The following is a 288358-nucleotide window of genomic DNA, read 5'->3' on the forward strand; positions in this document are numbered from 1 at the left end:
GATTGTTCTTTGAAGTTACGTAAGAACCAACACTGGCCATAGATGCAGACTCACTGTAAGGAATGGCTCAGAAATAAAGGGCCCCAATACCGCCATGTTCCAGTTTATTAGCTTAGGTCAACCCCATTGGCTGAGCTTATTCATTTGAGCCCACTGAGAATACATTGCCGTTCACCTGTGTTTTGCATTGGAGTTTCTGTCAACAAGTAATCAAGTCTCTCCAGATGTTTCACTTGCTGTAACAAAGCTACTGTCACACACAATAATGCACAGATGTTCCCTTTGAAAAGCAGATTAAAAATGTTTTTGTTAATGCTTTTGAATTATCAAATGAATTGCGAGGAATATGAACGCAAAATTGGTTTTAGGAATATCTACTTGAAACTGGATTTTAAAAAAATTAATTATCTGTAACCTCTTCGGGTAAGATTAATCAAGCGTCAACAAATAAAGTAGAAAAATAAACTGTGTTTTTGGGGCAAGATTCAAGTGGTTAGAGATTATGAAATTTGCTTTTCACAGGATTTTATTCCTGCCTGTTCCATCTTCTTCTTCGGTCCTCTATTTCCCTTACTGCACTTCACATGGGGCCTGTTTGCTCTTGTGTCACTCTGAGTCTTTGTTTCCGACATGGTTTCTTCTTTATTTGCTAATTCGCCCCTAAGTCCCGAAAGCTCTTTCAACACCCTCCTGTTGGTTAGCCGTAGCATTTCAGAGCTTCGCTGTTTCTGATTTATGCTGTTCTTTGATAGCCCGATAGTTTCCTTATTTTCTTTTAACCTTATTTTGTGTTATTACATGCTAGGTTTCATTGTTTTTCTGCCGTGCCTTCATTATCTGTTGGTACGTTATTTGATTCATTCCTCTCTTTCCATATAATACCATTGTAGAGGGTTTGCTCACAATCTGCTTCTCTTGCTTGCCTTTAAATGAGGCCGGGGTTCCTGCGCTTTTACGAGAAGGGTCCTGCCCAGGGAGGGGGCAAACCGGAGCTGCTTCCTGCTCTAGGGCTCCTTCCCTGCTTTGACCTGGAGGCAAGGCTGGCTTCGCAGACGTGTGGCCTGTGTCGCCCCTGTCGCAGACACAGGGTCCTGCTTGGGCTTTCACGCTCTGCTAGCACCTCGAGGTGTTTCATACCTTGTGAACAAGGGGCCCTGCGTGTTCAGTCTGCACTCTGCCATGCAAATGACGTCGCTGGTCCTGCCGAGGAGCATTAATGACACGGCCTTTGTGGGTAGCCACCTGCACAGTTCTGAAGGCGGCCCCCGCTGGACCTCTCCCGGCCACTGTGTGAAACATCTCTCTCTCCCACCAGTTTCCAGCTTGCTCAGTTTGGATGCCACTCCCAACACGATTTCTTTCTCAGGAAGGTCTCCCCGTTGTTCGGGATAGGGGATAATATTGGGTATTCCTGAGGTTCTTGCAGGCTTTCTTTACCCGGGGCCTTCCTGCCGCCTTCTGGAGGGGACCTGTGGCCCTTAACGGGGCTTGCCTGCAAACGGAAGTTATGAAGACATCGCTCAGGGGTCTTCTCAGATCTGCTTGCTCAACATTCCTACTCAAAGTAGAACATTTCTTCTGGAAGCATTTGTTGGCAATTTCTGTTTCCTAAGCCTCTTAGGGTGATCGAAACGCCCCCTTATCCTGCCTCTAGTTCCTCGCACAGCTACTAAACCCAAAGGGGTCCTGCTGCTGTCAGGGTAGGGACCCATACACCCATATTCTGGAGCTCCTGGGCATGCTGTCACTCCCTTTTGTTGAAGATGTTGCCCGTGGCTTGTATCTTTTACTATCCTACTTGTGATGAGAGGATTTGGAGAGATTAAACAAGTACATTGCCATCATGATCTTGCCCCAACTAGAAGCTGTAGAAGAACTTCTAGATTTGATGCACTTAGTATAGGACCATGAACCATTAGCTAAGTACTACATGAGATTGTCAAAGCCCACTTTCTATGACCATTCTTATCCAGGCACATGTTTTCTCAGAGGCTGAAGTGCGAAATAGGAAGACAACTGGTGTCATTGCCCATCAGCAGGGCACATGGGATCTCGCTTAAGCACCGATTGTTTTTTAAATATGGGAATTTTTTTTAAAGATTTTATTTATTTATTTGAGAGAGAGAGAATGAGAGATAGAGAACACGAGAGGGAAGATGGTCAGAGAGAGAAGCAGACTCCCCGCCGAGCAGGGAGCCCGATGCGGGACTCGATCCCAGGACTCCAGGATCATGACCTGAGCCGAAGGCAGTCGCTTAACCAACTGAGCCACCCAGGCGCCCTTAAGCACTGAATATTAAAATAATTTTAAAGTTTGGCTTAAAAAGTAAAAGCCTTCACAAAATGAGTAAAGTTCTATTCGTGAGTCTTGTTTGCTGGGAATGTAAATACATCCATTACATTCTTCAAATCTCACGAAATAGTAAACCCTGCGATAACTAGAGCAGGTGAGAGCTACCCGATCAAACCTGGAAAAAGACACACCCTTGTTGTTGTTGTTGTTTTTTTTTAATCATTGATCTTGTAAATAAAATGAGGCAGTAAGATATAATTTTTCACTCAGCGTATGCAGCATTATTTCGGCAGAGTAGGGCACCGTAGCAGAGCATCTATCAAGACCATTTAGAATGATCATACCTGATGCTCCCACAAAGTCCTTCTACAACCCAAGCTCACCTGCTATTCATTCACTCACCAGGCATATGTGAAATCTACCATGGGCCAGAGCTGTTCGGATGAGACCACAGAGCCCCTATTTGTGGGAAACGAGGCAGGCAGCCACATCAGGTCTCAGGAAATGGGATGGGTGCTCAAACAAGAACCAGAAGAGGGAAACCTGTGTCCATTTAGGAGGTCAGAGAAGGCTCGGTCCCACACTCTGACTCTAGCTCCTGCAAACTGCCCTCCTAACTGAACTAACTCACACTTGTCAAGTCTTTATGATTCTACTTATCAAGTAAGCCTTGCCTCCTGAATACCATTTTATAATGACATTTTCCCTTTTTTGAATTCTGAAGTCCATCCCACACAGTCTCATATTTGTCTATGTATTATTATAGGGTTATTCTACAGTTGTTTTGTCTTTAAGTGCCTATTTCTTTTTTTTTAAGATTTTATTTATTTATTTGACAGAGAGCACAAGCAGGGGGAGCGGCAGGCAGAGGGAGAGGGACAAGCAGACTCCCTGCTGAGCAGGGAGCCCGATGCGGGGCTCGATCCCAGGACCCTGGGATCATGACCTGAGCCGAAGGCAGACGCTTAACAACTGAGCCACCCAGGCGCCCCCTTAAGTGCCTATTTCTTTTTTTATTTTATTTTATTTTTTTTACTGCTTTTCTCCAGCTGAATTTTAAGCTTTTCCATGATAGCAGCCATATCTTCGATTGCCTTTTATCTTCTGTAAGATCTAATGTGATACTGGGCACATAACGGACATTTCACAAATGCTTGTTACAGAAGGGAACGAGCAAATGAAGTTATAGATCCCAATTGCCGCAAACGAAAACCTAAGACGTGTTTATGTTTGGTTTTGTTTGGTTTGCTACATGAAACTCGATGAAACTGGTTATATGTTCTTCAAACTGTGGGTGGGTGGAGCTGCTTCAGAGACTCCAACGATATAACTACATTGGCTTTCTTTTGCAAGGTAGGTAAGGATTCTGTTGCTAAAACACCCTGTATCTTCGAGTGACGTAGGCTCTTAGTCCAAAGTACACAGCTTGTAGAACATACAGTGGTATCATGTGGTGGGAAGAACATGAGCTGTGGGCTAAGCGACAGCTAGAGTCAAATGCTGAGATATCATTCACCACCTGGGTGGACCTGGACAGATTAATGAGCATCACCCAATCTGCGTGCCTCCCCATGTATTTTGCATACAGTTACGGGTCTATATTCTTCTTGATATGTGCTCAACTTGGCCCAATAATATAGGGCCACGAGTCTCAACATTGTGTAGCAATGGATACCATAAGCTTTGCATTGATGTTCTAAAATTGGGTCAGTGTCCCCAAAGTTGCTGTAGTTATGGGACAGACTTAGAGAATATATCTTTAGCTTCTTGCCACTAAGACAAGATCTTTTCCATCCCAAGCCCCCGTCATGTACAATTAGGATATTGTTTGGAAATTATAACATCTGAAACTTTTTTTTTTTTTAAAGATTTATTTGACAGAGAGAGACACAGCGAGAGAGGGAACACAAGCAGGCTGAGCAGGGAGCCCGATGCGGGGCTCAACCCCAGGACCCTGGGATCATGACCTGAGCCGAAGGCAGACACTTAACGACTGAGCCACCCAGGCGCCCCTTTAACATCTGAAACTTAAGAAAAAACGGGCCCGATCCTTAAACTTGTCAGACATGCAAGGCTGTAATAGTAGGCTTGAGAACTACAGATTTTTGTACTGAGCTTGGTGAAGAGAGGAAGAAAAACAAAGACATCTTTCTACCACGCCAGTGGAGCATTGCAGGCTATGATTAGAGAAAGAGGTCAGATTCAATTCATTATCTGTTTGCCACCATTCTGCCAGCCCAGGTTCTCTTCTGCTGCCAAGTTCACAGGACTAAGGTCAGGGGAATGGTTAAGAAAGCAATGAGTCTCTATATTTCAGCTGTTTGCTTGTGAGTCTACAAAGCTTGTGAGAATATTTAAATATGTGGACAAGAAAGGAAAAAAAAAGATCTTTTTAAGAACTCATATTCTGTCTGCTAACCTACATTTCATCCTTGCCACCAAAACCTCAAGTTGAGGTCCAACTGAGAACTCACAAATTTCATTCAGAGATGTGGAGAGCAAACATTGCCAATTACACATCGCCCTTCTGATGGACAGCTCAATAGCACAATGAAAAATAGCAACACGTGGGTGATGAAATCAGAGGAGATGGAATTTCCAGCAAACAGGAAAAATGACCCTTCTTTCTTTTTAGGAAACCTTCACTCTCCGTTTGCTCCCCAAAGATATGCGCATTTGGTAAGTTCACACACATGCGAGCAAACGCTAAATGAGTCAAATGATAGATGATGTAAGGCAGTATAATGATTTTTATATCGTCAGTTTGACCTGGTAGTGAGGTATTATTTGACACGTTTGAGACATTTTTATAATTAAGTTTGTAGTCAGTTTTTGTATGTATTGTTAGGTGTTGTTGAGAAAAGTATCTGTTCACAGGTTAGGACTATTCACAGGTTGCTGGACCCAGTTCTACACATTCCATTAGCTCCAGCTTGTGAATCGTGTTGTTCGACTCCTCTATGCGCTTACTAAGTCTTCTTCTTTATCTATGTCTTTCTGAAAGAGATGTGTTAAAATTCCCGCTAATTGTGGAGTTTTAAATTTGTCTAAGCAGTATTACTGACTTTTTGCCTTACATATTCTGAAGATCTATTTTTGGATGCATAGTAGTTTATGACTATCATATATTCCTGGTCTATTATCTTACTATGTAATGACCTACTTAATCTCAAAGAATGCCTTTTTGCCTTGAAGATTCTTTCCTTTTTTTTTTTTTAAAGATTTTATTTATTTATTTGACAGAGAGAGACACAGCGAGAGAGGGAACACAAGCAGGGGGAGTGGGAGAGGGAGAAGCAGGCTTCCCACCGAGCGGGGAGCCCGATGTGGGGCTCGATCCCAGGACCCTGGGATCACGACCTGAGCCGAAGGCAGACGCTTAACGACTGAGCCACCCAGGCGCCCGAAGATTAGTTCATTTGACCTAAGTATTGCTATGTCTGACTTCTTTTTGTTACTCTTTGGTTGGCCTGTCTTTCTTCTTCATCCCTCTATTTTCAGCCCCTTTCTGTCATCATATTTAAGGAGTTTTTCTGGATTAAAAAAAAATCCAAGGCAAGAAACTATTTTAGGACTTTTGAGTTGAATTCATATATATTCTTGTGGTTACTAATGTATTTTTATTTATTTCTAACAGCTGATTTTGCATTTCCCTTGCATCATGTCTTCTCTTGGTTTCCTGGGGGTTTTTTTTGTTTTTGTTTTTGTTTTTTTTAATTGATCTTTTAAAAATTTGCTTCATAATAAAATAAAATTTAAAAAAATAAAAAAACTGCTTCCTCAAAAAAATAAAAAAAGAAATTGCTTCCTCTTTTTTCATCTTCTGGTTTGGAAGTTATTGTTCCATTCCTATTCTTTTATTGGGCACCCTTAAATGCTTAACATGCACATTTGACCTAAAAATTAGTATCTTTACCCTCTTCCTGAACAAGATAAGACCTCCAGACACAAACTCCAAGCATAATCCCCATCTTCCATGTTTGTCTTGTCTAGTATTTAGTGGCCTCTTGTTTTTCATTTTCTATCGCTTATCATCATTGTTATCAGTTTTGTAGCTAACGCTTATTTAGGTTTTAATGCCGTGCTGCACAACGACTCTCACATTGCCTCTTATACCCCACTTCTTCCTCCTGGGTTCTCTCCTTATTACAGTATCTTCTCTAGAGGTTTTTCAACAAAGGTCCATAAGTGGCCAACTTTCTCCTTCTTGTTCTTCTAAAAATGTCTTTATTTTGACTTTATCTGGAATATAAATCTAGCTGAGAATAGAAGTGAGGTTCACAGTTGAAAATAGTGTTCAATTGTCTTCTGACATTATTGTTATTGATGAACAGTCTATTTTCAGTCTAATTTTTGTTCCTTGGTCTTTTTTCCCTGATCACAACTTCCTCCTTGTTTTTGGTATTTTGTAGCTTCACTGTGATGATCTTGCCCCATTCTCTCTAATCTCGCCTTCTGGAACTCTTAAATTTTTTTTTTTTAAAGATTTACTTACCTATTTTAGAGAGAGACAGACAGAGAGAGAGAGAGAGAGAGAGAGAGAGGGAGTGGGGGGAGGAGCAGAGGGAAAGAATCTCAAGCAGACTCCCCCGGAGGATGGAGCCCAGTGGGGGGTCCAGTCCCACAACCCTGAGATCATGACCTGAGCCGAAACCAAAAGTTGAATGCTCAGCTGACAGAGCCACCCAGGTGCCCCTGGAACTCTCATTAGATATATGTATATATGTTGGACCTTCTCATTCTTGCCTCCATGTTTCTTAATCTCTCTGTCCTGTTTTCCACCTCTTCATCTTTCTTTGCTGAATTATGAATCATTTGCCCAGGTTTGTTTCCCGCTGGGGATAACATAGCTACTGAGTTTTTAATTTTAATGGTTCTGATTTTCATTTTCTTTTTTAAAATACTTCTTTTTCGTAGTATCTTTTTCTTTCATTATAGTTTTGACTCCTCCCTTTATCATTTTCAAGTGTCTCATTTGAAGTCTCATTTTATTCATAAAGCTTACAAATCAAAACAACATATTCCTCCCTCAGTAAGTAACTTCACGTATTAGTTTGTTGTATATCCGCACTGTTTCTTCATACAAATGCAAGGACTTTTGAATATATATTCTGATTTTCTCCCTTTCTTACCATAAGGTAGCATCATATACTGTATAGACAGTGTCCTGTTTTACTTTTAGCACTGAAAAACATGACCTTGTTCCTGTTTGTGATGGCATAGCATTCCCTTGTGTGAGTACGCCATGGTTAGTTTAACCAGTACCCTGGAACCTGGGTTGTCCAGCCTTTTACTCTTACACATAATACTGTAGTGGATAACTTGTCATTTTGCATGTGCTCAGGCCTATCTCTGGGATCGAGTCACCGAGTGGGGTCACTGGGTCAAAGGGTAACTACATTTGTAATTTTGATAGATGTAACCCAATTGTTCTGCATAGAGGTTAGAACATTTTGTGTCCCACCAACAATGTATGAAACTGCCTGATTCTCTACAGTCTCACTAGCAAAGTGTATGTCAAACTTCTTAAATATTTTTCACACACCTCACATATAGTCTCTTTTGGAGTATGTCATTCTTTCCAGTTCGCATTATCCTCCTGCATGGTGTCTGTGGCCTTCTCCCTCATCAGAATTTGTGTTAGTGAGCAGGATCTTACCAGAGATTGTCTTCCCCCTTCTTCTGATTATCTATTGCTACAAACAAATTACTCCAAAGTGCAGTGGCTTAAAATGACTATTTTATGTTACTCATGATTCTGCGGGTCAGAAATTCTAGAAGGGTTTGACCGGGCAGTTCTTGCTTGACTTCTTTCATGTTGTTGCAACCAGATGCCACCTGGGCCTAGAGTCATCTGAAGGCTTCACTGGGCTAGGCATCCATGATGGCTGAAGCACGGGGCTGGCAGTTGGTTCTGGCTGTCAGCCAACAGCTCAGCTGCTATGTATGCGAGAACACCTACATGTGAACTCTCCAGCATGGCAGCCTCGGTATGGTGATTCTTCTTTATGTGGAGGTTTAGGGCTCCAGCCTGAATGTTTCAGCAACCAAGGTGGTCACTTCAAAGCCTCTTAAAGCCTAGCCTCAGAAATCAGGTAGCATCTCTTCAGCTGTATTCGGTTGATCAAAGCAGTCACAAGACTTCCTGGATGAAGTGAAGAAGCCTAGATCCCACCCCTCAGGGGAATATCAAGGATATTTTTTAAACCATCACATTTCTGAAGTCCCATGCATCCTGGATTGTAGAAGGATCTCTACAGGATGCATTTCCACTTCCCTCAGTGAGGTGGCTCAGAGGTTTTGTTGGTCTAAAATCAGTTTTTGTATTGATTTCGCATTGATTTCGTATTTAGCTTAGGGATTCTCATACCATATGGGTAGTGAAAATTCATACTCCACATCCACTTGTGGTACAAACCAGTGGCTTAATTTTCTTACAAGAAACTTTTTTTTAACCCATCTAGAGTTGTGGGCAGACACATCGTTCTTTTTTTTTTTTTTTAAGATTTTACTTATTTATTCATGAGAGACAGAGAGAGAGAGAGAGAGAGAGAGGCAGAGGGAGAGGCAGGCTCCCAAGGAGGAGGGAGCCCGATGCGGGACTCGATCCCGGGACTCTGGGATCACGACCTGAGCCGAAGGCAAACGCTCAACCATCTGAGCCACCCAGGTGCCCACAGACACATCATTCTTGCTAAATCCTTGGGCCAATCAGGAGAGTTTTTCCAGTCTACCTTCACTGAGGGGACAGCTCTTTTTGGAACTCTGGCTTATGAAATGAAATAAATTCTAACTTGTCTTACATGGATACAAGGCCACATCTTTTATGGCTATTAAATCCCAATACTTGGCCATAAGGCCCTATATCTGGGTCTGATGCTGCACCTTATCCCTACCCCAAACCCATGATAATTTGCTTTTGATTTCCTCTTAATTTTGCACTTGTAGGGATCTGCTTTCCTTTATTTTGAGCGAAGCTATATATTTAAAAGTTATTGTTGATATAGTCTATCCAGCGTCTCCGTGTGTTTGTAGTGGAAGGATCATCTATAGCGACTCAGTCCAAGATGGTCCCAGCAGTCTTCAGTTCTCAAACAACTTTTGAGGGTCAAAAAAGGAGAATTATTGAATGACTACCTTTGAAGGCCCATTTAAAGACCATTATTAGTGGGCAAGAATAAATGTTTCCCCTTCACTGGCATGCTTTCCTGTAAGGGCATCCCTTTCGTGTTTTCTGACCTAGATCTAGATCTGATCTAGTGGGCAGCTGCCATTTTAGCCAACCTCCAGTGGCAGCTGAAGCATGTGTAGTCACTGCCTTTTTGCCATCCTGTACAGCTATTCTTCTTGTCGTAGATTTGGCAGGATAATCAAGAGGATCCAAATGGCAATCAATTTCATGTGATTGCACTTGGTTTCCCATCGATTTCAATGCTGACTCTATGGCAGAATAATAAGAGAAAGCTTATGCCAATCATTGCCTGTGAATGCCACTGCACATCTTTCTAGGTGACTGAACAGCATCAAAGAGATGGGGAGACAGAGACGTGCTGGCAAACAGACAGAGAGAGGACAGAGCAAGCTTCAATGATGAAGATGAAGAAAACGATGTTGATAGAGATGTGAAAAGGAAAGCTTGAATTATGACAGTCCTCTGATCCAGAACACCACTGAAAAACCTGGGGTTCGTATAGGAGAGGATAAAATCAGCCTCGGGGTCATTGAGCTGGAAGAAGATTCCAAGGTATGTTTCCCTAACAATAACGATGTTTAACAGCTTCATCTTAGTGAGGAAATCTTGGTTATAAGTTCGCACTTGGAAATGATTAGTCTAATCGTGGTTTGATCATCAGATGTCATTTTCTCGAAGCCAAGAACCACATTTTTATTTACCCACAAAGTACTCAACCATCCTCCACCATATGGATACTCAATGAATAATTGATAGAAATCTAGATTGTACCTTTTATGGATATCTTTTTCTAATCTGTGGACCTAATACTGTATGGTTAGTATTCTCCAGAGTTCTCGCAGTGTTGACATCCTAGTTTGACATATGACAGAGCCACCGCACCAAGCGAATGATCACAGTACATGCTAATAAGAAGGCAAAGTTAACGATACAGTAGAACACATTTGACTTTGATTTCTTCTAAGGCATAAGCTCTACCTTACTCTTGGGTTATTAATCTCTGCCTTTGGCAAATGTTTTCTGCACAGTATATTTTTAAATTTTATTTCTATTGTTTTTGAGAAGGAAGTATATTCACATTAGCCAACAGTTAGAGTAAGATGGAAAGACCTATATGAAATCATATCCCCCTTACCTCTGTCTCTATCCACTTCCATCTCTCCTGTCCTGCTTTGGTAATCAGTCATCATAGCTTATTGGGTTCCAGTGCTTCCTTAAGCAAATACAAGAAAATATGAATATGCTCATATTTCCCATTTCTTATGCAAAAGGAGGCATACCACAGATGATGTTCTGCCCCCCCCTTTTACACTGAATATACTCTAGAGCTTTTGTTTCCCATATTGGTACCTAGAGAAGAATGCCTCCATTCGATTGTAGCAACTGCATAGTATTCCATTGTGTGGCTATGGCAAAGTTTCTTTAGTCTTCTATTAATGGACAAATGAGTTGTGCCCAATCGTTTGCAATTGCAAATGATTACAAACAGTGCTGCAATGAATAATCATGAACACATGTTATTTCTCACATGTGCAGGTGCATCTGTGCAGTAGGTTCAAAAGGTAAACACATTTGTAATTCTAACAGATAGCGTCAGTTTGCCCTCCATACAGGTTAGAACATTTGCATTGCCACACGTAATATATGAGAGGATATCTTTTGCCCCACACGTTACCAAGAGAACGTGCTGTGATGTGTTTAGATTTTGGCCAAGCTGAGGTGAGAAATAATACCTCGTGTAATTTTAATTTGCATTGCTCTAATTATGACTGAGGTTGGGTGTATTTTTATATGTGTTAGGGGCCATTTATATTGGGGTGTGTGTGTGTGAACTGTGTATATTCTTTGCCGATTCACCCATGTTTCTTGAAATGCTTTTACGGTTTCTCTCTTACATTTAAATCTCTGATTTTGGAGCTTGTTCTGGGGTACCATCACACAATTGGCGGTTTAGATCCCACTCTGTAGTTTCTCAGATCACCACCCCATTGTCCAAAGTGTTCATGAGCCTCCTGCTCAGAGAGGCCATCTTTATCATATATTGACATCATGTGCCCAGCTTAATTTCTGGACCTTCTATTCTCTTCCAGTGCTCTCATTCATTATTCAAGCACCTTTTCAACTGCTGAGCCAACCCTGGGAGTTTTCCCTTCTGGTAGGGTCCGTGTCCTTGTATTGTTTTCCTTTTTCAGAACTTCACTGGTGACTCTTGCTTATTTTGTAGTGGGTAGTTCTTAGAGTTTTGTTTGTAATCATTTGACCTTGGGTGTGTGGACATGAAGGATATGTTATAGGAACTTCTTCCTATAGATGGTTTTTTCTCTTCTTATGAAAACTGAAACTGAATGCAATCGCCAAGTTTAGATGGAGGGGTTGCTTGTGAATCTAAGATGAACAGCAGAATCTTGGTCTGAAGAATCACCTTATCTCACCAAGTAAAATAAAGTAGGGGAGCCCACAGCCGTCAAAGCCCCATCCTCCCAGGTTCTAGGATGAACCAAGCCAGTAAGTCATAAGCCTCTGGCTTCAGGTCTAATAGCCTTAAGGGAAAGGGTCCAGGAAGCAGCTATTTAGCTCTGAGGAATAAAAACTGGGAGAGATGCCATGACATTTGTGAGGTGTTACATGCATCCCATACCCTCCCTTAAGCTACTCCTTCCTTAGATTGGAAAATGGGGGCCCAAGCAGCTGGGCATGGCCAGGAGGAGCCATTCATAGTGCATCAGGGGAACTGCAGGCATTCATCCCAGGGAAAAGCACTCCTGGGCACAGATGCCTGGGAGGGACTGGAGTGTGGGGATGTCAGGAAAGAAATCCAATAGGAAGGTGCACTTGAACTAGATCCTTGTAGGAAAGAAGCGAGTTTTCTGATAGATGAGTTTGGAAAGGGCATTTTCGAGAGACGGAACAGACAACACTAAAGCCCAGAATTTCGGGGATGCCTAGTGCATTCTGGGAAGGGCAGGTGGTTTGCTGGGGCTGTACCAAAGGCACAAAGGGGCATGGGTGGTGCCTGTGTGGACAGATCCTGCAGTGTTCTCCATGTCAATACCTGAACTCAACTCCAGTTGCTTTCTCTAGTCTGTGGGAAGTCACTGAAGGATTCTTTCTGTGGCCTGTTGTTTTTTTTTTTTTTATTACCAAAATCTTACCATCACATAATAAACATTTAAATAGCACTCATAAGTCTTTCTTGCCTCCACTTCTCTCCTCCAGAAGGACCACTGCTACAGTTTCTTACGTTTATTTTCAGAATTTGCTCTCCAGAAATATGTCATTATTATGGGTATGTGTCCCTTTTCAAAGGAGATTGTACTATGTTGTACTGACTTGTTTTTTTCTCTTTTTTTTCCACTTAATTACCAATCTTCTTTACAACTGCTCTTGAAAAGCCACGCCACTGGGGGCCAAGGGAACATCACTATTTTTTTTTTTTTTTTGGATTGGCATAATGACTTTTCCTCCACAAAACGTACTGAATAGATAAACTAAAATGAGAGTTTTGACACTACATTTTCAGGCAAAGACACAGTGACCGATTTCCTTGATGAGTGGTTTCTAGTCAGAGATTATCATCTAGAAGGTGCCCTATGTTTGAATGGAGCCCAAGTGTTTTGTTTCGTATACGCAGACCAAGCGAGAAAACTGAAGCACTAGCACCTTCCACATACCTTCAGTCTGTAGTTGACATGCACTGTTTCCACTCAGTGTTTAGCCTTTATGTCGCCCCCGCAATGTTCTATGCTAGAACTTTACCTTCAAGAGCAGTTTCAGGGCAAGACAAGCAGGAGCCCACATAAAAGTGAAGAAAATGGCGCAGAAAGCAGAATTCACCTTCCGAGAAGCAGCTCTCTTGCACACCACCCCCCCAGCCACCAGCCGCTCTTCAGTCTCTTCCCCTTTGGGCAAGAACCCCGGACCATCATTATGCGCACTCTTGCAAACTGATGTTAATTCCTTACATCATCTTATTTTCATCGTGCAGCTGATCTTTTTTTCTATCTGCAAAACGTTTTGGAGTATTTGAGGTTGGATTAGAGCACAACGCAGTTTTCCCCCTGAGATTGATGTGCGTAGTTTTTCATGAAACAGCACTTCGCTTCGTGGCCAGGCTTTCAGGAACGCATCAGAGTCTGAAGGGAGGATGTAGAGGGTCTCTCAGGGCATAGGTCACGGCCACGGCCACCAGAGCCGTCTAATGTCTGCAGATACCACAGTGCCTCTCACCAGCCATCTCTTACTGGATAGTCTAGAGTTTGTTTGTTTGTTTGTTTGTTTAAAAAAAAGGGGGGGAAGAAAAATCAACAACAAAAATGCTGCAGTGGAGATCCTTTTATACACATCTTGAAACACTTGTCCAAGCATAATCTGTAGGAGAAATTTCTAGGAGTGTAATTGCTGGGTCAAGGAGTATATGCATTTACAACATGAAAGTGAATGCCAAATTGTCCTTCCCAGAAGACCTACCAATTTACACTGCCATTAACATTGGACAAGAGTCCCTACAACCCCATCAACGGAGGACCATGGCGAATGTGAAAAGCAGTCATTTGTCTGTTTTTATATGTATTTCTTTAAATGTTAGTGGAGTGTAAGAGTGAAGGAGAGCATTTTTCATGTACCTATGGCTATTTGCAATTCTTTTTCTTTGAACTGCCTCTTCATGCTCTTTGCCCATTTTTCCATTAACTTGTTACCCTTTCTTTTATTGAATTGTAAGATTTAGGGTTTTAAATAAGGGTGAGATACACTCACATTTCAGAAAGTTCTTTTGCTATATAGTGCCACACTGATATTACTGTTTATTCACTTGACTAATGTACTCATATTTTCATGATTTCTGAAGAATCTGGACATAGGTGTCTCTGACACTCTCGGAAGGAGCAGAGCTACTATGAAAGTATGAAGTTTATAGAATCTCATAAGCTAAGTCTCACTTCAGTAGAATTTTATTCTTTTCTGAAGTTTGTGGGTTAGGCAGAAGATGACAGTTGCCAGGAAATTTGACAACAACAACAAAAAAGAGCAGATAGAGCATACCTTCTCAAAATAAAAGAAACATTGGATTTGTCAGACTATTTCAAAATTAGGAAATAAGAAATACACCAGCATTGTATTAATTTCTCTAAAACACTGCTTTCATTTCTCTCTGAAGGTCGGAAACATTTCTTCTTACTCCTCTTTGAAGAATACACACTTGGTTAATGAAGGCAATTCTTTTCCTGCACCGAACTTTCCATTTTCCCTTATACACTCTCTGAACTCCCCAAGTGGGCATTCATGCCCTTTCAGACCTGGCTTTGAGCTACCTTTCCAGTAAGATTTGTCTGCATTCTGAAATGTGAAGTAGCTGCTCCATCCACAGTAGACATTACCTTGTCCTCTCCTTGGGCTTTGTGGTCATCTCCCCATTCCTTGGAGAATTCCCCACCATGGCCCATCTGGCCCCCAAGGTCAGCTAGGTCCTGTTTCTCTTTGAAATCTTGGTTCCTTCACTCCCACAGAGTCTTCTAGACCTCGCCCTCCCCAGCTGTTTGCCTCTTCCTTAGGCTCTTATTTAACCTCTTTTATGAGTGAGTTTTGTTTCCCCAATTAGATTAGAAGGCTTTTGAGGTCAAGAGTCCTGTGGTAGATTTCTTGTGGCCCCCTCCCCCCATAGGGGGAACTTCTGGAGTGTCTTTCATTCCTTTTGTAAGTCCCCAGTAACTAACTAGAGGTTAACCTATGAAGAACTACATCAAGTCTTACTTTGCTTAAGTCTGGCTGTGACCCTCAAAAAATACTGTGGCTTCTTTATTCTGGTAGAATGATTGACACATTGATTTTATTACCTTCATCCTGTTTGGAATTATTAATAATTCGTTGTTCTGCTTGATGTTCCTTCCCTGTTAATCTTTGTGAGATTTGTGGTTTGTAATCGTTTTGTAGCCGGCATTCTCAAATAATGTAGTTTTCGTTTTACATTAATCTGAAATGGAATGTTATTGGGCAAAATACCCCTTAGGAGTATAATGAAAAGGACCTATTAATTTTCAGGGCAAGAGGGCTAATTACTCCCCTCCCCCTTAAGTCCGTATTAATTGCTAATAACTTTTTATAGAATTGAGTACATGAAGCTAATTTTGATTTCTTCTTTCCAATGTATAGCGTATCTGAAATACTTGGCCAGAACAAGAAAAGGAGCTTTAGAAGGTCAGGTGCTTAATAAATATGCTTTATGATATTGCAGTTTGTAAATGAGTCAAAATTGAAAGAAATCGGGGGCTCCAAGAGGGAATGCTCATGTTTTTAATGAAAGGGGGCTGCAGTTGGGAGACCTGAACATTTTATGAGCTCACACACAGTAGTTTATGGGAGATACTCTGTAACATCACTATGGAAAATTTTAAAAAGAGGCAGGATTCAAGAGGTGATATTTTTAAAAAAACATGACAACAATTTATTATTTTTTCTAATTCTGTGGATTAAGCATTGAAGTAGGGGTCAGTGGTGCGGGTTCTGTTCCCATACGCTTGGCTGGGGTGGGTCCGTTTAACTGTGTTCATCCAGGAACTTTGCTGGGGCTAGCCAGGCCAAGCTAGCCTCTCAACCTACAGAGCTGCTCTTTTGTGGTCTCTAATCATTCAGTTGTCTGTCCTGGGCATTGTCACAGCCTGATAACTGGGATCCAAGGATGCAAAAACAGAAGCCACCAGGATTCCAGTAAAGTTTAGGCTGAAAACAGGGACAATGTCATTTAGACCACATTATATTGGTCAAACCAGTGTAAGGTAAGGCTCATTTAAAAAAATATAGAACATAATGATCATTATAAAGTTATTGAGATAACACAGAAATATATATCTTTTTTTTTTTTTGAGCCTCTCTTCCCCCTCCCCCCAAAAAAGAGGCAATCTAGCATGGTGCTGGTGGTGAAGTGTGTGGCACTCGGCCCAGTCTGATCTGGTGAGAATCCCAACACCACTGGTGTGACCTGAGGACACCTTCCTGTTGCTCAGTTTCTTCATCTGTAAAACGAGGATAATGAGAGTGCTTCCTAACTCAGACTGTTGCTGTGAAGATTAAGTGAGATCACGTCCATGGAGCCTTTAGTACAACCCCTGACATTAGTGTCGTCAGTGTTAGCTATTTTTAGTATTAAAAGAAATTCTCAGATTTGCACCCCTGTCTTCATAGCAACCTTATGCACAGTAGCCGAGAGGTAGAGGCAACACAAATGTCCACCTTCAGATGAGGAGATCCACAGAATGTGACGTATCCATACAGTGGAACGTTATTCAGCCTTCGAAAGGAAGGAAATTCTGACACGTGCCACAACATGGATGAAGCTTGAGGACATTATGCAGAGTGACATAAGCCAGTCCCCAAAAGACAAATCCCTCATGATTCCACCTATATGAAGTATCTAAAATAATCACACTCAGAAAGAAAACTGAAACAGAAAGAAACAAAGTAGAATGGTTATCAGGGACTGCGGGTGGGAGACATAAAAATAAAGAGTTGGTTTAATGGGTACAGAGTTTTAGTTCCGCAAGAGGGAAAGTTCTGGAGAGACTGTATGCACAACAACGTGAATGTACTTAGCACTCCTGAACAGTGTACTTGCCAACAATTAAAATAATAATTTTTATGCGATTTTTCCTTACCATAGTTAGAAAAAAAAAGACATTCTCTTCTGAACATGAAGGAGTTTCTGGGGCTCTGGGAACATTCTATATTTTGATCTGGGTGCTCGTGATATGAGTATCACTAGCTTAGTTTGAGAAAAATTCATCAAAAACATGTTTATGACATGAGCACTTTCTATATGCCTCTTACACTTGAACGAAAAGTTTAAAAACACAGATACGCCCTTCAGGGACTTGAGCTTGCAATCCCATTGCCAGGAAAGCACACACTTGCTTCTAGTTTTTACATGTTAGCATGTACAGAAATGACTATTCCATCCAAGAGAAATGACTCTTAAGCAAGCAGTTGTGTTAAGAATTCAAGGAATTCAAACACCCTTTATACAATGTCACAACCCGAATAAACTTTACGTAGGAAAATGTGACACAGTTCTTGCTAACCTGAACAAGAATTTGATCCGCTTTTTAAATCAACCACACTTAGGGGAAGACTCAGGAGAACTCGGTGACACAGAATAGACCTTTTAAAAGAATAATTAACAATGGTTGACATACAGAGTTTTATAACAGCTTTATATAGATTTTTTTTTTTTTTTTTTACATGTTAGCATGTACAGAAATGACTATTCCATCCAAGAGAAATGACTCTTAAGCAAGCAGTTGTGTTAAGAATTCAAGGAATTCAAACACCCTTTATACAATGTCACAACCCGAATAAACTTTACGTAGGAAAATGTGACACAGTTCTTGCTAACCTGAACAAGAATTTGATCCGCTTTTTAAATCAACCACACTTAGGGGAAGACTCAGGAGAACTCGGTGACACAGAATAGACCTTTTAAAAGAATAATTAACAATGGTTGACATACAGAGTTTTATAACAGCTTTATATAGATTTTTATAACAGCTTTATTGAGATATAATTCACTTCATACAATTCCCCTATTTAAATGGACAATTCAGTGATTTTCGTATATTCCCAGAGCTGTGCAACCATCACCACAATTGATTCTAGAACATGCCCAAAAAGAAAGGCTGCACCCATTAGTAGTCACGCCTTATTTCTTCCCGACATTCATGCATTCCCCCTAGTCCCTAGGCAACCGCTAATCCACTTTCTGTCTCTATAGATCTGGCTCTTATTTATGCTCGTGGAAGTAGAATCATACCCATATATGATCTTTTCTGACCGGTTTCTTTCACTTAGCATGGTTTTCAGGTTCATCCATGCTGCAGCCTGTGCCAATACTTTGTTTCTTCTTATTATCCAATAATATTCTATTGTATGGACATACTGCATTTTCTTTATCCATTCATCACTAGATGGACCTTTGGGTTGCTTCTACTTTGGGACCATTATGAGTAACGCTGCTGTGAACCTTTGAGTACAAGTTTTTGTGTGAACGAGATGTTTTCATTTCTACCTGAACGGAACTGCTGGGTCTGGACATACATATCTGGCACACAATAAATTGCCCATATTCAAAGTGCACAACGAGATAACTTTCGACATAATCTACACCCGTGAAACCATCAGCACCACTATGATCATGAACAGCTCACTCCCACCCCCAAAATTTTGTGTCCCTTTTTGCCTCCCTTCTGCCCCACCTTATCCCCACCCCTGGCCCCAGGCCAACACTGATCTCATTACGGTCACATGGTGGAGTTTGTATTTTCCATAATTTTCTATAAATGGAGCCACACAATACATGTTCTTCTTTGGTGTGGATTTTTTTCACTCAGCATTTTGAGATTCATCCATGTTGTCGTCTGTGTCAATAGTTCATTCCAATTTGTCTATCCATTCACCTGTTGATAGACATTTGTGTCATTTATAATTTTGGGCTATGATAAATAAAGCTGCTGTGACCATTCATGTACGAATATTTGTATGGACCCATGCTTTCATTTCTCTTGGGTAAATAAATACCTAGGAACTTAATGGCTAGATCATATGATAAATGTTTCTTGAACGTTTTAAGAAGTTGACAAAATATTGTCCAAAGTGGTTGTACCATTTTGCATTCCTGCCTGCAGTGAGTGGACGTTCCAATTAGTATGGTAAATCAACACCTAGTACAGTAAACCATTTTAATTTTAGACTTTCCAGTTGGTAAGTGGGGATGGCTCTTGTGGTTTGAATTTCCATTTCCCTAGTGACTAATGATATAGGGCATATTATCATGTATTTTGCCATCTGTATATCTTCTTTGGTGAAACGTCTGTTCAAATATTTTGCCCATTTTTTCTGGTTGTTTTCCTACTGAGTTTTGTGAATTTTTTATGTATTTGGTATACAAGCCCTTTATCATGGTTTGTAAAGATTCTCTTCCAGTCTATAGCTTGTCATTGCATTTTCTTTTCAATGGCTTACCTAAGAAATAACCCAACCTAAAGCAGATATTCTCTCCTATGTTTTTTTCTAGAACTTTTATAGGTTTACATTTTACATTAGGTCTGTGATGACTTTTGAATTAATTTCTGTGTGCAAGATGTGAATAGAAGTTCAGTTTTTTACATGTGGGTATCCAAGTGTTCCAGCACCATTTGAAGCAAAGGCTGTCTTTCCTTTACTCTGTTGTTTTTGAGCCTTTGTGAAAAATCAGTCTCCCGTGTATGCATGGATCTATTTCTGGACTTTCTATTCTACTCTGTTAATCTCTTAATCTCTACCTGACTCCAATACCACACTGTTTTGATTACTGATGCTTCATAATATTTCTTGAAATCAAACAGCGTTAGCTCTCCAACTTTGTTCTTTTTCAGTGGTTTTGGCATTTTCATGTGAATTTTAGAATCAACATATCCAATTTCTACAAAAAACAAAAACAAAAAACAAAAACGCCTGTCAGGATTATGATTAGGATTGCATTGAACTGATCCGTTTGAGGGGAACTGACATCACCGTTGAGTTGCTGAACCATTAATGAGATCTCTCTTATTTGGCTCTTCCTTAATTTCTCTTAGCAGTGGTTTTTATAGTTTTCAATATATGGGCCTGATCCATCTTTGATAAAATTTGTCACCAAGTATTTCATGTTTTTTGATGTTGTAAATGGTATTTTTAACATTTCAATCTCTGACGATTCTTTGCTGGCTCATGGATTCACTTGTCATTTTTGAAATTCCATCAGGTTTTTTGTTTTGTTTTGTTTTGTTTTACATAGAGAATCTGTGAATAAAGGCATTTTTATTTCTTCCTTTCCAGTCTAGATGCTTTTCATTTTTTTGTCTTGTCTGATGGTCCTGGCTAGAACTTTTAGTACAGGATAGAAGAGAAGGTTTGCTAATTCCTGAGATAAACCCTATGTATTAAAACGTATTATTGTTTTTATATGTTGTTGGGCTCCATTCACTGCAATTTCGTTTAGAATTTGGCTCCCCATTCATTCTAGGAATGCACTGCAGTTTATCCGTTATGCAGTTGCTGGATACTGTAGCTGCTTCCGCTTTTCGGGTTATTGTGAATAAAGCTGCTGTGGATATTCTTGCTGGACCTTTTAGTGAACAAAATATTGAACACTCAGTATTTTGAGGTATATACTTAGGAAGAGCATATTATGAGCCATAGCTGAGTGCTCTTAATATATCCATTTTAACATCGTTGGCGATTAATTTTTGCCCTAATTCCCAGGGTGTTACCCTAGCTGCCACTAAGCCGAGGGTGACTCCTTTACTTCTCCCCAGGGAGCGTCCCTTCTCCTCCAAAGGCCAGCAGGAATGAGGATCGCTGGCAGCAAGAGGGCCCTGGCGCACGTTCCAAAGCTCTCTTGGAGGGCTTCGAAGGGGGCCCTGCTTGATTTCCCCTGAGTGGGGTTGGTGGTATATCAGGGGATCCTCAGAATATGCCACGGAGAAAAAGCAGACTCGCCTTCCTAGGGGGGAAAGCAGGAAAGAAGGAATGTTTGGTTTTCTTCAGCTGAACTGGTGTTGGAGAAACCCCAAATTAGGCAAAAGGCAAGAAACCATCAAAGTGATTGCCTTTTCTCTCTCTCTCTCTCTCTCTCTCTCTCTAATGAGAGCACCTTGTCAAGGCAGGTAGAGGGATTTAAAGAGCTCTGGCCGCGTGGCTATGATTGTTTTTCTATGTGAAGGAACAAAACCCCCAGGCTGGGCTCACTTTGCTCTGTGCCCCGCCCTTATACATCGGGGCACTCGGTAGAAGCTACCACGGAATTAGGGTAGATGTCCCTGCCTATAGCCGATACTTTCATAATAATCTTACCTTTTTATGAAAAAAAGCTGCAGACCGTTTGCCTGAAGGGCAACAGATGTGACTGATTGACTCTCACCTTCTTGCCTGTCCAGATTCATTTTAATATATAGTTGTTTTGAACTTTAAATAATATCTCCCACAAATCTCATGGGACTCGGTGGGAAAGGTCACATTTATCCTCATTGCTGGCCCCTGCCTGAGAAGTTATTAATGACCCTTTCTCTTTTTCCCATGAAACTCTTTGAGAGTTCATGTGTGCTCGGTCGCTGGCTTGAAAGGTAGGGGGCAGGCTGCGGGGAAGTCTGGAAGGGATGTAGCAGGCACCCTTGGGCTTTCTTGGGGGAATTGTACTTTTTTTTAGAACCTCGTTTTTAGGAGACTCCAGAGGTAAGCATGATAAGGTTGTGTTGACGTTGGTGTGGAAATCGACTCACTATCAGCACTTAGGCTGACAGCTCAGACTTCATCACTGTGTTTCAACTGTGATCCTAGAAAGCAAGCTGTGGGTGAATAGCAAGCAGCCCAGAGAAATGCCCTAGACCCGAAAATTTTACTCCCAACGCGGCCCAAAGGCACAAACAACATCCTGGAGGTTGCTAGCGGGACTTGACTTACCTCAGAGTCAGGAGGCAAAGCTACTGGTGGCCTGGAACATGAGATCTGAGAGAGTACTATGTAAAGGGCATTTTTAAAAATCCGTTTTTCTCCTTGGTTTATATTACGATTTCCGAGCCATCGTGACTTCATTGTTGGAAATTCTCCATTGGCAGTGATGCCCAGGACTTTGGCTCTATGTCTCCTTCTACTCTTAGTCGCAGGAAAATTGTTACAATTAAGGAATCCCTGTTTTGAAAGTTTCAAGATTCCTTAAAATTCATTTGTTGGTCTCAGCATTTTTAATTGACGTGTAATTAAAATAGTGTTATATTAGCTTCAGGTGTACAACCTAACGTTTCAACAATTCTATACAATACTCCGTGCTCACCACAATAAGTGGAGTCACCAGTAAGTCTTGCAATTTATTTTTAAATTTAAAATTTGAACAAGGCTAGAGATTGCCTATCCTTATACCTACCTTTGTAGTCAGGTCCCAAACCCCCGAAGCACCTGTGCCCCCCAAATATCTTCCCGATTCTTACACTCAGAATCCAGAAGTGAACATTTGGAAGATTAATAAGCAATTCTTACTCCCAAAGATCTATATGGTTAACATAAAGTTATTTTGGGGGGTATTGTGACAAAGTTCATTGACCATCTGAATCCTTGTTTTAGTTGATACAGCAGCAATGATGTCACAGTCTCTCCCCTCCCACCACCATTTTTGTTCCTATGAGAGCACGTCTTCCTTATAACAGTGAAGGCGTGGAGACACTACAATCAGGAAGATAAATAGAAATTAGAGAATCCTCAAACCAAATCACAGTTTCCTGTGTAACAAGGATCTTAGGGCGTACAGATTCGTTTAAACTCATAGAAGCTGAGAGTAGGATGGTGGTTTCCAAGGGCTAGGGAGAGGGGAAATGGGGGGGTTGCTGCTCAATGAGTATAAAGTTTCAGTTGAGCAAGACAAATAAGTTCTAGAGACATCAGTATAATATCATGCTTATAGACAACAATACTGTGCTGTTCGCTTATAATTTGTTAGGAGGGCTGATCTCACATTTTATGTTCTTACCACAATAAAAACAGAATGAAGGTTGTTGAGAAGATTAAAATTCTTAATTCAGAACAGTTTCACGGACTAAGGGTTGTTCTGCGGCAAACAGCCAGGTTTTGGACTTCCTGTCTCTTCCTCGTAAGAAGGCCCAGCACAGATCTCTGACAAAGAAGGGTCGGAGTCTCTTTTGAGATGAACTGCTATTATAGCAAAGGAACTGGGTGGCCATAGAATCACATGTAATAACTTATCTTCAAGTGGACTGGCCACTCTGTATTTATCCATTGATCATCTGTGCACCGGTAGACAGGCAATGGGTATTTCCATGATTGATTTGCATGAACTGGTACTCATAGGCAGAGTTAGGAATTCCGGCTTTGTAATGTAAGAACATTCTGGTATTTTCAGCTGTCATGGACACTGGGTTTGGAAGATCACGACTCTTGGAAGCCTTAGTACCTTCATCTACTAAACGAAAAGAATAACTTACCTTCTGAAGGTACCGGCTTAGATTTCTTGCATGTTCTAATGGGCCAGCATGCATGTCCTGCAACCAAAAGCTCAGCGTAGCCTGCTTCTTGAGCAAGAAAATAGAACTTCACACCCTCTTTCTCTTAGCTCACCTCCACTTGTTCTGCTAAAGAAACTCTGGGACCACAAAGAATTTAACTCACTGGAATTTAAAGAATAGAGCCCATGCTTGCCCGTTTCCACGATTTGGTTTTCATTTTTAAAAAATCGGAAATGCGGGGCGCCTGGGTGGCTCAGTCGTTAAGCGTCTGCCTTCGGCTCAGGTCATGATCTTGGGGTCCTGGGATCGAGCCCCGCATCGGGCTCCCTGCTCAGCGGGGAGCCTGCTTCTCCCTCTCCCACTCCCCCTGCGTGTGTTCCCTCTCTTGCTGTCTCTCTCTCTGTCAAATAAATAAATAAAATCTTTAAAAAAAAAAAGCGGAAATGCCTAATGCCGACTGAATTTGTTGAACCGTATTTCTGGGAGACAAAGGGGGTGAAAGGAAGAAGTGTTCCCCCAAAGGTATCCTCTTCTGAATGTTCAGCCACCTTCTCACCTCCCTCAACAATCCCCTGCTATTTGCTTTATGGCTTAACAAATGCATAAGGCCATATTCTGTTTACTGCCTTCAGCGGTTTGAGCGATCCATGTGGCTTCCTCCCCTGGAGGAATCGCAGATAAATTATTGCATACAATTACATAAAATAAATTTAAACTGGATAGGGTGAGTAGCAGGCAGGCTAGTCTTTCTGAGTGTTTCTACTGAGTTAATCCCTGGTGAAGAGGGAAAATCGCTGCATATAAATGAGATCTTGCTGCTGTCTAAACCAGCTGATAAATGATACCATCTGCTGGAAAAGAATTCTCAATGCCCTCGCCACTCACCCCCCCCCCAATTACAAGAATAGCCATTCTCCATTCATTATGCACTGGCTTCCATATTCGAGGAGGTTGTTGGGCTGGAGTGCGGTGGGAGGCTGTCACCTTACCCCAGTGGTAGAGGGTTCTAGCCGATTGACTTAACACTCTAAACCTGGTTCTCCAGGTGGCCAAACAGCCCACATTTTCAGAACACTGATCATTCTTAGGGTTCAGCCTTGCGACCTACATCAGTGTTCTCAAACTTGGCTACACATCAGCATCCTCTGGGGAGCTTTCACTCAGGTGATTCCAAAGCACAGCCAAGTTTGGAAACCAGTGGCCGAAATTAGTACTTCTCAAACTTCTGTGAATACGAATCCCCTGGAGATCCTGTTAAAATGCAGATTCCGATTCCGATTCCGATTTGGGGCAGGGCCTAAGATGCTGTATGTGTAACACACTCCCGGCGAAGCCCCTCCCACTGCTGGTCCAGGCCACATTTTGTGTAGCTCATTCTTCTCAGGAGGGTCACGATCTAACTCGGTGCTTTTCAAACTTTCTTCTTAAAGCTATGAAGCCCTTTCTTTCAAATCCAAGCTCACAACATGTAGAGCTGGTGTGGTTCAGCAGGGGGCAGGCCAGAACTCATCCACAAACCTAATTGACCAGGTGCATAGGATGCACACTCCTTCTCGATGCGCGCGCGCGCGCGCGCGCACACACACACACACACACACACACACACACACACACACACTGTCATGTCTTTTGCATGAAGTTAACTCTTTGCAAGGTGAGAACTTTGATTAGACAATAATTGAATTTCTGGACGTGTCTTCAGGGTTCTTATTTGGGGGAGGTTCTCAGCCTTGTATACACAAGCCATAAATGGCTGCTTCCACATATACACACAGCCCCTTGTAGCACCCTGCCCGACCCAAAGCTTCAGGGCTATTTCAGCCCACATCGAAATGAACCCAGAGGAGATCGTGTCAGAGCTTGACTGCCCATTCTCAGAAACAAATTCAAACATAGAGCAAAAGCTGGACCGTTTAAGGCCATCAATGCCACCCACTTTCATGTTCTTTCTAAAACAGATCACTAAATTTCTTCATTCATACATTGATCATCTGCCTGCTTCCATAAAAATATAGGTTGCACGAGGGCAAAGGTCTGCTCTGTCTTGCCACCAGTGTAGCCCCATATTCAGAACTGTGCCTGGCACATTGTAGGTGTTCAATAAATATCTATGAAATGATTGCATAAATAAAGGCCACCAAAAAATCTCATTCCTCTTAATCCAAACCAGACGGATCTGGACATTCCCTTGATTTGCTGTCCAAGTCAGCCTCACCAATACCACCATGCTGGGCTTCTATTCTTTCAGTTCTGTGGTTGCTGACAGCTGAATTGTACAGATCTGTAGCTCCAAAGAGATATGTGAGCCGGCTAAATGAAGATGGAAGTCACTGGCGTATACATGGCCACTGAAGCAACAGTGATGGATAAAACTGCCCAGGAGGAGAGTGTGCAGATGGCCCAGGCTTGAGCTCTCACGAACTCAGTCTTTACTTTTTCTAAAGATTTTGTTTATTTATTTTGACAGAGAGAGAGACACAGCGAGAGAGGGAACACAAGCAGTGGGGGTGGGAGAGGGAGAAGCAGATTCCCCACTGAGCAGGGAGCCCGATGCGGGACTCGATCCCAGGACCCTGAGATCATGACCTGAGCCGAAGGCAGACGCTTAACGACTGAGCCACCCAGACGCCCTGGATTCAGTCTTTAAAAAAGAAAATTATTGGGGTGCCTGGGTGGCTCAGTCGGTTAAGCGTCTGCCTTCAGCTGAGGTCATGATCTTAAGGTCCTGGGATCGAGTCCCACATCAGGCTCTTTGCTCAGGGGGTTGTCTGCTTCTCCCTCTCCCTCTGTGCTCACTTGCTCTTTCTCTCAAATAAATAATAAAAAAAATTATTCCCCATGCTTTGCTGTACCTCTCCAACATGCCCTACTCCACTGCACACAAACCTGCACAACCAGACTATCACAAATTCCTTCAACCCTAACATGATTTCTAGATGCTTACTATTCTGGAGAGTACTGTCGACATATTCATCTATCATTTTATCAATGTCCTCTTAAAAATGTATTTTTTTTTTTTTGCCACCAAAGAAATTACAAATAGAACCAGTACCAACCCCACTGCTCCATTCCTTCAACTGTAGCAAGCATCATTTAAAAGAATCCTCATGAAGTAAAGGTAATGGAAGAAGGGGTTAAAAATCAAATACCAAGTCATTTACTTTTAATGATTTCTCTTCAGGGTTATTTTGCCAAGAGGTGTGTGGAAGTACAGAAATGAGATAATTACTAGATTTTTTTTTTCAAAAGAGCGTAGACATAAACAAATTAGGAAATCTTCCAAGATAATGAAAAATACCTCTAATATTTGGAAACTTGCAGCATTTGATTTTGCTGACCGTCAGAAATTCTAACTCCTGAAGAAAAATATTTGAGGAAGTGGTGCCAAAAAAAGAAAAAAAAAAAAGCAAGCCTTGGCTAGTCATGAAAAAATGAATGGAAAATACCAGGATCAATGACAGTGGCATGTAAACTTACTTGTACAAAAGTCCTCTTCCTCAGTTTAGTTACTATTCTCTGTTAACTGGGTGTGTCATTCAGTAAGTCCCAAAGGGAAGCAAATCTAGGTGTGGCAGGCAGCCTCTAAGATGGTCCCCAGTGATCCTAGCCTGCTGGTATTCACACTTTCGAGTCATCCCTTCCTTTTCGGCATGGACTAGACTTATTCACTGACTTCCAACAAACGGTTTTAGAGAAGTGATGGCATGTCACTTCTGAGGTTAGGTTATAAGAAAGTGGCTTCCAGGGGCGCCTGGGTGGCTCAGTTGTTAAGCGTCTGCCTTCGGCTCATGTCATGATCCCAGGGTCCTGGGATGGAGCCCCGCATCGGGCTCCTGGCTCATTGGGGAGCCTGCTTCTCCCTCTCCCACTCCCCTTGCTTGTGTTCCCTCTCTCGCTGTGTCTCTCTGTCAAATAAATAAAATCTTAAAAAAAAAGTGGTTTCTGTCTTAAACATTCTCTCTCACTCCCTCTCTCTTGGATCTCTGATCCTGGGGCAAGCCAGCTGCGAAGTTCCCCTATGGCGGGGCAGGGCAACCCTATGGAAAGGCCCCTGTGGTGAGGGCCCAAAGCCTGTCAATGATCACCTGAATGAGGCCAGAAATGGACTTCCCTCCCCCAAGCTGAGCCTTTGAAGGAGGTCGCAGCCCCAACCAGTGGCTTAACTGCAACTTCATGAGAGACCTTGAGAACCAGAGGCACCCAGCTAAGCCACACCTGGATTCCTGAGCCACAGAAATTGTGGTAAGTGTTCGTTATTTTAAATTGCTAAGTGATGGGGTAATTTTTCATAAAGCAATAGGTGACTAATACATCTGTATTCAGAAGACGTTATATTGACCTTTTCACAATCAACTGTACAAACCTAAATTATTCCAGTAAGAAAGTTAGTAGCTTGCATGATCTGCTATATACGTGGAAATTAATCAACACCGCTTGAAGACATTTTGTTCTTCACATGTCCCATGGTCTAAATCCAGTAAGTCTTCTATTACTATTCTTTGAATTAAATTCTGTTACCCCATGGAAACATCACACAATGGATCAAAAGGGTCCAAGAACAGATAAAGGAATTCCTCCTAGCCCTGGCAGCTCCCTGCAGCAAACAGTACTGGGTAACAGGCCAAACTTGCTGTGCATACGTAGAGTGTTAGCCTATTTATACAGTCTATCTTGAAGGTTCTATTAGGAGACAGAAGCCACCACTTTTCCTCCTCTAAGAAACAAAAATCTCAGGATTCTAACTATAACTCTAAATAAGAATCCGCATTGGATCATACCAGTACTACTCAAGACATGAAGAGTTATTTATATTGAGGACAGTGAGAGAAACTATGACAAATCCATGAGATAAGAATAGTAATACATTAAATAGAAAACAAGACATGAGGCAAAAATAGAATGCCATAGAATTCTAGAGATAAAACAACAAATAGGACCCAAGGAACAACTAAAATAAACTAAGAAAATATATGTACATAAGACCAGTTAAGCTCCTGGCACATAGTTTAAGGACTTAGAGTTCATTCATTCGTTATTTATGAAGTAATTTGAGAACCTAAAAAGTTCTTCTTTGCCAGTCACTGTGGGGCTACGAAGGCAGTATTGACATTGTCCTTGCCCTCAAGGACACTATTAAAGATCCTAACCAACTGTGAGTGAAATTATTTGCACATGAAACAATCAGAGAACAAGGAGGCAACATGTAAGACATTGCAAATACTAGAATATGGGTCCTGGCAACATGAAAAACTGAAAAACAAATGAAGCCATACACACTAGGCAGAACCTCAAAGAGTGGATAAAACTATGTTTAAGAATAAACTATACATCTAAAGACAAAAAGATGAATCACCAAGAGAAACAAAGAAACTTAAAGCTAGAGCAGCAGGCTCATGGGTTGTGTTCCATCAGTGACTGGGGTAGAGGGGGTGGTGGGATATTGGACCTAGAATGCTCTCCGGCGCCATGAGAACTGAACCCTTACAAAGGGTCAAGAGACATATTCTTGGGGCCACACTGAGCAATGTTCTGTATCTCATGACCCTGCATAAATCCAGTGAAGGGGAAAGTAGAAAAAAACCTACAGAAGTAACAAGGATGTACAGGTGTGGAGTCTAAATTTATAGTACCTATGTTGTATATGATTCCTCAAGCTGAGAAGCTAATATAAAATCTGGTTCTGGATCAACAAAACTTCTGGGTGCCTGGCTAGACAAATGCAAAATCTCTCCACAGGGACAATTCTATAACCCAGAGAGCATGGTACTACCACAGAAAAACCAACCCACTCTAAATATAATGTAGTATCCTGGATTGGATCCTGGAACAGAAAAAAAGACATTGGAGGAAAAACTGGTGAAATGTAAATAAAATCTAGAGTTTAGTTAATAGTAACGTACCAGTGTTGGTTTCTTAGTTTTGACAAATGTACAAGGGTAATAGAAAGTGTTCACATCAGGGGGACTGGCAGGAAATCTCTGTATTGTCATTGCAACTTCTGCATAAATCTAAAATTCATCCAAAATAAGAAGGTATTTTTTTTTCTTTTTTTTAAATTTTTTATTGTTATGTTAATCACCATATATTACATCATTAGTTTTTGGTGCAGTGTTCCATGATTCATTGTTTGTTCATAACACCCAGTGCTCCATGCAGAACGTGCCCTCCTCAATACCCATCACCAGGCTAACCCATCCCCCTACCCCCCTCCCCTCTAGAACCCTCAGTTTGTTTTTCAGAGTCCATCATCTCTCATGGTTCGTCTCCCCCTCTGACATACTCCCCTTTTCTTCCTCTCCTGTTATCTTCTTCTTTTTCTTTTTTCTTAAAATATGTTGCGTTATTTGTTTCAGAAGTACAGAACTGTGATTCAACAGTCTTGCACAATTCACAGCGCTCACCGTAGCACATACCCTCCCCAATGTCTATCACCCCAGCCACCCCATCCCTCCCACCCCCAACCACTCCAGTAACACTCAGTTTCTTTCCTGAGATTAAGAATTCCTCATATCAGTGAGGTCATGTGATACATGTCTTTCTCTGATTGACTTATTTCACTCAGCATAACACCCTCCAGTTCCATCCACGTCGTTGCAAATGGCAAGATCTCATTCCTTTTGATGGCTGCATAATATTCCATTGTGTATATATACCACATCTTCTTTATCCATTCATCTGTCGATGGGCAATAAGAAGGTATTTTTAAAAATCCTCCCTGAAGCTTACAAAAACTAAAATCACAAGAAAACAATCTGCCATGAACGACAGCAAATGCAATGTCCAAGAGGATTAGCACTCACAAACTGTAGATATTAGAGTATCTGAAAGAAAGGATAAAGACAGTTAAGGATTAGTAGAGACAAGATGAGAAGTCAGTGAAAGGCCACTAAAGAAAAAGAACAGAAGATTTTATTTATTTTTATATTCTATTTATTTGACAGAGAGAGAGAGAGAGAGAGAGAGAGAGAGAGAACAAGCACAAGTAGGGGGAGGGGCAAAGGGAGAGGGAGAAGCAGGCTTCCCGCGGAGCAGGGAGCCCGATGCGGGGCTCGATCCCAGGACCCTGGGATCATGACCTGAGCCGAAGGCAGACGCTTAACGACTCAGCCACCCAGGCGTCCCAAGAACAGAAGATTTTAAACAAACAAACAAACAAAAAAAGAAAAATCACTTACAGAATATTAAAAATAATTAGACAAGATCGAGAAAAGAACTGGAAGACATAACCGAGGAAGTGATTCAGGATGCTCTTCAAGAAATAAAGACATGAAAAAAAATGAAAGGCTCTAAGAGACCTAGAAGGTAGAAAGTCCATCAGATACAGAAGAGGATCATCAAAGGCAAAGTCTTACAGTTCTTTAGTGAGTTGTTTTTTCATAAAGATTTAGAAAGAAGAAAGTTTGGCAATTAGATTAAAAGTCTTAAAACACTCAATCCAAGAGCACTGGACTAAGTATCACTATAAGGTGTGCATTATTTTCTTCCAGGTGCTTTAAGTGCAATGATGACCAAGGCTATCTGGTACTAACCAGGATTCAGCTATCCAAAGGAGGTCAGCATGCAATTATCTTTTCCAGCATCTATTAAAAGAACAGGACCTAGTCCTAGAAGGTGGAGGAAATGGGGAGGTGTTGGTCAAAGAGCACAAACGTTCATTTATAAGTTCTGGGGATGTAACACACAGCATGGTGACTACAGTTAAAAATACTGTATTATATACTTGAAAGTTGCTACGAAGGTAGATCTTTAACGTTCTCATCATGACAATAACAAAATTGGAAATTATATGAAGTGAAGGATGTGTTAACCAACCTAACTGGAGTAAACATTTCACAATGTATACAATGTATCAAATCATCACACTGTACATCTTGAACTTACACAAGGTTATAGGTCAATTATATCTCAATAAAGCTGGGGGAAAAAACCAGACAGTTTTAAAGGCAACTAGGGATAAATATTACTAGGGAGAAATGACAAATGACCCAAAAATCAACAATTAGACTTATTGTTAATAATAGTAAAAGGCCAGAATTACTTTCAACTACTAAGCTAGAATTTTAGCCCCAGTTAAACTATCATTCAAGAATGCAAATGACATGGAGATTTTTCAAAGTCTGAGATGATTTAGCACATATAAACCCCTTAATGAAATAACAAACAAAACATAACCCAAAACTGAACCCCAAAGGATAAGATGCAAGAAGCAATGTTTAAAAACCCAAAACGAAACAAAAAACTGGTATGCACGTAGGTAAATCTAAATAAACTCTAAAAACAGTGACAGTCAGGATCCATTTTGGGAAATGGTAGAAATACAGCGTCAGGGAATGGAAGCATGGAAGTTAAGTGAGAGGTGCCTGGAGTTAAAACACTCCAAGGTCTTCGTGATATTTTTTGGAAGAAGATGGAGATTCTAATTAACTTTCCAGTTCAAGTATGCAGAGTAAGAAATTAAGATTAACCACTAAAAGAATAAACATATAATGCATAAATTCAAAATAAAACAAAGAGGCAGGAAAAAAAACAAAGAAATAAAGACTAGACAGAAAAAAATGTGCCAGAAATAAAACCAAATATATCAATAATAACAATATATAACTGGATTAAGCTTTTCAGTTAAGACTTTCTCAGACTGAGCTAAAAAAGAAAAAATGCAGCTGTATGCTGTTTAAGAGACGCGTCTACAATACTACACAGAGAGGCTGAAAGCAGAGGGATGTGGAACAATACCCTTGGCAAATATTCATCAAAAGAAAGGTAATTATAACAACTGTAATATCAGACAAAATGAAAAATCCTAATTAGAGATAAAGAGGGTCAGCCCATAATGACAAAGGAAATAATTCATCAATGAGACATAATCTTAAATTTGCATGTCCCTAACACTATAGCTTAAAAAAAACATGAAGCAAGGGATGCCTGGGTGGCTCAGTCTGCCTTTGGCTTGGGTCATGATCCCCAGGATCCTGGGATCGAGTCTGGCCATCGGGCTCCCCACTCAGTGGGGAGCCTGCTTCTCCCTCTGCCTGCCGCTCCCCCTGCTTGTGCACGCGCTCTAACAAGTAAATAAATAAAAATCTTAAAAAAATAATACACAAAGCAAAAACTGACAGAATCCACAGTCCCAGTAGGGGACTTTAAGCACCATTCTCAGAACCTGATAGGTCAAACGGATAAAATATTCTTAAGAACACACAATTTGAACAATAGTCCTAAAATTTACTATTTGAATGTGTTTACAACTTTGTTCTAACCCTGCACCTATAATTAGAAAATACACATACCTTTCAAACACACGCAGTACAAATACGGACCATATACTAGGGCACAAAACAAACCTCAACAAATAACAAAGAATCTTTATCTTCCAAACCAAGTTTGTTTGAACAAAAAGGCAGCCTCAAACTCTACACGTTTGGAAATTAAAAAAAAAAAAAAAATCCTACATGGCTCAGTGCATAAATCCTAAAGAAAACTGCAAAATGTCTGGAATAAAAGACAACAAAAATTGCAAACCAAAACTGAAATGCAGCTAAAGCAGCACTTTTTTTAAAGCACAAATTAATGAGCTAAGAGTGCAACACAAAAAGTTAAGAGAAAAACCCAAGGAAACTCCAAGAAAGATCTTATAATTCTCTAAAAATGTTGACCCTTTGAAGAGGAACTCTGCTCTACAGAGAATAGGTAGCTTTTTAGATCCACTTATTTGGGAACAGATCAATATATGCTTTCATGAGATTTTTTTTTTAAAGGTGACTCATTAAGAAGGAAAATACAGATCGCATATAATCTACACGGCACCCATTGCTAAAATGCTTAAATCAAGCCTAAGGATTCCATAATTTAGTACAAACCAGGGCATGGGGACGACTGCATGGTGTGATGTCATCTCTTCTCCAGACTGAGTTTCTTCAATCCAGACAAGAAAGAAGGAGGAATACATGCTTATTAGAAACAAGGAAGGAAAGAATAGATGCTCATTTCCTTTTTTTTTTTTGTAAATGACATTCAGAGTTTTGAAAACTTTGCTGAGATCCTTCCGCCTCTAGCCTGAAATAATATGAAGCTTCTATTTTTGCAGCCAATAGTAATCCTGTTCATGATAAATGATTCAAGTTTCTGAAATGTCGGTAAAAAAAGTCTGACCCCTCGGCATTTGCACTGCCCGAGGCTATTTCAGTGGGGTGGGAGCATGCGTGGAGTGGTGGGAGCATGCGTGGGGAGGGTGGGAGCCTGTGTTAGAAGGGTGCGGCAGCATGTAAGGTGGTGGTCCACTCCCAATCCCCCGGGTTGGGGGATGAAGTAGAAATTATGTGTTTAGACGCTTCCACAATAAGCAAAGAGCAAAACGCAGCAATTTGTAATGATTCTATTTATTAATACATGTATCACAAATGTTCACAATATCAATGCATTCTTGTTGGCATGCTAGACAGAGGCATTGCTTCTTAAGTTCTTCTAAAAATATTTGACTTTGTTCCCCCTTCACACTCATTTTTAAACTGAATTGCTGAGGTCCTCGATGTCCATAATGTCGATGCAAAGAAAAAATACAGAAAGAAGTGAAATAACACAAGAGCAATTAATTGGGGAAGAACAGAAGTAATATTATTTCCTTCACAGGAGGCAACAATACAGCTTGGTAACAGGATTATACAGGTTTCACCCGAGAGGCATGGGGGCCACTAAACTGTCTACACACGCCCGGGCATGTAACAATAATGAGCAAGGAGGCCACCTAACGCTCAGCTATTGCCTTCATGCATGACGCAGGCTTTATTCTCCTCATGGACCATTACCGAAGTCTCTCTTTACATATCCTAGGCAGCCTGAAGAAGGTAGGAAAGAGCCTTAGTAAAGGGAAAACCAAACCAAAGGAGATTAAGCCAAAAGAACAGATAGCTACCAGCTTATCTACATCAAGGGGTATGGCATTTATCAGTCCTGAAGGGTGAGCGGGAACCTTCCACACTACATGCAGGGCCCGGCGGGGCCAGGGATGGTGTGATAACCAGTCACCTACAATGAGCTAGAGTTGGACCAAGTACAGATGAAGGAGATGGCACGCAGGGGGCCTCAGGTGGGGTCCGCTAGGACTGGATGCAGGGAACCCGGCTACACTCTGGCACGACGGGGCTTCACCAAATGGAACGCTACACGGGAGGCGGGCTGGAAGGCGGAGTGGAGACTGCGCGGGCGGGCGGGTTGCTCGCTGGCTGGGGGGTTAGGGGGCGCGGGGGCGGGTGCGTTAGCTACTGTGCTCTAACATCCTCTGGAAGTCTTTCAGAGAGTGCTGTGGTTCCTTTTTAAAACAGGTCTCTTATTCCATCATGCTTGAAAGACTGCGAGAGAAATGAAAACACGTGAGTGACTTACCGTTAATAAGGACTTAAAATAAGGTGACAAGCTAAAAGGAGCATTCGGACGTTTCACACCATCCTCCCTGGGCCACAGAAATGAGGTTTCAGCACGTGCGCAGGTGCCACCGAGATCAGGTAGGTAAGTGGCCCGGCGGTACCCTTGCCCGTTTGCAGGGCAGGGTGTGCCCCAGAGGGAGAACCCCGAGATTAAACACTCCCCACATGCACTCACCTTCTCCTTACACCATCTCATACTGGTTGGCCGTGATGAACCGGGACAGACAGCAGGCCAGCAGCATGCCGATCAGCTGTTGCCAGAAGAGAAACGAAGACCACAATCTCAAGTCACTGAACTGCACACTTCTTTGGCCCCCCAGATGTAATTTTTAACAACTGAGGGCTTTTGTATGCGAATGAGGAATAGGGCACTAAAGAAAAAGATCAAATGTGATTTCACTGGTGGGGGGGGGTCTAAGACTTCAGGAGTCTGACTGCTAGGGCAGGACACCTGGAGGTTCTAGAACCAGCCATAAGGTTCCACTCTAGTGTGCTCTGGCTGCTTAAAAACAACTTTTGATACCTAAGCAGTGTTACGACTTGTTCATAGGTTATGAGAGTAGGGAAAAAAATGGAAGGACCACAGGATTAGGAAGGTATGCCCAAAAAGGCCAAACACGCGCATTGGGAAGATATCTCAACATGGTGCGATCCTTTAGCCATGCATGGCTGACAGGATAGTCTTTCTTCCCTTGAGGCAACGAGACGCTATTGACTGGGTGAGTTTGCCTGTTGAGGCAAGAAAGCCATGGCTTGAAAGTGGTAGGTGTTGGATTAGGGGAAAAGGGACATCAGGGCTTTAATTTCTCTTTGTCTCTAACCATGTAGATATTTTAGGCCTATGTTTTGGTTTCCACCTCAGATGTGCGGACTCTGTCGCTCTGAGGGCCGGCACCCAGCGCTGGTGCGTAAACCAGCCTTCCAGATGAGAGAAGCAATTCATCCAGGCCACACGGTGGCCCTTATCTTAACAGGTGGGACACATGCAGGCACACTGGGTCCCACTGTGGCTTGGGGCAACCCTTGAACACGGCTACCTTTCTTGCTGAAATCCTGGATTCTCATCTTCCTTTTTAAAAGTAAAACTATGCCGTGAAATATAAAAACCGTAAGTTCCGTCAGGTGAGGAAAAATCACCACCTTATTGGACTCACCCTATCTCCTACCAAGGCTCTGGCCAACATCATTTTGTGCCACAAAATTCATAATATCCTGCCCAAACCACCAAAGGAACCATGGCTGTAACCTCCAGAATTCTGAGCTAAATGACACAAATCAACACCCCCCCCCCCCGTAAGGACTTTGAACCTTGTAGCTTGTCCCTTTTCATTAGAACTGCCATTTTCTGGGACCAGTGTACACCAGAACACACTTGATACTTTTTGAGATAGAGAGAGAGAAAGCACGGGTGGGGAGGAGAAAAGGAAGAGGGATAGAGGGAATCTCAAACAGGCTCCACGCCCAGCACAGAGCCTGGCTTGGGGCTCAATCCCACGACCCTGAGATCATGGCCTGAGCCGAAATCGAGTCGGACGTTTAACCGACTCAGCCACCCAGGTGCCCCTAACACACTTGATACTCTTAAAAATCAGATTTTGGCCAAAAAAAAAAAAAAAAAAAAAAAGTGATCATTAGAGGTATAGTATATTCAAGTGTATCAAGCTATTTAACCCTCACCACATCCCTGTACAGTATTACTGTCCTAACCTTCCAGATAAGAACATGGGCTCAGGGGAGGTTAAAGAATTTTCCCCCAAACCACACTGGTAGTTCATCCAGAGCTTAAGATTCTACCCTCTTTCCCCTGTCGGAGGACAGCCCCTTTCTTTGCCCGCCCCCCCACTCCTACAGCTCAGCCTAGACCCTGTCCTTCCCAGAATCACTCCTCTGTCTCACACTATCAGGGGTTCCTTCCTGCCTTTCCTTGCAAACTTTGGACAAAGGGGTTTCAGTGGGCATCTCTCCGTTTGATTTCCAGTTCCTAAACTCTTTTTTCTTTGTAAAAGCTGATGAGTTTCATGTTTCCCCGCTGAGCTCACGTGTGTTTAAAGCGCTGAGGATAGTTACTACCCCGCTTTGTGGGTTCCAACGCTCTCATAATTCAGTGCTTTCTGATGCTCCTGGCCTCCATGGCAATTCATGAGCCACACAGCCAGAAGACTCATTAGGATGCTTAAATATTTCTTGTATCTAAAATCTCTGCTTTCAGGGAAATATAGCATGGGCTTCCACTTTTCTTCCCCCCCCAAACAGAAGCAGCATCATTCTTAAGCACTGGATGTACTTTGTCACAGAAACAAGAACTTCTAAAAATATCAGTACAAATGAAAGCTACTTGCTTTTAAACTTACTGCCTTTTACCCTGAAACTAATAATACAGTATGTGTTAATGAAATTGAATTTAAATAAAAAATTTTAAAAAAAGAAAGATGCTTTTCAGAAAACCAAAAACCAAACAAACAAAAAACCTTACTGTGTTTTATATTTCTGGGGCAAGAACATACCTTCTGTTTGCCCATGGAAGAAGACAGATTTTTAAAACTATTTTTCAACATCTACTAAGAAATTTGTTTTCCTAAAAAAAAAAAAAAAAACCATCCTGAACTGAGGTTCATAGAAGCTATATGAAAACGGTGTTTTGCACACACTGGCTTTTATTGTATTTGATTCTAGTGCAAGAAAAACTAGGATTTGGGGTGTGGTAGGTATTTTGGATTTTCGCAGGGTTAGGGATTTCAAATTTGCTCTAGTGTTTTTACCATATTTGAGAGAAAACTTTGACCTCTCACCTCCATTAAGTACCAAGTTAAGGGAAAGTCAGGAGCTGGGGCAGAGGGGGGAAGCATCCTATACTTCATAGTAGCTGTCACCAAGTGATTTCTGGGTACCTGACGGAAAGCCTGTTCAGCCAAAGTCAGGGCCTCTGCTTCATTGTGAGTCAGGACAAACGCTTGCTTGCCACTAGACCCAGTTCATCTATAGCCAGAAAAGTCCATCCTTATTTTGATGAACTCTTGTTTCAGGCTAACTATATGGAAAAAGCCCCTCAAAGAGTAGAGTCAAGCTCTGCGCCCCTGAGAAGCACGCTGCAGTAAGTAGGTACTGGGCCAGACTTCTGCTTTAAGCCCCGGATGGAGAGAGGAAAAGGGGGGCTGGTCTCTCATGCTGGAAACCCCTCAGGACGGAGACCCCAGAGCCACTCCTCACCATTCCGGTGGCTGGTGAAAGGCCTGGTTCCAGACGGCCTCTAGAGTTTTAGATCAGATTATTTATATTTGGTTGACGAAGGCTTTGTAATTTGTCTTCATCTATTTTTTTTTTTTGAGGTAACATTTTATTTTTACCACTGTCTGCCTTGTCAGTACTATATTCTGCTTTCTTTTGGGTCATGGAAACCTCTGGGACATTCTGCCGGTTCAAGAACTGAGAAGCTGGAGAGGGGGAGAGAGAAGAAAGGGCCTCTACTTCACAGAAGGCTGACTCGAGGCTTTCTCAAGGCCCTCCCACAGAGACAGCCTGAGAGGTCTGAGCGCCGTGAAGCTCAAGTGACATGGGGTGCCTCACTGGGACTCTGCACGTCACCAGGGACCCGGCAGATGCCAAGAGGTGGGAGAAAAGGGTGCGAGAGAGGTGGGGCCCAGGCCAGCAAAGACCAGAGAGGTAAGGGGTAATAGGCCCAGGGCGTCCTCCCTGCCATCACCATGGGATGCAGAGGTGGCCCAATTCCTGATTCCAGTCCACAGAGAGGACAGCAAAGTTGTAAAGGCAACTTTCTGAACAAGCAAGTGACAAGCAATAGGCCAAAAGCTCATTAGATCCTTATAATGCCCGTGGAGAGGGTATGCTAATGACTGAGGTGGGAGACTAAATAAAACTTCCATGCCTTGGGCAAATCCCAAGGAATCTGGTTTGACATAAAACCATAAATGCTATTCGGGACCATCTCGGGCCCTGACGATACTAGGGGAATAAGTAAATAGTTCTGTCAGCCTTCTTTGGCCATGTCTCATCAAGGCTATGAACAGCTTCGTCCAGCCCTCTACAGGGAAAAGGTCATCAAGTCCCAGAAAAGAGTTCCTGGTTCATAATGAATCATCCCAGCAGCCTGTGGGCCCTGGAGGAGGCCCTGCAGGGGTGCGGGTCAGGGGACGGATGGGTAGGAGGAGAATCTGTCTTTTTTGATGAGTACGCTTTTCCTTTCAATTTCACAGACTCAATCCCTTTCGTTATAAAAGCACAAAACGAGTTCCCTTTACAGGCTCTGTGAGGCAAGTTCAAGGGTGATCTTTGGCCCCAAAGTCTAATACAGCAGGCCAGGTGGAGGGGTCAGAATTGTAAGCCTAGATCTAGAATAGCAGCCCAACCTCAAGCAAGCCACTCAAACCTCCCCTTCTGGAAAATAGCTCTACCGTCCCCATTCAGGACTGTTCTGTGATGTGGAGGATTAATCCAGCCTAACACGTTCCACGTCTAGCAAAGTCGTGTGTGTGTTTACAATGGATGCAGAAGGGTTACCACTCCTCTCCTGCAGCACACAGCAGAAGGCCAGCCAAGGGGAGGGGTGGTGTCACAAACGGAGTGAGCATCCAGACTCGGACACCCTCAGCTTTGGCTTCCGGGCCATGTTAGAGACGGGGTGGGAGTGATATTCCCATTATCCTCTCTCTCCCTCTCATGCATGCGTGCGGGCACACGTGCACGCACTCACACTCTGCTTGTGTGCGTCTCCCTCTCCAAGCTCTCTTGAATAAAAGTGGAGCTGCCACCAAAAGAAAGCTGGGGTGGCAATCCTTATATCAGACAAATTAGATTTTAAAACAAAGACTGTAATAAGAGATGGAGAAGGACACTATATCCTACTTAAAGGGTCTATCCAACAAGAAGATCTAACAATTCTAAATATCTATGCCCCGAACATGGGAGCAGCCAATTTTATAAGGCAATTAATAACCAAAGCGAAGAAACACATTGACAACAATACAATAATAGTGGGGGACTTTAACACCCCCCTGACTGAAATGGACAGATCATCTAAGCAAAAAATCAACAAGGAAATAAAGACTTTAAATGACACACTGGACCAAATGGACTTCACAGACATATTCAGAACATTCCATCCCAAAGCAATGGAATACACATTCTTCTCTAGTGCCCATGGAACGTTCTCCAGAATTGATCACATCCTAGGTCACAAATCAGGTCTCAACCGGTACCAAAAGATTGGGATCATTCCCTGCATATTTTCAGACCACAATGCTTTGAAACTAGAACTCAATCACAAGAGGAAAGTCGGAAAGAACTCAAATACATGGAGGCTAAAGAGCATCCTACTAAAGAATGAATGGGTCAACCAGGAAATTAAAGAAGAATTTAAAAAATTCATGGAAACCAATGCAAATGAAAACACAACTGTTCAAAATATTTGGGATACAGCAAAGGCAGTCCTGAGAGGAAAGTATATAGCAATAGAAGCCTTTCTCAAGAAACAAGAAAGGTCTCAAATACACAACCTAACCCTACACCTAAAGGAGCTGGAGAAAGAACAGCAAAGAAAGCCTAAACCCAGCAGGAGAAGAGAAATCATAAAGATCAGAGCAGAAATCAATGAACTAGAAACCAAAAGAACAGTAGAACAGATCAACGAAACTAGGAGTTGGTTCTTTGAAAGAATTAACAAGATTGATAAACCCCTGGCCAGACTGATCAAAAAGAAAAGAGAAATGACCCAAATCAACAAAATCATGAATGAAAGAGGAGAGATCACAACCAACACCAAAGAAATACAAACAATTCTAAGAACATATTATGAGCAACTCTACGCCAGCAAATTAGATAACCTGGAAGAAATGGGTGCATTCCTAGAGATGTATCAACTACCAAAATTGAACCAGGAAGAAATAGAAAACCTGAACAGACCTATAACCGCTAAGGAAATTGAAGCAGTCATCAAAAATCTCCCAACAAACAAAAGCCCAGGGCCAGATGGCTTCCCAGGGGAATTCTATCAGACATTTAAAGAAGAATTAATACCTATTCTCCTGAAACTGTTCCAAAAAATAGAAATGGAAGGAAAACTTCCAAACTCATTTTATGAGGCCACCATTACCTTGATCCCCAAACCAGACAAAGACCCCATCAAAAAGGAGAATTACAGACCAATATCCTTGATGAACATGGATGCAAAAATTCTCACCAAAATACTAGCCAATAGGATCCAACAGTACATTAAAAGGATTATTCACTGTGACCAAGTGGGATTTATCCCTGGGCTGCAAGGCTGGTTCAACATCCGCAAATCAATCAACGTGATACAATACATTAACGAAAGAAAGAACAAGAATCATATGATCCTCTCAACAGATGCAGAAAAAGCATTTGACAAAGGACAACATCCTTTCTTGATCGAAACTCTTCAGAGTATAGGGATAGAGGGTACATACCTCAATATCATAAAAGCCATCTATGAAAAACCTACAGCGAATATCATTCTCAATCAGGAACGCGGCAGGGATGTCCACTCTCACCACTGCTATTCAACATAGTATTAGAAGTCCTAGCCACAGCAATCAGACAACAAAAAGAAATCAAAGGCCTCCAAATCGGCAAAGAGGAAGTCAAACTCTCACTCTTTGCAGATGATATGATACTGTATGTGGAAAACTCGAAAGACTCCACCCCAAAACTGCTAGAACTCATACAGGAATTGAGTAAAGTAGCAGGATATAAAATCAATGCACAGAAATCAGTGGCATTCCTATACACCAACAACAAGACAGAAGAGAGACAAATCAAGGAGTTGATCCCATTTACAATTGCACCCAAAACCATAAGATACCTAGGAATAAATCTAACCAAAGAGGCAAAGGATCTGTACTCAGAAAACTATAAAATACTCATGAAAGAAATTGAAGAAGACACAAAGAAATGGAAAAACGTTCCATGCTCATGGATTGGAAGAACAAACATTGTGAAGATGTCAATGCTACTTAGAGCAATCTACACATTCAATGCAATCCCCATCAAAATACCATCCACTTTTTTCAAAGAAATGGAACAAATAATCCTAAAATTTGTATGGAACCAGAAGAGACCCCGAATAGCCAGAGAAATATTGAAAAAGAAAAGCAAAGCTGGCGGCATCACAATTCCGGACTTCCAGCTCTATTACAAAGCTGTCATCATCGAGACAGTATGGTACTGGCACAAAAACAGACACATCGGTCAATGGAACAGAATAGAGAGCCCGGAAATGGACCCTCAACTCTATGGTCAACTAATCTTTGACAAAGCAGGAAAGAATGTCCAATGGAAAAAAAAACAGTCTCTTCAACAAATGGTGTTGGGAAAATTGGACAGCCACATGCAGAAGAATGAAACTGGACCATTTCCTTACACCACACACAAAAATAGACTCCAAATGGTTGAAAGACCTAAACGTGAGACAGGAGTCCATCAAAATCCTAAAGGAGAACACAGGCAGCAACCTCTTCGACCTCCGCCGCAGCAACTTCTTCCTAGAAACATCGCCAAAGGCAAGGGAAGCAAGGGCAAAAATGAACTATTGGGATTTCATCAAGATAAAAAGCTTTTGCACAGCAAAAGAAATAGTCCACAAAACCAAAAGACAACCGACAGAATGGGAGAAAATATTTGCAAATGACATATCAGATAAAGGGCTAGTATCCAAAATCTATAAAGAACTTATCAAACCCAACACCCAAAGAACAAATAATCTAATCAAGAAATGGGCAGAAGACATGAACAGACATTTTCCCAAAGAAGACATCCAAATGGCCAACAGACACATGAAAAAGTGCTCAACATCGCTCGGCATCAGGGAAATCCAAATCAAACCCTCGATGAGATACCACCTCACACCCATCAGAATGGCTAAAATTAACAAGTCAGGAAACGACAGATGTTGGCGGGGAGGCGGAGAAAGGGGAACCCTCCTACACTGTTGGTGGGAATGCAAGCTGGTGCGGCCACTCTGGAAAACAGTATGGAGGTTCCTGAAACAGTTGAAAATAGAGCTACCCTACAATCCAGCAATTGCCCTACTGGGTATTTACCCCAAAGATACAAATGTAGGGATCCGAAGGGGTACGTGCACCCCAATGTTTATAGCAGCAATGTCCACAATAGCCAAACTGTGGAAAGAGCCAAGATGTCCACCGACAGATGAATGGATAAAGAAGATGTGGTATGTATACACGGTGGAATATTATGCAGCCATCAAAAGGAATGAGATCTTGCCATTTGCAATGACGTGGATGGAACTGGAGGGTGTTATGTTGAGTGAAATAAGTCAATCAGAGAAAGACATGTATCATATGACCTCACGGATATGAGGAATTCTTCATCTCAGGAAAGAAACTGAGGGTTGCCGGAGTGGTGGGGGGTGGGAGGGATGGGTGATAGACATTGGGGAGGGTATGTGCTATGGTGAGCGCTGTGAATTGTGCAAGACTGTTGAATCACAGATCTGTACCTCTGAAACAAATAATGCAATATATGTTAAGAAAAAAAAAGAAGAAGATAGCAGGAGGGGAAGAATGAAGGGGAGTAAGTCGGAGGGGGAGACGAACCATGAGAGACGATGGACTCTGAAAAACAAACTGAGGGTTCTAGAGGGGAGGGGGGTGGGGGGATGGGTTAGCCTGGTGATGGGTATTAAGGAGGGCACGTTCTGCGTGGAGCACTGGGTGTTATGCACAAACAATGAATCATGGAACACTACATCAAAAACTAATGATGTAATGGGTGGTGATTAACATAACAATAGAAAATGGGGAAAAAAAAGTGGAGCTGCCAGAGATGCATGGAGGAGGTACCCTATCAAAACACTAACTTCCTGCTATGAATTTATAGGAGAGCAGGACCTGCCCATCGAGTCCAGACAAATGGATTTTCCCTTGAGAGGGCTCAGGGCATGGGAGTTTGTAGAGGAAGCCTTAAATGCCTGCCCAAATCCTGCTGCCCCCAAAACAGAACTCAGGGGCTTTAAGTTGGCTAAATGAGCTAACCAGGGACAAACTTTTTGCATAGTCTATGGAAAGGCTAGATTTGGCTTAGTTTGCCTTGTACTTTATACCACCTTTATTTCTGACACCACAGATGTGCAAGGCTAGTTTGTTCCCACACATGATAGTGTGGATGTGGATGTTAGCAGAGCAGGGGAGGGGAAGGGCAAGGAGCAGGTGGAGGGTGGGTGAGGAAAGGGGAAGAGGAAGGGAGAGGAGAGGGAGGAGAGAGAGAGAGGGAGGGAGGGAGAGAACAGCTCTGTTCTTTGCTACCTACTTTGGCCTCTACTCAGTAGAGGCCTGCTTCAGTACAGAAGGGCCAAGACATTGGCCAACATGAGTGATTCACCTGAATCAGCCAACAGGTGCTAGGTTTTACTCTGACACTGGTCCCCAAAATTTTAAACACATGTGGCTAAAGCTTTGGTTCTGGGTCATTGACCAGGACCGGTATGGCCGGTTCTTCCTGAATAGGCATCAGGTAAGTGGCCGCCACTGTCCCGGAGAGGCCTTGGACCCACCGGTATCTGGAAGCCAACTTTGGCTCCTAGCACATCACGCTAGTAAAAGGCAGCTATGGCTCTTCCTCCCCCTGCCTCCTGCGGAGCATGGCAGGTCTCAAGTCTCTGCCTCACTGCACCTGTCTGGTCCTGGGGGTGAATGGTATTGGCTAGGCGATGCCACTGGGCTTTGTGTTTTGTTGTCTTATCCCAACAATGATGTGGTACCATGATGAGACCTAAAATCTCTGTAGAGTTTCTGTTTGGGGGTTCCCTCAGGGATACTGGCCCCTCTCTCACTGCCCCAGAGGGCCACAGAGCAAACTCCACAATCCCCATGTCGAGGATTTCTTCAAGGTTAGCACAGACAGATTAATGCTCACCAGGCAATTTGTCTAAAGCAGAAATCCCCACCCCACCCCACCCGACCCCACCCCCTTCATAGGGAAGCATGACAGAGAAGTAGAAGAGAGGTCTTAATCAGATCCTTCATGACTTGGTTCACCTCACTAATGAAAATGGGAGAATCTCCTGTGCCCCTCATGGCCGTGCAGGAACATTCCTAGATGACATGATGTTTTATCCATGAGATTCCGGGCTCTGTGAGGCTCTCTTCTCCCCATGGAAAGTATTGGCATCAGGTCCCTTTATGGTTCTAGGAGAGCCATTAGGGGAGACCTCACCTATATTCCTTCCTCCGAGGGGACAGTCGTCCCCAGCCACCAAGCACACATCTGGCCTGTCGATGGCATTAACCTGACCCTGCGTATACACGCACAAACAGATGTGCAAGCTCTCTAGTGCATCTTGCACGTCTGTATCGGACGTGGGTCCCGGATCCTCTAAAACGTCCCCTGGCCATTACAGACACGTCACTGAAGTGTTATGACTCAAGTAGGATAGCAATCGGAGGAAATTTTGGGCAGCAACTTTTTGGGAAAGGTCTCTGGAGACGAACCGGCACGGTTTGTGGTGCCATCTTGGTTTGCATGTTGGCGTGTTGAGAGTGTAATTCCCTTCATGAGCTGCAAACAATGAAGAAGCACAGTGAAAGAATTTTGAAGCCACCACAAGGAGTGCACACTCCCATGGGATGAGTCCACATGCTCTTGTCAGATGAAATGTCACCCAGGTTTTTGTCACTGCTGAGGAAGAAGTTTGTCAACTGACCTGGGGCAAAACCCTCTCTTTGCAAAAAACTACTAGGGCCACGTTCTAGTCCTTGATCTAAGTGAGGGTGACACAGGTATGTTCACATTGTGCTGATTTATTAAGCTGTGCATTTATAATTTACGTATTTTTCTGTATATGCCATATTTCAATTAAAAATTTTGAAGAACGAACTTGGCTAGAACGAATGTGTGCCTGCATTGCCAGGCAGGAAGGAAGGAGGTGTGCGGGGGGGGGCAGGGAATAGGTAAGTATAGTCTGAGAGAGCAAATATAGAATTCAGGCAGGAGAAATTAGAGTGGTGGAGAAACATTACCAAGAGAACATTAACTGGGCTTCGTTGAGAAAACGATCTGTTGGCCTGAAAATATTTGGAGTTAAACATACATCAAGTTTTCATTTGGTTAAGTATACACGCCAATCCTCCCACCCACAGCACTATCGTTGCAACAGTATGATCGTTTGGCTGGGAGGTCAGAGGTCTGTGGGATACTGCACTGCTGGGGGGAGGGGGCCCAAATTTTAGAGTCAGCTTAATCTTGTTCTATCCTTGAGGACGCGTGGCGCACTTCATTGGCAGAATGACTTCTCTCATTATTTTATAGAGGCTGGGTGGAGATAAAGGGCTACACAATAGACAAAAATTCCGTTTCCTCATAAGGAACCATAGTCAAACGTAGGATTAAAGTAATGACTGCAAGATGAAGTTCGCTAACTGTAGGCTTTCTGTAAAGGGAGACAGCTCGTGCATAATCGACAGGAACGAAGAACAAAACAGGGACAGATCGACCAGAAAAAAAAAAGCCTCCCCCAAATCCAGATCAGCCATTTGATGTTTGGAGTTGTTTATGCTCCAATTAAACCAGCACTTTGTTCAGTTAACCTCCATTTGACCTACAGAAGAAGCAAGTTGTTTTCTGGAGCTAGTCATTAGTTGAACTGTAACCGATATTCCCTTGATGCCAAAACTTCATTTAAGTTGAAAAAGGAAAATCAATAAACAGATGACCTGAGGACTAATGAGCAAGGAGCTCTGACCCCATCTATCAGCCTCTCCCAAGGCCCAGGGCGGGCAGGCGGGGAATCCGGAGACCGGGGAGGGAAGCTGGGGCAGGAGGCCGGGGAAGGCCAGGCCTGACCGCACAATTACACAGCCTACCTGAGAGAACGCGATTCCAAAAGCCACTCCAGCAATGATTCCCATGTTGGTCTCCATGAAACTGGTCACCAGATCATAACAACCCTGCAAACAGAGAGAGAGAGAGATGCATTTCACACCCGGGTCCAGACTGAGCTGTGTTAACTTGCAACACTCCCAACATACACTCCAATTTCTCTAACCTCACAATGAACATGTGGCCAATCTGGTTGCATTTAAATTTCAACTCTCCTCCCCTGGCTGGATTATTTTAAAGCAAGTCCCAGATATGTAGTTTCATCCAGAAATGTTTCAGTGGTAGGATTCGGTGTAGCAGCAGATCTGTCAGACCTATGAAGCAAACCCTACAGACTCCAGCCATACAGAGGCATTCCACATCCTTGCAGAGAAATACTCAGCATAATAAACATGGTCATGGTTACTAGCATTTTGACAACAAGTGATACAATCTTAGAAAAATAAAGTGAAATTGTCAGGTCACAGGGGAGTGTTTGAATGCCTGCCACCTTTAAGGTATCTTGGGGTTCTAAGGAGACCATTAAGTTTATTTTTTAACAGGGAAAAACCTATGTTTTAAAGTCATCTTTTCCATAAATTTACTATGTGACCTTGAACAAGTCACATCTCTTTTTTTAAAGGTTTATTTATTTATTTTGAGAGAGAGAGAGAGGGTGGGGGGAATGGCAGGGGGGAGAGAAGGAGAGAGGGAGAAAGGGTGAGAGGGTAAGAGGGTGAGAGAGAGAGAGAGAGGGAGAGAGGGAGAGAGAGAGAGAATCTCAAGCAGACTCCCTGCACGACCCTGAGATCATGACCTGAGCCGAAACCAAGAGTCAGACGCCTAACCGACTGAGCGCCCCGGGCACCCCTCACTTCTCCTTTCTAGAGGTCAATAACTTCATCCATAAAATGAAGTGAATTTCCCTTTCATACCATGAAATCTCCAAATGTTGTGATTAAAACCAACACCCATTTTACCAATTTCAATGTTAGTGTAATACTGATAAAATGAATCATCTTTCTTTAAAATAAATGATATGGTTGGAATTCAACCATGTTGCTAAACGAGTTTTTTTGCTGTTGTTATCCAGGATTACATTTTATCAGCCTAGTCCGTGTAGGAAACACCAAATTTTGTATATAACCCATAATGCAAAGGCAAAAGCTGACTCTCCCTGTTAAATGCCTGACAGGTCGAACTCGTGTGTGTGTGTGTGTGTGTCTATGTGTCTGTGTGTTTATATGTATATTTATTTGAAACTGGGCCAAGTCAGCCTAGATTTCTGAACTAATGTATACTGTCTCAGAAGACATGGTCTTTTTCCAGTTTTCTGAAAAACAGCTTCTACTTCAATGTATAAAGTCTGCAAAAATTAAGACATTAATTTCATAAACAGAGTAAAAAGGACTTTTGTTTATCAAGAAAGGCACACTAAATTGCAATATCTGAAGACCACAAAAAACCACGTCTCCCATACTGAAATTCAAAATTTAGCAATTTAACATTTCTCAGAGCTTATGACAATTCTACCAGTGCTGTACCTTCTAATAAGTGATATTTTACGCATCTAGTCTGTCTGCAGAGGAGAAGTGCAATAACTTAGCAGCAGCGCTTTGACACGTGTTTTCAATGCAATGGGCCAACTATACTCCTTGGTTAGCTGATGCAAATTTGAAGGCCGGGGGCGGGTGGGAAAGGAAATATGTTTCTGCTCATGAGGAATTCTGAAATTTGATTCTCCCTTTGTAGTAGAAGACTGCTGGCTGATTTCATTTTTACTAATGAAAGTAACTATCACACTACTTTCCAAAAGGTAGTGGAAGGGAGAGCAGGTTGGGTTAGGAAGAATTCAAGGCGAGAAGAGAGATGGATATTGGAATGCTTTCCTGGATGGTAGCAGCTAAGACCACGTTTTGCCCAGGTGGCCATCATGACTGTATCTTCTCCCCCACCCTTGGTGATGGTCGGGCGGAGGGATGAAGTTCATTCAGTCCAACGCCAGTGGTAGGTCACCTCAAGATATGGAAACCCAAACCCAACAATAAAGACCAGAGAAAAGCGAGGTGGGTGACTTTCTTACTCTGCAATATATCTTGGCCTAGATATTTTTCCTATGAACTTCGATTCTGCATGTAAGCGGAATATGTTTTTCTGATGTATGATTTCTGTTCCATTTGTAGGAGACTCGGAGCGGAGTCAATCACATTTTTGATAAGCCCACTCCAACCAGCAAGAGAAACCAGAAACATGCGGTCCCCGCCATTAGTGCAACTGTGACAAAATCCTTCTCTCTCAACCTTGCTCCTCAAAGTGGGACTCTTCCAGGGGCAGCAGCAGCCCCCAAGAGTTTGCTGGAAATGCAGAATCTGAGGCCTCGCTCCAGACTCCCTCCATCAGAATCGCCAAATCCCTGGGTTGTTCATTTTTTAATGAATTTTAATGAATGTGGCCACTATCTCTAGATGTTTCAGCGGCCCTTTAAAAAGCTTGAGGAGCACCCTTCTAGAAGAAAAGTTCTCCCATGGCTTTTCACTCCAAAGAAGAAAGCACCTTAATCCTATCAGTAGGAGGGTTCCTTAAAATGGGAAGATAAAAGTGATTTCGCTTCTTTGCTGTTTTCTAAACAGTCTAAGAGCAAGGTTGAAATCAATGCTTTCCATCTCCGGATTCCTCTGTTACTCACCAGGCGGACCCGTGAGCCCATTCTCCAGGTCTTAGCTCAGATCTGCAGATAGCAAGGCCATGTTTGCATTCCACCTCACATTCCCCACTACACCATGATCTTATCTGCCCACAACAATCTCTTTTCATTTCCTCAAATGAAAGCCTGGTGGTCAGGTGTGAGAGAAACCCATGCTAAGTGTCCTAGGAAACATCCAGAAACAGAACAGGTCCTTTGCTCGCCCTCTCCGCATGTTGAAACCAACAGTCACCAATGGGAAACATCCCTCTTGCCCTTGCTCTTTAAAAATGTCAAGAATTCCGATGGAGTAAGGGCTCAGTCAGTGCTGTCAGCCATGTGAACTTGCAGATATTTCAACATCCTGCTGGCAAAACCAAAATAAATCCCCTCCCCTACACAAAACAATAAACATCCTGTTTAGCTAGTCTCACCTCCCTCCTGCTCTCTCCCAGTGACTTGTACAAGGCAGGTTTCTCAGGCTGCCAGGTGAGAGCCAAGAGTCATCTTTCTGTCCTATTAAATCATAGGGTTCAAGATACAAAAAGATCGATAAGGATTTAGAATGCATGTATTCTAGACAAGAGGATTCCATAGAACTACAGGGGGGCAGTAGTTAAGCCTCCTGGGAGAGGGAGTCAGGAGAGGGGGGCTGACATTTATGAGCATCTACTATTGTGTATTCACCCCAGCCCTATCTCCTCCCTTTTATAGGCGAGGCATCTGAGACTCAGACCCGGGCCTTCATTTGTCTCAGTGGTCCGCGTGGACATGAAATGGGAACATCTAATGAGACTCAGTAGACAAATTTCAGTCTTTACTCACTTTTTCTCCACCGAGAAAGCCAGGTTGGAGAAGTTAAGCCCCTTTTCCAGGTACCTGAGGTGCCCAGGAAAATGTAAATCAAGCAGGATGGGGGTGTGGTGGGGAGGCAGGGAGTGAGGTCAATTTGCAGGTTATCAATGAATGAAATGAAAAAAAAAATGCTACCCTATCTTTCTTTCTGGAAATAATTCTAAAGATCATAGAGATGCACTATAGGATAGGACTCTAAACTAGCTTTTGAAGACTAACAAAAGATCTTCCCTCTGAGGACCTGCTGCATCATTCCTAATAAAGGACAGTGTGATATAGAGGGAGACAAACTTCACCATCACCCGGGTGCTGTTTACATTGCAGTCAACATTGAACATCACACTTAACATTTCTCTGGTCCTTACTCGGGGGCCAGGCCCCGCGCTTTAGCTACTTTATCTCGTTCAGTCCTCCTATCAATCCTAAGAGGCAGGAACAATCATCTCCCTTTTACAGCTGAGAAAAATAAGAAAATAAGACTAAGAAAGGTCACCTCTTGCTGGTGGCTGAACCAGGATTTAAACTGGAGTTGGACACCAGAGCCCATGCCCCTGACTTCTAGATCCCCAGCTTTCACAAAGGGAAAGGAAGCTTGTGGGTAAAAAAAGACCACCCGGGCTGATGGTTGCTCCTTCTACAAAAATCCTCCTGAGGCTCTGTCATGCCCAAACATCACTGCCGTAAAGCGCTTCTTGTCTTTTATAAATTGGAGCATCCGTTGGAGCAGGGTATGCTCAGCGCTTCATAAAATGGCAGCCTAAGGTCATCTCTGGGGGCTCAGTGGGGATGCCCCTAAAGAGACCAGAAGTCACCTTACCGATGGGAGGCAAAGGAAGCCTCAACTTTTGGGTTCATAAGAAAATTCCAAGAGGGACAGATGTCTTCTTAGCTAAGACAAGAAGCGGTCAGTAGGGAACATCTTATTACCTCATCGCACCAATAGCAAGTAATAAGCCCAGGATGACAAAATGAGCTTCTAGAATGGCAACAATGCCCTGCAGCATTTATGCTACAAATACCAACATTAAATGGGTAAGAACACAGCAACTGTCTCTTAACAGTCTCATCTTGAGAGGATGGCTATCTTCTATGAATTATTCAGCAGTTGGCCCAGATCACGTCAAGTGCTGAGGACCTTGGAAGGATAGAATTTTATCTGAGTAAGAAAAGAAGATTTACCCGATGGCTGCATAACAGCAGGTAAAGACAACAGCAGGGTTGGTTTTTTTCCCTCCCTTCTGTTTTACCAAAACATACTTTCTATGTGGCATTTCTCGAAATGTTTAAGAATACGGACACACTTCATACACGTTTTATCACGCCTTTGCCATATTCTCTATGAAGTGGAAGACAGAATTGGTCTTCCTTCTGGCGACTGAAATTTTATTTCCCTCATTTTCACAATGTATTAGCTTTCCAATTTCTTTTAGCCAGTTCTCTCTCTCTCTCCCCCTCGCTCTCTCCCTCTGATTTCTTTGGGACTCAAGATGCTGACAGTGAGTTGAAGTGGAGTTGCTGATTTCTTTTCCTAAAGCAGAGAGCACCCTCAAATAAAGGCCACCCTCCTGGCAGAAACAGATGTTGTCTGTCAACTCTCATCCCCCTTCCTGCTAAAGACTGGTACCCATCTGTGAATAAGTCCATGTTTAGAAGGTAGATTAAGCAGAAGAAAGACAGCCAGAAAGAAGAAAGGCCACATTCCCTGTCTGACACCAGCACCAGGTGAGCAGGAATGGCTGCTCAACCTCCCTCCCTGTGCCTGGTCAGTTCTTGCTGAGTCACAGTTGCCCCTCCAGAAGGGGACAGTCTCGGGTGCCTTGTCTCAGGTGGTGAAGGGCCACAGGGAAAGATCCTGCACGCTTGCCTAGACTACTATTTCTAACCCATTTGTCCCAGTTTCACAGAAACAAATCCACCCAAAGCCCCACCACCCCCAACCCGCCCCCCCTCAAAACATTCACCACGGATGCTGTCAGGGCTGAGAGGAAGCCTACCTTCTGGTTCACTTTGGTGGCAGCCACAGTCAGATTGTGTAGGTCCTGGGGATTGCAGTCGGTTTCGTTCAGGCAGCAGCTTGGGGGGATGCCGTGCTCCAGGAAGTAGGGACTGGCGCTCCAGTTGGTGTAGTTCTGCACGCCACAGCAGCTCAGCTGTCAAGGGGCAAAGGGAAAGACCCGAAGTGTGTGGGTCACAGACACCATGGTCCTCCGCCTCACTGCCCCGGGCTGTTTAAATGAGAAACTCGGCCCAAGGCCCCAAGTCAACAGGCACAGCTTTGGTGAGTAAAGGCAAGCTGGGGTTCCACTAACGCTCATACTCCCTGGGAAGCCCGACCGAACTGAGAGAAGGAAGTCAGTCCGAGACTGCATGTTGTGTTGGCTTCCTCACCACGTCCACAAAGTAAAGCAGGGCTTCTTGGGCCTGGCTCCGCATCGACATCACCTGTGTGGGCTGGCCGCTCTTATAGGTATGAAGCAACTAAATCCGGCTCGTTGATGGGGAAGCCGAGACAAAAATGGCTTTAAAGAGCTCTTTTTAAGGCTTATAGGTCATAGGAGCTATGCCAATAGTAAATGGATTGGGGGTTGGGGGGGGAAGGAAGAGAAAGGAGAGAAGAGGAAGAGAGAGCTGGTGTTGGTAAACTATAGCCCACCTGCTATCTGCTTTTGTAAATCAAGTTTTGGGGGGACATGGCCATCCTAGCCCTTTACAGACTGACAGCACGGCCCTCAAAGCCTAAAATAGTGACCACAGGACCCTTTCCAGAAAAAGTGCGCCAACCCCTGACATAGAGAGTGTTAAAGGAAACGGGGCAAAAATAGAAATGAATTACTGAATCTGGGTAAAGGGCATACAGTTCCTTATACTCTTCTTGCAACTTTTCTGTTGAGTTGGGAATGTTATCAAAATGCCAAAAAAAAAAAAAAATACTGCTACTGAAGTAAAAAACAAAACAAAACATGCAACCCCCACCCCCACCCCCGCCGCTGCCAACCAAAGAGCTCCCCAGGTGATCCAGATGGGCCGTGAGGCTTGAGCACCAGCACCTGTCCCCCTGAGCACCTCCAGGCAGGGGTCAGCTACTTCTCTCACCTCCTCTACAAAGCACCAGGCAGCCTGGGGCAGTCGCACTCCTGCCAGACCCTTGGCTTCTCCCAGACCCACTGTCCACCCCCGTTACACTGCCCACGCCAGGAAACATAGCTCACTGGAGCTCTCCACTCAGCCTAAAGACACCACTTGCAGAATGCCAGCCTTTGGGAGCCCATGCTAAGCAAGGTCACCCATCGCCTCGTTTCCAAGACTTTGGATATTAAGGGCAAGCTAGCTTTCCTTGGGATGCTCATAATTCATCCTGATGAAAGGAAAGCCACAGGCACTGGTCCCTCTTGATGCTGATTACCCGGATAACTGGACATTTAGCCGAGCACTGGGTGTGAACTCTTAGAAATGGAAGTGAGGGACAGGAATGAGTAGCAAGTGCTCATGGCCCCGCGCCCCCAGCAGCCCCCAAGGCTACGGCCTGATGTCACTTACGCTGCGCTGCACGTGATCCACCGCCCGGCTCCTCTCATCATTGCCGTTGTAATTCTGCATGGCATCCGTGTAAGTCCTCAGGAAGGTGTCCTTGATCTGTGGAAGGCAGGAGGAATGTGGTTCCGGTCCACCGCCACCCAAACGGACTCAGATTCATACCAACTTCTACCCCCAAAATGGCCTCTTCTGAAAAATCTCTGAATCAGTGTAGGCCAGGGAGGGAATGCCCTGTCTTCTGAGACAAAAGATCTCAGAAAATTCGCTGAGGGATTTATTAGCTCAGGATTAAAAAAAAAAAAAAAAAAAAAATGTTTTCCTCATCCCCAATCCAGAGGAAGAAGCCTGCCTCATGAAATGACCCACTGATGTGGCCAGTTTCTGAAAGAGTGTGACAGTGAGCCCCAACCTCAGGCCTGGCTTTTCTCCTGATTTTCTTCAAATTGACTGATGGGCACCTTTCTCTCTGTAACTTCTCCTGCCCTCGCTCAGAAGAATAACAAAGGGCAGGCCACTGGAAGGCAGGAAGACTGATGGTGCTGTGACCAGACCCGGATCCCTGTTCTAGCAGACAGGAGTAGGGCAAAACCAACCTGCACTTAACCTGTCTCTATTGAGGCCAAAAAGAGAGGCGGAGGGACGTGAACTTTTCTTGTTACGAGGTAGTTCACAAAACCCTTCCTCCTCCTCTGGGAGCACATTTGGCCGTGGGTTAACTTTCAAGCTCTGTTCCCCTGGAAACCCACTGAAGGGGGGGCGTCAGGTGTGTTACCAGGCAACTCCCCACGTCTGGTGAGACTGCCCCCGATTGCTGAAATGACTCTGGAGTGGGAGGACAGCAAATGACATTAATTGCCTGGTGGGAAGCTTGGGGCTAAGTATGGTGACTCTCTTACAGAGGCATGCTCCTTGCTGAAATACCAGGCGCTCTGCCCATGGTACAGTTAGTTACAAGAGATCAATGGACACTAGTCACATGGAGCTTCTAAGCCAAGGTAGATACCACACCTGGCTGTGTCCTTTCATTTCGCTGCACCTGCACTGTCTCTGTGGAGTGGGCAGGTGCACACGGAACAGACCCTGGGCCACGTTGAGGACTTCCACAGGAGAAACAAGCCCCTTGCTGGTGGGCGAAGGGTGGCTTCACGCCCCCCCACCCACCAGTCCCCTCAGTGTGTCAGATGCACAGAGGTGAGGTAGATGAGGGCACCCAGGCCCTGGGTATCCCTCCCCCCTCCCCCAGGGAGCCCAGTCATGGCAGCACACGGGAGGAGAGGGGGCAAGGACCCAGCCGTGTCTGGGGAGTTCACACACATGTCAGGGGCACCTCTAGGGCTGTGGAGGCCGGGACTTCATCAGGTTTCACCTCGCCTGACAATAAGAATGGGGAATCTAATTCCAGATGCAGCACCCATATACAAAATGGGTTCTAGAAGTCGGCCTTGACACCCGAGATCGAACCTCCGGTAAGGGGAAGACCAGAGCAATGGGGAAAAGGGGAAGAAAGTGCCACGAGCAAGCTCACTGGGAACTGAACTTGGCCAGGCACAGAAGCAGGGTCTGGGACAGATCATGCCAGACGTTCAACAGCCTCAGTGCGTTTTCCACCTTTAACTTGCTGTTCTTTTGTTTTTCCTTTCTAACACACGCGCCTCTACTTCGGGCTTGACTGCTATTTACAGGGTACAGTAACAGACTGCGGGGGGGTTAGCGCTAGTGCTTTATTGTAGCATGTACCCTGTCTGATCTGTCACCACTATACACGTCTGACAGGGGACACCGTGGTGGCTACAGACAGCACGAGGGCGTCTCATCTCTGCCTGAGAGTCTACCCATTGTCTTAACAGAGCATCCACAGTGACAGTCCATGGGAGGAGGGCCACACAGGATACAGAACAGCCAGCCATGTCCTTGAAACCACAGTTACGATCACAGAACAGTACTCAGAATTCTTTTTCTCCAGCCTCCGAAGTCTAAACTATTACATGTCATTAGAAACAAAGCCATGTAGGGGTTTCAGATCATGACAGCCCTCTTCTCTATTGCCCTTGCCACCACACGGCGTAGCAGGGCTCCTCGTTCCTGGGCTTGGCTTCTACCCCCCAGTTGTCAAGGGGCGGCCCCCAGGGCTCTGAGGAGGGAAGAGGGGAGCGTAGGCTATTTGGGGGAAATCAAGCAGTCACAGAAATCTCGTTATATAGACACCCACTTGTGCCTTGCTGAGGTTGCTATTTTAAAAGGAGTATATTTGATCGACACCAAAGGTCACTGCTTTAAAACAAGGTGGAGAATCATTTCCTGCAGGAGCTATATCACGAAATAGAATGAGGATCAACAACTAAGGTTTTGAGTTTGGTGAAATTCCTGCATTTAGATTTTTATTGGCATTTCAGCCCCTATGAAGCGACGTTTGGAAAACAGCGATACCACTGGAGATGCTAACTGGCCCCTATGTGCCCCTCACACATTATGAGAGGTTTCAAAAATCCTCCTACCAAAGACCCTCCAACCGAGTTCTCTACGTTGTGTATACTCACCTCATGACGGAACACGAACCCAGAAATGCCAGCTACCAGCTCAGCCAGGAACACCAGCGACAGAAACATGGCATACTGAAAATCAAGCACACGGGGACAAAGGCAGACACGTTAGGATTGGGATGCGTGCTCCTTTGGGGTAGGTGGCTTCTCCATCACAGGGAATCACACAAATTCTCATATCCCCCAAAGTTGAGGAAAAGTTTAAAAATACTCTTGTCCAGATTTCCCCACATGAGCCTCAATATAGAAATGTGTCTATTTAATATGCATAAGCGTTTTGGGCCACACATGCTGAGGAGAGCTCATCCGGAGACTCAGCTCAACCAGGAGAAATCTGGAAGGGCTTTTTATAACTCAGGTATCCGCTATTTTTGATGTTAGAATTGTTGAGCAAGAAGGTACTCTGGGGGGAAAAAAAACCCCCAAAACCAAAAAACAAGTACTCTGGAGGTTCACGGTTCTGCCCCGTCTGGGGGTCTTTCATACCACCTCCCCCATGACGGTCAGCTGACGTCTGCGGGCACCCTTCATCTGGCTTCTGCAAGCTTAGCATAGTCCCTCCACCCGTGTACCCCTAGCGGCCCAATCAGTTTCCAAGCTTTCCCATTGCTGGGAAGACTTCCTTTCTCTTGGCCACAGTCTGCCTACTTGTAACTTCCACTCCCTGGTGCTAGAACGGCTTTCAGAAGATCTGACAACCAGCCCAACCTTGCTCCTACACAAGGGCCCGTCATATGTGTGACCCCTTCCATGATGTGAACCCACTGCTTCTCTTCGTTTGGGTAAATCCCTCCGGTTTTCTTGAGCACATCTCTTAAAATGGCTTCAGACCCCCTTCCTTTGCAACTGTATCAAGCCCATGCTGCCAGAAAGACCAGAATGCACACGGGCCAACATTCTTCCTCAATATGGTGATCAGCCTTGAGTATAGCACTTAGAGCAGGGGCCAGGGGGCTACTTCCCTCTCTGGTTCTGCACAGCGTGTGGAGTTGATAGCCTTTAAAAAGCAAGTAAGCTACGTGACTGTAAGTATCTAAAACCCTTAGTGCTTCTTATTCGTTTCATGCTTCCTGTACTTTCCAAGTGGACTGTGTATGTGTGTGTGTGTGCGCGTGTGCGCACGTGAGTGCACATGCAGGGATAAATTACATGGTACTTATGAGACATTAAGGGTTTCCATTTTTGTGGCTTTGAAAAGCAGATAAAAGGAAAGAGAAGAGATTCTTTTCCTACAAGGCATATGTCTTACAATCTGTTTCTTCTCATCTCAAAATGAAATACAACAGTCCTGAATGTTTGCAATGGTCCTAGGTGATGCTGTAGAATTTGGATAGACTCGACGTGGTCGTGTTACTTATTTGTAGAGTGTACATATGTGCACAGGATCATAAATTATTTCTCTTGGGTAGTGGCACATGTTAAAAGGAGAAAATACTGGCTTAAAAGGCCAATTTTGTTCAAAAATCTTAACAAAAGTCTCTACACACATTTAAAGCACAGCCACTAAAATAGCAAACACAGTTATGAGTAGAATGCCCCGTGTACATGACATCTGTCTCTCAACTTAGTACAAAATGCAATGAGAAGCACGTGTGACTCCAGAGAGCATCTCACACCAGGCCTAGAATCCACCAGAAAGTCCAATGGGAAAGTAACTGTCAGGAGGCAGGTGGGAGAAAGGACATTTGACTACGTGGTCAGATGTCCTCCTAGGTTTACATCCTAGCTTTGTTGTGGGCTCTTAGGAAAGAGGCAGCCACTCTGGGCCTCCATAAAGTGAAAATAGTTATTTTCAGTTGTTTTGCAATTAATGAGGTTAAATGAGGACCATAACATTCTAGACTGACAGTTAATCAGTCACTTCCGCTCCTGTCAGCCAGATCAGCAGTTTCCGGTCTCTGGGAAGTTCCCTGTTTCTGGGAGCTTCCAGAGAACAGCTGCTTCTCCTTCAGAAGGCCTTGGCCAAAAGCCTACTGGGGAAAGCTTTTACTAAATATAGGTGGTAGGGGTCGAGTTTTCTGCATGTGAAAATACTGTAGTAGAGAGAGTCCTGGCTTTGGAAGGAGATGTCTATGGGTTTCAGACCCAGCTCTCCCCACACTAGCTGGGTGAAGCAGGGCTGGTTACGCACCTAGTACAGCATCCAGCAGAGAAAAGGAATTCGTGTTTTTTAAAAGACCAAAGACAAAAACTAAACAAAACCCCCAAAACTTCTCTCCAAAGGCCCACCTGCTAGTGAGCTCACAAGTGGTAGGAGAAAATGGCAGAGTGGTTTGAAACCGCCTTCAGCAGAGTCCAATGCTATTCTTTCATACATGGGGACAGAGGCCCAAAGAGGCTACGTCCCCGCCATTAAAGACCTAAGCCAGGTCTCCTCCCTTCTTGTTTGGACAGATGGATTCTTAGCCATCTTTCTTTTTTTATGCCTCTGAAGTAAATTCTCCCCTTGCTACTCACTGCACTAAACGCGAGGCTCCCAACCCTTGCTGTACCATCGAAACCTCTAGAGAGCTTTCGGAGAATGTGATGCCAGGGCCCCAATGCCATAAATTCTGGTTCAGCTGGCCGGAGGTGGGACGCCTGGCGAAGGTGTTTTTAGAAAGCTGCCCAGGTGATATAAGCAGGCATGCAGAGTTGAGGACTTAACCAAAAGCCATCCTCGTGCTTGTAAGAAACCCTAGAAGGTGGACCCAGGGCGCTAGCATAGAGTGGCAGGTGACAGCAGCAGAAATGCCTCTGTGTGGCCTCACTCTGGCTTTTCCACCAACCTCGAAGAATCCGCGCTGGCCAGGGCATCAGCCTCCCGCACGGTCTGCAGGACAGAAGTGGCCAGAGCAAATGCTACCTACATGAGGTTGTCAAGAGAGAGACTAATTGGTGCCACTTTGGAAGGTGGTTCCTTTAGAGTGAGTCACCCTTACCCCCATATCTGTCACTAGAGGGTATTAAATGTCACCCTAACTTGGGGCTAACCACAGCACTGAGGGACTCTCCACTCTCCCCTTTCACAAAATGAGGCGTCTGAAAGCAATCTCTGTAAACACAATGTTCTTTTGAGGAGAGGCCCTTGGTACCTTTTATCTATAAAATCCTTTAAAAGTTAATGCTCACTGACGAAGAGCATGGGTGGTGAGTGGACAATTAGGCAATGAGTCTACCAAAAACCTAAGAATCATGGTAACAGCCTTACGACACCCTGCCCCTTACCCTTTGGGAAACATCACGCTGTGTGTGTCCTATTGCAGTGAAGGCGCCCAGCCCTGGGCCTGGTAGCCAACATTTGGCACGGCATCAACCCTCTGTTGAGTGGGGAAGCTCTGGCTTAGCAACACTCCCATAGCGCTGAACTGGGGTGCGCAGGTTGAGAAGAACATGCCCACGCAGCCAAGCATAGCCAAGTTCAAGGAGGCAGAATGTATTTCTCCAGTGGGAACTTGAAGCCGTAGGGCTGCTGATGTTTGGGATGCTGCCTAGCCCACCAAAGCTGCACATCACATACCTGAAGCGATTTCTAAGAAGGAATGCAAAACTGGACCAAGGCATCTCGCCATGAGGATATAAATGGCTTCTGAGAACCACAGCCTGCTGCTTTGTTACCACCTACCTCGAGGGACCAGAACTGGATTTCTTTGTGCCAGGCTGTGTTCAGGGTTGTTTTGCCCTCTAAGGGATTAAAGGGTGGATTAGGTAAGAGTCTGGACTAAAATTAGAGTCCACACATATTGACTTGTGGGTGGCTTCAAGAAGGGCCAGGTCACTTTCATGTGATTTATATTTTTTCACAAAGTCGTTGAAAGAGCAGTATTCTGTTGTGACAGACTCACCAGTTTCAGCATCCACGGGCTACCACGGCAGGTCGCGAAGCATCCAAACAGGCCAAAAACCACGATAGTGGTGCCAGTTCCGATGAGCACGTACGGAGCATTCGTGGAGTTCTCAGCAATCAGGGAGATGTAGGTGCCCAGAGTGAGTTTGCCCCAGACTCCAACAGCCAGCAGGATCACCCCAGTGATCTGAAAAGGTGGGCGGGAGGAGAGAAGGGACTATGAAACTGTGAAGGTGAGAATCGACACCCTCGATATGGCCTGGATGTGAAGACTCTTATTTCCATGGGTAAGTGGCACTTGCTGCAGGAGTCCTCGAAGCGGTGGGAAGTGTCGGAGACCAGCCACTCAAGCCGTCCCAGACTAAAGACACTTGGGTTTTGTACAATTAGATCTGGCCCTTACACAAAGCCATATGTGGTTACCACATGGATTGGAAGTCTAGCCGACAACAAGGAAGCTTTTTTTAAATCTGTTTCTGGAAAATGCATGTTCATGCTAATACAGGTCTCAGAGCCCTCCCAGGCCTGGTCGGAGAGCTGCCACCCAATGCCGAGCTGGGCATAAGGCCATTAAGAATGTCGGCCACCCTCTTCAATGGCACGTGTGGATACGGTACGTTTTAAGGACATTTTGCATGATGTTTTAAGGAGCAAAATGATTTTCTTTCCCTGTTAGAACAAAAATCTCTACAAAAGCAAAACATTCAAAATATTTTTGAATCCCTATTGATACACTGCCTTATTTACAGTGCTTTATTCAATATAAAACAACAGAAGAATCTGAAGCTTTCTTGGAATTAGCAATAATGCGATTTGGCAAATCCCACCGATCAGTCCAAAGGAAATCGCCACAGCATGTCTAAACTACAGGACCTTGCATCATTCAGGCCCTTACTTTAGGGAACAGACTTAGGGCTACATGCTGTGCTTTACCCTCCACCCCCGGCAGGCCACACAACCCAGCAGCTTCAGCGGCTAAAGCCAGTTGTTGACTTTGTGTCTCTATCTCCCAGCTGGTCTCGACTTCAGTTTTCCAGTAGCTTAGCCACTCGTTCAAACGGACAGCCCCCTAAATGCCACCTCCTCTGACACCTCATGAGGCTCGAAAGAAGCGTGGGTGTCCAAAGAAGCCCTTTCCCAAGTTCTGTCCCACCCTATCACCCAATGTCCTATAGCAAATGCCTCAGCTTCCTGTCCAGCCTGGCCATCCAAGTGAGGAGGCATGATGAGAAACAGGAGCAAAGCAGTAGGGTACAAATCAATACCCACCTTGCCAAGGTCTCCCCTGTCCATCAACACACTCCCAAATATGCGCTACACGAGGAAGCAAACGGTGGGGCCAGTGAAGATGCCTGGCCCTCTCTCCTGTACACTCCGAAAACCCCCGCAGTTTGGAGCCACCAAGATCCACCATCAGGCTGATTCTCTGTGTGGCATGCTCCACCCATTTGGCGGAAGGGATCAGCAGGAAAAGCAAGAGCTTGGTGATATTCCCCTACCCCCACCCCAGTTGCCTCTCTACTCTGCAGAACCATCACCGTGAAAGGCAGATTCAAAAGCTTTGAATCAGAAAAAGATTGAGAGACTAGTGCTAGTTTTGTAAGGGGAAGGCGAATGAATGTGACGCGATCTTGAGGAGAAAGCGTTTGACACTAATATTTAGGAGAAGGTGGCCCAGGGGAGGTCTACCGCCTTTGAACAGTTCCATTGGGGGATGGCCTCAGTGAGTTAAGAAAACCAAGGCCAGAGGCTGCCAAGAGTTTCAAGGCCTCTGCTGACACCTGGTGGTTGCTAAAGAAAGTAGCTCCCTTGAACAGCCTTCTTCCGCCACAGGGAAGCATAAAATGGAAACATTATGCTTTTCAGTCACCAGAAGCAAAAGTTAAGATTCACCTCTCCACTCATTAGGGGTGAGAACGCAGTGAACATTAGGGAGAAGGGAGAGTGCCTGGGTTATCTTTTATGTCTCAATGCTTTATACAGTGCCAAACACGGCCATTTCACTTCTCTGGGTCTTAGAACATCTGCCTCATAAAAGAGTCCTTCAACTGTCACATACTTACAAAACTTCTCCGTCGGGTGGGTATTGTGAGGGGCTTTAAAATGGAACCAGAGAAAAATCTCGTCCCCTATTTCCCACTTCTACCTATTTCCCTCGTCTACCTATTTCCCACTATACATTAGGCATTATCTGCCTAATGCTATAAGTGTCACAGTGCCAATGTACTGATCAAAACCAGGAATTCAGTTAAGGCAGGCACTGTTTAGGCTGAAGACACATCTCCTCTACAGACTTGCTCTTTTTCATGTGACTGCTCCCTGCCCCCCACCCCGAGATTCATAACGCTTCGGACATATGTCGTTAGGATGCATTGGCTTTAGTGACCGAAGAGAAGAGTCTGATGGCTTAGATTTCTGTGACCAGCCACTTCATACAGTGCACTTACTACCACAATAAATATATGCAGTATATCAAAGTTAACCCAAATCTGGATTTTAAAGGTAACAGTATTAACATTTTGATCCCTTTTCTCCTTTCAAAAAATAATTTCTCTGAATGCCACCATGGCTTCATTATAGGACAGCAGTCTCAGGTAAAGTACAAAACCTACAATATCAACTTTGTTAAAATGTTCATAAAATGTAAATTACGTTAACATTTATTTTTGCAGACCTCAAAGGTACCTCTTAAAGATTGTCAGTGGAAGCAAAGAAACACAACACTGTGGGTACCACGTTGTGTGGGAGAAAAGCCATCCAGGATCCTGACCTAGACCAAGCCAGTCATCCTCTAAGGAGCTCTCTTTCTCCTAATGACGTGGAGACTGGCATAGATGGGCCCCATCCAGCACCTGTCTGCTAGGAATCTAAGAACAGCCCAGAGAGAAAAGCCCTCCTCCGATGTTGCTCTTCTCACACTCAGAGATCCCTGATGGCCCAAGTCTGTGTTTGGAAGGCCGCACCCCACCTACACAAGGCCTTCTGAGCACACCGAACCCGCCTCTGCAGCCTCATCTCCCTCCCTCTTTATGCATTCTATGTAGTTCCAGTAAAACTGAGCTGTTCTCTGCGTATTCCCTGTGCTTTACTGCTTCTCAGCCCTGGCTCGATGATGATCCTTTTGGTGAGAATTCTTCCCCTTCCGATCACTACCTGTCTACATCCTTAACTTGTACGGCATACCGTGCCTACTCCTCCCAGTCTCCTTACGCAGAACTTACTCTGTACTATGCCACTGTCACGCGGTGCCCTATCCCCCTCGCATGCACATCCAGGACTGTGACCCTCTTGAGGGCAGGAGATGTGTGTCTTGCACATGGTCAATGTCCAGTACATGTCCACTGAGCAAATGAATAAACAGCCGATGTTAGATGTGAGAAGGGACAAGAAGCCTCCTGCTAGCCGTCGACCTGCTATACTCTCTGCAGCTCTCTGAGGAACTATCAGAAATGGTACGAAGGCCAACCGGAGCAGGCATTGTCATCTAGGGGAAATCACAATGCTTAAGGACAAAGACGAGAAGATGAACTGGACAAGGGAAAGAAGGTTGGGCTGGACTTGGGTCAAGTATGGGACAAAAGCGCCAGGCGCTTGAAGGAAAAAACTACAAGCCAAGGGCTGAAGAGCCATAAAATACAAACTCGTGCTTTCTCTCATTTTGTCTACTATAATAATGCTTCTCGCCAAGGATAAGAAACCTACAAAGACAAGCAAGCCAAAATCAAAAGTCATTGTTATACACTGTGTGACTTTCTTCTTGGTTCCTGTCAACAGACACGCACATGCGCACGCGCACACTCCCCCCTATGTGTACCTTTACAAGCACCCACAGGGTGAAAAGCAAGGCACGCGTTCCCTTGACATGCTTCTTCTGCTTTTGCTCGCCATGAATAGGCTCAGGGCTCACCAAAGCAATTTTGTGTCTGAGCTCCTCAGAGCCCTGCAATTTCTAAACCCATCAGTGTGTCACTGGTTTAGCTTTCTCATGGAAGTTTTGCTTCTTTCTCAGAAGACTCCATTAGCAAGCAGCCAACAGGGTGGCTGAAGAGGGGACAGATCAGAGCCTACAGGTCAGAGCCCACACAAGTGGTCTGGGAAAGGTGCTGCCGCCACCTCACCCATTCTCATGTCAACTACGAGCCAGGAGGGCAGGCCCTGTACCCGCCAGCAGTAGCCAGGCTGAGGCTCAGGGTCTCCTCTCATTCCCAGCCTCTCGTGGCAGCTCGACATTTTGTGTGCTTCCAGTGCAGCTCAGAATATGTGGGTAGTAGAGTACTTCCGGCTACCTCTGATTTAGGCTTGGTGAGGAGGCTGAAAAAGCTATAATGGTAGCACCGTAAATTGTAGACCAGAACTAGAGAATGTGATGGCTCACATTACCTTAAAATCGCATTGCAAGGATACTATGGGTAGGTTGGCCAATATTGCATGGGGTGTCCAAAATGCTCTGGAAGAGATTTCCTGAGGTTCATTGTCATTCAGAAGTAGATTCTGGGGGAGCAATGGCAGCGATCTGTGTGGTCCTTTGCTCCCCCTGCCAGGTCAACACAGCTAATGCTGGAAAGTCTCCCTATCGTCCCTGCAGCGTCCTGGTCCTCAGAGAGGAGCCAGGGAGACGGTGCTTCTGTCTTTCTCACATGCCTACGGGCATTTCACTGGAACCCACTGCCTCCCCTGCCCACAGACCACAGCCTTCTGATTGAGCAGCTGTAGCTCCTCTCATGCCCATGAAAGGCTGTGCCAGGTTTGGGTCTGATGGAGCCAAGTCCATGTACTCTTTATTTCCTTAATTTCATGAGATACGAAATATGCACTTGGCTCACTGTTGGCATAATGTGTATCTGTTCTTGTAGGTGGGGTTCATGAACCCATGTATTATGCAATGAAAAAAAAAAAAAAGACCACGACAAACTGAATTAGAGAAGCACCAGCTCTCTCGAATGCACCCCATCCTAAGAAGCCATCTGGGATAGAAAGTACAGGAACGAAAGACCAGCCTGAAGAAACACACAGAAGAAATCGTAGGCCGAAATCTCAGCTAGACAGCAGGTTAGGCAGAAGCCACAGATTGATCATCCCAAAGGCTTCCAAGTTAATTCGCCCCTGGCAACTCCATGCAGAGGCACTGTGAAATGTTCTGGCCCAACTGCAGACAATTCTCTAACTCAGAAAAACCACATGACACAGAAACTCCATCCACATCATAATCAAAATAAATACAATTAAATAATAATTAAAGCAGTAATTAAATCATTAAAAGACAGGGTCCTCAGAAGTTAGATTTTTAAGAAGCAGCCAAGCAAATTATGCTTTCTGCCCCCTCTTACTTGAAGCATGATGCTGAGGAGACCACGGGGCCGGGCACTTTGCCTGGTGTTCTGACCTGATTTTGTACACGGGGAGACAAAGCAACTGGAAAGGTAGACAAACCAGCAATTTCCGCCACATTGCGGTTTTTTCTCTTTAAACTTGAAGAAGTAACAGTGTGAATCTGTCGTATTTACAACTTAAGATTTTATTATAAGTTATTTGTGAAAATACGGGGTTGGGCTAAGAGGCAGAATTGATTGGGGTTTTCCAGTGGGCTTGAGAACCCAGTCCAGCTGAGGGGCAGAAGGAGAGCCAGTGTGTTTATTTAAAATGTAGGTGAAGGGAAGAGCTCTGGGCTGGGACTTAGGATCCCAGGGCTTCAAGTTGCAGTTGATCACAAATTAGCTGTGTGACTTGGGGCAGACCACCTAACCTTTCTGGGCCTCGGTTCCCTCTTCTGTAAGATCAGGAGGTGGAAAAACCTGATTTCCAGTGCTCCCCTCCAGCTCTAACATTCTGAGACACCAAATCAGAAGCTGCAACTTGACATGCTTATTCACTCGCAAATCTATTTAGGGAAGTGCCCACTGGGAAAATAAGCACCAGGAAGTTTATTAGGTTCTCCCTGTGACTGACAAACTGTCAGCAGTGGGAGTAGGCAAGTAGGCTCGTCTCTGGACTCAATGCCCATCATTCTACCAGCTTTCTGAGGTGACAAGTGGTTTCTGGGAAAGAGAAGGAAAGAAAAACACCCAGGGGGGCAGGCATTGCCGTTTTACGCGGACGCTCAAAGATTTCCTAAGGTCACTAGCGTAACAACAAGCTTTCCTTTTTTATATGAAGATGACATGTCGTCTTAAGAGTGGTAAGACCTATGATTTGAGCTGCTTTTTTCTAGGCAGATCTGTTAGCCAACTCAACTCTTCTATGTGTGGAAGAGAGGGAGATTAGTGCGATCTCTAAAAGGGGAAGGGAAGTTGAGAAGAGGGAGAGAATTGGGATGATCTTAAACACTGATTTGTTAAAACTGGGTTTGAGAACCATTAGGAAACCCAGAGACTTGTCTGGTCCCGGCCCTGTTTTCTATGGGGTTTGACGTGACCAAAGGCCACCTGGGGAGCGTTCCGAAGGCACTCGTGGAGGTGAGACCACAGTTTGGGAGCGAGTCAGAGATGCAGGTAAGGGCTGAGGCCAGAAGTGACAGCCGAGGGAAAGATGTGTCTCAGGAAACAGAAGCAGAGGATGCGGGGGAAGGACGGGGCTGAGGCTGGAGGAAGATAGTCACTAGAATGTCAGGGGATGATGCCGGAATTTGGGGGAACAGTGAGGAGATGCAGAACTGAGTGGACAAGTCTATGAAGGTGGCTGCCGACAGGAGTAGGAGACATGGAAGAAAGAGACTTTTTTTTTTATTCCCCTAAAGACTTATGGGAAACAAGGTCAGCACAATTCATGGGCCCCATATATGCCGATGGGCAGACGCAGGACTCTTCCTTTACACACCCAAGGAAACCCACTACAATTGTATTTTATATTTAAATATTACTTCATCCTATAGCCAACTCACAGAATTCAAATTCCAGGAGCTAGGTCATGAGCCCAGAGTGATTTGTCAAAAACTCTAGCTTCTATTTGGATTTTAACAGTGAGCAGCCAGGGTCTGATGTACACGCTGTCAAACAGATCATACATCGATGCTTCTAAAAATATGAAAAGGGCTTTGAACAGCCCTGTGAAAACTCAGGAATTCCAGTTCCTGCTGTGGGCTCACCACACGCCTTTCTTCACATGTTTAGCTAAGCAGCTGATCGTGTCACAGGCAACGGTTCCAGGAATGCTTAAAGTCTATCAAACAAGGCTTCCGTCCTTGAGCCAGTCAGGTTGCAGATCTGTGGCTTGGTTCTCCATCTGTGAAATGACAGGACTTGCCCCCGTAACATCTATAGGAGCCCTTCCAGTGCTTAAGTTTTATGTGTTTCTTTGAGTTGCCCAGGGGTCCTCAGAAGGGCCAAGATCAAACCCAACTGTTCCCTAGGATGCAGACCACACTGGTCAATAGTGTTCCCCAAGGGCTTATGCTGGCTGGGCTTTGTACTCAGCCTGGGGGAGGCTAGCTGGGGAGGGGCTCAAGCAGATGGCTGGTTGAAGACTGAATAATCCCTAATGTCCTAGATGCCCAGGGAGTGGTGGCAATTGATCAATATGTTGGCAGCACTTCCTGAATTCAAAACTGGCTCTGAACATGGTGGAGACATCTGAAATGGAGCTCTCTTGGAAAAGTCAGGGCTATACAGCTGCTAAAATCATAATCAAGACCACTTTAGTCAAATAGCCTTTCACTACTTGAATTACTAAACCCCTTCAAATGAGCCCAACCGGTTCCACCTTCTACTTAATTCCATTATTCAACAAAGTGTCACAGGAAATTTCCAAACATGTTATTAGGGACTCTGTATATCCTACTAGGAAATGTGAAAGAATGGGCAGCCCTGAATTGGTTTTGTATTTCCTGTATATTACTCTAAAGGATTCTGGACTTTAGGTCTCCTCCCTCTTAAGAAAAAAAAAAAAAAAAATCCACAAAGAAAGGCCCCAGAAGCAAAAGAGAATTTCGCTCCATGCTTATTAGCACATTGAGAAATGTTCCATTGTATCAGGGAGAAATTTTTTTTTTAAAGATTTTGTTTATTTATTTGGCAGAGAGATACAGAGAGAGAACAAGTAGGCAGAGAGGCAGGCAGAGGGAGAGGGAGAAGCAGGCTCCCTGCCGAGCAGGGAGCCCAATGCGGGGCTCGATCCCAGGACCCTGGGATTATGACCTGAGCCGAAGGCAGCCGCTTAACCAACTGAGCCACCCAGGTGCCCTCAGGGAGAAATTTTAAGGGCAGCTTCTCGGCATTACTTTTCATCTGTAAGTATTGCTGAGTTCTTCCTGAAAATGTTCAAAACAGGACCTAGGTTTGTGATTTACACCACCGCGGAGTGTCTTACCCCAACCTCCAGCCTCTAAGAGCTCGTAAAAGAAAGAAGCCAACAAACCAGAGGATGAGACTGTCTGGACGTAGCTCACACCTTTCGTCTCACTGATGACCCAGATATATAAATAGATGGCATACAGATGAACGCTTACGAAGAATTGGGACAGCAAAGCCACTTATGGGGAGATTTGTGTACTTAGAAACCAGGACCAGCTGTAGTGGCTAAAGTGACAGAAGCTTAATATCTGGGGGATTCCCTCTATGCCACACCTCCTCCGTGGAACCCCCAAGTTGATCTACTCGCATTTAAAAGCTGTTGGTCCAGCTGACACACACGAAGAGGCAGGTGAGTGCCAGGAGCATCAAGGGCCAGCCTTATCAGCGGCATTAACAGGTGGCCCGCTGAGCAACTGAAGGAAGTGCTGTGGGGAGAGACCCCTTCCTATGCTTCCCTTCCTCGAGTGACCTAGGACCGGACCACTGCTGTGGAAAGATGTATCAAATTCCACACTAATAAGAAGAGAGCTTTTTAAAAGAAGATCGTGTCCGTGTAAAGCTTCTAAACAAGAGCTACGACTGCGTTATTAATGCCTGTTGACAGAAAGTTTCTGCTGACTGCACATTTACCCTGGCCTGCATTGTTAATTGTGTGTGTGTGTCAAGATTTGAAGAGTCTTGTGGGAGGAAATCAGGTTCTTTACCTCCTCTGTATCCACCAAAGCCTCACTCACCCACATCTTGTGTCCAATCTTCCAAGACAACAAGTCGTTCAGACATTCTGTCCTAATGCACATTTAATAGAATCACTGCTTGTCTGAGTGTGGTTCCCAATTTTTAATTCGAAAGCCAGTCTCTGTGCCCATGATGAGCACAGGATGGGAGTTCAATAAATGCAGAATGCGTCTTAGTGGCAATCTCTCACCTTCGAATTCAGCTTTCTTCCAGGGGCTGTGTCCTTGGGGGTTACTGGATGGGAACGAACATGGATAAACCAGTCCTATCGGCGATTCCATACGTGTGAACCGAAATGCCAGCCCAAGACTGAAGAGCACATGTCTCTATCATGATTATGTTGTTGAACAGATTGAGCTTTCCAGGAGTTCCATTATTTGCAAAAGGGAAAACTTTCTTTGCAGCATTTCTATATACGATTATCATCTCCAAAATACCAAAAACAAACCCACAGTCCTCCAGGGATATGTACACCTCATACATACATGTGTAAAGTCAACAAGAAGATGCTAGAACATAGACAGTAAGGTGATCCCTGAAGGCCTGTGCTCGATCTAGCTATGTGTTGATGGGGGGTCCAGGGGTGGGGTGTTTGGGGGAGCTCATGCCTCTCTTCAGATGAACTTGGCACTGATGAGACATAATGCCAGAAGAGGGCCTATCATTAGATGAGTCAAACAACCTGTGGAGGAAACAGGTAAGCAGCACTGAATAACAAGATTCTTATACAAAGAGTAACATGGTCTTCTTTCAGTGGTCCTAACTTTCTCCTGAGATGATTTAAGGGAAGAAAAAAAAAGCCACCTCACTTCTATTCATGATTTAATTAACTTTACTCTCAATACTCAAATATCCACACCACACACCTATGTGATACCACCAACAAATAAGATACACAGGGACAATTTCAGAGGTCTAATAGGGATAGGGTATTGCAGGAAAAAAAATTAACTTTGGTAACACACGTTCTTGGCAAAAAAAAAAAAAAAAATCAGTTATTTCAGAAAAGCACAAAGAGGATACTTCACCCTCTCTACCACTACCACTTGGGCCAAGCCACCGTCCGTGGCATCTCTCCCTGCCTCTACCTTTGCTCCCATGGCTCTGTTCTCAACACTGCAGCCAGGCTGATCGTGTTCAAACGAGAGTCCGACAATATGACTCGTTTGCTCGAAAGCCTTCTACACATCCCACCTCCCAGGGCAGGAGCCAGCACTCTCACCCTGGCCTGCATCCCTCCCTGGTTCTTCTGATGGGACCTCCCGTGGCTCCCTCGTCACTTACTCGGCTCCAACCCTCACGGGCCTTCTGGCTGCAGGCCGGTTCCTGCCATGGGGACTTTGCACTCGCTCTTTCCTCTGCCTGGACTTCAGAGATCCCTCCTTTCTTCAAGTCTCTGCTCCTCAATGAGCCCTTCCCTCATGACCCGGTTTCAAACTAGAACCCTGCCTCTCCAGCATGCCCTACTCCCTTTCCCGCTTGGTTTTTCTCCACTGCACTTACCATCTCCGAACACGTGGATTTACTTGCTTCGTCTGTCTCCCCAGATGAATCTTAAGCTCCACGAGGTCAGGGGATTTTGCCTGCTTTATTGATGAATCCCCAAAGCCAAGAAAAATGCCTGCCCCATAGTAGGGACTCAGTAAATATTTGTTATGTGATTGAATACAAGAAGACAGGCTGATAGGCAAGTGTGAGCTTTGGACGCCAGGAGATCGACAGTCACTGGCCCGCACTAAGGAAGCCAGATAGTGGACTTGACTCGCACAGGGCCAGGTGGTGGCACTCAGATTAAAAACCTGTTCTCTGGCCAATTCGCTTCTAATCTGGCACATTGCTTCATAAATGTCTGCTTTTGACCACCAGGGGGACTACATGAGAAAGCATGGGAACAGCTAGGTCTAATCTACTAATGGAAATGTAATTCGAAGCTCTACCATCCTAGAACTCCGTGAGGTCAACAATTAATGGTTAGGAGTCAAGAGAATGAGCGGTGCTTATACCAGCATGTTCTGCATGGAGCACTGGGTGTTATACGCAAACAATGAATCATGGAACACTACATCAAAAACTAATGATGTGATGTATGGTGATTAACATAATAATAAAAATATGTACAACGGTGCAGGGGGGGTGGGGAGGACTGGAGGGGGTGCTTACTGTGTGCTGGGCACTCTAAGTGCTTTAATGCTTTGTCTAGTTCAGTCTCCTAATAATCCTATCACACTTGTCTGAGGTCCTCAGCACTAAATGGCAGAACAGACACTGAAAGGCCTGGCCCTCAACCACTGTCTTCCCTTAACGTCCTCCTAGGTAGCCCACCCTGGAGAAGGTTCTTTCTCCCCCAACCCTCTGCCCCTGCCTCCTCTGTAAGAAAAGCCCAGAAGCCAGCGTCATCCATCCTAGCAATGATGCCAGGTTGATGCTCCACCCTGAGAATTTGGCTGCCACAGTTAAAAAAAAATTAAAACCTGCGGGCATAGTCACTGATTTATTTAAACATGCTGTCCATTATTTCTCCCCTTTCGAGCAGGAAAATCTATAGAAATGGAAACATGTTCTGCTCCAAGCTACAGCTTGATACTTTAAATGAGCCAGGATGGGGAAGAAACACTCCGATGGACATGTTGGGATGAGCCAGAAATGTCAAGTATCACAAACTTCACACACAAGTCGACACGAGGACCGACCTGAAGACTCAGGAAAGCTTGGCATGCACACGGAAAACCATAGCACCTTCTGGGAAAAGTTTAGGAAACTAAAGTACTCTGGGTCTCACCCTGAGGGAAAAAACCACAAAGTTGAAATATGTACGAGGGAAACCCGCTCTGAAGCTGTGACTGTCAAAGCAGCTGCAACCCAAAGTTATGGCCAGCGCGGTGGCGACATATCCACCCTCCCCACAGCCTGCCAAGGGGATGTGATCGTCCTTCACAGACTAAGGGCAGAGTCCACGAACAGTTACCTGTGTACACGCCCCTGGCAAATGGCATTTATTGAGCAGTACTGTGCTCCTTACATGCTTCACCACATTTATCCTTAATCTCTGTTCTGCGGATGAAAAACAGCCTTTAAAAAACCTGGGGCTTTGTAGGGCGCCTGGGTGGCTCAGTGGGTGAAGGGACCGACTCTTGGTTTTGGCTCAGGTCGTGATCTCAGGGTCATGAGTTGGATTCTGTGCTCATTGGGGAGTCTGCTTGGGGATTCTCTCTCCCTCGCCCTCTGCCCCTCCCTCCGCTTTCTCTCTCTGATAAATAAATTAAATTAAATTAAATTAAATTAAATTAAATTAAAAAATAAAATAAAATAAAAACTGAGGCTTTGAAAGGTTTGGCAATTTGCTCAAAGTCACAAAGCTAATAAGGGGGTACAGCCCACCATTAAATTCACTTCTGTCCAACTCGAGGGCCACATCCCCTGCCACCACGACTGTCTGTGTCCCACAGCAGTGTGAGCAATGCTAGCCAGCAACCAAGGGCTGAGGTCCAGGAAGGGGAGCCATGTACAGAGAAGCCAGGTTTTCTTTATGCTGCCTAGGTGCTTCTTAAGGATGGGTTGTGAGGAAACCAGCATTCTGAACCAATTTCCAGAAACTTTGTAGGTACTTTCTAGTTGTCAACATGCAGGAAATGTGGGAAGGGCAGGGGTGTGAACAGATGGACTCTACAGACTGACCCTGTGAGCACCAGTCTCCTCCCTTCCCCTTTCCTGCCGAGTGCCTCCCGTGTCCGCTACCAGGCATGCGCCCCCTTATGAATGGGGTTGTGCTCCAGAAGATTATTTACACATTACTTGTTTGGCACTCCGAATGCATTTTCTTGTGGAAGCAGTGTTAGATGTGGTGCCTGTGTTTCTAGGTCAGTCCTCAAAAGTCTATATTTAACCGAGTATTGGGGAAAGTTATAGAGAAACAGATTTTTGTCTCAATACGGGGAAGAACTTTCTAATAATAGGCATTGCCCAAAATGGAGTGGGTTGCCTTGGGAAGTGTGACAACAGAAGGTAAACAGCTTTCTGGGCACTCCCACAGTGTCTCCAGATGCATCCATGGGACAGAAGTCCTATGGATAGGAAGCCAGCAGGAAAGGCAGAACTGCCTGAAAAGTCATTCTAATCCTGACTATTGTCCTGGAAACTTTGTGCGTTTTCCAGCCAATTATCTCCCTGGATTTTCATACATGAATGAATAGGTGCATTAGCAACACAGGAACCAGGGAAACCATTTTCCCAGACTCCGAGTTACGTCTCTTTTGATCTCCAAAAGGAAGTGATAGGTCACATAGTTTTGCCACATGAAGAGCAACAGAAATACCTGTTTAGCATAATGAGGTTGCAACTAAAATGAGCTGGGTTCTTTAAAGGGGGATATGGCACCTGAAGGAGCGCTTGCTTTATTATTATGATACTTTTATTTTCCCAAGGCAAACACACTCTCGACCTTGTCTCACCTGGAGTCACAAATCCTGGCTGATTTTAAGAATCAGTAAAGCTGGTTAAAGATAAATTTATAAAAGCTGTAGAGGCAATCTTCATACTTTTCCACATATAGACAAAAATTCTGTCAAAAACCTGACATACGTTGGAAGTGAAAAAAAAGAAAGTATCTAAAAAGGTGTTGTTAGTAATGGTGCATTGCACCAGAAGTCTGTTCCCTATAAAAAATTACATCATAGCTCCTTAGAAAAGCTATATAATTAGCTCTTGGTCATGGTTATGGGGGCAAATACAGATCCACTTTTTGCCCTTGAGGTGACAGAGCCGCCACTGGCGAGCTGGCTCCTGACTGGCACATGCTGGTTCTACGTGCTCTGCCCCCCCCACCCCCCCCGGTCCTATGGCCGCCCAGCCGGGTCTTACTCGCCCTTGCAAGCACAACTAAAATGCCTTTTCCACCAAGAGGCCTTTCCCAACACCCCAAGACAGGAATCATTTCATCCTCCTCTGAACATGCTTTGGATTTTCCACGTGGCTCTTATGAATAGCATTTTACCTTGCGTTCCAAGCCTCTGTGGACACCTTACTGCATCCCCATAACCCACACCCTGCCAACAGATGAGTCCCTCGTGGGGCTGTGTTATTAACTCTGTACATCCTGGGGCACCTAGCGCTTGGTCTGGATAACTATGTGTGCTCGAAGGGAGTCTTTTCAGAGCAAATAGGTCTCGTCTGGGACACATCACTGGGCACCTCCACTTTGGACGTTGAGGTTGCAGAGAGGGTGCGGGATGGGAAAGGCACACAGGACTGGTGACAAACCACCAGTCAAGGGTGGCAGGGGCATTAAGGGCTGCTGCATTGCTTCCAGTTTGTGCTTAGAAATGAACAGGACTGCTGTGGTCTGAAGCAAATCAGCAGCTCAGAAAAGTACAACTGGGGAATTGGGTCCTCCCCAACTCAGAGGCCACAGATGAAAGCCCCCCCTGCCTGAAAGTCACCAACAGTGACTTATTTTAGAAAACTAGGCTTCTCAGAGAAAAGCAGCACTCCTTCCCCACTGGTGGACGGTGTTTGTGTCAAGTGACCGGCCCGCTGACCGCTCCTTAAGGAATGTATAAGGGGCCAGACCTGTTGAGCCCTCCCTGCCCTGCACACAAGCTAATGACCAAGGACACTCTTTTCAGGCATGGGGGAAGCCACCGGATCTTACTCAAGGCCAAGAGTCGTCCAAAGTCTTGGCACGCGCTGGGAGTGACCGTGGCCACAGGACTGCACGGACCAGCAGGCACCACGGTATATTCTGGTCCCGGAAATCAATGGGCATTGTCATTTTTGCTCAACTGTTCTTCCAACTCATTTTGCCTTGGGTTGTTCGATCAGAAAGTATTATAACCGTGGGCCATGTGGCTTCCAGGAAAAGCCATACAAGCCACCTGGAGTGAACGGGGGGGGGGGTAGTTCCCCGAGGACCACAGCCATCTTAAGGGACAGTACAGGTGACACTGATAACTCCGAGGACAGGAGCCAGGAGAGCTAGGCTCTCCCGCTGCCCACAGCAAGGGCTCTGTGGTGTGCTTCTCTTGCACACCGACCACATCCCTCCCTTTTGGTGCAGAGGACCTGTCTCTACAGTGACAAGAGCCTCCCATCAGAGCACCTCCCAGATTCATACATCCAGCCGAGACTGACAGGCAGCCCTGCATACTGACTGCCAATTCGTGGAGGACAGAACCTGAGGGGCCGACCTCAGGTCAGGTGACCTCTCTGATGCCATCAGCAGTGATGGGGCCCGGACCATGTCCCCATGCCCCATCTTGTCAGCAAGAGCCAGGAGAACAGATGCTCAGAAAAAGCTGGGAGCAGGGTGACCCATCGATTACCATGCCTGCCCCTGAGAGGCTGGGCCATCCCTCTCCTCCTGGACTAAGGGAGAGACTGTGAAGCCTCAGTTAAACACTCCAGTCTACGCGGCACCAGAAGGTTCTGATGGAAGACCAAGTCACCGCCTCTTGAGAGAGCCCTGTCACCAGCACAACTCTTTGCCCAGGAGGGACCCTGGGGAGACCCCACTCGAGGAGGCAGAACCAGAGTACACGAGGAAGTCCTGGCCACCTAATTGGGGTGACCTGGGAGTGGGTGCAGCACTCGGCAACCCCTGGGAGGCCAGATCCTTCCCTTGGCTCCTCCCCCAAATATGGCTCAGGCCCTTAACCACAGGTGAGGCTTGATGCCACATGACCTCAAGTAAATGAAGACACTCTCCTCAAGCAATCTGGCCTGTTGCAGAACTCACTCTACTCTACGGACCATTCAAGGTGGTTCTCTCTTCAAATCCAATGGGGTTGGCTGGATCCTTGGAACACCCTCACGCCTACACTGAGTGTCTGCCAAATCTGGTTTAATACCAGCCCTCTTCTGACTTGCCAGCTCAGCCAATGGTGGCTTCTGGTCCTGCAGCAGGGACACCACCAACGTGAGAACTGAGGCTTGGCTGTTGGGAAAGAAATGGGAAAATTTGGACAATACAACAGAGGAAAAGTTGTCACACTGTGTCCACCTGTCAACATATTCTTTTGGGCAGGACAAAGAGCCTGAGGATCAAAGACACATGAAAAGACACAAAGACACATGAAAGACACCTTCCACAATGCTAGAGGGTAGTCATAAAAACTTTTTTAAGTAAATGGTATAGTAAATAAAAAATCGAGTTTGGGATTGCACCATGGTCCCTTCCTTACACAACGGGAATAACGTAATATTGGCATGTTTTTCTTCTTAATTCACTTAAATTGCAAAAACCTAAACTAACCAACAGCGAGAGAAATCATGAGTGACTATCCACGGAGGGGACGAGACTGACAGGAGGGGCATGAGGGGTAACGGGGGTGACTCTCATCTTTCACTGGGGTGTGTTTTCAGGGAGGACCTCAAAACACAAGCAGAAAAGAATGAAGAAATATTATTACATAACCATTGGAGACAGCAGGAGGAAGAAAATGGTGCCTGACTTTTATGTAACAAGGAAGATTAAAATATCATCACATCTGTAATGCGCTTTGCAGTTTTTTTTTTTTATAAAGTATTTTCATTCGTAGACTCCACTGAATACTTGTAAGAACTCCAGTAGGGCCGCATGATCAGCATGCCCCCTTGCACGATGAAGCAGCAGATCCAAAGACAATTAAGTGTTAACCTAAGTCCCACAGTCTCTAAGTGACCACCAAGACAACTAAAACGAAAGCCCTGACTCACAGGCCAAGTCCTTTTGACTATACCACGCCATAAACTTGTATCAGTTCGCTTTCCTTGGTTTAATTCATTTTATTTTGTGTATCTGACTTGGGCCTAACCTGATACTCTGAACTGTGAAGTTCCCCTGAAAAATGATTTTATTAACATCATCCAAATGTAGAGGAATCAGAGTGGACCATCCAATCTGCCACAAACCCCAGGACTCCGTGCACGCCTAACAGCCAGTGTCTAGAGCTCTTTGGTTTTCAAACCCTGAGAGTAAAGAGTGAAAATCAAAGAGTTAAAATAAAACCACTCCATCAATACTGCTACACTTTTATCACTTTGCAGACTGTAGTTTCCATCTGTCTTGCACTTTATAGGTGTCCATCTTGTCATCTTGATAGCACACAACCAGGTGAGTGAGGTTAGGAACTGAGCCACTGTGTTGTATATTTCCAGGAGCACCCACTATGGTGCCCGACTTGGAGCACCAACTCGAGAAATGCTATTTGTTCGACCGATTTGGTACCTTCTAGAAACCAATAGTGTTAAAAATGGAATCCTGGGGCACACAATTCTGTATCTCAAGAATATAGTTCAGTAAAATTCAGGACAAATTTACGGTGATGAGTTTATGTATTAACTGCATGTGTTCTCTTCCCCTTAATGCAAGTGGGAGTATAATTTACAGAGCTACTAAAGGACACCAGCTAGCAAAACTGACCCGTGGCAACTTCTGTTAGAATAGAGCAGTGAGGATAATTTTTTTTAAGTGTTTGCATTTCTAGCTCTAGCACACTGAGTGTCTGCCAAATCTGATTTAAGTGTTTGCATTTCTAGCTGTAGCACACTGAGTGTCTGGTAGAAGAAAATCTAGAGGGCGCCTGGGTGGCTCAGTTGGTTGGGCGACTGCCTTCGGCTCAGGTCATAATCCTGGAGTCCCCGGATCGAGTCCTGCTGCATTGGGCTCCCCGCTCAGCAGGGAGTCTGCTTCTCCCTCTGACCCTCCTCCCTCTCATGCTCATTTATCTCATTCTCTCTCTCAAATAAATAAATAAAATCTAAATAAATAAATGTCACCTTCTCAATGAGACCCACAGCATCTACCCTATAAAAAAAGAAAAAAAGAAAAAAAGAAAATCTATAGCCAGCCCTTTCCAAACTTTGATGTCTACCTTCTGCCCCAGAGCACCCTTAATTCTCCCCAAAGGCCAGACAGTTTTCAGGTTGAGTTATCTTTGAGATACACATCAGTGCTGTTCTTTCTTAGTGGAGCACGGGGTAGTATAAGTACCGACCTCAGGGAAGGACCAAGAATTGAAACAATCTGCTCTCCCATGACCACCAATCACTGGCAATCCGAAGGTACAAATATATCCCAGAAGTAAAGATAAAAGCCATGAAGTTGCTCTACGGCACATGTGCTTTTGCTCTCTCAAAGGCAGAACTTTAAAAATTGAATTGACACCCCATCGCTTTAACACACTTTTTTTTTTTTAATTTAGCAACATTTCACTTCACATGAGTGCATAGAATTATAGCATAGAGATCATGCTGGAACGGTGAAGTCACTGGAGCTGTTTACTCTTCCTCTTAAACTCTTAAACCCTTTTGGTCAGCACAGGAAAGCTCATGCCCTCCTTTAAGATTATATGGAATTGCAAAAATTCTTTCAAGCAATGGAGGCTGTGAACACGCTTTCTCCAGATACACCCACCTCTCTCATCCCGTGTCTGACATCCCCCGTGGAGAGCCCCTGTTCGACATGTACCCAGCCTTCCCAATTATGGCTACTCAATTCCACTGCCACCCTTGGGGAAAGAATAAAAGCAAATGCCATCTCCATAGATTCCCATAGCTAGCTGTGTTAATGTGTTGGAGCCAAACTGCCAAACAAAATTTACGACATGAAGATGCAGCCACGACGCACTGGCTCCCAGATCCTGCAGCTTTTCCTTTCTTTAGTCAATGTGTGATACAAGTGATCTTAGAGCAAAAGCTCTGTGTTACCATCTGTACTCTTTACAAGAAGCCTTTCCCCCCAAATTCTAATATCTTCATAGGCTCCATTAGAAAGTGTACCAACTAGAGGCGCCTGGGTGACTCAGTCCGTTAAGCATCTGACTTCATTTTGGCTCAGGTCATGATCTCAGGGTCGTGAGCTCGAGCCCTGAGTTGGGCTCCCTGCAGGGCGTGGAGCCTGCTTAGGATTCTCTCTCTTTTTCTCACTCTCCCTCCTCTACCCCTCCCCCCCACCCTCGCTCACGAGCTCTCTTTAAAAAAAAAAAGTATACCAACTCTTACTAGATTAAAAACCAGAGTTTTAAGTCTGTTTGACCAATAAAAATCTGGAACTTGCCAGTGCTTGCCAGTAACTCACTGCTAAGTGATTGACAAGAATTACTCTAAGATTCACGTAGGTTGGGCAGACATCAAGAAAACAATTGTACACTTCCAAGTTCTTCATGTGTACCGTGGCTCTGATTTCCTCTTCATAGGGTTGATGAGTGGTTTAAATAGATAATATGTCAACATTCTCAGCAGTCATTCAAGGCCTGGGAAGCAGCAAATGTTAAAAACTGTGGTTATCCCATTGCTATTTTATGATTAATACTGTTATTATTAAGCCCTTGCAGATATTTCCACACACATGAATGCTACCAAGAATCCGCACAGCCTAGAATCGTTTTATGTTCAGAATTGCCTCTTGGGAGAGTCTTTGATTCCGTTAAGCATCTAGACAGTTCTGAATCCAGAGGTCTGCTCTGGCTTTTAGAAAAATAAACCATACTGTTTTGCAGCTAGAGGATACCCATCTCCCAACTTTCTGCACGGCCATTTCTGCCTTCTCGAGAAAAAGCTTGTGTTCATTCATGTTCGAATCCATAATAAGTCGTTTTAAATTAAACTCTTGGAAGAGGCATGGAATTTCTCAGCTCCTTCATCGGCAGCTCTGCCTCAGGATGTGAGACCCAGTGGGCAGCCATGAGCTCACAGAGCAGCAGGGCTAGAAGCTCCTGGGAGCCAAGGAGGGCTCTAGCATGCACGCTCCTCACCCCCAGCCACCTGAGGAAATTCCACACATCACAGGAGGGATGAGCAGCCTGAGTGGGCCTGACCTGCTATTGTCAGAGTACGAGTGTACATGAGTGGGGTGACTTCACTGGAAACCCTGAGGTCCTGACATGTCCTAAGCCGCCACTGGATAGGGCATCAGAAGTCATCCACTGTCAGCAGGGAGAGAGTGAGAGGCAGGAGTCAGTGGAGGCCACGAGAACAGGCTCAGGGGGCAGTGCTCCTGGGTTAGAATAATGGTTTCTATACCACTTACCACCTGGGAGACCTTTGGCAAGTTACCTGTGTGTCTGCCTTCTCTCATCTGCAAAATGGGGTCAGTGATGACAGTACCCCCCCCGACAGGGCTGGTGGGAGGGTCACTGGAGTGAATATGGATGAAGTACTTGGAAGGCTGCCTGGTGCCTCAGAAGCATTGTCAATATTAGCCAATGTCTTCATCGGCATCATTACCTACCTCCAGAACATCCTTTCTTGGAAGTGTTTGAGCTGCTAAGTCAACACCAAGGTTTACCAGGTACCACAGGGGGCACAGTGCATGTCGTTCACTCAGTCAGGTTGGTTTGCTTTGGCCTCTCACTGAGGAGCTAGCTCTGAGCTTGCACCTGGGAAATGCTCACTTCTTGGTCAGCTCCTTAGTCTCGAGGGGTCAACTGCCTCCACTTACCTTGGTCTTTAACAACTGGTAAAGTTCTTGCTGCCTTCTACCACCTTTGCAAGTCTCTGGAAAGCCCTCCTGCCAATGAAAGCCTTGGATCCCAGCACTGGCCTTTCCACTAGACCGGCTCTGGCCTCTCTCGGCCATCCTCGGTCCTCCAGAGACCGCCCTCCCTGTGGCATAGACAACCACCCCTGCGGGCCTGCCCGCCTTCACCACAGCAAACTGGGCCAGCTGCTGGCTGCAAATGTCCCCTCCGTCTCCTAGGCTCAGACCAAATGCAGGATCAGCAACCCACAGTGGTGGCAACAGCCTCTCATCCCCAGGAGCCAAAGCAAGGGGAAATCATGGGTTAGATGCCATTGGGGCTGATTCTGAGAGCAGATCATGTCCAGACACGTCTTTCAGGTGACCCTCACCTACCTCAGGTTTGAAGGCCCTAAATGAAGCTGATTAGTGTTTCTAGGAACAAACCGACGGGGTTCAGGGAAATCTTGCTGATAACTTATAACAAACTCTCACATTTAGGTTTGCAGGGATAGGTTGGCTTTATTTTTCTTCTGTTCCGTTTTTAACCCTTTCCCAAATTTCGCATTAGAATAGTTCCTAGAAATGGATTTCATTTCTCACCGAGTGCCTTCCCTCCCAGGGCAGGTAGCCACTGGCTTTGTTCCCTTCCAACAATACCTTTATTATGGTATTAAGACCTTTCTTTGTATAATACATTGCATCTGTGGTTTCAGTTTTTCAAATGAATATTTCCACCTGGCAAAAAAAATTTTTTATACGGTTTTACACATGAGAAGACTAAGGCCCCGGGAAGCAGAATATTTGCCTGAGAGCACACAGCCGGTTAGAGGCAGAGCCAGCACGAGAATCCAAGTCATTCATTCATTCGTCCACAGACTCCTTCAAAGTGTCCCCTTGAAAGGCCTCTAAACAATTTCTATTAGAGGATGGTGTAAAAGAGTTTCTGGGGGACATGGATAGATTTATCAGGACTGTTTATATTGACAACCTGTCATTTATTCTGAAATTTGAAAATTACTAAGGAAATGCAAAAGACACACATCAAAAGGGACACTTGTTAAATTACTGAAAAACCATGCTATGGTATTATACTGGATAAAGATTTATTTGCGGGGGGGCACCAGGCTGGCTCAGTTGGTACAGCATGCGACTCTTGATCTCAGGGTTGTAAGTTTGAGCTCCACGTTGGGTGCAGAGATGACTTAAAGCATAAAATCATCCAAAAAAACCCCACAAAAGATTTATTTGGATATTAGTGTGCCTTCTCCCCATTCCCAATCACTGTCGTCTGGTCACGCAAGGTTGGAGTAAAGAATTAACACCACAGAAGGCCACCAGAACAACGGCGCTACTGTTTCTTAAACTCAAGGTCAGAAGCATCAGCACTTCTCAGAGAAATGGTCCCCAAAATAGGTGACTCAGAATAATTTTAGCCTATACATCAGCCTCTTGACTCAAAATGTCTCTCCTGTGTGTAGTTCACTGAGGTCAGCAGAGTTTGGGCTCCACTACTTTTATCACCCTCACTGGAGCCATCCATCCTACGGTGAGAGCACAGCTCAAACCACTGCAGACAGAGAAGCACAGAACATTCATGGCATGCCACGAACTCCAGTGGGTTAGCTTATTGTGTTTTTAAGAGCAAAGATCCCAGCCTGTCCTTATCATCTTGAGTTCACCACCACCAAAGCTAAACTGGTTTACGTTCCCCAGTTTCCCTCCTTGACCTCTGCTTTGCTTTGTCTCCTTGTCACTGATTGCTTTCCTCTCTTGCCCAGCTCCAATCCCGACATTTTCGCTTTTCTTGGTAAAATCGGGGAAACTCCAGCTTATTAAAGGCTAACTCTCAATAATTCCGTGTTTTAGTATTAGGCCCACATTGCTGACAATGCCCCCCGTGTGACCTTTTTTGCATACTCTTTCCAATTTGTCTGAACAAACAGCCTTACCTCTATGCCTCTGCTCAGATGATTCTCTCCAACCTGAAAAGCACTCCTTCAGAGCCTACCCAGGGTCTACCCATCCCGGACAGCCCAACTTGAGTCGTCTTTTCTCCCAGGACTGCAATCCCCTACACCCAAATCTGCCATTGCTATGACCCCCACGCAGCTGTGGTCCCCTACAGCCCGTCAGTCCATTTTGTGTCTTTCCTCATCATCCGCCTGGACATCTCGTGGACATCTTCAAGACCCTGTTGGTGAGGACCCATTGGACAACTTGCACTGACCTCCACCCTGTCCTTTTCCAGCAGAGGTTTCTTCTGCACCGTTTACAGAGCATTGCCAATGTACCGGAATGCGTGTGTATGTGTGCGCGAACTTAGTTCATCCTTAGAGCAATCTGCCCTCCCATGAGGTACACACTGTCATTACTCCCCACTCTGCAGGTAAGGAAATGGAGGTACACAGTGGTGCAATAAGCTGCCCAAGGTCACAGCATCAGTAAGTGGCAGAGCCAAGATCTGAACGCAAGCAATAATCATTGCAGTCTATGCTGCCCTCCAGCTGCCTATTCTGGTATCCGTTTCCATTACAGGATTACACTCTATTTTCATCATTTACGTGTGCACCTTCTCCATAGAGAGAGGCTTCCTCAGGTCACAGGTGGTATCTTCTTGAACCCGTTTTCCTCTCAATTTCATCCCCACTGAAGCCGATTTCCCTGAGCACCCTACCTTACAAAGGCCACCCTGCCCTTACACAGTAAGGTGCCCATGCTTTCCCTATGCGTTTCATGTTTTAGGTCTTAGCTCTCCAAAGAGACCGTAGCTGGAAGGTAGAGGAGACCTCCCGGCCTTTTCTGGGTCCGCCAGAGTCCTCAGCACAGCGACAAGCCTAGCGCAAGTGTCGTGTGCACATCTACTACAAGATGGTGTGGATTGTTCTGCAATGATGGGTACTGTCCACTTGCCCTGCCTTATTCCACATCATTTTGCGGACTTCTATTAGTCGTGGTTGCCCTGAGTCCTCAGTTTAGTCCTGAGATGGCCTAGCCACAGCTGTCCAATTTAATGGTCCCCTGGACCTTGAGATGTTGTTCCTTTAAGCACTAGGAATCACTGCAGGCAGGGTTGAAGACAAGTTACAAAGTCATTCTTGCAAAACACATGCACACACCAGAGCATGCCCGAGACGGAACAAAAGAAACTACTCATGGCTTTCAGGGAAAAAAAAAAATGTGACAACTATCTACTCTCCCAGGTGGAGGACTCTTCAGATCTAATGGAAATCAGTATTTTCCACTTTGTGAGGAAAATTAAGTGGTAGAAGCAGCAATAGATGGCGGCTAGTGGGGCCGGACCTTACAAATTCCAGGATAAGATGGTAAGAGGGCTTTCCAAAACACAGAAGGAGATGATCTAGGGGAAAAGCATTTCTTTTTTCTCTAGCTCCTTTTTAGCCCCTCCTTTTACAACCTAACTCTGCCACTTTTGGTCTAAGCCTCGACCTCTGACCTGCAAAATGGAAGATAGGATCTGCGCCCTGGGGACAAAATGGCCGACACTCTGGAACAAAGTGGGCTGCTGCCTCCCCCAGAGGGGGTTTCGGCCTCCTTTTCCCATTGCTAACTACCAACATCACTCTGAAAATAAAAATCAGCCAGGACGTGGGTTCGGGAAGTTGAGAAGGAAGCGCACGCTTTCACAATATGCACACGTATTTGGGTCCTCTCACTGGGAGCTTGTGCCTGGTCTCCAAGACCAAGAATTCACACACGAATCCTCTAGCACAAAGACTGGTACACAGAACCCAGCTCCCTGGACTACTTCACCTTGGCTGTGGCCTTGGGCAAAGCCTCCCTTATCTCATGTGTCAAATGGGGATAACATACTTACCTCGTGGAGGTATAGTCAGGATTAGATGAAACACCACTAAGGGGCTTAGTTTTAGTACCTCAAACTTGGAAAGTGCCCGATAAATGTATTGCTCACCACTGCTACTTAACCTCCAAAGCAGGTCCGGCCTCAACTCATGGGCATGTCTCCTGCTTCAGGTAATTAGAGAAGCATGAGGCGTGATCTGGCTCCCATCTTTCCTTCCCATATAAATGTCAGAGTCCCTGAAATTTCACTTTTAAAGGCATATTTTATAGTTAAATTTTAACATTTTAAGGGAGAAAAACGCCCTTAACAGGCAATAAAATAGCAATTCATCTCAAAGCGTAAATGATTTAATCAAGGCAGCCTTGGCAAAAGGAGGGGAGAGCCTGTTCATGAGACGCTAATTGAAAGAGTAGCTCTCTTATCCCACCTAGAAAATTCCAGGGCTTCTCCTTGAACAACAAGTGCTGCAGACAAAGAGCTTTGGGGCACAGTGGGCCTGGGTTCCGATTCAAGCTTTATCAGATGGGGAGTGTTGTTACTTTGAGCACCACCTCCCTGAGCCTGTTTCCCTATCTCTAATAATGGTGATGAGCCGCAATCTTGGGAATTGCCCATTTGTTCCCATCTTTTTCCGTCATGCTGTTTAAGAGTTTTCAAAGGCGTTGGGGAGGAAGCCAGGAGTAGAAACATGTTGAATGTGGAGCCCAGCATAGAGCAGGGGCTCAAGAAATAGTAATTTCCTTCCCCTGCAAGGAAGGCCTGTCGACATCCAACCCTGGTAAAACCAAGTGTCAATTATCTTCAGACTTTTAAAACACAATGAAAACTCAATTTTGATACCAGCATATTTTAAACCTATTTCTATCCCCCCTGGCTTCCTCTCTGTCCCCTTCCAAAACTTTGTGTAACAGCAAAAAATGGAACAGATCTTTTGTAAAATAAACCTGTCATTTTTGCCTGTGTACGTATCTTCAAAAAGCCTATCCTGTTCATAGCTGAAGGTTCTGAAAGAGTCACACTGGCAAATACATTCACAATCAGAAAGTAAGTGGTCCTCATTTAAGATTACTTCCCAGTGATTACTATGAGGGTGAAGGGAAATATGCTCATCCCTCAAGGACAAGATTCGTTGCTCAGAGAGGAAGGAAAGGTTGAGCCTGAACTTGAAATTGCCAAAGTAGACCCCACCGATGAAGACAGCAGGTACTCCCTCACCAAAACCAAAGAGGGAGTAAGAGAGGGGTGCCTGGGTGGCTCAGTCATTTGAGGGTCCGACTTCATTTTGGCTCAGGTCATGATCTCAGGGTCATGAGATCAAGCCCCATGTTGGGCTCCATGCTCAGTGTGGTGTCTGCTTGATATTCTCTCTCTCCATCTGGCCCTCCCCACCCCACTTACCCATGCACACGCGCACTCTCTCTCAAATAAATAAATCTAAAAAAAAAAAAGAAGAAGAAGAAGTAGCAAGAGAACCATCCATTGAGAAGTACAATGCAGGAACAGGTAATATTCACATCGGACGATAATAAACCACTATGCAGCAGAATGTGACATGCCACAGAGGGCCAACCATGTGCCACATGGGTACAGAGAACAGGAAATCACTTCTCACCAGGAGAAGCAAAAAGGGCTTCCAGAAATTCAACATTCAGATTAGGGCCTGCCAGATGGAATGGATTCTGATGGCTTGGAAGGGGCAGGAGAGAACACTCCAGGCCAGAGGGAATATACAATCCCCAAACAAGACAACGTGGCTGGTGAGCACCAGGCACATGGCCTGGCCTCCTCGGTATCCCTTCACCCCGCTCAGGTATGTGACCTTGGCTAAGTTACTTAACTTCCTTAACACCCAGTTTTCTTCTCTGTAAAGGGGGGATGATGACAGCCAACTGAGAGTGTAAGCAGCTCGGAGGAGAGAAAGTCAACTCTAATCCGTTAGGCCCATGCCTTACAATCAGTGTCCAATAATCTGGAGCTGCAACCATTCTCTGCTCATTCCCCTTCTAAAGACTAAATAAATATGCCTTTAAGGAGACTTTGTAGATGTGGCTCGGAAGAGCTTGCTAGAACAATTCCTTCCCCAGGCCATTGGTCAGGGGCAAAGGGTGTCGTGTAGATAGCTAAATGCATTCTCCATGCATATCAGGAGCTCCCACCTATTAAAGCATGAAAATGCTAGCTACCAAAGCCTGCCCTTTCCCCGCAGAAGGCCTATGCTTGCTGTCCACTCTGAACTCCTGGATCTAGGGAGAAGCATTAGTGAACCAAAATGCTTACCAAGTGTCATGCTGGGGTTCAGTGAGTTTTCTTATTAACTGAGAATACAAAACCCATTTGTTTTAACTCATAAGGAAATCTTAAGTCCATGAGTATATCCTTTGCTTCAGAAAGTGCTGTATGGTCATAATTTAACCCATCTTTGATGATTAAAGACCTAGCAGTGCCCCAGGTCCACCATATAATTAAGGAGGGTTCACCACAACTGAGGCCTGGCAGAAAGCAACTGCAAAAGCAAGCTGAGGGGAGTGGGAGGTGATATGAGACTAAGACAGACGATGGGACCCCCTAAGTCAGGGGCTTCAGATCTGAATATGATCCATCTACTTACGAAATAAGGTTTATATTGAAACCCCACAGACACAACTGAAATGACAGCTTCCCAAAGCCCGCCCTCTCTATGAGCACACAGGCTGGTATTTTTTTCCTTTTGTGAATGAAAACCCTTTTTATAGGTAGCACTTAGATTGCACCTAAAAAGTCTGCTTTGTGTTTTTGGAGAGCACCACACACAGAGAGAAGGAGATAAGTCAATATAAGGTCAATTAAAAAAAAAATGGACGGTACTCATCACATCATGTGCCCTCCTTAAAAATAAAAATAAAAAATAAAATCAAAAGAAAAAAAGTGGATGCTAGGTTAAAGACTACAGCATTTTGCCAGAATTGGGGAGTTAGTAGGGAGGGAGGTATGGCTCCCTAAGGTGCAGCTCTAGGGAGTTGCCTTTTCTCCCCCTCCCCCACCCTTCACAGAGTTAGCCAGGGACCCATGGCATGCCCAATAGAGTCAGGGCACACAGTGGAGAATCCTTAACACTTCCCTTCAACAAGCCAATCAAGGGTGGGTACCTCTAAGGGGCTTTCTGCGGGCTCCGGGTCTGCTGTAACAGGCAGCCAACTCTCCCAGGGCTGAGGCAATCCGTTATCTCTTGAGGGGCCTACAGTGTACCCTAATCTTGACACACCCTATGCTTCACAATGAGCCAAAAATCAATGCAACATGAAATCATTTTTTTTTTTTTTGCATCACTCAAACGCCACAAACATCTATGGGAACCCCAAGCACACCAGAGGCACCTCTCCACAAAAAGGCTTCTATCACTGAGGAGCCTACCATGTCGCAGGCACAGTAGTGTCACCCAGGGAAAATAAATTCCTTGCAACTAGAAAAAACCACTGGCAGCCATCCATGCCAGTAAATTGCTGTGTGCGTGTGCACATGGAAAGATTTCCTTTCAGCAGGGGCTTGCTCTCTTGCGAGGAAAGATGGCTGTGTTTCAAGAGGTACCGGGAAGGAAAGACTGAGTTCAGCATCCCCAACAATAACTAAGCAGCACAGGAAGGAACACAAGCTCTGCTGAACCAGGTCACTCCAGGGACCTAGTGTGGAATGAAGCAGTGACTGCCATGACATTTCTACATCTAGGATCAAAGACACAAGATTATCTCTCTCATAGATATGTACATGACCTTGAATGTGTAAAACGGAAGTCAACAGGGGAAGGATTCTTACAGGAAGCAAATAATGGGCCATTACTCGAGGCTAAAGCAACATCAGAATAACTGTATCCACAGGAATCCACAGGTCATATGAATTAAAAACAGCGCTTTTGGAATTTTACAGGAAGGAAATCTGCTCATGGGAATACCCGAAGGCCAATTTGCAGGATACCAAAAGCAGCAGTAAGCTGAAATCCTACGAGGACAGGGGAACTTCCAGGGTGGCCAGTGAAGGCAAAACCTCCCAGAAAGTCAGGATGCTACGATAAACCTGGACTATGAAGGGGTCGTTTCTTATAGCCCCATTCTTTGTGACACTCGGCAATTTGCCCTGTGATGTCACTTCACTAGGAAAATTGTTTTATTAGAGAAAGCACTGGAAAAAAAATCTCTGCCTGGTCCTCATACTGACTGCTCTTCATAAGGGGCAAAGGCCTTCAGTCCCCTGGCTCGGCCCATCCCCCCAGGTTCTTCCAAACTGTCTTCTGTCTTGGGTGTCATCTTTCACTTCTGCTCTACAGGATGGCAGTGGGGCCGAGATCCAACTTTTTCCCTCATCTACTCTTTTGTGCTGACTCTCCTCCAGAAACTACCTTGGGGACTTGCCTTGTGCCTCACTGCTCCAGAGTGCAAGAAATTCAATTGTAAACAGGGACAACTGTTTGGAACAGAGGGTAATACGCAATTTTAAATGTTTCTCTAGGAGAAAAGAATGAATAAGCATCATTTGCCCAAAGTCAGGGTAATGGTTAAGAAGCAATTTGAGCAAAGGAAAAGGAAAATAATAAAAGAAACAACTTCAGTCCTACCGCTAAGTGCTTTGTCTCACTCAAGAGTGGAGCGGGTAGGGATACTTAACTAGTCTAATCATAAATATCAAGAGGTTTTTGCACTCTTTGGCTCAAATGTGGCCTGTTTTGAAGCTGGGGTACAGCCCATTTAAGTTTTGCAAAAATATTTTCCCCTAATTAGCAAGTGCATATGAATGAGTGGGGCTGCTAGTAAGGAATTTCAAAAGTTTGGTCTGAAAATGAGAAATTGAATCCTTTGCCAGAAAGAGGAAGTCTGCAATGAACTTCATAGGGGTACTTTTCATAAATGAAGGCCTGACTGGCACCCCCTGGAGTTTGCAGTGGGGGGCCACACTGACTGACCCACAGCCCACCTCCCCTGGAAGGGACCTCACAGCTAGGGTAAGTTTTAGAAAGTGCGCTAGAGTTCCACTCTGTGATTTCCTGATGTGGGACTTTGGGCAACTTACTTTTCCTCTGCCTCAGTTTCCCTATCTGTTAAATGAAGATAATGTTACTACCTTTTTCACAGGGCTGTACTAAGGACTAAATGAAGTAACACACAGTGTGGGGCATATAGTACGTGTTCGATAAACATTTAAGTATCAGCAGCAGTATTTTAGATCATCCCAAAACCTGCTTTCTTTTTCTGTTCCTTCTGGCAAGGACATTGCTAGAAATGAAATACCATCAGACTTCATCAGGAGAGAATGGGAAATGGTGTCTATTTCATAAGCAGTTTAACCAAACGCCTATATCATCTTCCGCAGGAAATAGAAATAGTGTAGAAGACTCTTTTAGGACACTGCCTCTGCCCGTAAAAGTCTTGGCAAAACGTCACACACGAGAATCATCCCATAACATTTTTCTTCCTTCAGAGGCATCTCAGCCTCTACTAGAAAACCCCTCCACCCAAGTTAAAGTAGAAAATTCAAACTAGGTCTTAGGGTGTGTTTCCTTTAAAATTAATTTCATTGCCTGGATTAAGTAGTTCTTTTCTCTTCCAACCTTCGGAGTTCCAGGCAAAGATGTCATGGATGTTCACGGAAGAAAGTCACGAGTCCTAGAAGCGCCCCCAGATGCATGTCCATGTGGAGCTGCTAACAAACAAGGAGAGGAAGGAGAATCTGAAATGGCAGGAGCAGGAGTCTGCAGAGAGTGCAGTCAGCAGATACTGAGGTTCCAGGAGGAGGCAGGGGTCACCGCCGGGAAGTTGACCATGGAATCAGAACCAGGGCCTACCTCCCTGCCTGGTGGGCCACATGCTGCTTCACTTGCAGCCTTTGTCCTAGATAAGTGTCCTCACGTCTGTTCATGGGGAAAGGGCTCATTTCCCGGATCCCTCCTGACCATGGCTTCTTATCAGCTTCTGAACCAGGCAGCAGAGAGGTTTGCAAACACTGGACAGCTGAGGTTCAAGTGCTAGTTCTTGCACCTCTGACTCTCAATTTTCTCATGTCCCTGGCCTTCTAGGAAGAAGTTTTATGAGGACCCTCTGGATGCCATAAAGAGCTGTGTCAGTAAACATGAGGTACCTCATGAGGGAAAGGGGGCAAGCAGGGAAAGAAGTATGGATGCTGAGAACAAAATCCTTAAGAAGATGGAGGAATTGGTAATACTGTTACCATGGCAGCTGCCTCGCCCACTTCTAGAACTCAGCCAATCTCAGAGAGGTGGAATAGAGCCTGGGTCTGTGTCAGATGAACTGGATGGGGATCTGCTGTGTGAAACACACAAACAGAGGAGTCACAGCCCTAACAGGGGAACGAGGTGAGTCCAAGTCCCCAAAACATCAGTTCTGTCTTAAATAATCTTCCAAACAGCTCATTGAAATGATATGGACAAATTGCTTCCAAACTCCTCCAGTTATTCACATATGCCCATGAGTTGTGGAATGATAGAGGAGTGCTTTGATGGTGGTTATTTTCTAAAGCCTTATGCACATCTGTGGGAGCTTTTGGATTCTAAGGGCCTGTGCCAATTTACCCTTTCACTGCCCCCAACTCTTCGCAAACCCCAGGAGCCCTTGCTATCAGCTACCTGGTTTCAAGGAGTTTTCTGTCAGATACTTCTTTGCATTAGGAACATCTGTATATATATTTAATAGGCAAATCAATTCAAATTAAAAGTGAGAATGACTGATCCTAAAGATTTTCATTTGTATACTTTCAAGTAGTAACGACCGGGAACTATGATAATAGTGTATCTTACATCAATCTTTCACTAATATGAAGGAGCTAGTTCTGACATAGGCATCTCTCAATCACCTCAAATATAGTAAAATTTGAAGGAAGGACTTAGTTGACAAAACGTTCAAGAAAATTAAGTTAGCAAATTGGAGGATATCATCCAAGAACCCAATATAAAAGATCATTAAAGGGATAAGCATTTTTACAGCAATACAATCTATAGGTATTAAAAATATTAGTCCTTCTATGATCTACTTTAATCAAATTGAGAAAGCATTTAGAAATGTAAACAGAAAGGGGTGCCCGGGTGGCGCGGTCTGTTAAGCGCCTGACTCTTGGTTTTGGCAGAGGTTGTGATCTCAGGGTCCTGAGATTGAGCCCTGCATTGGGCTCCACGCTCAGCATGGAGTCTGCTTAAGATTCTCTCTCTCCCTCTGCCCCTGCCCCCCACTGTCTCTCTCTCTCTCTAAAATAAATAAATCTTTTTAAAAAACGTAAAAGGAAAATAAAAATTAAGAGACCAAATGGCATTAACCCATAAATAAGAAATGCTTGATTAACCCAATGAGTAGTTTACATTGATATGAACAAAATATTAACACTTCAAATCTTATAACAAATAGATAAAAAGTCAAAGAAAGTGCTTTCTCTGTGAATGTCTGTGTTGAAGAAGATTCTCATGATTAAGTTATCCAGTTAGATTTACCTGGAAAAGTAGCTATAGCTCAACCTCAATCAATGCTGTAAATATTTCTGATGTAAAGATTATTTGGCTGAAAAAGTTAACTAGAGGTGAGGTACCTTTAAAAATTAAATTTATTACCATCTGTAAGTGTACTGGTTTTGTGGTCCATCTTGTAACCATCATTTGTGTACATAGCTTCTATTACTGGATTCTCTCTCTCTTTTTTTTTTAATTAGAGAGAGGAGGGAGGGACAAAGGGAGAGGGAGCGAGAATCTTAAGCAGGCTCTACTCCCAACACAAAACCCGACACGGGGCTTGATCTCACCACCCTGAGATCATGACCTGAGCCGAAATAAGAGTTGGACACTTAACCGGCTGAGCCACCCAGGCGTCCCTGGACTACTTCTCTTAAGGCCAAATTCAGGCATTACCTAACTTTATAAGGCCTTATTCAAAGTATACACTCAATAACTATCTGATGGTTGAATGAATTAGGGGGACCAGCTTCTTAGTAAACAAACAAACAAACAAACAAACAAACAAAAAACTAGAATCTCCTTGACAAATAGCTTAAATCAAGTTGACTTTAGCATTAGGAAAACATGATAAATGCCTTTAAAAATCTTAAGGATTATCATGTGCAAGTATAAGTAGACTTATTCTGCTTTGTTCCCCAAAACAAAACCATGACCAAAAGGATATGTTTTAAGAAGGCATATTTAAGGGGCACCTTGGTGGCTCAGTCAGTTAAGCGTCTGCCTTAGGCTCAGGTCAAGAGCCTAGGGTCTGGGATTGAGCCCTGGGCTCTCTGCTCAGCAGGGAGCCTCCTTCTCCCTCTCCCTCTGCCTGCCACTCCCCCTTCTCGTGCTCATGAACTCTCTCTCTCTCTCTCTGTCTGTCAAATAAATAAAATCTTTAAGAAAAAAAAGAAGAGATATTTAAGAAAACTTTGTACGTAAACCTATACCACATTGCCTTAGACTACTTGGTGGGCTCGTATGCTACCCATTTCTAGAGGTTGGATACTCCTTGATCCTGGGAGTGGCAACAGAGACTTCTGTAGTCAAAAAAACAAAACAGAAAAAACAAAAACTGGACCAAATGACCTCTAGTCTTCTTTCCCTATATGGCTGCATACACTCCCAAGGTTTACCGTCCTACGGATCATCTTTCTTCCCCTTTATCAGTTAATGTTCTGGTTTATATTCCTGAGTACTAGAAGAAAAAAATTTTTTCTCATTAACAGTGATGACAACAATGAAATCATCACTCAATATTCAAGCCTTAAAATGTTCCTCTACGATAAAAGCCATTTTGTAGATAGTCACATGTGTAACACTCGGAAGAGATACCTTCCTGACAGTTATAATGCTGATGAATGAGAGTCAATGAATAATTACAGCATTAAGTCATGAAATCAAACTGGACTTTAACTTTTTCTCAGATTAATTAAATGCCAGAAGGCCAACCATTTCCAACCTTCACTTCCATTTGTCTGCTAGCAGCCAGAAAGGAACTTTTGATGGTACAGTAGCTCAACAAAATTAGAAGCTGAAATTAACTGCGGTTCTGCTCATTAACACAATTCTCTTTGCCCCCAGCTCAAACTTAGTATTTTAATGATTCTACTTTTCAGAGTATCTTTGCTCAGAAATAAAATTTTCTAAAAAAGGTTAATAGCCACTGATTTTGGAGGTGGGTGCAAGAGAGTTTTATGCAAACCAATAAACAAATAAGTAAATAAATAAATCCTAACTCGGAATCCTACAACTCTGTCCAGTGGAATTTTACCAATTAGCATCATGATTGCTACAGATACAAGATGAAACCCAATTGTCTGGGGCAACTTCAGAATGCCACACTGTTGAAACCTTAATGGCATTAGCATGGTTAGAAGGTGAGCAGTTTATACCAATTAAGGCAAGTGTAATTTTAGAACCAGTCCACTAGAGAATGTTCCCTAAATGATGTGTCTTCTCTGGAGTTTAACACAGTCACAAGACCTACAAATATAATTGCATAAGATATATCAAAGATTTACCTGAGTCAAAAAAGCCTTTGCAAGTTTTATACCTGTTTGAAAGTACTGTCTGGGAAAAGTAATATCACAGCACGGAGGCTGAGAATTTAAGTAAGTACCTTCAATTTTACACTAAGGTATAATAGATTATAGAGGCAAGAAGCAATTGCTCTTTCTTCAATCCATATCTCCCAAATTAGGGGAGCGATAGATGTCCTGAAACTGTAGCAATTACTCCATTTTAAACCTGGGATTCTGGAAACACATCAAAACAGAGTGAGACAATGCTTATTCACATGGGCCCTATGCAAATAGGTGGGGAACGGAAATTCCCAAAAGGACTATGGCCATTCAAAGCCATGTCCATGCCACAAGTTTGTCCTCTGTACTTAGGAGCTGTTTTTGTTTGCTCATGTGTTTTGTTTTTCAGATTCCACGTATAAGTGAATTCATATGGTATTGACTTATTTCGCTTAGCATAATACCCTCTAGGTCCATCCATGTTGTTGCAAATGGCAAGATCACATCCTTTTATATGGCTGAGTAATATTCCTCTGTGTGTGTGTGTGTGCACGCGCACACACATGTACATGCATACATATGTACACCACAGGGTTCTGGGATGGGCAAAAGAGGTGAAGGAAATTAAGAGGTACAAACTTCTAGCTATAAAATAAAGAACTCACAGGGATGTAAGGTATAGCATAAGGAATATAGTCAATAATACTGGAATAACTTTGTATGGTGACAGATGGTAACTATTGGGGTGAACACTGCATAATGTATAAAATTGCTGAATCACTACGTAGTGTACCTGAAACTACTGTAACATTGTATGTTAACTACACTTCAATACAAAAACACACACCTATGCCAATCATCACCCGTTTGCCTTTAAGTTGCTCCCAAACTCCCTGCCATAAAATGCATCGAGACCACCACCATTAGGATGCCAGAATAAAAAGAAAAGTCATAACTGATGTTTAAAGAATTAGATGGAAAATATTTACTTTTAAGTTTGGTGGATTAAAAAAATGAAGAAAATAAAAGCAGTTCCCGTTCCAAAACTTATTACACCTAAAAATAGTGAAGAGGTCTAGCAAACCAGTCATTTGTTATCCAACTTAAAGAGGAAAAAAGTACCTGCTGCCCCACTTTGTCCCCAGAGAAATGTGTAAATGTGCAATACAGGCTAAAAGACTAGTAGTCGAGATTTAGTCAGTTCTTGGTGCTGGATTTCTGCTCTTGCACTGTGCAGATGTGAACCTGAGTCTTTTCAAGGTCACTTGAGAGTAAAAACAAAGCATCTAGAAGCTATCTGAGGCCATACCAAAAAGACAGCTGTAAAAGTTGAAAGAAGAAATAAGAGGGATTAAAAAAGAAAGATATGGGGGCGCCTGGGTGGCTCAGTCAGTTAAGCGTCTGCCTTGGGCTCAGGTCATGATCCCAGGGTCTTGGGATGGAGTCCCGCATCGGGCTCCCTGCTCAGCGGGAAGCCTGGTTCTCCCTCTGCCTCTGCCCTTCCCTCTGGTGGTGCTTTCTCTCTCTCAAATAAATAAATAAAATCTTAAAAAATAAGAAAGATACACTGATCCCTCAGTGGCCTAAAACTATACTGTACACATAGCATATCATCATATCAGAATAGGAGAGATATACACAAAAACTGCCCTGCATATGGTTGGTCCCCATTTGTAAACCTGTTTGGATTTTAAATTGTATTATATAGAGGGTATTGCTATATCCATCAACAGTCTTTACCTGGGCATACCAAGGTGGCATGATCCTCACCATTAGGCCCAACTTTGAGTCTAGATAGAGGTAAATCTGGTCCTACCATGGGAAATAGAAACTAAAAAACAAAAACAAAACCCCCAAACCAAACCCATTTAGATTAATATTTATTAGTAGAGGCATGTGCATTTACCATTCTTGAAACTCATGGCTTATTTTCAAAAATCATTAATATAAAGACAGCTACAGACCAGAGAGGCATATTCAACACATATTTTCTCCTCGAAATGAGTACACGTTTGATGATATATCAAAATCATAAATAAAATAGTGCAAAACAACACTTTTGAGACTACATGAAGGACACAACCATCTTCCAAACTGACTTGGACATTTTGGATTGTAAATAAGCATAAAATAACTACACGGGAATGGATAAATTAAAATGATCATTTGGGTGTTCTTCTTTTGCAACGTTTTGAATTTTGAAAATGTCCCATTTTTCTTCTCCAGAATGACCACAAGAATCCTAAACCTTCCATAGTACAATATTGTGAGCTGGAAAGCAAACTCATTTTGGCTGCAACCATACAGTCAGGCCAATTCCAGAGTCACTCCTCCCCCTCTCTGGGCAAAAAAAAAAGCCAATGCCATTTAGATGAGAATGACCTGGTTTCCAGAGTTTGTAGACAAAGTGGTAAAAGCACTCTATCATTGTAGAACAACAAATGCTAAATTGAGTAAGGACCTAAGGATGAAATAAGTCTAGAGGAAACAAGACGGTGAGAAAGACACATTTCTCAAAGTCCTACAAACACTTGCCATACTAGCCACATTTCAGGGCACTGGAGGCCCTCAGGTCAGAGGACATTAAGCTGCAACCAAGCTCTAAGGCTCTGAGAGATTTTAGCCCTGATTATCACACCTCCTGTCCCTTCCTAGGAGGAAGAGAGGGAAGAGGAGAGTCTTGAATCGTGCATATGCAGCCACATGGACACTGTCCTACATCACAGTCAGGCTGAATATTCTTGCTCAGCTGTGCTATTCCCAGGTTCTTCCAGAAACAGCAGTGGTTCTCCACAAGTTCTCTTCCAATGCTATTCAAAACACACAGTGCGGAAGGGTGATCAAGTGAACGATGTGATTCTTGTGGATGCAATTTAAGCCCTTCAAGTGTACTGTCCCAAATTTATTCAGAATGCTGCTGTAGGGGCGCCTGGGTGGCCCAGTTGGTTAAGCGTTTGACTTTGGCTCAGGTCATGATCTCAGGGTCCTGGGATTGAGCCCCGGCTCTGCGCTCGGCGGGGAGTCTGCTTCTCCTTCTCCCTCTGCCCCTCCCCCCACTCGTGTGCACATACTCTTTCTCTCAAATAAAAAATAGTCTTTAAAAATTTTTTTCAAAGAAAATGCTGCTGTTAAGAACAACAATACAGGAACTGTGGGTAAAAGATTCTCCACACCGTATCACATCACCTCCTTAATGCTGTAGGTTTGTGCTCTGCATTACAGTAACCACTAGCCACAGTGGCCACTGAGCACTTGAACTTGGCTACTGCAAATTGAGCTGTGCTGTAAGTGTAACGTGCACAGTGGATTTCAAGGACTTGGTGTGAAATATAAAGAAATGCAAAATATTTCATTCATTTTACCTCTTTTTACTTTGTAATGTGGGCACTGGAAAATTAAAATGCCCTATCAGGCTCACATTATATTTCTACTGAACAAAACTGTTACAGACTTTCTTTGAAAAGAATCAAAGGGAAAAGCATTTGAAACACGTGACCCAGTTCTTCACTAGATCTATGCTACTGCAGCCCAAATCCAAAGACTATCTAAGCCCTGAAACCTATTGGCCATTAAAAATAGCTGTAAAAATGCAAAACATCCTGCATTGCACTATAATTTCCTTAGGTCAGAGGTTCCTGTCTTCACTAGGCGACATGCAGGAGGTCGTCTTGATATCTCTCTCAATCTAACTCCCCTCTCCTGCTGCTAGCCCCACATCCAGAGAAAGCCACGAGGCAGGTGGCCTAAAAAGACAGGCAGAGGCAGCAGCGGGGTACAGATCTGGGAAGGGGAAGAAATGCGGGGCCTAAGTCAGAGCCAGCTTTCTCAGCAGAGGATGGCGCCTGAGGGAAAGACAGGGACTGACTCCCCATTTCGAGCTCTGAAAGAGCCCCAACCAGAGGAGCCCGGGACAACGCATCAGTGTCTCACTAGAGCTGTGATCATTGTTCCCAACCCCTCGGGACACTGGAATGACAGTCCCAACCCTGATTCTGATAAATCCTGCTCCAGGCACCAAAGCTCAGTGGCCGAGGCATTTCCTTAAACAGATAGGCAAAGAACCGGCTGGTTCTACTTTTTGAGCTGCTGAAACTGCCACGTTTCTGTAATATATCTGTAATATATCTGCGTTCATGTAAATCGGTAAACAAGTTGGCTTCTGGTCAAAATTTAAAACGCACAGCAGGAATCTCCGTTGTCAGGGCCAGGCCGGTACTAAGCTACGTTACAGATTTCTAAAATAAATGGGCAGTAATTTCTCATTACATATCCCAGTTTTTTGACATTTCCCATATGTCAGTTTTACAAAACAAACTGAAATATACCCTGGTAAAGCGAGCTATCTTAATGATGGTGCCATCGAATACAAGGAAAAAAAAAAAGGCAAAATGAAAACCAAATACTCAATAAATGTAAAGCAAGAATCAAGTCAATACATTGACAAATATAAATGCTTGAAATAACCCAGCATTCCAAATCCACCAAGGAATGGTCAAGAGGGAAGAGGTGTTAAAAACAATGAGAACAGTTAGCTGACAGTGGAATTTAAAAGGAGAAGCTTTGACATTCAGCTCTAATACTGACCTGAGCTAAAACATAGAGCAGCAATATGGCAGATAATAAAACCTCACACGCCAAGATTTTTATTGTGCTACTGAAGTCAAGATGCAGGACATTCATCTGGAAGCCTCCCCAGACGGGCACAATGTACCTGGACCACACCATGCACAGGTAAGGGCTATTTCCCTGTTGAGTAGAAGACTGCACTTTTTTTTTTTTCCGAATTGCCACTGCAAGTGCTCCCCGGATGAAAAGATCATGTTTGGTACGGTCCCTCTGGAGTCACAGATGGGTCCCGATGGATAGGACCAGGATCACGCCAGAGTCATTGGCATCCCTGGCTTGTGACCCGCAGGACACTTACCAACACAGCCCCCTGACCCATGGTGGGCACCAGGGAGGGGCAGGGGAAGAAGAAAACTTGTGATTAATGCCAATGGACCCGTTTCTGGACACTGCCCAGGAGGAGGCAATTAGGGTCTAGACCCCTAATCTGAGAACACTTCCCTAAACCAGTAGGGAAGTGCACCTTTAGTCAAGGGGAGGTCAGAGAACCAGCATAGAGCAAGCCACTCTGGGAGTTAGGCAGGCTTGTTTGGCCAGATTCCAGCCCAGAGGGCTCTAAGCAGGTTCTCTGAAAGAAGTAGAAAGTCCTACTGTGGCCCCTAGAGGACGTAGCAGGGGCTGGGTGGAGGGCACCGCTTTCTAGAAAAGCCATGCATTATTACTGATTCAGGGTCTGTATTCTTCTGTGCCACCTTTTACTAGTCATCCATGCCATTCATCCCAAGGGCAAAGGTACTCGGTTTGATAGTCTCCTAATGACAAAGGAAAAATACCGTTTTTTTTTGTTTTGTTTTTTGTTTGTTTGTTTGTTTGTTTTTTAGCAGACCTGTGGTTGGAGTCACTGAAGCATTGGTGGGGGGTTGAGACATCTATATAGACTTTACGTGGTAATCTGGTCCCGACATTCTTCTGTGGCTTGGATGATCTTGGCTGGCTTTATGCATAGGCTGGGGGTTAGCTAGCTATCAGCTGATCTATACACACCTAACCCCCTATCTTAAGTTCATCATTTACAAAATGTTTTCAAATATATTACCTCATCATGATCTTAATCTGAAAAATGTTAACATCCCAATTTACACAGGGAGAAACTAAGGCTAAGAGGGTAAGTGGATCACGCTCTTCCTGAGAGAGCTCCTATTTCCCACCTCAATTCCTCAGAGATATACTGGAACCAGGGCTTCTACTAGCCATACATCACACCTGTTTTACCTACAAGTCATCCCTGCTCACCCCGGGATGCAAACCCTTCTAGTCAGTCTCTTCAATTCCTCTCTTTATCCACTTTCCCCAAGTGTGGCAGATTGCAAAAACAGCCCTGGTTTTTCACCTCTCTTCAAATCCTTGCCCTTTACCATATGACTTTATGACTTACTCTGAGCCTTTAGCTCTGTGACTTGTTTGGACCAATAAGATGTTGGCAAATATGACCCAAGCAGAGACTTGAAAAACACTTGAATAATTATTTGCTCATGTTCTTGACTGCTGTCATCGCTTTGATCAAGCTACGCCCGGGGTAGTCTACTGGCCCCGAGAAGAAGATGAGAGATATGCAGAACACAGCCAAGTTATCCCAGCATAGATTGGCTGATTAGCTAGCTAACCCCCAGACATACAAGTGAGCCCACCCAAGATCGCCAGAGCCACCTCGGTGATCACCATCTGACTCTAGAAACATGCACAGTAAATACTTACCAGTCATGGCCACGAAGCTTGTTAGAACTTTTCTCACGACCCAATCCCACTTCCAGACCACTGCCCTTCCGCTCACAAATGGTCATTCCTTCTCCCCTGTTGCTCGGACTACCTGGCTATACCATATTCTGCACTCTACCTCTTCCTCTTAAAACACTGATCCCTTTGTAGTCTTGAAGACTGACAGCTGGTTGACAGTTTTACTCTACCCCATGCCCTACCGTCCAGAGTGACTTCCTGCCTTTAGCATCTCAGTCTTGAGGTTACCCCAATGTCAATGAGCTTCACCTCCATTTCATGGCTGCCACCTACTCCCCTGGCCACCACATAAAATTTGTTGGCACCTGCAAACATTCTACCTCCAGAAGAGTAAATTAAAAATCCCATACTCTGCCCATATCCTCCATTTTTCCAGCTCTCACTTCTTTAGTGTCACTGTATTTATTCTTCAATGATTTATTTAAAACCTGCTATGTCCCAGGCACAATGCTGAATACTGAAGAAATGGCAGTGTTCGTAGTGACAAATTCACATGATTTCCATCCTTAATGAATTCTTGACACTAACCGCTACTACCTCCCTCATATCTCTTTTCCACTCTCCACAGGGCTTTTTCAAACATTATCTCCTCGAACCACCTACCCTGCCTCATGGAGTTCCCATAGATGAGTTATCTCTTATACATCACAAAGAAAACTGAAGCCATCAGGAAAAAAAAAACCACCTTAATTTCCTGCCATACCTCGAAATGCACCTCCCCCCACACTTGCTTCTTCCTCTTTCCCAGCTGTCAACATCAAAGATGTGTTCTTTCACTTGTTCAAGACTAACGCTCACACTTGCGCTCAGGATCCCACATCCCGGGATCTCTACTCCATTATTTACTCCCCTCTCCACTTAATCATCAGTCTTTCCATTTCTACCGAGTCATGAATGCACTGTAGCTATCTTCAGGTCGGACTGACTAGCTGCTCAAACACATAAACACCAGATCTCGCCCTTAACACCATTTTTCTTGTTCATGTGGAATGATACTGTGGCTATGTGGCAGGTGGCCATCCGAAGGTGGTCCTCACTCTCACTCGTAGCCAGACAATGGGGAAAGAATGGAGGATGATCTGGGGATGACAGGCGTGACTTATGTTACCTCTGCTCTCATTGCATGGACTAAAACCCAGTCATATGGCCACACCTAACTTTGAGGGGGGCCAGGAAAGGTAGTCTAGCTGCGTGCCTCGCAAGAAGATGAAATGGGTTTTGGTGGATTCTAATAAGCTTTGCCCTTTCTCCTTACACAAAGGAATTTGGGGGTCAGAAAGATCAGGGTACAAATCTAAGGCCTGCAACTTACTGGCTAGGTGATGGTGAGCTGGTCTCAGGGTTTAGACACATTGAGAGAGACACTAAGGAGTCTCCTACACTGAACAGGGTATGAAATGTATCTGCTCTATGCCCTGTTGACTAGCTACATGTAGCTCATGCTCCCGATTCTGGAAAAATATGTTTAAAGGTGAAGGGGAACTGTTGTTCATTTTCATGTCTTCCACAAATAAGTAAAAGATAGGGAAAATTCCAAGAAGGTTCTTGTGTCTCTCAGAAAACAAAAAAATTAGGACAGATGTCTGCAAAGTATTTCAGTCCCTACGATAAGAATTCTCAACCCTTGGTTGCACATTAGAATCATCTGGGGAACTTTGCAAAATCCTGATGCCTGGGCAACACCCAGAACCAATTAAATCAGAATCTCTGGGGGTGGGACCAGGCATCAGTGTTCTTTAAGTACCCCAGGTGATACAAATGTGCAGCCAAGGTTGAGAATCACTACCTTAGAAGAATGGGCGCTCAATATTCTATTTTTTCTTTTTAATTTGAGTAAGAAACAGAAATATTAAATACACTATAGTCAGGCAAGATCATTCTACCTTGATCACTTGTTTCTTCTTGCCTTAATCTTTTAGGCTCTGGGAACTATTTCTAAGCAGTGTTTCTTAATATAAAGAACTAAAACTAAAACCTATTTCTAAGGACTTGTGAGTTTACTAAGCCCTATTAAGACCCTACTAAGTCAACATTTATTAGTCAAAAAGCAGAGAAGTTACTCCACTACTAGCATAAATAATTTAATAACCTAAAAACAAATACAATAATTTGCCCTTCCATGACACCTTTCATCATGAATCTGGCTTTAAGTGTCTCAGGAGATGTGCATGGTCAGAACCAATCATGGTCAGCAACATTTCCCCTAGCTGGTAGGCTTCATACAGCTTTATGACGCAACATTTTTAATAACAGCACTCTTGAGGGCTGAGTATTGTGGCTTCCTGGGTAGAAACCAGAAATACTGAATGGAAAATTATGGCTAATATATTATTTGGTCATACCTCTAGCCTAGAGCCAGCCTGGGCTATCCAGTCTTCATAAAGAATGATGCTGCAGGGTTCTCAAACAAACAAACAAAAAAAGCAAAACAAAAACAAAACAAAACACACCCCAAAGTTCATACTGTTATTTGCCAAGAGAACAAGAATCCATGAAACCTGGCTGTTGACCCCTTGGACCTGTATCCTCAGCTTGAAAATAAATAAGGCTGACAACATTTCAGTGCTAACAGATACTTATTTCTCCTTTATGTGACTCTACCACAGGCACCTGGTGGGGAGGGGGAATAGCTCCGAGATGTATCTAGAAGATAATTTGGGAAAGAAAGGAGTGGGTGGGAGCTCCAGGAAGAGTGCGACTGCAGGTGGAATTGGTTCTTTGTTTTCTGTGAGAGAAGATCAGTGTAGATTGGGGACACACTGATTGGAGATATATAAGCAGCCAAGACTGTGGGATGGGAGTTTTCGGGATTTGGGGAGTATTTAAAAAGTCATGAGATGCGATGAGGTTGCCAAGAGAGTGAGTAGAGAGAAAAAGAAGTAGTAAAGGGAGCTGAGAAAACCAGTGAGTTGTAAGGAAAACCAAGAGAATGGGGTGCTCTGGAAGCCAGATCAAGAAAAATTCCTAGAACGTATGGCGCACTTCAAACTCCTCAGCGACTGAAATTCAATCCTCTTCTTGCTTAACTGGAAGAATGGAAGCTGAGCTCCAGAAAGGTCTTTGATCTTACTTCCCAAGTGGCATTAGCTTCAGCAGCTTGTCTTCTCACTCCAGGGAAAGCCAAGTTTCTCAGAAATCATAGGGTCTTCCAGTAACGCTTACAAGTAGGAATAAATAAAACTGATGATGATCACACTTCCCTGTTTACCAAGTGCTGCCTCACACACAGGCTCTCCTTCCATAGAACCCTACAGCCTCCCTGCAACGGGAGGAGGGGGCGGCTTTGACAGTGCAGATTAAAAAACCCTACAACTCAACTGAGACTTGCTCAGAGCCAGCCATCGAAGGTTGTAGAGGAGCTAGCTAGCTGTGGGTTTGGCTCTTTGGACCTCAAATCTTTGCTTCTGTCTTCCATACCCTATCTCTTGTTACGGTGAATGAGGAGAAAACCAGCTTCTCACCCTCAGCAGACAAGGGCGTCCCAAACACAGAGAAATATGTGCACAACTAAGATCTGCACACCGCTTTGGGGAATCACACCATAACACCCTCTTCATCGGGGAAAGAAAGAAAAGAGCCCAGTCTGAACTGAACTAGTTACAGGCAACCAAATCACAGGCCGGTGAAATGGGCCTGTTTTTCTTTGCCTCACCATGGTCCTACCTTACACCCCACTGAAGGTGAACTTGCCAACACGGTTCCTGATCCCTCCACCTTTCCAGGGAGCACTGGGACCCGATCTAATGCAAGATAGCACATACCAGTCAGAGTCTTAAGCAAAGTTACAGTTTTTCTTTTAGAACCAAGGAAAGTCAGTGACCTGGAGCCTTGCCTTGCCCCAGGCAAATCAAAGGAAGCTGAGATCCTGGACCTAAGCATGAAAAATTTCAAATCTTTTAAAGAACACATCTTAAGACCAATAATCAATATACTGAGGTCTTGCTAAGGCCGGGCAACCTGAAAATTTTCAGACTCGCTTCAGGGATCCAAAAGCAGGGTACTGTGATTAAATTAATTCTTTTTGCCTTTGTAAATTACAAATGTGTGGACTATTGGCTATACAAAGCCACAGGGGAGACTGTAAATGCAGAGGTTACTTATCTATACAGCAGAGCCTGGATTAAAATTCTGTTTCTGCGTCTGTTTGTGAAGTCAGCTGGTTGGAAAGTAATTACATCAGCAAACCCTAGTGGGATGGGCCGGCACAGCCACCATCAGAGCTGGGCTGCTGGGTTTCCAAAAGTCAAATGACACAGCAATTATTCCCTTTTTCTCATCAGGAAGCTGCCATGTTTTAACTAATTAATCTCTGAAAGATCATAAATGAATGTCAGACAAAATTTAAAGGACACAAAAGGATTCTACGGTGAAGAGAATCTGCCTTTTACCGAGAACCCACTCCTAAGCTCTTGCTCCCTTTCCTGGAGCCGACCACCATTACTAGTTTGTGCTCAGAAGAACAGTTTGAAGTATATATATTTTAAAGATTGTATTTATTTATTTGAGAAAGCACGCACATGCACGAGTAGAGGGAGAGGGAGAAACAGGCTCCCCTCTGAGCTGGACTTGGGGTTCAATCCCAGGACCCTGAGATCACGACCTGGGCTGAAGGCAGATGCTTAACTGACTGAGCCACCCAGCACCCGCCCCTGTTTGAAATATTTTGATGAGAATTCCTCTGGCCTTCTACTCTTTTCCTTATAGTCTCAGATCTTATTACCTTAATCTTTCTGTCCTTTCTCTAGCTGAGTTTCTATTGTGTTGTTCATTTAAGATGTATCATTCCAAAAAACCGCATGAAAAGCTAGGGTCTACCAATTCTTCCCGCATAGCTGTAATGGCAGATAATATCTTATTCAGAGGCTCAGGTTTGATTTACTGGGATCACTTCCTAAAACTTAAAAAGACTACCAATGACAGAATAACCAAGTTTATCTGCCCAGGATTTTTTAAAACTACTGTGCCAAATAAAGGTTTAAAGAAGAGTGTTACCTTGAAAAATGAAAAGTAAAATTCTACAGGATGGGTTGATCTTGCTTTAAAACCAGTGAAGTAGTCTGTTCTAAGGGTAAATTAAAATGTCTAAATGTCTTTTGAAACCTTCGCAATCCTTGAGGATAGCCAATCCTTTTATCTTAAGCCTTCTAGCATCAAACTTGTCTGTTGCTTAGAATATAGCCGATGATTTTTTTTGGTGATGAACTGCCACAGAATCCAACACCCTTGGTTGCCCATACCATGCCTCCAAGATCTAGAGGCTATCCCAATCTCTCCAGAAAGAAAGCCTCCCTAATTCTGGCAGGCTCTAAGTGCCTATCTACTGGGCTTCTATGTGTCAGGCATCATGCTAAATGTCAGGAAGAGAGTGATGAAAAACACATGCCCTGCCTTCCATGAGTCAGCGTTTTGGGACACCACAGGGCAGAGGCCAGTCACAAGTTTTCTCACACTCTTCAGTCCTCACCACATGTCATGGCAAGACATCCTCAGACCCACCTGCCCCGTCTAGTGCTCTGCCTGATAGTGGGTTCCTTCTGCCCTGAGAGCTTGTGCATTCCAGACTTGGCATGGCTCCTTGGAAGGCTCACAAAGGACAGCGGAGGAAGTGCCCACACCTCAGAGCCAAGTCTCTCTAGGCCATTTTGAGAGCTGCGGAGGAAGGCTTCTCATCCTTTTCACAACTTTTCTGTAGACAGACACTGTAGGTCCATGGGGACAACTTCCTTGCTTCACTGGGGACACAGGATTAAGAAAAATCTGGTTGTCAAGGCCGAACAAAGAAGGCAAGCAATTTCTAAGCCAGGGACTCCAAGAGAGGCCTCTGAAATGCCACATATTCTGTGTGGCAGAGTCAGGGCCTCGCTCCCAGGAAGGGACTCAAAGACTGAAGCAGGGCCTTGCCTGGCAACAAAAGACAAGAGCTAGGTCTGGCCGTCCCCATGTGTTTCCTTGCAAAGGAGAGTTGTTTACTTGGTGGTGGTCAGCGTAGTGAGACCCAGCAAGAGGGTTTTCCTGATGGCCTGCCATCACGGTTGGGCCTGAGTTGCCACTGAAGGGTATGGAGAATGTCAGAACTGGGTTCTTGCTAAAGTTAGCCTACCCCACTCATGGCTCCCCTACCTGCCTTTCCTCCATGTCCCATCATCTGTCTGCTAAAACATAACTCCCACCTTGCTACATAGGCAGACCATAGGTCTGGGTGGCCATAGGTCCATCCACCCCTGCCCTGTCCATCGGGAACTTCCAAATGGGCCTGCATAACAGTAAATACATCATGCTCATTTCTGTAGCACAGAAGATAACAACGGTCTCAGAGAAAAGAATGGGAAAATATATTATCTTTAAATTAGGAAAGTCTGCATGGCTTCATGTTTGCTTCAGAGAGCTTGCTGCTTTAGAGATTTTTCTTTTTCATGTCCTCTCCCAATGTAGCTTTTTAGAACTCCTGTATTTATGACTATGTACAACCCCCCCGAAAAATAAAATTATGTATACAATGGAGGAAAGCATTCCAAACAATTCTCAAATTCCATTCTTAAATTGTACAGAACTTTGCAGTTTAGCTTCAGCAGGCTCTGTGTTGGCAACCCACGATGACAAAATAGAGCATGTCGATACTGTGAAGTCACAGTGCTGCTCAGATTTCCAATCTAAATTAGGAACTCGGGGTTATGAATCTAGAGTGACAATATGCTCTGCCTGAAAACAGGCTCCTGCCTGTCACCCAGCTATCAGCCCCCTTAAGGCTGCTGGGGGTAACTCTAAAAAACACGTGGCAAAGGGTCATTTCAGAAACAACACGAAGACCTCTTTAGGTAGCTTTCTGAGAGGGACTGGGCCTGAGGCTCTGCCTTAGCTAATTAACCCTGGTGACCTTTCCCATGCAGGTGCCCTTGAGGGTGTACACAAGGCGAGGGCAGGAAGAATATCTCCTGCAAGAAGAGCACACTGTTGCTGGATTCTTTGGGGAGGCATCAAGCACTCCGAGCGGAGCGAACGCGGCAGGGGCTGGGCAGCCGTGTGAGGTTCACATTCGCCCGGGCAGCGCCAAGTTCCAGCGGGGCGGACTCCAGTGTTACATTCCATGGCTGTTGCCACCTCGGCCTCCGGCTCAAGCGGGACGCCCGGGAGATCTCAGGGCGAGCAGGGGCCGCCACCTTGACCTTCTGACCATTTTAGCCTCTTGACCCTGGCAGAAAACTGCATTTCTGGGCTGGCTAGGATTTGGGGATAAGTGGTAACTTGACCGTGCCAGCCGAACGGGCAAGTTCTGAGATAGAATCTCGGAGCAAAGACAAGATAGGATGGCATCTTCAGGAAGACACAGACGTCAAAGGAGCATGGTGTGCTCCAGGCCAGTGTTTCAATGCCAGGAAGCAAAGCCACCCCGCTCCCAGTACAATACAACTAACTGGTAGAGTCTGCACCACCGGGCATGCCTCCCCACCTACCACCATCCAGAGAGAGACAATGGGTTACCCACTCCCAATTCCACATAGCCAGGATCTGTGTCCTTTGTCTCCCAAAGCCCCTGGACCGCGCACAGCATCTTGTAGGGAATTACGTGATGGAAACATGTCTTCCCTTCAAACAGTGGAACTCGCTGAGCAGGGGAATTCGCAGGAATTGACAGGGCATTCTCCCAGTAGTATGAAATAGTACCGTTTTCAAGGCAGCTCTGTGACTAGGGGTCCAGTCTGAGAAGCTGGAACTGTTCGAGTGAAAGTCCTGGGGGGACTGAACCCTCCTTATGTCCCACCCTCCCTCTCAGACACAAGGGACAGCTCCCACTGGACAGCGAATCAGAGGGAAATTATGTCCCAGCCACCCTGACTTGACGGTAATTTCCAGAAACTTTGTATCAAGGACACCCACCCATCCGTCCCCTTTATTTGTTCACATAGACAGAAAACCTAGTAAAAAGGAAGTCAACTGGCTGACAGTCTGGGGCTTTTCTGAACTTCCTCATCCTCCGGAAATGCACAAGCCAGGTTTGCTCTTCTGTCGAGGGGAGGAACAGCAGTTGTTAGAGCAGAACAGCTGTTGGCAATTAAAGATCTGCAAAAAAGTAAATGCACAATGGATTGCCAACTTAATGAGTTCTGACTTTCCTAATGCGCTTGCTGAGGTCTCTGTGCTCCTGATTGTTTGTAGGGTTTCCTGCTTTCCCAGTCTGTGTCCACCTGACCGTTCTTCCAGGGCTGGCTAGATTCTCCTGGTCTCCCTTCCTCCCCCTTCCTGAGACTGCATGGAGAGCTTTCAAAGTTCCTGTAGCCTCTGTTGCAGACACCCTTTCCTTAGTCCATGTAAACTACTTTTATGCTCAATTTGGGGTAAATCTCCCCCACCATCCCTTTGGTCCTCCTCCCTGACATGAGCAAAGCAATGGTAAAAATACAAGAGGAGGATGAGTTTTTCCCACTATCCAATCTCTCCCTGTCCCCACACCACTCCCTACAACAGAGAGAATACTTGTCACCCAGCCGGTGAAATGGAGGGGGGAACCTCATGAGGCGAGGGTGGGTTTCCCTAAACAGAGAGAGGAACAGAGAGGAGAATCCCAGAAAAAAGAAGAGCACACAGACTAACAGACTTGCGTATGGTGTTCCTCAAAGTGTGGCATGAAGCCTTGCTGCTTGACCAAAGCTTTGGAGATCTGTTCAAAATACGGATTTCTGAGTATAACATCAGACCTTTGGACCCAGTCTCTTGGGGGCATAGAAAATATGTGTTTTGGAGGAAAACTCAGCGTTGTCTCCATATAGCACATCCCTCCAGATTATCAGCCCTAGCTTTCATTGCCTTGGAGCTATTTTGCCACTCTCCGAGTTGTAGGTGACTGAGTGACATAAAAACCCTGTCATTGTCCAGTTTTGATGGATTTCCCTCCTCCCTGCAGAGTAAAATCAGGTTGGCCCCCATCTGCAATTCAATTCCTTTACTCAAGATAAATTCATGCTTTCTGCCTTTCCCCCTTTGAACTGCTTATATAGCATCTGCCAGGTTCCCTCATAGGAGTAAAATAAAATCGTTAACACCTGTTCATTTTTATCTGTGCATGAAAGAAACGACTTTCCCTTTTCCTGAATATTATCTTTTAACAGTGGTAGTGCCCAGGATGTTTACTTAAAAAGGTATACCCTAGGTGATTCTTCAGCACTACAAAGTGGGAAAACCAGCGCTCTTGTGGCAGAGTTGACAAAAGACAGCCCTCGGGCCCAATGTAGCTGGCCGGCTTCTTTTTGTAAATAAAGTTCTCTTGGAGCCCAGGCACACCCATCCATTTATTTATTGTCTGGGGCTGCCTCTGAGCTACAATGAAGAAGTTGTGACAGAAACCTTATGGCCTGCAAAGTCTAAAATATTTGCTATTTGGCCCTTTTACCGAAACACCGTACCAACTCCTGCTCTGGGGGGATCGCTTGCGAAGATCTGTATTCAGCAAGCACATCTTTCAGAGTCTTTTGGGGGCAGTTAGGGCCAGGTTGGCCGTGGAGGTCAGCCATGCTGTGGAAAGCTCAGTAGAAACACTGACAGAGGGTTTAGTGCCAGTATCCCAAGGTCAGAGGGGGTGCACAGGGGCTCAGGGAAATTGAGTGGGCTGGCTCTGAAGAACATGTGTCGTGCAGCAAGAGTGGCCCACCTCAGTCAGCTGGGGAAATTCCTTCATCAAGTCATTCAGCAAACATTTAGGGAGCACCTACCACTACCTATGGCATGTGATGGGTACCACAAAGATGCACGAGACAGCAACTCTGCCCGACAGATGACCGCAATCCAATTAATTTTCAGCCACCACCGTGCAGCACGTAAGACGGAGGCTCTGGAGTCAGACAGCGTGGGTTTAAAGCCTGACTCCACCACTTACTAGTTGTACAACTCTGAGCAAATTAAAACTCTCTGTGCCTCAGTTTTCTCGTCTGTAAAATGGGGATATTAATATAGTGCCTACCTTAGAAGGTTGCTAAGAGTTAATACACATAAAACCCTGAGAACAGAGGCCAGCAGGTAGTAAATGCTGTCAATTCGTGCTACATCATAACTAGGGCCCCCAGTGATACACCAGTTGCAGCAGTATGCCCCCCCAGGTGCACTCTCTCTAAACCTCACAAGAACCATGCAAGCTGGGATTTATCCCCATTTTACTGAAGCAGAAACAAGCCCAGAGAGATCAAATGGCTTTTCCAAGAATGTAAGGTGTGCACAGAATTGAAACCTACACCCAACTCCAAAGTCCAGGCTTTTTCCAGTATTGGCCCCCTCACACAAGGTCTAAGCGGGTGATGACCTCGGGACTGCAGGTCTGTGTTGACAAGGTTTTCTGAACTTATCTTCGGACCTAGCTTTGGTATAGCACTGATATGAGACACCTAAATATTTTCCCTTCGGTAATAAGAATGAAAGAGACGATATTCCCATGATGAAAACTGTTAAAATATAAGGTAAAGCCCTCTATTTCTCTCAAATAAAATACTCAAGGCATATGTTACTCATCCTTTTCTCTCCCAGGTAAGGGTCTAATTGAATATGAAAGCAGTTTACAAAGTGTCCTCAGCATAGTCTTTTCTTTAGAACTTGAGGGAACAGAAAAAGGCCCCGAATGTGCATTTTAAAGCAGCTGAAATAGCTCCAGCACTCTTTAAATCCCTTTAAATGAAAAGGGTTCTCTCTGGAGAGACTAAAAATAATTTGGCTCAAAACACTGTATTCAAATGGAAGTCTAGCTAATTTCAAGGGTTCATAGGCAGAGGCAGGTTGATACTACTTTGCACTTTTAGAAATCTTATTTTCAGTTATTTGTAAGTAGTTTATATTACATTCTGCTAAGCCAAGGACTAGCTACAGCTATGGGCAAGAATATAAACAGATCCTTATTCTTAACAAGCCAGCAGCCATGCTTAGAAAGCTCGCTGAAGCTGAAACCTATTATAAGAATGATAACACTCTCAACATTCAGGAAAAAGGGTCTCATTGTTTACCCATATTTCCAATCCTCAAATATTCAAATATTCTACCTAGTGCATACTTAAAGCTATAGGCAACGTTTTAGGTTTGAAGCAGTTCTTTTTTGGATACCTAATATGGTCTGAAAAATTCGGTCTCCAAAAGGTTTGCAAAAATATCATCATTGTAATTAAATCCGTCAAGACTCTAAAGCTCCCATTTAGGGCTGTATTTATTTTGCAAATCAACGGCTTCCTACGATTGCAGCAAAAGGCAAAACTGTCAATAGGGAAATGAAATGCTGCTGCCCATGACAGTGAAAGGGCAATGGGTTACCTAGCTTTGTGGCCACACAGAAAATAAGTCCTTCATTACAGCACCATCTCCCCAGTAGGACACACATTCTACTGGGTGGGCTAGAGAACCATGCATGCTTTGTTCTGCGGACAGCCGGCACGATGGCGTCTGTGAATGACCTTCAGCCACACACCAGGCTAGCAGGGAGGCGGGAGGTGCTGCAGCTGGGGAAAGCAGGTGCTTCTCACGCTTTGTGGGGGCCCCATTCACTTTTCAAAAGCCCAGGCAACCCAATACATGCCAGAATATTTTTTTCTCCTTCAAAGTCCAATTAACTCAGAGATCCTCATAGAACTCAGAGGCATTAGTTCAGATCAGCTCCTGGTCTAAAGGAAAGCACTGGGTGTGTTAAGAACTTTCACAGGGTTTCAAAACCCAGATCTTGGACTGGATTCAAATGCCAGCACTGCCCCTTTTGAGCAGTGACCTTGGGTGCACTGCTTAATCTGAGTGTCCGTTTTGTCTTTTGTAAACTAAGGGTAACATCCATTCCTGCTCGGTTGTCTGTACAGGCAAAGGGCTTACCAGCACCTGGCACAGAGGTATTCGATAAATGGCCAGAAAACTTTGATGTGGGGAACAAAGGCAAAAAAATATGGATAAAATTAACTGTCCTTATCACCTGCAGCCCACTGAGGAATACTTGAGGCAGGCAGAGTAGAACGTTCCTCCAGGAACTCCCAATCTTAATGTTAATGATTATGTTAATGATATATTATTATTGAATTATGTTGATTGATGATTATTATGATTAATGATAATGTTAATGATAATGTTAATAAATAAAAGGGGGAAAAAAACAAAAAAAAACCCAAACCAAAACAAAAAAACAAAACCCTTAGCTTGACAATAGCAAGGCCTCCAGTATTGCCGGAGTCTCCTTTGGCATATGAAAGTCCTTTTGGAAACTTCCCACGTCTCTACCTCCCCCGACTCCGCAGTATATCATCAGTTGCTCCTCACAATCCCAGGGCAGCAGCTCTTTCTGCCCAGGGGTCCGATCCCTGTGCTTTAATAAAAATACCTTTCTGCCCTGCAGACGTCTCAAGAATTCTCTTCTTGGCCGTCAGCTCCGAACCCCAACATTTCCACATCACCTTGTTACTGGACTTGGCCTTTGGCTTCAAATAGTCAAAAATGAGCTGGATTCAATAATGTAAAAAAAGGGAAAGAAATTCCAGCTTCTAAGTTAAGCTGGTGGACTAAACACATGCATCTCATTCTACTGTTTTGTAACCCACAAAGACCACAGAAAGGAGTTGGTTTTTTTTCTAAAAGACAAACCCAGGAGAAAAGGAGAGAGGGTAACAGCAAGAAAGATTTAGAAGCTGCAAAACAGATGAGAGTGGTAATCAACTCAGCAGGCAGCAGGCAAGGGGAAAAAACCTGAGCTCAAACCCAGCAGGGAAGAAAGCAGACAAGGGGCCTCAGGCTCCTCTGGAAGGTGGAGTTGGGGTTGGGGGGCAGATAAAGAGGATGGTGGAAAGAAAGCAGTCTTAGAAGCTGCTCCTACTAGCTCCTTGCTCCATTCCACTGTCCCTTCCCCACTCAGGCGAACATCCAGAGGATTAGTTCCTGAAGACGGGAAAACAGGGCATGTGCCTTGGGAGGCAGAGTTGGGCCATGGGTTCTCTGGGGTGAGCAGGGGCATTAAGTGACCAGATAAAGGGGCACTGAGCCCTGAATGCAGAGACAGACCCCACGCCTTCCAGCAGGAGACCAGAGGGCTTCTGGGGGCATCTAAGCAACTCAAGAGGAAAGACTTCAAGATATCAGACATTGGGGTCTTCCCCAAAATGTCCAACCCACATCTCGACCCACCTAATCAGAACTCCCCGACAGCTTTCTAGTCCCCCACGCAACCCAGGATTACCAGACATCTGTGCAAAGCCTCTACCAAAGGTGACAGAGATGAAAACAAGCAAGTATAACTTGGTGGGAACAGAGACTACCGAGTTCACAGAAAACTTAGGCAAATATATATCAGTGATATCCTTGGAGAGGTAACATACTGTATCCATGAAATAAGAAAAGGTAAAAAACAAAAACAACCCCCCTCCCAATGAAGAAGCCAAAACCAACATTCTTAGAATCCAAAAAATACTCAGGAGACATTAAGAACAACAGAAGTGTTAGGAGGTATCATCCACAAATGCAAGCTGTGGGAGGAGAAGGGGAAAATGGAGAAATGAAAGGAATATTCAAGAAACATTTCCCGAACTGAAGGAGTTGAGGTGTCAGGGCAAAATGGCACATGACGTGGCAAGCTCCACCTGGCACAGTGGATGAAAACAAATCCATGCCCCAGCCCGTTAGGGGCACATTTCAGATCCTCGGGGACAAAAAAAGACTTCATAAGCTTCCAGAGAGGGGGAAAAAAAAAATCAGGTCACAAGCAGCCTATCAGGAATCACAATGGCTTCACACTTCTCAACAGCAAGAGGAGAAATTGAGGACAAGGGAGCAATGTGTTAATTCAGAACTTTGATTTCAAACTTGGAATTCTATGCCCCAACTGCCAATCGAGCGTGACGGAAGAATAGCCATTTTCCGGCAGGCAAGGCCTCGAACAATCTACTTCCCATGTAGCCTTTCCCACAAAGTTGCTGGAGGATGGGCATCACCAAAACAGGCCAAGAGGAAGACACAGGAGAGAGGTCAAGGAACAGCCTGGATGAAGCTGAAGGACAGCCCTGGGATGAGGGCTGGGCACTGAAAGTAGAGGGCAGCCAATCCAGGCTGCAGCGAGGGGACTCTGCAGAGATGGGCACACTGCGGACTGTCCTCACAAGATTCCCTGCTGCCACCGACCCGGCCGACAGAACGACCAGGCGAGCAGGGCCCAAGCCCTTCCCGTGTCACTTCTCCTGACCATGAGCCTCTGGCGGTTCTCCCTACCATGCCTTGCTGCCTACATCGGCAGAGGACTCTCATTTCACTCCACAGCGACATTCAGACATTCAGCCTTGACCTCTTTCTGAGAGCCAGAGGCAGGCCCCGGGGAGCCAAGAAGCAGGAAATGCAGAGTTGCCCTTGCCCCCTGACCGTCTTCCTGCTGGGCCTCTAGTGCCTGGCACCGCCCCACAGCACCATCCCACGCCCTGAGAGTGGACAGCCCCATTTTCCTGTGGCTCCACTCGTGCTCTTGCCCACCCACTTCCGCAGAACAACCTCATGGGACCTGAAGCCACACTTCTCCCGGAGACTTGGCTGAGACCACCTTCTCTTGGGACCTTCCGGCTCCCCTTCCTTACGCATCTAGGTCTGCACTTGCTGCTAGGTCGTTTGAAAAGCAATATATTGTTTAGGGATACACACGTCCATGAGGACACTAAAAAGAAGAGAAAATGGGCAACAGAAGGTAGAGTAGTGGTTATCCCTGGGGGGAAGGAGCAAATGGAGGAAGGGGCAGGGGAAAAGGTGGTTCTGGAGCTACTGTCTTATTTCTTAAACTGGAGGCTGGACACATGGGTGTTGGTTTGAATATTCTTCATGCTGTATTATAGCTATGAAACATCCTTCTGTATTGTGGACACATTTTGCAATGAAAAAAATTATTTGGGTCACAGATTACAGCACACATTCCATAGAATCTGTACCGTTTGTCTCTGTTGTCTCCCCAAAACAACAGTCACAGAAATGCAATTCTACAAGACACTTTATAACAGGAACAAGCAGAAGCGGAACCTCTATAATTAGCTTTCACATACAGCCATAATGAGAAATACCCTGGTGCTTCTCTACCAGCGAGATTCCCACCACTGACAGCCTTCTGACGCAAACTGAAGTGTCTCGTCACAAGAGATTGTGTTCACCATCTCCCCGGCATGTTTCAGTCTTCTTCAGACAGACTGGCAATTTCCAAAATAAATACCCCCAACAACCGATCCACTTTCCCAGCATGATGCAGAAGAAAACAGGAGAAATGTTTACCATTAACTACTGACCCATGTTTGGTAGATTTCCTTAAATGCTACCTATGCTGTGTTCAGGGCGCCATGGCTACAAATCGTTTTTCTTGCAGGGCATTTTGCTGTTCAATTTCACAAAGCTGCTCTAACAGAAAAACTCTCTCCAAGTTCTCCTGTGCTCTATGTCCCCCTTCTCTGTCCAGTCAAAGAAAAAGAAAAAGAAAAAGAGAAAGAGTTCTGCTCTCACGTAAGACTTCAGGGCACCACAGCCCAAGCCTCTGGCCGCTGCTCAGCCATCTAGCTGAGACTGAGCCTCCCTTCCCCACTGCCAATGATTCTGTCACCTCTTTGGGGGTTCACCTGGAGGGGCAGGTGTATAGGATCAAAGCAACTGTGCTCTGACTTGAGTGAGGGCATCTATTCCATTCATCCAAGCAATAAAGTGAAACAGCTGGTGAAATGATATTAACACAAATGGATACACACCCCCGACTTATCTAAAACACTGTCAGAACCAGAATCTTCAGAAGGAATCATTCCCCTCCCCGCCTTAAACTGCCTCCACTTGAGACAAGAGTGCTCCTTTGTAAGTTCACCTCTTAGAAGACTCAGTGAAGTGACTCAAGACGTGGTCACAATGCTCTTTTTCATCAATGTTTCTGATCAAGTAATGGCCATCAGTAACGTACTTCTCCTAGATCAGAACTTTTCAACCTCGGCTGCACACTGGAATCACCTGGGCAGCTTTCAAAGCTTCTAATGCCTGGGGCTCACTGATTTACCAGGCCAGGAGATATGTGAGCTTTAAGAGCTTCCCAAGTGGTTCTGATGTGCAGCCAAGGGTGAGAACTATGGTCGATCAGAGAATAATGGTGACCAGTTCCTTCCTGTCAAGAATATAAGTTAACATTTCCTAAAATCCATCACCACTTTGACAAAGTGCGTATGCTTCCGTACACCAGGCAGCACAGTTAAGTGATTAAGAGCACAGAGACTTGAGTCAGGCTGCCTGACTTTGACCACCAGCTTTGTCACTCGCTGGCTGAGTATTGGACAGTTTATATAACTGACCTGTGCCCCAGTTTGCTCATTTGCGAAATGGGCTTATATTAGTACTCATACCTTACAAGATAGTGCGTATTAAAATCAGTTAATATTTATAGGATGCTTACAACAATGGCTATGACACAGAACATGCCTCAGAAATGTTTGTTAAATAAAACATTGAACCAGTTTCTGTAAAAGCTCCAAAGAGAAACTAAAAAAGAAATTGGCAACTGTATGAACCAAAATAATTCAGAATCAGATAAAGCTTTCTTCAGGATGCCAGTTGCATATTTTCAGGGACACACATCCCTCAGATTTTCTGCACTGCCTCTTATTTTTATAACGGGTCTTTATCCAGTTCTGGCAAAAGGGGCATTTTTGAGGTCCGAGAGGGAAATTTAACATAACATGGCAACATTCTTTCTTGCCGTGTCCACCCTTCTCTCCATCATTTCAGACATCTGTGTCTTTGTTAATAACCTGGTGTGAAATCTGAGGGCTGAATTTGCAGGAATTGGCAAGAATGGCTTTAGAATTCCAAGCTTTTCCTTTCCAAGGAATACGTCCCTGCCTCCACTCAGAAGATAAAGGAGTATTTTTTTCAAAGGGTTCTCTGTCCCGTTGTAGGAAACAGAGGTGCCTGAATTTTTTCTAACTTTAATTAAAAAAAAAAAAAAGCTGTATGCCAAGCACCAGGAACAGAAATCCATTAATTCTTAAAAGATGTTTAAAACGGGAGATCAAAACTGAATATAGTCTTGAAATGTATGTGTGAACAGATATTTGGCTGCATGAGCTTTTCAAGTGCAAGAATAAACATCAAATAGCATTTGAGGAAAGATATTTTCATACGTGCAACTCCTAAATACAGTTGTGTCGAGAGAGCTCCAAATAATATTCACCAGCAACACTTCAAATATGTTCAGCTTGCTAATGCGTTCATTCAAAAACCCACACTTAAATTCTCTAATGCCATGAAGTAGCCTCTTAAAAAGAATAAAAACTCATTTTGAAACATGCAGATTACTAATCAGACACTGCTGAGAGAGTGTGTAAACAGGCCCAACATTTCTCCATGGGTATCAAAAGCATTCACAGAGTGTGTATCCTCTGACCCAGGATTCCGCTTCTAAGGATTTATTCTTGGAAATTAACTGGACACACAGACAAAAACGTGCACACAAGAAAGGTCATCACATTGTTTAAAGGCAAAAAAAGGGAACAAAAGTATCGTGGAGCACTGGTTACCTAGAGGATGGTATATTCATGCAATGGAGTCCTATGGCATGTATTGAGTGAAATGGAAAAGTATCTGCAATAAAGTTAATGGGAAAAAAAAGGTGGTTAAATTATTGGGTAGCAGGACTCCATCTGTGTAGAAAATAAGGATACTAATATTAGAAAAATGCATGGAAGGCTATATTAAGTTAAAGGAAGTTATCTCTGATTAATGGAATTGTGGGGATTTTTCTCTGGGAGTAATTTCTAATCATTTAATTATGTATGGCTGGTACAATTGAATGAATAAAATATGAAAAAATTCAAAACTAAAATGCAATAAAGACATAGTAAATAATAAAATATACCCTACTTTGTTCTCCCTAAATGGCATCTCTAGAACTTTCCTGGAAGTGTGAATTGCCTATAAGGAACAAATATTTAAAAGAACTAAGAGCTTAGTGTCCCCAATTTACTTTGACTTACTTCTTACAACCCTCTGCCCTCCTCATCTTTCCTCCCTTTGCTTTATTCCTCCATTTCTCCTGAATTTCCTAAAGGCTGGGATCCTTCCCCACCAGGGATGGGCAGGCTAAGTCAGTGAAGATTCAGGAGATGCCAGAGGTTGGGGATACTTAGGAAGCAAAAAGACTGAGCTTTGAAGCCATTTGAGACTCACTTGGTAATCTTAGTTCCGATTCAGAATTGGCTTCTCTTCCCCACCTTTTTCTCTCAAAAGTAAAATTAGCAAAACCCAGTCCTTTTGTAGACACTAAGCACTAAGCACGGCTCTGATCTGGTTTCTGCAGGGAGGGTCAGGAAGAAAGTGAGTCCCTAAAGGCTTGCAATTCAAGGATCAGTGCTCACTTCTGGTCCCAAGCATATGCCTCAGATGTCAGAACATGAAATCACAGAATTGCAGAATATTAGAGTTGAAAGTGGCTTTCTAAGTTTTAAAGATGAATGCTACTAACAGTGTGGTTGTTCAGCGGCATTGCATGGGTGCTTGCTAGAAATGCAAATTCTCTGGCCCCAGTGTGCACGTACTGACCCAGAAGTTCTAGGGGTGGGGTCCAGGTATCTGCAGTTTTATGAGCTCTCCAGACACATAAGGCCAACAATCTAAGTGAAAATTACTATTACAGGGTAAGAAACTGAAGCGCATGAGTCTAATTGTCTTCCCAAAACTAGAGGGAAAAAGCAGTTATTTTAAGTGAGACATCGAAATAAAGCTTCCTTATTTTCTCCCTGTTTTAGGATCTGCAATATTGTACCTTCAGGTCTCTGGATTATCTTTCATTCCTAGCTGTCTTTTCCTTTTTACATCGCTACACTTGGAGAAACTGTGGCAACCAATACAGAACAGCCCCATACAGTCTCTGGAGCATGAAGAAGGGTTTAATTCAGACTCTTTTTACAAATCACTGGATTAATGAAATTCATCATACACGAGAGTCCTGAGATGTCGACTGCATGCAAATCACATTTAACAAGCTAAAGTGCAGTCTCCGACCTTAGCTCCCAGAACATTGGAATGGCAAACGCTAGAATAGGAATTTGACTATGCATGAATCTACAAGAAGAACTGGAGCTCCTTATCTTATTTTCTCAGGCTGTTCTTACCTATATCCACACCAAGACTCAGAGAGGAGCTCTGAACTGTAGCTAGTTCTATCTCACAAAAAAAGCTGGCTTCCCAAAAGATCACGTCTAAATCATTTATTTGAAACCTGGACACATTTCCTAACGCAATGTTATAAATGGTCTTAGATGTCTAATCACAATAGATTTACAACAAAAATGATAGTATGAAAAACTTAATAATTTAAAATTTTCAGTCATATGTGGAATTTAAGAAACAAAACAGATGAACATAGGGGAAGGGAAGGAAAAATAAAATAACAGAGAAGGAGGAAAGCCGTAAGAGACTCTTAACTATAGGGAACAAACTGAGGGTTGCTGGAGGGGTGGTAGGTGGGGAGATGGGGTAAATGGGTGATGGAAATTAAGGAGGGCACTTGAAGTAATGAGCACTGGGTGTTATATGCAACTGATGAATCACTAAATTCTACCCTTGAAACTAATCATACACTATATGTTAACAAAACTGAATTTCAATAAAAAATAAAAAATGCTTCCACTAGGCAAAAACATATTCCAAGCTCCAGTTTAGGTGCATCTTCACAAAGGGGTCTTCTCTTATGACAGAGAAATGTTGGGAGCAGATGTCTTTTTCTGCATTCATCGTCTCTAGGTTGTAGACTACCAGTATCATGGACTTTGGATTCAAGATTCCTGGTCCAAAAGATCTACCTAAAAGCTCCGAACTAATACCTTGCAGAAGGCTGTAGCTCTGGCTCTTACAGGTACCAAGACCAAAGTCAACTAATGCTTTATCTTGCACATTTTCTGACTACCCCTCCCCCTCCTCAGCTGAGCTAGGTGCTGCCTCTTTGGAATTCTATTCTCCATTTATCACTGATTTTTCTAAAACATTCCTATTTATATTTCCTTTTTAAAAAGATTCATTAAATGCATAAGATATGGATATTTTTAAAGCAACATTAAAGAAACCCCACACCCCTTAGCTGTTGCACCCAAATCTCCCCATCCTCTCAACTCTAGGCAAAGACTAATCTACCTTCTATCTCTCTAGATTTACCTATTTTGGACATTTTATAGAAATGGAATCATACACTATATGTTCTTTTACAACTGGCTTTCTTCACTTAGTATGTTTTCAAGGTTCATCTGTGTTGTACCATGAATCAGTACTTCATTCCTTTTAATTGCCAAATAATATTCCATTGCATGCATATATCACATACTATTTATCCATCCATCAGTTGATAAACATTGGGGTTGTTTACACTATTTGGCTATTATGAATAACGCTGCTGTGAATGTTCTTGCCCAAGCTTTTGTGTGGAAGTACGTTTTCTTTTTTTAAAAGATTTATTTATTTTTAGACAGAGAAAGAGAGAGGAGGGAGCGTGAGCAGGGGGACAGAATATTTCAAGCAGACTCCCCGCTGAGCAACCCCACAACCCATGAGATCATGACATCAGCTGAAACCAAGCCAGACACTTAACCAACTGAGCCACCCAGGTGCCCCGGAAGTACATTTTCATTTCTCTCGGGTATATGTATATGAGTGGAATTGCCTGATCACATGGTAACTCCATGTTTAAGTGTTGGAGGAACTGCCAGACTGTGTTCCACAGTGGCTGCACCATTTTACATTTTTACCAGCAATATAGGAGGATTCCAATTACTCTACATCCTTGCCAACACTTGGTATTTCTGTCTTTTTTATTATAGACATTCTAGTGGATGGGAAGTGGTATCTCAGTGTTATTTTGATTTGCATTTTCCTAATGGCTAATGATATCAAGCCTTTTTCATTTACGTATTGGCCTTTTGGGTATCTGCTTTGGAGAAAGGTCTATTCAGACCCTTTGCCCATTTTTTAATTGTATTATTTGCCTTTCTACTGTTGACTTCTAAGAGCTACTCATATATTCTTGATACAGGTCCCTTTTCAGATACACGGTTTACAAAAATTTCTCCCATTTTGTAGGCTCTGACATTCTTTTTTTTTAATCACACAGTGTGTCTGATTGCCTCATATATATCTATATATCTCAACATATATAGATATATATATAGATACAGATATCTCAACATATTCTCTACTACTCCCCCGCTCAGGTGGCTTTCCCACCGTTTCCTTCCACCTCAGGACCTCACCATCGCTCTTACCTCAGCCTGGAATGCTTCTAGAGCACGTGGCCTATGCCCTCACTTCATTTGGGCTTCTGCTCCAATGGCACCACCCCGGAGAGGCCCTCTCTAGAACTGCAACTCCCTCTACCCGTCTCTGCATTCCCTTACCCTTCTCTTCTAGAAGTGCTAGGAAAATATAGCAGCAGTTGACATTTGTCAGAAATTTATATTTGTTTGCCTTTCTTTGATTACTGGATAAAACGAATGCTTTCTTAAATGTTTATTGGCAGCCGTGTGCATATTGATATTTCTTCTTTTGTAAATATCCTCTTTGTGACCTTTGCTGATTTTCCCATTGGTGTATTTGTCTTTGTTAATTTTTAGGAATATTTCCCCTTTGTGTATTATCAATAACTTCCCCAGCTGTGTTTTCCTTGTTCATTCACAGTGTTTGCCATATGAGAGTTCTTCATTTTTATGTAGACTGATCTATTAGTCTTTACATTTATTCACTGCCTTTGGTGCCTTCTCTTCTCAAGGATTCACAAAAGTGAATGGGCTTTAATACTAAAGACACTTTTCATAAAAATCCCCTTGTCTTAGAATTTCTCATTCAGAAAGCCCATTCATTGCGCCACTACAGAAACTGGGTTTTCCTCCACCCTCAGCTCTCCTCCTTCATCCCAGCAACCAGCAGCTCTGCTTCCATTTTACTGAAAGCATCTGGCAACTCAAAAGTCCACTGTGGGAGACTATTAGAGTAACAGCCCCAGTGAAGTCACACCTCCTACCCAAGCCCTTGTGTCATATCCTGTCTCACAACGACTCTGGGCTTGGTGATGTGACTGCTTTTGACTAGTGGGACTCTGGCCAACATCCTGTAGACAGAGGCGTGAGGCGTGCACGTGCACCACTTCAGGGAACACTAATGCTAGGATGCGGACAGCCCAGGCTGGCCTGGGAGATGGGAGACAATGTGGAGATGATACCTATTGCTATTAGAAAGCACACAAAGTGAATTTCCTCTCACTGTGATTTCAACAAACTATAGCAAATAAAGGACCACAGCAGAGAATCAAAAAAAAAAAAAAAAGAAAGAAAGAAAGAAAGAAAGAAAGCACACAAAGCATAATTAGCTTTCCTGCTAAGTGGGCAAAAAGAGTATCACTTTTAGCTCGAAATGTCCCTAGATTCATTCAGGTAATAAGTCTCTGACACTTGCTAGCTGCAGAGACAAAAGGAACGGGGCTGGGGCAACACACAAACATGGTTAAATTATATTCGGGCCTCCTATTTATAGGTCATCAAACAGTAAGATGCCACTCTTGGCGGGGTTGGACAGACGTGACAGGAAGAGCATCGTATCTCTGGAAGTGACAAACAGCTGGCAGAGCTTAAGAGCTTCCCTTGCAGATGGAAGAAACAGAACAAAGGGCCATAGAAGAGAAGTTGAAGGGGGGGGCTTGAGCCTTAAGTGAGGTGCTTTTCACAAGTGGGCCTTCCATTTCTCTGCTTTACAAAACAAGAAAGTAGGGGGTTGGGGAGAAAAAAAATGAGATCAAGGGAAGTTTAAAAACCTTTGTGTACTTAGGCTTTCCAGCTGGGTACACAGCTCACCCAAATATCTAGCCTCTCCTGCTGTTACTAGAAATACATGGAATAGCTCTTCCAGGAGGAAAATGGTCACATCACCAAGGAGACCAGGAGACCCTCACGATAGAGTTTTTGTTTTGTTTTGTTTTGTTTTAATGACAGGAATCCAAGCAACCCTCGACTCCTTTCTTTGGACTCCACCAAGAGGGTAACTAAAGCTTCTGCCAAAAGAGAGAATTCACATAGAATTTTGTCTGTTCACATCTGATACTAGGAATCAGTTGAAATCTAAAGTGCCTTAAAACTAGCTCATTGTGAAGGCAGACATTCTGGCTTGAAAACTAGAAAAGGCTGCCACCAAAATAAATGCACATTGTCTTGCACCAACTGCTACTAGAAAGCGATTTCAAGGATTCTAGCAGAAAAGGGAAGGCGCGACTGACGAGAAATTGAGCATGAGAGTGAGTGCTCTTGGGAGAAATGCAAAACAAAATCATTTTCCAACAGAGGGCATTTCTCATAAAACTGGAAGACAAGGGTTTTTTTCTGTGGTGTGCCACAGGAAGAGATAGGATGCATATTTTTCTCACGGGCCTCACAGAGTTGCTTTTCTTTCAGTAGTGCCCTGTGCTTTCTTCCTGCTGCCAAGAAAATGTAGGACAAGCTAATACAAGCGCCACAAAATGGGGGACTCCATTAAAGCTGATTGTAATTCATCTCCACATTTCCAGTACTCGATTGACTCAAACAAGATGGGCCATTGGTGCATTGTTCCCATTATTTTCTCATATTCATAATGCCTATCGTCTTTGAATTTACCATTAATACTACATTTTATGTTTGGTCATTTTATTTGCTTTCTTCCCCATATGTAATACTTAAGAATTCTTACATATGTGCCTGGTTCACTTTAAGAGAGGATAAAGGGGTGGAGGCTCCCCTAACATTTCCAAATAGGGATTTTTTTTTTAGAAGTGTGGAACTCAGGTAAAGAGAATTGGATAAGTCATATTAATCAAAATCTTTGGCTCCTGACCACTCTTCACAGCCTTGTTTGTGGTTATATAAACACACACACACACACACACACACACACACACACACACACAACCTAACATAGAGACTAGAATATGAACAATCTCTCTATGTGATTAATGTGATTATCCCCATCCCCTTCCCCTGCCTCCCTCCTCCCAAGGTGACCACTGTCTGGAATCTTGTGTTGAACGTCGATATATACCTATCATGTAATCTTGAGGGACCTATTTTCAGTTGTTATAGTAATAAGATTCACCTACAGTGCTCTTCATTGCAATAGTTCATTTATTTTGACTGCTATATATTACTCATTGTATGAATCAAGAAAAGGATGAATTAAAATCTAGGGTATCGATATTTTATTGCATTAATTCATTCTATGTTCTTTATTTCTTAACAAATGCCACACTAAGCATCACTCACTTGTTCTAAAAGAACTGATCACATAAAAAAGTTGCTATTGTACTTCATAGCTAATCTCCTCACCCTCAATTTTTTTTTTTTGGTATTTTCTACAATTAAACACTCATTATGTATTCTACACTGGATTTTCCTGAAGATTAGTGATATCAGAACTGGCACAGATCAGGGCTATTGATACAAAACCAGTCTATTATGACACTAATCAGATCAGACTCACCCCTAAATTCTCATTCACTCAATACTTCCAGTGACCCCATGGCCATACACTCCTAGAAAAGGCACTAGTCACACCGAACTGAACAAAATCGTTCCTTTCCATCAAGGTTCTCACTGCCTAATGGAGGGAGGAAAAAAAATCTTTTTAAATCTACAATCCCAATACAAAAGGTAATTTTCAGCATCTTAGACCTAGAGGTGACTGCTTGGTAGATGAAGAAGAAAGGGAAGCAGAGGGACTGATCATTCAAAGGCACAGGGGTGGGAGAGCTTCAAGAGGTCAGGGATCTTCAAGCACAGTGGCAAGGAAGTCAGAGGTCATCTCAGAGTACTGAGAACTTTGTCCCAAGGTAACTAGGAGCCACTGAGCAATTTCACACAGTGGTGGGATAGAATCAAGATTTGCTATAGTAGAAAGTGGGCTGTACTGGAGGGTGGGGTGTGGAGGTAAGAGCAGCTGGAACATTAGTCTAGGATCCAGGAATTACAGGATGTGGACCTGGACTGACACAGCCACAAGGATCATGGATCCAGGAGGGCAGGACACAGATTTCAATAATATTTATGCAACAAAGTTGGCTGAAAAAGAAGACACAGAGCCAAAAGAAAATGAGCTTAACACACAAAAAATTGGTGGTCTAAAAGCAACTGGAGTACACATGCCATGCCTAAAAAAATGCAACCTCACCTAGAGGAAGAGAAAAGCCTCCCTATCATATTGTTTCAATTCCAAGAAAGCCTCCAAATATTGGTAAAATTTTTTTTGTAAATTACCAGGTATCTTTGAGTTTGTGCTCACAGAGTACAACTCATTTTTTTTTTTAAGATTTATTTATTTGAAAGAGAGAGAGAGAGAGCTCCAGGGGGAGAGGGAGAGAAAGTCTTAAGCAGACTCCATGCTGAGCATGGAGATCATCACCTGAGCCAAAACCAAGAGAAGGACGCTTAACCAAATTCGCCACCCAGGGACCCCACAACTAAATTTCTTATAACTCGTCTCCTCATCATCCATAAAGAAGACAATGATGCCCAGTCAGGATGCTAGTCTAATTGTTTTTTAAACATACAGTTGAGGGGTGTCTGGCTGGCTCAGTCAGTTAAGTGTCTGACTCTTGCTTTGGGCTCAAGTCATGATCTCGCAGTCATGGGATCAAGCCCCACATTGGGCTGCACACTCAGTGGGGAGTTTGCTTCAGATTCTCTCTCCCTCCTCCTCTGCTCTCTCCCCAACCCCCATGCCAGCTTGCTCACACACTGTCTCTAAAATAAATAAATAAAATCTTTAACAACAACAAAAAAATCCCCATATGGTTGATTCTCATTATTCACAGCACTTACGTTCTATAAAGTCACCACAAACATTGAATTGACACAGACCTATTGATCCCAGTGGAAATACAGAGTTAGATTCCTGAGAACTTTGGGTCACACAATTTTGTCAACCAGTCAACATATAACCTTCCTCTACGTGTGTGTCTGTTGAGAGACACCTATTTAATATATATTGTTGGCTCATTAACACAAACTCATGGCCAAAATCGCTATAACTCATGTTTAAGTTTATCTAACACATGTATTTTCTCCACAAGGCACATCACACACAGCCTTCTTACCCTGGGCAACACTAGCCGGCCCTTGAGCACTACATTTGGGGGCCATTCTAAACACTACAATCAGCAACCAAAAGCACAAAAATGTGAATAATGTGACACTAAATAGACCATGAAAAGGATACTTGTTTGCAGTATGAGCGTTTAAAAAAGAAGGCAGAACATTGCCATGTTCAACCTCAACTGGGAACGTACGTATCAGGTGACTCAAATTTTTTGCAACTCTGTGCATGACTGCAAAGGCAGTACTAATTTGGGGGTTACAAATGGATTTTAGCAAGTAGGCAAATTTGCAAATACAGAATCCATGAATAATGAGGATTCACTATATCACTAAGAGATCCTTGCCTGAAGGTATCAAAAGGTACTTTAGTGGGTAGGCAGAGTAAGTCACTAACAATGCCAAATCTTTAGTTATGTGCTTTTCCCTGAGGAGTTCAAAAGTGTCTCTTCAGACATCATATCTAAATGGCCCCTCTGCTCATCTCCTGTGAGCCTGGAAAAACCCAGTTATAAATCAGTTTTTAAATGTGAGAAAAATCAAAGCTTTGGAGAATTAAGATGTTCCTGTTTCCAAAAACAAAAAAGAAAAGAAAAGAAAAGAACCAGGAATAAATTCTAGATGTCCTGATTCCTAAACAAATTGCCCATCTTCTAGGTTGGGGATTCTCAAACTTTACTGTGCTCATGAATCCCTAGAGATCTTGTGAACAATGACAATTGATTCAAGCGGTCTGGGGTCAGACCCGAGTATTTTTCATTTCCAGCTAGTCCCAGATGATACCAATGCTGCACAGGCTTTGAGTAGCAAAGCTACTCAAGAAATTCATCAGCCCCAACACTGACCTACATCCAATAGACAAGAGTTACATCAATTAAAAAAACAAGCACTTCAGTTTAAGATTATGTGATAGAAACTAAAAAGTGACTAAGCTTTTTCAATATCAACAGTTCCACATGTAAAATAATCTAGAGTAAGCAATACCGTTCATTTTTTCTACCTGAGTCTACTGGTGTTATAAAGAAATTAAAACAACAAAGTATGTTAGGATCTCAATATTATTTTTCAAATAACACCTCAGAGTTAAGATTATTTTTCCCCTCTCCCAGTGGACCATTCGCAGTATTAAGGAAGTAAAGGGAAAGCATCTGAAAGGTACAGACTACTTCGTTTGCAGGCAGCTGACCCAAGTGGCCAAAGCACCACTTGTCCAGTTTAACAGGCAGATAAGGGCTGGGATTATTCAGAAGCTGTTATCTGCTGATAACAGCATTGGCTTCTCATTGCCTTTGTGCTCTTACCCCCAGATTCACACTATAAATCAGAGAGGACTTGGGGAAATAAAGGGCAGTAGAAGTCATATCCGGCAACCTGCCTTTTTGGAAGGAAATCTGGTACCCAAGAGCCTGTGAGAAGAGCAATTTGATGTAAAGGCCTTAGTGGAAATTTGACTTCCACGAGATAATCCAGAGGAATGTTGGTCTCTCACAAAGATTTGTGGAACTACAAAAATAACAACAGAGCCGATGAAAAGAAGAATGTGTTCACTGGTGCCTCAGCGGGGCAGACATTTGTGGAAGGCAGAGAGTAAGAAAGGCCTTTGGGATACTCGAGACTGATCCTTCCAGGCCACAGAGTCCAACTTGATAGTTTGTGTTTAACAATTTAAAAAGTCAAAGCTGCATCTGAGACCAAACATAGGGGTTCTCCACCACAGCAGCAAGTTTGATTTTTCGTGCCACTTGAAAACTATCCACAGTTATCTTCTTTCTTTAAACCAAGTTTCTTCGACACACATGATACCAAATGCAGTTAAGAAAAAATAACTGTCCTCAATTGACTATGTATCATGAATGTACCACCAGTTTTGTTGTATTTTTAAACTCGACAAGATAAAGATAAAATGCAGATAATTACACTTCAGTGAACAAATCTCAGCTCAAGCTACAAATTAAGGACATTTCAGAACATATGGAAGAGTGCTCTATGAAAAGAGATATTTAAAGAAAGAGGAGGCAATGACTGTAGGAATCTAACGCTCACGGGATGAAGGTTAGATATTAGAAAAATTGTACTTGGAGTACCAGACACATTGGGAAAAGTCCTTACCTGCATTCCGTTATAAATTTATTTTTGCTTCACTCAAAACCATGGGAGGAAGGAAATGCAAAGAAAAGCTTCTATTTTCTGATACAAATCAGAAATTCTTCAAGGGAACAGAGGGACAAAAAGGGCTTCACATATGAACAATATAAATAGTTACATTCAACCAAGATATGTGTGCTTTAAGGGAAGACAGCAGAATGAAATCCAAACACTAACAAAACAACCCAATTATATCACAAGTGAATAAGTGACCACACTGAATGGAATGGGGAAGAAGAGAACTAGTCTTAGTAATCATGGAAAACAATATCTTGATTTATGACAAAAAAAAGAACTGGAGTGCCTGGATGGCTCAGTCGGTTAAGTGTCTGCTATGCACCCCAATGTTCATAGCAGCAATGCCCACAATAGCCAAACTGTGGAAAGAGCCAAGATGCCCTTCAACAGACAAATGGATAAAGAAGATGTGGCCCATATATACAATGGAATATTACTCAGCCATCAGAAAGATGAATACCCAACTTTTAAATCAACATGGATGGGACTGGAGGAGATTATGCTATGTGAAACAAGTCAAGCAGAGAAAGTCAATTATCATATGGTTTCAGTTATTTGTGCAACATAAGGAATAGCATGGAAGACATTAGGAGAAGGAAGGGAAAAATGAAGGGGGGAAATGGGAGGTGGAGATGAACCATGAGAGACTATGGAGTCTGAGAAACCAACTGAGGGTTCTAGAGGGGAGGGGGGGTGGGAGGATGGGTTAGCCCGGTGATGGGTATTAAGGAGGGCACGTACTGCATGGAGCACTGGGTGTTATACGAAAACAATGAATCATGGAACACTACATCAAAAACTAATGATGTACTGTATGGTGACTAACATAACATAATAAAATAAAATTAAAAAAAAAAGGGTCTGCCTTTGGCTTAGGTCATGATCCCAGAGTCCTGGGATAGAGCCCCACATCAGGCTCCCTGCTCAGTGGGAAGTCTTGTTTCTCCCTCTGTCCCTTACCAGGCTTGTGCTCTCTCTCTCTCTCTCTCCTGCTCTCTCAAATAAATAAATAAAATCTTTTTTAAAAAGACAAAAAAAGAACTGTATGGAGAACTATACTCTAGCCAGTAAATGTGTTTCTCACAAGGGTTTGGGTTAGCAATTCTGATTCTACTTTAGTGTATACTACAATTAAAGAAGTAAATATATTTACATATATTATAGATAATGAGAGCCAGGTTTCTCACCATTAGAGAAAGGACTGGAATGAACCATGTGGTGTTGGATTAGAATCAGAGATTCAGTATGAGCTCATGACTTCATAAATAGATAGATGGCAGATAGATAAGAAGGAAGAAAGGAAGACAGAAAGATGAAAGAATGAAAAAAGACAAGATATTGATATACGTGTCTGCATAGTTAGTATATGTTTACATGTATGTCTGAACCACTGGGAAGGCCTAGAAGCAATGACATCCCAGTACCAAATGAGCACCCCTAGGGCACAAGCCCTACAGTAAAAGAAATCAAGGAAGGGTGGGACAGGAAAAAGAGTCTGCAATAAAAAAAAACAAAATGGGTGGGACAGAAATATTCGCTTGAATTTCCCAAATTTTGTGCAATCATTAAGCCTACATATTCAAGAAGCTCAACAAACCCCAAGCAAAATATGAAGAAAAGTACACCAAAGCATATCATAATCAAATTGCTCAAAACTAATGATGAAAAAATCTTAAGAGCTGACAGAGAAAACAGAAATAACATACATAAAGGAATAAAGATAAGAATGACATATTTCTCATTAGAAATACAAGCAAGAAGAGAAAGGAGAGACATCTTTAAAATACAGAAATTTAAAAACTGTCAACCTAGAATTCTATAGTAGCAAAGATATCTTTCAAAAACAAAGGTGAAATAATTTTTCAGACACACAAAAGCTGGAAGAATTCATCACCAGCAAAATTATACCAAGAAAAATGTTGAAATAAGTACTTTAGAAAGAAATAAAATGATACCAGATGGAAATATGGACCTGCATAAAGGAATGAAGGGTATTAGAAATAAATACTTGGGTAAATAGAAGGTTTCCTCTTATTATTTAAATGTCTTTAAAATAGGACTGTTTAAACAAAAATAACAACAATGTAATGTGGTGTTTAAAGCATACAAAAAATAAAATGTGTAAAACAAAAGAAGAAAGGCTAGAAATGGAGAAACGGAAGTCCTGTATACTATTATAAGGTGCTTATAATAATAGTGAGATGGTATACTATCCTGGTAGATCTTGGTAAGTTAAAAATGTATACATCAGCTCTTTTCCTCCTCGGCTGCTTGAAGCTTGGCCGCCATCATGAATGACACAGTAACTATCTGGACCAGGAAGTTCATGACTAACCAACTACTTCAGCGGAAACAGATGGTCATTGATGTTCTTCACCCCGGAAGGCAACAGTACCTAAGACAGAAATTCGGGAAAAACCAGCCAAAATGTACAAGACCACACCAGATGTCAAATTTGTGTTTGGATTCAGAACCCATTTTGGTGGTGGCAAGACAACCGGCTTTGGCATGATTTATGATTCCTTGGATTATGCAAAGAAAAATGAACCCAAACACAGACTCGCAAGACATGGCCTGTATGAGAAGAAAAAGACATCAAGAAAACAGTGAAAGGAACGCAAGAACAGAATGAAGAAAGGCAGGGGGACTGCAAAAGCCAATGTTGGTGCTGACAAAAAGTGAGCTGGAGATTGGACAACAGAAGGAGTAAAGATGCTGCAGTGGCTTTATCTGTGGTGGTTGTGCAGATTTTTCATGAGAGGATCAATAAACTAAGAAGGTTAAAAAAAATGTATACATCAACCCTAAAGCAACCAATAAAATCACAAAACAAAGAATTAGAGCTAATAGGCCAAAGAATTACAGCTAATAGGCCAAAAATCATAAAAAATAATCAAAAATAATGCAGAAAAAAGGAATAATGGTTAGGTGGGACAAATAGAAAACACTGCAAAAAAATAGATTTATACCTAACCATATGAATAGTCATATTAAACGTAAGTGGTCTAGGGGCGCCTGGGTGGCTCATTCGCTTAAGTGTCTGCCTTTGGCTCAGGTCATGATCTCGGGGTCCTGGGATGGAGCCTGCACTGGGCTCCCTGCTCAGTGGGGAGTCTGCTTCTCCTTCTCCTCCTCCCCCTGCTTATGCGTGTGCTCTCTCTCTCTCTCTCACAAATAAATAAATAAAATCTTTAAAAAAATAAATAAATGTAAGTGGTCTAAATACCCCAGTTAAAATGCAGAGATTGTCAAATTGGAAAAAATAAAGCAGGAACCACCCATATCCTGAATATAAGAAACACACTTTACATATAAAGACACAAAGAGGGTAAAAGTAAAAGGATAAAAAAAGATATATCATACTAACACTAGTCAAAAGAACTGGAGAAGTTATACTAACATTAAACAAAGTACATTTCAGAGCACAGAATATTTCATTTCACAATGAAAAAGGGCTCAATTTATCACACGGGCACTTAAGAAAAGAGCTTCAAAATACATGAAGCAAAACTGACAGAACTTCAAGGAGAATTTGACAAGTCTAGAACCATAGCTGGAGTTTTCAAAAAGACTCTTTCAACTGATAAAACAAGTATTGATAAAGTTAGTTAAGTATATAGAAATTTTGAACATTATCAGTGTTGATATACATAGAACATTCTACTCAACAAGAACAAAATATATATTCTTTTCTAGCACACATGGAAGATTTGCCAAGACCACATTCTGGGCTATAAAATCTCAATAAAGGGAGTCATGTCATATACAGTAATGTTCTTCCCACAAAGAAATTAATTAGAAATCAATAAGATAAAGATCTCTGGAAAATCCCCCAACTATTTGGAAAGAAAATAACACACTTCTAAATCACCCATGGTTAAGGAAAAAAAAACCAAAAGTGAAGTTAAAAAGAATTTTGAACTGAATGAAAATGAAAAGACAACATACTAAAAATTTGGAAAAGCAGCTAAAACAGTATTTAGGGGATAATGTATGGCATTGAATGCTTATATTAGAAAAGAAGAAATTTCTCAAATCCATGACTTCAGCTTCTTGTTTAAGAAACTGGAAAAGCAAAAGAAAATTGAACCCAAAGTCAGTAGAAGAAAGGAAATAAGATCAGAGTCAAAATCACTAAGATCAAAACAAAAAACAAAAACAAAAACAAAACAACAACAACAACAAAACCCAGAGAAAAATCAATGAATCCAAAAACTTGCTCTTTGAGAATCAATAAAATTGATGAACCTCTAGCTGGACTGATCTGGAAAAACGGAGAGAAAACACAAATTACAAGAAGTTTGGGGAAAAAATCACTACAAATTCTACAAATATTAAGAGCATAAACAAAGAGGCAGCCCACAGAATGGGAGAAGGTATTTGCAAATGACTCTACAGACAAAGTGCTGATTTCCAAGATCTATAAAGAATTTCTCAAACTCAACACCCAATAAATAATCAAGTCAAAAAATGGGCAGAAGACATGAACAGACACTTCTCCAAAGAAGACATACAAATGGCTAACAGACACATGAAAAAATGTTCATCATCATTAGCCATCAGGGAAATTCAAATCAAAACCACATTGAGATACCACCTTACACCAGTTAGCATGGCAAAAATTGACAAAGCAAGAAACAACAAATGTTGGAGAGGTTGTGGAGAAAGGGGAACCCTCTTACACTGCTGGTGAGAATGCAAGTTGGTTACAGCCACTTTGGAAAACAGTGTGTACGTGCCTGAGAAAATTAAAAATAGAGCTCCCCTATGACCCAGCAATTTCACTCCTGGGTATTTACCCCAAAGACACAGATGTAGTGAAAAGAAGGGCCATATGCACCCCAACGTTCATAGCAGCAATATCTGCAATAGCCAAACTGTGGAAAGAGCCGGATGCCCTTCAACAGACGAATGGATAAAGAAGATGTGGTCTATATATACAATGGAATATTACTGATCCATCAGAAAGGATGAATACCCAACTTTTACATCCACATGGATAGGACTGGAGGAGATTATGCTAAGTGAAATAAGTCAAGCAGAGAAAGTCAATTATCATATGGTTTCACTTATTTGTGGAACATAAGGAACAGCATGGAGGACATTAGGAAAAATGGGGGGGAATTGGAGGGAGAGATGAACCATGAGAGACTATGGACTCTGAGAAACGAACAGGGTTTTAGAGGGGAGGGGAGAGGGGGGATGGGTCAGCCCGGTGATGTGTATTAAGGAGGGCACGTACTGCATGGAGCACTGGGTGTTATACGAAAACAATGAATCGTGGATCACTACATCAAAAACTAATGATGTATGGTGACTAATATAACATAATAAAATCAAATTAAATTTAAAAAAAGAAAGCATAATCAGGGAATATTACTAAAAACTTTATGCCAATAAATTTGATAACCTAGAGGAAATGGACTAATTCCTTGAATGATACACACTACCACAGCTCACTCAAAAAATGGAAAAGCTGAAATAGATATATAACTATTAAAGAAACTAAATTGATAGTTAAAAACCTTTCCACAAAGAAAACTCCAGACCCAGATGGCTTTACTGGTGAAATCTACTAAATATTTAAGGAAGAATTAATGCTAATTCTATAATCACTGCCACAAAATGGAATAAAACGGAAGAACAAAGTTGGAGGACTAACACTGCTTGATTTCAAGAATTATTATAAAGGTTCTGCAATGAAGCCAGTGTGGTACTAAAGTACAAATAGATGAACCAAAACAGAGACTGCAGACATAGACTTACACAAATATAGGCAACTGATTTTCAACAAGGGTGCAAAAGCAATATAGCAGAAAAGTCTTTTTAACAAATGGTGCTGGAACAACTGGATGTCCATATGCCAAAAAAAAATTAATTTCGATCTACTTTTTGTACTGCACACAAAAACCAAAAGAAAATGGATTATAGACCTGAATGTAGAACATAAAAGTGTAAAACTTTTAGAAGAAAACGTAGGAGAAAACGTTTGTGACCTTCAGTTAGGCAAAGATTTCTCAGATATGAAACCACAAGCATGATCCTTAGAAGAAGAAATTGATAAATTGGACTTTATCAAGATTAAAAACTTTAGCTCTTTTAAAGACACTGTTAAGAGAATGAAAAGCAAGACACAGATTGGGAGAAAATATTTGAAATTCATATATCTAATAAAGGACTTGTATCCAAAAAATATAAAGACCGCTGAACACAAAATTATAAGAAAATAACCCTCCAAAAAATAATGGGCAAAAGATTTGAACACACACTTCGCCAAAGAACATATGCAGATACAAATAAGCACATGAAAAAAAGTGATATATACATACAATGGAATGCTATTCAGCCTTAAAAAAGAAGGAAATTCTGACAAACGTTACAACATGGATGAACCTTGAGAACACTGTGCTGAGTGAAATAAACAATAGGACAAATACTGTGTGATTCTACTTATATGAGGTCCCTAGAGTAGTCCAATTCATGGAGAAAAAGTAAAATGGTGGTTGCTAGGAGTTGGGGAAGGGAGGAACAGGGAGTTATTGTTTAATGGGTAGAGAGTTTCCATTCCGCAAAATGGAAAGAACTCTATAGATAGACGGTGGTGGTGATTATGTGACAATGTGAATGTACTTCATGTCACTAAAATGAACCCTTAAAAATGATTAAGATGGTATATTTTATATGATATGTATTTTACCACAATAAAATAATAATGGATCAGAACAAAAAATGCCCAACATCATTAATCATCAAGGAAATACAAATTAAAACTGCAACAAGATACTTCTGCACATCTATGAAAACAAAATTTCAAAAACTTACCATGCCAAGTGCTGGTGAGGATATGGAGAAACTGGAACTGTGGATATGAATGTAAAACAGTACAACCATTTTGAAGACCAGTTTGGCAGTTTCTAGAAAAGTTAAACAGATACCTACCATATGATTCAGCCATTGCAGTCCTAGGTATTTACCCAAGAAAAATGAAAGCATATGTTCATAGAAACACTTGTATGTAAATATACATAACAGCTTTATTGCTAATTGCCAGAAATTGGAAAAAACACAAATGTCTCTCCATCAACAAATCAATGGGTAAACACACTGAGATACATCCATTTAATGAAAAACTACTCAGGAATAAAAGTGAAGACATTTGAAATGAAAAAAAGGAAATGAAATAAATATACAACATGGATGAATCTCAAAATAATGGTGCTGAGTGAAAAAAGCCAGACAAAAAAATATATACTGAATGATTGCATGTCTATAAAATTCTGGAAAATCCAAACTGTAGTAATGGAAAGCAGATCAGTAGTTGCCTGGGAATGGGAAATGGGAAGTAGCATGATGGTAGATTACCAAGGGCACAGGAAGCTTTTGGCAGGATGGACGTGCTCACTTTCTTAATTGTGGTGATAGTTTCCCAGGTACACACATATGCAAAAATTTCAGTTGTACACTTTAAATAGGTTCAGTTTACAGTATGTCAATTATACCTCAATAAAGTTGTTAAAAATCATCAAGCAAGCAAACAAATATGTGTGGCAAAATCCTACCTTTTCTTTGCACGTTCACTGCATGCTCCCCACCACTGGAGTATAAACTCGCTGAGAGCAACAACTATCTGAAGCATTCGTGGCTAGGCTAACAGATGTGAGCCATCCCCAATAAACATACCCATGACATCGCACAACTGAGAAAACTTCTTAGAGATTAAAAGACAGTATTAGCAAACTTTGATCAAGATCGTAAGTAGCAAAGACTAATAACTTCCTGCAATTAGGAGTGATGACCTTAGTACAATTAAGTAGCCAGCTCATGAGGTGTGAGGCAATTAAGAAAAAAGGGGCAAAGGGGTCATGAAAGTGCTAGAGAAAAGCTGAATCCAGATCAGATCACAAATTCTCAGCCACAATGCCTTTAGGATTATGCCCAGTCAGGTCCTTATAGGGAAGTAAAGAGGCATTAATACCAACCTTTTCTATAGCATTACAGCTACATGTGAGTTTACTTTTTATTTTATCAAATTCATAATTTATATAGCTCTTATCTCATAAATTACAAGAATGACATATTAGGTAATGTGCAACACACACACACACACAAAATGGATGGATAGCTTTAGTGTATAAACACTCTTACAAAACAGTAAAACACCACTAATAGAAAAATGGCCAGAGTAAAAGAAAAGACAATTCATAAAATACAAACAGATTTTTAAATTTTACCTTATAGCTAAATACACACACATACACATATATATATAATTTACTCATTTTTTAAAACTATGAATTCCAAAATGTTTTTCAATCTTTGTCAATGGCAGGAGTGTGCTGTAATTAACATTTTCTTAGGCAATTAGCAGGAGGATATTGGCAAACATCCTTACTGAAAGCTTTTTTCTGGCAAAAATTTTCAATATCTAAAAACATTCATAGTTAATCCTTCCATAAGGAAGTTAGCTTAAGCAAATAATGAAATGCAAAGCCAAAGATTTAAGTTCAAAACTACTAATCACAATCTTATATTAGTGAAAAACTAGAAACAACCTACATATGGTACAGCAGAAAAACTGCTAAACAAATGAACCTCAGGATAGAAAAATACATGACCGTTTAATGTTATTTTTAAAGAATTTTTAAAGACATGGGAAAATTCTAGTTGAATGAAAAACATCAGAACACAATCTGTTTAGTATAGCAGGATTCTGTTACGCTCTTCCAGATTAAAAAAATAAAATAAAATAAAAGCTTTACACTGCTCTGTAAGTACTTTCACCAAATTGTTATCTCTTAGTGGCTCTGTGCCAATCACATAGCTAACCAACTATAAGGCTTGAGCACCATCAAACAGAAATTCTAAACTCAGAAAATCCAATCCACCCTTCTAATGCTAACCTAGCCTTGGCCTGGGAGTTAAATAACTACATATCCATTAGCAAAACATCCTCCCTGTCAAAAGGGCCAGTGAAAGTAGGTGGTAGAGAAGGCTAAGTAAGCAGTGAAGAGAAGCAGGGACAAATGGGGAATTTAAATGCCTGAGATTTTTGTCCCTGTTCTAGTCCATTATCAAAAATAAACTGGGATCATTCTATGAATGCCTTCTTTCAAAACAAAGATAAGGCCACTCCAAAATATCACTTCTTCTGGACAAGACACTCACTCTTGGAACTCAATTGCCAGTGAGTAAGATGGCGTCCCGGGCCATGCAAGAAGGAACTGAGGACAAACATCCATACAGAAAAATCTTTTCTTAGCATTTGAAATGTTGTTCCAAAAGAGTCCTGATTTTCTCAAGTTAGAAGACTCTATTCATCATGAGTATTCCGAAATACTCAGGTTACCATGAGGAGTGACACAAATCATCCCAAGATTACATGGTGGAATTGGCAGAATGGTTCAACATTACTTCTTTCTCCAACAATTCTTGATTGGTGCATAAGGCCAAGAGATGAAAACCAGCAAACACAGCATTTTAAATTTGTGGGTACATTTTTTTCCCCTTTTCACAGAGTATCATTTTAGTACTGTTGATAGTTTGCCTAAATTAAATCCACAAATAAAACCAGCAAGATTCTTATGATTATTCTGAGCCAAAACCTATAGTATTAAAATGTAGTTAAATGCCTCTAGATGTTGCAATGCTCCTAAACCTTACCTCATTTTTTGCTATTATATAAGATTTGTTATATTCTCATTACAGCATGAACACAAATTGAGAGTAACTGCTAACCACCTTCCCGCCTAACTTTTCTGTGTTTCTCCTTGAGACACACTAACAAACTCCCTATGAAACCGGGAATATGAATACCATATTACCATAATACCATTTAGGGAACTAAAGGGGAAAAAAGAAAGCACCTGCCAAGCACTCAGACTCACGTATAACTCCAGTTCTCCTCTGAAATCGTCTCCCAAACTCCAATTACAGCAGTTAGTGGTCAAAGCAAAGCTTTCCCTCTAAGAAAGTGGTTCAGCAATGTAAGCAAGGGTTTCCATTCACTTTACCGCAGACAACTGCTACTACTTACTGAGGTTAAATTTAACCAGCAAAGTAGCCAACATTCTGGAAATTATCCTTTAGGACAGTAGTATATATTCTGGGTTTGCTTTCAAACACCCAGTTTTATTTTAACCTGCATGAACAACCCCCCCCCCAAATGCAAAGGAATCTAGAAATTTGTGGACCTAAAACGGTACTTTATGATAGAGGCTAATACAGGTTTCTGATGTTGCACTGTAGCAACTCTCCCCTAAGCCAATCATTCAGAGGACTAAAAAGTAAAATGAAGCATCCACTAGATTCATATTAAAATGGAGTAGAACTCAGAACTCAGCTCAACAGCAGCATTCTTCATGTATTACCATATATGTTCTACCTATCAGTCACAAGCTACCCATCAGTCCCTGAATTACTTCAAGTTTCCTTCTGCCCCGTAATATAGTATTATTTAATGAATACATATTTGAAGCTACAGAATTAAAATTTAAACATATTAAACATGAGTATAATGGTGGTTGCACAACGGTATGCTTTTGTCAAAATGACACAAAAGTGTGTCAAATCACACACTTAAAATTGGCAAATTGCATTGCATATAAATGGAACATAACTGGGAACATAATTCACTCATAAAACATGGAACCAACTGTGACTGGGGAGGAAACTGAGGGAAAGAAATTTCCTTAGCCTAGAGCGGGGTTTCTCAGCCTCACCTTCCCCTTTTGGGTGTGACAACCAAAAATGTTTATAGACACTACCAAATGTTCCCCGGGGGGGTGGGGGCAAACCTCCCCCCTCCCGCTGAGAACCTCTGCATTACATCCTTATAACAAGGATCCATTATATAAGGATTTATTATGGAAATTGGTGAAAGCTAGTGGTGAAAGGTAACAGTCCCAGAGGAAAAAAAAATGGAGAATGTTCAAGACTTCCAGGTTATTTTGGACATTTTCTTCTTTTCTTTCTTAAACAGATGAACTCTACCAAACATTTACTTATTTTTAAGTTTTTCTTTTAATTCCAGTTGGTTAACAATGTTCTATTAGTTTTGGGTGTAAAATATTAGTCATTCAACAATCTATTTAGGACACTTTCATATACAGGTGATCAATACTACCAATGCCTTCCTCCACAGCTAATAAGCACAGGTAAATCTGGAAACATCTCAAGCACACTTTTCTAAGAGTCATCCTTAACTTATGTGTTAGGTTTCATAGCCATAAATCATCCCCACTGACCAACTCAATGTCACAAATTGGCTATTTGTTCCAGTAGAACATAAGGGGATTAAAGCACTGATTATTTACTCTGAGGACAGGATGCAAATATACACTGGACTTTCAATAAATGATTTTTCAAGGAATTGGCTGTTTAAAAATCAAGTCCCTAAGTTCAATGTTTAGTCAAATTAAAGGAGAAATCTATACCACATCTGTCTACTAACTAAACTAACAAAATGCATATGAAATAAGGCCGTGAGACACACTGTGGGTCAATGGCTAGTGTGATCTGTCCATCTCCTAACATATGAGATACCAGGTTAAAAAAAATAAGATGTTTACTACTAATTCCACATTTGGAAATATATTTCAAGGAAATAACCTCCAAAAGAATTTAGATTAAAAATATTCAAAGCATTCCCGATATTAAATACTGCACAGCTCCCAAATCTGCAAACAGAGGCAAAGCAACAGACATTTATGCTTTATCAGACACATAGATGATGGTTGAAAGAAACCTAAGTTTCTAGACCAATGCCTGGTCTCCAGATCACTAAGGGGAACTGAAGGTAGTAAAAAGAGCCCACTGGGCATTTCAGAACTTGTTTTAAAAAATGCCTAGGTCAAGGCTCCAGGTAGTGGTGCTCAGTTGCAAGGCTTAGAGAAACAAAGGAACAAGCACAGTCAGATGAATAAATGACCTGATTAATAATTACATATGTTTATATTGTATATAAATTATTATTTGTATTCCAAAATCATATACAAATACATTGCATTCAAATACAAGCAATTACATTTTTAAAACATTCTTAAAAATGCAATTTATTAATCAAAAATCTTTCGAATTAGTGTTTTCATTTTCTTTGGGTAAATACCCAGTAGGAGAATTAATGGCTCATATGGTAGTTCTATTTTTAATTTTTGGAGGAACTTCCATAATGTTTTCCACAGTGGCTGCACCAATTTGCATTCCCATCAACACAGCAGGAAGTTTCCTTTTTCTCTGCATTCTCACCAGAGGGGAGGGGGGCGTTGTATGATGTCAGAAGTTAACTACACTTGTGGTGAGCATAGCATAACATACAAAGGTGAAGCACTATGTTGTACATCTGGGACTAATGTAACATCGTGTGCCAACTATACTCAAAAAAATTTTTTTAAAAGCTTTAAATCTTTCAAATCATAGGAGTTAGGGAAAAAATAAGATGTCTTTTCTTTTTTTCTTTTTTAAAGATTTTATTTATTTATTTGACAGAGAGAGAGACAGCGAGAGAGGGAACACAAGCAGTGGGAATGGAAGAGGGAGAAGCAGGCTTCCCGCAGAGCAGGGAGCCCGATGTGGGACTCGATCCCAGGACCCTGGGATCACTGACCTGAGCCAAAGGCAGATACTTAACGACTGAGCCACCCAGGCACCCCAAGATGTCTTTTCATGGGACAATGAAATATGACCCCCAAATTGATTATAAGAATGGGCAACAAATAAATGAAAATATGTACTTCCCTGTTATTAACCAGAGGAATGCAAATTAAAAGCACCGTAATACTATTAAATATCCACTGAACTGGAAAAACATTGAGAAGTTTAACAAGATCAAGTGCTGGCGAAGATATGAAACAACTAGAATTCTCACCAACCATAACCACTAGAAAAAACGCTTTAGGAGCATCTTTTAAATTAAAGATGCACCTACATCTTCACAGATGTTCAACAGGAAACAAAAGAATATTCATAGCAGCATTATTTATAAAAGCAAACTGAGGACCACCCAAATGTCCAATAACAGAATGAATAATTTGTGGTACAGTCATATACTGAAATATTATAAAGCAATGAAAAAGAATAAACTTAGCCCCAAGTAGCAACATGGATGGATCTTATACATTAAGTGAAAGAAGTCACTGAACACATGGAGTATTACTCAAAATACATAATGTTCAAAGATAGACAAAAACAAAAGAGAAGTACTAGGCTATTTAAGAGTACATTCATATGTGGTACAACCATCAAAAGTAAGGGGATGATAAATCAGTCTGTATAGTTTTCCTACAGAGGAAAATATAATAGAGAGGTTCACACAGGAGGCTACGGAGGGGTACTGACAATGTTCTGGTACTTAACCTTGGAGGTTAACTAGATGAGTATTTGCTCTTAATTATTCTTCAAGCTGTACGTAGTTTTCCCACACTCCTTTATGGTTTTCCCATACCATAAAGACTTAATTTTTCAAACACAAATACAAGCATTTCAACACATGCAGATGCAGTCCACATGTGAATCACACTAACTAGAAAAAGCAGAACTGCGCATTTAGGATGATTACAATTGCTCAGGTGTGAAGATACAACGACAAAACCCACAGTCTAACCAGAAGTGATGTGGTCAAGTCGTGTTCATCAGGGGCTTCTCCTGGTGGCGTGCTCAGGTTCATAATTTCAAAACGATTTGATTGCTGTCACACAATAGATTAAGTATAGAGCCGGTGGTATCAAAAAAATCAATATGCAAAAAGAAGTCCAATTGACAATGAGTTTGGAATAACCACAAGTCCCTGAATTGATGTTCGATAGGATCTTCAGAAGACAAACATACAAGGCAGATTTGAGAAACTTAAGATTGTGTATGCAAGTCTAGGGGCGCCTGGGTGGCTCAATCAGTTGAGTATCTGTCTTCGGCTCAGGTCATGATCCCGGGGTCCTGGGATCGAGCCCCATGTCGGGGTCCCTGCTCAGCAGGGAGTCTGCTTCTCCCTCTGCCTACCTCTCCTCCTGCTTGTGCTCCGTCAAATAAATAAAATCTTAAAAAAAAAAAGATTGTGTACGCAAGTCTACACATTGGCTGATTGCACAAATATTCATCAGCCATGGAAAATTTTTGGTTCACAATTATATTTCATGGCAAAAAAATTTTTATTGTCATTATAAAGCAGGGTTCTGTCGTTTTCTTTTTTTTTAAGATTTTATTTATTTATTTGACAGAGAGAGAGAGAGAGAGAGAGAGAGAGAAGAGCAGGGGGAGAGGGAGAAACAGGCTCTCCACAGAGCAGAGAGCCCGATGCGGGACTTGATCCCAGGACCCCAAGATCATGACCCAAGCCGAAGGCAGACACTTAACTGACTGAGCCACCCAGGTGCCCCGGTACTGTCGTTTTCTTGCCATTCATCGGGGGGCATAAAAGACTGGTCAGATTACTGCTTGAAAACAAGTTCAAGGGAGGAAGCAAGTTCACTGCAGCTGACAAACTTTGACTTGGCAATTGTGCCGATGAGCTTAACCTGTGGATTAGATCACTGTATTTAAGCCAGTGTCAGCTCCATAGGAAAAGGCCTGATGATTCCCGCTTTCAGCTTTGTTTCTTTAAAGCAAAGAAAAAACTGCATCTCCAGCAGCTTTTCATGACTTGGCTTCTGTCTTGTTCAAAGTGGTTGGGCGCTTATAGCCATAAGAGATAAGCTCACATCCTTACCATATTTCACAGCTGCAAGACAAATAATACCCATGCAGTTTGGGAGAGTAATTTAGTCTCGTAGGCATATGTATGTATGTATGTTTGTTTGTTTAATGAGTAGCAAGACTATCCCCATGAAAGTTTTCAGGATTTCTTATGTCTTGCCCACCGTGGCCATAAACTGAAGAGCAACAAAGACATTTAGAGATTCAGACCTTGGGACGTGAGTGGGCAGTTGCCCAGTTGTTCAGGAAGAGCTCTGCGCCTGACATTAGGATCCCTGGACAGTCTTCGGCCCCCACCACTTACCTGTGGAGCAGTATAATGCCCACTTGAGAAACTGGAGTTTTGAGCTGAGAGGACAGGAAAACATGAGGAAAGATGGCCCTGGTCTCAGTTTTCTACAAAAGAACCATAGGAGATAATGACTCCCACTGAAGTTGTGAACGTTGACCTTTCTGGAAAACCAAGACTGTTTCTTTGTGCATGAAGCCATGGCCAGCTTACAGGAGCCGAGGCTGGTGCTGATGAGCACTTGTGCCTCAGAGCAGTGACTCTCAGAGTACCCTCTGACCCATCTTCAAAGGTCTACCATGGAGAGCTGGGCCCTGCTGGATGAGCACCAGGCCCAGTGCAGGTAGAGAGGTCCCAACTGAAGCCTCATTTAAACATGACCTTGGGCCTGCACTAGTCCAGCTGCCTCTTCTCAAAATGAGGAACAGTAATTATTACCTCAACAGGTTGTTACGGGCATTAAATAAGATAATGCACATGAAGTGTTTAATACTATCCTTGTCCGGGGCGCCTGGGTGGCTCGGTCAGTTAAGCTTCTGCCTTCAGCTCAGGTCATGGTCCTGGGGTCCTGAGATCGAGCCCTGCATTGGGCTCTGTGCTCAAAAGGGAGTCTGCTTCTCCCTCTGCCCCTCCCCCTGCTCCTGCTCTCTCCCTCTCTTGCTCTCTCTCAACTAAATAAAAATAATAAAAATCTTTTTAAAAAATACTCTCCTTGTTCTTTAGTAAATGCTCAATAATCAAGTCGCAGCTCTAAATAGTAACAACAACATCACCATGACCTAATATTAACTACATACAGGGGGTACTCCCTTGTTGCTGACAGGACCATTTGTAACTCTTCCTTTGCTCCATATGGATCACTCAGCGCTTTTCCCTCTTTAGCAAGGAAAATCCACTTTGAGAAAAAGCACTTAAATCAACAATAAAAAATATCTTCTCTATCTCAAGCCACTAAACAACATACCTATCAGCTAACAGGGCCATTGTCTGCCTTGGATTTTTTTTTTTTTTTTGCTAAGTATGGAAAACAGGACCAAAAGATAGAAAAAGCTTAATTGTTTCATGATCAATATGCTACACCAGAAACGCTCTCACTCATCTGGTAGGAAGACATATATATACACACCAATGTTCATCAAAGCATCACTTCTCAGAAAGAAACAGGAAAGAAGTGCCCCCAGTGAGCAGGAAAACAGATAAATAATGATATATCCACACAACGAATGAACTAGATCAGAGGTCAGCAAACTTTCTGTAAACAGTAAATATTTACTATTTTCTGTAAAATATTTTCCGTAGACAGTAAATATTGTGGGCTTTCTGGGCCATCCAGTCTCTGGTGCAACTACTCAACTCTTCTGTTTTTGTGTGAAAGCAGCTCTAGTTTATGTACTTAAAGAGGTAGCTGGCTAGATTTGGCCCATGGGCCATACTTTGTCAGCCCCTAAACTTGAGCCACATTTATCAATGCGGAAACATGTCAAACAATGATAAGCAAAAAATGCAAGTTTCAAAACAGGTTTCAAAACATAGTGTGGTTCATTTATACAAAATTTTAAAAATCTGAAAGCGATACTTTATAATCATTATAGATATGCATGTCTTAGTAAATGTATATAAAATTTATGTTTACTCAACTTTTAAACTCTGAATTTATGACAGAGAGATGTAGAGGAATCAGCTATAATTTTTTCATTTTTCTTTAAAAACTAAATACCCCAAGCAAATAAGGCATAACGTGGAGAAGTGCATTTCACCTCCATTTGTCATCTAGACCAAATCAAAGGCCCCCAACACACTCATTGAGCCACCATTCAGAGCTGCCTGTTCTAAGCCATTTACAAAAACTGTCAGGCTAGCTACCTCTGCAGACCAGGACGATCTTATGAAAAATACAACATACAAAGCAGTTACTTGTTTGTTCTCAAAACATCTCTGAACGATATAAACAACAGCCAGCTTCAAGTCACAAATAGCACAGCTGCTGTTAAGGAGATTAATAAGTAACTTGCTCCAATAACTTGCTTCTACCCTGTAGCAGAACCTTCATCCCTTAAATGAGATTTACTGGAAACTTGGGCTTCCCTTAATGCTGAGTGCTGGCCGAACCCTTGGCTACACCTATTACATCTTCTACCAGCAAGCAATTTAGCATCGACTACATGTAGAACTCTGGGCTTACCATGCAGTTGTGAAGAATCCTGTTTGTGATCTCATGTTTCTTACGTGAACAAACAGACTTTCCTCAATTTTGCATCTCCACACTGACCTCTTTCAATTCTGAACCTGCCTTTTTAACAACTTTAAACATCCACCTAATCACCCTTCTTGGTTACCTAAGGAGCTTTACTGTTAGGAGAATGGAGAGAATAAGGAGGCTAGGAATCACACCTGCTTGGCCATACTTCACCACAACCAATGAAAAGCCATTCTTCCAGGCCAGAGGGAAAAGTGGGGGCTGCTACAGAGCTACTGAGGCGCCTGCATTAGTCTAGTGGCCAAGAGTTCACTGGGCCCACTCAGTGAAGTTTTTCCTTTCTCTGCTACTTGTCCCTGTGTTTCTTTCTCCTTCTGTCCCTACACCAGCCATGTCTCTTGTATCTTGAGTTCAAGATACAAACAGTTCTTGAGAACTCCTCCATCTAGGTCTCACAAGCCTGGTCATCTTAAGTTCCACTGACCAGCCAACAAGCAAATAGCCAAGGGTCAGTCAGATCCTTTCTCCCGGTCAATGCACTGTGTTCGTGGTGGACAGTGGGAAGGGTCAGAAAGTACAGAGATGGCCAAATGTAAAGAAGTGCACAGGGCCACTTTGTCAGCAAAGAACACAAGTGAGCAAGCTTCTGACAGCTGGCCCAGCTCTTAAATCTGTGGGCATCTCCAACTAAACACATGCAAAATGGAGCACATTCTATTAATCTCAAACCAACTTCTAAAGTCTGCATTTCCACGAGGGCATCACCATCATCCAGGTTCTTCAAGCACATAAAACTGGGGTTCTCCCTCATTCACGATTATCCTTGCCACATCATAAAGTGGCTGTCCACTATCCTCTATTCTTCATTCTCATTGTCACCCTAGAGAAGATTTTTATGCTTTCCTGGTTAACCAGGTTTCACCACTTTTTGCCTTCCTTATTCCAACCCAACCAACTTACTGTTTCTAGATTAGACCTGTAAACAGTTTCCAAAGCTACCACTCCCTGCTTGAAAGTAAGGTCTAGTCTTCCCACCCCACCCCCAGCAAAAATAGGTCCAAAGCTCTAACCCATGCAGTCAACCCATCATAAGGCCTATGCCTACTTACCTAGATGTGCCACATTTGGTCCCTTATTATAGCTAAACTCACACCTGTCCCAAACACAGAAACCATTCTGCTTTCTACAAACCTCTACTTATGCCACTTCCTCCATCTGAGAGCCTTCAATGATCCTCCCATGGCACTACTTGTCAAAATCCCATCATTCTCCAAGGTAGATTCTGTCCATTGACTTTCCAAAATTCCCCAGCTAGATGAGCTCTCTCCCTTGGCCCCCAGCACTTAATTTAAACTTCTAGTACTTTTAGTCCAGTGCTGTCCAATAGAGATCTATTGGTGAACTGCATACTTAACCTTAAATTCTCTAGTAGCCCCACTGAAATTAAAAATAGGTGAAATTAATTTTAATAATGTTTTATTTAACTTAATATGTCCAAAATACTAATATTTCAACATGTAATATAAAAATGGAAATATTTTTTCATATTAAATCTTCAACATCTATGTATTTTAAACTTGGAGCACATCTCCATTTAGACTACCCACATCTGAAGTGCTCAAGTGGTTGTTTTATTGGATAGTGCATGGCTAACTCTTTCAAGCCCCAGATTGGGAGGCTTGCTTCACTCCCACTCCTCCATGCCCATTTAAACGTGAAACTTTAATACTTGAGGCTAAGGATTATTCCTTCCTTATATTGGTATCCCCTAGAGCAGGGGTCAGAACCATAGCCCATGGGTCAAATTGGGCTGCCCACCTCTTTTTGTAAATAAAGGTTCATTTGAAGATAGCTTTGCTTCTTTATTTACAATTGTCTATGCTGATTTTACATGACAATGGCAAAGCTGAGTAGTTGCAACTGGGACCATAAGGCCCACAAAGCTGAAAATATTTATTATCTGTTCCTTTATAGAAATGGTTTGCTGACCCCTTTCCTAGAGCAGGGATTCCCAAAGATCAGCAAACTGTTATCAGTCCAAGATGAGAAGAAGCTTGCATCAGAATGTAAATAATTTTTTTTTTTTGTAACAGGACTTTCTTAATGAAGAAAACAGTATATTAGTTAACGGCCTGGCACTAGCTCCTTATCTCACCACGACCATTTAATTGACTTTATTGTACCTTCTGCCATATAATTTAAAAAATTTTATAAGCAAAGAATCATTTTTTTAAATGCTTCTGAGTCTTTGCTGGGCTAAGGCAGTCTCTCTGATTCATGTCGTGCATATAATCTCTATATTTTCTTACAGGATTTGGTTTTGGTTTTATATTTATGCATTTAAACCAAATAGAAGTTTTAATATTATTTAAGTAACTTTCCTTTCCTTTCTTCCAATGTTACTTTCTTCTGTATATCCAGTAGCATCATTTAAACCTAACTTTCTCTCACTAAAATGAATGTTCTTTTTCATATAGTAAACCATATACACTAGAATTTATTTTTGGATTCTCTATTGTTCCACTGACCTATTTGTCTGTTTTTAAGTCAATATGGGATTGACTCAATTAGTGACTTCACAGCTTTTTTAGTTATGTATTACCACAAATGTAGAGGCATAAAACAGCATACAATTATTACCTCAGTTTCTGCAGTGTCAGGAATCTGGGCACAGCTTAACTGGGTCTTCTGTTTCAGAGTCTCACAAAGCTTCCACCAAGGGGTCAGGTGGCTGCAGTTTCATCCAAGGCCTACATGAGGAAGGATCTGCTTCCAAGATCACTTGATTGTCGGCATCATTCTGTTGCTTGCAGGCTGCCAAACTGGGGGCCTCAGTTTCTTGCTGGCAGTCAGTCAGAGCTGCCCTCAGTTCCTTGCCATGTGGCCCTCTCCATAGGGCAGATCACAATATGGAAGCTTACTTCCTCACAGCCAACCAGGGAAAGAGTCTCTCAGGAAGATAGACATTACAGTCTTATCTAATGTAATCATGAACATGTATTCACAGGCATCTGAACATCTTTGTTGTATTCAATTAGAAGCAAGTCATAGGTCCTGCTCAGACCCAAGTGGAGGAGGTTACACAAGGGCATGAATACCAGGAAGTAGGGGGTCATGGCAGCCATCTTATAGTCTGTCTGCCACAAGAGTATATTCTGATAACGGTTAGGGCACATCCGTTTTCACCCCAATTTCTCTTGATTTTTCAGGCACTTGTTCTTCTATATAAACATTATTATTTTATCAAGTATTACCCCTACCCATCAAAAAAGTCCTGTTGAGATTCTATTTGGAATGGCACTAAACACATTTTTAGAAAACTGGTATTCTTATGATATCAGATTTCCCCACTCAAGTACACAATATCCTTTAATCTGTTTAGATCTTATTTTATGACCTTCAATAAAACTTTAGTTTTCTTCATATAAGAGCCTTACCTTTCTTGTTAGCTTTATTCTAAAGTAGTTACGATATCTGTTGTTACTGAGACTGGAATTTTTCTTTTCTCTCCTTTTCTAAGACTTATGCTAAAATAATGAAAAGCAAGTAATTTTTGTATTTTTATCTTGTATCCAATTGGCCACTTTACTGAATTCTCTTTGTAGTTTTTTTTTTTTTAACTAGAATCTATTGGGTTTCTTAGTATACAACAATTGTATCCATGAAAAGATCCAACATAAAGGTTTTTTGTTTGTTTGTTTTATTTCATTGTCTAGATAAACCAAATCATAAATAATAATGGTAAGAAAGAATCCTTGTCTAGTTCCCAACGGACTCAAATATTTTTAATATTTTATTATTTTTAAAACAAATATTTACTGTTGGTTTTAACATTTCTTGAGTGGAAATCAACTCTGTTAATAAAAGAATAATGGTAGATACTCTACCCTCAGGGAAGTGGTGCATAACTCCCCACTCCTTAAGTGTGAGCTAGGCATAGTGACTTTCTTCCAAAGAATACAGTATGGGAAGATGGAAAGAGAGGAACTTTACTATCTCAGCCAGGTAATCAAGGTCAATATCAAGAGCAGTAAGTCATCTTGATAGTATGCACCCTTCATATGATGTCATGAAAATGGCACTTAACTTCTGTGGTCTTCTTTCCCAAAACACATAGTAACCTAGTAACCATAAGAAAAACATCAGACAAATCCCAACAGAGGGCCACTGTACAAAGTATATGACCCTCACTCTCCAAAAACTGTCCCTCATCAAAAACAAGGAAAGTCTGAGAAACTGTCATAGCCAAAAGAAGTATAAATGTAATATTACTAAATGTAATATAGTAGTCTAAATTGGATATTAGGTAAAAACTCAGAAAAATCTAAATGAAGTGTGGAATTCAGTTAATAATGTATCAATCCTGGTTCACTAACTGTAACAAATGTACGATACTAATATAAGATGTTAATAGTGGCAAAAACTGGTTACATGGTATATGGAAACTATGTACTATCTCCACAGTTTTTCTGTAAATCTAAAACTGTTCTAAAATTAAAAGTTCATCGAAAAATAATAAGGCAAGTCATCAATATTTCATTTAATTTTAAGTGACAGATTTATATTTATTTATCCTACATAAGAATACTCTTATTTCAATGACAGAGCTTAAACTCAGTGACCCAAACTCATTATATCTTTGGTTCCTATTCAAACCCTTTTGCAATCCCAGCTCTGGAATCCAAAAAGTTAATCATCCTTGATTTTCAGGATAGGGAGTGTTATGATCAATTTACTCATTTAACAAATAGACATAGTACCTCCCACGTGTAAGATATTAAGAAAAAAAGCAACACTCTACACCATGAGGAATAATGTTGCCAAAACATGTGTGTGTCACACTTTACAAAGCACTTGAATGGGGCGGCCTGGGTGGTTCAGTCAGTTTAGCCTTCGGCTCAGGTCGTGATCTCGGGGTCCTGGGATCAAGCCGCACATCGGGCTCCCTGCTCAGCAGAGAGCCTGCTTCTCCCTCTCCCACTGCTGCTCCCCCTGCTTGTGTGCTCTCTCTCTCTCAGTCTGTCAAATAAATAAATAAAATCTTTAAAAAAAATGTTTTAAAAAAGCACTTGAATGTCATTTAACTTTCAAACACCTGACTAAGGTGGATAAGCATGGATCTCAATTCTGAAGGGGGAACTGAGGCTCAGAGACACTTATGTGACTTGCCTAAGATCACACGGCAAATGTCCAAATCAAGACTTCACATAGGACTGATTTCGAATTCCCTACAAGAAACGGCAATAGTTAAAAGAATACCAAGTGAATGATACAGTTTAGAATATGAAACAGAAATTGAGTGAAGCAAGAAATCCTCGAAAGTTTCATCAGAAACAGAAAATGAACAGAAGTTGATGAGGATGTGCAAGGAACATTTACCACCCAGACTCATATTATCGAGCTTTAGGTTCCTTTTCAATGAAATGGGGTCTACCTTTGGGAAGTCCTGGAACAATCCCTGGAAATCAGAAATTCTCAAATAATCTTTGTGGAATGATTAGAACAATTAACTGACCCAGGAATTCTGTATATCACCATGATGATATTTGGAGAATGGGAACTAAAGTGCGGAAACAACTTGATTTCACAGAGAAGCAAGAATTGGTAGTCTGAGGCAAGAATAAGTCTCTATACTTCTGGGGAAAGGAAAATTGATTATTCAATAGGCATGGTAACTAGTAACCACCAGCACCCACTTTTAAACTTATTTGATCAATGGCAATTCACCTCAGTCTAATTATCAATGACAACTCAGCTTGCTTCAGGGAACATACTTCTGAAAGCCAATTACAATGACAGTCTCACACAATTCAAGGTCAACCAAGCAGTAACAGACACACTGCGGTGAACACACTTTTCAGAGTCAATCTGACAACAGTCTCACCCAAATGGTTCTAAGGCCAAGGTCAACCACTCATGCCTCTGTAACCAAAGCCACCCCCAAACATGACCACACTTCCCAAAAAGATCAGAAATCTACTTTACTCATAAACTGCTCTCTATTTTGCTTTTTGTTTTATATATTGGATAATAGTCAAATCTTTGGACAGAGGGCAAACCATGACTCTTAACTTCTTCTAAGTACAACTGTGAACAGAAATAGATTCACCCTGAAGAAAAGAAACTACTTCAAACTCCAAGAGTTCAGTTGGAGACCCTTGCCAGAGATCAGTTCAGTGGGTAAGAAAAATACTAGATGGGCTAAATCTTGCTTGTGGAATCTTCTCAAACTAGCCTTATGGTACCATAGATCACATGACAGGAAAGCATTCATATGGTAAAAAGTTATTTATAACAAACTGCATCACGGACCACAGAATCACACCCCAGGAATCAGAATCACCTTGTGAGTGGTTTTAAAAAATACATACTCAGGCTGCTCTCCAGATCAATTAAAATCAAAACTTCAGGAAATAGGACCATACATCTTTTAAAAGTCCCTTAGTGATTCTGACGAGCACACCTGTAGTTAGAAATGACTAGCAAGGTCTCCCAAGGGTGACAAGGACACTTTGATTTACTAAGAGACACTGGAAACCTAGCTTCAGACTTTGGAGCAAAGCAGAACAAATCAATAAGCCAACACTAGATACTCAACAGCTAGATATTCCCTAGCAATCTCCAGATCCAGGAGACTCAAGGTGAACCAGGCCTGCTATTATATATTGAGTTCTCTTGGAATCAATGTTTCTCAATCCTACTTGAATAGCTGAATCACTTGGGAGATAATTTAAAAGACAGAAATCCTGGTACCCAACTCCAGACCAATTGATTCAGAATCTCTTAGGGTGAAACATAAGCATACATTTTAGGTCTCCTTAGGCAATCCTGATGGGCACACAGGGTTGAGAATCACTGATCTAGATTGCTCAATTAGTATCTGTACCTGACCCACTCCATCTTCCAGTAAAAGGCACCTGCAATTTCTCCAAAAACAGATGATGAAAACACCCACTATGTCTTACAGAAAGCACTAAAGAAAATCTTCCACAATAGAACTGTGATCCTTAATTCTACCACCAAACTACTTAACATGCTTTCATGTTCAATTGATCAAATAACAAAAAGGGAAACCAAAGAAAAACCCCTCTCCTATCTTTTCCCCCATATCCTTTTCCTGATGAATATTGGGGTTCTATATAAAAGAGGCCAAAAATGTTGAGCCAATAATGAAAAGCTTTCTGTTGCAGCAAGGGGGATAACAGCCAAAAAAAGAAAAAAATTTTTAAAGACTTATTTATTTTAGAGGTGGGGGGAGCATCTTAAGCAGACTACATGCTGAGCAAGGAGCCCAGTCTGGGGTTCAATCTCAAACTCAAGATCATGACCTGAGCCAAAACCAAGAGTCAAACACTTAACTGACTATGTCACCCAAGTGCCCCCGCCAAAAAAAGAAATTTAAGAGCAGTAATCCAACGATCTGCTTGCCATGAGGAGAGAACCCAAATCAGAAGCTGCTGTAATGGGAACAAAGGAGGAAAAGACATACGAATATATTTTAAAGTGTGCTTCAAATTGGTTTAGCAGTGCATTAGTCACCCATGTCAAGGGTTTAATACATTTAAACAAAGAAACACAGTCAGAGATGACTTTCAAATCTCAGCACCATCTGAGGTGCTTACTTAAAACAGTATATAATGCTGAACAGTCAATGAATCATAAGTAATGTAGCTCGTGGTAGGGTCAAATCAAGAACTCTGGCTATAATTAAAATTGAAGAAAGTATTTCATTCTAATTGGACAAAAATTCAGCTAGTTTCTAAGCAACTACTAAGTGGAAAAGACTTAATGTTCCCCAAATGCTATAAAAGGTAGTGCACATATCTTAACTACATATTGCATATGGGAAGTAAAGTTGATTAAGAAAAGACTGTTCAGATTATAATGTACAGGTCCTGTAATAAACATGAAGCGTTATCATTGTGGTAACAGAAAAAAGGCAGAGCGATAACCCGGTTAACATCATACTTTGAACTCTGGTGCTTCCACATTAAATTAATACAGCAAGGTCTGAATTAGGTCAGAAGGCACATGGGCCTTCACCTGGTGGGAAGAAATTAGAAGAGCAGAAAAAGCAGCAGCAACCTTCAGAGCTTCATTCTCATTTATCCAACTCTAGTCCCTGATGGCCATGTGACCTTAAACAGGCTGTGCCTTAGTTAGCCTGTTCCAACCTAGAACACTCCCCTTGACATCCAAAAGCTTTTTAAAAATTGAAAAGTAGATACCAGTATCTACTAGAACAGCCCAACTATCGCCATTTTAGATCCTCTAGTCAATCACTCACAAACAACTATGTATTTAATTAGTACCATGCAATGAAGAGACACAAATATAAAGGACTTTCAGTTAAAGATGATGGATTGAACACATCCATTTACCTTGGCTATCTCCCAAAACTCCACTGAAATGACACTAAAAGGATTTTTTAAACCCACAATAGCAAAGAGAATGGAAGAGGAGACAAATGCAATGACATTTTGGAAGCTGAGAAAAAGCCAGATCTTATGGCAGCTATAAGAAAAGCCAAGAACAAAATATTTGCACACAAGTACCCGCAAAAGGCAGCTTCATGCATACCTGGAACTGGGGATGAAAAGGGGCTAAAATAAGGAGGATCTGGTAAAAAAAAAAAAAAAAATCTTTTGGAAAAGTAACTAGATCCCCTCCATCTTCTGTCTCTGGCCTTTCCCCAGTCCAGCATAGGCTCAGATTTATTTTCTAGGGAAGGTGAATGAAACAAAGGGTCTCTGAACTGCAAAACAAAAGCACAGTGGACATAGATTCTATACTTCAAATAGGAGCCTAACAAAGGTTTATATACTGCACATGAAGACATCCAAATTCCTAACCTTTTTCATTCAAAGAGAGGATTAGAAGATGCTTCTGTAGGAAATCTGATCAGACCAAAGGAAAAGACCTAAAGACATTGACCTTGGTTCCAAAACTCAGTTGTCCAGCCAAATCACCCAACTTAAAATCAACAAACTCCCACTTCATATACTAGGAGCTTCCAATCAGCTTAGTGCTCTACTCTTAAACATGTACAGAACAAAGAGTAAAAGTTTATCAGAAATTGGAGGTCTGTGGGGCGCCTGGGTGGCTCAGTTGTTAAGAGTCTGCCTTCGGCTCAGGTCATGATCCCAGAGTCCTGGGATCGAGTCCCGCATAGGGCTCCCTGCTCCGCCGGGAGGCTGCTTCTCCCTCTCCCTCCCCCTGCTTGTGTTCCCTCTCTCGCTGTCTCTCTCTCTCTGTCAAATAAATAAATAAAATCTTAAAAAAAAGAAATTGGAGGTCTGTAATATGCCAGAAAACGGAGAAGTTTGAAGGAAACTATACAGAAGAAGCAAACTTAAAAAAATCATTAATATTGTCAGAGGGATTATAAAAAGATATTACATTTTTGAAACAAGAGCAAGATGCTAGGAAAAGAAATATTCAGATCTCAAAAAGGAGCTCCTAGAAATCAACATATAAAACAAATGACAAATGCAACAGCAGGCAAAATCAAGTGGGAGTGATGTCCCATAAAGTAGAGCCAAAAAGATGAAGAGGTGGGGCGCCTGGCTGGCTCAGTTGGTGGAGCATGCAACTCTTGATCTTGGGGGTTGTGAGTTCGAGCCCCATGTTGGGTGTAGAGATTACTTAAAAATAAAATCTTAAATAAAAGATGAAGAGGTAAAAAATAGGAAAGAAAATTAGAGAATCTAAGAGGTACAACATTGAAAGGGAGGATAGGGAAAATGAAAGTAATCAAAAAAACAATTCAAGAGAATTTCCCCAAACAGAAGGACCTCAGTTACCAGACTGAAAGGATCTACAGGAAGGAAATAAAAAGAAACATATAACAAGACATATTCTGGTGAAATTTCAGAGCACCAAGAACAAGAAAGAGTTTTCAAAATCTTTCAGAGAAGGAAAAACAGAATTTAAGAATTAGAATAAGATTTGATTTCTCAACAGTAACAAGAGCAAGAACACTGGGAGGAGGGGAGGAGACAACAACAATCCTGAGGGTAAATGATTTACAAACTAGAATTCTATACTCAGCCAAACTATCAAATTAAGTGTAAGAGCAAAATAAGATTTTCACACCTGCAAGACCTGAAAATAGTAACCTACCATGCATCCTTTTCCAGAAAGTTACTAGAAGATTTGCTCTACCAAAATGAAAAAACAAACCAAGAAAGAGAAAAACAGGACATATAGGAAACTGAGGATCCAACATAAAAGGAGACTGGATTCCCCAGGATGATGGTAAATGGAGAGTAAAATGATGTTGGCTCTTTCAAAGGCTCAGAGAAGACTAGTGCAAATTGAAGGTCAGAACGATCTAGGAGAAATGTCTCCAATGGGAACGGGTAGGATTCATGAAGTGTTGAACATACTGCATGAAGATACACAGCTCTTGGGGAGAGTATGGGGATAAATTAGGGGCAAACATGGAAAAGGGTATAAGCAAAGGATATAAAACAGGGCAATTTTTAACTACAGGGAAAACAAAAAGCTGTGCCAGCAATCATAATATACACACTAAATGGCTCAGCTGTGAGTAGGCTTACCTAGTGAGCAGGCTTATATTAATGTAAACACTGACTAGTGCTCTAACCAGAATGGTATATGATCATGATAAATGATATATTGGGGTCTACCCCAATATGGAAAGGATGTGAGTGTGAGAAAGCTAAATCTTCATCTTCCATAGTGGGAAGACAATATATAACACCTAATACCAAAAAGTTGAGAAGTAGTAGAACAAGTGCATCACTTAAAAATGAAGAAGCAGCTAGCAAAAGTGGGTAAACATTCTATTGAGATACCTGGCATATAAAAGTCATTTAATGAATGTTTATTGAATTACACTGATATGCAAAATAGTAAGTATAAACTTTAGTATGTGCCAAGATTCAAACACTTGGAAAAATGTTAGGTAATGCTCTTTAAGATATTTTTCTCCTCTATTTAGCCCAAGGACCTAAACTTTCTGGATGACAAAAGAAAAAAGAAAAACATTGACCACTATTCTTTTAAATCCTCCCCAAGAAAGGTTGGTGATGCTTACCAAATGAAAAAAAGAATCACTCATATTTTGCCATAGGAAAATTTGATAGCACTATTGATGAGCTAATTAGGTCCTTGGATATTCAAAGAAGAAATCAAATCCAATATATGCTGGAATGAAGCAAAGGATATTTCTCTTCACACATTATTTAGTGGATTTAGATGCAGTGGATTTAGAACTCACAGGAGTGTTTAAAATGCATTAAGAAATAAATCAAAACAGAATTTACCTAATAAGTGGCATATTTATAAAGTTGTCCTGCTTGTTGTTGAAATAATTATATTTGTTGTGAAGAAGAGATATTTTGCTTTGTAGTAGGACAAAATAGATATCTTTTTTATTCCAGTTTAACAAATTAAATTCCAATTCCAATTTTAGATTTTAGATAACTAAAATGTCCGGCAAACTAGATGACCATAAAAATATAGTAACTGAACTATCATTAGGATAAGCAGTTCTTTATAAAGTCCTCTATCCCATGTTTGTATACATCAATGTCAAGAACACATTAAATCACCGCAGGTAGACTGAAAAGAACACTGTTTTTAAAAGCCTCCCAATTAAGGTAAATTGAAATAAATAAATGAACCCAAGAGTAGTCAATAAAATTTCATTTATTCATTCATTTGTTAAGTAAATACTTTCTGGGTAAACCTATTATGTGCCAGGCACTATTTGCTAATCTTTGAAGCGGAGGACAACTTACTCCTAGGTGTGTTTTTTTTTCCTCCTCTTCTATAAATCTGAAAATGAAACACATAAATCAGGGAAAATAAAGGATCCATTTACCTAGCATTTAGGTGATATCACTTACTGGAAGACAAATCATCTCATCCACTTAGACACTATTATATAAAGAACTACCTACCTTTCATCTTCAAAAAAGAATTACAGTACACCAGAGAGATTGTTTTTCTTCTCACATGGGATTGTGTTGAGCATGCTCTGGTATGGTGGTTGCAAACACCAGTGAACACAGTTAGTTTTGCATAAGACTCTATTTTTCTTCATAGGATTTATTGTCAAGTCTGATAGTGTAGAGGTTGCAGGCACTGTTAACACTTTGAGCCAGATAATTCTTTGCTGTGAGGGCCTGTCCTATGCTTTATAGAATGTTTAGCAGCACCTGTGGCCTCTATCCACTAGATGCCAATAGCACTCCATCCCCAGGTGTGACCCAAAAGGTCTCCAGACATTGCCAAATGTCAGGAGATAGGTGGGCAATAAGGTCCCCCGTTGAGAACCACTGCTTTAGAGGAACACCTCAGAAGGGGAGAGTGATTGTAGACAGAAGAGGAGGCCAGATAAAACAAAGATCTCTTCCCTAACATTAGACTTCTGCTTTAGTAAATGCTCAGGTACATCCACTTCTTGATGCTACTGGTCTACCACCATTTTAAGCTCAAATGTCTTTTTTTTTTTTTTTTTCAAATGTCTTCTGAGCCTAAGTCTAAACTGAAGGAAGGGAAGAGAGGTAGTCCTATTAAAACAATTCACAAAAAACACAAAGGAAACAATTCTCCTAATCTTCCCTCCATCTTCCACTTAAAAGAACACCAAGGTCATCTTTTTTGTTAATTACCTAATCTAACCCCAAAAGTTTTGACAGATATTGGCGTACCTACTATGTGCCAGACATAGTTCTAGGTGCTAGAAAAAGATAAATTTCTCAACTGTATTTACTGAATTGATAAATCACTCTAATAAACAGCATTTTCTTCATGATCTTGGATTTGGCAAAAGTTTCCTAGATATGACCCTGAAAACTCAAGCAACAAAAGAAAAATAGGCAAACTGGACTTTATCAAAATAAACTTTTGTACTTCAAAGGACACCATCAAGAAAGTGAAAAGGCAACACACAGAATAGGAGAAAATATTTGCAAATGATATATCCAATAAGAGCCTTGAATCAACAATACATAAAGGACACATGCAACTCAATAATAACCCAAATAAAAAGTGGGCAAAGGATATGAATAGACATTTCTGCAAGAAAGACATACAAATGACCAAGAAGCACATAAAAAGATGCTCAACATCATTAGTTATGAGGGATACTCAAAACCACAATGAGATACCTATGAGGATGGCTAGAATCACGAAGTCAGATAATAACAAATGTTGGCAACAATGTAGAGAAATCAGAACCCCCATACAATGCTGGCAAGGGAGAATAAAAAAAATGGTGCAGTCACTTCAGAAAACAGTATGGCAGGTCTTCAAACAATTGAACATAGAGTTACTATATGACCCAGCAATTCCCAGCAAAGAGAATTGAAAATGTTTGTTCACACAAACATTTGTACATTCACACATTCACATGTTTTGTTTTGTTTTTGTTTTTTTTAAAGATTTTATTTATTTATTTGAGAGAGAGAGAGAGAATGAGAGATAGAAAGCACGAGAGGGAAGAGGGTCAAAGGGAGAAGCCGACTCCCCGCTGAGCAGGGAGCCCGATGCGGGACTCGATCCCGGGACTCCAGGATCATGACCTGAGCCAAAGGCAGTCGCTTAACCAACTGAGCCACCCAGGCACCCACACACATTCACATTTGTATATGAACATTTATAGCAGCGTTATTCAAAATATCCAAAAGATAGAAACAACCCCAATGCCCATCAATGGACAAATGGATGAACGAAATGTGATATAGTCATACAACGGAGTATTATTTGGCAATAAAAAGAAGGAACATAGAGGAATCTTTAAAATATTACATTAAGTGAAAGAAACCATTCACAAAAGACCACATACCATATGATTTATATGAAATGTCCAGAATAGGGAAATCTACAGAGACAGAAAGTAGATTAGTAACTGCTTGGGGAGGGGAGGGTGGGGGGATGAGAGCTAAATGGTATGGAGTTTCTTTTTTAGGTAATGAAAATGCTCTAAAATTGACTGAGGTGATGGTTACACATATCTGTGAATATACTAAAAACCCCTGAATTGTACATTCTTAAAAGGATGAATTATATGGTATGTGAATTATATTTCAACAAAGTTGTTTTTAAAGAAAGCAACCAGCATTTAAAGTACAATGGAAAACAGGACATTTGGACAACACTTTATTAATGAGAATGTCTTATTTAAAATACCCTCGAATCTGCAGAGATCTCATTCTTTCGGTTGTGAAATGAATATTGAATGCTATTTAAACTACTGAAAATTCTCCAGGTAAACATTTTATTTATGATTATTAAAAAAACTTAGAACGCAGGCATCAAGAACTTCAGAGGACATAAAATGCAGTGCTTGTTTAAATTGTATTAGGGGGCATTAAGTAATTATATGCACGGGGTGGGGGTGGGAGGTAAGCAAGAAGAGTTAAAGAGATCAGATGAAAAGCGTCCTTCTAGAAGCCTCCCTTCTTCAGCAGCCTGCAGTGATGAGGGAAGAACACCTCTCCATATATATGTAAATCCTATTTTTCAGGAAGCTAAAAATAATCACCCATATGATTTACTCCAATAACAAATAGGAAGTCAAGTAAATACTAAAGTGCCAAACAGAGATTTAAGGAAATAAAAAAACTAAACCAGTTCCCAGGAATGGCAACTGGAAAGTTTCGGCAAAAATGTTCAACCTGTGTCGTTTTCAATCCAAATAAAGTCCGTTTCTGTGTCTGCTTTGTGTGATATACCCAGTTAATCTAATCCTATCTCACTGCAGAGGAATGTCTGGTCCCCAGAGTCCACAGTTCCCCGACCTGAAGAATCACCAATGCCAGTGACAAGGAAATGCCACGGGGGCGGGGGGGGGGGCATTCATTAGAGATTTTTTTTCATCCTTAATAAATCTCAGCTCCCGCCTTGGTCATTACAAACAGCCTAGTTCACCATCAAACCAAGTCTGGGTACCTCACACATTACTGTGCCCGGTTTCAAGCCAAAATTAGGCCTATTTGGGGTGGGGGGGTGGCACAGAGAAAAACAACCAAAGGCGGGATGAGCTTTTTCTACAGAGCCTCAGGTTTCAAAATGACAGCCTTGAAAGGTGAAATGACCCAAATTATTGGGGAGGGGGGAGGTGGTAACAGACATTCATTCTCCTGCAGGGTGGCTGTGGCTTGGTGTGGAAATGGGGAACTTGGGGAGGGGGTTTCTACATGGAAAGAGAAACAACAGGGAACGGTCTTTAGGTACCACCCACCCCTCCAAGTGAATCACTGCAGTGTCAGCCCTGCACCGATTCCACGAATTGCCAAACAGGATGAGGTAAGGCACAAGCCTTGCCCCCACCCCCTCCAGCTACCCCCGCGCGAAGGGCGCATCCCTCCGCGAGGTGCACCACGCAGCCCCCCGAGGCCTCAGCTGAGGGGTTGACGTCACCCTTCTGCATTGAGCTTCAAGGACTGGAAGCAGCACTGGTTAGATGGGGAGTAGAGTTGGGGCGCTATTGCTGTCACCAAGTGGCGGGGGTCTACCCCCACGACTCTACGGATTGGGTTCGCGCAATAACAGACCAGATGAAGAGCGGAGGGGTGGAGGGGAGTGGGAAAAGGGTCGTAAGACCCACCTCTTGGGTCCCCGGGGAAGCTCAAAGAAGCCTAGTTTATGTAAGACCCTCTCCCCTCAGTGCGTCTCCGCGCGACTGCAGCTCCCTCTCCCCATCAGTGCGCTTGGGGGGCTCTGGTCGCCCTTCCCGAGCCAAGCAGGCACAGGGCTCCTGGTACCTTCCTCTCGCAGCCCCGCGGGGTTGGGAATAACCGGGAATCTGGGATCAAACCCGGTGCTCCCGCGCCCTCTCCCAGCCAGGTTAGGTCCTAGAGGCACCGCGAACAGGCTGGTAAGGGAGGTCGGGGAGGGGTGTCCAGAGAGGGAAACCGAAGAATAAACCCGCAACTTTCCCTGGAGGCTGACCCTACCCCGTGAGCTTAAAAAAATAAATCAGTGCATTAAAACAAATTTGGGAAAGGTCGACAACCTGCAGTCACCGCCACCACGTAGCCCCTTGCAGCCTGCACCGGGGCGGGGTCCAGGGTCCGAGCAGCCCCAAGCTTGCACCCCGCCATCCTGCAGCCCCAGCCCAGCCCCCTGAGCCTATCTCCTTAAGGAGGGGACCGAGATGAGATTTTTGGTTTGGGTTTCCCCCCCGCCCTTCCTTTCTCCGAGCATCACTACGGATTGACGGCCTGAGGCCCGGCCACCCGCCCGGCGTGGCCACTCACCCAGAAGACGAAGGAGTAGATGATGAGGAGGGTTTTGAGACAGGTTATCACAGGTTTGGTCTCCATTCTCCTCGATGCCATACTACAGAGCTCCGGCGGCGGCGGCGGCGGCGGCGGGCGGCGGGCGGGCGCGCGGGAGGGGGGAGGAGGCGGGGCGGGGCGGGGCGGGGGCGCGTGCCGCGAGAGGCCCCGTGCGCGCGCAGACGAGGCCGTGCGCGTGCGTGAGCGCGCACTCTGCGGGGCGCCGATTTAAGGATCGGGCGGGCAGCGACTGCGCATGCTGAGAAGGCGGCCCGCGTAGGCAAGCCCGCGCAGGCTCAGACCTCCAGGCCAAGAGCCGGGCCGGGCCGCGGGGAGGGAATGGAGGAGCCTGGGGGCGGGGTCGGAGGTCCTCGCAACCTCTTCCAGGCCGCCGTGGGCACGTAAGTTTCTGCTCGATGCACAGTAGGGCTTTACATTTGCAGGGCTATCTGCATCTGGTATCCCCGAAAAGTAGTCACGTTTCTGCATTTAGGCGCCCCACCAGGCCTTTTCGGATGGAAGTGGCCCCACAGTCGTGTCCTTGGAGAAAGCCAGCCTTGTCTGTGCCAGGAACAGACTGTGACAGGTGGCCAGAGATACAGCTGGAGAGATGGTCAGGAACCTGGGAGCTCAGACACCCCAAACCCTGGCCACGACAGGAAGGCCATTTTTTAGAGGTCCTCACGTGAATTTTGCAAATGATGCCGAACAAGTTTCTGTATGAGGGTACCATTCTTTCTGCACATAAAAATGTTTAAAGTGCCTAAGAACCATTTTCCCCAACCTAACAAGTTCAAACCACCTCACACCCAGGAAAGAGAGAGCTGTATCAAGGTCAAAAAATAATGTTCAGAAACAATTCGGAAGTTCCTCAAAAAGCTAAACATAGAGATACCATATGACCCAGCAATTCTCCTAGATATATACCCAAGAGATTTGAAAACATGTTCACACAAAAGCTCGTACAGGAATGTTCATAGCATTATTTATCGTAGCCCAAAAGCAGGAACAACTTTAATGTTCATCAGTTATGCATGGATAAACATAATGTAGTAAATCCATGCAATGTAAAATCATTTGGCCACAAAAGGGAATGAAGTACTTATACATGCTGCATGTATGAACCTTGAAAAATCTGAGTGAATGAAGTAAGCGAGACACAAAAGACCGGTGTTGAATGATCCATTTATAGGCAACGTCCAGAATAGACAGATCCACAGAGACAGAAATAGAGGTTGGGGGGGGGCAGGGATAAGGAGTGACTGTTAATGAGTAGGGGGTTTCTTTTTAGAGTGACAAAAATATTCTGGAATTCGATAGTGGTAATGGTTGCACAGTTTCGTGAACCTACTAAAAACCCCTGAATTGTACACTTTAGAAGGGCGGCTTTTATGACATGTGAATTATATCCCAATAAAAGAATAATGTACACACCACCCAGATTTCCTGTGGCTGGTTTGTAGAGGAACACACAGTACAGATTCTGTGGGAGATTTAGCTTGATTCCTGAGAGATTCTGCAGTCAAAATAGCAACACTATCACAGGCTAACTCTATCATGGATGATGTTAAGGACACCTTTTGCGAAAGAGTAAAAAAGTCAATAGGCTTGCGGAAAGCCTGCCAAAGTCAGTTGTTGCAGGAGTAATTATTACCTCCAGTAAGTTGTACATGGTCCCAGGTCAGTGAGGTCATTGTATAAACAGGACACAAACAGGAGGAAGAGGAGAACCTGCTTAAGGAAATGATCAACCATAACAAAAGGATATGTGGGCATAGAGGGGAGTGGAGAGGAATATGGGTGCAGGTGAAAAAAAGATTAGGAACAGATTGGCAAGGGTTCTGTTTTAAAGGAAGTTCCCGCACCGTTATTCTCAATGCTGGTTACTCATTTGGACCACCTGGAGAGCTTATTTTAAAAAAAGCAAAAAACTATAACTACCTGTGCCCAATCCCAGGTAGCCTGAATCATTCTGTCTCAGCAGTTTCTAAGTTCTTTAGGTGGTCCTAATAGGAATCAAGATTTGAAGGATACTGTCCCTATTGCAATGAGCTTAAACCCAACTTCAGAAAAGAGTTTTCTCCTATATTTTTACAGCCCCCAGTAAGCAGCAGGAAAAGGATACTGAACACTTCAAACCCAGTGGCTACGCTTAGCCTCAAAAGGTCTTGCCCATGCATAATTACCCTGTAAAGGAGTCAGAAATCTCAATTTTCAACCTAACAGGGACACTGCTGAGCATCATAGATAATTTCATGAGTTAACAAATGATATTCACAGATGGCGCCCATCAGCTCAACTATTTCAGTTTGGAGCTTTCTGGGGATAACTTTTAGGTCCAGATTCTTGAACACCTGGACTGTTCTAGGAAAAATAGATTATTTAAATGTAAAGATAAATATGAATATTTGATAATGTAATTAATGGGTAAATTTACATAGCTCATCGCTAAATCCTTGCTACTCAAATTGTGGTCTGGGTGATTTCATGGGGTGACAAACCATCCCAATTTTCCCAACACTGAGGGGTTTCCTTGCACTCTGGATTTTCATTGCTAAAGCCAGGAAAGTCGTTGGCAAACCAGAACAAGTTGGTCATCCTACCCTTGAACCTGGCATCCACTGGGAGAGCTTGTTGAAAATGCAGAACCTCGGGCCCCACTCCAAGTCCATGTTAACAAGATGCACAGTAACGTCTGTCAGTTTGTCATGGATTGAATTGTGTCCCCCCCAAAGATATGTTGAAGTCTCACCTTCAGTACCTCAGAATGTGACCCTATTTGGAAATAGGGTTGTTGCAGATGCAACTATTTAAGCTGAGATGAGGCCATACTGGAGGAGGGTGGCCCCTTAATCCAGTATGACTGATGTCCTTAAAAGAAGAGACATGAGGAGGGGTCCATGTGAAGGCACAGGGACACACAGGGGAAGGGCATGTGGCCAATCGGAATGACAGAGCTGCAAGTAAGCCGAGGAACGCCAAGGAGTGGAAGAGGCAAGAAACAATTTTCCCCAGTCTCAGAGGGACCATGGCCCTGATGACATTGTGATCTCAGATTTCTAGCCTCCAGATCTGTGAGGGAGTAAATTTCTGTCATGCAAGCCACCCATTTTTGTGGTACTTTGTTAGAGCAGCCACGGGAGACTAATAACAAGCCTAAGAGTCACTGATGTCCAGTTGCTCAAAAGAGAACCACAGCGACCATTTCCCCCAGCAATTCCATTGCCAGGTAGATACCCCAAAGAATTGCAGACAGGTGTACAAACAAAAACTTGTACGTGAATGTTCACAGTAGCACCAGTTACAGTAGATGAGCGGTGGAAACAGCCTCAGTGTCTACCAGCTGACGAACAGATCAACAAAATGTGGTCTCTGCATGCAGTGGAATATTATTCAGTCATAAAAAGGAGTGAAGTGCCAACACACGCTACAACGTAGATGAATCTTGAAAATATACTGAGTGAAAGAAGCCAGACACACAGCCCACATACTGTATTACTACTACATTTGTATGAACCATCCAGAATAGGCAAGTCCAGAGAGACAGGAAGCAGATTAGTGGTTGCCTGGGGCTGGGGGGAGGGGTAATGGGAAATGACTGCTTGGTAGTTCCAGGGATTTCTCCCGAGGTGGTGAAAAAGTTCTGGAGCTAGACAGTGGTGATGGTTGTACAACATTGTGAATGTACTTAATGCCACTGGATCGTACACTTTAAAATGGTTAAAATAGTAAACTGCGTGTGTATTTTATCACACACAAAACTCAACCACAGCAAGTCCAAAGGCCCTGAGGCCTGAAGGAATGCTGCATTTGGGGAGCTGATAAAGTCGGTGAGGCTCAATAGAAGGGGCAAAGATGGTATACAGGAGGCTAGAGAGAGGTCAGCCCATCCAGGTCCTATTAGATAATAAGAATTTTAGTATTTTGCCTAAAGTAAGGGGAGTTTATGATTTTGATTTGCTTTAAATTCAGCAGTACTTCAAGGAGAACTGGACTGCCACCAAAGCACCTACCTTGTCCCTGCCACCATCACCCCCTCAATCTGTTGTTCACACAGCCACCAGAGTGATCTTGTTTAAATACAAACCATATCATGGCACTCTCTTGCTTAAAACCCTCCAGTGGCTTCCCATCATTGCACAAAGAATCAAATTTCAACCCTCTACCCTGACTTAGCAAGCATCCAGGAGCTGGCTCCGACGTCCTTTCCCATTATCCTCTACCCCTGTGCTTCAGCTGCTCCGGCCTTCTTTCTGTTCTTCAATCAGACTTTGTTCCACCTGAAAGCCTTCACGCTGGCTGGTCCTATCATTAGAATGCTTGCTCCCTTCCTTCCTGCCACTCAGATCTCAGCATAGTTGTCACCTCCTCAGAAAGATCATTTCAGATGAAAATAGCCACCCAGTCCAAAATAACCAATATAGTCACTATATGCTCTAATTCCTTACATTGCACTTAACCTACCATTTTCTTATTCATGTTTTTGTTTTGTTGTCTACCTCTCCCACCAAGCTCCACATGGCAGCTGTTTTTGTCTATTGTATTCACTGTTGTATTCCCCCCCCCCACCTAGATGCAGTAGCAAATCAGAAAATGTTGACCGAATGGTTGGTATGTAATAGTCACTCAGGAGATGACTGTTGACTAATTGAAGAAGGGTGGGATATTTGAAATGGACCTTGAAGTACAAATAAGATAATGGCGTTGTTTCGGGAAAAGAGAAGGACATCATTATAGGCTAGGGCGCAGCATGAACAAAAGCAGACTGCTTACTCGGAAGAGTGGCGAGGTGCACCAGAGGACCTAGAGTAGGAAAGGATGCAGAAATGCAGGGCTGTGATGGGGGAGGGCCTTGCTCTGGCCAAGTTACACTTTCTTGCGTAGGCAGTAGAGAGCAGTGAAGGGTTTCTCAGTAGGAGTAACATGATCTGACCTGTGTTTCCGGGGAGGTAATTTTGGAGTTAGGAGGTAACTACAGTCACCTGCCTGGGAGTTGATGAAGGCTGAACCTCAGAAGTGGCAGTGAGACTGGAGGAGGCACCGGAAAGGTACATCTCAACTCCAGCTACATAAAAATCCTCTAGAGAGCTGGTAGACTCAGAGATGCCTGGACTCCATCCCCCAGAGATTCTGATTGACTTAGTCTGTGGTGAAGCCAGAGGAATCAGTATTTTTTTAAAAGCTCCACAGCTGCCCTAGCTGGGATTGAAAGCCCGGGGGCAGATATAAACTGTTTAGGAATAGACTAGACAAGAGTCACCTGGGTGGCTCAGTCGGTTAAGCATCCAACTCTTGATTTTGGCTCAGGTCATGATCTCAGGGTCCTGAGATTGAGCCCTGTGTCAGACTCCGTGCTGGGCATGGAGGCTGCTTAAGATTCTCTCTCTCCCTCTTCCTTTGCCCCTCCCCCCCCTAAAAAATAGATCAGCCCTCAGGACTGAGTGAATTTGGGTAATGAAGGAAAAGGAAGAACTGAATATGACTTTTAGTTTGAGTAAACTTGGAGGGCAGCTTTTAAAATGAATAATCCCAAAATATAGTACATCCAAGCAAGGGACTGGCTTACAGTTATTACAAAGCATGTGTATGAAGAACTTTTTAGTGACAAAGGGAAACTTTTGTGTGGTTTTTTTTAAGATTTTATTTGTTAGAAAGGAGAAGAGAGCATGAGCATGGTGAGGGGCAGAGGGAGAGGGAGAAGCAGACTCCCTGATGAGCAGGGAGCTCGATGGGGGGCTTGATTGTAGGACCCTACAATCATGACCTGAGCCGAAGGCAGATGCTTAACTGACTGAGCCACCCAGGCACCCTGGGAAATTTTTGTTCTAATAAGAAAAAAGTCATATAAAAATATGCAGTATGACCTCAACTGTGTAAGAACATGTAGAAAAGAAATTAGAATAAAATGTGTATAAAATTGTGGCACCTGGCTGGTGCAGTAGGTAGAACCTATGAATCTTGATCTTGGGGTCTTGAATTCAAGCCCCACATTGGGCATAGAGATTACATATTAAAAATGTGTATAAAATTTTCACACCAGTAGCTCTGGATGGTGGGGTTAATGAATGACTTAATTTCCTCTTTTTTTATATTTACTATCTTTCCTAGAATTTTGAAATGAGCGTATATAACATTTATAATGGAAAAGGAGAATATTTACAAAGGAATCCCTCCCAAAAGATTAAAACACTAAAGTTGTAGGACTTAATGGGGGGGGGGATCTTGAACTGTTTGAAAACTTGCTGAGATGAAATTTGAGTGTATGTGCATTCATCTAAATTTTTCTATTTGTGTGTTTCCAGGGTCCCTCCCTACCTGAACACAAAGATGACTTTTACCCTGGGTATCAGAAATATCTACAGGAGTGACACTGCACCTGCTAAAGGTATGTTTGCAGAAGCCACTTGGGAAAGCACTCAACCGAAGAGAGGAGAAAACTGAAGTTTGCAAATTTGGTTTAAGGAGCCTTCATAAGCATCAGAGGGTTAGGTTTGTTCTGAGGACAGCTCCATAGGACATGGATGAGGATGTGGGATGAATGATGCCTTTTCCTCACACGGGTTTACCCCCGAGCCTGGGGGGAAAGCACGTTAAAAAAAAAAAAAAAGCTAAATGAGAAAAAAATTTCATAAAGATACTGGGGGCACAAAGTTTTGTAACCAGTATAGCCTGCTGAACAAAAAATTAGCGGGGACAAAGAGTACTCTTCTCATTTCAACCGACAGGCAGTTGAATGTCTGAGAACATGGGGTGGAAACATAAGACATTCAGACAACTTCCTCAAACAGCACAAGCTAAAATGAAGGAAAAGGTCAATGCCACTTAGTAACAGGACTACATTTGTGAGACTGTAGTAGTAGTACTAGGTGATACGTAGGAAGACCAGATTTATAAAATCAAGTGCCACCTCCCTTTACACTTGGGGACTTCCTGAACATGCTGGGAGGAATTTGAGAGGGGTTGAAGTTCTCCAATTTGGTTTGGTTTGGTTTGGTTTATTCCTTCTCTAGGATTTTGCCCTACAAAAATAAATAGGTGTACAAAATATACCTATAAGATTACTAATTGCAAAATTCATTATTGAAAGAGTAAAAAATGGAAACAGTACAAATATTCATCAATAGTGTTTTGCCATTTAGTCATTTATTCTACAAAATTTTGGAGCACCTGCTATTTGCCAGGCACTTTTGTAAGCACTGGGGATATAGCTATGACCAAACCAAACCAGGTCCCTGTCCTCAGGGAGTATGTACTCTACTGGAGAAGACGAACCATAAAAAAAATTTTAGCGTATCTATACCATAGAATTCTATGATACAGGTTTTTAATACTAGATACAGTCAGCTATATTAAAACAGAAGGTTCTTCAAGATATAATACATAATATATAATTTTTACTTATAAAAACAACTTATAGAATAGAATTATAATCCTCTATAAATATAAAAATAAAGTGTATTAGAGTGTTCATATGAAAAAATCAGGATGAAAATACGTGACAATCTTTGAGCAGTGAGTTGTATTACAATAGAATTTCATCACTGAAAATGCTTATTTGATTTTTTGCAAGAAATATTATATTTATAGTAAAAAAATAAATTATTAAAAAGAAACACTGCATATAGAGGCTAAACCCTAGAAACAGTTTTAAAAAAATTGTTATTGGGATCTCATATTTATCCTGCAGCTATTGGACATAGGGAAATGTAGATAAAACTTTTGTGTATTTGAGGATACAAAAGTGTATACAAAAATGTACAAAAAATGTATAATTATGACTTAAGAATAATCCCTTCAGATCTCAACCACATGGGAATACATATTACATCTTCTTTATCCATTCATCTATAGGTGGACACTTGGGTTGCTTCCCTATTTTGGCTATTGTAAATAATGCTGCAATAAACATAGGGGTGCATATATCTTTTTGAATTTTCTTCAGGTTCGGTTGTGGAATTACTGGATTATATGGTAATTCTCTTTTTAATTTTGGGGGGAAGCTCTATACTGTTTTCCACAGTGGCTGCACCAATTTACCTTCCCACCAAGAGTGCACAAGCCTTCCTTTTTCTCCACATCCTCACTCAAACTTGTTATATCTTGTCTTTTTTATATTAGCCATTTAGACTGGTGTGAGGAGATAGTTTATTGTAGTTTTGATTTGCATTTCCCTGATGATGAGTGATGTTGAGCATTTTTTCATGTGTCTGTTGGCCATCTGGATTGTCTTCTTTGTAACAATGTCTATTCAGGTCTTCTGCCCATTTTTTTAACTGGATTGTTTGGGTTTGTTTTGTTTTGTTTTGTTTTTGGTGTTGAGTATTGTTGAGTATGTGTTGATATTTGGTGTTGAGTATGTATTTTGGATACATATACATAAGGATACCCTTACCAGATATATCATTTGCAAATACCTTCTCCCATTTAGTAGTTTGCCTTTTCATTTTATTGATGGTTTCCTTCATGTGCAAAAGCTTTTTATTTTGGTGTAGTCCCAGTGGTCTATTTTTGTTTTTGTTTTCCTTGCCTGAGGAGACATCTAGAAAAATGTTGATAAGCCAATGTTAAAGACATTATTATCTATGTCTTCTTTTATGAGTTTTATGGTTTCAGATCTCACATTTAGGGGTTTAATGCATTCTGAGTTTATTTTTGTGTCTGGTGTAAGAAATTGGTCCAGTTTCATTCTTTTGCATGTAGGTGTCCAGTTTTCCCAACACCATTTATCAAAGAGAATGTCTTTTTCCTGTTGGATATTTTTGTCTCCTTTGTCATAGACTAGGTGAACATAGAGATGTGGGTTTACTTCTGGGATCTCTATTCTGTTCTGTTGATCTATGTGTCTATTTTTGTGCCAGTACCATATTGTTTTATTATAGCTTTGTAGTATATCTTAAAATCTAGGATTGTGATATCTCCAGCTTTGTTCTTCTTCCTCAGGATTGTTTTGACTATTTGGGTTTTTTTGTGGTTCTATTCAAGTTTTGGGGTTATTCTATTTCTGTGAAAAAAATGCTATTGGCATTTTAATAAGGGGTTGCTTTGAATCTCTAGATTGCTTTGGGTAGTATGGACATTTTAACAACATTAATTCTTCCAATCCATGAGCATGATATAGCTTTCCATTTGTTTGCATCAGCCTCGGTTTCTTTGATCAGTGTTTTATAGTTTTTAAAGCACAGGTCTTTCACTGCCTTGGTTAAGCTTATTCCTGGGTATTTTATTCTTTTTGGTGAAATTGTAAATGGAATTGTTTTCTTAATTTCTCTTTCTGCTATTTCATTATTAGTGTTAGAAATGCAACAGATTTCTGTATGTTAATTTTGTATACTGAAACTTTACCAAATTTATTCTAATAGTTTTCTGGTGGAGTCTTTAGGCTTTTCTATGTCATCTGCAAATAGTGGCAATTTTACTTCTTCCTTACCAATTTCGATGCTTTTATTTCTTTTTCTTGCCTGATTGTTGTGACTAGGAATTCCAGTACTATGTTGAATAAAAGTGGTGAGAGTGGACATCCTTGTTTGGTTCCTGATCTTAGAGGAAAAGCTCCCAGTTTTTTCATCATTGTGCATGATGCTACCTGTGGGTTTCTCCTATATGGCCTTCAGTAAGTTGAGGTATGTTCCTTGTAAACTCACTTTGTTGAGGGTTTTTATCATGAATGGATGTTGAATTTTATCAAATGTGTTCTCTGCATCTATTAAGATGATCATGATTTTTATCCTTCATTTAGTTAATGTGGTATTTACCTTGATTGATTTGCAAATATTGAACCATCCTTGCATCCCTGGAATAAATTCCACTTGATTGTAGTAAATGATCCTTTTAATGTATTGTTGAATTCAGTGTACTAATATTTTGTTGAGGACTTTTGTATCTGTGTTCATCAGGGATATTGTCCTGTAGTTTTCCTTTTTGTATTGTCTTTGGTTTTGGTATCAGGGTAATGCTGGCCTTGTAGAATGTATTTAGAAGCTTCCTTCCTGTTCTATTTTGTGGAGTAGTTTGAGGAGAATAAGTAGTATCTCTTTTTTAAATGTTTTGTAGAATTCACCTGTGAATCCTTCTGGTCTCAGAATTCTGTTGGGAGTTTGTTGATTACTGATTCAATTTCATTGCTAGAAATTGATCTCTTCAGATTTCCTATTTCTTTCTGATTCAGTTTTCAAAGATTGTATGGTTCTAGGAATTTATCCCTTCCTTCTAGGTTGTCCAATTTGTTGGCATATAATTTTTGATAGTAGTTTCTCATAATCCTTTGTATTTCTGTGGTATTGGTTATTAGTTCTCCTCTTTCATTTCTGATTTTATTTATTTTAGTCCTCTCTTTTTGCTTGACAAATCTGGTTTAAGATTTATCAATTTTGTTTACTTCTTCAGAGAACCAGCTCTTTGTTTCATTGATCTTTTTTATTTTTATTTTTTTAGTCTCTATTTCATTTATTTCCACTCTGATCTTTATTCCTGTCTTCCTTCTACTAACTTTGGGCTTTATTCTTCTTTTTCTAGCTCCTTTCGGTATAAGGTTACATTGTTTGAAATTTTTCTTGTTTCTTGAGTTAAGCCTATATTGCTATAAATTTCCCTCTTAGAGCTGCTTTCACTGCATGCCAAAGATTTTAGACTGTTGTGTTTTCATTTTATCTCCATGTGTTTTATTAATTTCCTCTTTGATTTCTTCATTGACCCATTGGTCAATGTAGCATGTTGTTTAGCCTCCACATGTTTGTGTTTCTTCCAGTTTTTTTTTTCTTGTAATTGATTTCTAGTTCCATACTGCTGTGGTTGGAAAAAATGCGTGATGTGGTTTAAATCTTCTTAAATTTATTGAGGCTTGTTCTGTGGCCTCACATGTGATCCATCCTGGAGAATGTTTTATGTGCACTTTTAATGGCATTAGTAAGGTTATAGACTGCTGGGTTTCTATTCAGTGGTAGCAGGACCTCCAAAAGAGGTGGCAATAGTATCTCTCATAGGTCAGCATCAAGTGTGAGCTTGTGGCCTCCAGCTCAAAAGTGGTAGCAGCTTTCTAGTCCCTAGGTAAGACACACTGTGATCATTTGTTTGTAAAACTGGACAGAATCCTTTCTCTTCCTATTTCCATGCCCGTTTGCCATGTGATTTTGAAGCTCTTCCCATAAAAAGTGGAATCTATTTCTCCACTCTTTGAATCTGGGCTGGCCTTGTTCCTTACTTTGAACAACAGAAGGCAGAGAAAGTAGCATTATGATGGTCCCAAGCCGAGGCCTCAGGGGAACTCATTCTTCTGCTCACTCTCTGGAGCCTCATGACTGCTAATGGAATAAGCCCATGCTAGCCTGCTAGAGAATGAGAAACCATGTGTGTCAGAGTCTAGCCAGCCCTCCTGTCCTAGCTGAGGTCTCAAATCTGTAAGGGAGCCCAGCCAAGATCAGCAAAGCCAATCCACAACCAACCACAGATGTATTAGGGACCTCAACTGAGACCAGAGAACTGCCTAGAGGAGCCCAGCCTAAATTGCTGACCACAGAATTTTTTCCTAAATAACTGGTTTTATACCTGTAAATTTGCAGTGGTTTGTTACATATCAGTAGCTAACTAATACACACCTTTTTCCTTTTTTTAGCACTTTTTATAACTTTGTGGCAAATCATTAGCATTAAGTTGTTTCTGCATTAAATGTATAGCGTAATTTCTGTTTGCTTGACTCGATACTGTTACAAATGCTACATGTCCGTAGAATGGAATTCTCTGCGGCCATCAAATCAATGTAGTAGTAGAATACTTTGATACAGAGAAATTCCCATAGTATGTTTTTGGTGAAAAAAGTGAACTTGTAAAAAATATATATAGTATGATGCCAATTTGGAGACACACACACACACACACACACACACACACACACACACACACGAGTGATAATTATTACCTCATGATCCGATATCTTTATATTTTGTGATTTTTCTTTTATTTTTTACATCTTCTGCATTTACTAAATGTTCTATGAAAGCGTGTATTTCTTTTATAATTGAAATTTCACATTGTTAATTTTTCAGGACATCTAGATTGATATTTGCCTTGGGGGAGCCGTGATAACTTCTGTAACTCCCTCTTTAGCAATATATCCAAAATGACTTTTTTTTTTTTTAAATAGGTGACAAGAAACCAGTGTCCTACCTCTGCTAACAGTATTCTAAGCTAGGTTGCAGTCACCCCTGTTGCCCCATAATCCATAATCCTGCAGTAGCGTCTGAAGTGGGACATAAACCATTTTTTTTCTTTCTGCCCTCTTCCTAAATATTCTAAATCACCTCACCACATAGCAGCTGCTGAAACATCCTCTTGACATGTGTCCCCTAGATGTGTCCAGCTCTAGATAATTCACTCAGCAGATATATGAATCTTTGGTTACTGATAATCTTTTATTAAAAGGATTTCATGCTCTTACACTGACCCTAATACCTGTGATAAATACTGTGTTCATGTGTTGTAAAAGATATAATTGATGGAGACTTGGCTCAGAAGAATTCAGCCAAAAAGATGATAGTTGCAGGTATCAAGGTTCTGTGCAGTTGTTTTTTTGTTGTTTACCATTTTTAATCATTTATATCATAATGTTTATTGGACCCTATTTTTGAAATCCAAAGATTAATTAGTGTTTATTGACTCCTGTAGGACTATTTTCTACATAATGGTGATTAATCTATTTTAATTTAGATTCATTTATTAGAGAATTATCTTTGATTGTACCTTAATAAACCAATATATAAAAATGAGTCCATTGAAATTCCTTCTATCTAGTAGTGATATGTACTTTAGACAGTCGAGCATGCAGATGTTCTATAACCCAGGCCAGAGCCCCATCTTATTTAAATGTACAAGTGGCGACATTTCAGGTGAAGACCAGGCCAGCATGGCTAAAGCAGAGCAGAAGATTGAGCTGCTTATTGAGGAGTTAACCTCTGAATTCAGTTGACATGCATAACCCTGGCTCTAAAAATTTTTTGTTAGAATTATCCCCATCAGTCAGCTGCTGGCTTCCAATAATTGGCTTATTTCATGATCGTAATTAGAAACATGTCCTGATCAACTGTTTGGCATCAGAATTTGAACACAAGCAGTCTGGTATAGGAGCCTAACCTCGTGACAGTAGATTCTGGAGTCAGGCTGCCTGGGTTTCCTTCTGGCCTCTGCCATTTACCAGTCTTTACGTCTGTAAAATGGGGCTATTAATAGTACCTACCTTATTGTCTTTATATGAGGTAGTGTAGGTGAAGTGTTTGAAATAGTTCTGGCATAGGGCTGCTCAATAAATGTTAGTTGTCATTGTGAGAACACTGAGCTGCCTTCTAATTATGAAAGTTTAGATCTAAAAGAGACCTCAAAGATGATTAAGTTCACTGTTTTTCAACTGCTGTTCACAACCTCTTAGTGGATTTTGAAATCAGTTTAAGGGCTTACCTCTGTCATTTAATAAAGCACATAAGAATATAATAAAATAGAGATTATCAAAGTACATTGCATGTAATAAGGGTTAAGTGTTGTTTCATGAAACATTTGTTTTAGAATGATAGCAGACATGATTGATGCTCTGCCCACATCCTCTCAGGTCTCTTTTTCTGGTTCTGTCCATTCCTCAGTGTCTCTGTGCCTTTCTCTTAAAGAATGTTCCCTATGGTTCTTCAGAAAACTATTCTTCCACTACTGGAGATATATTAGCCTAATATATTTCTATTATTTATCTGTTGCTGCATAACAAATTTTTCAAAAACCTGGTAACTTAAAATGACAAACATTTATTTATTATTATTATTATTATTTAAGATTTTTTTTTATTTATTTGAGAGAGAGAGAGAGAGCCAGAGAAAGAGAGCATGAGCAGGGGGGATGGGCAGAGGGACAAGCAGACTCCCTGCTGAGCAGGGAGCCCAACACAGGGCTTGATCCCAGGACCTGGATACGATGACCTTAGCCGAAGGCAGATGCGTAACTGACTGAGCCGCCCTGGAGCCCCAAAATGACAAACATTTATCATCCTGCATAATTTCTGAGGGTCAGGAATCCAAGAGCAACTTAGCTGGGTGGTTCTGGCCCGGGGTGTCTCATGAGAGTACAGTAAAACTCTTCAGTTGGGGCTGCAGTCATCTCAAGGCTTGAGTGGGGCTGGAGGCTCTGCCTTCAAACTTACTCATGTGGCTGTTGATAAGCCTCAGTTCGTTGCTGCCTGTGGGCTGAAGACCTTAGTTCCTTGTTATGAGAGTCTGTGTCATGGGCCTCTTCATGGGACTGCTCATAAAATGAGACCTTGCTTCCGCCAGAGGCAGTGATGCAAGAAAGAGAGAATCCAGGATGGAAGCCCCAGCCTTTTATATCTTAATCTCAGAAGTGACATACACTTCTGCTGTATTTTATTGGCTACACAGACCAACCATGAAACAGTATCAGGAGGGAACTACACAAAGGTGTGAATACCACAAGACAGGCATCATTGGGGGCCACCTTTGGGGACTGGCTACAACAAGTACCGTGGGCTGCAATGCCTGGACATTACATCTTCCTGGTGACCTGTAACCAGTGACTTACTAGGAATGAAATGTGAAAGCCCAGCTCTCTTGCCTCAAGGCGAGTCAAACTCTGTGGTGTATTTTATGCTCCAGAGGTCCTCCTGGGATCAGGCTGAGGCTGAGACTTCACCTGAAATCTTACCCTTCGTTGATTTCTGTCCCTTTCCTGCTGTGCCTCTTCTAGAAACTCCCATACCAGTTACCAGTTGCTCCCGGAAGCACATCCTTGATAAATCACTTGTACTCGAATACTTATCTCAAGGTCTGCTTCTGGGAAACCCAACCTAGGGTAAGGTGGTGTGTGTGTATGTGTGCATGTGTGCATGTGCACCTTTCTTATAAATTGTGGTCAAAAACATTGAATTAAAAAAGGAAACCCAACTCTGATCTATATAAGTACTTTTATTTTACAACTGAGTAAACTGCTGCCCAGACAAGTAAAATGATTAACTCAAGATTGCCCAACCCTGAGTGGTTAGATGAGCCCTTGGTTTTTATTTTGACTTCCTGTGCTTAGCCTCTAGTTGTAAAGTCATTTCCATTGGATTGAATTCCAACTCTGACATTTGATAGTTATGTGACTTAAGTCAGTTCAGTCCTTCTGGACCTTAGTCCCCTGATCTATAACATGGAAATAATAGTTGCTCTGAGTAGAAAGAAGAAGGTGGACAGAAATGAAATTAGGGCACCTGGGTGGCTCAGTTGGTTAAGTGTCTGACTCTTGATTTTGGCACAGGTCATGATCTCAGGGTCATGGGCTCTGCACTCAGCAGGGAGTCTGCTGGAGATTCTCTCCCTTTCTCTCTCTCCCTCTCCCCCTCCTTGCTCTTCTCTCTCTCTCTAAAATAAATAAATAAATCTTTAAAAACAAAACAAAACAGGGGTGCCTGGGTGGCTCAGTCGTTAAGCGTCTGCCTTCAGCTCAGGTCATGATCCCAGGGTCCTGGGATGGAGTCCCCCGTCGGGCTCCCTGCTTGGCGGGAAGCCTGCTTCTCCCTCTCCCACTCCCCCTGCTTGTGTTCCCTCTCTCTCTGTCAAAAAAAAAAAAAGAAAGAAAGAAAGAAAGAAAAAAATGCAATCAAATTCAAGCTTCCTATTCACTGGCTCACCACCCCCCCAATTTTTTTATTGTAATAAAATACACATAACAGGGGTGTCTGGGTGGCTCAGTTGGTTAGGTGTCTGACTTCGGCTCAGGTCGTGATCCCAGGGTCCTGGGATGTAGCCTTGCATCGGGCTCCCTACTCAGTGGGGAGCCTGCTTCTCCCTCTGCCCCTCCCCCAGCTTGTGCTTTCTTTCTCTCTCTCCCATAAATAAATAAAGATTATTAAAATACACATAACATAAAATTTACCACCATAGCCATTTTTAAGTATATAGTTCAGTGAATCTTGAGCAATCATCACCACCATTGTCTCTAGAACTCTTTCATCTTGCATAACTAAAACTCTATACCCATTAAATGCTAACTCCCCATTCCCCCCTCCCTAGCCCCTGGCAACTACCATTCTACTTCTTGTCTCTATGACTTATAATTCACTGGCTTTTTGACCTTAAGAAAATAATGCATTTTCATTCTCTTTATCTTGGGTGAAAATAGACTAATACTTTCTAGTGTATAGCTTGTCAAAATACCTGGTATATATGATCAATGGTAGCTGGAATTACTATCATGTACATGGAAGAGCTTTGTAAACTATAAAGCACCATACAAATGTGTATTGTGGTTATTGTTGTAACACTACACCTAAATAGGAGGCCAAATTCTGCTTATTCATCTGGGGTTATGTATCAAAGCATTATAAATTTTTGATCAACCTCATGTCATTACTTAAACACAAATTATGTTAATAGTATCACCAAGCTTCTTTTCCTATTTTTCTTTGGAAGAAAAGCAAATCAATTTTTCTTTATGGGCAAATAATCTGAAAAACCTTTTTCTAGTGATTTCTAGTGATTTTATATTTTAAGTAATTTTTAGATATGTGGAAAGCATAAAAAGATAAATTATAAATGTCCGAGTGTTTTAAGTTCCTTGTATCCCACAAACTGGTAATATTTCTGAAAATAAGGTAGAATTTGATAATGTTCAGCCTCAAGGGACCCTTCTTCTTTGAGTAAAGAAGTGGAATGATTTTATAGTATGCATTAACATGAGCTTATCTCTCCCTTTAGAGCTACTGCCACTCTGTCCTGATGGGTCAAATGTTTCACATTTTTAAGAAGAAATAATTAAAAGGAAATGTATCATGTAACACAAATTATAGGAGAAACCAGAAGAAAAGATGCTTAGAAATATAATAACTTAAGGCCTGTGTTTAGAAAGAACCTATTTGCACTTGGGTTAGCCTGTCTGCAAATTAGAAGAATGAACTTGCCTACACAGGGATAAAAATAAAGCCTGATTCTGGCTGAGGGACTATAAAACTAGTTTTTGTTTCTTTCTTTGTGTGTGTGTGTGTGTGTGTGTGTGTGTGTGTGTGTGTGTGTGTGTGTTTAGTTAAAAAACTGAGATCATTGAAAACTATGTAAAGAAACAAGCACCCATATACATTTCTACTGGAAAGGAGTATATATCTCTTATGAAAGGCAATTTGGCAATATTCATCAAAATGACACAGGCAGTTTTGGGCCCAGGGATTATACTTCTGAACATGTACATGTGTGCATGCACTTGCCACTTATTCTGTCAAGGGTTTCCTTCATAGCTAAATAGATTATATAGGCAATATAGGCTCTCTAAGCAGTTTGGGAGACGGGAAACATTTTACAGGCATTAAAATGCACATTCATCTACCACACATGTGTACACACATGTATATAAGAAGATATATATCTGGTGCTTTTTTATTTTGGTAATCCTTAAAAGCTTGGGAGCCACCTAATGTCCATCAAGTTAGGATTGGTTTAAGAAATTATGAAACATCGATACGATAAAATGCTATGCTTATATGAAAAGATTGAGGATGCTTTTATGTGTTGGTATGTTACAAATTCTAAAATATGTTATTAGTTTTAAAGATTTTATTTATTTATTTGAGACAGAGAGAGAGCACGAGCAGGGAGCAGGGGCAGAGAGAGATGGAGAAGCAAACTCCCCACTGAGCAGGGAGCCCAAGGCAGGGCTTGATCCCAGGACTCTGGGATCATGACCTGAGAATGAGGCAGATGCTTAATGGACTGAGCCACCCAGGCGTGCCCCTAAACTATTATTAAGTAAAACTGGCAAGGTTCAGTACAGTGCATATGCTAACTTTTGTGTGAAAAAGGAGGAAATACAAATATTTATGTTCAAATACTAGTAGGATAAACAAACAAGCAATCAAACAAAATACCCACTTTGTTGAAACTGGAGGTAAAACAATAAAATACACATGTTCATTCTCCCCTTTGTATAAGGAAATGTATGAATAATTGAAAAAAAACCTGCTTCCCAACATTTGGATTTGTCTCTGAGAGTGTCAGACATCAATCTCCCAAACCCAGAGGCACTTGCAAAATTGAGCAGCCCCCTTGAAGCCAATTATGTGTCTTCAAGATAGATGATGTGCCAAGGGTTGAAAGACATTACTTTTATTCCATTTTTTTTTGCAAGTCCTTGGGCACATGAATGTATTTAGAATTCACTGTTTTTTTCTCCTCCTTTGGGGACTCAGCCAAAGGTGAGGCAAAGACTTTCATTCTTATATACTCTTATATAATTTTACTTTTCACTAGCAGAATACAGAATTAAGTATACCATAAAATTGTCCTGCACATTTCACCACTTAGGTTAGAGGCTACCTCATTTAGTAAAACCCCAATTAAGCAATTATTCTTGTCCGATATTCCCTGCCACACCTAGCACAGGGCCTCCTCTAACAGATGCTCAATAAATGTTTGCTGAATTGAGCCACCTGCTTTATTTTACATTGATAGAACCAGCCAGATGCAGATAAAATGTTAAAATGATTTACATTTAAGATGTGAAATTACAATCTAGAACTGTTTTCCATTTGAAATAAGAAATGCTTATTTCAAAAGACCCCTTAGTTTATCATTTTAGAAAATGTGCTCTTATGCTTTGATTCTCAATCCCTAGATAAGAGGCAAAACAATTTTCAATGCTCCTGGAATGTAAACAAGTGTCAGGAACATGTATTAAATGTATTGATTTGGGGGGGCGCCTGGGTGGCTCAGTCTTTGGCTCAGGTCATGATCCCAGGGTCCTGGGATCAAGCCCCGCCCCCGGCTCCCTGCTCAGCGGGGAGCCTGCTTCTCCCTCTCCCTCCGCTCCTCCCCACCACTTGTGCTCACTCGCGCTCTCTCTCTCAAGTAAATCTTCAAAAACAAATAAGAGCTTGAAGTCCGGAATTGTGATGCCATCAGCTTTGCTTTTCTTTTTCAACATTCCTCTGGCTATTCGGGGTCTTTTCTGGTTCCATTCAAATTTTAGGATTATTTGTTCCATTTCTTTGAAAAAAGTGGATGGTATTTTGATAGGGATTGCAGTAGATGTATAGATTGCTCTAGGTAGCACTGACATCTTCACAATATTTGTTCTTGCAATCCATGAGCATGAACATTTTTCCATTTCTTTGTGTCTTCCTCAATTTCTTTCATGAGTATTTTATATATTCTGAGTATAGATTCTTTGCCTCTTTGGTTAGATTTATTCCTAGGTATCTTATGGCTTTGGGTGCAATTGTAAATGGGATCGACTCCTTAATTTCTCTTTCTTCTGTCTTGTTGTTGGTGTATAGGAATGCCACTGATTTCTGTGCATTGCTTTTATATCCTGCCACTTTACTGAATTCCAGTATGAGTTCTAGTAGTTTTCGGGTGGAGTCTTTTGGGTTTTCCACATAAAGTACCATATCATCTGCAAAAAGTGAGAGTTTGACTTCTTCTCTGCTGATTCAGGTGCCTTTTAATTCTTTTTGTTGTCTGATTGCTGTGGCTAGGACTTCTAATACTATGTTGAATAGCAGTGGTGATAGTGGACATCCCTGCCATGTTCCTGACTTTAGGGGGAAAGCTCTCAGTTTTTCCCCATTGAGAATGACATTCGCTGTCGGTTTTTCATAGATGGCTTTCACAATATTGAGGTATGTATCCTCTATCCCTATACTCTGAAGAGTTTTGATCAAGAAAGGATGCTGTACTTTGTCAAATGCTTTTTCTGCATCTATTGAGAGGATCATATGGTCTATTACAAAGCTGTCATCATCAAGACAGTATGGTACTGGCACAAAAACAGACACATCGATCAATGGAACAGAATCGAGAGCCCAGAAATGGACCCTCAACTCTATGGTCAACTCATCTTTGACAAAGCAGGAAAGAATGTCCAATGGAAAAAAGACAGTCTCTTCAACAAATGGTGTCGGGAAAATTGGACAGCCACATGCAGAAGAATGAAACTGGACCATTTCCTTACACCACACACAACAGTAGACTCAAAATGGTTGAAAGACCTAAATGTGACACAGGAGTCCATCAGAATCCTAAAGGAGAACACAGGCAGCAACCTCTTCGACCTCAGCCGCAGCAACTTCTTCCTAGAAACATCGCCAAAGACAAGGGAAGCAAGGTCAAAAATGAACTATTGGGACTTCATCAAGATAAAAAACTTTTGCATAGCAAAAGAAACAGTCCACAAAACCAAAAGACAACCGACAGAATGGGAGAAGATATTTGCAAATGACCTATCAGATAAAGGGCTAGTATCCAAAATCTATAAAGAACTTATCAAACTCAACACCCAAAGAACAAATGACCCAATCAAGAAATGGGCAGAAGACATGAGCAGATATTTCTGCAAAGAAGACATCCAAATGGCCAACAGACACATGAAAAAGTGCTCCACGTCGCTTGGCATCAGGGAAATCCAAATCAAAACCTCAATGAGATACCACCTCACACCCGTCAGAATGGCTAAAATTAACAAGTCAGGAAATGACAGATGTTGGCGGGGATGCGGAGAAAGGGGAACCCTCCTACACTGTTGGTGGGGATGCAAGCTGGTGCAGCCACTCTGGAAAACAGTATGGAAGTTCCTCAAAAAGTTAAAAATAGAGCTACCCTATGACCCAGCAATTGCACTACTGGGTATTTACCCCAAAGATACAAATGTAGGGATCCGAAGGGGTACGTGCACCCACCCTGATGTTTATAGCAGCAATGTCCACTATAGCTAAACTGGAAAGAGCCAAGATGTCCGTCGACAGATGAATGGATAAAGAAGATGTGGTATATATATGCAATGGAATATTAAGTGGCCATCAAAAGGAATGAAATCTTGCCATTTGCAATGACGTGGATGGAATTGGAGGGTATTATGCTGAATGAAATAAGTCAAACAGAGAAAGACATGTATCATATGATCTCACTGATATGAGGAATTCTTCATCTCAGGAAACAAACTGAGAGTTGCTGGAGTGGTGGGGGGTGGGAGGGATGGGGTGGCTGGGTGATAGACATTGGGGAGGGTATGTGCTATGGGGAGCGCTGTGAATTGTGTAAGACTGTTGAATCACAGACCTGTACCTCTGAAACAAATAATACATTATATGTTAAAAAAAAAAAAAGAAGAAGATAGCAGGAAGGGAAAAATGAAGGGGGGAAATCGGAGGGGGAGACGAACCATGAGGGACTATGGACTCTGGGAAACAAACAGGGTTCTAGAGGGGAGGGGGCTGGGGGGATGGGTTAGCCTGGTGATGGGTATTAAAGAGGACACGTACTGAATGGAGCACTGGGTGTTATACACAAACAATGAATCATGGAACACTACATCAAAAACTAATGATGTATGGTGATTAACATAACATAATAAAATAAAATAAATAAAATAAAATAAAAACAAATAAGAGTATTGATTTGGTTTTTCAGGATATATTTAGTCATCTTGTATATTTTTTCTTTATTTTTTCTCCTGATGCAAGTTGGTAGTCAAGATATAATTGTGAAGCTTTCTAAAGTGACTAAATTATTGCCAGCTACTAGACAACTGCAATTGCCTTTTCAATTTCAAACCTTAGAAACAGCTTTTCCAGAGCACACCTTCTCATTAACTCAGTTTGCTTCAAATTTGGTGTGTTCCATGAACAAAATCAAATAATTGGTGATAGTTATACTATTGAAAGCATAAAATCTAGGTTCCTGACTGGGAGAATATTTACATACTAGAAGAAAATATTTGCAAATTATATATCTGATGAAAGTCTTATACTTGAATATATAAAGAACTCTTACAACTCAATAATAAGACTAATAATTAAAAATGAGGAAAAGATTTGGGTATTTCACCAAAGAGGACATATAACTGGCTAATAAGTATATGAAAATATGCTCAATATCATTAGTCATTAGGGCAATGCAAATAAAAAGCAAAATGAGACACTACCCTGCATCCACAAGAATGGCTACAATCAGCAACAGACAGTAAAAAGTGTTAGGGCCGGAACACCTGGGTGGCTCAGTCGTTAAGTGTCTGCCTTCAGCTCAGGTCATGATCCCAGTGTCCTGGGATCAAGCCCCACATCAGGCTTCCTGCTCAGCGGGAAGCCTGCTTCTCCCTCTCCCACTCCCCCTGCTTGTGTTCCCTCTCTCGCTGTCTCTCTCTCTGTCAAATAAATAAATAAAAATCTTGGGAAAAAAAGTGTTAGGGCCAATATAGAGAAATGATAACCTAATACAGATGAGCAGATTAAATGGTACAGCAACTTCGGAAGAATTTTATTCAGCAATAAAAAGGAACAAACGACTGATAGATGCTGCAACATTGATGAACCTCAAAAACACTTTGCGAAGGGAAAGCAGCCAAACAGCGAAGACTACATATTGTGCAAGAATTGGCAAATCTATAGAGGTAGAAATGAGATAGCAGTTGCCACGGGCTGGGAGTAGGGATGAAGATTGACTAATAGTGGGATTAACTGAAAGGAGGGCTCCTCTTGGGGTGGTGGGAATGTCCTAAAATTGGATTTTGGTGATGGTTACACACTGTAAATTTACTAAAAAAATTTAATCGCACACTTAAGTGAATTTTATGATATAAAATCATATCTCAATAAAGCTGTTAAAAATGTTTTGGGGGCACCTGGGTGGCTCAGTCGTTAAGTCTCTGCCTTTGGCTCAGGCCCTGATCCCAGGATCCTCGGATCGAGCCCCGCATTGGGCTCCCTGCTCGGCGGGAAGCCTGCTTCTCCCTCTCCCACTCCCCCTGCTTGTGTTCCCTCTCTTGCTGTGTGTCTCTCTCTGTCAAATAAATAAAATCTTTAAAAAATGTTTTAAAAATTTAGGTTATAGGTATTCTTTCTGATATTTTATCCTGACCTTTTTTCTTACTTACCAAACTTAAATTTGAGAATGTGTTTGCATATCTTATTTTTATTTTTTTTAAGATTTTATTTATTTATTTGTCAGAGAGAGAGAGAGAGCACAAGCCGGGGTAGCCGCAGGCAGAGGGAGAAGCAGGCTCCCCGCTGAGCAGGGAGCCCGATGTGGGACTCGATCCCAGGACCCTGGGATCATGACCTGAGCTGAAGGCAGGCACTTAACCAACTGAGCTGCCCAGTCGTCTCACATACCTTATTTTTAAATTAAGGAATATGTGTTCATTGATGAAAATTCAGAAAACATATGCAGGAAATGTATAATTCTGTTCCCTAAACACTGTCGATATTTCGGTTGACACCTTTTGTAAAGGGCCTCCATCATAGCCTCATATTCATAGCTGTCCATTAGATTTTGGATAGTTTTTCCATAGTTGGGGAATGTGATGGCTTACAACCTATCTGGGGGCACCTGGGTGGCTGTTGGTTGAGCATCGGACTCTTGATTTTGGCTCAGGTCATGATCTCAGGGTGGTGAGATTGTGCCCCCAGTCGGGCTCCTCCCCCTACCCCCCTCAAAAAACAAGACAAAACAAAACCCACCTAAATTATTATCTTTGCTTACTAGGAATTACATGCTCATTTTGGGTAAGGTTCTGAGGGATGTAGGGGCAGTCATGAGAGAATAATATGAAAGGCCTAGGGAATTCAAAATGTGTAAGTTTCTTCTAGCTGAACTTGACAGTTTAAAGAAAGAGAAGAGCTTGTATCAAGGCAAAAGCAGAAATTTGTGAAATTTCTATGATTTTATACAAAGAATCTCTTATCACTTGCTGGTACTGGGCTGAGATAGATAAAACAAAACTCAAATTTTGATTCTTAGGCTGATGTATAAAAAACATTGGTTTACTAAATATTTTACATAAAAGTTTTATTTGACTTGGGTGGGAGTATGATCCCCAGAATTGGAATGGAGACATGTAGGATGCAGATAACTCAGTACCCCAAACCCCACAGAGCCTTCCTTCCTCTCCTAGTTGATGAAGCTGTTCATTCCTTGAAGACTCTGTAACAACCTTGCTGGGAGTGTTAACTTTAAAAAGAGAGACAATTCCTTTTGGCTTCTTAGCTAACTGCCTCTGATTATTGCCACACCTAAACTAGAATTAGAATCCAGTTGGCAAATTGTGAATTTACTAGTGTATGTTGGCAATTTATCACAATAGATTCAGTGAGTGCTATACCAAGGAAAGCAGAACAAAACACTAGATCAGTCTGAAATCATTATTTAGGAAGGACTTAGAAGGAGATTCTGATTTGATTGTGCTAGCTGAAGATGCTAGAAGTGGTTTGTTCAGCTGGACTCAATAAGGGGGCAGGATAGAGGAGGTTGAGATGCTAGAAGTTTCTTGGTATTATACTGGTGAAGGAATCAGAAAAACAAGAAGATAGAAATTTTGTAGTGGATTTGTTATGCATTACCCATTCTTTCATTCAGTTCACAACCGATACTTTATACTTAGAGCTTGTGCCATAATCTCCTCTCGTAGTGTGTGAGATATATAGGCAGTGAACCAACTGCTCAGTTTAACATGTAGTTAAAGCTGAAAATGATTAGCAATAATCCAGTGCTCATTTCCTGACCCTTTCCAGACACAAAATAACATACTCTTTCCAAAGGCAGAATGCAGGGTGCTCAATGATTTGATGAAGTGTGTTTCATCTGTGACTAGAGACAACTTAACGCCCACTGGCCTTGGAAGGTGGTGGGAAAAGTATTCGATGCTACTTTGCCCTTGCTGGCCACATGAGGTACCAGTCAGTTGTGGTTGTGTATTAAGCCTCAACCTGCAAGATGCACAAAACTGTCAGGTCCCAGTTGGTGGGATCAGAGGGGAAATTATAGTTTAGGTCAGTGATTTTCAACTGGGGGTGATTTTACCCACCAGAGGATATTTGGCAATGTCTTGCAGACATTTTTGGTTGTTGTAAATGGGAGGGTGCTACTGGCCTGGAGAACATGGATGCTGCTAAACATCCCACAATGCCCAGAATAGCCCCCTCTTCCCCAACAAAGAATTATCCAGCCCCAAATATCAATAGTCCTAAGGTTGAGAAACCCTGGGTTAGGTATATATAAAATATGTACAGGAAAAAGAGGCTGACCAGCCTTGCTGTGTTATATATAGAGCAGAGGTTGGCAAATATTTCCTTTAAAGGGCCAGAGAGTAAATATTTTAGGCTTTGTGGATCATCTGGTGTCTGTTTCAACCAAGACAGCACTCATAAATGAAAGAGTCTGTGCTCCAATAAAACTTTATTTACATAAACAGGTCATGAGCTGGATTTGGGCCACAGGTAGTAATTTGCTAACCCCTGAGAGATAAGCTTGAATATTATACAGTACTTTTGTCATTTATTGTATGATGCTAAGAAACAACTATTTTACTGTTTAATAATGCTTTTTTATTTTGCAATAAACCCTCTTAGTTCCAATGAGCTTAAAAACATTAAGTGCATGATTATTAATGACAAATGAACTACTGAATTTCCATTTGTCAAGAAAGTTGATCATGGGCATATAATTTGCACAAAATTTTTCGAGACACATACCATTCACCTTAGGAGCCAAAATAATATAATTGACTGTATAAAATCCTGGGACATAAACCTGTGGGATACATAAATATCTATTTTGAATCTTAGTACTTTATTTAAGAAGCCTGGGTCTGAAGATATCAGTTTAACATGTACATCTTCAGAAGATGTATTTATGTATCACTCTGTAAGACATGACTTTTCATTTAGATCAAATAATCATTTTACTAAATTAATGTCATTCATTATTATTCTAAGTTTTCATGTACACATATTAAAAATGAAATGATACATGTTATTGTGCTAGCTCCATTAGTAGAAGAACTGCAAAAAGAATTAAGTGAGATCAGTTTTATATCAGTGATAGTGGAAGCTTCAAATGGAAAACCTGTTCCTAACAATGATGGTTCAATTTTGTTTTCACTCAATTCATGGAATCAAAGTAAATTTTTAGAAGTTCATTCTGTCACAGGGAAAAATCTAAGGTTATTACTAATTAAATTGAAAATTCAGTGAAAAAGTTCAACTTTGAAGATACAGTTGTCTTGTGATAAATACAGAAATACTATTTTGTAAAGTTCAGCATCATAGTAAAAACAACGTTTTTTACTACTTGAAGATGCCTGGGGAGCAGAAGTATATTTGGAATTGGTTGACATGCACAAATGATTCCAAACTGAGTCAAAAAGATATGCTATTATAACAACCAAAATTAAAAAGGCAGTTGTCAACATTTACAAAGACTTAATAACACATATATACATTGTGGCACCTGGGTGGCTCTGTTGGTTAAGCTCCTGCCTTCAGCTCAGGTCATGATCTCAGGGTCCTGGGATGAAGCCCCACATCGGGCTCCATGCTCATTATGAAGTCTGCTTGTCCCTCGCCTTCTGCCCCTCCCCCAACTCATGCATGCTCCCTCTCTCTCTCCCAAATAAATAAAATCTTTAAAACACACACACACATTAACTGAATTAAGAAACTTTGGTGATAAATTTCTTGAACAAAATATTTTAACATGGCAGTACATGGGTTCTCTCAAGCTAAGGAAAATGCATGTAGGAAAGACAGAAAAAAATTTTAAATTAAAATAAGCCTTAGTGGGGTGCCTGGGTGGCTCAGTTGGTTAAGCGTCTGCCTTCGGCTCAGGTCATGATCCCAGGGCCCTGGGATCGAGCCCCATGTCAGGCTCCCTGCTCAGCGGGGGGCCTGCTTCTCCTTCTCCTTCTGCCTGCCTATCTGTCTGCTTGTGATCTCTCTGTCTCTCTGTCAGATAAATAAATAAATAAATAAATAAATAAATAAATAAATCTTTAAAAAATAAAATAAGCTTTAGTTATATTACAATTTTCAAATTTATATTTTGGCCTCCTTCCCTAGAAGGTCATAGTGGGCAACACCAAAATAATATTTCGGTGAGAGGGAAATATTTATTCTGGCAACAGTTACACAAACTGAAAAGTCAATTTCTCTGCATTTCCATCTTCTGACTATTATTGTGTATATCTTGCTAGTACAGTTGCTTTCCTATGATTTGTGCAAGTCACCCTAATCTTTTAACTTTTATATGTGTAAAATATGTACCACAAAATGACACTCTTCAGTATTTATTCTAGGCCTCTTGCTGACCCTCCCAGAAAGCTCTTAGACTTTTAAGAAATACAGTGAGATACAGAACAGGTGACTAATGAGGAGATAAATGGATGGTCCCTCTCTGCTGCTCAGAGCTGTTTTTGGGTTGAATTTAATAAAGGAATCACTGAAAAGGTCATTAAGCTCCAAGTACAGCCAATTAAGAAGCCAAGAAGAGGAAAAGGGCCTTCTCTGCCCTCCACGGCTCTGCCCTGTGTTCTTTCTGGTAGACGTTTGTTGTTTTCAGCTGCCCAGTATCAGCTGCCACTTTCCAAGAGTTCTCCTATTTTATTTTGGGGAATATTTCTCTTTCGTTAGGGTGGTCTTGGTGTAACATAATGCCAGATTCTTGCTTCCCCATTTGGAAACCGAAGGCATTCAGTCCTTACTTGCCTTGCCCACTTTTAAGAGCCAGGATGGAGAAGTTGACCTGAACTTGGCTAACATATTGTCTCTCCTAAGACTTCGAATCTTGAGCAATTGAGGCACAAAAACTATTAGAGGTAATGCACTAATTAGTCACTTCTTGCTTGGAGTTGATGGTTTTTGATTCTGTGCCCTAGGCCTGTAGAGTGACCCTGATTTCTGCAGACCCCCAAGCATGACTTTTTAACCTTCTGCCTTCAGTTAGGTAGAACTTGTTTCAGATACTTGTAAACAGGGAACCCTAAATGGCACATCCTCCTTCTACATCTACCCCAAGTAAATTACTCTACAACTTCCCCACCCTTCTTTACTCTGAGGAGGTCATTTCTTACTCAAGGTAATTTGCACTAAGGTATTAAGGACTTGATGTGTTACTCTTCCTAGGAGTTTTAGGATGGTGAAAGGATCTCAGGGAGAAGGCAGTAGACAAGCCTTGAAGATTAAATGTTCAGACATTTGGTTCTCATAAGACTAGTGTGAAATGCTACTGTTTATTGAATACTTGGCTATGTGTGTGTCATTGTACTAGGTAAGCACTTTGAAAAAATCCCCATGGCAACACTTGGAAGAAGGTATTATTATATCCATTTTATAGATGTGAATTAAGAGGCTTAGAACAGTAAAAGAATTTGTTCAAGGTTACCCAGCTAATATTTGGGGGATCCAGAATTTGAATCTATGCTGTTTGACTTCAAAATCATTTTCTTAACCACTAGCATGTACTGCTTCTCTGTGTGATGGGTATTGTCTTGGGAAAAAAGAATTTTGCTCTTTCAGTCATTCTCTATGTGTGCTTTACCAACCTCTGTGTGGAACTGGCCAAGCTCATGCACCCAAGTATAACATGCCAACATGGAGGCTGACATTTTTTTCCCTGCATGAAGCTGCAGAGGTTAGTTGGGCCAGGACAGCGGTGTTGTTCCACAGTTGTTTCTATCAGGACTGAGCTATTACTTTAGTACATTCCCGAGGTATAATTTACATACAGCAAAATGCAAGGGTCTTATATATATATAGTTTGGAGAACTGTAACAAATGTATATATCATGTAACTATCACCCAGCTCAAGATGCAGAACATTTCCATCTCCCAGAAACATCTTTTACTCTCCTTTGTAGTCAATTCCCCCACTCACAGAGACAACCAGTTTTTAAATTACCATCAGTTTTCTTGTTCTCAAATGCCATATAAATGGAATCGTATATCCAGTCTTTTATGTAAGGCTCCTTTCATCAACCTAATGTGTTTTTTGTAGCTTAATCCGTATTGTTGGATGCATCTTAATGAGTTCCTTTTATCGCTCATAGTTATATGAATATACCATGGAGTTTTTTGTTTATTCATTTGCCTGTTGATGGACATTTGGGATATTTTCAGTGGATGGCTAGTTTGAATAAAGCTGCTCTGATCATTCTTGTATAAGTCTTTCTATGAATTTATGCATTAATTTCTTTTGGCTAATATATATTTAGAAATGGAATTGCTGATCATGAAGAAGGACTATAATACTTTTTAAAAGAAATAAGAAGGATGTAAAATTCTGCATTCCTATCAGCAATGTTGGAGAGTTCCAGTTGCTCCACATCTTTACCCACACTCAGTGTTTTCGGTATTTTTTATTCTGGTGGGTATATAGTTTTATCTCATTGTAGTTTTAATTTCTATTTCCGTGATGGCCAATGATGCTGAGCACCTTTTACTATGCTTACTGGCAATTTGGATATCTTTTGTGAAGTGTCTGTTCAAGTCTTTAGTTGCTTTTTTATTATTGTTGACTAACCACGAAAGCATATGACACCACACTTGACCAACACCACAGACAATCTGTATTTTGTACACATGCCAGCATAACCATGAGCTCAGTGATGTTCAATATTTACCCAAAGCTAAGTTGAGAGAGGTCATATTTATAAGGATTGCCTTGCATAAGATGTTCCTGTCTACTTTTCCAGGCCAGAGGTTTTCAACTGGCAGTGGTAGGCCAACAGCAAAAGTATTTTGTTCAGCTAGTATTTTAACTGATATAGTTGTTAATATATTAAAAATCAGGAGATAACTACCTACAAATCTGACTTTGTGGCCTCTTAAACAATTGGAAAATCTGGAAACATTGGGCTTACTTTTTCCTCTTGGCAACATCAGCTAAAGCTGAGTAGTGGCTGTCCTCTTAGATTATGCATGTGCATCTTAGTTTAGCACAGGTTCAATCCCCCACTTCTTATTGACTTATTCCCAATCTGCTTCACTCTCAACTGCTTTAGTATTTCCTAATAAGTGTTATGAATTAGATAACTCAGTACATCACCCTCTTAACTCTACAAATGCACAGATTTGTGACTCAATGGCAAGAGACCTTATGCATTTTATATATTTAATTTTATTCCAGATTTAATCTTTTCCCTGTCCTTATCTTTCTTTATCTTGAATTCCTCATTAAGGTATCTTGTTGTAGAAAATTTATTTAAATATTTTTTTTTGGAGCAAAGCAATGTAGTCTGCCTCTGCATATCTATTAGGAATGATTTCTAAGAAAGTAAAGCCAGCCATTAGCTATAGACCTTAAGTAACTCATTCTCTTCTCCATTTCAAAGAGGATGGTCAAGGGGAAAGAGGTGGTAGTAAAAAAAAAAAAAAGAAAAAAGAAAAAGGTCCTCCCAACATTTGACATGGGTAAGAAGTATCTCAGCAGGCCCTAGGCCTAGAGACCCTGAAGAAAATAAGACCCCTGGGGTAAACAAGAGTTTAGATGTGCACATAATGTATGCACATCTGGTCTAATCATATTACAAAATATGTCATTCTCTCACTGTACACCTATCAGAATGGCTGAAATTCAAAATAATGATATCACCAAATGCTAGTGAGGATACAAAGGAAACTGGATCACTTATACATTGCTGAAGGGAATGTATGGTACAGCTGCTTTGGAAAAAGTATGACAGTTTCTTATAAAACTAAACATTGTGCTTACCGTACAACCCACCAATTTCACTTTTGTGTGTTATCCCAGAGAAATGAAAATTCATTTTCACACAAAAGCCATACACGGATGTTCATCTAGCTTTATTCATAATATCTCTAAGCAGAAAAAAACCCAATTGTTCTTTATTGAGTGGATGCTTAAATAGCTCTGGGACATCATCCATATCATGAAATACTGCTCAGCTATAAAAAGGACTGAGCTATTGATATGCACAACAACTTGGATGGCTTTCCAGGGAATAATGCTGAGTAAAAAAAAATAAAAATAAAAAAGGTAGTCTCAAAAGTTTACATACTGTATGATTTCATTTATATAACATTCTTGAAATGCAAAAATCAGAGATGGAGAACAGATTAATGGTTGCCAGGAATTGGGGGTTGTGGTAGTGATGGGAGGGAGATGGCTATGAAGGGTTCTCCAGAGATCCTTGTGATGGAATTCTTTTGGATCTTGTCTGTGATGGTCATCACATGAAACTACATGTGATAAAATTGCCTAGAACTAAACACACACACAACTATGTATAAAACTGGTGAAACCTTAATAAAATTGGTAAATTGTATCAATGTCAATTTCCTGGTTGTGATATTGTTACTTGTTAGGTAAGATGTTACCACCACTAGGGGAAACTAGATGAAGAGTATATGTGATCTCTCTGTATTATTTCTTACAATTTCATGCAAATCTATAATTACTTCAAGATAAAAAGTTAAAAACATACCATTATTTATACAAAAGTATTCATTAAAAACTTAGCTTCAAGCAGTGCATTTAATACCACAGAAAAAAAGGATTTAGGTAATTATATATGATTCCATATGACTATATATCAGTCGTTATTTCCCCTGTCAGTTTGGCAAAGAACCTCTTTCAGTTACTGTGGCTGTGTAACAAATTACCCAAAACTTGGTGGCTTAAAATAATGACACTTATTTTGCTCACAAATCTGCAGTTTGAGCAAGATTCAGTGTGGACAGCTCATCTTCCTCATTCTGACATCAATTTCGGGGGCAATACTTGAAGACTGGGGGCAGCAATCATTTGAAAACTCACTCATAGTTTTAGTGATTAATGCTAGTTGGTTGGTGTTGAGATCATAGCTGGAAATATCAACTAGAACATTTACACATGACCTCTCCATGTCAGTTGGGCTTCCTCAACATGGAGACTGAGTTGATGACAAGAATCTCCAGAGAGGGGCGCCTGGGTGGCTCAGTTGGTTAAGCATCCCACTCTTGATTTTGGCTCAGGTCATGATCTCAGGGTCCTGAGATCAAGCCCCACTCAGTGGGGAGTCTGCTTGAGGATTCGCTCTCTCTCTCCCTCTGCCCCTCCCCCTGCTCATGCTCTGTCTCTCTTTCTCTCTAAAATAGATAAATAAATCTTTAAGGAGAGAGAATCTCCAGAGAGATAGAGAGCTTGATGGAAATTCAATAACCTTTATGATCTAGCTTCAGAAGCTATGCAGCATCACATCTGCCATAATCACAGTCCTGCCCGGATTTAAGGGGGGGTGAATATAAATCACATCTCTTGTTGGAGGAGGTTCAATGTCACAGTATAAGATGAACATGCTGGAAGGGATATATTGGCCATCCTTGAAAAATACAATTTAATATGGGGCCTGACACAGAGTAAATGCTCAATGCACATTTTTAATGAATGGAAGGAGGGAGGGTGACTAACCAAATATATACTATCTTTTCTCTCCTTGCAGTACCTTTGCCCTCTTCTCTGTCCTGCTAGACAGATACCTTCATCTCTATTTGTTAGAGACTCCGAAATCTGTTAACCTTTCTGCCTTCTCCCCTAGTATAGTGACTAGTATGGTGGCTTTGCACTGTCACTTTGCTAGGCTGCACTACATATTTCAGAAATCCCTTTCCTATATGTTCCTGGTTATGGTGAGCCAAAAGAGAGATTCTTCTATGAGATTTGGAGGGAAGAAGGGAACAGCAGCCACTCTGGAGCTCACACACTTTGTCACAGATCTGCTAATTTCCCTCACTGGCGTGAGACAGCTGCTGGGCTTTCAGCTGCTCCACCCTCCCCTAATTCTTCCTTCAGCTGCTTCTATTCCTGGGCTAGCTGTGTGGGCTTAGCTCTGTGATGAAGGACCCCCAGCTTCTACAGAACAACCATTCCATGAAGGTTAGAGACACGAACTGACAGTTTTTCAGCCCCTCCTGTGGGTTTGTGGGTTTCAGCTCATTCTTGCTTTCCCTCACTGCATATCCATCTTCCCTTCCCCCACAGCCTGCTCTGTGGACTTTAAGCTCCAGCATCAGAAGCAAAGACAACAATCTTACAGAGACTACTTAACTAGCTTCCACAGTTGTGTAAGGTCAAATCCCTGTAACAAATCCCTTTTTTGCATGCACTCGTGTGTGTGTGTGTGTGTGTGTGTGTGTGTGTGTGTGTGTGTGTAGTATGTAGTGGTTTTGTTTCTCTGATTGAACTCTATAGGTTACAAAATTTGGCATTAGAAGTCCCCAGTTCAAATATGCAAGTTCTTATGAGTTAACTTGTAAATCGTGTATTGAGGTATAACTGACATACATATTGATTAATTTTTCATTCAACATCCATCAAGTATTACACCGAGTATCTTCCATACCTCTATTCATCTAGTCTTTTTATTTTCAATACAGACTACTTCTTCAAAAGTATGACTAAGTATGATTTAACTTTTGATATTTTTGAAACCTGATAGAGAAAATAAATTTGGGGCAAAACCTAGACCCCATTTTTCCATGGGGGAAAATGTTTCCAGAGATAAAAGCATCTATGGCTTATCAGGAATAAGTTTGTTTATTTGGGCACTCTTCAAGACAAAACGGAATGTTGGGATTTCAAGCTATGGGAGAGATGTTAGGGGTGGGGGTCTTAGGTAGGTTTCTTATGGGGAACATTTCTGTACATCCTATTGTTTACCTTTCACGGATGCTGTGTCTTTATGTAGTACCTCCTAAGGAGCTGGAGAGAAGAAAAGAGAATGAGAGAACAAAGAGCCTCTTCATGCACATACCCCTACCCATTCCTGGGGTTGGGTATTCCGTATTCTTTTGCTCAGAGGAAGGGGTATTGAATTGATTAGGTAATTTGTACAAAGTGGTCGCCATCAACAATCTTGCGATAGTCTTACTGACAAGGGCTACTTAGCTGCTTTTAAACTGCATAAATCACCATTCAAAATCTGTTGCACAGAGGGAAACATTACTGTGACTCATTTTTCCTTGAAGATGGATAAGCATCAGCTCATACATTTTTAGAGCGCTCACATTTCTGTGTAGATATATCTGTTTTGCAATTTAAATATTTCATCTTTGAGTGACACTGAAAGGCTGCAGTATTCTAATGCCACTGGATGTGTGAGACCCCTAGATTTTGGTTAATTATGTATAATGTTTAGAGTACCTGGAAGTTATTTTCATGATGTCTATATTTTGAAAGATTTACAGCATATCACTTTGCAGAGACTCTTTGAGTCTTTACACATCAAAGCATTGCAATGGAGAAAGATATATACCTGAGTTTTATCTAAATTAGACCAAAGAACTCTATAGACATAACTACACAACTGGTACACACTTGGATGACTGTCCCAGTTAATATATTGAAATACTTCTTTATAGGTGGGTGAAAAGATGTTGCTGTGAGCTCCACAAGCCCCCCTATCCACCACCCCAGTAACCTCTGTCCATCCGCTAGGAGCCACACACCATTCCTTGATCCAACAAATAAAGAGCTATTGTCCTCCACAGCAGGGTGCCTTCAGGACCCTAACCCAGCACTCAGGGGAGTCTACAGTCTGGTGCCTTAGGTATATACAGCTATTAAATATTTCTAATATCTCTTCTGCACACAGATGAAATGGCGAGAGGGCTGGCATGGAAGCTGGGAAATTTAAGTTGGAGTCCTTGCTTAACTTCCCTGGGCCTCCATCTCCCCCACTTATAAAATGGGATGTTTGGACAAGATTAAATCTAATGACCCTTTGAGTTCTATTCTGGGATTCCATGATTTAGAAACATCTGAAATTTTTCCATTTTCACCTTGGAGGTTTGATATCTTGCAGAGGGAAAAGAATGGCTAAAAGGAGATGGGGGAGCTTGTTCTAAAAGGCTGGCCAGGGAGTGGGGTTGCCAGGAAAGAAGTCAGTGGAAACAAAACAGGGAACATTGCATGAAATCCCTGCACAACCATGCTGAGAAAACCATTTGCAATTCTGATTCTCAAACCTCTCCAAAAAATTCACGTCAGAGCTGAACAGTGCCCAGAGAAGGGGAGCTAAAATGACTGGGAAAACAGGGGGTCCCTCTACTGAAGGCAGCTTAAAAGATTTCTTATTCTTCCGCCTAGAAAGGCAAAGTTGCATAAGAGGTAGAGTCAAAGACTATACATTTGTGAAAGACAAGGAAGGACAAACATCAACTTATTCATCAAACCTTATAAGCAGCTCTTGAAGATTGAAAGGACTAAATTTAGAGGCCTCTCCCCTCTGTACCCCTGATCAGGGTGTGAAGTAGGGCTGATGAGTTTATGAAACTCGTTACCCCCAAGAAGTACTATGAGCAATTTATACTGATTCTAATAGGATAGGTGTTATTTCATGGTGGCAAATCTATAACCTATGCAGGAACACTGATGTTCAGGGCACATCAGGGAAGGCAATTCTGACCTCTTTCTAATCTAGTATGGTCACTGTCAAAGAAAGAATGTAGGCCCAGATGATACCTAGGTATGCTTTCAAAAGGAATTCTTAATCTCAGGAAACAAACTGAGGGTTGCTGGAGTGGTGGGGGGTGGGAGGGATGGGGTGGCTGGGTGATAGATGTTGGGGAGGGTATGTGCTATGGTGAGCGCTGTGAATTGTGCAAGACTGTTGAAACACAGATCTGTACCTCTGAAACAAATAATGCAATATATGTTAAGAAAAAAAAAAGAAGATAGCAGGAGGGGAAGAATGAAGGGGGGGAAATCGGAGGGGGAGATGAACCATGAGAGACGATGGACTCTGAAAAACAAACTGAGGGTTCTAGAGGGGAGGGGGCTGGGGGGATGGGTTAGGCTGGTGATGGGTATTAAGTAGGGCACATTCTGCATGGAGCACTGGGTGTTATGCACAAACAATGAATCATGGAACACTACATCAAAAACTAATGATGTAATGTATGGTGATTAACATAACAATAAAAAAATTTAAAGAAAAAAAAGGACAGTTCACTTTTATCATTTTTCTTTTTTATTTTTCTTTGTTATTAATATTTTATACATGTAATGAATGGATACTTCCAAAAAGAAAATTCAGACAGTTCAGAAGACTATGAAGTGAAAAGTAAAATTTTCCCCTGACAACATACTACCTTCTCAGAGGTAACCACACGAATAGGTGCCTGTCCATTTCTCCTTGTAAAAAATATATGTATGATTCTATGCATTATGGCTTACTTAATAGAATACCTTTCTGTATCAGCACGTATAAATTTACTTAAATCTTTTTAGTGGTTGTGTATCATTCCATTGTGTGAATAAGCCGTAATTTATTTAACCTACTGACAAATATTTAAATTTTTCCATCATTTGCCACATTTGCAATGTTACAATGAATATCTTGGTATCTCCCATATATCTTATACCTTGGTTCACTTGTTCGTTGGGGTGCTCCTATGCAATAACTTTCTGGAAAAAGTACTGCTACGTTAAATTATATCACATGATATGTTTTGATAAAGTGACCAAATTTGTCCTCCAGGTTATACTCTAACCAGCTGTTTATGAATGTTTTACATTCCCTACACTATCACGATACGACATTTCTTACAATTCCATGCTTTTATGCATCTTCTCCCAGCTAAATAGAAAAGTATTCAGTTAAATTTATTCCTACTCTCCTAAGAGCACAGATGTTATGAGGATAGCAAAGTGATATAAATAAGCTTGGGGACTTGGAGAAATGCCATGTAACGATATCTCTACTGGCCAAATAGATTAAATTATGAAGAATTTTCTGATGAATTTAATTTCCACATTCCCAAACAGGGTATTTAATATGAATCTTATTTTAAGATGTACTTTATTATATATTTCATTCACAGAAAAAGTATACCCTAGCAAGTATAAAGAATAAACACCTGTGTAGAATCTTCTTTCTTTGTGGCAATGAGAGGTTGGATTGAATAGAATAATGGCAGTTTTCATTTCCATTGACCTGATCATCATAGAGATCACACAATCTCCCCCTTTATTTAATCCTTCTTTGCCTAATCCTTTCCCTACCTGTATTCAGTAAAGTATAAGTGATTAATAGAGCATATTCATTTTAATTTTCTGACTGTTTTGAAAGAGTTAATTTCAATGAATGTGGTGGGTTTGTTTAAATTCAAAAGCTAAGGGGTTAGGGTGTTATGTATCCCAGGATTATGTGCACATTACTAAGAAACAAGGCCTTATATCCAAGGAATAAATCCCGAGTTGTGAATCTTGCAGCATTCAAAAGCAGATGGGAATGTATATGATAAAGTGGGCCTGGAGGGAGACCTAGGCGAAGGTATGTGTGTGTTGGGGAGGTGGGGCAGTGATCCATATGCTTCTGAAATACACCTGCTGTTCCTGGGTATGCAAATTGATGAAAAAAATGCCAGGGCTGTGATGCTGGCTGATGGTAAGAAATAGTTTTTTCTCTCCTTCTCCTAGGCCTGCAGCATACAGACCCCAAGACTGTTATAAGCAGGGAGATAACCTGGATGCTCCATACCTGAGCCAGTTCTCTCTCTACTCGACCCTAACTGCATCCTCCTACACCACAGAAACATAGGCCTTTGTGTGTCTGATCAAGAAGGAGGTGTTTTTCAAGCAGGAATGCAGAGTCTAGGGTGGAAATTTCAGCAAGCTTATGGCTCTGGGCATTGGTGTGCTACTCCCTGGCACTTTGGTTTTTATTACCATGGCTACACTTCCCACACCCTGCGACCATGGGCATTCACTGGTTTCATGTTGCTTTTTCATTTGAACACCATACAGCATTTTTTTAAGCCCCAGTAGTCAGAGGCATTTGTTTGCAGAACCTAATTCCCATACAAAATAAATAAATAAATAAAAATCACTTCCTCTTTTGCAAGGCTGCCAATTTGTTTTCTTCAAGGGGCAATTATGTCACTGCCAAAACCACACTGATAAATAATCTCCCTGTGTTTGAATTTTAAAATGAAGCCCTCCAGAGGGTTAGGCTCAGAAAGGACCAGTGGTAGCTTACTTTGCTGGACTGAAGCTCAATTTAAAATTCACATCTTAATAAAGAGAACTTCTTTCTTTCTATTTTGGACTAAAAGAGAGAAAATAATGATGAAAGGGAATTAAGACCTACCTCAGTAATTAGGGAGTCCCATTGGATTAGACTTACTAATGGAAACCCAATTAAAACACATTTTTGAACAGTTTTGTTAGAACTGGTAAACACCCCAGAGCTAGTCCTAGAATGTCAGCTTTTTTTTTCTTTTAAGTTTACAATTATATTTGTGTTGTATGTTGCATACCAATTAGGAGTAGAGGAAACCAGTGTCTATTAATCAATTTTTAGGTAATGCACAGGTCCCTAGCACTTTAGAGCCAGATATGGTTTCATAATCCCCTTGTAGTTCACATGTCATGGCCCATCCTTTTATTAGAGAAGCCTGTCATTAATAAAAGAATCTACATTGCTTCATTTGTGTCTGCAGATCTGAAAATGCTGTACTTAGTAAGTTCACAGCCTCATTGCCAACAGGCAGGCACCTGCCAGGTTGAGAGGGTATAGCCATCTGGAACAGCATAGAACAGGGTGAGGAAAGATTTTTCAATTTGCAAAGAAAGAAATTACTATATAAAAGGAGCAATATGGAACCAAAAAAATGAATGCCCCATCTACCCACCTGCTATCCTTGATCTGGAAATAATTCAGTCCTTTGGTTATTTTCAAGGAGCTTTGGGAAGGAGACCCATTTCCTAAGTCCCCATGGCTACAGAGATTGCTGTGGTGGTTATCATCCCTCCCAAGGCCCCTGGATTCCTATGGGCTGTCGCGTGGCTCAACTAACTCTGACTCACTGACACGTGCTGCTGAGGAAGCACCTTGATGTCCTCAAGGGTTTGAGAGCCATGGACGCAAGATGAAATGGCTGCCTTGGGCTCATTGCGGGTGTTAACACTCTCAGGTTTACCTCAGGTACAAGTCAGAAGACTGGAATGGTAAAGGTTATGCATTTTTAATGCACTGCACTGTCAATCTGAGAATATAATGAAAGGAGCCTTTTATTAAATCTACTCATAGGCAGGAGTCTTTCTGGGGGTCTTCATGGTGCCAAAGCAATGAACGTTCAGTTCAGTGATTAATCAGCCAAGCTGGTTGTCTTAGTTGTGCTTCCCTCAGGAGCAGACCTCAAGACAAGTATCCAAGTGCAAGCAATTTATTTGGGAGTGGATTCCCGAGAATATTGTTAGGTGACTGGGGAAGCAAGATGGGAAAGATAAGGAAAAGCAATAAAGGGTGAGTTTTCCAGCAAGATACCACTGTGGAATCCTGAGGGAAACTTCAAAAGATAATGTAGAACAGGAGTTCACACACTACAGCCTGTGGGTCAAATCCAGCCTGGTTTTATACAGCCCGTGAGCTAAGAATGGCTTGTATGTTTTTTAATAGTCACAAAAATCAAAAGACTAATATTTCATGTCACATAAAAATTATGGGAAATTCAAGTTTCAGCATCCATAAATAAAATTGTATTGGAACATAACCACGCTCACTCATTTCTGAATTGTTTATGGGTGCTTTCACTCTGCAACAGCGCAATTGAAGAGCTGCATCACAGACCGTGTGGCTGCAGAGTCTAAAATATTTACTCTTTGGCCCTGTGCAGAAGTAGTATGCTACCCGTGATGTAGACATGAACTTCAGGGTTATCCCACTGGAGAGACTTGAGAGCTGGTGTGCCCATCCAGTTCCCATCATTCAGCACATGACTGCTCCTGGAGGGCTTTCATTTCCTAGTGCTCATATAGCCTGCCCTACAGAATATCCAGGAATTCTGAGTTCTCAACTGCAGATGACATAATTTGATAGTTTTTCTAATTAAACATGAAAATGGACATTTTGTAAATTCCCAGTCTTCTCAATCCCCAAGAAAACTCAGTCCTATTCTGATCCCAACAGCGCAGAACGAATTAAATATTCCTCCCTATGTTCCAGTCATGGATTGAATTAAGCAGTCTAAGTTATACAGAAGAGCATAAGATTCAAAACATGCTAGCTCTGTGGAGCAGAGCTGGAGGTATGAAGTATGTTTTTTTCCATTGACAGCAGTCCATGATAATGAGTAAGTCGAAGCTGAGAATGTCCTCTTCTTCCATATAACTTCACCAAGTAGATAGTTATTTCAGTTAGCATGGTATCAAAACCTAAGTGGAGATTAAGTTACATATTTAATTTCATAATTAACAATACTTTGCTTATAAATAGCTGAAATTGAAACAAAAGACAGAAACATTGTCCAAGTAATTGTAAAGCAAAATTGACATTTGCCAAGGCAAAACTTGTTCTGGTACCAGATTATAAATACCACTTGTTCTCAAGATTGTATATCCTCTGTACAGGCGCTTTTTAAAGCCAATACACAGCCAGTTTCGTACAGCCTTAGGCACTAATTTACTTAGATGGCTAAATACCACCAAACTCTCTAGCTCTTTAAAAGTGACAATAGCAGCATAGCTTAAAATCCAAAACGAACAATTCAGAAAAGACTAAATTGAAAACAAAACCAACTTCTTATTCAGAAATGATTTCAGATTTATCTCTAGTCACTAAGACTAAGCACAGTTGTTTCCTCAAATAAAGTTGTTAAAGTCTCTGGAGTTTTTGATATTGTTATCTCCTAACATACCAGTATATTGTTCAAGAGAAAAAGTCTATTTGTCCAAGCCCAGGTTCAAAGGTAGAACACACTGTACACTTCAGTGATCTTGTACATGACCCTCTTATTTCATACTGTACATGCTAGAAAACTCCCAGATTAAGTGCTGCCAAATTTCATCATGTCTGCATAACCTTCCCCCTGCTAACCTGAAGGTTAACCTTTCTGTCTTTAGGTTCTCCCAGTGACAGATAAACCTCCTGTGCAAAGCTATCTCAGTTTTCCTGTCTTAGGTGGAGGATGGTTGGTGATAGTAGGATAGGAAAGCACCAATCTTATCTACAGTGGCCTGGCTTTATTTTTCTGGCTTGCTATATATATTTTTCCAAGGCTAGAAAGCACTTTTCCTCCCATTATTTAAGGTGGTCCCCCGGATTCCATTCATTCATTCAACTATTCATTTGATAAATCTTTTGAGTTCCAACAATATGTCAAGCAATATCCCCTCATTTCCCCCTGCCACCTCATCCCCAACTCCCAGACACCCCTTTGACTCAGATAGAGCAGATAGGAGGATGGAGGAATGTAAGCCCTATGCTGGGCTGGAGTCTTCCACATTACCATAACCACCAGAACCACATGTAACCTCCACAACTTTAGATGGTACAGCGGGGACCTGGGGGTTGAGTCCAGGATTGAGAAATTCTGGGTTGAATCCCCTGGAAGAGTTCTTCAGGAAACCAAAGTGATTTTACCAGGAAGATTTACCTTTTGGACACTGAAGGCCATTAGGTGGCTGAGTAGGCTTGGCTGTCTAAAGAAATAAAAGTTATTAAGCATTGCAGGGGGTCAGAGTTCCAGCTGAGATTTAGGCAGTATAGCTTTGTGCTTAACAAGATGGCTCTGGAAATGGATGACAATTGCAGTTCAGCTCTATGCCTATAAAATCAGTTTTGTGATCAACATTAGGAGAATATTATCTGTGTCCTCCATTAGGCCAAGCTGTGTGGTATATGGCCATAAAAATATCAGTTCCTGCTTCCTCTCTTCTTTAAATCATACCTAAATGTTTTTCTTAGGGTTCCAACCTTAGGCTAGTGGATTTGTAAAAAGTTTATCTATTCTTAGTGTACCAGTATTATGCCTTTTCCTCTTCTATTGGATCTTTTTCTTTTGAACAATAACTAGCCCCTTATTTCCATATACTTGGAAGGAGTCCATTACATGATGCATCAAATCTCATTGATACCTGTGAGATCATATATATAGCTTCAGAATATTAAAATATTAGATTATCTTTTTATTGCTTTTAATGATAAATACTCCTTGAGTTGTTATATTGCAGGAGTAGCAAACACCTGCTAAGCACACCCTAATCCCTCCTTCCTGCAGGGCAGCATTGCTAATCAGACACAGCCCTCTGAATGCAGCTTCAAAATATTTCTCAACACAAAGTTCAGGAAACCTCTATCAAGATGAAGTCTATTTGCCATTCTTGGTATATTAGGCTATGAATCCTGTTCTTAGGGGTTAATATCAAGAAAATTACTTTGGAGATAGGTTTGAGCCAGTTTTTAATTTGGAAGGGATGAAAAGAAAGAAATAGAAGAGCAAATAGAGCATTGCTCATATAAAGCAATGTTTTTCCGAGGAGAATGCTTATTGGATTTAATTTCCATTACAGCAGATGGATTCTAACGTTTAAACAGAATCTCTTGGGTTTGAAGAGACCTCTCGTGGGTCATTTAGCTCATATCTCTGCACTACCACAAGATAGATCTCATTATTTTTCTTAAATCCTGTCTTAGAAATGAATGGGTGTCTAATGAGTCTTTAAATTGTGATTTTACTATCTCCTCTGGATGTATGTGCCATAACTTCTGTATTCTAATAGCTTCATAGCTTCTGTATTTTAATAGCTACCAATTATTCTCTAATATTTATTTAAAATTTTCCCATAGCATCACAAGTCCTTTGCTGCATCCTTTATGCTCACTCTGCCTTTAAGCTTTCAAACTAATCCAGTGGGCAGTCACTGAATAAGAAGCATGAGCCATGGATGTTATGGATAGACTGGTCATTGTAACCCCCTTGGACTCACCAACTATTCCTGACCAGTTCTTATTTTGAACCCCACCTCCCCTAACTCCAAAAGCGTGGAGAATGCTTGTTAATCAGGCATCTGCCCCTTTGGATTTAATACTATTACTTTGGGTCTTGGCTTTTCTCACTTGCTTGCTCCTCCATTTCTTTGTACCCTGGGCTGCTTCAGCCAGGAATCCCTGTAGTGTTTCTCCTGACTATTCAACCCCGACACTCGCATGGGGGTGATTCAGACAAATTCTTCTAGAGCCTCATTTAGAATGTTGATATTAAGGCATGATTATGTCTCAACTGTGCATACCCAGGTCTACTAATTAGGGTCCTTATCACCCATAGATGGAGTGGGAAGTTATCTTTGTGGTATGATTTGAGTGGGTAGCCTCTATAATCAGAAATATCTTCCCTACTCAGGAGAAGTGCTGGAAATTCAATCACAGGAGAGCTTTTCTCTTGATTAATGCAATCCAAGATTCTCTTTTAAAATGCTGATGAAGTAGAAGGGTTAACTCATTAGATCAAAACCTCTTTAGTATGAATTAGATATTTTTAGCCTACTTCCTTCCCAAGTAGGTGATAGTTGAGCATAAGTAGTATAATGGAGTCCCTGGGAGAAGTGATGCTGAAAGGGAAGAAAAGACAGCAAAGTCATTTTGGAAAAGCACTGAAGGAAAATTTTGACTACTTCACCATGTGGTCATGGGCTAACCTGAATCAACTCTCACACCCATACAAGTAAGACTTTTTCATTGTGTTTCCTTAAGGCTAGGTTCCAAATCAATATCTCTTCTACTTAGCAAGTGTTCTTTATTCATTAATCCTACCTTTGGCTGCCTGAGACTTCAAAGATTATCCTCATGCTATCTTATTACCAGGACCTGGGAGGCCTTTCTTCTTTTTCACTGTCCATCAAATCTCAGCTTCCCTTCAAGGCCAAGATCATTACATACCCTCCATAAAGCCTTCTGTGAGACTTCAAAGCTGACATATCTCTTTACTCTCAATTTCTTTAGCAAAAATTACTCTAGGGAATGAAAATGAAGAGGAAGCTAACTGTGTTCATTGAGTATCCACTATGTGCCAGGCACTATGCTAAGCACATTTCAGAAGGTATCTTAACATTCACAACAATCATAGCATACAAGTGTTATTATCTCCATTATATAGTGGAAAACAAAAATGAGAAAGGATCTGTAACATTCCAGAATTTAGGAAACCAGGTCCCAAATCTCTGTCATTTCTCTGCCTATCGTTTCCATGGGAAGTTAGCATACAGAGCTTTGTACTGATTTTTTTTTAATGTGTGAGGAAACTACTGTGTAACATGATTTAATGTTCTCTTATATTTAAAAATTTTTGAAGTATTTAAAAAGTGAAAGAGATTAAGTACAATTAAGCTGAGGATTATGGAAACTCAAAAGGTAAATCCACAGGGATTGCTATAGCAAGATCCTGTATTTTATGCTAAAATAGTGCCCATCCTTCTGATTGCAGCTTCCACAAATGGGTTATAGGTGTGCCAGTGTATCATTCCCTACAGGCTTCTGGACAGCCCGGTGCAGCCTAGAGGAGCCCAGTGCCCGGAGCCAGTTGCTGGCCATGGCACTCCCTTCCTACTTGTCCCAGAATGTCACAAATATTATTATCACTTTTTATGTGTGATATAATATAGGAATGGTAGAAAATTATCCTTCTAAAGAACTATTCTTATAAAGGAAACTTTCAGAGTGCTATCTCCTTACTTGTGGCCGTGCGTAGCTCTCTTAGCTGACAAATGAGATGCAAGGCAAGTGATGTTAGTTATTTGGCCACCTAGTTTTCTTGTAATTTTGAAGTACAAGACTTTGTACTACAGAGAAGGTAAAATGAAAGTGGAAAACAAAAAGATCTATTCAGGTTAAAGGAAACAGATCTGTCTGGAAAATATCCTTGTGCCTAACTGGGAAGGTGAAGGAGAAAGGTGTTATGTCTTGTGTTCCTAAAGGAAGCCATTAGATTAGAGCAATCTGCAAGATTCTAATTCCAAATCAGCTAGAGCTTGACAGTTTTTTTAGTATCTAGAGGCTTGGAAGGTCTGTGGGTGAGATGAAGCAAAATTTTCCTGAGAAAAGAATGGAAATAATTTATTGGTGACAAGTAGCTTTGATTCAGCATTGTGCCACTTTGCCAAAGTGTCTATTGTATTTTTTACTAGTCACTCCAACTTTCCTTTTATTAGTATTTACATATTTGCATAAAAGTATTTATTTTTTACTTTTAATATACCTATATCATTCTATTTGAAGTGAGTCTCCTGTCGATAGCATATAGTTGGGTCTTGTTCTTTTTTAATCCATTCTGACAATTTCTTACTTTTACATTTAAATTTAATGTAATTATTGATGTTTGGATTTAGGCTATTTTATTATTTGTTTTGTGGATGTTCCTCTGTGTTTTTATTTCTCTGTTTCCCTTTTTCTGCCTCCTTTTCAATTATTTGAACATGTTTTAATATTCCATTTTATTTTTTATATTGTGTTTTTTACTGTCTCTTTATATAGTATTTTTAATGTTTGTTCTATAGCTTATAATATACATACTCAACTTTTCACAGTCTATTCAGAATCAATATTTTGCTATTTTAAGTGGAAAAAAATATTAGCATCCTATAGGTCCCTTTACCCTTTATATTGTAGTTACCTTTTTTGTAGTATATCTACATATATCAAAAACTTCATCAGAAAAATCAGAAAACTTTCATCAAAAACTGATCAGAAAATGTGATAAATTTTGCTTTCGGTTATCAAACATATTTTAAAGAAGTCAATAGGAGAGGATATTTTGTTTACCCAGGTATTTACCATTTTGTTGCTCTTCTTTCATTTCTAATGTTCCAAGTTTCTTTCTGTCTGAGGAACTTCTATTAGCAGTTCTTTCAGAAAAGTTCTGCTGGCAAGGGACTTTCGGTTTCCAGTTCCACATGTAAGGAGCTTGGAAGTCGCCACTCTATTTTAAACAAGTAAAAAGCTGAACAGACTGAAAAATCAACTCTTCTTGGATCCATAAGAGAAGGAAGGACACAGGGCAAGCTACTGCCCCCAAGATTGGAGACAGGCAAATAAAGGGATTTGCAGCTTATTGGAGCCGAGACTCACTAGCAGAAGCCACTGTGGGAACCAGTGCTGGGGTAGGGAAATCTGAATTGTAATTGACAAATTGCTAGAAGTTCAGTGTTGAAAACTCTGAGAGTTAAAACCCCTTGGGGGACCCACTCATAGGGGAGCCCTTACAATATTGTGAGATTTACCTCCAGAAGCTCAGCCAGGTTCCCACAGTAAATACCAGAGAAAAATCCTCTCAGGCTTCCAGCAGGGGAAGAGGAAAAGGAACCATTTTGAAATATGCTAGAACACTCTGTTCTTAACAAGGCCTATTCTCCGAGGAAACTAGTTAACCAGAGCCTAACCTGCTAGGGGTATTTTCAGACCCTAACTGACTGGGAGAAGTGAAATACCCAACCCCAATACACTCTAGCCATCCTGTCCCAGCCAAGGGGGGAGGAAAAAACTGAGAAACACTTGTGAAGGTTATAGTCCAGAGGCATAGGCTCACTAAAAGACTGACCCAATCATAGGATCATAGAATGCTTTCCCTTTCCCCACACCTCACCACCACCTTACTCAAGGCCTATTTACAGCAGTTCCTTTTACCTGGTACATCATATCTGCCTACTAAAAACAAAAACCCACACCTTACAAGGCACACCAAAAGACAATACAAGCAATTCAAAGAGACATAGCAAGAATCAGAACAAGACATGACAGAGATTTTGGAATTATCAGATTGAGAATTTAAAACAACTGTGATTAATATGCTAAGGGCCCTAATGGACAAGGTAGACAACATGTTAAGAACAGATGGGCATTGTCAGCAGAGAAATGAAAATCCTAAAAAAGAACCAAAAAGAAATGCAAGAGATAAAAGATACTGTAACAGAAACGAAGAATGCCTTTGATGGACCTATTAGTAGACTGGACCCAACTGAGGAAAAAAAATCTGTGAGCCAGGCGATATATCAATAGAATTCTTGAAAACCAAAAATCAAAGAGAATAAAGACTAAAAACAGAACAGAATATCCAGGAAATGTGGGACAACTACACAGAAAAATGTAACATACCAGTAATGGTAATGCCAGAAAAGGAAGAGAAAAGAACAGAAGAAATATTTGAAACAATTTGATTTAGAATTTTTCCAAATTAATGTCAGACATCAAAACATAGATCTGGGAAGCTGAGAGAACATCAAGCAGGATAAATATTTTAAAAAACCCAAACAAACAAACAAACAAAAAACACCCTACAACTCGGCATATCATTTTCAAATTGCAAAAAATATCAAAGATAAAGTCCTAGAGAAGCCAGAGGAACAAAACACCTTACCTATAGAGGAACAAAGTTAAGAATTACATACAACTTCTCAGAAGCCATGCAAGCAAGAAAAGAGTGGAATAAAATATTTAAAGTGTTGAGAGAAGAGGAAAAACACCAATCTAGAGTTTTATACCATGTAAATTTATCTTTCAAAAGTGAAGGAGAAAAAAAGACTTTCTCAAACAAAAATCGAGGGAATTTGTTGCCAGTAGACCTGCTTTGCAAGAAATATTAAAGAAGTTCTTTGAAAGAAGGAAAATAGCATGGGTCAGAAACTCAGATCTATGTAAAGTTAGGAAGAGCATCAAAGAAGGAATAAGTGCAGGTAAAATAATTTGTTTTTAATTTTTCTTATTCTTAATTCATCTAGCAGATGTTTGTTCAATATAATGAATTCAGTGTATTCAATTGTGTATGCTTATGTGCGTGTATGTATATATACAACTCTCTCTTTCTCTCTCTCTCTCTCTGTATATATATGCTTATGTATGCTTATATGTAAGTGAAATTAATGACAGCAATACTATAAGGTATGGGAGGAAGGAATTAGGATTATTTTGTTATTATAAGATACTCACACTACCAGTGTAGTGGTACAGTGTTAATTTGAAAGAGGAATTGGATTAGATGTAAATACATATTGCAAACTCTAGAACAATCACTTAAAAAGTTTTTTTTTTAAAAAAGAAGTATAACATGTGCTAAGAAAGGAGAGAAAATGGAATCATATGAAATGCTCAATGAAAACCATATACCACAGAAAAAGAGTGGAAGACAATCAGAGGAACAATGGCAACAAATAGAAAACAGTAATGCAGATGATAAACATTAATCCAACTATATCAATAGTCATTTTAAATTCATTGGTCTAAATGTACCGATTAACAGAGACTTAAGAGGGGATCAAAAACATGACAACTATATGTTTTCTACAAGAAACCCACTTTAAATATAAAGACATATACAGATTAAAAAGTAAATGGAGTGTTTTCTTAATTTCTTTCTGCTAGTTCATTATTAGTGTATAGAAATGCAAAAGATTTCTATATATAAATTTTGTATTCTGCAATTTTACCAAGTTTATTTATTAGATCTAACAAAACAATCCCATTTACAATTGTACCAAAAAGAATAAAATACCTAGGGATAAGTTTAACCAAGGAAGTGAAAGACCTGCACTCTGAAAACTATAAAACACTGAAGAAAGAAATTAAAGATGATGCAACAAATGGAAAAATAACCATGCTTATGGATTGGAAGAATTAATATTAAAATGTCCATACTACCCAAAGTAATCCGCAGATTCCATACAATCCCTATACAATAGTAATTTTTACAGAAATAGGACAGATAATCCTAAAATTTACATGGAACCACAAAAAAAAGTGAATAACCAAAGCTATAATGTGAAAGAAGAACAAAACTAGGGACATCACAGTCTCAAACTTCAAGATATATTAGAAAGCTATAGTAAAAAAATATGGTACTGGCACAAAATAGACCCATTGATCAATGGAACAGAATAGAGAGGCCAGAAAACAAAGAATAGAGAGACCAGAAATAAACCCACACTTTTATGGTCAATTAATCAATGACAAAGGATGCAAGAATATACAATGAGAAAAAGACATTCTCTTCAGTAAATGGTATTGATAAAACTGGACAGCTACATGCAAAAGAATGAAACAGGGACACTTTCTTACACCACACACAACTCAAAATAGATTAAAGACCTAAATGTGTTGACCTGAAACCATAAAATTCCTAAAAGAAAATATAGCCAATAATCTCTTTGACACTGACCTTAGCAACTTATTTATGGATATGTCTCCTCAGGCAAGGGAAGCAAAAGCAAAAACTATTGGAAATACATAAAAATAAAAAGCTTTTGCACATTGAAGAAAACGATCAACAAAAAGGAAAATTACTGAATGGGAGAAAATATTTGCAAATGATAAATCTGTTAAGGAGTTAATATCCAAAATATATAATTTATACAACTCAACTCACCCCCAAGAAGAATAATCCAATTAAAAATGGGCAGAGGACCTGAATAGACATTTTTCCAAAGAAGACTTACAAATAGCCAACAAACTCATGAAAATGTGTTCAATATCACTAATCATCATGGAAATGCAAATCAAAACCACAATGAGATACTACCTCACACTTGTTAGAATGGCTAGAATCAAAAAGACAAGAAATAACAAGTGTTGGTGAGGATGTGAAGTAGAGGGAACCTCCTACACTGTTGGTGAGACTATAAATTGGTGCAATGACTTAGGAAAACACTTTGGAGGTTCCTCAGAAAATTAAAAATTGAATTACCATATGACCCAGTAATTCCACTACTGGGTATTTACCCAAAGAAAATAAAAACACTAATTTGAAAAGATATATGCACCCCTACACTTATTGTAGCACTATTTACAATAGCCAAGTTATGGAAGCAGCCTAAGTGTCCATCAATAGATGAATGGATATAGAAATGTTATATATATATATACATAATATATGTAAAACATTATATATATATAATTTACATATATTATGTATATAAATGTGTGTGTACATGTATATACACACAATGGAATATTACAGCTATAAAAAGGAATGAGATCTCGCCATTTGTGACAACGTGGATGGACTTAAAAGATATTATGCTAAGTGAAATAAGTCAAATACCATATGATTTCACTTATATGTGGAATCTGAAGAGCAAAACAAACAAATCAGAAACAAGACTCATAAATACAGAGACCAAACTGTTGGTTGCAAGAAGGGAGATGGTTAGGGGGAATGGGTGAAATAAGCGAAGGAGATTAAGAGGTACAAAGTTCTACTTCTAAATAATTCAGAGAGATGAAAAGTACAGCATAGGGAATATAGTCAACAATCTGCAATAGCATCGTATGATGACAGATGGTAACTACACTCATTGTGGAGAGCATAAGATAATGTATAGAATTGTCAAATCTGAAACTAATATAACATTGTATAACAATTATACTTAAATAATAAAAAATATAAATGGTGGAGAAAAATATACCATATTAACACTAATCAAAAGAAAGCAGGAGTAGTTATATTAATTTCAGACAGAGCAAACTACTAAGTAATGAAAATTATCAGGAATAAGGAAAGGCATTATAAAATGATAATTCTTAGAGAATTCTCTAAGAAGACATAACAGTTCTTAACATGCATGTGCTTAACAATAGAGCATCAAACTATGTTGTGAAGTGTAGTTTTTTACCATGAAGCAAAAACTGATAGAACTGCAATGAGAAATAGATGAATCCACTATCATGTTGTAGACTTCAACACCTCCCTGATCAGAAATGTACAGATACAACAGGCAGAAAATCAGTAAAGACATAGTTGAACCCAACAACACTAGCAATAAACTGGATATTATTGATATTTATAGATTACTTTACCCAACAACATCAGAATACACATTTTTGTCAAGCTCACATGGAACATTCACCAAGATATACCACATTCTGGGCCATAAAACACACCTTAACAAATTTAAAAGAATAGAAACCATACAGTGTCTGTTTTTAGACCACAATGGAATTAAACTAGAAATCAATAAAATCCCCAAATACACAGATACTAAACAACACACTTCTAAATAACACATGGGCCATGGTAGAAATCGCAAGAGAAATTAACAAATATTTTAAACTTAATGAGATGAAAATACAATTTATCAAAGTTTGTGAGATGCATTGAAAGCAGTGCTTAAAGGGAAATTTATAGCATTGAATACATATATTAGAAAAAAAGAAAGGTCTAGGGGTACCTGGGTGGCTCAATTGGTTAAGTGGCTGCCTTCAGCTCAGGTCGTGATCCCAGAGTCCTGGGATCAAGCCCCACATCGGGCTCCCTGCTCAGCAGGGAGTCTGCTTTTCCCTCTGCCTCTACTCCTCTGCCGCTCGTGCTCACTCTCTCTCTCTCAAATAAATAAATAAAAATCCTTAAAAAAAAGATCTAAAATCAATCTTCTAAGTTTCCACCTTAGGAAACTAGAAAGAGAAGAAAAAAATAAATGCAAAGTAAGCAGAAAAGAAGAAATATTAATAACTAAAGCAGAAACCAAGGAAATTGAAAACAGGAAATCAATAGAGAAAAATCAGCAAAAGCCAAAGCTGATTCTTTGACAAAATCAATAAAATCAATAAGCCCCTAGCCAGGCTAACTAAGGGAAAAAGGGAGAAGACACAAATTATTAATATCAGATATGAAAACAAGGACGTTACTACAGATCTCATGACACAATCTACTAAAACTCACACAAGAAAGAAACAGATGATCTGAATAGGCCTATATCTGTTAAAGAAATTGAATCAGTTATTAATAACCTTTCAAGACAGAAAGCACCAGGCTCAAATGGATTAACTGGTGAATTATACCAAACATTTAAGGAAGAAATTATACCAATTCTCTGTAATCTCTTTCACAGGATAGAAGCAGAGGGAATACTTCCTAACTCATTCTATGAGGCCAGCACTACCCTGATATTCAAATTAGACAAAAAATTATAAGAAAACTATAATATCTCTCATGAACACAGATTCAGAGTCACCCAACAAAATATTAGTAAATCAAATCCAAAAAAGTATGAAAAGATTATACACCAGGACTAAGTAGAATTTATTTCAGTTATGCAAGGCTGGTTTGGCATTCAAAAATCAGTATGACCCATCATATGAACAAACTAATAAAAGAAAAATCACCTGATCATATCAATAGATATAGAAAAAGTATTTGACAAAGTCCAACACCAATTTATGATAAAAACTGTCAGTAAACTAAAGAACAGAGTGGAGCTTTCTCAACTTGATAAAGACTATGTCCAAAAAATTTACAGCTAACATAATGGTGAGAAACTTAAATGTTTCTAAGATCAGGTATAAGACAAGCATATCCCCCCTCTTACCACTCCTTTTCAACATTGTGTCTGAAGTTCTAGCTAATGCAATAAGACAGGAAAGTGAAATAAAAGGTATACAGTCTAAGAAGGAAAAATAAAACTGTGTTTATAGATGACATGATCATCTGTGTACAAAATCCAAAAGAATCAACAAAAAACTAGAACTAATAAGCAATTATAGGAAGGTTGCAGGACACAAGGTAAATATAGAAAAGTCACCCACTTTCCTATATACCAACAATGAAGAAATGGAATTTGAAATTAAAAACAAAATACCATTTACATTGGCACCCCCTAAAATGAAATACTTGTGTATAAGTCTAACAAAATATATATAAGATCTTTGTGGGGAAAACTACAAAACTCTGATGAATGAAATTGAAGAATTAAATAAATGGAGAGATATTCCATGTTCATGATAAGAAGACTCAATAATGCCATGATGTCAGTTGTTTCCAACTCAATCTATATATTCAACACAGTACCAATCAAAATTGCAGTAAGTTATTTTATGGATATTAACAAACTGATTCTAAGTATTTATATGGAGGGGCAAAAGACCCAGAATAGCCAACATAGTACTAAAGGAGAACAAAGTTGGAGGACTGATGCTGCCTGTCATAAAGACCTACTCTAAAGCTACAGTAATCAAGATAGTGTGGTTTTGGTGAACACATAGATCAATTGAACAGAATAAAAAGCTCAGAAGTAGACCCCCATAAATATAGACCACTAATCTTTGGTGAGAGAACAGAGGTGATACAATGGAGCAAAGATAGTCTATTTAACAAATGGTGCTGGAACAACTGGACATCCGCATGCAAAAAAAAAAAAAAAAAGACACTGACCTTACACTCATCACAAAAATCATTTTCTCTGGATGTTCTCCACACATTTTCTTCCTATTTATTTTTTAGCCGTTTGATTATGATGTGTCTGGGCATGAATTTCTTTGGGTTTATACTATTTGAGATTCATTGAACCTCTTAAATCTGTAGGTTTATGTCTTATGCCCATTTGGGAAGGTTTTAACCACCATTTCCTCAAGGAGTTTTTCTATGGTATACTCTCTCATTTCCTTTTGGGGTTCCAATGACACAAATGTTAAACCTTTAGTATTGTCCTACAGGTCCCTGAGGCTATGTTCATTATTTTATTTATTATTTTTTTGGCTATGTTCGGTTTTTTTTTTCAGTATTTTTCTCCCTGTTGTTTAGGTTGGATTATTCCTATTAATATACCAATAAATTCACTGTTTATTATCTTCATTTTCCTTTTGAGCCCTTCTTATGAATTTTTTATTTTGGCTATTGCATTTTTCAGTTCAAAATCTCCATTTGATACCTCTTTACATATTCTATTTCTCTGATGAGACTTTCTATATTTCCATTTATTTCAAGAGTGTTCTTTACTTCTTGGAATATGTTAATAATAGTTATCTTTTTTAAAATTTTTTCATTGTTATGTTAATCACCATACATTACATCATTAGTTTTTAAATAATTTTTATTGTTATGTTAATCACCATACATTACATCATTAGTTTTTGATGTAGTGTTCCATGATTCATTGTTTGTGCATAACACCCAGTGCTCCAAGCAGATTGTGCCCTCTTTAATACCCATGACCAGGCTAACCCATCCCCCCACCCCCCTCCCCTCTAGAACCCTCAGTTTGATTTTCAGAGTCTATTGTCTCTAATGGTTCATCTCCCCCTCCGACTTACTCCCCTTCATTCTTCCCCTATCTTCTTCTTCTTTTTTTTTCTTAACATATATTGCATTATTTGTTTCAGAAGAACAGATCTGTGATTCATCAGTCTTGTACAATTCACAGTGCTCACCATAGCACATACCCTCCCCAGTGTCTATCACCCAGCCACCCCATCCCTCCCACCCCCCACCACTCCAGCATCGCTCAGTTTGTCTCCTGAGATTAAGAATTCCTCATATCCGTGAGGTCATATGATACATGTCTTTCTCTGATTGACTTATTTCACTCAGCATAACACCCTCCAGTTCCATCCACGTCGTTGCAAATGGCAAGACCTCATTCCTTTTGATGGCTGCATAATATTCCATCGTGTATATATACCACATCTTCTTTATCCATTCATCTGTCGATGGACATCTTGGCTCCTTCCACAGTTTGGCTATTGTGGACATTGCTGCTATAAACATTGGGGTGCACGTACCCCTTCGGATCCCTACATTTGTATCTTTGTGGTAGATACCCAGTAGTGCAATTGCTGGATCGTATGGTAGCTCTATTTTCAACTGTTTGAGGAACCTCCATACACTTTTCCAGAGTGGCTGCACCAGCTTGCATTCCCACCAACAGTGTAGGAGGGTTCCCCTTTCTCCACATCCCCGACAACATCTGTCGTTCCCTGACTTGTTAATTTTAGCCATTCTGACGGGTGTGAGGTGGTATCTCATTGAGGTTTTGATTTGGATTTCCCTGATGCCGAGCGATGTTGAGCACTTTTTCATGTGTCTGTTGGCCATTTGGATGTCTTCTTTGGAAAAATGTCTGTTCATGTCTTCTGCCCATTTCTTGATTGGATTATTTGTTCTTTGGGTGTTGAGTTTGATAAGTTCTTTATAGATTTTGGATACTAGCCCTTTATCTGATATGTCATTTGCAAATATCTTCTCCCATTCTGTCGGTTGTCTTTTGGCTTTGTGGACTGTTTCTTTTGCTGTGCAAAAGCTTTTTATCTTGATGAAATCCCAATAGTTCATTTTTGCCCTGGCTTCCCTTGCCTTTGGCGATGTTTCTAGGAAGAAGTTGCTGCGGCTGAGGTCGAAGAGGTTGCTGCCTGTGTTCTCCTTTAGGATTTTGATGGACTCCTGTCTCACGCTTAGGTCTTTCAACCATTTGGAGTCTATTTTTGTGTGTGGTGTAAGGAAATGGTCCAGTTTCATTCTTCTGCATGTGGCTGTCCAATTTTCCCAACACCATTTGTTGAAGAGACTGTCTTTTTTCCATTGGACATTCTTTCCTGCTTTGTCAAAGATGAGTTGACCGTAGAGTTGAGGGTCCATTTCTGGGCTCTCAATTCTGTTCCATTGATCGATGTGTCTGTTTTTGTGCCAGTACCATACTGTCTTGATGATGACAGCTTTGTAATAGAGCTGGAAGTCCGGAATTGTGATGCCGCCAGCTTTGCTTTTCTTTTTCAATATTCCTCTGGCTCTTCGGGGTCTCTTCTGGTTCCATACAAATTTTAGGATTATTTGTTCCATTTCTTTGAAAAAGGTGGATGGTATTTTGATGGGGATTGCATTGAATGTGTAGATTGCTCTAGGTAGCACTGACATCTTCACAATGTTTTTCTTCCAATCCATGAGCATGGAACGTTTTTCCATTTCTTTGTGTCTTCTTCAATTTCTTTCATGAGTATTTTATAGTTTTCTGAGTACAGATCTTTTGCCTCTTTGGTTAAATTTATTCCTAGGTATCTTATGGTTTTGGGTGCAATTGTAAATGGGATCGGCTCCTTGATTTGTCTCTCTTCTGTCTTGTTGTTGGTGTATAGGAATGCCACTGATTTCTGTGCATTGATTTTATATCCTGCTACTTGACTGAATTCCTGTATGAGTTCTAGCAGTTTTGGGGTGGAGTCTTTTGGGTTTTCCACATACAGTATCATATCATCTGCAAAGAGTGAGAGTTTGACTTCCTCTTTGCCGATTTGGAGGCCTTTGATTTCTTTTTGTTGTCTGATTGCTGTGGCTAGGACTTCTAATACTATGTTGAATAGCAGTGGTGAGAGTGGACATCCCTGCTGCGTTCCTGACCTTAGGGGAAAAGCTCTCAGCTTTTCCCCATTGAGAATGATACTCGCTGTAGGTTTTTCATAGATGGCTTTTATGATACTGAGGTATGTACCCTCTATCCCTATACTCTGAAGAGTTTTGGTCAAGAAAGGATGCTGTCCTTTGTCAAATGCTTTTTCTGCATCTATTGAGAGGATCATATGATTCTTGTTCTTTCTTTTGTTAATGTATTGTATCACGTTGATTGATTTGCGGATGTTGAACCAGCCTTGCAGCCCAGGGATAAATCCCACTTGGTCACAGTGAATAATCCTTTTAATGTACTGTTGGATCCTATTGGCTAGTATTTTGGTGAGAATTTTTGCATCCATGTTCATCAAGGATATTGGTCTGTAATTCTCCTTTTTGATGGGGTCTTTGTCTGGTTTCAGGATCAAGGTAATGGTGGCCTCATAAAATGAGTTCGGAAGTTTTCCTTCCATTTCTATTTTTTGGAACAGTTTCAGGAGAATAGGTATTAATTCTTCTTTAAATGTCTGATAGAATTCCCCTGGGAAGCCATCTGGCCCTGGGCTTTTGTTTCTTGGGAGATTTTTGATGACTGCTTCAATTTCCTTAGCGGTTATAGGTCTGTTCAGGTTTTCTATTTCTTCCTGGTTCAATTTTGGTAATTGATACATCTCTAGGAATGCACCCATTTCTTCCAGGTTATCTAATTTGCTGGCGTAGAGTTGCTCATAATATGTTCTTAGAATTGTTTGTATTTCTTTGGTGTTGGTTGTGATCTCTCCTCTTTCATTCATGATTTTGTTGATTTGGGTCATTTCTCTTTTCTTTTGGAAGAGTCTGGCCAGGGGTTTATCAATCTTGTTAATTCTTTCAAAGAACCAGCTCCTAGTTTCGTTGATCTGTTCTACTGTTCTTTTGGTTTCTATTTCCTTGATTTCTGCTTTGATCTTTATGATTTCTCTTCTCCTGCTGGGTTTAGGCTTTCTTTGCTGTTCTTTCTCCAGCTCCTTTAGGTGTAGGGTTAGGTTGTGTATTTGAGACCTTTCTTGTTTCTTGAGAAAGGCTTGTATTGCTATATACTTTCCTCTCAGGACTGCCTTTGCTGTATCCCAAAGATTTTGAACAGTTGTGTTTTCATTTGCATTGGTTTCCATGAATTTTTTAAATTCTTCTTTAATTTCCTGGTTGACCCATTCATTCTTTAGTGGGATGCTCTTTAGCCTCCATGTATTTGAGTTCTTTCCGACTTTCCTCTTGTGATTGAGTTCTAGTTTCAAAGCATTGTGGTCTGAAAATATGCAGGGAATGATCCCAATCTTTTGGTACCGGTTGAGACCTGATTTGTGACCTAGGATGTGATCAATTCTGGAGAACGTTCCATGGGCACTAGAGAAGAATGTGTATTCCATTGCTTTGGGATGGAATGTTCTGAATATGTCTGTGAAGTCCATTTGGTCCAGTGTGTCATTTAAAGTCTTTATTTCCTTGTTGATTTTTTGCTTAGATGATCTGTCCATTTCAGTCAGGGGGGTGTTAAAGTCCCCCACTATTATTGTATTGTTGTCAATGTGTTTCTTCGCTTTGGTTATTAATTGCCTTATAAAATTGGCTGCTCCCATGTTCGGGGCATAGATATTTAGAATTGTTAGATCTTCTTGTTGGATAGACCCTTTAAGTAGGATATAGTGTCCTTCTTCATCTCTTATTACAGTCTTTGTTTTAAAATGTAATTTGTCTGATATAAGGATTGCCACTCCAGCTTTCTTTTGGTGTCCATTAGCATGGTAAATGGTTTTCCACCCCCTCACTTTCAATCTGGGGGTGTCTTTGGTTCTAAAATGAGTCTTTTGCAGACAGCATATTGATGGGTCTTGTTTTTTAATCCAATCTGATAGCCTGTGTCTTTTGATTGGGGCATTTGGCCCATTTACATTCAGGGTAACTATTGAAAGCTATGAATTTAGTGCCATTGTATTGCCTGTGGGTGACTATTACTGTATATTGTCTGTGTTCCTTTCTGATCTATGCTGCTTTTAGGCTCTCTCTTTGCTTAGAGGACCCCTTTCAATATTTCTTGGAGGGCTGGTTTTGTGTTTGCAAATTCCTTTAGTTTTTGTTTGTTCTGGAAGCTTTTTATCTCCCCTTCAATTTTCAATGAGAGCCTAGCTGGATATAGTATTCTTGGCTGCATATTTTTCTCGTTTAGTGCTCTGAAGATCTCATGCCAGTCCTTTCTGGCCTGCCACATCTCTGTGGATAGGTCTGTTGCCAATCTAATGTTTCTACCATTGTAGGTTACATATCTCTTCTCCCGAGGGGCTTTCAGGAGTTTCTCTTTGTCTCTGAGACTTGTAAGTTTTACTATTAGATGTCGGGGTGTTGACCTATTTTTATTGATTTTGAGAGGCGTTCTCTGTGCCTCCTGGATTTTGAGGCCTGTTTCCTTCCTCACATTAGGGAAGTTCTCTCCTATTATTTGCTCCAATATACCTTCTGCCCCTCTCTCTCTTTCTTCTTCTTCTAGGATCCCAATTATTCTAATGTTGTTTCATCTTATCGTATTGCTTATCTCTCGAATTCTGCCCTCGTGATCCTGTAGTTGTTTCTCTCTCTCTTTCTCAGCCTCTTTATTTTCCATCATTTGGGCTTCTATATCGCTGATTCTCTCTTCTGCCTCATTTAGCCTAGCAGTTAGTGCCCCCATTTTTGATTGCACCTCGTTAATAGCCTTTTTGATTTCGACTTGGTTAGATTTTAGTTCTTTTATTTCTCCAGAAAGGGTTTCTCTAATAACTTCCATGCTTTTTTCAAGCCCAGCTAGTATCTTTAAAGTCATGATTCTGAACTCTAGGTCCGACATCGTACTAATGTCCGTATTGAGTAGGTCCTTGGCTGACGGTACTACTTCTTGTTCTTTTTGCTGAGGTGATTTTTTTCGTCTTGTCATTTTGTCCAGAGGAGAATAGATGAATGAGAGAACAAAATGCTAACAGGTTAACAACGTCCCCAGCAAATATACTCTATACAAATCAGAAAAGACCTGAAACCAGGGGAAAAGAAAGGGAAAGAAAGAAAAAAGAAAGAGGAAAAAAAAACACAAAAAGAAAAAGATAAAAACAAAAACAGAACAATACAAAAAAAAAACAGAATATGATCAAATATGATCAGGCTAGTGCATAAAATCAGTGCCACACACTAGATTTTGGGCGTATTTTGGTGGTTAGAAAAAAGTGCCTCCTAAAATTTTAAAGGAAGAAAGACATACATGTACAAAATAAGGGTTGATACAATGGAGGGATGGAAGATGACTGTAAAGATAAAAATTATAAAAGACTTTATAAAAGGAATTGGTAAGATAAGAAGTTGTTTGAAAAAAGAAAGAAGATTTAAAAAAAAAAAAAGAAAAAAAAGGGAGAGAATGTGATCAGGCAGGAGACTAGAACCAAAGCATATACTAGTGATTTAGGGTATATTTTGATCTGTTAGAAGAAACTGTATCTTAAAATTTTAAAGAGAGAACAACTTATATATATATGCCAAAAATAAGGGTGACTACTCTGAAGGGATAAAATATGACTCTAAAAATGAAAAATAAAAAATGTTTTTCTAAAAAAGGGATTGATAAGATGTTGTTTGAAAAAGGGAAAAAGAAAAATTAAAAAAAAAACAGTTAAAAAATTAACTTTGAAAAACTAATGAATCATAGTAAAAAAAGCCATGAATTCTATGTGCAGTATTCCCCTAGCGCTGGAGTTCTCCCGTTCTCCTTGATCGGTAAACTTGGTCTTGGCTTGCTGGCTGTTCGTGCTGATCTTCTGGGGGAGGGGCCTGTTGCCATGGTTCCCAAAAGTCTTTGCCTGGAGGCGGAATTGCCCCACCCTTGTGAGTCCAGGCTAAGCAAGCTGCTCGGGTTTGCTCTCGGGAGCTTTTGTTCCCTGTAAGCTCTTGGTACAGCTTTGGAGGACCAGGGTGAACATGGCGGCCTCCCAATCTCCACCCAGGGGAGCTGAGAACTCGGGGCCCTGCTCCTCAGCGCGCCCCCAGAGAAAAGCAGTTAGTCACTCCCGTCTCCCCGGTCTCCGGCCGCACTCCGTGCTCACCTGGCCTGTGACCGAGCGTTGCTATCTCCGGCACCCGAGCCCGTGTGGAGTCTCCAAACCCAGCAGATCCCTGCGGTGCGCTCCGGCGCCGCTCCTCCCGGGGGAGGAAGGGGAGTCTCCCCGGATCTGCCGCCTGTTGGGTCCCTGCTGCAGGAGCAGTGGCCCGACTGGGCCGCGGATCACAGTTTATGGCAACCCCAAGCTGAGAGCCCGCGCCTCGGCTCCGTCTCTGCAGCCGGCTTCCCCGCTCTGATACCTGGGAGCTCTGCCGCACTCAGGCACCCCCGGTCTTTCTGTGACCCTGAGGGTCCTGAGACCACACTGTCCCGCGAGGGTTCCACCCCCCGCTTAGCCACTGGAGCGAGGTCCCTCAGCGGAGCCGACTTCTCAAAGTTCCGATTTTGTGCTCCGCGGCTCTAGCACTTGCCAGAAGCCGCCGACGGAGGCCCCTCCCCCGCCGTCTATCCTCCCGACTATCGCCTCGGATTCACTTCTCCGCACGTCCTACCTTCCAGAAAGTGGTCACTTTTCTGTTCAGAGAATTGTTGCTACTCTCTTCTTGGATCTCCTGTTGAGTTCGTAGGTGTTCAGAATGGTTTGATCCCTATTCAGTTGAATTCCTGAGACCAGACGGAATCCAGGTCTCCTACTCCTCCGCCATCTTGCTCTGCCGACCCCAATAATAGTTATCTTTTAAAGCTTTTGTCCGGTATTTCCAACATGTGTCATCTTGGCATTGGTGTCTGTTGGTTGTATTTTCCCATGTGAGTTGAGATTGTTCCTGCTTCCTTGTACGGTGAGTAATTTTAGATTTTATTCTGGATATTTTGGGAGACTCTGTGTTATGAGTTTCTGGGTCTTGTTTAAATCCTGTGGGGAATGTAGATATTATTAAGAGGCAATTGGTTTGTTTGAGTTCAGACCACACATTCCAATGAGCCTTCTGTGGATTGTGTTTCTAATGTAAGTTCTAATGTCAGTTTAATCACAAAGCCTTTGTAGCACTATTCAACTCTATCACATGTGTGTGCCACCCAGTGGCCAATCTGGGACCTGGGCAGTGTTCCAACCCATAATTCAGTTCTCAAAATCATTGTTATATTGTTTAGGGTCAGATTCACGTATACACAGCTAAAGACTGAGCTTACATGTTCATAAACAATTTTATGGGGTTGTTTTCCCAAGCTGTACCCTCTTCAACATTTCCCCATTCCTTTTTCTTCCCTGGAGCTCACCTTTCAGTCTCTAACCCCAGAAAGATGAGCTTTTGGCTGTGATGCTGTGCTGTGCACTTCCCACAGTTGTACCCATGTCTGAGACCAAGCAGTAGGAAAAAACAGCAATGGGGATTCACCACATCTTCTTGGGACAGAGCTATTCTGATCAGATATAATGGTTCTCCTCCCTCAGAATTTTGGACACCTGTAGGCCCCCATTGCTGGTGCTGTCTCTGCGGCTGCTGCTACTTCAGGATTTCCTGGAGTGCAAGAGAACAGAGAAAAGGAAAAAAAGAAAACCCTGGGAGATTTCTCCCACTGTCTGTAAGCATCAAGAGATCTTTTTCTTCCCCTTCCAGACAAAACAAGAGGGCTTCTCCTGGAGCTCTCTTTATCCATGCCCTAGGTCCCACTTGCAGGTTTGGGGCTGCCTTGCATCTAAGCCAGGGATAGCAGAAGAAAAGTAAACAATAAACTCATCACCAGTTAGTACTTTGGATTCTGGTTTGTTTTCTTTCCCTGCATGGGAAATCTACATTGCATAGCTACAGTGTACTTCTCAGGGTCCTCAAATAGCTGCCTTATACATTCTTTCCAGGTTTTATAGCTGCATTGAGTGGGATGAACAGGGTGTAGTTACCCCCATTTTACTTAGAACCAGAACCTCCTACTTCTCTTAAATCTGTCTACAACTATATCCGTGTATTTATTCACAGAGTCTCTTTTGTTATTTTTATAACATTTTTTTCACTTTGAAAAGCCTCCTCAACTTCTGAGTAACAATAGTACCTTAGGTAGAGTAACCTAAAAGAGAATGAGACAGGGATTCTATTGAGGGAGTGTTCTCAGGAGAAACCTCCAAAGAAGGACATGAAGGAAGAAGGAAAGGCAGGAGAAGAACCTAAGCAAAGAGGTGGACTCAACAGAAGCCTAGCATCACCCTGATTATATGGAGAGCTCTAGAGCAAAGATGATACCACAGAATTGTCTCCATTGAGGCAAAGGAGTTGGTCTTTTCCTCCTTCATACTAGTCATTTGCTGTGTTGGTGGCTATATAACCTCTTAGGCATCTCTAGATGAGGTGGCTTTGTCAGTTTAGAACACTTCTCCAGAGAAGAATGCAGCTGTGAGCTGTTAGCAGCTAACACTCATAGCTGCGAAATAGCAAATAAACAGAGCCAGTCTTGGCTCTGGGTAAGATGGAGTCAGTAGCTGAGGATGGGTTCACTAGACTGGTAAAGGTTTCTGGGTGGGGCATCAGTGTCATCATTTTGATGATTAATGGCATATTTTGGTGGTGATAATCACTGATTGCTGCCATTTCCTTCCAAAACACAGAGAGTCACTAACTAGTGGCAGGGTAGGAAACATGCTTAGGCTGAAATCCATCTCTGGGGTAATGGTTCTTAACATTTGATGTGCATGAGAATCACTTGGAAAGCTTGTTAAAGATGCAGATATCAATACCAATCCAGAGATTCTTATTCAATAGATCTGTGATGGGGACTGCATTTTAATAAGGACCCCCATGATTCACTTTCAGATTATATGAGTAATCATTCAACTCAACCCATTTCAATGATGGCAAACATCACTCTGTTTTCATTTTGTCTCCGCCAATAAATCTGAAGCTCCTATGGGAAGATGTTAAATTGCACTAGTTTCCCCTGTAGTGATGTACACAACCATGATTTTTAAAATACCAAATAATTTTTTAAAGTTTTTATTTATTTGAGAAAGCAGAGTGAGAGAGAGAGCACGAGCGGGGGTGGGGGAGTGGGAGGAGGGGCAGAGGGAGAGGGAGAAGCAGGCTTCCTGCTGAGCAGGGAGCCCAACCCCAGATGGGGGCGGGGCTTGATCCCAGGACCCCAAGATCATGACCTGAGCCGAAGGCAAAGGCTTAACAGAGGGAGCCACCCAGGTGCCCCAAAATACTGAATATTTTTTAAAAGTCCTTATCAATTCACTGTACCAGTGATCCAAGTAACTACTTTACGGGGGGCCTGAAATAAGGTGGTTATAAGTATCTGGGGCACAAAAGCACAATCTCAGAGCATGAGCCATAGGAGTTGTAAAATCCTGGGAGGCAACAGAGGCAGGTAGCCCCACCAGCAGTGAATCATAACTTTTTAAAAATGATCTTCAGATAGTCCAGGTGTATCAGAGTCTGACTTACACAAAATACCTATCTCTGCCAAGTGCCCAGAACCCTGAATCAAAGCATATGGCTGGGATGGGCCTGGGAGAGTAGCATCTGTTTTTACAGCTGTAGTTGTCCATACAGATTGAGGTCAGCATAAATCATATCATCGTTCACTATAAAGGACAGAATATTGATCAGTATCCGTGCCTGCCTAACAATACCAGTTCCATTTTGGATATCTAGACACAGTCTAGGATCAAAAATGAAACTGTATTTCCAAAGGGACATAATAAAACAAAAACCAGCATGAGAAACCAATGGACTGTCAAGTATTCTTTTAATTCCCTTTTAAGAATTAGGTTGCATGCTGCGAGAGCAAAGGATTTACTTAGGAAAACCTGCTTAATGAGATAAAGTATCTTCCCACAGAAAATCTTTAAAAAAACATTTATACTCTGCTGCATTTTTATACTTTATGAAATTTATGAAACACACAGTGCTGCACACTTAAATAGAGCAGTTATTTTATCTAGAAGATCAAATGGAAGCTATGAGGTTCATACAGTTGTAGTGTAGGAAATCTGATATAGAGAAGTATGTTAACATTTTATGGGCCATTAAAAGTACAGATATTTTAATGATTACTCAGATCAAGATGTCATTTATAGTCATAACAAATAAGTGGTTTGGGATTTGTTACTCCCAAAGGGGCTATCATTGAGGCTGACCCTTGCCCAAGGGCATGTTTATAAATATATCAGCTTTACAGAATGGGTAAAGCACCTAGTTGTTTATATTCCCTTAATGACTGACTCTCTGCTTCTGACTTATAGTTAAATGAGCTTGTTTGCTGATAAATCCTCCTAAGACTCATGAGGTCAAAGTAAAGAACCAGTGTTGTGTGGCAAGCCATGATCATCTGTCTCATTTCCTTGAGGAAAGAGAAGCCCTGAGCTGAGGTGATGAACAGTAGGCCAAAAATTGATTAATAAGCATCAGGGAAGATCATTTTTCTGGCTTCACTTACATGCTTGTGTAAGCAGGCAGACTAGACTAGACATACCTCTGAGAAAAAGTTAAAAAAAAATGATTGGGGATGAGGTGGGGGATTGGCCAGGGAGCTGTAATCCTGGGAGGCTATTTTGTCTCCTGGGTTTAATAGTTTCTGGAAGAATGCAGAGACCCTGACAATGAGTATGAGTGAATTGAACTAGGTCTTGTGTTATAGGCTGGGCTTTCTGGGAAGCCAACTCTGAGATAGAGCATAGGCGGCAGGATGCATATTAGGGCATGCCCTTGGGATCAACACCTGGGAAAAGGAGGAGAAGGAAGCGGGAGTGGGCACAGGGAGAAGCTGGGCTGTGATGCAGGCCCAGCAACAGCCTTGGCTAACCTACAAGTAGCTCTGGAGCTAGAATGGCCCTTCAGAGTTGTATTCAGTTGAGCCAGAATGGTAGGAATTTCTCTTCCCTCACTGATTTGTTACTGGATATGGACAACCTCAGAAGGTCATCAAGGAAACTGCCTTTTGGCCAAGGTGCCTCTCTGTAGCTGAGGCAACCCTTAAGGGGACTAAGAACTGGCAGTTGTCTCTCTACCACCAGGACTCCTAGCAACTGTGACAACAAGGACTTCACTAAAGGGGGATCTGGGCAGGGCATGAAAGTGGCCACCATACCTGGTCAAATTGGGGCCACCATGGCTTATCTGAGTGATCATACTAGGTAGTGGGAACCCAAAAGAACTCTACGGCTAGTTGTTGAAGGCAAGTTATGCCACCCGAATTTTGCTGCTTCTGCCTCTAAGGATCATTTTATTCTGAGATCTGACAAGGAAGGGCATAAGCCAAGTGTTCTGGATCTGGCCCTACATCTGTCTATAGGGGTAAGGCAAGCTAGGTTGGAGTCAAGTGGCAGGTGGGGGGTGGGGGTGTGACACAGGCTGGGGCTGTCCATGGAGCATCAGAATGGCGAGTGGATATATATCATCCAGGGCCTTCAGCAAGGGTCATGCAGTCGATATAGGGCATCCAAAATGAAACAAAAGTCAGGTGGGGCTAATACTTGGAAGTTCATGCAGTCTGTTGGGATGCAGGGGGAAAATAATGACAACTACCTTTATTAAGTACTTATGTGGATCAAGGACCCCTCTGTGCACTTGACACACATCATCTCATTTCTTGCTTACAATTCCATGTGGCAGGCATTATGATCTTCATTTTCATGGGCAAACAAACCAATTCAGAGAGGAACTTACTCAAAATTACACAGTTGGTAAGTGGCAGACATTCTGGAGACAGATTTTCTGGGTTCAAATTCTGACTTTTACTAGATGTGTGACCTGGGGCAAATACTTAACCTCTCTATTGCTTAGGATCTTCATCTTTAAAAAGGGGATAATAAGGGGCACCTGGGTGGCTCAGTTGGCTGAGCATCCAACTCTTGATTTTAGCTCAGGTCATGAGATCGACCCTGTGTCAGGCTTCATGCTCAGCTGGAAAGTTGGCTTGAGATTCTCTCTCCCTCTGCCCCTCACCGCTCCCCCATGCGTTTTTTTTCCCTCTCCCTCAAATTTTCCTTAAAAGGGTATAATAATAATACCTACTTCTTATGGCTATTATGAGCATTAAGTGCATTTATATTAAAGTGCCAAGAGTGGGGCACCTGGATGGCTCAGTTGGTTGGATGTCTACCTTCAGCTCTGCTCATGGTCCCAGGGTCCTGGGATCAAGCCCTGCGTCAGGCTCCCTGCTCAGCAGAGAGTCTGCAACTCCTTCTCTCTCTGCTCCTGCCCCCACTAGTGTTCTCTCTCTCAAATAAATAAATAAAAATCCTAAAAAAATAAAGTGCCAAGAGCAATGCCTGACACAGCTTAAGAGCTATGTAATTGTGTGTGAACTAGGTGAGTAAGTCAGCCTAATTCCAAAGCCTATGTTCTTGACTATTATGCTTCCCTGGCAGGACTCTGATTCTTAGGATATGAAGGGTGAGAGCTAGGTAGTGTAAATACTAGGAAGTAGCCAAGATATTAGGAGACTAATCATTCATTTATTGATTCACATATATTTACTGAGCAAAAAATACAAATATTTACCCTTTTTATATGTGCTAGGCCTTTTTTCTAGGTAGTGGAGATAAAAAAATGAACAAAACAGCTAAAGTCCCAGATATCACAGAGCTTATATACTAGTGGGGAGACAGGTGATAAGCAAAATAATAAATAAATATCTAAATAATGTCAGGGAGTGGTAAGAGTTGTGAAGAAAACAAAAGCATGACAAGGGCACAGGGAGCTATGGAGGGGGCACTGCAGGGAAGTGGGGAGTGTGCGCTACTTTAGGAAAAATGATCAGGAGAAGCCTTTCTGATGAAGTGACATTTGAGCAGAGACCTGAATAAAGTAGGAGAGGGAGTCAAGCAACAATCTGGGAGACAGGGACGCCTGGGTGGCTCAGTCGGTTAAGGATCCAACTTTTGATTTCAGCTCAGGTCTTGATCTCGGGGTCCTGGGCTTGAGGCCCGTGTTGGGCTCCCCACTCAGTGGGGAGTCTGCTTCTCCCTCTCCCTCTGTCCCTCCCCCTGCTTGTGCTCTCTCTCTCTTAAATAAATAGATAAAATCTTTAATAAAAAATATATAATCTGGAAGACAAGCCCAGGCAGAGAAAATAGGAGGGAAAGCGGGCTCCTTAGAGTTGTCCCCCAGCTTCTGGAACCAGTGATGGCTGCGTGTTTGGCATACTGGGATATGTGGGCTGCCCTTAGAAGGAGATGAGATCTGGGGTGAGGCAGTTTTCTTCAGCAGAAGCCATCTCCAAAGTGGGCTGACAGCTGAGGGCCACCCTCCAGCAGCTCTCCAGGCGGCTTGGGGAATAAGTGTTTCATTCCTGAAGGGCCATCTGGGTGGTAGTACATCCCGGCTTCCACCACTTTGTGTGTGCCTCATTTGCTTATTCTATTTGGCTTACACAAAGAGAAACAGATCCTGGCCACCAAAGAATATATGCTGAACAGTTTGAAAATTTCATTAAAGTTCTTATGCAAAAGTACAAAGGTTGAAGTGAGACTTTGGATGTCAGTAGGTAAAAAGACAATGTAAATATTGGAACCCTGATTCCCGCATAACACCGGGGAAGGAGCGAAAGTCTAAATCTGAAAGTTCTTTGGAAGGGAGTACTTGGCAGATGGGTGATTTTAAAATGTGATACCATGGATTCTTTTGCAACTTGATAACACATCAGCACTGCCCACATGCTCTAGAAACCATGTGAATGAAGAAAGCTGTCATTAGAGCTGGAAATTGCTTTGTGATTTTGGCAGTGGTTTGCGCTTAGGCCAGGTTCAGATGTCCCCATTTCTGAATTTTAACCAGTAATGGCCATTACAGTGTGTTTGGGAGATGGTTGCTGGAGATTGTGGGGAGAAGATAGAATTCTCTGCCTTTTAAGGCATCTTAATCATGATTTTGGCAACCTAGGACCCTTCAACTTAGTAAACTGAGCAGCCATTTCCATAGCAGAGAAATAAGCTACTGTTTGACCCAGAGAGGGAGCTTTCAGCTGTTGTTTGTTGACCTGAGCCAAGGGAAACAAGATGACAGATTGGACAACCAGCACACCATGCAATTTATGCCCTTCACGGACTGTCAAACATTAATTTAATTTAATTTTAATCATTACCATCTGGTGCTTATATAGAGAGTCAGGCCCAGATAGATATTTCGTTATCTCAAACTGGTGAACAGTGCTGTGTTTTGGCCTGCAGCCATGTGCATGCACCCTAAGGAGGGGGCAGGGGGACCACAGGAGGGGAGACTTGTACTGATGCCAAACACGCAGCCATCACCGGTTCCAGAAGCTGTAAATGGGACCTGTTGTTGGTGCTGGTCCCACCTCGGGTCAGGGGCCCCTTCTCCTGTCCCACTCGTGGAGGTATAAATGCCAAGTCGTGTCTTTGTATTCCTGGGACACTGGCAGAGAGGACTGGCTGGGGATGGTGTCTGAGTGAACTGGGGCATCTAACTCTGTGGCTCCAACCTCTTGAGCAACTGAAGTGACCAGTAGCCACATTTAATTTGCTCATCAGGTAATTATTAAGCATTGACAATGGGGATAAGAACTGGGATCAAATGACCTTTGTGGTTTCATCGTCCCTGAGAATCTGTGATTCTTTGTGTCGATCATACTGCCAGGCCCAGCAGGGAATAAGGAAGAAATATAAGGCAGCATCCCTGCCCTGTGAGCCAACTCAGTCCCAGGAGGGATTTTGCTTTCTTCCCAGTCCTCAGGCTGCAGCTCGGGTTATTGGTGGCTAGTAGGGGGTAGAAGGATTACCCATGAAGTCCCAAGGGAGTAGTGGAGGGAACATGGAGAGAGAAGCCCTTCATTTTCCTGAATTTTAATTTCTCGCTTGTAAAGTACCTTGGTACCCACCAGGCTGGAGGATGCTACTCATCAAGCCAGCTCTAGCTTCAGGAGACAACACTGAGTCCCATTCATTGATTTGTGGACCAAGATCATATGATATACTTGAGACAGGAAAGCAAGTTTTTCCTTTTCTTTGAAGATAGAAACAGGTCTTTTTTTAAAATTTCTCTGCAATAATTTTAAGTATATGCTCAGTGCCCCCCAAATCAGATAATATAGAAAACAAAAAAGTAAATTGGTCACACAAACATACAGACCACTGTTAACATTTTGGTATGTGTCTTTACACACACACATACATTTACAAAAATGAGATCATGTTATAGGTAATGAAAAGCAAAATCTCTTGCTGGATGACTCTGTTCTCCAGCCAGATGTCAGCGTGACCAGAAGGAACATTGAGGGGCTTCAAGCAGGGAAAGGGGGGGTTAGCATTGCAAAAGTTGCCACTTCAGGTTTCAAGGCTGGATGTTCTTTCCAGCTCAAGCTGGGTCTGTCCAACCCACCTCTTGGCAACCACTAAGGGCAGATTTGCCAGACCTTCTGAAATATGACACCACCTCCATTTGGAATGTGAATCTTGTTTCTTTCTATGAAACATTACAATTTTACTTTTAAAAAATAACAAAAAGTAGTTTTCCAATTGTGGAGGGCTAAAGGGCAAGTACAAGTTAGAAGAAACAGTTTCAAGAGTTAAAACGGAGCATGATAAGGAAAGAGAAAATCATTTCCTGCCTTGCTTTTCTGACTAGACAGATTTCGTTCTTTATGTTAAAAGAGAACACTATTCCATAAAGAACCCATTTTGATCCACATGCATCAAAATTAAAAGAATGTGTTCTTCAAAAATATTTCATCCCAGATGTGGATGTGGTTGAAAGTTGTCTCCTTGGGGGGACCCTACTTCCTTATGGAAAGTGACCAGAGAGTAGAGACCCACAGATCCAGGCTGCATGTGGAGGGGTGGAAGAAGCCAGGTCCATTTGGGTGGAGAGGAGAGTCTTCGATTAGTGAAAATGTGGGATGAACTTATTTTATATTCTTTTGGAAGTTAGAACCAGAATGAAAGGATCGGACTCATTGTGAGACAGAGAGCTGACACAAGAGATTTGAGAGGATGGAGAGGGAAAAGGAGTGAAGGCAGCTAATATTTATTGAGTAGCTACTATGTGTCAGAGGTGGTATTAAATTCCTTGTATTCTCTTACTGAATCTTCACAGTAATCTTAAGAGGTAGATAATATTACTGGTAATTTAGAGCTAAAGGGAGTAAGACTCAGAGAGGTTAAGTAACTTGCCCAAAGTTACATAGCCATTAACTAGAAGAGGCTCCTCCCCCTAGTTATGACAACAAAACATGTCTCCAGACATTGCCAAATGTCTTCTGCGGAACAAAATCAGCCCTAGTTGAGAACCACTGCTTGTTTCAGGTGCCCGTGGGAAGCACAAGGAGGGTAGGTTTTGCGAGGTGGACGTGCTGGGCTAGGCTGTGGACAAGCTTCTCGTGCACTTCAGAGTTTAGTGGGGGTTGCAGGTGGAATGAGGAGGAGGCTATGTGTGTGTACATGTGCATGCGCATGTGTGCATGTGCGTGTGTGTGTGTGTGTGCATGTGCATGCATGTGCATGTGTGTGCGTTGTGGTAGAGAAAATGATAACTCTTTCTGTTTTACCTCTGTGCCTGATGTCAAGCTGTCCCTTGTCTACAGTAGATGAACAGCCCAGAACTAAATTGTACCCCTTACTGTTCCTTTTTTAAAAATGACAAGCACACAGAGACCATGTTGCTATTTGTATAACATCAGTTTTCAGGTGAGTTCAGTTTGGATGACAGGTTCTTAAGCAGCCATTTCACAGCCTGTCGGTTTCTGGGTTGTTAGGGATGTTTTCACTTTTAAGTACTTCTGTGCAGCTATTAAACAAATCAATATGTGGTTCCAATAGAGGGAGTCCTGTCAGTTACAGTAGAGGGTCTGATAAAACATGCAAATGCTTTCTTAGCTAGAGCTTTGGGTCTTCTTTGGCCTGGAATATGTGGCCCCTGGAGGGGAAATGAGACCCCTGAAAAGAGTTCCAGATTTTCAGTGCTGGCAGAAGAGATTTCAGATGGAGACTCCAAAACTCCTGTATTCCCTGTAAATAGAAGTAGCAGAGAGATATACATAGAGGTTAATACCTATGATCTTGTCTTCATTTCGTCGGTTGGATTCATGGCAAAAACGTACTAACTGGGGTTTCTCGTTTCCACTGCACCATCCAGGGTCAAGTAGGGAAGCAAGCTGGTGGTGGATACTATACAGGCCCTGCCCAAACCCTGTTGGATCACTTTTACCAGTTTGGTGTGCTCAGCACCCAGTTCTGGTGTGCTTTTCTGCTAATGACTAGCACCTGTCACCTTTGGCTTCCCCTTGTGCTACTGGAGTTGCCTCATCTGTACAAAGACCATGGGAATTTATATTTCCCTGGGGATGCCCATAGCCAATGGACAGGACTATGAAAATCCAGTTCCCTTGAAATAAACACTGGTTGTAATTTATACTCCAAAGCTAAACCTTCAGATTACTAGGAAGCTCAGACTTTTCCTGAAATTGCAACCTTGCTCCTTGGTTTCCTTTCTTTCTCCGTGCTGCTCTCCCCACTCTGTTTTGGTCTCCCCCAGGGAGCACTTTACCAATAAATCACTTGCATAGGAATCTTCATTTCAAGGTCTGCTTCTGGGGAATCTGACCCAAGACGTAAGCATTCCAAAGTCTACATTTGAGTGGGAGAGGAGATGAATTTATTATTCACATGGTATGTTCCATAATCTTACCCTCTCCTATAAAGTCAGTGTTCACTAGATGTTTCTTGCTGTAGTGGATGATAATCTTGGGCTGGAGAAATGAGAAAACAAATTAACCTCTGCCACGTAGGCACTGCTCCCCTTGCCTCCACAGCCGAGAAAGCCACAAAGGACCCCAGGAGTTGTTGTTGAATCTCACTTAGGCAAGGGAAGTAAGAGAAGCTGGTTTTGCTCATGTTTTAAATGAATTAGATCTTTGGCACCCAAGGCTATGCCTTGGTGCTTTCATACTTGAGAGGACATTGCCATTGAGAATAGTGATTCAGCCAAACAGGTCGATGGTGAGGAAACTTGGATCAAAATTCTATTGGGATATGTTGGCTAATTGAATTTAAATAAAAAGAAACCTATTGGGATATGAATCTGATACTGGGGTTTGAGAGGATCCCCACAATTTTACTGCAAAATTCACTGATGATACAGCACTATTTTATTTTATTATGTTATGTTAATCACCATACATTATATCATTAGTTTTTGATGTAGTGTTCCGTGATTCATTGTTTGCGTATAACACCCAGTGCTCCATTCAGCACGTGCCCTCTTTACTTTAATACCCATCACTAGGCTAACCCATCCCCCACCCCCTCCCCTCTAGAACCCTCAGTTTTTTTCTGAGTCCATAGTCTCTCATGGTTCGTCTCCTGCTCCGATTTCCTCCCCTTCATTTTCCCCTTCCTGCTATCTTATTTTTTTTAACATATGCTGTATTATTTGTTTCAGAGGTACAAGTCTGTGATTCAACAGTCTTACACAATTCACAGTGCTCACCATAGCACATACCCTCCCCAATGTCTATCACCCAGCCACCCCATCCCTCCCACTATTTTTGAGTGCTTTCTACTTGTTTGGCAGTGTTTTCTCATGCATTATATCATTTAATCCTTGTGGTATACTTGTGAAATAATACCAGTCCCATTTTACAGGCAAGAAAGCTGAGGCTCTGGTGCCTGGGTGGCTCAGTTGGTTAGGCACTTGCCTTCGGCTCAGGTCATGATCCTGGAGTCCCGGGATCAAGTCCCACATCGGGCTCCCTGCTCAGCGAGGAGTCTGCTTCTCCCTCTGACCCTCCCCCTTCTCGTGCTCTCTCTCTCTCTCTCTCTCAAATAAATAAATGAAATCTTTAAAAAGAAAGAAAAGAAAGCTGAGGCTCAAAGAGCTTGTGCTACCTGCCTAAGGTCACACTCAGAGGAAGTGGCAAACCTGGGATTTGAGCCCACATTAGTCTGATTCTGACAGTTATGTGCTTAGCTACCTATCAGAGTACAGTTCCAACATTGACTCTCTTCTCTCTAAAGTGATGAGGGAAGATTTGTTAACATTTTCACAAGGCAGAAAACTATCTCATCTGAGAAGGTTTATATAGACATTTTTTTTCTCTGAGAAGAATAAATAAATGTATAGGAAATTGAAATATATTCAATGAGCCTGACATGCTATAACACAGATAATATGTTATATGGTGAAGTTTTCTCTAAACTTAGCATTTTCTTATTACAAGGTCAGTATGATGATTAATGGTTTATGCGCAAGGTAGAAAATGAATATTTTCTTTGCAATCATTTGGAGGGTATTCCATCTTGTATAACTTCTTTCCTCTTTGAGTACGTGTGAGCATTGTTCCTGGGTTTGATTTTTTGTTTTTCCCCCTCCTCTTCACCCCCGGCCTCTTTTTTGCCCTAGAACCAAGGCCAGAAAGGCTGCAGAACTACTGCTATTTTACCCGGTTCCCTCCAGGATTGAAAAATGTGCTACTCCCGAATTCTAACAGTTTTTGCAAACCTCAAATGCAACATGAGAACACTTTTGGACAACAACCCTCCATGAAAAAAATTTACAATATATCCCGTATGTAGATACAGGATATGTGCTCATATTTTAGCTTAAGCAGTGAATAGAGACTGCAGAACTCTTTTTGAAATTTTAAGATGTTGGTTTCCAGCAATATAGAAAATAAAATTTGGAAGTAGCTGCAAAAGAATGGATTTTTATTTTCATTTAGAAGTGGGTCCAAGGTTTAGAGAAAAACTCCCCTCTCTGGGTTCAAATATCGTTTACCCTGAAGAGACTATGCCTTCCTGTTTGATAGAAAACACATGAAAGTGTTCTAATTGTGAAACAGCCCCAGGAAAGTGGTATTTAGGAGAATGAAATGCTAAGCATGAAATCACAAACCTGGAAGAGACCCTATGAGAACATCTAGTTCTGCCTTCATCTTCCAACTGAGAATAGCTAACTCATCCTGTATGGGTTATTTTCTGTTTTGGTAGGATTCATAAGTCTACATTTTCATCTTTAGTGCCCTTTCACATGACATGTTTCAGTTAATGGTGGACTATCTGGGTAATCACAAGAAGCTACCAGTACCCAACAAAGCACCTGGCACATACATAGTATACAGTAGAACTTCTATTAGAAGGAATGAATGCATCAACACATGAAAAAAATGAAGGCTGGATAGTAGAAAATTTAATGGGATTCTTACTGTGTGATTAATTAATAAAATAGAAATGAATTGTGTCCAAACTCAATGTCTTGCAAGCTCTCCATTTCTCATTCTATAGTGTGGATTTTGACCTTAATAAGTAAGATGACCATGTAATGTATATGCCAAACAAGGACCCTTTTCAGTGTGAAAGGGGGCACTATTTATTTTATTTATTTATTAGGGGACACTGTTAATAATGACACCAGGACAACAAGACTGCTCTGGGCAAACTGGAACCAACAGTCACCCTCTCAGTTCTGTGATTCATCAGTCCTACACAATTCGCAGACCTGTACCCCTGAAACAAATAATATATGTTAATTAAAAAATTAAAAAAAAATAAAAACAGAACAAAAAACCAGCCACCCTCTCAATGAGGGATTAGGAACAGAAAACAATATATTCCTATAGACTCTAAAATAAGAAACAAGGGAGTTTTAAATCACAAATGAAGAAATGAAGATTGGAGGTGTTTCACTATCAATATTTAAAGTTCTGACCATGAACAAGATTACCTCATCTTGGAATTATGGTAAGAATTGGGGCAAAATGACAGATAAAGACTTGTTTCTAATAATTAGGAAAGAAATAAGAATTAAATTCTTATCAAAAGCCAGACTCAGGGGCGCCTGGGTGGCTCAGTTATTAAGCGTCTGCCTTCGGCTCAGGTCATGATCCCAGGGTCCTGGGATCGAGCCCCACATCGGGCTCCCTGGTCCGCGGGAGGCCTGCTTCTCCCTCTCCCATTCCCCCTGCTTGTGTTCCCTCTCTCACTGTGTCTCTCTCTGTCGAAAAAATAAATAAAATCTTAAAAAAAAAAAAAAAAGCTAAACTCAGAGTGCACCCAGCAGCCCCCTAGAACCGTCTCTTGGATTGAACAGACTGGGTACTCCCACCCCTTCCCCACCTCCTCCTATTCCTGCCAACCTCTCACCACCCTCTAGCCCCTCCCCTTCCATTAGCAACTTCCGGTGGAATCATGTTCCTGGCTATCTCAGACTTCCGATTTCCGGGACCTGCAAGCACCATGTTTTGTGCTTAGCTCCTCGTCGCAAACCAACCATGAGTGCCCAGATCCACCAGGATTATTCCGCCGAGGTGGAGGCTGCACTCCAGCACCTGGTAAACCTGCATCTGCAGGCCTCCTATACCTACTGTGCTCTGTGCTTTTTTTTTGAAGGTAACGATGTAGCTCTGAAGGGCGCGGGCCACTTCTTCCAGGAGTTGTCTGAGGAGAAGCATGAGGGTGCGCCGCGCTTCTTGAAGATGCAAAACCAGTGGAGTGGCTGCCCCCTCCACCAGGATGAGCAGAATCTGTCCGAAGATAAGTGGCTTAGCAGCGTGGATGCTATGGAAGCCGTGATGGCCTTGGAGAAGAACTTGAACCAGGCCCTTCTGGATCTGCATGCCCTGGGTTCTGCCAACACAGATCCTCGTCTCTGTGACTTTCTGGAGAGCCATTTCCTGGAAGAGGTGATGAAACTCATCAAGAAGATGGGTGACCATCTGACCAACCTCTGCAGGCTGGCTGGCCCGCAGGCCGCGCTGAGCGAGTAGCTCTTCGAAAGGCTCACCCTGAAGCCTGACTAGGAGACTCCGGTGCCCAGCAGCCTTTGAGGAACCCGTCTGCCTTCCCCTGGTGTCGGAATTTCTGCTGGAGCCTCTTTCTCCACCCAGGAGGCAACTTTTTAACCACGATGAAACCCTTGTCCAAGCTGTGAGATCAAATGGAAACAAAAAAGGTCCTTTTTGCAGAAGGGTGAAAAAAAGCTAGGCTGCGGGGTGGCAGGGGGGGTAAATATACAGAATACGATGAAGGATTTGTAGTATGTTTAATTCCGTAGATTTTCTTAAGACATTGTTCATAACTTTTGTGAATTGCCTGTGTACACTGAGGATCCGATACACTATGTTTTCTCTGTCAAGAAAAATGAACTTACCTATTCATGAAACGCATACAATTTTAGAGGTTTTAGAATTTCTCTGAAGCCATTCTTGGTACTGGACTAAATTCTGTTGTTTTAAAATTTATCCTTTGGTTTTGCCTAGCAGAGGAGAGAGCTGAGTACCTTGACCATATCATATTGTGCCCACCCCCAACCCTCAAACTCATGATAAAATCAATTTTCCTGGTTTTTAAGTTCCTGTGATGCCATCTGCTATATTGAATATAATAAGAAAAAGCCCTGTGAAATTCATCTTTGTGTCTCCAATTAGGTTGCTACTGAGAACACTGATTATTATATCATACACTGACCTCTTTATGAAGCCTCTCAAGAGAAATTTCTTTCTGGTCTTAGTATTAGGAATAAGAGTTCTTCACTTGGGTAATTGGTTTGTTTTTGTTTTATGGACACTGTAAATGATGTAACTAATTAAATTTCCTTTTCTGACTGCCTGTGAGAAAACTTAGAGCCAAATTTGTGGTCCACCCAGAGTTAAAGGAGTAGGATTGTATAAGCATTTTTACACAAGCTTCATCTCTGATTCTGCTGTTACTAATTTCTTGGTGTATGTTATGGATCCTTTTAAGCCACCTTAAGCCCTTTCTAGAACAAGGTTGTGTATAAATAGATAAATAAACTTTAAATATGCTGATTAAAAAATGGCTCTGCAGTTCATTTCAGAGAAAAGAGAAGATAACTTTAAGGAAGCACTAACAGAGCCAGAGTGATTAGAATGGAGGTGGGTCAGATGGAGGTTAAATTCCAGAAGCCAAAAGAAGGAGAAGCAGTAAAATATAGCATTCTTTTAAAAGTGTGCTTCATTTTCCTCGTGAGTTCTTTTCTACTACATGCATACATTTGTGTCCCACAGATAGCAATATAATAATTACGTATTATTTTCCTTGCCCTTTGCAAAACTGGAATTATAACTTGTCCTCAAACCACCGAAGTTGAAAAAATCCATTCTTTTTCTACAGCACCTTTCCTTCCTGGAGCAGGAAGACCAAGGGCATACTACCATTTCTTTTATCTTACAAGGGTTAGAGGCATAGGAAGAATATTTTACAGAGATTGGGACAATTGTTTTGCTCAGTTAAGGAGAAAACCTTACCTTCCTGTTTTCATGCAAAGTCTTTTGATAATAAAAAAGAATATGCTGGAAAAGTTATTCCTGGAGAAAGGAATTCTGCCCATTTGCTTGTAGTTGGCAGTAAGAGATATAAGGAAGCATTTAACAATTTTCAGATTTGAATTAAAACTTGGATCTCTATACTTAAAATATATACTTAAAATCAAAATTATTTTCGAATTAGCAATCAAAATAAACACATAAATCAGAATGAGAAAAAAATTACCTAATATTGTGAGATCAATTGAAAGACTGTGATCTAAGGTAGATTATTTAGGAAGAAAGATGCAAACGTTTATTTCCAAATAATAATGTTATATTTGTCATTACTTATTAGTGTCTTTTAATGTCAAGAATAAGGCCATAGGAGAAAGCGTTATAAAGTCTCCCAAATAGGCTGAAATGTTCTTTGGTCATCACATAATTCTTGGAAAATCGCAACTTGAGGGGCAGACAATAAATGATTCAAAGGCATATGGACAACATATTAGTTTGGCTTTTAAAAATGACTTAAGGTTCTTGGCAAGTTTATTTGTGGAAAAAATGGGGAGTTGATGACATTAAACCTCTAGAGATTAATTTGGAAAACAGGTCCAACAGTGATTTCCTTTATTGCTAACCAGTGTGTGTGTGTGTGTGTGTGTGTGTGTGTGTGTACTTGCACAGAGAATTATAATAAATGCTTCCCATAGGCTATGACGAAATTCCTTATACCAGGGGGGTGTGGGTGGCTCAGTCAGTTAAGCATCTGCCTTTGGCTCAGGTCATGATCCCAGTGGGGAGTTTGCTTCTCCCTCTCCCTCTGCCCCTCCTCGCCCCCACCCTGCTCGTGCCCTCTCTCTCTCAAATAAATAAAATCATTAAAAAGAAGAAGAAGAAGAAGAAGTATGAGGCCTAGGAGATAAAGGTCTCCTGCAAGTGGCTGCAGACACTCTCTGCCAGAGCTCAAGTGTTCAGTTTCTTGTCCCAGTCCTTGCAGTTTTCGTGTAGCTTCCCTTCCCTGCAAGGCCCTTCATACCCCTCTTCACCAAATCAAACTCAGTCTACCTTTCAGCCTTATTTAAATCTGCCTTCTTCTGTGAAATCTTTCCTGATGAACCTGATCTACTCACCTGGCAAGGATTCGACTTCTTTTAGTTGTTTTGTGATACCCACTAGATTGTAGGGAAATTGGGATCTGAAATACAGGTAGCGTGGTGGTTGAACAATGGGCTCTGGGCCAGAATGCCTGTGTTCCGATCCTGCCTCCACTCTGACTCATCATGGTCTAGTCTCTTCACCTTTCCTGGTCCCAGCTTCCTGATCTGACAAACGAGACAGGATTATACTATTCAACTCATAGATTTTAGGGAGGATTAAATAGGATGAACCATATAAAATCTCTATGATGTGGCTCAGCACATGCTAAATGCACAATAATTATTAGCTATCTTTATCAAGTGACTGTATATGAGCAGAGCTTCATAAACAGCTACAATAGTAACATCTCAAAATAAGTTTGCTTCTCAGTTTTAGAAAAAATAGACAACTGTGGATTCTAGAATCTTCCTTAATAATCGCCCCTCCCTCTAAACAGGCCCTGTGTGTAGAAGTAAAATGTAGGGATTTTCTCATTTCTTGGATGTGATGTTTCGTGGGTAGAAGGGGGGAAAAAAAATGAAGGAGGACCATTCTCTCTTCAGCCAAATAAGCGAAGTCACCTTATTTAGGATCTGGGATCAATTGTTTGCTAAAAGCAGGCATGACAGCATTTTAACCTTTCTCTCGGGAAGGACAAGCCACACAAAGGGGTCATTTCAGAGCTGAAACTAATTAGCTGCTGGCTGCTACACTTTGCGTAGTTTCCAATTCTTGGGAGTCTTCTCTGCCCACTCTTAACCCACACATCTTCCTCCTTCCAGTTCACGGTAGCCTTGGATATTCAGCATAAGGGAGCAGAGACCAAACATATTCAGCATAAGGGAGCAGAGACCAAACAGGCACAGTCAACACCCCAGGCATCACTGAGGCCTCGAACTTCTCCTTTATTGTAGGGCCTGTTTAAAGCTCTGGTTTTTGGGGAACTGTGCAGTTGACTGTTTCTCTCCAGAGAGATGTATAATCTTAAAGGGCTGGGCTAAAAATGCTACTTATTTAGAAGAGGGAAACATTTTTTACTGCGTTCATGTCATGTTATTTATCTCCCTAAGCCATTTATCCACCTTGATGAATAATTTACTCCTCATAATAATAATGAAGCAGGCACTAACACATGGGGAATTGGGGAGGGGGCCACACATTGGGAAAGAGTTTTGAATTAAAAGGTTTCAGCCAAGTATAAATTCTTCAGGAAGCAGAATCCTCCTCAGGATTTTAGCAATTCTGATGGCTAAATTAGGGATCATAAGAGGAAGCAGAGAGAAGTCTGCATTTCACCAGGAGACCTCGGAGGTCCTCCACCTGCACAAGGTGTCCAGTCAAAGTGTGGGAGATGTGGGTAGAGGTGACTAGGCTGGGATTTAAAATCAAGCACAGGCCCCTGCTAAAAATTCATACCCTGACATGGAACACTACATCAAAAACTAATGATGTAATATATGGTGATTAGCATAACATATTAAAAAAAAAGAAAAAAATTCATACCCTGAATCTAATAATGAGAGAACATCAGACAGATCTGAATTGAGGGGCATTCTACAAAACAACTTGCCTGTAATTCTCAAAAACATGAAGGCCAAGAAAGGCAGAGAAAGACTGAGGAACTGTCCCAGGTTAAAGAACTAAAATGCGTAACAACTAAATGCATGCCCCTGGGTTGGATCTGTGTAGGGGGGGAAAAAAAACAATGAAGACATTAAGATAATTTATAAAATTTTAATTCGATGTGGTATTATATCAACACTAAATTTCCTAGGGTGCCTGGGTGGCTCAGTCATTAAGCATCCGCCTTCGACTCAGGTCATGATCCCAGGGTCCTGGGATCGAACCCCGCATCGGGCTCCCTGCTCGGCGGGAAGCCTGCTTCTCCCTCTCCTACTCCCCCTGCTTGTGCTCCCTCTCTCGCTGTGTCTCTGTCTGTCAAATAAATAAATAAAATCTTTAAAAAAATTTAAATTTCCTGATTTGAGTAATTGCATGGTAGTTAGGTAGCAGAATGTTTTTCCTTTTAGAAAAGACACATATAAAGTATTTAGGGGTGGCTGGGTCCAGTTTCTCCGAGTTGCATATAGTTAAGAAAAACAATTGGTGAGTCTGTATGAGGGGTAAACTGATGTTACAATATTTCTGTAAGTTTGGGACACCTGGGTGGCTCAGTCGTTAAGCGTCTGCCTTTGGCTCAGGTCATGATCCCATGGGATCGAGCCCCGCATCCGGCTCCCTGCTCCGTGGGAGGCCTGCTTCTCCCTCTGCCCCTCTGCCTCTGCTTGTGTTCCCTCTCTTGCTGTGTCTCTCTCTGTCAAATAAATAAATAAAATCTTTAAAAAAATGTTTCTGTAAGTTTGGAATTGTATCTAAATAAGAAGTCCCACAAAAGCCAATCACAGATAATTTAGTCCTGTAACTACTGCATCTAGCATTGTAACTAACTTATACTCAGAGCTCAAAACTAATTTGTTGAATAAATATGTAACAGCTTTCAGATGACCCTGTGAACTTAGATTTCTAGTTTCAGGGCTTCATAAACAATTTAACTACCAGAAAATTCCAAATTTGTTTTTTCTTCCTGAATACAAATTATATACTTACGTATTTCTTATCTAACCCTCATCCCCAAAAGGGATGTCAACAATTTTTTTTAAAGAGAGTGGCCAGAACAGGGAGGCAAGGAAAAGGAAATCCTATCATTTTATCACTACACGAGTGATAGCACTGCTGGATTGAGTATTTTAATTTTTCAGACCTTATGGCTTTATATCTTCAATGGAGAACCTGTGCTACTTGCTTTTCTGGCGAAAAAATCTTTCGTTCAGCTATCATATGCCTTTAGTACTATGCAGAGCCTCAGGATTTAAAACTCCTGTCAACCTGAAAGGTCACAGAGCAGGATGGAAGATTCAGTTTTTCATTTTTATTCCCTTCTTTTCAGTTCTCATTCCACACTTGTGAATACTATCAGCACCTGTACTTAGAGCCTTCCTTTCGGGCCTTCCTTCCCACTCATCATCACAAACAAAGAGCATTCCCTGAAGTTCAAAACATACCTGAGGTTTATAACTAGACCTCAGTATTATTACAAGCTGGTCAAATGATGTTCACAGGCAGGCCATTTTGTTCTGTTGAACATAAACAATCTCACAGAATACCAAACTGAGATAAGGTTACTCTGCAATCATCATAAAATGAAGTACAATGAGGAGGTCATTTCATAATTTTGTCTAAGCACAGACAAAATCAGTGACCATACCTTCACAAAATACTCAATCATAGCATTGCCCATGCTTTCTGACAGCATCTAATCTAGAGCAAATCTCTGCTTCCTTTGTTCCTCCCAAAATCATCTATCAAAAGCCCAAATCTTATCATAGTCTCTTTCAAACATACTCTTAGTGAGATACCCAAAGTCCTTCATGATATGTGTTCTCTTTCTGCAATGAGTAAAATTCCAATTTGTTTAACTACAGGTGTGCTTTTTATTTTGATTTTTTTTTTAAATATTGTTTAAGTATAGTTGATATACAATGTCATATTTGTTTCAGGTGCACTAGTGATTCAATAATTCTATACGTTATGCCGTGCTCACCACAATAGGTATAGTTACCATCTGTCACTGTACAACCCTATTATAATATTATTGACTATATTCCCTATGCTATACTTTTCATTCATGTGACTTATTTATTTTATAACTGGAAGTTTGTACCTCTTAATCCCCTTCACCTATTTTGCCCATTCCTCACCTATTTCCCCCCTGGCAACCATCAGTTTCTTCTCTATTTATGAGTCTGTTTCTGTTTTTCTTTCTTTGTTTGTTTTTTTAAGTTCTACAATGAGATCGTATGGTATTTGTGTTCTCTGTCTTACTTATTTCACCTAGGATAATGCCCTCTAGGTCCATCCATGTTGTTGTAAATGGCAAGATCTAATTATTTTTATGACTGAGTAATATTTCAGTGTGTGTGGGGGGGGAGGGAGGTGCACACATCTTCTTTATCCATCCATCTATCAATGGACACTGAGATTGCTTCCATAGCTTGTCTATTGTAAATGGTGCTGCAATGAACATAAGGGTGCATATAGCTTTTCAAAGTAGTGTTTTCATGATTTCTTTTCTTAATGTTTTGAGGAACCTCTGTACTGATTTCCACAATGGTTGCACCAACTTGCTTTGTGCATGGGGGTTCGCGACAGTCAACGGGGGTTCCTTTTTCTCCACATCCTTGCCAATACCTGTATGCTGTCTTTTTGATTCTCATCATTCTGATGGGTGTAAGATGCTATCTTATTGTTTTTGATTTGCATTTCCCTGATGATTAGTGATGTTGAGCAACTTTTCATGTGTCTGTTGGCCATCTGTATGTCTTCTCTGGAAAAATGTCCATTCAGGTCTTCTGCACATTTTTAAACTGGATTATTCTCTTTTTCTGGTGTTGAGTTGTTTAAGTACTTTATATAGTTTTGATATTAACCCATTAGCAGATTTATCATTTGCAGTAATCTTCCCTCATTCAGTAAGTTGACTTGTTTTGCTGATAGTTTCCTTTGCTGTGCAAAAGCTTTTTATTTTGGTGTAGTCCCAGTAGTTTATTTTTGCTTTTGTTTCTCTTGCCTCAGGACACATATCCAAAATATGTTACTAAGGCCAACATCAAAGAGACTACTGCTTATACTTTCTTTCAGAAGTTTTATAGTTTCAGGTCTCCCATTTAGGTCTTCAGTTCATTTTGAGTTGACTTTTGTGGATGGTGTTTGAAAGTGGTCCAATTTCATTCTTTTCCATGTAGCTGTCCAGTGTTCCCAGCACCATTTATTGAAGAGGCTGTCTTTTCCCCGTTGTATATTCTTGCCTCCTTTGTCATAGATTAATTGACCATATAAGTGTGGGTTTATTTCTGGGCTCTCTATCCTGTTCCATTGACCTATGTGTCTATTTTTGTGCAAATCCTACATGTGTTTTTGGTCATCTTTGCCTGAAGGGCAGTGACACCTCTATTCTGGGGGAATATTCTCTATTCAATACACAAGTATTTGAGAGGTATTATTAGAAGTGTCCAAAGCAGGTATGTCCAGCCTCTTGTTTCACATAATCAGGAAGTATTTATTGGTCAGGTTCGTTTACGCATTCAAAAAATATTTGTCGAGCATTTACTCCATACCAGGCACTGAACTAAGTGCTGCAGATAAAGAAATGTATGATAGAGTTTACTTCCTCAATGAGCTCACACTCTGGTAGTCAAAACTAACACATAAAAATATAACTTCAGTACAGTGTGATAAATTGTGTAGTAGAGGTGAGAGCCAGGTAGTGGTTTGCAAAAGAAGACGGGATTACTCTACTTGGGTGGGACATGGAACACTTTTATGAAAGAAGAGTTACTTAGCTCATCTTGAAAGATGATCGATGTTGACAAGGGAATAAAAGATGTTCGAGGCACTTGAGGGAAATGGAATGACTGGAGTGCCTGAAATGAGAGAGTGGGCCACAAAGAGAAGTCTGGAGAGACCATTTGGGCAAGGCCTAAGTCGTGGTGGGCTTAATGGATTTAATCCTGCAGTAGCAAGGAGCTGGCCAGAATTTATGGAGGAAGCAATACAAAGATAAGCTTTGGCCCATGCATTCAGAGTTTCCATGCCTGCTAGTGAATGAAACTCACACATAAAAACAATCACAAGCAATATAGAATCAAAGCACCCACATCCTCTTCATCTACCCTGGAAATTGCTTGTAAATCGTTCCCATACAACCCCTTGCGAAAAGGCACTCCGGCCACGGGAGCACACTTGGTCTGTATGTGGGAGAGTGCAGAAGTGCCCAGAGTTAACTCTCACCCCTTTCCTCACAGTGACCTTGAACTGATAAGGGATGGAAATTAGCATATAAATATCTCAGTGTCCTCAGCTCTCAGTAGGACAATTGTGAGGCATGTTTTACAAAGTATCTCAGGAAGTACCCAGTGAGATGGAGACCTGGGTTTCCCACAACAGTAACCCTTTCCTTCCTTCTTCACTGTGCTTCTGGAGATCACACCTTTTCTCCCAACGAACTACTTGTACCCAGACCTTTGCTCAGGGTCTGCTTTTTCACAACCACAATCTAAGACAAAAATGAAGGAATAACTCATGTATTATAGTCTCTATTAGCTCTAGGAAGTCCTGGAAAACCCCATTATTTTCTATTTTTATCCTCCAACCAGGATGCCTCACTCTTCTGCCCCCACTACCTTGCTCCATATATTGCTCATTACCTTGCCCCTAGATAACAGTGTATCCTCATGGTATTGATGGCTCTGGGGGACACAGCCTGGAAAGCTCTGACTCCCATGCAAAACTGCTGCTCTTACTCTGGGCTCAGCTAGGGAAATGAGTTGGCTGCCTTTCAACTTTCAGATAAATTGTCACATTTGTTGGGGGGGGGGCACTGAGACCATTACCAGACACTGTAACTTCCTAAATATTCATAAGTACAACAGCTGGGGCTTGGTAAACACATTTTTCCAGACGGTGGTCACTTGGAATTCTCTGAGTAATGACAACCTTAGTACTGGAATCAACTATAAATTTATTCATCTAAACATCCAGATCATGTACACACTGAGACTTGAGAAGAACATTTGAGCCTATTTCTCTGAAGCAAATATTAACGAGCTGGATTTCTATTCTTGAGTCAGCTCACATTCCAATTATTATTAGCTGCTTACATCAGTAAAGTTGTATTTAGCATGACACCTGTTGCAAAGAGGAGTATGTTTCTTTATGCGTGTAAAAACAATTTAAATCTCTAGGAGCAGTCAAAATTTGACATTAAATCTGTTCCTGTAACAGCATTGACTGGAAAATCTTTTGTGGCATGAAGGGATAGAGTGAGAAGTAAAACCGAAAAAACAAATTGGAATATGATGCCTTTTGAAATGACTGGCCCAAAGCTAGTAAGAACTTTTAAAGTATATATTAAAAAATAGAATTTAGTAAATTAGCAGATTATAAAATCAACATATAAAAATCAATAATGGGAATGGTGGTTAAATGGGTATATACTTTTATGAAAACTCATTGAACTATACACTTAAAACCTGCACATGTTGCATGTAAATTATACCTTAATAAAGTTGATTAAAATTAATACACTTGAAATATATCAATGGTAACATGTTAAAAATATAATGGAAGTGAAAACCCATTTAAAACAGCAAAGAATAACTGGAAGCCTGCATCACCTGAAATTAATGTAATGTGTGTCAACTACTCAAATAAAAAAAGAAAAATAAATAAAAACAGCAGATAATAAGCCAAAATAAAGAAAATATAATTCCTAGGTGAAAATTATTTTTAAAAGTCTAAAACCTGTATGAGAAAAATTATAACACACTTCTGAAATACACAAAAATACACATGAAAAAATAAAAAGGCATACTGTGTTCTGGGTTAGGAAAACTTATTGACACTAAGTTGTTAATTCATCTTAAGTTAACTTCTAAGTTTTCATACTGGCTGAATATTTAATAATATTAAAGAATTGTTAGTTTTTTATATGATAGTGATACTGCAATTACATTAAAAAGAATTCTTATCTTTTAGAGAGACACTTTGAAATATTTATGAATAAAATAATATGATTATCTGAGATTTGCTTGAAAAAAAATCTAGTGGTGGAGAGAGGGGAGAAGTAGTTTAGAGTATACATGAATCAAGATGGCCATGTGTTGATAACTGTTGAAACTTTGTGATGGTATAAGGGGGTTCATTATACTACTGTTCTTACTTTCCTATATGTTTTTAAATTTTCAGATTAAAGAGTTAAATAAAGTATAAGGTAATCTGTTTTTAAATAAATCAAATTCTATTTACAGATATCATTTTAATTTTCCACTTTCTCCTTTTAGAATAATTGATCAAACAAACAAAACCTGAAAATATAAATCAGTGTTTCCCCAGACCAAAATGAAAAGGAAGAAAGAGGGAAAGGCAAAAGGAAGGGAGGGAGGGTGAGATGGAGGGAGAGAGAGAGGGAAGAAAGAACATATATATATATATAACTGTACATATAAATATATGATTAAGTAAAGTTAGAATATATTGCAGATTTTTTGTTTTTATTTTTTGTCATTTTTATTTATTTTTATTGAAGTATAGTTGACACACAGTGTTACATTAGTTTCAGGTGTACAACATAGTAGTTTAACAGTTTTATATGTTATGCTATGCTCTCCATGAGTGGAGTTACCATCTGTCACCATACCACACTATTACAATATTATTGACTGTATTCCTTATGCTGTACCCTTTATCCCTGTGACTTAACTCATTCCATAACTGGAAGCCTATTCCCTCCACTCCTCTTTACCTATTTTTTCCATCCCCCCACACCCCCTACCCCCCCCAGCAACCACCAGTTTGTTCTTTATGTTTAAGAGTCTGTTTCTGCTTTTTGTTTGTTTGTTCATTTGTTTTTTAGATTCCACATATAAGTTATTTGTCTTTCTCTGTCTGACTTATTTCACTTAGCATAATACTCTAGGTTCATCTGTGTTGTTATAAATGGCAAGATGTCATCCTTTTCTATGGCCAATATTTAATTATATATATATATATATATATATATACACACACACACACACACACACACACCACATTGTCTATCATCTATCAATTCATCTATCATTTATTCATCTATCAATGGACACCTGCATTGCTTCCATATCTTCTTTATTGTAAATAACACTACAATAAACAGGGGTTCATAAATCTTTCCAAATTAGTGTTTTTGTTTTCTTTGGGTAAATACCCAGTAGTGGAATTACTGGATCACATGGTATTTCTATTTTTAATTTTTAGAAGAACCTCCATACTATTTTCCACAGTGGCTACACCAATTTGCATTCCCACCAACAGTGCATGAGGGTTCCCTTTTCTCCACATCCTTGCCAACACTTGTCATTTCTTGTCTTTTTGATTCTAGTCATTCTGACAGGTGTAAGGTGATAGTGTGGTTTTGATTTGCATTTCCCTGATGATTAGAGATGTTGAGCACTTTTCATGTGTCTGTTGGCCATCTGGATATCTTCTTTGGAAAAATATCTATTCAGGTCCTCTGCCCATTTTTAATCAGATTATTTGCTTTTTTGGTGTTGAGTTATAAGTTCTTTATATTTTTTATATTAACCTCTTATCATAAATATCATTTGCAAATATTATCTTCTCCCATTCAGTAGGTTGCCTTTTCATTTCATTGGTGGTTTCCTCCACTGCGCAAAAGCTTTTTATTTTGGTATAGTGCCAATAGTCTATTTTTGCTTTTGTTTCCCTTGCCTGAGGAGACATAGCTAGAAAAATGTTGTGACAGCCGATATTGCAGATATTTTCTTACTCTTGTAGATTCACAGTATGCATTAGCCAGTGATTCTTAATCAGGTGAACATCAGAACTATCCAGAGATTGATGGGTTTTTTTTTTCTTATTCCCTAGATCTGAGTGGGGCCTAATCATCTGTAGTTTTTAAAAGTTCCCCAGGTGATTCTAATGTGTATAAATATATATATATAATATATATATATATTAAAGATTTTATTTATTTGACACAGAGAGAGCGACAGCGAGAGAGGGAACACAAGGGGGAGAGGGAGAAGCAGGCTTCCCGCAGAGCAGGGAGCCCGATGTGGGGCTCAATCCCAGGACCCTGGGATCATGACCTGAGCTGAAAGCTGACGCTTAATGACTGAGCCACCCAGGCGCCCCTAATGTATATTTTTGAGAGTCACTGTGAGCATATAAAATGCCTAGAAAACTTCTGCACTCAAGAAACTTGTTTGATATTGCTTACCTTGATGTTTCCCAAACTCTTAAGACCAAGGAACCCTTTTACCATATAACACCTGTTTAGATCTACCCAAACCAGTATCAGCAGCAAAATGCAAGTTGAGGCTTCCTTGAAGTCTATCTAAACAGTCAAGGTTTGAATTGGATTACCTCTGAGACATCTTCTGGCTGTAAAATTTACAGAAGGTAAGGCCCAGATCTCTAGAGATGAAAAGTGACTACCAACATAATTAAGTTGTGCCTTTGTATCCAGCCAAATGATTCCATCAATCAATAATATACTGATAATTTAAATGTGTTCTTAGTCCATATTTTTGACAGTTTTCTGTCTTCCAAACCCACTCCTGTATCTCATCCCCCACCTTTCAGCTCCAGTACTTCACCTGAGTAAGATCAGTAAAATCTTTCCAATGTCTTTATCACTCTTTAGTGGAAGAAATAGAATTTGTGGCACTACCTTAAAAAATAGGCCCTGCCAATAGAATATTTATAGCTTTCACAGAGAAAGTTGAAGAAAATTGTTTTATATTGACCCCACCTCCCAATTAAAAAGCAAATGTCATTGGGAGCAGAGCCCTTTGGGAATTAATGGTTGTTGCTAGGGGTGACCAACCATTCTGGCTTGCCAGGAACTGAGCTGTTTCCTGGGACACAGGACGTTCAGTGCTAAAACGAGAACGATCTCAGACAAATCAGGACAGTTGTTGTCAGTCACTTAAAGGATAAAGAAAAGGATGGAGAGGGTGTGTGTTTTTCCCCATGGGTCATTATGCAATTGCCTTTATGTTCTGGACATTTTCTACTCCTACCTTCATTGTGGCTAGCTGTGCCTCAGTGTCATCCGTTCCATTTTATTACCTCTTCTTGCTGTGAAAGTTGGAGGGCTGCATGTTTTTCAATTTTACTTCTATCTTTTCTGCATTTCAATTTGTCATCCCATGGCAACAAGAGGAATAAAGAGTTGGAGAAAGCATCCTTGACCGATATTCATTTCCATGACAGCTGTGCTATATGTGGGTGGAGATGCAGGGGCAGAGACAGACACATGTTGGGAAACATGATGTTGACTGGGAGACGCTGAACATAACTTCACTTATCATGGTGCAAGAAGACAGCTGGTGCCTGATTTGCATCGCCCCTTATTGATTGATTGATTGAAATAAGCACCAAACCAAACACTTATTGTGGATGCATTAAAAAATTCTTTACCCAATCCTCAGCCATAATTTATTTGTTGTTTACTTGGTTCTAAGGATACCAAGTATCAATCACACTGGAAAGGTAATGCTTTTCAAGCGGTTTATTGCTACCACCCTAAGCTTTGCTTCCTCGCTAAGTGTACTGGACTGTAAAATCACCCGAGGTGATAGATTATCAGTTAGCATTTCCTTTGGTGAGTTGCTGAGCCAGAAGTTGCAAGTGTTGTGCAGAACAGTAAGACTGACTTCTTCTCTGCTTTCTGGGCAGCAGGTTTTAAAAACACTTTTGAACACCACACGTGTATTATCTCCCAGTTTCTGGGAGTCAGGAATCCAGGCACAGCTTGGCTGAGCCCTCTGGCTCAGGATCTCTCATGAACTGCAATCAAGATGTGGACTGTTGCTGTAGTCTCACTGGGGAAGGATTCACTTCCAAGCTCACTCTTGTGGTTGTCAGCAAGATGCAGTTTCTTGCAGGTGTTTGGACGAGGGCCTCAGTTCCTTGTTGGCTCTTGATGGAGGCCATCCTGAATTCTTTGCTGCACGGGCCTCCCCAGCATGAGAGCTTGTTTCATCAAAGCCAACAAGGGGGTCTGTTAGCAAGAGGGAAGTGACGGTCTAAAATAACTAATCATGGAAGTATCATCTCGTCACTTATGCCATATTATGTTTGTTAGAGGCAAATCACTAGGTCCCGTCACACTGAAGGGGAAGGGATAAATATGGGTGTGAATACCAGGAGGGAGAAATCATGGGGAGCCACTTTAGATATATACCTTCCATTTAGTAGTTTTGGAAGGAGCATAGCAAAATGATTGACTGAGTTGCCTCTGAATCCTTATTTGTATTTCTGATATTGCCACCTGCTAGCTATATAGCCTTGAAAAAGTAACCTCTTGAACTTTAGTTTCTTCATCTGTTAATTCAGAAGAATAATAGTACTTAGCTCTCAGAGTGGTTGTGAGGGTTAAATTTAAATTAAATTACTTACAGGCACATGTAGCGTGGTTCCTGGCATGTGGTAGGTACTCAAAAATGTTACTTGTCTTAGCCAGGCCTCCCTGGCAGCACCCTAAGAGATGGGCCGCTGGGTTAGGGAGCAGGGAAGGAGAAGAAGACAAGCAAGGATAGAATCTCAGCAAAGATCCTACAAGGGGGCAAATTTAGCCTGATCCTGCAAGGAATTCTTAGTGTGAGTTAGCCTTCTAAGTTGTGTCATCTTGAGGTCGGGCAGCTGTGCTTTCGTAGTCCTATGATCTATATCCACTGGTTAACAACTACCCACCTCAGGGTAGAGGGGGAGGATAGAGACTCCCAGCATCAGCCATCTGACCTTGTGCGCAAAGTGGTTCCAATAGGCGGAGGGCGACTCTCTGAAGAAGAGCCACCACAGGCGCTGGCCTGGCAATTCCAAGAACACTGATGTTGGTGGAGGAAGGGCACATAATAATCAAAAGGCAAAAAGGGATCTGTGGAGCACAGATATATTGTCCAATATATTACCCAATTAAAAAACGGAGGTTCCAGTCTGAGTAGGGGGATGAGACAAGTTCACAGAAAACTGTAATTAGATGCAAGATGTAATAATTGACATAACTGACGTTTCAGATTGGGTCTTGGAAAAAGTTTCAACCAAGTCTTTATAAGAGAAGATGGAAGAGAAGGCATCCAAAGTGATGTTGAATATTGGTTAGGATTTTACAAGTAGAGATGAAGCAAGTGGTATGAACGAAGGCATAGAGAATCTAGGGACAGGTATAGGGAACAACAGGTAATTCAGTTTTCTTGTAGTGTACAGTAGGAGTAGAGGGGGGGAAAAGCCAGGCATAGATGAGTTGGGAATATATCACAAAGAAGCCCGAATGTAGGGACAATAAATTTGCCCTTAATTGAGAAGGAACTAGGGAGCTATTGAAGGCTTTTGAGCAAGCAAATGACCATTGCTCTGGTTTTGGAAATGAATTTGACCTTGCTGATTATGATAGGTTGGAGTGAAAAAAAGAAGGGTAGGGGAAGAGAAATTAAAAGCTTATTACAAAAGACAATATGAATGATTGTGAGGATTGAGAGTAAGGGCAGTAGTGTTAAGAATGGAGTACAGGGTGTTAGAAAGTAGTCCAATTTCATTCTTTTATATGTAACTGTCCAGTTTTCCTAGCACCATTTATTGAAAAGACTCTCTTTTCCCCCATTGTATGTACTTTGTCCTAGATTAATTGACCATATAAGCGTAAGTTTATTTTTGGGCTCTCTATTCTGTTCCATTGATCTATGTGGTTTTTTTGTGTGTGTGCATGCCAGAGTTATACTGTTGTGAACACTACAGCTTTGGAATTAAAAAAAAAAAAAGAATAGAGAAAAAGCAGAATCAGACCTATAAATACAGAGAACACACTGATTGTTGCCAGAGCGGAGGGGGTAGGGGAGTTAGGTGAAGGGGAGTGGGAGATACAGGCCTCCAGTTATGGAATGAGTAAGTCATGGGAATAAAAGTTACAGCATGAGGAATATAATCAATGGTATTGTAACAGCGATGTAATGGGACAGATGGTAGCTACACTTGTGGTGAGCATAGCATAATGTGTAAACTTATCAAATCACCAAGTTGTACACCTGAGATTAATGTAACGTTGTGTGTCAGCTATACTCAAATTAAAAAAAAAAAAAAAAACAAATGGAGAAGAAGGGGAAAAAATGGAGTATAAGGGGCAGATGCAGATGTGGCAAAAGCAGAGAGCCATAGATTTCCTAACTGATTAGATATAGTGAGGGACAAAGAACAGGCTTCCAGGCTTTCGGAAAGGAGGTAATTCATGGGAGAACATAATGAATTTACCTTTGGATCTGTTGAATTTGAGATGTCGTTGAATTATCCCAGGAGTGACGTCCATCAGGAAGTTGTGAACATAGGAGTAGAACTTGAAGAAATAAATGAATTGAGACGTAGGTTTGGTGAGATGAAACCACAGACATTGATGAACTCATCAAGGTGCAGGAGTGAGGATGACAAGTCTTAGGAAGCCTTTAAGAGCAAGAGGAGAAAGAAAATCAGTGCAGAAGACAGAGAAGGAGCATCCAGAAGTGGAACAAAGAGGCTTCTGTATCATAAAAGTCAGGAGAAGAGAGCGACTCAAGGAGAACAAGATGAAAAGATGGAGAGAGATGGAGAGGAATGGGGAAAAGGAGACAGCAATGAGACTGACAATTAGCAAGTCATCTGTGACATTGCTGAGTGGTTTTAGTGGGGCAGCAAAACTGGAATCCACATTTGAAGGGCACAAACAATGAGCAGATTATGAGAATAATTTTTTTCAAGAAGTCTGATTGCAATGAGTTTGGCAGCTTGTGGGAGCTAGGATATAATTATTTTTAATACCGGGTAGAACCTAAAAATGCAAGCAAAGGGAAGAGACAGTAAGACGGAAGTAATTAAAAATATAAATTGATGGAGCTAGATCTAAAGTGTCACCAGAAGAGATTGAGGTCCAGAGAATATAAGTACTCTTCCTGTCTTTGCAGGCACTGGTCAGGTACATAAACTCACTCATTACAGCTTCCTATGGTTGATGTAGTTATCACCCGCCCCTCATTCCCTTTAAGCTTAGCATCTTTCAAATTGTTACTCAAATAATGTCTCTAGTAAAGTGTCTAATTTCAGAGGAAGCTTGCCATTTGGAAGAGCAATTTGCAAAAGATGACTATATCACGGTGAGGAATGCTCACAAATCCACCCACCATACTCATCATTATGGAGGAGAGCAATCATCCTAAAACAAAATGCAATTTCCACATCTAATTTTTGGTTTCTGTGTTAACTACAGGTTACACTAGCACACAGATAAAATATCTTTCAACTGAACTTCATGTGCTAGTCACTCTTGATACTTTTAAAGGTAAGGATTTGAGGAAAGTTTGTTAATCAAAAGCTGTAAATAGAACAAGAAAGAAAAGAATCTTAAAACTAGTCACTATATGATCTTTATCTTCAATATATTTTGGTTTTATTGTTTGGATTTCTTTTCTCAGACTGCAGGAGAAGGGATCTGTGGTTCTAAAATGGGCTGGGAATGAAAAAAGTAAAACTATCTCTGTGACATTCGGAGAATTTTTCCAGAGTTCATCCTGGATTACAAACAAGAAATTTAGCTTCTTAGATGCACCAAGGCCCTACACTGTGACGATGGCACCTGTGTTTCCCTGTTAAGGGCTTAGCAATTGTGGTGGTGGTGGTGGTGACCTCTGAAAGGTGTGCAAAGCCATGCTGCACTGTGTAGCCACTTTCCTCCTGCTAGATTTATATATGCTATGCTTAACAAACTTGGAATTAATTTAGCCATATGGTATCTGCATGAGGTGGTTTCTTTTCACCAATCTGTAGCCCACAAGAAGAAAACCTAAGGACCAAATAATGGAATGGGGGAAAAAAATCACAAATATAAATCAAGAAAACATTGCTGAAACAAAAGGAACCTTGAATATACAGATGGGAATGGCATACTGTATCCCAGGAAAAATTTGACATTTAATGAGCATGCCAGTTATTAGTCTCTCAGCTCCAAACATACCCTTCTATATTCCTTTTGGTGATGCTGGGGCTGAGACTCTGCAAATTACATTTTTCATTTGCCAGCTTGTTCCTTGTTAGGCTCTGCCAATAGGGGGCAGGACTAGGGAACATCTTTCCTTTTGTTTGCATGATACTCCTCATCTGAATAGACCCAGCAAAGGTACTTTGCTGGTTCCTGTTTCCAGCTTCTTTTGGCATTCACATTAACTGACTGATCTTGCTCCTTCAAGGTAACAGCATCAGTCAGAAGTGCATAATCTTCAGAGGTCTGACATTCAGCTCTGCATGGTCTCTTCAAACTCCTTAAGTGACAGCACCAGCCAGGCAGCAGCCTTTCCTTGGGGATTGGAGTCCCCTCCTCCAAGCTTCTAGGTTCTGATCATCACTTCCCTTTGTTTTCCTAGTCTTAGAAAGGATAGCTGGTTCCTGCAAATATTATCTCTGGGTTTCCCCAGTGTTCTCCTTTTGTTCTTTCCATTCTCTCACATCTGTGAGAATTTTCCTGTATTAAATTCCCTCTGTTGAAATACTCAGTATGAAGTCTCTTTTAATGACTGGACCCTGGCTGATAGAGTGAGCAAGAACAAAACCTATCTTAGCAAGTTTTTTAGACCTCAGAAATAAAGAGGGTATCCTATTGGCCTTAAAACATAAAGATAAGGGTGCCTGGGTGGCTCAGTTGGTTGGGCGTCCGACTCTTGATTTCAGCTCAGGTCATGATCTCAGGGTCGTGGGATCAAGCCCTACACCGGACTCTGGGCTCTGCACTCTATGGTGAGTCTACTTGAGATTCTCTCTCCCTCTGCCCCTTCCCCTGCTCACCCGTGTTTTCTCTCTCTCTTAAATAAATAAATCTTTAAAAAAAAAAACCATAAAGATAAAGCCATCTACAAGGGGAAAAATCAGGTTGACTTCTGATTCTTACACAGTAATATTCAACCCTAGAAAATAGTAAGTACAGTAATGCTTATAAACTTCTAAGGAAAAAAGAATCCCAAGACTATTACAACCATCTAAAATGCTCAAGTATAGAGCCAACAGATTAATATTTTCAGATACACAAGAATTCAGGAAATACACTCCTTTGAAATCTTCCTGATGAAACTAAAATAAGAAATTTTCTCAAAAGTGAATGGAGACTCCATGGCAAGTGAACTGGCAGTAGGTACTCACTTCACACTAAAGTAAATGGTAGACTACAAATGTAAAATATGGAAATGAAGCAATAAAATTACTAATGAAACTCAAGAAGTAGAGGAGATACATCTTCTAACTGATTGTTGATTGTAAAAATGTAATTGACTTTTATACTTTTTTATTAAATTCAGGAAACCTGCTAAACTCTTCTTAACCCTAATAAGTTGTAAATTCTGTCAGATTTTCTACACAGATAATCACATCATCTGTCATAATGACAGCTTTTCCTTCCTTTTTAGTTCTTACACATTAAAATGTTTTTCTTGTTTTATTGCACTGGCTAGGATGTCCACTACATTGTTGACTAGAAGTGGTAATAGAAGTCTCCCTTGTCTTTTTTTTTTTTCTGATCTTAATGGTAATCCTTTCATTTTGTCACCATTAAGTGCAATAATTGTTATCAATATTCATAGATGTCCTTTATCAGGTTAAAGAAGGTCCCTTTTATCTTTAATTTGCTGTTATGATCATGAGGGTATATTGACTACATCTATGTCATCAAACGAACTGAGGTGTATCTCCTCTTTCTCAGTTTCCTTATGTGCTTAAATATTAGATATCACTATCCATATATTCACTTGTCTTATTATTTTATATACTTGATTTGGATTTTATTCATTATCTTTCCTTCTTTCATTTTAGATCTTCATCTGAGATTATTTTCTTTTGCTTGAATGACAATCCTTTAGAATTTACTTTCATGAGGATCTATTGATAAAGACCTTTTAATTTTAGTCTAAAAAAGTTTTCTACTTTATTGTCATTCTTGAAATATAGTTTCTGTGGTACAAAATTCTAAGTTGACAGTTATTTAATCTCAGAATATTAAAGATAGTATTCCACCATCTGACTTCAGTTGTGGCCTGTGATCTAATAGCCATTCCTTTATAAGTGATTATTAGTCTTTTCTCTTTGTCTGATTTTGGTATTTTCTCTGTCTTTGTTAATCCATAGTTTCATTAGGATATATGAAGGTGTGGATTTCTTTTTATTTAGCCTGTTTGGGATTTATTAAGATTTCATAATCAGATTTAGTGTCTGTCAACAATTTTGGAAAATTCTCATCCATGATCTCTTTAAATGGTTATTTACCTCCTTGTCTTTTCATCTTTCTTTTTAAGATTTTATTTATTAATTTGACAGAGAAAGGCACAGCGAGAGAGGGAACACAAGCAGTGGGAGTGGGAGAGGGGGAGGGAGAAGCAGCGGGGCTCGATCCCAGGACCTTGGGATCATGACCTGAGCCGAAGTCAGACGCTTAACAACTGAGCCACCCAGGCGCCCCTTAATCTTTCTTTTATAATTTTTATCTCTTGTCTCTGGGCTACATTCTAGATAGTTTTTTAGATCTTCGAGTTGGTACTGCTACAACACATTCTTCTGATGGCTAAGCCTCTTTCCTCCCATGCTGTAGTGGTACAGCCGGACTGGAACTCCCAGTTGCATCTTCTTTCTGTCCATGTGGAATACATCTTTTATACCTCTTAGGAAACATGAACTTAAATGGGGTCTGTTCCTGCTTGATAGTCTCTGTTTGGTAGTGCCCTACCTTGCCATCTCCCAATTCTTGTTTCCCTCCTGTCCGCTCCTCAGTGATACTCAGAGAGTCCGCCTGAGCGGGGAGCCCGCCGTGGGGCCGCATCAAACATCCTCCTCTCCAGCGGTGCCCCGCTGCTGACGGCGGGCAGACGCACCCGCTCCTCGCCCTGGCGCTCACACCGCAGGCTCTGCCCCACCCTCTGGGACTTGTCCGCCACATGGTACCCCGGTCAGGCCTAGCCTAGGCCTGGGGCGCCAGGGGCCCTGTGGGGGCCTCTGTAAATTGTACATGTCACCGAGTGCCTTCGACACAGCTTGTCTCTTGCCTGCCACTGTGTGGATCCGGTGATGGAGCCCCTTACTGCTCTCCCTCCTCCATCCTCATTTCCAGAGCGCTGGCTCAGCAGGTCCCGGGCCCCTCCCTTCTAAGGGCCCATGTAAATATGTACATTTCTCAGGCCAGGGCCAGTGGGGGGCTGCCCCCGCCCATTTTTCATGCGCTGACTTGTACAATTATCTTTTCAAAGGTACTTGGATAATAATGAAATAAAATCATTTTTGAACCTTCAAAAAAAAAAAAGTAGTAGTACAGGGACAGTTCAACAAGTCTTCTGGCTAAGGAGACATCCAAGGAGAGAGTGAAAGCATCCATAACTTGATGAGTCTCTTGAAGCCCCCATCTTGGCTTTGAAAAAGGGAAGCAAGAAGCATCCTCCCCCAACCCAGAGAAAAGGTGTATGGTAATGGTGAAGGGTTAAAACAGCTTACTTGACAGATATTAAAAGCCCATGGGCTTTTCCCCCAGTTTTCCTTTTACATTGACTAGGAGGGGGGGGTAGACTGGGTAATGGTAGTGTCTGTTTTATTCATCTCTGGTTTATATTTCTTGCAGGGGTGTGGCTAGCCCCAACCACAGATGGCTTAATGAACTTAGATTTAGGGTACTAATTAGTCTTTAGTCATCAAACTTGGGCCTTAGTTGTAATGCAAGGGTAGCAGGAAAATCCCACTCAATATCTGGTTACACATCAAAGCATTATTTTTGAGAACAGTTGACCAGGCATTGAGCTACTCAACTGTTACTGCCAGTTGTATTCCCAACTGTTCTTCCTAATGTATTGTGCTTAACTCAGATAACTAAATGAACGTGCGTTTAGAAGAATCACAAAATATTTTTGAGATCTTAGTTCTGATGTAGCAATTTATCTTTTAATTTCTAAAATTACATATGCTCTGAAAAATACTTTGTTAAACACTTTAGGGTGTATAAAACCTACACAACTCAATATACCCTAGCTTCATATTGGGTAGTCCCCAAAACAATAGCAAACAAACAAAAATATCAACTTCTGGTTAGCTTTCCAAATTAAAGTGAGTACAAGCACAATCTATTGATTGTCTGGGATGAACACACATTGGCATCATCCATTAAGAACTCTAATTAGGGGACCCATCAATTAAAGTAAAGCAGGCCTTGGGCTGAGAATACACATGACAGAAAACAGTCATGATCTGCTAATTATCTAACCACTAATGGACATTAGTAAGTTAAAGGACATTATGACTCTCATAAAAACAGTGAAATTTTAGAATAAAAGGAAATATGCTTATTATAAAACAAGTTAAACAAGACAGCAAGAACATAAACATCGCCACAGTTCCTTCCACCTAGAGATAAATGCTATTCATATTTTGGTAAACATACTTATAGACATATAGGTAATGTTCTTTTAAAAGAATCACATTTTGCCACTGTTTTGGCTATCTGTAATATACATTACTATTTCAGATGCTTCTCAATATTCTCCATAATCCCTTCACATTTTTTCATTTTATAGAAAATGTTTAATTAGCTAGTGCCCATTTGTAGATGTATGCCTGAGAGGTGGTGGTAAGGGCAATCTTCAGAAAACTGGAATGTGAAAAAGTTATGGAGAATATCGAGAAGCATCCAGAAAATTCAAGAGTTGTCATAATTTTAGGGAAACTCTCCAACTTTGATAAGGAAGATTATATTTAAAGGCACGATGTTAGCAAGTCAGCTGTGCCCTCTTGATCCCATGCTGGTGTTACATCAGCGACTTCTTTTGGGTTTTCTTCTGTGGATCTTTATAATTGTCTTAATGGCATCTCCTTTAATTGCCTAAGCAGGACTGCCACCTAGCTTCAGTTGCTAAGCTTTCAGAATGTCAAAGCTTCCATCAAATAATGAGTGGCCAACTTGAAGGTCCCTTCAAATGTTTTTATCACTTATTACTTCAAGTGGCTTTATCTCAGGGCAAAACAGCTCTTCACTTGGACTTTTACAATTCAAGCTTTGTTATATTGTCAGTATGGCCATTGAAGATTTCAGAGGAAAAAGTAGAATGATTTATTCTTGTGTGCACAGAAAATAACAAGAATGAGCAGGACCTTTGGCCACTCAGAGGATGAAGCCAAGGGGAGTAAACTATGGTCCTTGGTTAAGGGTGGTGGGCAGGGGTATCCTTCTTCCCCAAGGAGATAATAAGTTTCAAACATCACTCAGATTACCAGGTGCCTTGTAATAAAAATAATTGCTTGATGCCTGTCAGACTCAGTGGTTCTCAACCCTGGTTGCACATTAGAATTATCTGGGAAACTTTGAGATAGTATCAGTGACTAGGCCCAACCACCAGCAACACTGATTTAACTGTTCCAAGATGTTTCTCAGGCATCAGTATTTTTAAGAATTCTAACAAGTGCACAGGGCTGCAAATCAGTGGTAGAAATGAATAGAAGAAGCGGAAGTCTCATTTTATCTGTAATTTAGATCACACAAGATGTCAGTTTGAGCATCTTTTGGGGAAGGAGAAGTAAAAACACGTAGGAAATGCCCCCACTTTTGGTCATTTGTGCTTAGCACCATTTCCTCATAGCTAGGATAACCATAGAATTTATCATCCAAATCAGGACACTTATGAAAGTGAAAGAGAGAGCTAGAAACAGTTATGCCAGGACAATTGTTGATGGTTGTTAACTGTAACTGTCCAGGCAAACTGAAATCAATTGTTACTCTGCTCTTCTATGGTCTGCCCCTTCTCTTGGTCTCAGTAATCGCCCAAAGTTAAGCCATGCTCTTGTTGATGTTTTAATATTTGCCTGTTGAAAGACTTTTAAGTCACTTTTAAAAGATATGTCTTTATCATGTCAAATTTTGGTAATTGGTTTTTGGAAAGTCATTTTTGAGGGTTTAAAAAAATTCTGCTTTCCCAAGATTCTTATTTCATTTCTCCACCACCACACTCCTGCGGGAGAGACAGGAAATGAAACCCACACACATTACCTTTTTTTTGGAGGAGGGGCTGGACACTGTGGATACTTTGTAGGACTTCCAGGCAAAATTTAATGAGAAAGAAGTTAGAAACTACTTGCTCTAATTTTTTAGTTTGTGTGTGTGGATTTTGCATGCACATACTGGGTTCATTTCTTATTAACAAGGATAATTAAATGTTAACTGGACTTAACACATTTGTGAATGCATACTCTTAATTGATTGCCTTTATTGATTAACTTTGTTCTTCTAGCCAAATGAAATGTCTGTGAAAAGTCTTTAAAGAAGTAGAAGTATCATATAAGTGGAAGGCATTATTATATCACTGAAAGTTTGTATTTTAAAATAGAATCCTCATTTTCTTAGGATGATTTGGTTCAGTGGGTTTTCAATTTTTTTTTTAACCTGAGAACCATTTTAGCAAATGAAATCTTACATGGAAATTCAATAGATAAAACAAGTTAAAGACCAGCTGCTTGGGTTGAAGTGAGAAGACGTGATTGGACAGAGGATGAGGGGAAGGGGGTCATGCCTTACTGTTTCAGTCCACTCCCCCGCCCCGTCAGGATAATGTACAAAGTGAAATAAAGCGGAGTCACTTATGTCAACAGGGTTTTAAAATAAAGCCAGGAAGCCATTAAGGTGGTGGGCCTTATGCTCGTCCTCACTAGGTGGAACCATGAACTTCAGAACTGGGCCAAACTGTAGATATTCCAAGGACTCTGCATAAACATCTACAACTTGCTATAGTAACAGATATTTGCTTAGTGATAGCCTTAGCAACCAATTATGTTTAGCTAAGATTAGTTTTCTGCCACCAACACCAATCAAAATTTTGTAAACAGCATAAACAAGAATTTCCCGTTGTCTTTAAAAACGGACTTTGTTCCCTAGTGGGACACAATTTAGGGTGCCACCCAAATCGGTGCTCCTGATTACAGTTATGAGACCCCAAATAAGTGCTTTTGTTTCATTTCAGTTCTGCCTCTTTTCTCAGTTGAAATTTCAGGTGAGGAAAGAGAGTAGAGGAGTAATTTGGGGCTTGGGAACTCGATATGTGTTCCTGGTTTTGGTCCCAAATTTCTGCCACAGCTCCAAATATTAGTTTACTTCCAGAAGTTTCCTTTTCAGTTGAGGGAGGATCATAGATTCTGCCATCTGCCTGCCACTCAGGGATGATATGTGAACCAAAGTTGATCAATATGACATGCTTTGATTTCTGCCAATGACAATTTACATAAATCTAAAGTATTTTAGGTTTGTACAATAACATCATTACTAATTATTAGAAAAGCAACAGGCCCAGAGAAAGAAAAGGAGGCAGAAGTTTAGTTGTTGAGTTAAAGAATATTTTAACAAGAATCCTACTCTCTTTGTATCTTCTGTTATTCATAAAGCCAACGTGACAGGTCTGCTGTTTTGTTTTGCTTGTTTCCTATTTCCTTCTCTTACGACCATTAGTCCATCAACCAGTGAATGATTAAACAAATTGTATATCCACACAACAGAATATTATTCAGCAATAGAAAGAAATAGACTTTTGATACACACAAAAGCATGGCTGAATCTCAACAATTTTATGCTGAAGGAAAGAAACCCAACACAAAAGAACATATATTCTATGATTTCATTTAAATGACATTTTAGAAAAGACAAATCTAATCCATACTAACAGAGAGCAGATTAGTAGTTGCCCAGGGCTGGAGGTGGGGAGGCTCTCTAGAATGGGGTATATGGGAATATTGTTTAGGCTTTTTAGAAATGTTTGCAGCTTATTTGTGGTAGTGTTTACACAGGTTTGTAAATTTGTCAAAACTCATCAAAATATACACTTAAAATAGGTACATTTTAGTGTATGTAAACAACATGTCAATTTAGTTGATTGAAAGTTTCATTTTCTTAGGACAAACAGTTTGTTCTTGGCACTGGTGCCAGTGGAACAAGATGAAATATTACATTGAACTAGTCCTGTGCAAGACATAGATCAGTTGGCTTGCTTTTATCTCTTGGACACTATTATACCCGATTTTAGAAACTTAAACTCTAGATGTGAATATTAGTATGGTATCTACTTCTGCATTTATTCCTAGTTTCACTTTGTTCTCTGATTTATTTTATTTTTCACCCCATTTTTAATGCTTGCTATTTTTTTATGTTGAGATGTGTGAAACAATTTCTAGTACAAGGTAGAGTATACATTTTTAAAAATAAAATAAAGTAAAATAAATTTATTTGGTTTTTTTATTGTAGGCAAAGGTAATACGCATTTTCACTTCACTATACTTACATACTAGTTCACATGCACACACAATTATTAACCATTAACATATTTAGAAGTCCAATAAAGTTGGTGGATTTGAGAGGATAACTCTTAACTGTGATAAGACTAATAAATGAAATGGTTGCTGTTTTCTATGAATCCTCTCCTATAATAGATAGAAACTTGACCAAATATACAAATACAGGATACCCTGTAATTGAGAAAGCTGGCAAAAAATAATGCTAGACAATTCATTGGAAAAGCATGGCGTGGGTTTTGATATTGTTTATCATGTTAATGATAGCAATGGAGATTAATAACAAGGAGCCCTGCTGCTGTGGTATTTAGGAATTCTCAAAATCAGGTTTTATTTCCTGGAATCAAAGGTGTCTCATGGCATCAATGAAGTGTGCTGTCCAAAGCTGATTTGCTATTGGGAAGTGTGCCCAGAGAAGAGTAAATCAGTGAAGTTTTAGATAGGGAGTTGAATAAATAAGTCTAGGAATAATCCTTATTAAGCACTTTCCTATCTTATATATGAAATATATAAGATTTATAAAGAACTATGTCCCTGTAAAGTAAGAATAAGGAAATCAGTTTAAAAACACACAACTCCATTCGAAGATACAGATGGTGCCTGTATGTGGTTGTTAGGAATGGGCAATACAGATATATTAATGAAATTAAAATTATCTAAAAATATCATGTTCAAGATTTGTTCAAAATCTGAAAAAAAGAACTAAATAAAAGGTGAATAGTATAATACAAAAAGTAGAGCAACAACCATCATCTATAATTTTCATATCAATTAAAATTTGCTTTGTTGTAAGTTGAATACCCTTCCTTTAAACTGTTTTTCATAAACCCACTGCATTATGAGCAAGTAAATTGATTTCTTTCTCTTTACTACAAATATTCGTAAAGGAATAATATTATCACACAAACATTTTTCTTTCATTAAGTTAAAAGCAGAGATGAACTAAAGTTAAGTTTCAAATATTGGAGATTTGTAGCAAAACCTTAGCATCAGTATTATGCCTGCCCTCGACCCTAGCCACTCAGTGTGGTCCATGGGTAGACCAGTAGCATAAGCATCACTCGGGAACTAGAAATGCAGCTTTACAGGCCCCTCAGCCCAGACCTCTTGAATCAGAATCAGTATGTTAACAAGATATCCAGGGAATTTGGATGCACTTTAGTTTGAGAAGACCAGTCCTAAACCATTAATACAACCAGAATTATTCAAGAAATTGCTAGGATAACCAACTATCCCAGTCTGCCCTGTACTAAGGGATTACTCTGGACTTAGGACTTTGAATGCTAAAACCAAGTAAGTCCAGGAAAATTGAGACAGATTAGTTCACCCTAAAATTTGCCTATGCTCAACTTTAGAATTGAGGAGGAAAAAATATGGATGTGGGGCGATTACCCTCTGGGTCAATTTCTATGTTTCTACTCACTAATTTTAAGCTTTAAGAAAATAGTTGAAATTAGGAACAGCTCTCTGCACTCCGAGATGTTGAGCTCTCCCAGCTGTTTAGATCCTCCTGTGAATCAAAACATGGAGTCCAGGGTCAAAGGCCTAACAGGTAAAATCTGTTTGCTTTGTCAGTAAACTTCTTGCCACGGGTTAATACACTAGATAGTGTCAAGCAGGGCATTTTGTTCTATTCTTTTCCTGGTTTCTCATTCAGGATTGTTGAACTGCACCTCTGGCTTGCGTGTGATTATCTTGCAGTTGCAAAACCTCTAAGGAGGGCCACCTGAGATAGAACTGTTTGCTCTCATTAGCCAGAAAAACAAGGCTCTGTTTATTTCTCATGCTAGTGTCAGGGGCACCCTGGTTTAATTCCAACACAGGTCTAACTGTTGATTTCACACAAAGGGATTAGTTTAGGTGTCTGTGGAAGTTCTAAGGCAGCCTCATAGGAGCCATCTGACTCAAAATTGTGTGACTAGGGAAAACTGGGTGTACAAAATACACTGTATTTTTCTTGTAACAGATGTAATGAGCAAGCAGTTAAGAAGTCAAATCAAGTACATAAAATGCCAGTGATGCTCTCTCATATATCATAGACACCAGTGTTGACTTTGAAACCAGGCCTGATAAATGTTTATTTTGTACAGTGCTCACCCCCCATGAATATGGGATGGGTAGTTATTCCCTGAAGCAGATGCTGCCAGTGCTCTACCCGTAACTCCTCTAATCCCTTTACCATTTTCATGCTTTCTGTCCTTATGCAGGCTTTCGTTCCCAGCAGTCAGCACCTAAATCTCCTAGTTGGCTGACTACCCTCAGGCAGCTGAAACTTGATATGCCTGGAGACAGGGAAAGCTGGAGGTACCTGGGAATCTCTATCCCCTGAGAGCAGCACCTAACCAGTGACGGACAGTGAAGAGGATTAATATTACAGCTCCCTTTCCCCCTGATGGGGACAATTCTTATGTGTTTTACACTGTCTCTCTAACGCCCCTCTGAGACTGACCCAGAGCAGTATTCCTTGAAATGTTGCTTGGTCTCACACCCAAGCGCCGCCTCCTTTCCTTCCTTGTCCTATTCGCCCGTTTGCCCAATGGAAATACCTCCTAATAAGTCACTTACACAGGAATCCTTGTCTCAAGGTCTGCCTCTTAGCAACCTAAGACATTCATGTTACATAATTTAAAGAGCATCCAAATCTCTCCTCTCTCAAAAAGACTGAGGTACATACAAATAGATATGCAAATGCCCTCAAGTATATGCAAAGATGCCCTCCCTGGATCATGATAAGAGAAATGAAAACCAAAACTACACTGAAATACTATTTTCACCTATCAGAGGGGCGAAAAATTTCAGGGTTTGACAACATACTCCAGTGTTGTGGCTGTGAGGAATAAGACACTCTCATTATGGAGCTATTGAAAATGCAATTCCTTTGAAGAAGAATTTCTAACATCTCTACAGCATTACATATGTACTTCCTTGTGTATAAGCAACCCCACTTCTAGCTCTAGCAAAAACACAAGATGACATATTTTTTTAAAAACTCCTTTCATCCTATATGTAAGAGAAAAAGAATGGAAATAACCCAAATGTCCCTCAATGAAGGGACTAATGAAGAGTATCGCTTACAGGAAGGAGGAAGGGAACATGAGGGCAATAACAAGGATGGAAACCAGAACTCTCTGGATGTACCTTATTCTATCATTTTTTGACTTTGGAATCAGTGATTTTTTTACACAAAAGCCAAAATTAAATTAGAATAAAAAGCAAGCAACCTCTAAAATATAAAACAAACTTTAATGATGGAACTTATAGATTCCTATGGTAGCTTAACCATAGAAGAATTATTTCAAGTGACTTAAAATGCATCTCTTCTACATCCCTTTACATTCCTTGAGGGCTATATCCTAAAGACCAAATAACCCCCTTATACTGCTCTCAGTAGACTTATTTTTTAAAATATTGTTATTTTGGGGGCACCTGGGTGACTCAGTCGGTTGAGCATCTGACTCTTGATTTCGGCTCAAGTCCTGATCTCAGGGTCGTGAGGTGGAGCCCCACATCAGGCTTCGCGCTCAGCATGGAGTCTGCTTGAGATCCTCTCCCTCTGCCCCCCCGCCCCGCTTGTGTGCATGCTCTCTCTCTCTCAAATAAATAAATAATAAATCTTTAAAATATTGTTGTTTTCAAGACTATGATATGTAAAATAGGATAAATCAAATAATTATGTTAACTTAGTTAGGAACAAATATTTTCACGGTGAGAGAAAAGGGATACAAATATGAAATCAAGTTAAGAACCCTGTAACTTTAAACCTGACTTGGAAATATCAGTATAAACTCATGATTTGTTTTTTACTTTCTAAAAATGCATATATTTCCTAATTCTGTTTCACTGAAAAAGTACAGAAGCAATGAAAACCCGGTAGGAGTGAGGATCCCTGAAGTTCCAATTATGGTCTCTAAATAGCATTTTCCACAAAAAGGAATCAGAGTTCCTTAGAGTTATGTTTAGTTCCAAGTCTGGAGCAGGAATCTATGAAAGGAATCTGAGATATCATGCTCTAGAAAGCAAAGAAGCTATCAAAGTATATTGGAGTCATGACAAAAAGATTCCTGCTGGTGAAAGACAAGACAACTTGAGCATCAGAAAAAATAATGAAGCACACCAAATATATAAATATCCATGATTTTACAATTTTTGAAAAAAAAATGAGCTTGTTGGGAGGTTACTAGAACATCAAGTCACTGTTTTAAAAATTTATTAATAAAGGGGCACGGGGGGGTGGCTCAGATGGTTAAGTGTCTGCCTTCAGCTCAGGTTATAATCTCCAGGTCCTAGAATCGAGCCCTGTGTTGGCCTCCCTGCTCAGCGGGGAGTCTTCTTCTCCCTCTGCCTACGCCCACAGGGGGACAGGTTTGCTATTGTGTGCTCATGTTTGTTATCATGTGCTCTCTCAAATGAATAAATTTAAAAAAAATTTTAATCAACAAAACTAGAAGCTGGTTCTTTGAAAGAATTAACAAGATCGATAAACCACTGGCCAGACTTACCCGAAAGAAAAGAGAAGGGACCGAAATTAATAAAATTATGAATGAAAGGGGAGAGATCACAACTAACAACAAGGAAATAGAAACAATTATTAGAAATTATTATCAACAACTCTATGCCAATAAACTGAGCAATCTGGATGAAATGGAGGCCTTCCTGGAAACCTCTAAGCTGCCAAGACTGAAACAGGAAGAAATTGACAACCTGAATAGGCCAATAACCAGTAACGAGATTGAAGCAGTGATCAAAAACCTCCCAAAAAACAAGAGTCCAGGGCCTGATGGATTCCCTGGGGAATTCTACCAACCATTCAAAGAAGAAATAATACCTATTCTCCTGAAGCTGTTTCAAAAAATGGAAACAGAAGGAAAGCTTCCAGACTTATTCTATGAGGTCAGCATTACCTTAATCCCCAAACCAAGCAAAGACCCCATCAAAAAGGAGAATTTCAGATGGATATCTCTGATGAATATGGATTCCAAAATCCTCAACAAAAATCCTAGCTAATAGGATCCAGCAATACATTAAAAGGATCATCCACCACGACCAAGTGGGATTTATCCCCGGGATGCAAGAGTGGTTCAACATTCACAAATCCATCAATGTGATAGAACACATTAATAAGAGGAGAGAGAAGAACCATATGGTACTCTCAATTGATGCAGAAAAAGCATTTGACAAAATACAGCATCCTTCCCTGATTAAAACTCTTCAGAGTATAGGGATAGAGGGAACATTCCTCAAGTTCATAAATCCATCTATGAAAAACCCACAGCGAATATCATCCTCAATGGGGAAAAGCTGAGAGCCTTTCCCTTAAGATCAGGAACACAACAAGGATGCCCACTCTCGCCACTACTGTTCAACATAGTACTAGAAGTCCTAGCAACAGCAATCAGACAACAAAAAGAAATAAAAGGTATTCAAATTGGCAAAGAAGAAGTCAAATTCTCTCTTTTCACAGATGACATGATACTTTATGTGGGAAACCCAAAAGACTCCACCCCCAAATTACTAGATCTCATACAACAATTCAGGAATGTGGCAGGATACAAAATCAATGCACAGAAATCAGTTGCTTTCTTATACACTAACAATGCAACTGTAGAAAGAGAAATTAGAGAAACGATTCCATTTACAATAGCACCAAAAACCGTAAGATACCTCAGAATAAACTAAACCAAAGAGGTAAAGGATCTGTACTCTAGGAACTACAGAACACTCATGAAAGAAATTGAAGAAGACACAGAAAGATGGAAAAACATTCCATGCTCATGGATCGGAAGAGTAAACATTGTTAAAATGTCTATGCTACCCAGAGCAATCTATACCTTCAGTGCCATCCTAATCAAAATTCCAATGACATTTTTCAAAGTGCTGGAACAATCCTAAAACTTGTATGGAATCAGAGAAGACCCTGAATCGCCAGGGAAATGTTGAAAAAGAAAAACAAAGCTGGGGGCATCACGTTGCCCGATTTCAAGCTCTATTACAAAGCAGTGATCACCAAGACAGCATGGCACTGACACAAAAACAGACATATAGACCAATGGAACAGAATAGAGAGTCCAGATATGGACCCTAAACTCTATGGTCAAATAATCTTTGACAAAGCAGGAAAAAATATGCAATGGAAAAAAAGTCTCTTCAACAAATGGTGCTGGGAAAACTGGACAGCCACATGCAGAAGAATGAAACTCGACCATTCTCTAACACCACACACAAAGATAAACTCAAAATGGATGAAAGGCCTCAATGTGAGACAGGAATCCATCAAAATCCTAGAGGAGAACAGAGGGAATAACCTCTTTGACATCGGCCACGGCAACTTCTTTCAAGATACATCTCCAAAGGCTAGTGAAACAAAAGCAAAAATGAACTTTGGGGACTTCATCAAGATAAAAAGCTTCTGCAGAGCAAAGGAAACAATCAACAAAACCAGGAGGCAACCCACAGAATGGTGGAAGAAATTTGCAAATGACACTACAGATGGCTGGTATCCAAGATCTATAAAGAACTTCTCAAACTCAACACCCAAGAAACAAATAATCAAGTCAAAAAATGGGCAGAAGAGGAGGCGGAGCAAAATGGCGGAGGAGTAGGAGACCTAGATTTCGTCTGGTCTCAGGAATTCAGCTGAATAGGGATCAAACCATTCTGAACACCTACAAACTCAACAGGAGATCGAAGAGGAGAGTAGCAACAACTCTCTGAACAGAGAAGCGACCACTTACTGGAAGGTAGGACGTGCGGAGAAGTGAATCCAAGGCGATATTCGGGAGGATAGACGGCAGGGGAGGGGCCTCCGTCGGCCGCTTCTGGCAAGTGATAGAGCCACGGAGCACAAAATCGGACCTTTTAGAAGTTGGCTCGGCTGAGGGACATCGCTCCAGTGGCTAAGCAGGGGGTGGAATCCTCCCGGGACAGTGTGGTCTCAGGACCCTTGGGGTCACAGGAAGACCGGGGGTGCCTGAGTGCGCCAGAGCTCCCAGGTATCAGAGCGGGGAAGCCGGCTGCAGAGACGAAGCCGAGGCGCGGGCTCTCAGCTCGGGGTTGCCATAGACTGAGATCCGCGGCCCAGTCGGGCCACTGCTCCTCCAGCAGGGACCCAACAAGCGGCAGATCCGGGGAGACTCCCCTTCCTCCCCCGGGAGGAGCGGCGCCGGAGGGCACCGCAGGGATCTGCTGGGTTTGGAGACTCCGCGCGGGGTCGGGTGCCAGAGATAGCAACGCTCGGTCACAGGCCGGGTGAGCACGGAGTGCGGCCGGAGACCGGGGACAAGGGAGTGACTGCTTTTCTCTGGGGGCACACTGAGGAGCGGGGCCCCGAGCTCTCAGCTCCTCCGGGTGGAGATTGGGAGGCCACCATTTTTGCCCTGGTCCTCCAAAGCTGTACCAAGAGCTTGCAGGGAACAAAAGCTCCTGAGAGCAAACCCGAGCAGCTTGCTTAGCCCGGACACACAAGGGCGGGGCAATTCAGCCTCCGGCAAAGATATTTGGAAACCACGGCAACAGGCCCCTCCCCCAGAAGATCAGCACGAACAGCCCGCAAGCCAAGACCAAGTTTACCAATCAAGGAGAACGGGAGAACTCCAGCGCTAGGGGAATACTGCACATAGAATTCATGGCTTTTTTTTACCATGATTCATTAGTTCATCAAAGTTAATTTTTGTTAACTGTTTTTTTTTTATTTTTCTTTTTCCCTTTGTCAACCAACATCTTATCAATCCCTTTTTTAAAAAAAAAAAACATTTTTTATTTTTCATTTTTAGAGTCATATTTTATCCCTTCATAATAGTTACCCTTATTTTTGGCATATATATATATAAGTTGTTCTCTCTTTGAAATTTTGAGATACAGTTTCTTCTAACAGATCAAAATATACCCTAAATCACTAGTGTATGGCTTTGTTCTAGTCTCCTGCCTGATCACATTTTCTCCCTTTTTCCTTTTTTTTTTCTTAAATCTTCTTTCTTTTTTCAAACAACTTCTTATCTTATCAAGTCCTTTTATAAAATCTTTTATAATTTTCATATTTACAGTCATCTTCCATCCCTTCATTGTATCAACCCTTATTTTGTACATATATGTCTTTCTTCCTTTAATATTTTAGGAGGCACTTTTTTCTAACAGACCAAAATACGCCCAAAATCTAGTGTGTGGCACTGATCTATGCACTAGCCTGATCATATTTGATCATATTCTGCTTTTCTTGTATTGTTCTGTTTTTGTTTTTATCTTTTTTCTTTTTTTTTCTCTTTCTTTTTTCTTTCTTTCCCTTTCTTTTCCCCTGGTTTCAGGTCTTTTCTGATTTGTATAGAGTATATTTGCTGGGGACGTTGTAAACCTGTTAGCATTTTGTTCTCTCATTCATCTATTCTCCTCTGGACAAAATGACAAGACGAAAAAAATCACCTCAGCAAAAAGAACAAGAGGTAGTACCGTCAGCCAGGGACCTACTCAATACGGACATTAGTACGATGTCGGACCTAGAGTTCAGAATCATGACTTTAAAGATACTAGCTGGGCTTGAAAAAAGCGTGGAAGTTATTAGAGAAACCCCTTCTGGAGAAATAAAAGAACTAAAATCTAACCAAGTCGAAATCAAAAAGGCTATTGATGAGGTGCAATAAAAAATGGGGGCACTAACTGCTAGGCTAAATGAGGCAGAAGAGAGAATCAGTGATATAGAAGACCAAATGATGGAAAATAAAGAGGCTGAGAAAAAGAGAGAGAAACAACTACAGGATCACGAGGGCAGAATTCGAGAGATAAGTGATACGATAAGATGAAACAACATTAGAATAATTGGGATCCCAGAAGAAGAAGAGAGAGAGAGAGGGGGGCAGAAGGTATATTGGAGCAAATAATAGGAGAGAACTTCCCTAATGTGAGGAAGGAAACAGGCCTCAAAATCCAGGAGGCACAGAGAACCCCTCTCAAAATCAATAATAATAGGTCAACACCCCGACATCTAATAGTAAAACTTACGAGTCTCAGAGACAAAGAGAAAATCCTGAAAGCCCCTCGGGAGAAGAGATATGTAACCTACAATGGTAGAAACATTAGATTGGCAACAGACCTATCCACAGAGACCTGGCAGGCCAGAAAGGACTGGCAAAATATCTTCAGAGCACTAAACGAGAAAATATGCAGCCAAGAATACTATATCCAGCTAGGCTCTCATTGAAAATAGAAGGAGAGATAAAAAGCTTCCAGAACAAACAAAAACTAAAGGAATTTGCAAACACGAAACCAGCCCTCCAAGAAATACTGAAAGGGGTCCTCTAAGCAAAGAGAGAGCCTAAAAGCAGCAAAGATCAGAAAGGAACACAGACAACATAGAGTAACAGTCACCTTACAGGCAATACAATGGCACTAAATTCATACCTGTCAATAGTTACCCTGAATGTAAATGGGCTAAATGCCCCAATCAAAAGACACAGGCTATCAGATTGGATTAAAAAACAAGACCCATCAATATGCTGTCTGCAAAAGACTCATTTTAGACCCAAAGACACCCCCAGATTGAAAATGAGGGGGTGGAAAACCATTTACCATGCTAATGGACACCAAAAGAAAGCTGGGGTGGCAATCCTTATATCAGACAAACTAGATTTTAAAACAAAGACTGTAATAAGAGATGAGGAAGGACACTATATCCTACTTTAAGGGTCTATCCAACAAGAAGATCTAACAATTCTAAATATCTATGCCCCGAACATGGGAGCAGCCAATTATATAAGGCAATTAATAACAAAAGCAAAGAAACACATTGACAACAATACAATAATAGTGAGGGACTTTAACACCCCCCTGACTGAAATGGACAGATCATCTAAGCAAAAGATCAACAAGGAACTAAAGACTTTAAATGACACACTGGACCAAATGGACTTCACAGACATATTCAGAACATTCCATCCCAAAGCAATGGAATACACATTCTTCTCTAGTGCCCATGGAACGTTCTCCAGAATTGATCACATCCTAGGTCACAAATCAGGTCTCAACCGGTACCAAAAGATTGGGATCATTCCCTGCATATTTTCAGACCACAATGCTTTGAAACTAGAACTCAATCACAAGAGGAAAGTCAGAAAGAACTCAAATACATGGAGGCTAAAGAGCATCCTACTAAAGAATGAATGGGTCAACCAGGAAATTAAAGAAGAATTTAAAAAATTCATGGAAACCAATGCAAATGAAAACACAACTGTTCAAAATCTTTGGGATACAGCAAAGGCAGTCCTGAGAGGAAATTATATAGCAATACAAGCCTTTCTCAAGAAACAAGAAAGATCTCAAATACACAACCTAACCCTACACCTAAAGGAGCTGGAGAAAGAACAGCAAAGAAAGCCTAAACCCAGCAGGAGAAGAGAAATCATAAAGATCAGAGCAGAAATCAAGGAAATAGAAACCAAAAGAACAGTAGAACAGATCAATGAAACTAGGAGCTGGTTCTTTGAAAGAATTAACAAGATTGATAAACCCCTGGCCAGACTCTTCCAAAAGAAAAGAGAAATGACCCAAATCAACAAAATCATGAATGAAAGAGGAGAGATCACAACCAACACCAAAGAAATACAAACAATTCTAAGAACATATTATGAGCAACTCTACGCCAGCAAATTAGATAACCTGGAAGAAATGGGTGCATTCCTAGAGATGTATCAATTACCAAAATTGAACCAGGAAGAAATAGAAAACCTGAACAGACCTATACCCACTAAGGAAATTGAAGCAGTCATCAAAAATCTCCCAAGAAACAAAAGCCCAGGGCCAGATGGCTTCCCAGGGGAATTCTATCAGACATTTAAAGAAGAATTAATACCTATTCTCCTGAAACTGTTCCAAAAAATAGAAATGGAAGGAAAACTTCCGAACTCATTTTATGAGGCCACCATTACCTTGATCCCAAAACCAGACAAAGACCCCATCAAAAAGGAGAATTACAGACCAATATCCTTGATGAATATGGATGCAAAAATTCTCACCAAAATACTAGCCAATAGGATCCAACAGCACATTAAATGTACATTCACACGACAGTACATTCACCACGACCAAGTGGGATTTATCCCTGGGCTGCAAGGCTGGTTCAACATCCGCAAATCAATCAATGTGATACAATACATTAACAAAAGAAAGAACAAGAATCATATGATCCTCTCAATAGATGCAGAAAAAGCATTTGACAAAGGACAGCATCCTTTCTTGATCGAAACTCTTCAGAGTATAGGGATAGAGGGTACATACCTCAATATCATAAAAGCCATCTATGAAAAACCTACAGCGAATATCATTCTCAATGGGGAAAGGCTGAGAGCTTTTCCCCTAAGGTGAGGAACGCGGCAGGGATGTCCACTCTCACCACTGCTATTCAACATAGTATTAGAAGTCCTAGCCACAGCAATCAGACAACAAAAAGAAATCAAAGGCCTCCAAATCGGCAAAGAGGAAGTCAAACTCTCACTCTTTGCAGATGATATGATACTGTATGTGGAAAACTCGAAAGACTCCACCCCAAAACTGCTAGAACTCATACAGGAATTCAGTCAAGTAGCAGGATATAAAATCAATGCACAGAAATCAGTGGCATTCCTATACACCAACAACAAGACAGAAGAGAGACAAATCAAGGAGCCGATCCCATTTACAATTGCACCCAAAACCATAAGATACCTAGGAATAAATTTAACCAAAGAGGCAAAGGATCTGTACTCAGAAAACTCTAAAATACTCATGAAAGAAATTGAAGAAGACACAAAGAAATGGAAAAACGTTCCATGCTCATGGATTAGAAGAACAAACATTGTGAAGATGTCAGTGCTACCTAGAGCAATCTACACATTCAATGCAATCCCCATCAAAATACCATCCACCTTTTTCAAAGAAATGGAACAAATAATCCTAAAATTTGTATGGAACCAGAAGAGACCCCGAAGAGCCAGAGGAATATTGAAAAAGAAAAGCAAAGCTGGCGGCATCACAATTCCGGACTTCCAGCTCTATTACAAAGCTGTCATCATCAAGACAGTATGGTACTGGCACAAAAACAGACACATCGATCAATGGAACAGAATCAAGAGCCCAGAAATGGACCCTCAACTCTACGGTCAACTCATCTTTGACAAAGCAGGAAAGAATGTCCAATGGAAAAAAGACAGTCTCTTCAACAAATGGTGTTGGGAAAATTGGACAGCCACATGCAGAAGAATGAAACTGGACCATTTCCTTACACCACACACAAAAATAGACTCCAAATGGTTGAAAGACCTAAGCGTGAGACAGGAGTCCATCAAAATCCTAAAGGAGAACACAGGCAGCAACCTCTTCGACCTCAGCCGCAGCAACTTCTTCCTAGAAACATCGCCAAAGGCAAGGGAAGCCAGGGCAAAAATGAACTATTGGGATTTCATCAAGATAAAAAGCTTTTGCACAGCAAAAGAAACAGTCCACAAAACCAAAAGACAACCGACAGAATGGGAGAAGATATTTGCAAATGACATATCAGATAAAGGGCTAGTATCCAAAATCTATAAAGAACTTATCAAACTCAACACCCAAAGAACAAATAATCCAATCAAGAAGTGGGCAGAAGACATGAACAGACATTTTTCCAAAGAAGACATCCAAATGGCCAACAGGCACATGAAAAAGTGCTCAACATCGCTCGGCATCAGGGAAATCCAAATCAAAACCTCGATGAGATACCACCTCACACCCGTCAGAATGGCTAAAATTAACAAGTCAGGGAACGACAGATGTTGGCGGGGATGTAGAGAAAGGGGAACCCTCCTACACTGTTGGTGGGAATGCAAGCTGTTGCGGCCACTCTGGAAAACAGTACGGAGGTTCCTCAAAAAGTTGAAAATAGAGCTACCCTACAATCCAGCAATTGCCCTACTGGGTATTTACCCCAAAGATACAAATGTAGGGATCCGAAGGGGTACGTGCATCCCAATGTTTATAGCAGCAATGTCCACAATAGCCAAACTGTGGAAAGAGCCAAGATGTCCATCGACAGATGAATGGATAAAGAAGTGGTGGTATATATATGCAATGGAATATTATGCAGCCATCAAAAGGAATGAGATCTTGCCATTTGCAACGACGTGGATGGAACTGGAGGGGGGTATGCTTAGTGAAATAAGTCAATCAGAGAAAGACATGTATCACATGACCTCACCGATATGAGGAATTCTTAATCTCAGGAAACAAACTGAGGGATGCTGGAGTGGTGGGGGGTGGGAGGGATGGGGTGGCTGGGTGATAGACATTGGGGAGGGTATGTGCTACGGTGAGTGCTGTGAATTGTGCAAGACTGTTGAATCACAGATCTGTACTTCTGAAACAAATAACACAACATATTTTGAGAAAAAAGAAAAAGAAGAAGGTAGCAGGAGAGGAAGAATGAAGGGGAGTAAGTCAGAGGGGGAGACGAACCATGAGAGATGATGGACTCTGAAAAACAAACTGAGGGTTCTAGAGGGGAGGAGGGTAGGGGGATGGGTTAGCCTGGTGATGGGTATTAAAGAGGGCACATTCTGCATGGAGCACTGGGTGTTATGAACAAACAATGAACCATGGAACACTACATCAAAAACTAATGATGTAATATATGGTGATTAACATAACAATAAAAAAATTAAAAGGAAAAAAATGGGCAGAAGACATGAACAGACACTTCTCTGAAGAAGACATACAAATGGCTAACAGACACATGAAAAAATGTTCATCATCATTAGCCATCAGGGAAATTCAAATCAAAGCCACATTGAGATACCACTTTACACCAGTTAGAGTGGCAAAAATTGACAGGGCAAGAAACAAATGTTGGAGAAGTTGTGGAGAAAGGGGAACCCTCTTACACTGTTGGTGGGAATGCAAGTTGGTACAGCCACTTTGGAAAACAGTGTGGAGGTTCCTCCAAAAATTAAAAATAGAGCTACCCTATGACCCAGCAATTGCACTCCTGGGTATTTACCCCAAAGACCAGATGTAGTGAAAAGAAGGGCTGTATGCACCCCAATGCTCATAGCAGCAATGTCCACAATAGCCAAACTGTGGAAAGAGCCGAGATGCCCTTCAACAGACGAATGGATAAAGAAGATGTGGTCCATATATACAATGGAATATTACTCAGCCATCAGAAAGGATGAATACCCAACTTTTACATCCACATGGATGGGACTGGAGGAGATTACGCTAAGTGAACTAAGTCAAGCAGAGAAAGTCAGTTATCATATGGCTTCACTTATTTGTGGAACATAACGAATAGCATGGAGGACATTAAGACAAGGAAGGGAAAAATGAGGGGGGAGGGAATCCGAAGGGGAGACGAACGAACCATGAGAGACTGTGGACTCCGAGAAACAAACTGAGGGTCTTAGAGGGGAGGGGGTGGGGGGATGGGTTAGCCCGGTGATGGGTATTAAGGAGGGTACGTACTGCATGGAGCACTGGGTGTTATACGAAAACAATGAATCGTGGATCACTAAATCAAAAACTAATGATGTATTGTGTGGTGACTAACATAATAAAAGTTTAAAAAATATTTAATAAAAATTGATTAATAAAGAGAAAGAATCAAATATTTATTCTGTTTTCCTGTACAATCTATATTTTAGGCTAACTATATAGTTGAAGAATTCTAGCAGCAATCATCAAAAGTTGTAAAAATAGTTAGGTGGAAGTCAACAGGGACCTTTATAATGGAAGGATCAGGCTGACAGCACGTGAACCTACCAACTGTCTTCAGTTGAGTCACAGAAGGAAACAGTATAACTCTACTGTCATACAAGCCAAAAAAGATAATAAGGCAATTTAATGAAAAGACTATTTACCAAGGTGTGGACATGGTTAAGGAAAACCAACACAGAACAATGAAGTACTCTAGAATTCATATAAGCGGGGACCATTAACCCTAGGCTTGGAAGGGTAGAGAGCAGTTACTGGAATCTAAAAAGAGAGCTGTAGCTGAAAGAGAAGGCCACCCAAGGGCAGCCGTGTCATATGGTAAAGAAATGTAACCACTATCCACCCGTGGCAACCCAACAGGGAAGTAATCAGAGGACTGAATACCTTGACTTTACTCTCTTAGCATTCTATGATTTATGGGTGTCTATCACTGGATAACCAGGAGCCAGAGAGCAAAGAAGTTTGTTGATGCAATCTATAAAAGTTGGCTCCTTGGGCAGATAGCAAGGTGGAGAAAAATGGAGAGTAAAACTGGAGGCATAAATAGGGAATATCTGATGCATAAGTGATAAACCCTTTCTGCACCAGTCTGATTCTTTAATAGACCTGAACAAAAGATCAGACTTCATAAGGATGTTCCCAGAATTCAGGATTTCGCAATTTCTCCCTCATTTTGAAAGCTAATAAGAAGCAGGTTGATGTCCCAATAAATTCTAAATTCCAATAAAGTCCCCAGGATGAAGGTAGTGACCCTGTTGTTCATCCCAATTGCCAACTGGCAGACTAAAACATGTATAGTAAGAGTCTAGATGTGGTTAGAATTCTGAGCTCCTGGGGCTCTAGAGAAAGATAAGCCCTGTAACAAATCTAATTTGGCCCCTTGCAATTCCTTTAAGTTGATTTTTAAACAGCCTTCTTCAACAAAATCTTGCCCAAATTCCAAGTCTTTTCTCCTCTCCAACTAACTCTTCCAGCGCTCCTATTCTTTCTATCCATGAAAAGACCTAATTATTTTTGTCACTTAATAACTAGGGTGATCATAATAGATAGTTGATCTTCATGATTCACAAATGGATTCATGATTCTTTATTTATGAATTTGCCTACTCACTAAAATTTATTTGTAACACCCAAATGAATGCTAGTGGTGCTTTTGCTGTTATTCACAGACATGTGCAGAGTGGTGAAAATTTTGAGTTGCTTGCTCACTGTGCGTGTTCCTAGCTGAGGTTGAACATGGCAGTGCTCCGCCTTCTTGCTTCAGGTCTTGTACTATAAACAAGGGTCCTTATTGCAGCCTATGTAGTGCCATGTTTTCCCCATTTCTGTGCTTCTGCTGCTGATTTTGCTGTTTAAAACGGCTGCCAAGCAAAGTGTTGGAAGTTCTGGCTAGTGTTCCTAGTGTTCCTTGTGCAAGAAGGCTGTGATGTGCTTTATGGGGAAAATACCTGTGTTGGATAAGTTTCATTAAGGCATAGTGCTTTTGCCATTAGTTCAATGTTAATGAACCAACAATGTATATGAAGTCAGGTGTCATTAAATAGAAACACAGATAAAACAAAGTTACATGCTGAGCAGTTGAGGAAAATGTTGTGACTAAAGACTTGCAGGAACCTAACCCTGTATTTTCCTTGGGAGCACTGGTTCAGTATTTGCTAATTCGATGTTTGCCGTGACTTTATAGAACATTACTATGAATAACAAGAATAGACTCAAAATATTTTGGGAAGTGAAAGATGGAATGCCTAGACAGTGGGTGAAAACTGGGACTAGGAACACTACCTAGTGTGTTGTAGCCAGCTCCCACTAGCTTGCAGAACTGATCCTGTGCATCTCTCCCCAACTCCACCATTCATTGACACCACAGTGAAATTGGCCATTGTGGTATAGTATTTACACCATGGAAATGGACACACCCTACAAATAGGACAGCCAGTTGTTAAACATTTACCAGCATATCACTGACTGTAACTCTTCCTTTGTGTAATTTTCCCCTCCAATTCCTTTTGTTGAAGAGCAGGAAGCACAGCAAAACTGCCACCAATTATTTCAGCTGCTTGTAGCACTGGAGAGAATAATTCTCAAGTGGATGACTGGAAGTGTGGCAAAATCCTATCCTTACTGCCTGCATCTGTTGATCCCCATGTACCTGCCATTAGGGAAAAATAGCTCCTCCTTCATTCTGTCATCGCAAAATCTAACTGGAACCCTGATGACAAAGGAATCTGGAAAATATATAGTTTCCAGGCTTTCAGTCCTTGTGGTACAGGGAAGAACATGGGAGGGGGAAATAATACTATATTATTATAATAATATAGTGTTATTATAATGCTGAAATAATACTATATCAGTAAACCCTATATGACATGGAGGGAAAATAACTCTTATATGAGTAAATATCAATGAACTATTCGATAAATGTTTTCTATATGCCATCTTTGTGCCACGCACATGCTACAGGATTTCAAGCAGTGATTTTCAAATTATGGGTAAAAATCTATAATAGGTTGCAATATTAATTTATTATGTGTGTCCAATGTTTTTTAAATAAAATAGAGCAAAGCAGAATAGAATACAAATATAAGAGTGCATCAAATGTAGAGTAAATATTGTTTGTAAAACTTTTATCTCAGATACATAGGTATGTACGTGCCTACTTGTTTCCAGAGTAAAATGCACTTCTTACTGTGGATTACAGTCAAATAAAGTTAAAAAAATAGCTTTAGAGCAAGGATCAGTGAACCTTTTCTTTAAAGGATCATACAGTAAATATGTTAAGCTTTGAAGGCTATTGTCTGTGCTACAACTATTCAACTCTGTCTCTGTAGGATGAAAGCAGCATAGGTAATAAGGAAATGAATGGACAAGGCTTGTTCCACTAAAAGTTATACAAAACCAGGTAGATGAGCAGTAGCTTTTGACTCACAGACCATAGTTTGCCAACTACTTTTTTAAAGCAGTGCTTCTCAAACTTTCTATGGTAAACAAAACAAAACAAAACAAAAAAACCCAGCTTTTTGTTTTTGTTTATACTGCCCAGGACAAGTATACAGGTCATACTATATACAACTCATCTGAGCAAGCTCAACACCTACTCCGGTCTATGCCTTGTTAAGCAACATGAATACAGTGATCACGCACTTAAACAATATGGAAATGTTAAATTTCTATAAAAGATTGTAAATACATACCCTTAGTTTGTGTACTTATTGTAGACTGGCAACAAAGAGTTCATAGGCTAGGGACCAGCTCTGGTCCATAAACCACATTTTGAGTAGCACTGCTTTATTTCATACACATACACATACATATAATTAATATAGGTATGTATAATTAACATACAGTGTTATATTAATTTCAGCTGTACAATATAATGATTCAACAATTCTATACATTAGTGCTCATCATGATAAGGATACTCTTAATCCCCTTCACCTTCTTTTATTATGTTATGTTAATCACCATACATTACATCATTAGTTTTTGATGTAGTGTTCCATGAATAATCCCCTCCACCTTATTTCATCCATCTCCCCCACCTACCTCCCCTCTGGCAACTACCAATTTCTTCTCTATACTTAGGAGTCTATTTTTTGTCTCTTTTTTACTTTATTCATTGGTTTTTTTTTTTAATTCTACATATGAGTGAAATCATATGGTATTTGCCTTTCTCTGACTGACATATTTCATTTAGCATTATACCCTCTGGATCCACCAATGTTGTTGCAAATGGCAAGATTTCATTCTTTTTTATGGCTGAGTGATATTCCATTGTGTATATATGGCTATATATACCACATCTTCTTTATCCATTCATTTATCTATGCACACTATCTTGGCTATTGTAAATAATGCTACAATAAACATGGGGTGCATATATCTCTTTGAATTAATGTTTTCATTTTATTCTGGTAATACCCAGTAGTGGAATTACTGGATTATATAGTAATTCTATTTTTAATTTTTGAGGAACCTTCATACTGTTTTCTACAGTGGTTGCACCAATTTGCATTCCCATAACAGTGCATGAGGGTTTGTTTTTTTCCACCACATCCTCACCAATGCTTGTTATTTCTTGTGTTTTTTATTTTAGCCCTTCTGACAGGTGTGTAGTGATATCTCATTGTGGTTTTGATTTGCATTTCACTGATGATTATGGATGTTGAGCATCTTTTCATATGTCTGTTGATCATCTGTATGTCTTCTTTGGAAAAATGTCTAATCAATTCCTCTGCCTATTTTTTTAAGTTGGAATATTTGTTTTTTGGTGTTGCGTTATATAAGATCTTCATATATTTTGGATACTAACCCTTTTTTGGATATGTCAATTGCAAATATCTTTGCCCATTCAATAGGTTGTCTTTTTGTTCTGTTGATGGTTTCCTTTGTTGTGCAAACCCTTTTTATTTGGGTATAGTCCTAATAGTTTGACTTTGCTTTTGTTTCCCTTGTCAAAGGAGACATATCTAGAAAAATATTTTTATGGCTGATGTCAAAGAGCTTACTGCCTGTGTTTTTTTTTCTAGGCATTTTATGGTTTCAGGTCTCATATTTAGGTCTTTAACCCATTTTGAATTTATTTTTGTGTATAGTGTAAGAAAGTGGTCCAGTTTCATTCTTTTGCATGTAGCTACCCAGTTTTCCCAACACCAGTTATTGAAGAGACTGTCTTTTTCCCATTGTGTATTCTTGCCTTGTTTGTTGCAGATTAATTGACCATAAAAGCATAGGTTTCTTTTTGAGTTGTCTATTCTGTTCCATTGATCTATGTGTCTATTTTTGTGCCAGTACCATACTGTTTTGATTACTGCAGCTTGGTAGTATATCATGAAATCTAGGATTGTGATACCTCCAGCTGTGTTCTTTCTCATGGTTGCTTTGGCTATTTGGTGTCATTTGTGGTTCCATACGAATTTTAGGATTATTTGTTCTAGTTCTGTGGGAAAATACTGTTGGTATCTTGACAAGGATTGAATTATCTCTGTAGATTGCTTTGGGTTGTATGGACATTTCAACAATGTTGGTTTTTTTGATCCATGAACATAGAACATCTTTCCTTTTGTTTGTGTCATCTTCAATTTCTTTCATCAATGTTTTAGTTTTCAGAGTACAAGTCTTTCACCTCCTTGATTAAGTCTATTCCTACATAGTTTACTATTTTTGGTACAATTGTAAATGAAAATGTTTTCCTAATTTCTCTTTGTGCTACTTCATTATTCATGTATAGAAATGCAACAGATTTCTCTATATTAATTTTGTATCCTGAAATTTTACTGAATTCATTTACCAGTTCTAGTAGTTTTTGGTGAGGTCTTTAAGATTTTCTAAATATAGTATCATGTCATATGCAAATAGTGAAAATTCTACTTCTTCCTTACCAATTTGGATGCCTTTTATTTCTTTTTTGTTGTCTGACTGCTGTGGCTAGGACTTCCTGTACTATGTTGAATAAAGGGGTGGAGGAGTGGACATCCTTGTCTTGTTTCTGATCTTAGGAGAAAAGCTCTCAGTTTTTCACCATTGAGTATGATGTTAGCTGTGGGTTTTTCATATATGGCCTTTATTATGTCGAGATATGTGTCCTCTAAACCTGATTTGTTCAGAGTTTTTTTTTTTAATCATGAATAGATGGTTTACTTTGCCAAATGCTTTTTCTGCATCTATTGAAATGATCATATGGTTTTTATCCTTTTTCTTGTTGATGTGATGGATCATGTTGATTGATTTGCAAATACTAAGCTGTGCTTGCATCCCAGGAATAAATCCCACTTGATCATGGTGAATGATTTTTTTAATGTATTATTGGATTCAGTTTGCTAATATTTTGTTGAGGATTTTTGCATCTATGTTCATCAGGGATATTGGCCTGTAGTTCTCTTTTTTAGTGGTGTCTTTATCTGGTTTTGGTATCAGGGTAATGCTGCCCTCACTGAATCTGGAACCTTTCCTTCCTCTCTCCTATTTTTTGAAATATTTTGAGAAGAATAGGTACTAACTCTTCTTTGAATGTTTGGTAGGATTCACCTGCGGAGCCATCTGATTTTGTTTGAGTCTCTCTCTTTTTTTTTTCTTATGAGTCTGGCTAATGGACTATCAATTTTGTTTGTTGAGAGTTTTTAAATTATTGATTCAATACTGTTCTTGTAACTCGTCTGTTCAAATTTTCTATTTCTTCCTAATTCAGTTTTGGAAGGTTGTATGTTTCTGGGAATTTATCCATTTTCTGGGTTGTCCAATTTGTTGGCATATAGTTTTTTTTATGTTATGTTAATCACCATACATTACATCATCAATTTTTGATGTAGTGTTCCATGATTCGTTGTTTGCATATAACACAGTGCTCCATGCAGAACGTGCCCTCTTTAATACCCATCAGCAGGCTTACCCATCCCCCTACCCCCCTCCCCTCTAGAACCCTCAGTTTTTTCCTCAGAGTCCATAGTCTCTCATGGTTCGTCTCCCCCTCCAATTTCCCCCGCTTCATTCTTCCCCTCCTGCTATCTTCTTCTTTTTTTTTAACATATAATGTATTATTTGTTTCAGAGGTACAGGTCTGTGATTCAACAGTCTTACACAATTCACAGCGCTCACCATAGCACATACCCTCTCCAGTGTCTATCACCCAGCCACCCCATCCCTCCCACCCCCCCACGTCTCCAGCAACCCTCAGTTTGTTTCCTGAGATTAAGAATTCCTCATATCAGTGAGATCATATGATACATGTCTTTCTCTGATTGACTTATTTCGCTCAGCATAATACCCTCCGGTTCCATCCACGTCGTTGCAAATGGCAAGAGTTCATTCCTTTTGATGGCTGCATAATATTCCATTGCATATATATATACCACATCTTCTTTATCCATTCATCTGCCGATGGACATCTTGGCTCTTTCCACAGTTTGGCTATTGTGGACATTGCTGCTATAAACATTGGGGTGCACGTACCCCTTCGGATCCCTACATTTGTATCTTTGGGGTAAATACCCAGTAGTGCAATTGCTGGGTCATAGGGTAGTTCTATTTTCAACTTTTTGAGGAACCTCCGTGCTGTTTTCCAGAGTGGCTGCACCAGCTTGCATTCCCACCAACAGTGTAGGACGGTTCCCCTTTCTCCGCCTCCCCACCAACATTTGTCATTTCCTGACTTATTAATTTTAGCCATTCTGACTGGTATGAGGTGGTATCTCAGGTTTTGATTTGGATTTCCCTGATGCTAAGCGATGTTGAGCACTTTTTCATGTGTCTGTTGGCCATTTGGATGTCTTCTTTGGAAAAATGTCTGTTCATGTCTTCTGCCCATTTCTTGATTGGATCATTTGTTCTTTGGGTGTTGAGTTTAATAAGTTCTTTATAGATTTTGGATACTTGCCCTTTATCTGGTATATCATTTGCAAATATCTTCTCCCATTCTGTCAGTTGTCTTTTGGTTTTGTTGACTGTTTCTTTTGCTGTGCAAAAGCTTCTTATCTTGATGAAGTCCCAATAGTTCATTTTTGCCCTTGAACAAAGACAATCTCTTCAACAAATGGTGTTGGGAAAATTGGACAGCCACATGCAGAAGAATGAAACTGGACCATTTCCTTACACCACACATAAAAATAGACTCAAAATGGTTGAAAGACCTAAATGTGAGACAGGAGTCCTTCAAAATCCTAAACTAGAACATAGGCAGCAACCTCTTCGACCTCAGCCGCAGCAACTTCTTCCTAGAAACATCGTCAAAGGCAAGGGAAGCAAGGGCATATGGTTTTTCATAATATTCTTTGTAGAAAGATTGCAGATATCTCTCAGAGATTACAAATAATTATAGATTTTTATTTCATAATAATCCTTCGTATTTCTGTAGTGTTGGTTGTTACTTCTCCTCTTTAATTTCTGATTTTGAGTCTCTGTCTCTTTTTTTCTTATGAGTCTGGCTAATGGATTATCAATTTTGTTAATCTTTCAAAGAACCAGTTTCTGGTTTCATTGATTTATTGTTTTTAAGTCTCTATTTCATTTATTTCTGCTCTGATTTTTATTTCCCTCCTTCTATTGGCTTTGTGCTTTGTTTGTTCTTCTTTTTCTAGCTTCTTTAGGTGTAAGGTTAGGCTGTTATTTTGAGATTCTTCTTCCTTCCTGAGGTAGGCCTGTATTGCTATAATCTTCCATCTTAGAACAGCTTTTGCTGTATCCCAAAGATTTAGGACCTTTGGGTTTTCATTTTTATTTGTCTCCAAGTATTTTTTTATTTTCTCTTTGATTTCTTGGTTGACCTATTCATTGTTTATTTAACCCCCATGCATTTATGTCCTATTCAGATTTTTTTCTTACAATTGATTTCTAGTTTTATACCATTGTGATTGGTAAAGACACATGATATGATTTCAGTCTTTTTGAATTTGTTGAGACTTGTTTTGTGGCCTAACATGTGATCTGTTCTGGACAATGTTCCACGTGTACTTTAAAAGAATGTATATTCCACTGCTGTTGGATGTAATGTTCTGAATATATCTATTAGATCCATCTGGTCCAGTTGATCATTAATTCCACTATTGTTAATTTTCTGTTTGGAAGATCTACCCATTAATGTAAATATGGGGTTAAAGTCCCATAGCATTATTGTATTACTATTAATTTCTTCCTTTATGTCTGTTAATAGTTGCTTTATGTATTTGAGTGTGCCCATGTTGGGTGCATATATTTATAATTATTATGTCTTTTTGTTGGATTGTTCCCTTTATCATTTGTGTAGCACTGCTTTAGAGAATACAAAGAAAAAAAGATACTGCCGTTAAATTTAAGAGATTTATGAGCTAATGGAGCCAAATCTGCTAACAAATAATAATAATACAAGGTGTAGAATACAATATGTGCTCTAAAATAAGAACTAGTTTCTAGCACATGAACATATTTTCTGCAAACTTGACCTACCTATCTGAAATAGCCAATTATGCTACACACACACATGCACACACACACATGCATGCACATGCACGCCATGTCCAAAGAAGTTATTTAATGTATACCAACTATTATTAAAACTTTTTTATTTGATAATCTCTCTCTCTCTATATATATATATATACATATATATATACATATATATGTAATTTTTCTCTTTTTTTTTTTGTTTTGAAAGGTGCTTGTGACATTTAGAAGGAAAAACTCCTCTCCTAGACATCATTATGAACAATTCTTAGTGAATGAAACTTCGGAAAACATTCACCTCAGTTACTAGTGTAGCTGCAGCTGGCCAACTAGAGACAGAGGCTATTGTTATTTCCATGTTAAATGGCTTGTTTCTCCCTCCAATGAGAACCATTACTCTTTATATGCTAATAGTAAAAACCATGCAGGAAATATTTTAATATTTTTAAATATGTAATGTGGTAGGTTCAAGCCAGATTATAGTGAAGTGGAGTAAAAATTCTTGACATTTGAGAGTTTATGGCCATTATCCTCCCCCATGCCTTTTTAAAATGAACTCTTTTCTTGTTCATTCCTTTTTCTGTCTTCCAAGGAAGGACTTCTGATGACAAATTGGTATGAGAGCTTCTGTGCTGTAGTCAGAAAAAAATGATGAAGCAGAGTGTGTAGATAAGAGTTTTGTGGAATCATGAGTTGCTAGATGTGGACTAGTCATCCATGTAAACATTGGTTGCTAATGTCGAAATGTTGGTTGGAAGGAGAGAGAAAAGGGAGCACCTGTGGTGTGTGATGA

At 41.2% G+C, this 288358-nt stretch overlaps 1 protein-coding gene and 1 pseudogene across 1 annotated transcript; one reads left to right on the top strand and one right to left on the bottom strand.

Moving 5' to 3' along the window:
* Nucleotides 1-33860: 33860 nt before the first annotated feature.
* TSPAN7 (tetraspanin 7) lies at nucleotides 33861-162094 on the bottom strand. The gene is made up of 8 exons (XM_028113533.1): nucleotides 161976-162094; nucleotides 60204-60392; nucleotides 56377-56451; nucleotides 53843-53938; nucleotides 52300-52455; nucleotides 46773-46856; nucleotides 35096-35171; nucleotides 33861-34845 (listed from the first exon to the last, which is right to left on the bottom strand). The coding sequence occupies exons 1-7, from the start codon at nucleotides 162054-162056 to the stop codon at nucleotides 35103-35105; spliced, it is 750 nt and encodes a 249-aa protein (XP_027969334.1). The 5' UTR covers nucleotides 162057-162094; the 3' UTR covers nucleotides 33861-34845; nucleotides 35096-35102.
* A 74805-nt stretch (nucleotides 162095-236899) lies between these two features.
* On the top strand, nucleotides 236900-237427 carry LOC114216859 (ferritin light chain-like; annotated as a pseudogene).
* The last annotated feature ends 50931 nt before the right edge of the window (nucleotides 237428-288358 follow it).

The sequence above is a fragment of the Eumetopias jubatus genome, unplaced genomic scaffold, assembly GCF_037043125.1.
Source record: "Eumetopias jubatus isolate StellerSeaLion01/CBP00866 unplaced genomic scaffold, mEumJub1_p1.0 scaffold_11, whole genome shotgun sequence".
Taxonomy (NCBI): domain Eukaryota; kingdom Metazoa; phylum Chordata; class Mammalia; order Carnivora; family Otariidae; genus Eumetopias; species Eumetopias jubatus.

Excerpts from the sequence above, each read along its gene's own strand:
- TSPAN7 (XM_028113533.1), bottom strand. The coding sequence starts at position 162,056 with ATGGCATCGAGGAGAATGGAGACCAAACCTGTGATAACCTGTCTCAAA. Across the intron at positions 60,393-161,975 it reads TCTACTCCTTCGTCTTCTGG|ATCACTGGGGTGATCCTGCT; the intron begins GTGAGTGGCCAC and ends CCACCTTTTCAG. Across the intron at positions 56,452-60,203 it reads GCCCGTGGATGCTGAAACTG|TATGCCATGTTTCTGTCGCT; the intron begins GTGAGTCTGTCA and ends CTTGATTTTCAG.